The sequence below is a fragment of the Mauremys reevesii genome, linkage group 4 (genome assembly GCF_016161935.1).
Source record: "Mauremys reevesii isolate NIE-2019 linkage group 4, ASM1616193v1, whole genome shotgun sequence".
Lineage (NCBI taxonomy): Eukaryota > Metazoa > Chordata > Testudines > Geoemydidae > Mauremys > Mauremys reevesii.
This window is the reverse complement of record NC_052626.1, coordinates 108,429,369-108,641,864: the sequence shown is the minus strand read 5'-3', so window position 1 is coordinate 108,641,864 and position 212,496 is coordinate 108,429,369. Positions and strand designations below refer to the sequence as shown.

The 212,496-nt window shown below is 43.1% G+C and overlaps 1 protein-coding gene across 6 annotated transcripts; it reads right to left on the bottom strand.

The window, feature by feature from the left end:
* Positions 1-17,113: 17,113 nt before the first annotated feature.
* On the bottom strand, positions 17,114-173,965 carry MOB2 (MOB kinase activator 2). Of its 6 annotated transcripts, XM_039538019.1 has the most exons (6): positions 173,645-173,965; positions 43,855-43,944; positions 33,078-33,238; positions 31,918-32,011; positions 22,017-22,141; positions 17,114-18,338 (listed from the first exon to the last, which is right to left on the bottom strand). In XM_039538019.1, exons 1-6 carry the CDS (start codon positions 173,659-173,661, stop codon positions 18,031-18,033), a joined length of 795 nt encoding a protein of 264 aa, XP_039393953.1. In that variant the 5' UTR covers positions 173,662-173,965; the 3' UTR covers positions 17,114-18,030. The 6 variants fall into 6 exon arrangements, with proteins under 6 accessions (XP_039393953.1, XP_039393956.1, XP_039393955.1 ...); XM_039538022.1 differs by lacking the exon at positions 43,855-43,944 and having other exon boundaries at positions 173,645-173,960; XM_039538021.1 differs by lacking the exons at positions 43,855-43,944; positions 173,645-173,965 and adding an exon at positions 123,125-123,174.
* Positions 173,966-212,496: the final 38,531 nt, after the last annotated feature.

Genomic DNA, 212,496 nt, shown 5'->3' with positions numbered 1-212,496 from the left:
TGTGGAAAGAGATATTTGTGTTTGTTAATATCACTTTTCACAGAAGACTTACTCAGCCCCAGCAAGCTCTGGGACAAATTAAGCCCTGGATGGGGAGGTGAGCAGGGAGACCGCAGGGCCCAGAGATGATGGCCTGGGTGGTGAGCCTGAGACCAGAGCCTGGAACAAGAACCTCCTGTTGCGTGGATGGAGCCTGGAGCCTTCCCCTCCACCCCCACCCCAGGGAAAGTGGGGAATTCACCAGCTGCCTGCACCTCCAATGTTTGTGTCTCGGGAGGGGGACAGGGCCCAATCCCCACTGACAGCCCTGGAAAGGGGGGCCACTGCTTCCCCTGCCCCATCACAGCCCAGGAGGCTGTGGCCGCAAGAAAAGCCCCTGGTGGCCACATACAGCCACGGTGGCCGCATTTGAGAAACGCTGGTCTAGTGGGCAGGGCACTGCACAGGCAACTGGGAGACCTGGGTTAAATTCCTGCCTCTGTCATTGACCTGCGTTGTGACCCTGGTTAAGTCGTTTACTTGCTCTATGCTTCTGTTTCCCCTCCTCTCACTCCTGGCATTCCAGGAATGAACAAAGAGAGACATCAGCGCAGGTAAGACCTACCCATGTTCCACTGTGCATTCAGTGACAAAATTCTCATTGGGCCAAATTCTGCTCTCAGCTGCACAAGAGCAACCCCTTGACTCCAGTGGGAATGGGAAAGTAGCCGTTTCCCCAAAATGGGTTGAAGCAGGGAGTGGAGACACAGGCCTTCTTGGAAGCAACACACTGCCCTGAAGCTGACACCCTCCTTGGAAAGCCAAATGTTGAAAGCTGTCAAAGTTAGACTCAGGACTCACAGTTTGTCAGACCACTCTGTTTTATTAGATAATGTGAGCCCCATACAAGACACAAACTATCTTATTTATACAGATAAAAGGATGAGGACTTAACAAGATAACAAAGGAGCAGAATCAGATAAGTTTACACAATATAATTTATTCTACTTTCATCCCCTCCTTTTTGGTCAAGCTCACGCCATGACCAAAATTTACTGGGTTCCACATATTAACCGCTTTATCTCTTTGTTCATCAGCAATATTCAAAATCATCATATTAGCACTCTGTTTTGGGGCAGTCACCTGGTCACTAAGATTCCAAACAGGATAGTCAGGATTTGTTCTAAGTGGCTAGCGTGATCTATTACCTTATTGGTATCGTCAGGTATAAACACACAACATTGTTTTTTTATGAGAGCACAGGTCCTTTGGCCGCCTTTGGCCGCCAGCACTATGTACAATGCCTGACTTTTTTGGAGCCCCACCTGACCACCCCTGTTTCTTTTGGCAGGGCTCTTAAAACTTTCTCCAGTTTTATTTGCCATTATTTTAACTACTTAGTCTCTTCCCAGGTGTCATTACTGTTCCATATTGTATTAACGGACGAGGTCCTCCAGTGAGGTCTGGGGAATTGAGTGGGATAGCCAGGACAGGAACATCAGTTTGACAGTGGGATGGGATGTGGCTGCAGACCCAGCATTTAGAAATATTAAGGGTCTGAGCTATCCACACTTGCTGCTGGATAAAAGAATTGTCATTGTGGACTACCTTCAGACACCAACAGCCGAGGAACAGGCACCACATGTTGGAGGCAGGGCCCTTCTGGTTCTGACAACCTCAGCTGAGGGAACTGTAGTCACAGTTTTATGTCCACCAGGCAGCAGGCGCTAGGCTCACTACTGCTTTTCTTGGGCCTTGCTTCAACCCTTACGAGAACGTAGATTGTAAGGTATTGCAGGCTGTTCTCATCTTCTGGAGTCAAAATTGACTGGTCCTGAGGTGGTGATTGGTTGCATGTATTCATGCTGTGGATGCCAGACAGTTTAACAGCAGTTTGGGTAGTAAGCAGTGCCTGATGATTCTTAACAGATTGAGAATACAAACAGTAGTATTTTATATTGAGCAAAAGGCATTGCAAATTAAACCTAACATAGACACAATAGAGAATCCTGTCTCTTACTACCTAAATCTTAAAACAAAGAGTTAGACCCAATTTGTAATGCATATGGGAAAACAGAATCTTATAGTCCCAGAGGGTCATTTCTTTCTGCTATTCAAAAGGGTGGCTGGTAGGATGAAATCAAATTATACATTATAAAGTCCAGCTCCTACATATCCCCTTTGACACTAAGATTATCAACATACATTTGTTTTATTTACCAGCATATTTTAAACATTTTAATTAAACACATACAATTTAAAACCAAAAACATTGTTTTGTTACCTTTTAAACAGATAATGGGTAACTGTTTGCCATTTAATGCCAAGACTGATGCTGAGACTTTTGGTTGTGGCAAATAGTAAATGTGATTATTGGTAAACACAGTACTTACATTACATGTACATTTGTCTACTGGTGGGTTGCTAACACTTTTATTCTTTTAAAACACTTCTTTCCAAGAATTAACACACATTGCCCGTTATACAATACTTGGATCCTAGTGAGGTGTCTTTACTACAGGGCTTTGGAGCAACAGGCATGGATAAGCATACCCACTTTACAACCTCTAGTGTCCAATAGTTTCAGCCCACTGGCTTGAGGTTTGAGGTAGCCAGAAGGATCCCAGGTGCAATCTGGAAATAACATTTTCTACCCCTTTCAGGGTGGCATTGATTGTTGCTTAAAATATTCCTTTCTTTTACAAACCCTTGTTGATTGCAGGGCAAAACAGAGGAATTACCCCATATTTTCCTGTGGTTTAAGTTTGTAATGTTTTCCTGCTGTGTTAAGCTTTAAGTTTATTTACAAAATCATACACACTATCGTTGTTACAGGGTACTTACTAACATTAAATTTATTTCAATGTTTATATTAACAATAACATTTAGCATCAAATCTCTAAAGGGATCTGGCTTGGCTTGTGGATTCAAAGCCATTAGCAGAGCTCAGAGACTTTGTCTCAAATCTGAAAAAACAGTCTATTGCAGCTCCTTTTGAGCCCTAATAGGATTCCAACTCAGCAGCATATTTCATTTGTATTTCTTTTACCCTTTTACAATATAATTTTTATACGATGTAACTGTTTTTTTTTTTTTACAGAGTTTCATGTACCCTTATCAAACACTGTTAAAATATATATATACATAGCTCTATATATATTTGGATTATTTACAGGCATTCTTCAGGTTTTTTTTTTATCTGTGTTCTTTTGGACAATGAGATGGAGTATTAAGGGTTGGATTGATCAGACCATTTTTCCAGAAATTTACAGGAGTCAACTGTCCCACTTAGACGTCTGGTTACCCATACAGGAGGACTTCACACACCAATTGCACAAGAAGGAAATTCGGGTTTGTCAGAGCAATGCCCAGTGCAACACACAAAAGGAGCCCACAGGCTACTGCCTCATTGCCCTTGCTTTCACACCAGGGGCTTTACCCAAAGTGTGGTGCGGCTGCAATTGTGCAGATTCCACTCACTCAGACCGCAGGGACAGGACGGAGATGGCACCCAGACTCAAACACTCCACAGAAATAATTACCTGACCAGATTCCTGATGTCAGATCATCCCTACCAGAACAGAGTGGGAACCAACAGGTTCTCTGGTGGAGGACCGCCGGGCCAAATGCCCAGGTGCCGGCTTCCATGGTCGTCCTACAAAAACAGTCAGGAATCACACAGCCCCAGTGAAGACGGTTGCCATCTCGGTGGAACCTCCAAATTGTCAAAGTTAGACTCAGGACTCACAGTTTGTCAGACCACTCTGTTTTATTAGCACAGCGCTTCTGCTAATAACACCCAGATAATGTGAGTCCCATACAAGACACAAACTATCTTATTTATACAGATAAAACCTGGGTTAGGCATGCATATTTTATTGCGATCCCCTTTACTGTGAGCCTGTGTCAACACTGTGCTGTAGTGCGGACTACAGGGGTGGGAATCATAGTGCACCCCTGAGAGTCGCACTCTAATTGCCCTGGGTGGACTCTTCTAGTGTGAACTAAGAGGTACCTAGTTCATGGTGTCCTAGTCCTCTGTTTGAAGATCGCCTTCCTTGCAGCCTAGAAGGGGTTGGGAGGAGAAAAAATGATCAAGTTCCCTGTGTCTGCTGATAACAAATGTCCCTGGAGAGTCAACATCCTATGACAACAGTGAGTGTATTGGCTCTAGCTGGGCATTCAGGTAGAATAAGGGGCAGGGCAGGTGTAAATGTAATCTCTAAATGGGAGTACATTGTAAGAAGTTAATTATTTCAGGGATTTAGTATGCAGTTCTAAACTGGGCTTCAGCTGATGACAAAGCACTGCCCGCTTTCCTAACAGTCAGGAACCTGCAGATGCTTGGGTTGCATAAGAGAAGATGGGCATAATATGTAAGGTTAAGTAATAGGTTGAGATTTTTCAGTTATTGGCCCACCTCTACACCCACTGAAGTCATTAAAAAAAAAACAACTCCCTAAATCTTCAAGATAGGCCAGTGCTAAACACTTCTGAAAATCCCACTTCAGGTGCAGCCCTCTGCACTAAGCAGAAATAAGCACCAAGCGCCAGCATGTCGGCTCCCTTACTCACAAGTGCACAGGATGCGGGTGAGGGGAGACGAGCTTAAAAGCAATCAGTTTTCAGCATGCTAACGAGGCCCTTAGCTATGTTATGCCCTTGCTGGCCTTGATTCTGCAGGAGAAACATGATGTCCTTACTGCAGCCTTCTCATTAATGCTCAGTCAGGTTCTCCTTACTCCTCCTGCCTTACTCATCACTTTTACCTTGTGCTTATCCATGCAGCTCTCAGCACCTGCACTGTGCAGCATTCAACCCAACATCCACTTCTTATAGTGGCCCCTTGGTACAAAATGCATTCCTAGCCCTTGGGCAGGACATGCTCTTCTCGGCGTGCATGGCGGAGTCAGGTGAGAGTTACGGCAAGGTTGGTTATCAGAAGAAATCATAATGAGACCCCACTAGTTCAGTGATGGGTATAAGGCAGGATCTGAACCCTTCAGACAGTTCAAGCACAAATTAAGGTAATCAATGCCGGGGTTCTGCTGGGTTCTCTGGAGAAATTTCATTTCTGTCACGCTAATTAATATTTAGAAAAGGACAAATGATCCATCGAATGTGGATTGGAAATCAGTGTAGCACAGGCTGCAGCAATAGGACGTACAAGTGAATAACAACTCGCAAACAAATGTTTTTAAAAAGACAGAGAAATAAGCATCTTCTCAGCTGGTATAAAGCTGCACAGGGCCTTTGACCTCAACAGAGTTACACTGACAGCAGCTACAGATCTGATGCTGAATGAGGAAACGTTCTGCTTTTGGGCTCTCTGTTACCCTCTTGCCTGTCTGTTTCTCTACCCCTCTGCTCCATTATGCAATAATCTCAGTTTGCAGCACCGTAGCTGACGTGAATCCTAGATCATCACACAGTTCCAGTGAAAATGTTGTTCTCGTCCTGCCTAAAAGAGAATGAAGATGTGTCTGTCTAAGAGATACTCTAACCCCAACACAAGTTATTAGGTTCGATGTGGGGCTGTGGCCTCTGCTGTGGACAGGGGCGGCTCTACGAATTCTGCCGCCCGCTCGCACTGCCGGGCGCCGCTCCTGCGCCTTCGTGGGACCTCCCGCAGATGTGCCGCTGGTCCCGCGCCTATGGTGGAGCTTCCGCAGTCATGCCTGCGGGAGGTCCACACGAGCCGCGGGACCAGCGCACCCGCCGCAGTCATGCCTGCGGGAGGTCCGGTCGTCCCGCGGCTCCGTTGGACCTCCCGCAGGCATGACTGCGGAAGGTCCGCCGGACCTGCCTGCCACCCTCCCGTTAAAATGTTGCCCCACGCGCGCACTTGGCGCGCTGGGGTCTGGAGCCGGCCCTGGCTGTGCAGGAGGCAAGCCTGGAGGATTGTAGTGGCCTGTTCTGGCCTTAAAATTTATGAAAAGGCCTTGCTTTAAAGGTGTAAGCTTTGCCACCCCCTACATACACCCCACCCTCCACTCCCACATCCCAGCCAGAGATGAAAGTAAGCCGGTCCGCATCGGCCAGAGCCCTGGGCCCTTTAAATTGCCACCCAAGCTCCGGTGTCAGAGCCCCTGGGATAGCAGCAGCAGTGTCCCGGAGCTCCAGCAGTGACTTAAAGGGCCTGGGGTTCCCGGCCGCCGTGACTGCAGCAGAGACCCGGGCCCTTTAAATTGCTGCCAGAACCCTGCTTGCTGGAGCCCTAGGGTAGTGGCGGCAATTTAAAGGGCCCGGGGCTCCTAAGGTTGTGGCAGCCGGAGCCCCGGGCCCTTTAAATCTCGATTTAAACAGCCTGGAGATTTAAAGGCCCGTCTCTTCCGGTTGAGGCCACACCCCTTCTGGTTGAGGCCCCGCCCTCCTGCTCAGGACTCCGGCATACCAGTAAGTCCTTTAAGTTACTTTCACCCGTGCCCCTAGCCTATTCGAAGAGGGACAGATGTTAAGGATAGCTTTTGACCCGTGTCTAGAACAGAGATTCCCAAATCATAGTCTGCAGAGAGCTGGCTGGTCACATAGTGCTGGTTCTCTACCTAGTTTCCCCACTATTAGAAATATGAAACATTTTCCGAATGTTATTTCTCAAAGCATGCATTTGATGTGGGAGTTTTACACAGTCGCAAATGGGAAATTATTGTAGGGGAGAAGGGAGTGTTTTAAGTTGTTGAGTGCTTGGAATTTTATCCCCCTAATTACTAAAATTTACAGTTTAGAGAAAAAAGAAATGGTAAGCCAAACTTTAATAATTCTTTTTTAATGGAAATTTAAGGATTTTAGTCATTTGGGTTTCTCTGCCGTGCTGTAGCAGAGACTTGAGTTAAAAGCAGGCAAAATGATCACAATTATTAACTGTGTCCTTATGAAAAAGGGAAAAGAAAAGAAAAAAATTGCTTGTTTTTAAACAGTGGTTACTTCTGTTACAATTTCTTCTGCATGCCTCTCTTTGGAGAGCTTTTAATAGAGATAATGTGTTTGAGAGTGGGTCAGTTTCTGGTGGACATGCTCTTTCTCTTGGTAAATTAAGACCATAGTATTTTATTTTCAAAACTTAGTAGAGAGTCGTCTTTTAGCATATCAAAATAACTAGAACAGTTTTATAGGTGGGCCAAGGAATTTTGTTTAAGGCTAGGTGAGTCCTGTTTGATTTATCATGAATAATGTAAACCATTTATAAATGGGCAGAGGTGAGTGATTTTAAACTAACTTTTCTGAAACCAAAGAAAGTATTTAAATTCAATTACTTAAAGAAGCCATTCAAGGAGCTGTCTTGAGACAGGCAACCTAATGAATATTAAAATTTTAATATTCAATTTAAATGCGCTATTTTTTTCTGATGACCAAGGTTAGCGTATGTCTCCTGTCCAGGAATACATAGCCTAAAACAGAGTCACCACCCTCTTTATATCAGCTGTTAACATATTTGAAAACAATTACTAGGTCCCCCCTTCTGTCTTCTTTTCTTAAGACTAAACATGCCCAGTTTTTTTAACCTTTCTTCAGAGGACAGGTTTTCTAAACCTTTTCTCTTGCTCTTCTCTGAATTCTCTCCAGTTTGTCCAAATCTTTCTTGAAGTGTGGCCCCAGAACTGGGCACAGTACTCCAGTGCCAAGCAGTAGGACAATTACCTCCCATGTAATACATACGACACCCCTGTTAATTTACCCCAGAATGATGTTCGCTTTTTCCACAACTGTATCACATTGTTGGCTCATATTCAATGTGTGGTCCACTGTAACCCCAAGATCCTTTTCAGTGACACTACTCCCTAGCCGGTTACTCCCCATTTTATAGTTCTGCATTTGTTTTTTCCTTCCTAAGTGAAGTACTTTGCACTTGTCTTTGAGTTTCGTCATGTTGATTTCAGACCATTCCTCTAATTTCTCAAGATCATTTTGAATTCTAATCCTGTCCTCCAATGTGTGGGCAACCCCTGCGAGCTGTGTGTCATCCATAGATTTTATAAGCATACTCTCCACTCCATTAGCCAAGTCATTAATAAAAGTATTGAACAGCACCAGACTCAGGACAGATCCCTGCAGAACCCCACTAGAAACAGCCTCCCAGTTTGACAGCCAACTATTAATAACTACTATTTGAAGACTTCAGAGTGTTTATAAAGGAATCAGAATTCTTTGTGCGAGTTTAAAACTGAAGTTTTGCTTTCTGAAGAGAGGAGAGGCTTCTGTCTCAGCTTTTTGTGGTCCTGACAAACAGGGGCTGCACATCCCTTCTTTCTGAGATCCTATAAAAGGAATATCTTCACATTCCTTAATGAGGGGGAGACAGTTGGCTCTTTGAGAAGGCACTCCTGTTGGGTATTTGCTTTTTAAACCAAACAGTTCTCAGGATTACAATCTACAGTAGCTTCACCCACAATTGACAATTTAAAACTGCTACCAAACACTCTATACAAAAACAAAAATCACAACTCAAATGTAAATCTCCTAATATTACATAAAATAACCTATAGAATATCACAACAAAATAGAAGTTATAAACATGCAGTCGAGCATCTGGCAGTTGGACCTGGGAGTGATAAGTACTGATTTATGGGAGACGAGGAGGAGGTATTCTTGCTGATGCTTCTCATGCCTGTCAGTTATTAGGAGAAAGTTTCTTTAATTAGCTTGAATACTTCGCTTAATAAAACAAAAAGTTAAAAATAAAGCTATTTTTCTCTAAGCTCCACGTCTATGAAAGCACTTATGTATTTCTTCAATTTTATTAAAGACGCAGGCAAGTTTGTAACAACCTAACAAGAATAAATTATAATAATTTTATTGAGGACAATTTTAGCATCGATTTGAGGATTACTACCTACATGCCCACATGACAGTCTATGGAGAGCTATTCCACGTGCTGGTAAAGGCTGGGCACAGCTGGTCTAGAGTGCCAACCAATTACACTTACCTCCACTCTAGCCATTTCACTTAAGTTAAAAGCTGCAGCTACTGAATCAATCTCACAAACAGCTTTTGGGGACTAGCACAGTGCTCTGTTTGGCTGTGTTTGCAGAGACCCGAACCACGCCAACCACAACCGTTTTAAAACCCAGTTCTGCCAGACATGGTTTGAAATATCCCCACCCACTTAGATTAGCAGAAATATGCTAGAGTGAATACCCCAAACACTGACTTCAGTGGAGTTCCAGCCGCATTGAATTTATCATAGCACGTGGAGGGAAGTAAGAAAAGAGCAAACCCCTGCTCAGGGACCCCATCCCTATCGGGGACAAAGGAGATCCCCAGCTCAGGATCTCATTTGTGAAATGGTGATCAGAGCAAGAACTCCTGCCTTTGGCCGCTGTCTCTCCTTAGTGATGCACCATCCCTCTGTCATGCTGGAATGGGCTAGCTCATCTCTGAGTGGTAAATGACTGGTGCTGTAGCTCCAATTAATTGGCTACATCCTGTGCTCAGCTGTGTGTACACAGTATCTAGTCCCACTAGCCTGTTTCACATCTGGGGAGGAGCACTGGAGCAGAGCTACATTAAGATGGATTCAGCCAGAAATGCACAAATCTATCTTGGATCTGTACAGCATTGAAGGGTTATCGTTCCAGCCAAGGGCTGAGTGCTCCTTGCTCTAGTCAGAAGTGCTGGGAATGGTTTGCTTGCAGATATGTGCCTTGCAAGTGCACGAATGGAATTTGAATGGAGTTAAACCTGTCAGTCCCCTGGCTACTCCCACAGCCTCTGCTCACTACCCTGCAAAGAGGAAAAAGCCCTTTTGTTTCTCAGTAGAGAAGATCTCAAACAGAAATAAGCTAGTAGCTCATGAAGACCAACCGAGGAGCAACCACAGAAGATGGTGTCACTGTGATAGGATGTCGCACAGACATGTTGAGAATAGAATGCACTGGAGAGGTGTTCTAGACGAAGATTCACTGAAGGGAATGCATGCCCTGAACGTCCGCAAACCTTCAGCTGGAATATTAAGAAGAACATCCTCTAGGCTCAAAAGACCTCTGGAAAGAATGCCCTGCCTCCAGAATTCTAGTCTAGGGTCTGTAGCTGAGGAGCTGTTTCCTTGCTTTGAGCCATAAAGACCTGTATGGTCTAGATCCTAGCTGTGTTATCATTTGTAATTGCACTAGATGCAAAATAAAATAAATAAACAAATAAATAAATAAAAATCACTGCAATGGACTAAATGCAGGTGTAATGTCAAGCTGGCTGCCATGTTCTACACTAGCTGAATCTTCCAGGTAGCCCTTGAGAATTACTCAGTAGGGTGCATTACAGGAATCCAGTTCAAATGTGGCAAAATACACAGTGTGTGAAGTCTGTATGTGAAAAGAAAGGATGCAGAACTTCTCCATCTGCGATTAATTAGGAAGGGCAACCACTGTCTGAGAATCCTGCAACAGATGACAGTTCGCAAGATCCCCTAGATTATTAATGTATTTATTACGTAGAGGTCACAACTGAGATCAAGGCCCCATTGTGTTAGGTGCTGTACAGACCTGAAGTAAGAGACCGTCCCTGCCCTAAAGAGGTTACAGTCTAACTAGATAAAACAGACAAGGGCTGAGGGAAAGGAAGTGGTGTTATCCTCATTTTTACAGGTGAGGAACTGAGGCACAGAGAGACTAAGAGATTTGCCCAAGGTCTCTCAGGAATTCTGCAGCAGAACAGATTTGAATCTAGATTTTCTGTGTCCCTGGCCAGTGCCCAACTCATAAATTACAAGGCCAGACGGGACCATTGTGATCATGTAGCCTGACCTCCTGTATAACACAGACCACAGAACTTTCCCAAAATAATTCCTTTTGAACTAAAAAAAAAAAAATAATAATTCTTACCCTCAAGACCATGCTTCCTCTCTCCCTGATTTCAATTGTCCTAGCAGCAGCAGTGTCCGGTTCCCCACTGAGCAGGTTGTATGTGCAATGGTGTCACAAAAGAGGCAAGTTTGCTAGCCTCCTTGTGACCGATGTGCATAGACATCTTAATAGATTCTTCTCCCTTCTCACGACGTCACCCTAGAGCAGCGGTTCTCAAACTTTAGCAACCCGAGGACACCCATTTTGATTTAAAAATTTTCACAGCCCCCCAAATCCCACCTCTGCTAGCCCCAGCCCCACCCCTCCTCTTCCCACCTCTTTCTGCCGCCTCCCCCGAGCACGACCCATCCCCACTCCTCCCGCCAAGCACCTCCTGCACACTGTTCCCTGGCATGCAAGAGGCACTGGGAGGAAGGGGGAGAAGTTGATCAGTGGGGCAGGCAGACCCCCTGGAGTACCCTCGCAGACCCCAGTTTGAGAAATGCTGCCCTAGAGTATACCCTGTGTATGCAAAATAAATAAATAGGGTACATTCCGTGTTTTGACAGCAAAATAGCGATCTTGTGCCAAGAGTCTGCTGTGATCTTTCTTCCCCCTTCTGTTATGTACTGTTTAAACAAGCTACAGTGTCACTGGAGTGAGAGGATATGGAGGAAGCTTGAGTTCACACCAGCTGCAAAGCAGCCTTCCTGTTCATAGACTTTAAGGTCAGAAGGGACCATTATGATCATCTAGTCTGACCTCCTGCACAATGCAGGCCACAGAATCTCACCCACCCACTCCTGTATCAAACCTGTGTCTGAGGCACTGAAGTCCTCAAGTCACGGTTTAAAAACTTCAAGGTGCAGAGAACCTTCCAGCAAGTGACCCGTGCCCCATGCTGCAGAGGAAGGCGAAAACCCCCCAGGGCTTCTGCCAATCTGCCCTGGAGGAAAATTCCTTCCCGATCCCAAATATGGCGATCAGTTAAACCCTGAGCATGTGGGCAAGACTCACCAGTCAGCACCCAGGAAAGAATTCTCTGTAGTAACTCAGATCCCACCCCATCTAACATCCCATCACAAGCCACAGGGCATATTTACCGCTAATAGTCAAACACCAATTAATTGCCAAAATTAGGCTATCCCACCATACCATCGCCTCCATAAACTTATCAAGCTTAGTCTTGAAGCCAGATATGTCTTTTGCCCCCACTGCTCCCCGTGGAAGGCTATTCCAGAACTTCACTCCTCTGATGGTTAGAAACCTTTGTCTAATTTCAAGTCTAAACTTCCTGATGGTCAGTTTATATCCATTTGTTCTTGTGTCCACATTGGTACTGAGCTTAAGTAATTCCTCTGGATAGTTTGTAGAGAGTTGTTTTATTTTGCTTCAGGAGGTAGCCGTCTTAGTCTGCATCCACAAAAACAACGGAGGAGTCCGGTGGCACCTTAAAGACTAACAGATTTATTTGGCCATCTGAAGAAGTGAGGTTTTTTTACCCACAAAATCTTATGCCCAAATAAATCTATTAGTTTTTAAGGTGCCACCGGACTCTGTTTATTTTGCTTGTTCCACACATGGAAAATGGTGTCTGGCCTGTGCTGAAGAATCCCCGCACACGGAGACCCGCTACCCACCTCCCCCCAAGAGGCTGCAGAGATGTGTCAGTGGCCAGCCACTTCTGGGAGCGGCATGGGGCCAGGGCAGGCAGGCAGGCAGCCTGATGAGCCCTGCTGTGCTGCCGGCCAGGAGCCACCTGTGGTAAGTGCCTCCCGACCAGAGCCTGCACCTCACACCCTCTCCTACTCCCAGTCTGAGCCACCATCTCGCACCGCCTCAAAAACCAGCTGCCTGGAAGGGGGCAGCCAAAGAGATGCATGCGGTTCCAGAGGTTGCCGACCACGCCACCCCCCACCACCACCACCACTAAGGTCCACAACAGCACTCATCACATCCTCCTGATATCCATTTTAAACTTATCTGGTCCCAGATGGAAGATTGGCTTTGGAGCAGCAGACCTCCCCTGTGAGCTAGAGGCAGTGGAAGGTCAAGTGTTAGGTGAAGCGGACCTGAGAACCAGAGCCTCTTCAGCCAGGAAGGCCTGCACAGTAGCATGCTGCTCTCTCGTTCTCATATTTTGCATTGCTCCGGGATGCTGTGGGAGAGGTGGAAAGAAAAAAATCTCTGCTTTGGGAGCAGTCATTCATTCCAGGTCCTAGCACATGGCAAGGCTACAGGGCACGTTGCTGCTGTGTCCGGATGAGAGAGGTCAATCACCAGCCCATCCAATTGACTTACAGTATATCAGGATATTTCTGGGTACAGGTTACACTCTTCAATCCAATTCTGTCTTGATCTGAAGTAGCTGCTGTATATGTTTTCATTCATATTGTGGCATTTCTATGGGTTGCTTGGTATTGGGAATGAGACCAAGGTGTTCCTGTGGTTCTTGCACAGCTGGGTACTCTCTGTTGACAGTGTCCTGTCACCTTGTTTTGACAAAAGAGACATTTGCTCCCAAACTGAAAGAAGTGGTGGCTCCATTATAGAGCCTAACTCCAGCTTGAGCTGGTTGGGAGTCATGCAGATTGCTGTGAGGCAGTGGAGAACAGCTGCTGCTCTCGCCTCAGCACCCTGCCTGCATTTGTTCTAGGCACCATTTGCAAAGACATATTTTCTCCTGTTACTTCAGGGACTAACTCACCTTGTCATGTGACCTCTGCTCCTGTCTATAATGTCCTGTTAGGACTGTAAGTGCACACGTCTGACAACTCAGCAATAACTTTTACTTTCCCCTGTAGCACTAACAGAATTGAGCACTGATTTGCCTGAGCAGCTGATCTCAAGGAGCGAACCTCCATATACCCATGAGAAAGATTTATATCCCACTATCGTTCTCAGGGAGAAGGCCTTAGGCCATGGGATTTCTAGATTGAGTGCCACCAATCTGCGCACTCTTATTAGCAATGCTTGTGGTGAGGCACATAGTATATAGGATGACAGGGCTGTCTATTTTTTTTTTCCCTATAATGCCACCGGAGAGTTTTCCTACTGAAGAGACGGACTCTAATGTGATGCCTGCCTGGCTGGACTTGGCTCCCCGTGAAAGGCTTGTATAGTGAGGTGACCTCTCTTCCAGGTAAAAACCACCCCCATTTCTGAGTCCCTGAGCAACACAGAACTTTGGTAATGTTACCATGATGTGTTTGGACTGGTGCACATGGAAGAACCTTCTGGCTTTACAGGATGGAAGGCAGGGGTGGGGAAGGTTAGAAAGGAAGAAAAATGAGGGGCCCAAAAGCCCCCATATTGTCTGCTTGTTCTTTCACAGCTGGCCAGATGAGATGAAGCATGGCAATCCGCAACAGAAGCTGAGGGCAATAACCTGCATATTAGGGAATGGTGACCCACAGCAGCAGGGAAGGACAGCCCAACACTTTTCCTGTCGTTTAGGTATGGCAGAAAATCCTTTTGTTTCATCTTCACGAGTACAAAGAGGGATATATAGCTATAGCTTGTCTAGGGTGGCTGCAGGCCTCCTAAGTGTGGTTTCACAGTCCTTTGCCTGATGGAGGTATATATTTGATCAAATAATATATATTAAAATACCCTAACCCTGGTTTGGACAGATGCCCTCTTCCCCTGAGGAGGAATCCCATTTTGGGGGTCTGGCAGTGCCTAGTGGAATCAGTACCTAGCTCTGGCGTGGGTTTTTCCCCCCAGCACTGAGCTGCCAGGCTGCACTCTGTGAAGCTGAAGATGGGAGCTGGATGCTGATTTTATTTATTCATTTAGCTCCTTTTGGGGAGTTTGTCCCAATAATTCTGCTTCAGAGAATGGTCCAAAAATATTTCAAGTGACTAGCTACCACCCTGTCCTCAAAGAGGCTGGGTTTATTGTCTCCCCTTCTCTGCATGGGTTTCTCAAGGAAGGCACTGGCTGGGGCTTCAAGATTGAGCTCCTTCAACTCTCTGCCTTCTCTTGTGCATGGAATCCACTTGGTCTGCTCTTTCGGTGGAGGTCACAGCCTGGGATATCACTAGGGATCAGCTGGGAGGTCTGTGAAGAGGTGATAGCAGGAGGAGAGAGAGCTGAGCTTGAAAGCCTCATGCTGTGTCGTCCATCCGTGGCTGGAGATAGCAACTGAGCTCCACAGCCAGGAGTGAAGGCTCTAGGGACTTCGGCATGAACTTCCATCTGACACACTTCCCTCATGGAAATGGTCTGTTCGTGCCTAGAGGCAGTTTTTCCAATCCTGTCTGGCTACTTTCCTGTGAGCAGCAGCCTGACCCCAGAGCTGGTTGAGCTCCCCAAGGAGAGACAGACCTTTCTTTTGATTCTGGCTTTTCTAGCTTAGATCTATCCTTGAAGCAGTACATGCCTCAGAGAAGGGCAAGTGGAACTGTGAGGACAATGTCATCAAAAGGCAGAGACCGCTAGGACCAAATTGTTATTGGGGAGAAGTGTGAAATTCTCCCCCATAAACTGCTACAGCAGGGAAGTGTGGCTGAGTTGCTGACTGCTGGTGAGGCAGATCAAATTAGCTGGAACTTCAGGTGGTGAGATGCAGCCTACTGCCAGTGCCTGAACAGGTCTGATTCTGCCCCAAGCTACAAGCAGATGGGAATGTCTCAGTCCAATGGCTCTGTGGACCTTATCACACAGAAGGCTTTTGTTTAATTGTAGTTTAAGTTGGTAAGGAACTGACATAACCTTATAGATAGAAGGTGCTTTTAAACCAAGGTAAGTGTCTACATGGGCTTGCCTACAAAGCTTTTAAGTCATCAGTACAAGTTTCCTCTTAGGCAGAAGAGAAATTTAATCCCAAGCTAGACATAGGGATATTCAAGCAGAATGGGAGAAGTCAACAGAAGCTTTGCCCTAACTTTGACAAATGCAGACCTGGACTCTAACACCTACATATTCAAAGGTGACTAGTGATTTGGGGTGCCCAACTCGACACTTTTATAGGTTTTGATCGTCAGAGGGTGGATGCTCAGCACTTTCTGAAAATCAGGTCCCTTTAAGGGGTGTCTCAGGTTGGGCTCTCAAAAATGGTAGTCCCCCAAATTACTGTTTTCTTTTGAGAAGTTGGTTCTAGCTACCTTGCCCAGAGGTTAGGGGGCAGCCAGGATGAGAACTGAGGAATTCTTATCTCTCACTTTTGTACTCTGTACTGCTGCTCTCCTACCAGTAGATTGCACTTGAAGACCACAATACATTTAACACTGTTTAATCATCTGCTTTTAATGGGAGGAATGTTTTTTTTGTTTAAATGGGGCTGGGTGATGTCATGGGCTTATGCATTAATACTTAGCAGCTTTCTAACTTTTGTAAAGGCACTAAATCAATGAATTCCTAACATACCTTGTGTCCTACTAAACCAGCTTACTGATTGGAAGTAACTGTCCGATGCTAACTAGCCATAGCAGATGTCTCCCCTTCACATAGGCAGGGTACTGTACATCAGGGCAGAGGCTTTCCCTTTAGATTAAGGGCAGTTACTAACCTTCTGTCCCTGACCTTGAGCAGGTACAGTATTGGGGGAAATCTACCCCTGGCATATCATGGCATTTCTGAATATAAGCTGTCCAGTAGGCAGGGTTGTGAAAGTTTATACTCAAGGTAGCCCAAATAGATCAGCCCCTACCTTAACTTCAAAATGGCCACCATTTTCATGACACCAACCAGTGCCTGAATGTCCCTTGAAGCAAGCAATTATTGGTCCAATCGGTGCTCTGGTGTTTGTATAATATGGTGCAAACAAGGGAGTACATACAAAAGAATGATGTTTGCAACAGCCTCATTAGGGTATACGATTGAGTATATCTTAAGCTGACACCTTCCCTGAACTGCTTAATAAGGTTACTGCTCTCTCCAACTCCCACCTCAAGACTTCTGCCACAGTGCCAACAAGAAACTAGCCAAGCAACAGGTGAGAAGTCTTCATGTAATTAGAAACAATCTGCAGACTGGAGATGAAAGTGTGCATGTGCATGAAAAGTGCATACGGGGTGTATATCCCTCATCCCCACTACTTCTGAGATTGTAAACTGTTCAGCACAGGTCCTGTACAAACAGGTATATGCAGCTCTTACCACACTGCAGCCCCCTCTGCGGGTACTTGATTATATTATGGTAGCAATGCATACAATGAACAAAATGCAACGTATAGGGTGGAAAATAGCAGGGTTTTTTTAAAGTTGGTTGACATTATCCTTTCAAAATTAGACTTTGTGCAGAGAGCTAGCCAGGCTAACAGTTTCCCATGCACTCACCTAGCAAACCATCGCTGCATCTTTTAAGCAAACACATAGTGATTTGTGTCGCTGAAGACAAAAACAAGGCTTGGGCCTGATAGAAATTTTTTTATTATTATTGAACAGATGAACTAAAAATAAGCCAACAATATAATTTTATGCCAACAGCCATCTCTCTATCACAGCCGGTGACTGACTCAGTGCACCCTTCTCCCCCTGGCCCCCTTTTCTATGGGAAGTAAATGGTGGTGGCTCTTACAGACCCCAACGATCTCACTACTATTATTCCTGGATGTGTGCCTGGGACGGGAGGGGCAGAGAAACAAGTATATGTATTTTGTTGGAGCAACAAGCAGAAAGGCTTGTGGATCCTCTTGCAGGTTCATAGCCAGATGAAGAATCACACCCATTACATTTGTAGCGAGCCCCTACGGCTACTGCAGTCAAGCCAGGCATCTCTTCTTCCCATTATAAGCCAGCAAAGGGCAAGATGCAATTGACTGGGGACTCTATGCAAAATTGGGAGGGGGAGTCTATGTAAAAACCAAACCCCAAAATAAAATCTGCATTTAAGCCACTTCAAAGTAAAAGTCACTTCTTATAACATAATATATATTTTTAAAATGGCAGTACCACCATCCTAGAAAGATAGAAGGGCTTGCACTCAAGACTGAAGAAAAAGACCTAAAAAAGAAAAACAGCAGCCCAACTCAAAAACATGGTTCTTCTCTAAAAACAGCATCCGTCAGCCATCTGACAGGGGGAAAAGAAAGAAGGAACAGGAGGAAAACAATAAAAGAAGATTGGTGCAACTTCTCACCAGATGGTGCATTAACAAAAGCTCCGTACAGTCCCATACGACTACACGTCCTGTGGTGGCAGCATAATTGCTTAAACTTTCATTGCTGTGTATGTCTGTATATATATATATGCACATATACATACACACACATATATAGAATATATAATATTGTTTTTATGTTAATGTTAGTTTTGCTCCATAGGAAGGCTCATCTCTCCTTCACGTGGTTCTGTGCTCCTGCGCTGCTGTTGCCGCTCCCATTACTACTGCTCCCGCTGCCGCTGCTGCTGCAGAGGATCTCCGTGAGGTCATCCATGATGGTGGTTTCTTTAGGGTCCACCAGGTTGAACTCCCTGATGAATAGGATGAAGTGTGTATAGAGTGTATTTAAGTGTCCATGCAGCTCCAGTGCCAAAGTCTCCTTAAAGTGGGAGGAGTAGATGTGGGCCAGCACATGGAACAGATATTTGCAAATCTTCTTCACTAAGGACTCAAAGGAGTTGGGGAATTCTTTGCCTGTGAAGAGGAGAGAAAGAAAACCTGAGACACACAGATAGTGCTAGGTGATCAAATCCATCGTTTCAGCCTAGGAGAAGCATCTGTCCATGCCAACGTGCAGACTGGTGCAACTTACTTCTTTTTAAAAGGCAGGCTATGGTCTTTAAAGCAGTAACGGGGAAGCAGGATTTAACTGGATGGAGTCCATCAGTCAAAAGTGCCATTCCTGATTCCCCTTCCAGGGCTGCCAACTCTTGCAAGTTTATTAGGAAGCAAATAAACCCCCAAATTTATTATTTTTAATATCTCAATTTTGGGGGCCACAACTCCAGTGAAACCTGGCAGACATCTCCTTATCTTCCTGCCCACCCTCCTCAGTTATAACTGCACTTCTGCTCCACCTCCCAGTTTTTCAGTCCACACGTCTGGGCCTGGGCCGAGGCCTAGATGCTGCTGCAAGTACCCGCAAGCTGGGGGGATCCATTCATAGGTGGAATGGGAACTGAAGAAAGTTCCATACCTGTCACCATATTTCACACATGTAGGCCCTGGTATGTGCGCAGTACAGGTATGAAGTCCTCTACAAAGTTGTCCATTGCAAGATTTACCTGCATAACCTAGAGGCACTAATTTAGACTCATCATATTAAGATTACTTAGTCCTAGACAACAGGACTTTTTATAGCCCAATGGCATGCTGCAGTAGGATCTGCACTGCTACAAAACAAGTCTGGACAAACTCAATTGAGATTGCATACTGCCCCGTGGACAGGCACCTGAGTGCCATGTCCAGAGTCGTGCACCTAACCCAAGATGGAAAATTTATTTTCCTTTTAACAGACTCCTCAGTTTCCTTGTTAATAGCGCCAACCAACAGGAGAAACAGATTTGCCTGCCCAGGTTGCTACACGGCTATATTCCTCTGCTAGCTTGGCTCAGCCAGTTGTACTCCCTAATGCACTTTGGGGAGCGCACATGCAGAATTAGCAACATGCTAACAGAATTAGATGCACACTCCAATTAGAGTGCAGGACACAACGGCTGTTTGATGGCACTCATGAGGTGGTCAGTTTTCATTTTCAACCCAAGTCTTAACATGCACCCAGGATTTAGGTGCAGACCAGACCAGCAGCCTGGCCTTCACTATCATTATGAGAGTAGTCAGATTACATTCAGTGCTGTTCAAACACACAGGGACAGCAAACAGGCATGTAGGGGAGGACTTAGGACAGTCATACATGCAATTTCTCATTTGGCTCCTTTGTGACAGCCACATTTGCTTGTGAAGTGGGCAAATATGAGATCCTGATTACTCTTGAGTAACTAAATTAAAAAAATTTCCATAAGCAAAAAGGGGTTAAGCACCTGGATTAGGTAGAAGCTAGTTGCTTCAGTTGCCAGAATGATAGTCTCACCTCTGCATGCCTCTGGTCCACATTCAGATGCTTGTTATTACTCAGCTAGTAGCTCCACACAACATGTCTATGTAACAGTGAAGTCTCACTCTGGGGGCTGAGGCAGCTGTTTAGCTCTTGATTACCTCCATCCACCTGTGTGCTGGCCAGTCTAGTGGGCAGGTACCATATTTTACTTGATGAATACAAGGGGACTGTTCTCCCACCACTACAATAATCTAGTTAATCACATCTAGAAGATACAATAATTCTTTCCGATTATGTTCATTGTTGAGCCCTGGCTATATTGCTAAGATTGCATTTTTCCTTGCATTTCAAGTCCTAGATGGGCTTAGATTCACCACTCAGTAAGACACAGATATGGAATAAGGTGGCAGGTACATCACTTTCTATGGGAGGTGGGGAGAGTTCAGACAAAAGAGGCAAGAGCAACCCAAAAACTCTCCCAACCACCCTGAGTAGAAAGTTTACAGCTATAAAAATAAAAAGGGTCTTTCATATCCTTCAGCTGCCTGCTCACTGGTTCATCCCCTTTGAAGTTCCAGTGCTCCAATGGCAATGGTGTAAAGGGATTACAGAGGTCAGATGCTGGTGCTATCCAAACAAGCATGAAGGTGGCCCCTACCTCAGAGAGAGAGAGAGAGAGTGCTCGCAAATAATTCCCCCCTCTGAAAATTGGCTCCTCCAGAATAATTCAGAAGAACTTTGGGTAGGTCCACAGTTACAGTGGCCTGTAGAGAGTACAGACACTGCATGCCCAGCACAGTGTAAATAGCAGCGCAGGCGCTGAGGTACTGCTTAGGTGAGTAGAATAGACATGCCAGAACCCTTAGGGTCTGTATCCTACATGCCCAAGCAGTGCCTGTCATGTCTACGCTGCTATTTTTAGCAGTGTGGTGTTCTGCTGCCAGAGCTTTTCCCCACCCCAGTGAGAGAGACTGGCAGTGTGGAAGGGCTCTTTCTTGGGGAGACAATGGGGAAGGTCCCAGCCATTCCCTGATGACAGTCTTTTGCTGCTGCCTCCCCTGCCCTCTCACTGCCACATGTGCTACTCTATGTGCCACTACAAGTGTAGACAGTGCCTAGGGGAGGGGAAGAAGATGGAAAGACCTGCTGGTCTGGCAAAAAAGTGGCTCTGCAAATCTCTAGGAGTTCATGGTTTCCTTTTCTCTCCAAGGGTGAAGCTACATGCATTGTGTGCTAATGATTTAACAATTCCATAGCCCTTACTCTGCAAGAGCACTTGCTGGTGATCTGCAACGAGAACCAGGTAGCTTAGTGGTAACCCCAACTCCTTACTTCCAGCTACTTGTGCAGTGAAGTAACTACTTCATTGCAATTAGGAACCTAGATCTCTGTTAAAGCAGCTGGAAACAGGGAGGCCCAGCCTAGCTGCTGCATAAGGAAGAGCGTGGGTGACTGGAGCCACCAACATGACAATTAGCCATAAACGAATGCTTTCCAAATATCACTTGTCTAGGTAGGCAACTGATGTTTCCACAGCAAAGTTGTGCAGCTGTGAATGGAAGGGGAGGTGTCCCCAGCACTATCCAATCTGTTTATAGAACATGAAATCCTATATTGAGAAGTCCCATAATAAGTGAACCATCTTTTCCTTGACTAACCATGGTACTACTGGTTTTCTGTGACTCTAAGGATGCAGTGTTTATTTCCTGCTACCTCACAGGCTGTCGTCTGCCCCCTCTTTGCTGCCTGTGATATTAGATGTTGTAATAGTCCCTTCTGGCTTTCAAGGCTATGAAAATAGGAAATAATGGGATCTATTTGGCCTGTTGTCTCCTGCAGTACTGTTACTAGATCCAAGCTGTGTGAGTGTGTGCAAGGAAGGGTGTGAAAAAGAAAATGCTCATCATAGCAGCACACCAGGAGAGACTGAAGGATTGTGAAACTCAGGGTGACAACCCCAATGCACATGGCCAAGATAAACAGGCCATATTCATCACTGAAGTAACCCCACTGCAATTCAGGGATGAATCAGGCCCAGTATTCTCTCCCTCCAATCAAAATGCTTTTGTAGCTAAAAACCTGCTTTAGAAGTTTTGCTCTAGCTATCCAAAACATTCATATTTGGGTTTAGACCAAGCATGCAAAATTTCAGCCCAGAAAGAAAAAATTAGCAAGTTCTGAGTAATCAATTAAGACTATACATCACACATGAAGTACACTTCTGCACCTTGAGTGCAGCATTTGAGACTTCTGGATGATGAACACCCCTTTCACAGAGATAGACCACAGGACATTTCCCTCAGGGGTAAACATACCATATTTTGTAGGAAAGACATCCTCGTCTGTCACTAGCTTCTGCACCGAACTCATGACAAAATCAACGTACTGAGGGGCCGTGCACTTTATCTTCTTTCCCCGCTCATCATACCAGTAGTACTGTCTGTGGAGAGAATTGCCAGTGTTGTGTGTTACACTTAGGACCCTCAGCTTGATTTACAGCACACATATAAAAGTACACAGGTACATGCTTTTGGCCAAGTAGCTTGACATTCTAACTAAACTAGAAGAACTTCAGCAGCAGCAGTTAGATTTTTTTTTTTAAAAGGACATTTATCAGATATATGTTGATATCAAACTTACTCCAAAACCCAATGCCTGGCAAGAGACAAAATGCATTTTTTCAAGCTGTTTGGGCTTTTAAGCAAGCCAATAACGTTACGGAAGTACAGGCCGTGGATTCCTACAGCGACTCACTTCAGAATGTTTTCCTAGATAGGAAGTCCTGACACTAGCTCCTTTATAAAAACAGCACAGCACTTGCCATTTACCATTCTGCTTCTGCCAGTGAGCTCACTCAATGCTGTCAGCAGTACTAGCAACACAGACAACTTGCAAAGGAACGTCTTCCATAAGTCAAGCCCAAAAGGGAGGTCTGTCTCACTCCAGTGTTACTTTCCCCAAACAGGACAAATCCACAGAAAAGGGCTAAAGATAATGCCAGGATGCAGCTTTGTGAAAGCAGGCTCTCAGTTCTGTTCCCAGCTTTGACAGTGACATATTGTGAGGTTTGGGTAAGTCACTTACCCTCCACGTGCGTATTTTCCAAAACATTTTGAGGGCTAATGATACCCACCACACTGTACGGCTTAATTGTCTGCGAAGTGCTTTAGAAAGCCTCTGATGGAAGGCACTATAAGTGCAAAGTGCTTGGTAAAGCACAGCCACATCATTATTAAATAAAGTACTTGGTCAGTTATACTCTGTGACCCTCCCAATGCTTTAAACAAAATTAACAGAAGTGAGGAGGGGGGCCTCTAGGCAAACACAATGTTAATTCAGTGTAAGAACATTTGCTGTCAGGAGATGGCACCATAATGCTAGGTACCCAGTTTTGGTCTCCCTCAGGTAACTGCTGCATTTCTTTATTAACTAGCATAACAGCTTAGTCCATCTTCAATCTAATTTTTGGGCAAATGTTAGAATCCCTTCTGCATCCCCCTCCATCTAATCCAGGGGTAGGCAACCTATGGCACACGTGCCAAAGGCGGCATGCGAGCTGATTTTCAGTGGCACTCACACTGCCCGGGTCCTGGCCACTGGTCTGGGGGGCTTTGCATTTTAATTTAATTTTAAATTAAGCTTCTCAAACATTTTAAAAACCTTATTTACTTTACATACAACAATAGTTTACTTGTGTATTATAGACTTATAGAAAGAGACCTTCTAAAAACATTAAAATGTATTACTGGCACGCGAAACCTCAAATTAGAGGGAATAAATGAAGACTCGGCACCCCACTTCTGAAAGGTTTCCGTCCCCTGATCTAACCCCATGTCTGTATTTACATTCTCTGCTCACTCTATGAGCTCTACCATCTCTCCCCCAGCACTACGGAACATGTGAATGATCTCTGTTTCAAGGGCATGGGACATGTTACCTTTTCTTGGAAACAGTTTGCAAGTCCTTCATAAGCAAGTATAATTAAAGTTCACTGGCCCTTAATCACATCAATTAACAACGGCCTTCAAATGAATCCATTATTAATACAACAGGAAATTTTAATAAAGAACCCCAGATACAGTAGAACCTCAGAGTTACGAACACCTTGGGAATGGAGGAGGTTATGAATAACTCTAAAATGTTCATAACTCTGAACAAAACATTATGGTGGTTCTTTCAAAAGTTTATAACTGAACATTGACTTAATACAGCTTTGAAACTTCACTATGCAGAAGAAAAATGCTGCTTTCCCTTTATTTTTTCAGTCGTTTATATTTAACACAGTACTGTACTGTATTTGCTTTTTCCCCGTCTCTGCTGCTGCCTGATTGTGTACTTCTACTTCCAAATGAGGTCTGTGGATGACTGGTCAGTTTGTAACTCTGAGGTTCTACTATACCAGCTCCCTTTCACCGAACAGAATGATTAGAATCACTGAAATGTATGGCTGGAAGGGACCTCAAGAGATCATTTAGTCCAGCCCACTGCACCTAGGCAGGACAAAATATACCTAGACTGTCCCTGACAGGTGTTTGTCTAACCTGTTCTTAACCTCTAAAGACAGGGATTCCACAACCTCCCTTGGAAGCCTATTCCAGTGCTTAACAATCCTTATAATTAGAAAGGATTTCCTAATATCTAACCTAAATCTCCCTTGCTGCAGATTAAGCCCATTACTTCTTGTACTGTCCTCAGTGGACATAGAGGACAGTTGATTGCCATCCTCTTTGTAGCAACCCTTAACAGATGTGAAAACAATCAGGTCTCCCCAGTCTTCTTTTCCCAAGACTAAACATGGTTAGTTTTTTTAACCTTTCCTCATAGGTCAGGTTTTCTAAACCTTTTATCACTTTTGTTGCTCTCCTTGGAACTCTCTCCAATTTGTTTAAATCTTAAAGTGTGGTGCCCAAAACTGGACACAGAGCTCCAGCTGAGGCCTCACCAGTGCAGAGGACAATTACCTCCCATGTCTTACATACAACGTTGCTCTTGAGATACCCCAGAATGATATTAGCCTTTTTCGCAACCGCATCACATTGTTCACTCATATTCGATGTGTGATCCACTGTAACCCCCAGATCCTTTTCAGCAATACTACACCTAGCCAGTTATTCCCCATTTTGTAGCTGTGCATTTGATTTACAATTATAATCATTAAAAGGCGTGAATCTGAAGTCTGATGATGATGATGGATGATGATGAGAGTAGTGTTTAATACTGATTTATATTATGGTAGTACCTAGAGCCGAGGTGGGCAAACTACGGCCCCATGGGACCCTCCTGCCCAGCCCCTGAGCTCCTGGCCCGGGAGGCTAGCCCCCGGCCCCTCCCCCACTATCTCCCCGCAGCCTCAGCTCGCTTGCTCTGCCGCTGGTGCAATGCTCTGGGCTGCGAGCTCTTGGGGCAGCACAGCTGCAGAGCCGGCCTGACTCGGTGCTCTGTGCTGCGCCGTGGCATGGCTGGCTCCCGCCGGGCTGCACAGCTGCCTGTCTTGGGGCTCTGGGTGGTGCGGCTATAGCGCTGCCAGCCACCGGTGCTCCAGCGCGGTACGGGGGCAGGGAGCGGGGGGGGGGGGTTGGATAGAGGACGGGGGGTTCGGGATGATGGTCGGGGGCAGGGATGCGGATAGGGGTCGGGATGGTCAGAGAACAGGGAACAGGGGGGTTGAATGGGGTAGGGGTCCTGGGGAGGCAGTCAGGAAGAAGGGAGTTGGATAGGGCGGCAGGGGGCAGTCAGGGGTAGGGGTTCTGGGGAGGTCAGGGGACAGGGAGAAGGGGTGGTTGGATGGGGCGGGGGTTCTGGGGGAGGCAGTCAGGAATGACAGGAGGGGCTGGATGGGGTAGGGGTTCCAGAGGTGGTCAGGGGACAGGGAATGGGCGGGAGGGAGAAGATAGATGGGGCATGGGTCCCGGGGGGGCTGTCAGAGGGTAAGAAGCGGGGGGAGGGGGGTCAGATAGGGGACACAGCCTCCCCTAATCAGCCCTCCATACAATTTCGGAAACCTGATGCAGCCCTCAGGCCAAAAAGTTTACCTGCCCTTGACCTAGAGGCCAAACCAAAATCAAGGATCTACTGTTCTCTGGGCATGTCTCTTAACAAATACATGTACAGCACCTAGAATTACACTCTAAACAGACAAAGGTTCGGAGAAAGGAAATATCCCCATTTTACAAATGGAAACGTTCGACAGAAATTAAGCATTCTGACCAAGGTCACAACAAGAGACTTGGGTTCATATTCCTTAGTCATCCTTTAGGAAGGAAAGGCTCAGTTCAAGTTCTGGACACTCCTCAGTTATCATCATCAGAGTGCTTGTCTTCACTACCAGGGTAAGTCGACCTAAGTTACACTACCCTAGCTATATGAATAACATAGCTGGAGTCGACGTAGCTTAGGTCAACTTACCCTGGTGTCTTCACTGCGCTGCATTGACAGGAGACGCTCTATCAACTTATCTTAATCTTCCCAGGGAACTGGAGTACCAGGGTCGACCAGAAAGCGCTCTGTGGTTGATTTAGCGGGCCTTCACTAGACCCGCTAAAATCGAACCCTGCGCATCGATTGCAGCAGCAGAAGTAATGAAGACCAGCCCTGAGTGTAAGAAATTGATTGAATTGGTGTGCCCCCCATTTCATACTTCAGGATGCGCAGGGCTTGCCGGGCACAATGGAGGCAGAGTAGAAGCCACCAGACAGTATTTGTGCATCTGAATTGGCCAGGGATATTTTTTCTTCATGCCAAGGATCAAGCACAGTCCTTTTGCACACCTGTCCAACCACTGAACTCTAAACAGTGTTCACTAGACAGGGAGAGGTGTTATCTGTCATTCCTCAGAGACATTCTGGATCAGAGAAGTCACTTTTTGAAAAGCATTAAAAGGAGACTAGTCCTGTAGCCCTAGCCAAACTATTGCTTCAGTACGAAGTTTGACAGCCTATGTTATCAATAATCCCTGATAAAGTGGGTGTAATGTCCACCCAAGAACACTCACTCATATCCTGGCTAAGGAGCTAGGAAGACTACATGACAGATTTTTCTGCACATAGCAGCAGACAACATCTGCATTCAACTGGAAGGATGTGGGGGCACAGGCTGGAAAGTAAAGTTCAACGTGTACACCAACGGTGTGCACAGAACAGTCTTGAAACAATTTAAGGAAAACACTGATTTCAAGATTAAGGCGTAATTGAAAGGTTTGTTCTATTAACAATGAGTTTGTTTTCATTGTCCCAAATGCTTTTCTAGAAACACTAAGGACATTGTGCATGTCCCCAATGCTGAGCAGAAAAAGGAAACCTCATGAGATTCTCCTAGTGGCTGTTGTATTCTGCTTGATGTAATACTTCAACCTTCACTATTACTGTTCTCCATTACAGAACCGCAGTTTCAGCAGAGGCTAGCAGTGTCAGTGATCAGAGGAGGAGAAAACTAGGGGGGGAAATGTCTAGGATTTTCCTCAATTTGCAGGAAGTTAAAGACTTCTGCAGACAGCTTTTTGTTTTAATACACTTATTCACTGCATGTGCTAGTCATTCACATCTTGTCCATAGTTACCTAAAGCAGCATTACTGACTCTAGAAGGGCACAAGAAGGCAAGGTCAGGCATAAAAGCACCAGTTGCAAGTCGCTGTGGAGCCACTCTAGATGTCTAAGACCGACACTTATATGTGGCCTCATTCTTGCACTCCAGAAGGACCTATATTCCCCACCACCACTTTTAATTCCCTTAAAAATAGTCAGTATGCTTGCATTAAACAGTGGATCAGATCCTGAGTTGCACCAAGCACACACCACTTACCAGACAGTAAATCAGCCCCAGGTTCAAGTTACTGCAGCCACAGGATTGACGCTAACTTATGCTGGCCCACAGTTGCTGGAACACATTGTGCTTTAGCTTCACTTTTCTGCCTTGGAAAGACCCGTGTGCCAAGAGGGAGGAGCAGCCGGTTGAGAGCTGGCTATGTCAGTTTTACACCAGCAGAGGATTTTCCCATGCTGCAGAAATCCACAGCTGCCCAATAGGAGCAACACCAAGTGCTCTTTGCAGCACAAAGGATTCTGAGGGATCTGGCCCTATTTTAAAAATGGTGTTTGAACCATGCAGAGGGAACAGCGCTTAAAAAAAGTGTTAAGACCCTCTTGATGCTGCCCTGATTTGTGTATGATGTGGACAGGGTTAAAGAAACTGTACATGTCTTGGGGACAGAGCGATGAGGTGACACAAACCTTTGGTGTCACTCTACAGATTTCACTTGGCAAGCGAGTAATCAGCAGCAAGGTTTGTGGTTTAAAAAGAAGCTGTGCCAATCCTCCACTGCAACTGCCACAGAGACTAAAATTCAGATGAGAAATTCCAAAAGGTTCAGTTATACACAAAGAACCCTGATCACCTTCCAGCTGAGGCAGGGAGACAGGAAAGTCCTGCTTTGAACAGTGCGTGGAGATCGTAGAGTCACTGTGGATAGTTCTCTGAAAACATCCACTCAATGTGCAGCAGCAGTCAAAAAAGTGAACAGAATGCTGGGAATAATTAAGAAAGGGATAGATAATAGGACAGAAAATATCATATTGCCTCTATATAAATCCATAGTACACCCAAATCATGAATACTGCATGCAGATGTGGTCCCCCCCATCTCAAAAAAGATGGAATTTTTATAGCATGTTGGGAGGGAAGGGCCTCAGAAAGAAAAAGGTTGAGAATCCTTGCACTAGAAAACCAGAAGGCAAAAGTTACTGGAGTACCTTTCATCCTGCTAATCAACATCTCATTTACAAGGAGACAAGCCTTCTCTGTCCACTGATTTCCTAGCTTTTGGACGATTATCCTCATTTTTGTGTGAGGGAGATTTATCATTCCACATTCCAGACTGCTTTCAAAATGTTCAGAAAGCTCATATTTCTTGGGTAATTAGATCTAAGTTCACTCCTGGTAATCATTAGTAGCGAGGTCTTCTTTTTTAACCTCCAACTGGAAGTTACCCTGCTGTTAATTTTCACTTCTGAAAAAGGTATCCTTATAAACTTCACATACGCCCTCTCCATGAACGCAGGAGTGCCTCTCAAACCCCCTACTTGAAACAATGTCAAGCCTGGTCTACACTACGCGTTTAAACCGGTTTTAGGAGCCTAAAACTGATTTAACGCCACAACCGTCCACACTAAGAGGCCCTTTATATCGGTATAAAGGGCTCTTTAAACCGGTTTCTGTACTCCTCCCTAACGAGAGGAGTAGGACTAATATCGGTATTAACATATCGGATTGGGGTTAATGTGGCCGCAGATCGACGGTATTGGCCTCCGGGCGGTATCCCACAGTGCACCACTGACCGCTCTCGACAGCAATCTGAACTCGGATGCAGTGGCCAGGTAGACAGGAAAAGCCCCGCAAACTTTTGAATATTTCCTGTTTGCCCAGCGTGGAGCTCCGATCAGCATGGGTGGTGATGCAGTTAAAAATCAAAATAAAGAAAGAGCTCCAGCATGGACGATGCGGACGTGATCGCTGTAAGGGCAGGCAAATCTGTTCTATCAGCGAAAATCATTTTTTAAATATCTCCAGACAGATGCCATAGCAGGGACTCAGCGCACTGCTGCGTGGCAAGCGTAACGGAAAGCCAAAGAATCAAATGGACGCTCATGGACTGGAGGACTCAAGCTATCCCACAGTTCCTGCAGTCTCTGAAAAGCATTTGCATTCTTGGCTGAGCTCCAAATGCTTCTAGGGTCAAAAACAGTGTCCGTGGTGGGTCAGGGCATAGCTAGGCAATTTACACACACCCCCACCCACCCCCAGAAGTGAAAGGGAAAACAATCCTGTCTTGACTCTTTTACATGTCACCCTATCTTTACTGAATGCTGCAGATAGACGCGATGGTGCAGCACTCAACACCAACATTCTTGCTCCCCCCCCGCCATGGGTGGCTGATGGTGCAATATGACTGATACCCATCGTCATCATCAGCCTATTGGCACATGGGGCAGTGCAAAAGGCCTGGTAACCATGCGTACTAGCATCGGTCAGGTCGATCAAGGGCGCCTGGCCCTAATTTTTCCTGGTAGATGGTACAATATGGCTGATAACCATCATCATCGTAGCAACAGGGGGCTGAGCTTCATCAGCCCCCACCCTTCATGTGTAAAGAAAAGATTCAATTGCCCCTGGACTAGCAGCAGGATGCTGGGCTCCTCTCCTCCACACTCCTTAATGTCCTATGTGGACTATCATAGCAACTGGAGGCTGCCTTCCACTCATTTCTCACTAACAAGTATTCCTGCATTCTTTATTACTTCATCACACAAGTGGGGGGACAATGCTATGGTAGCCTAGGAAGGCTGGTGAAGAATGGAATGAACAGGTGGGGTTGTTGCAGGAGCACCCCCTGTGAATAGCATACAGCTCATAATCTATGCAGGATCTGACACAGAGCAGCTGTGCTCTCTGGTTCTCTGATACAGTGGTTCTCTAGTACACTTGCCCATATTCTAAGCAGGACTGATTCTATTTTTAGATACCAAAAAGGAGGGATTGACTCAGGGAGTCATTCCCAATTTTAACTTTGCGCCCCTGGCTAAGAGCAGCCAGGGGCACTTATGACAGCAGCAAATGGAACAGTGCAAAAGGACTGGTAGCCATGCCCATCTTATTACCAATTTATGGTATGGTAGATGGTACAATATGGCTGATAACCATCTCTGCTATCATGCAAAAGCAAAAGCATGCAGCTGTGTAGCACTGCTGAATCGCCTCTGTGAGTGGCATCTAGTACACATACGGTGACAGTCACAAAAGGCGAAACAGGCTCCATGATTGCCATGCTATGGCATCTTCCAGGGCAATCCAGGGAAAAAAAGGCATGAAATGCTTGTCTGCCGTTGCTTTCCCAGAGGAAGGAGTGACTGACGACATTTACCCAGAACCACCCGCGACAATGATTTTTGCCGCATCAGGCACTGGGATCTCAACCCGGAAATGCCAAGGGGCGGGGGAGGCTGCGGGAACTATGGGATAGCTACGGGATAGCTACCCACAGTGCAACGCTCCAGAAATCGACGCTAGCCTCGGACCATGGACGCACACCACCGATTTAATGTGTTTAGTGTGGCCGCGCGCACTCGATTTTATAAAATCTGTTTTACAAAACCGGTTTATGCAAATTCGGAATAGTCCCGTAGTGTAGACGTACCCTCAGTATGAGCTGTTAATACAACTGGAGTTCTACTGAAGTGAAACAGTATACGAAGCAATCACCTATTTAGCATTACATAGCAATATGTTGCAATCATTACTAGTCATTTTAATAGAGAGGCCTGTGTTTGCTGTGGATAATCTTTATAGCTACTGGTGTGATAAGACATTAACTACTGTTTTGTTTTCCCCTTGAAAACCCATCTTCACTACAGATTGAAGAGATCTCAAGATGCATAATGGAGAAGGGGGTGGGATTATCAGTGTATGCACCAGGGAAAAAACCACAGGAGCGTAACACACCCTGCTGGAGCTCTCAGATTCCCTCATGTCTGAATCTCTCAGTCAAAAGCAGCAGTTTGCAGTAAAGCCCCATTTCAAAATGGCCACTTTGAGCTAATTGCATTTTCCTCTGCATCCTTAACACATTAAAGCACCAATGCTCTCTTTCACACCTGACAGGTAGCCAGCCTGTGTCCCTAGAGTGGGAAAAGACACAAAACCAGAACATTTCTTTTGCCCTTTGAGAAGTTTCCACTTGTGCCCTCTACGTCCAAGAGCTGAGGCAGACAATGGCTCACATCAGACTGGAGGTTATCTGTCAAATGGCCTGGTGTCCTGTTCACATTCCAACCACAGAGAGGGACCCCTGAGGTTTTCACTATTCTTCTTTTATCCTTCCTGCCATCTATGGACTCCCAGCAGCTTTCCCAGTCTGCACAGTTTTACTTTCCATTCCTCCCCTACATGACCCCAAACAAGGCATTTTGCTTCTGCAGTATGACCCTACTGCTTTTCTGACTGAGCTGGTTTTCCAAGAGGTCATCTCTCCTTTACTGAATCAGCAGGATTTCCCCTGCCCTCCACTGTTTCCAGGAAGGGTGTGCATTTGTCATGTCCTTAACAGATCATAAGGAGATCATTCCTTATTTCCCCAACACCCTCCAAAACCCACACACCCATCCACACCGAGTCTAGAAGCTCGGTTGGAGCAGTCCAAGCAGTGAACACATGCAGGCCGTCACTTACGTATTGCACACTGCCATGGTCTGACACGACTCTCCTGTGCAAAATTCTGAGATTGTACTATACTGTAAATTGATATGGTGGAAGAAGGTCGTTGCTGAAAAAGAAAGACAGGAAAAATAAGAATGTTAAAGATGTAAGCTACTTATCAGAACACTGACAGGGAATCCATAAACGAACAGGTAAAGTGGCCTAACACTCCTGAACTTGGGGGTCTTAATGTTCCAGTGTACTGACTTAAAATCAGCGTTCAAAACCTGCTCAAGATTAGGGTGACCAGACAGCAATTAATCAGGACGGGGGTGGAGGGTAATAGGAGCCTATATAAGAAAAAGCCCCAAAAATCAGGACTGTCCCTATAATATTGGGACATCTGGTCACCCTACTCAAGCTACAAATGTGAGTGTGGTTCTGACTAAACCCAAATGGCCATTTGTACACTTAACAAAACCAGCATGCAGTTTAGATTAATCTCTCATAATTAGCACGCACTGCTAAGAAATAAACGTGATTGGGTGTGACTGAAGGTTAGGACTGGCAGAGCTATACAAGTACCAGCAGGCGGTGTTGCAGGTCAGAACAGAGATGCAGTGGGGAATGTACATAGCATATAATCTTTAGTCAGCCACTTCTGTGAGTACTATCTTTGAATAAACTTTAAAATTCAAAATAACTCCACAGGGCTACAATGGGAGATGGCGAGAGAAAGAAAAGCCAGCTAAAAGGCGTTTAGATTTATCTTTAAAACAAACAAACCAAAAAACAAAAACGAAGGAGCTTTACTGGGACCTGCCTGCAAGTCAAGGTCTTTAAAATGTTTTTGGAAGACCAGTGCCTCCAACTGAACCAGCAGTTTTAACAGACCCTTCAAAAGGAAAATGATGGTCCTAAAAGAGACCAAAAAAAGTGTAATGTCCTCACCAATGTCACAATGAGAGGAGGAAGAAGGGAGAAATGCACTAACATTTCCACCCTGTAGAGCACAGCTGGTTTATGCTAATCATAGCTTAGTTATCACTCAAGATATTGTGACCCGCATTGCACAGTAAACATGGAAAATTATTCAATGGGTTTTAGTGTTAAAACCAGGAAAAGAGACCATGTAGATGAAAGCCCCTTTTGGGTATGGGCATCAGGCTGTGAGCTGTGTTCATACTACTTACTATTGCTGGCTAGCCACTCATTGAGGTCTATTTCTCGCGGTAACATCACTAGCTCCTTGAATTCAAAGTCAGTAATTCTCAACTTTGTGTATTCTGGCTCTAGGTAGAGTTTCTTCTCTTCTGGTACTGGCTTTTTACCATTTGGTTTTCCCTTGGATTTCCTGCAAAGGATTAGAAAAAAAAAAAAAAAGAGAAATGTTACCATTACTGCTGGTAAGGAGCCACAGCACACTGATATGGTCTCGTTTATCCAAACTTCCCCACTCATTTACACTGCATGTGTTCTTGTGTGTAGTACGTGGTATAATTTATTTTAATATTAGCAAACAGAAAGATTCTATGCTGTTAGAAGCCTTGCCTGGAGCATACTATCAGCACTAGCAAACAAAAGATATGCAACCCTGCAGGAACTCCGAGTTACAAAACTGCAAGCAAGCAAGCAACCTTTAAGTATTTTGCTTTTTTCCACCAATTTATTTTATTAAGGCATAATGATAAAACCCACATAATTAAAAACCCCATACCTAGTGACTTTACAAATTGTTAATATAATCATGAAAACTTTTGGATGCTTCATGTATTTCAGATTGTTTTAATTTATACATCTTTCACACTGTCTATTTAGATTGCTCAAGATACTGTGAAGACACATAGTGAGAGACTGTCAGTGCCCCAGAGAACTTGCAAGGAGGCACTGAGCTTGGTTAGGGCTTCCAGAAGCTACTACAATGAAAATTACTACAGTCTTGGCTGTATGCAGCAGTATTTTGTACCTGTGTTGGAGGTGGATGTGGGGACGGATAGGGGACAAGATGTTGGGAACAAGCAATAAAAAGATTCAGAGGTAACGAAGGAAGGGCACAAGCAAATGCTTTGCAAGCTCTCCCCAACCCTGCTCTACCAGTATATTGTAGCTCATTCCTGAGGTGCAGCACTCCTTACTACTCCAGTTCTGCACCTTTCCTGAATGGGGACAAACTGGTGTTCTGAACTGAGCATTTACTATGCAAATATGCACTAAAGACTGGGATAAAAACAAACAGCTCATTTTTTAGACACTGGTTCAAATCTGTACGGAGTGGTGATGTAGACCTGCATATATGGCACATTTTTGCCTTCTTCCTCATCAAGTATCAGGGGGTAGCTGTGTTAGTCTGTATCCACAAAAACAAGGAGTCCAGTGGCACCTTAAATACTAACATTTATTTGGGCATAAGCTTTCATGGGTAAAAAACCCACTTCTTCAGATGCATGGAGTGAAAATTACAGATGCAGGCATTGTTATACTGACACATGCAGAGACGGGAGATACCTCACAAATGGAGACCCAGTGCTGACAGGGCCAATACAATCAGGGTGGATGTAGTTCACACCCAGTAATTGATGAGGTGGTGTCAATTTCAGGAGAGGAAAAGTTGCTTCTGTAATGAGCCAGCCACTCCCAGTCCCTATTCAAGCCCAAATTAATGGTGTTAAATTTGCAAATGAATTTTAGTTCTGCAGTTTCTCTTTGAAGTCTGTTTCTGAAGTTTTTTTGTTCAAGTATGGCTACTTTTAAATCTGTTATAGAATGTCCAGGGAGACTGAACTGTTCTCCTACTGGCTTTGTACGTTACCATTCCTGATGTCCGATTTGTGTCCATTTATTCTTTTACTCCCTTCTCTTCATGTGTCAGTATAACAATGCCTGCATCTGTAATTTTCACTCCATGTATCTGAAGAAGTGGGTTTTTTACCCAAGAAAACTCATGCCCAAATAAATCTGTTAGTCTTTAATGTGCCACCGGACTCATTTTTGTTTCCTCATCAAGTTTCACAAAGAAGAAACTGAGCCTGTCCCAGTCACCACCGTTTTCCTCATGGCCTGTCCTTAAGGTTCGCAGACTTAAGTCTCAACCCAAGCCAACAATCCCATGGCTAGACTTCAGTGAATCATGGTCTGAATGTGCTGGCCCATCACATACTCACTGCTCCTGATGGGTTTTTAAACAAAAAAGCAATTTATGTTGTCAAGCTTTTGTTTATTTATGTGTCTCCCATGTCTCTGCAGTGACAAACTAACCTACCTAGAAGGGGAAGGGACTATTCTAGTGCTGAGCAAGTACAATAGGCATTGTACACTTAGCACTGGAACATGAACACTGGGTATCAGATGCTCAGATTATTTTAGCTCAGGCATTCTTGGTTTAGGACAAAATGTTTTTCAAATCTAGAAAACCAAGACAATTCCACCTTTGGAGATCACTGCTTTAAATTGTGCTATTGAAATTAGCCTGGATTCTGTCCCAAGAAAACCTGGCCTTGAAGTCATGCTGTAAACAGACAGCATATAGACTTCAAAAGAATCTTTAAACAGTGCCCGTCTGTGATGTATGTAAACTGTAATTATGGCTGCAAAGGATCAGACACATCCTTCCTAGAAAGGGCACTTGAAGGTTCAGTAAAACCTGAATGAGGAGTATGAACCTTCCTCCATCAAAAGACGTATGACTATCAGGATCTAACTCCTTAGGAACTCTCTTTAAGTGTATCCCTTTAAAAATCCTTTGAACACTCACGTGGCCCAAACCAGTGAGTCAGTGTTCTGCACTGTGGTATGGGAGACCTGGATTTGATTTCTGGTCTCTTGCTCCCTGGGATGGTAGAAACTAGGAGGCCAGTGTAAGAGTGCCTCATATTACTCTGTGCCAGCAGTTCTCAAACTGTGGGTCACGACCCTGTTTTAATGGGGTCACCAGGGCTGGCGTTAGACTTGCTGGGGCCCAGGGCTGAAGCCGAAGTCCAAGCCCCACCGCCTAGGGCTGAAGCTGAAGCCTGAGGGCTTCAGCCCTGGGCAGTGGGGCCCTGGGCAGCAGGGCTCAGGTTAAATTCCCCCACCGCCTAGAGCTGAAGCCCTCAAAGCTATACACACCACAGGGCAGCGGGGCTCAGACTTCGGTCCCTCTTCCATGGGTCATGAAGTAATTTTTGTTGTCAGAGGGGGATCATGGCAAGGAAGTTTGAGAACCCCTGCTCTATGCTGACTTTACACTGAAGAGCTGTCTCCCCACCCCCGCCATCCCCCCCACCTACTGGCCAGAAGGAAGGCAGACAACATGCAAAGTTTTGAGTAAGACAGTTGTAAGGAAGAGAAAAAAAATCAGGGAGATCTTCAAGGCTGCAGAGGACGCCTCATCTTGTCTATTTGTACATTTCACATGTAGCGTATTTACAAGCCAGAGATACACAGAAATCTCATAATAAGTCCCAGTTAGGGGAAGGTCACACTTCATCTAACTACAGTAATGAAAGGGTTAATGAGACGGCTATGAAGGAGGACTTTTGTAACCCCAAACATGTTTTAACTAGTAGGAATGGCCCATGAAAGTAAACTAAAAAACCAGCTATACAAAGACTGGCTGATTTATTATACTGCTTCTCACCTCACTCAGCCCCTGCCTTCCCTTTGTTCAGAACACTGAATTCAAACTAAGCTTAAAAAATCTGCACGATTTCTCTCCTGAGTTTGTCTAAAACAGAACCTGGCCTACAAACTAATTCTTCAGACTACTTCCCAGCCAGGGGACATTGTGTGTCAACTTGGATACATTTTCTTCATGTTAAAATCCTACGTTTTACAGTGGACAGAGGTATAACTCTGGAGGGCTGTAAAGTTAGACCAACTCGGGGTTTGGTAACATAACTCTTGCCTTCATCCCTGCAGTTGCAGTGAACCTCGAAGTATAATGTTGAGCTCTAGACAAGAGAGATTCAGGAAAGATGCATTTGCTACTTTCAGAGGCATAAACCGACTTATGCAAGGTATACTTGGATGTTTTGTCTCTAGTTCTCGAATTTTCACAGAACTTGAAGTGTTCATCATTGAAAAACTATTGTAACACCATAAGAAACAGTCTTTCAGGAGTCAGTCTTTGGTTTAATCAAAGTATCTTGAATGTAAACAGATGAAGCAGCCTGTTCGACCTCTTTCTTTTGCAGGAATGCTATACTCAGACTTGGAACCAGTTTATCCTGGCAGTAAACAGTATAAATCCAGTTGAAACTATGTACTTAGCCCCTAGCTAACCCAAAGCACTCAAGGCCACTGAATTGCTCCATTCCAAGCAGAGACCTACATCACCCCGCCACTGCTCAAACCAATGTAGGCAGATTCTGTACTGCACCTTTACACCTGCAGAGGGTCTCAGTGGAAATTACCATACATGCAAAAGAAAATCATGTTTTGGGATGGTTCAGGGCATTTAGAACAACAGATCGGTGGTGTTTTCAAAACTGAAAGCGGTTTAAAACTGGAGCAAAAAGCAGCATGGTGCATTCAATGTCCTCATTCCTGAGAAGCTGGCATAAAAAGTTTCACTAAATTGCTATTGGCTGAGAGGAGTGTAAAACAATGCTCTGAGGGAGAAGAGAATCTGAGTCCTGTTTCTTCTATAGGATAGTGCTACATCAAATGCCTTAGATATGGAGGAATGATGCTATGCAACATCAGGCAAGAACAACCATCCATGGGGAGGAGGAGAGGGGAAAGAGGGATTAAGAGGTCAAAGCTGGCCTGTCGTGCAGACAGGCTACTGGCGGGAACCACGGGAGAAAGCCAGATGTGCGGAGCCAGCTTTTCAGTGAGTAAGTGGGTTGTTCCTACTTCATCCTCATCCAATGCCTCTCCCCAATTTCAGTACAGAACAATTTACTTTCACTGAGTCTGCAAGTTTCTGAACATCATTTCTGCACACAAATGGCTATATGCCCCATCTTAAAAAAGGTTTACCTCTGCACAGGAACTGCAGTTTTATGCTGCTGACAATGCAACCATTTTGTGTCATTGCGGCATCGAGACATTGCGCCAAATCCCTCTACAAAATGCCCAGTGTAGATCTCCAGAACCCTGAAGATGAACTTCTTGAAGGAGAATTAGTTCCCTTTCCAATGTTTTAGTCCCCTTCTCAAAAATATTAAGTTGAGGGCAATATCCCACTGGCCAAATAGATACATGATCACAAAATATGAAGGTTTATTCATATCACCAAGACACTTGAATATCAAACTTCAACTGGCAGTAGGAAAAATTTTGCTCACCTTGTTTAGCTACTGAAGGCTTGTCTACGCTACCGCTTAAGTTGATGCAACTTACGTCATGCAGGGGTGTGAAAAAGCCATCCTCGAGTGATGTATGTTACATCGACTTAAAGCGGTGTCTACACCACGCTACGTCAGTAGGAAATGCTCTACCTCCGATATAGCTTCCGCCTCTCGTTGAGATGGGAGTAATTATGCCGATGGAAGAGCATTCTCTTGTCGACATAGCATGTCTTCACTAGATGTGCTACTAGGGCATAGCTGAATCGGTGCAGTGTTGAAGAACCATCATAAAAATTGTTTCTATCAGTGAGTTTTCAGAGTGTATTGGTAATAGGTGATATAATAAAAAAATATTGTAGTGCACAATAATTAGGCTCAAGAGAATCTTAAGAACATCAAGTGCTGGACTGACCAAGCTTGTGAAATTGCAACGCAATGCTCCAGCCTAGCAACCGAAGCTGAATGAATTGTTTTCATGAACCCCAGATTCCCAAGTGTAAAGTGCTTGTTCTAGGGTGGAAGATGATAGCCAGTACTGAGTATTTCACGTTTATGTTCACTGCACCATGCCACAACATTACATTTTTAAAGGTGATCACACTCGAGTAAGAGCACAAATGTTGGTACTACATTCCAAATAAACTGCTCAAACTGAGGCCCATACATTAATTTAATGTTGATAAATATAGTTACCTACAAATATAGGTTAAAAAGTTACCTCCTCCTTCCTACCTCAATCCTTCAATCAAGTTTACAGTTGCAGCCTCTCAGCTGAGAGGCTGCTTCTAGGAAAACACTCACTATGAAACATTTCCAAAGGCTCTTGATGAAATATTTTTCGTGCTTTTTATAGGTTATAAAAAGCATATGTACAGAAGCCCTTTCCACATTCTCAATTTAATATAAAAAAGCCACATAAATAAGGGGAAAAAATGGTTTATGTAGCCTCTTTCAAGATATCCCAGAACATTCTCTCAGGTGAAGAAAAAAACGCTGATAGTGGTATCTACCGACAAATATGAGCAGCAGTAGCTCTTGGAGCCTTCACTAGAAGCTACTTAAAATAGAAGAAGGGTGATAACCAGGACACTGGAATTATTACCACTGTGTTCAAGGAACATCACAGAAACCACAGTCTACCTGGGTAATCACTCAAGAGCTTGATCCAATGTCTCCTTTAAAATGTCACTTTAAAAAGGATGGCACCTATCAAAAAGCAGCACTCCTAGTCCTACACTGCAGTGTCAACACTGAAAAATCAAGTCTTGATTCAAATTCTGCATCTATGCCCTTCTAGACAAAGACCAGAGAGAACTTTGTAATTAAGCTTTTCTGATATCAACATTTATCAAGCCTTAGCTGCACCTGCTGAGTATGCACATGCATTTGTCTTTTGTATAAAAGTCTGGTTGGTTGGTTTTGGGGTACCGTTAAGGGGGCTTCCTGAAAATGTGCCCCATATCAGTGTTTAAATGTCAGTGGAAAAGCATTTTTTTTTCTTCATCATCTGTTGTGATGAGAGATCAGTTCACATCTCCCCTGCTCTCACTGAGGAAACAGCTCAGCTGTGTTTATTCACAGGTAAAGCAAGACTGCAAACTAATTCCTCACACTGCTCCCAGTAAAGGTTATATCAGAAAATGCCTCAGGCACAAATCACACCAGACCGTGAAGGAGTGCAGGGATGGGGCAGAAAGAAAGGACACAGACAGTAGGGAGGTCACTATGTAAAATGTTTTAGAAGAAGGTTAAGTAAACTAGCTCGAGCCAGACAATATATTCATTGCAGCTGTGCTTCTAGCAGGGCTTCCATACTCTCTGCTTTGTATTCATCTGAAAAAACATTTTAGCTGTAAGCCTCCCTGGGATCTCTTTAGAAAAACAGAAGGTAGAGGACAACCACAATGACTGACAAGCCATCTGGGTCACTGGTTACTTCCTTTAACTAGCTGCATTTTATTTTTCTTAGAGAGATTTAATAAAAAATGGCTATTTCCCAGGTGTCTTTGTTATATCTGTTCAGTTAATCAAGATCTGAAACCCCATCCCTCTCCCCCACCCCTCTTACATATCCTCCTTGACTAGAAGCCAAATAACTTTATTGGCCTAAATACCACTTTGGAACTTTGCATGGTCAAAGCACTGAACAACTGTTTAGCCTCAATACCATATGAAGTAAGTATTATCCCTATTTCACAAGTGGAAACTGGCTTGTCTATGTTAAAAAGTTGCACCAGTTTAATCCACATTTTAAAACTGATCTAGTGAAACCAAAACAACCTCCCTACCCCACAACACAGATGCAGTTTAATCTAGTTTAAATCAATTTAACTTGCATTGGTAAACTGAGTTAAACTGAAGTTATTTAAACAGGTTGATGGGGTTTTCACAAGTTTAAGTGACACAAACCAGGTCTAAGTAACTTCCCTATCAAATTCAGTAGTTTATGTTGATGTCTAAGTTGAGCATCACACTATTCCATTGTTCCAGAGTGTTTTTATCCAGCAACCCCCTGGTAGCTATTTCTAAGGTGCTGTTGCGACACTTCACAGAATATATCTAACACTTGGATTTACTTAATAAAAAGAAAATCTGCTTCATCACTCCCAACATAAATTAACTAGTTTTGCACAGTCATCAGTGGCTTGCCTATCTGAGGTGTTTTTATTAACAGCATCACATCACAACCTTGAAAAAGTCTGATGATAATAGAAAGCAGTAAAAAGGAGCAGAGACCTGCACTTATTCTCCCCCTCCCCTCCCACCCACGGGGGAATGTAATCCAATGTCAAAATTCCAACCCAAGAATCAAAAGGGTGTGATACTTCAGTGGAAATTGACATAGCAAGTCTGATGAGCATTCTATGCCAGGTTTCCTGTCTCTACATTAGCCAAGCCTCAAAACTCACAACCCATCCCAAATCTCCAGGAAAAGGAGAGAGGAAGACTATGGATTAAGAATCTGGAGTTGAGGCCAATGAAATACTGATTTGTAGCTAGTAATTTATAGAGACTTTTTAAAATGGCTAAATCATGATCTCAGGTATCATCCAAGATTAAGGTTGTGCAGTGAAAATTCCTAACAAAAACCAGGAGATTCAGGGCAAAGCACCTCCCTTACATTGGGACCACTTGGCTTTAGTGGTCTGAAAGTGCAATTTTTTAAATTAAGTGCACTCAAAAGCTTTAAAAAATTGAGATAAAAATAGCATAGAAAAAACCTTTACTGAGCAAATTTAGTTAAAAAAAACTTTCCAAAAGCTTAATGTTTATCAATTTTTAAAAACAAAAAAAGATACCCATATAAAATTTACTACATTTCATTTTGAAAACAAATGAATCAAAGAAGTTATTTAGCTACTTATAAACTAGTCCAAAATACTAATTCCCAAAGTCTGCACATTTTCAAAATATTGAATGTTTTGAAAATTGTTAAAGAAATGCACATGTGGATTTAAATACTGCATTTCAAACTGGAACATTTCAGTGGGTGATTTACAAACCCAGCAGCAACCCAGAAATGCTATAATGCCTTACACCTGCACACATTCCCTGCCATACACTACTGTACATATTGACGTCATAAGCCAAGACACTGTGCCAACACACGTTTACCTGGATTTTATTCTTGAGATTTCAAAACGAAAAAGGAATGAATACACATCTAGAATTTTTTTATATCCACTGATAAAATTATAGTGTGAAGCATTCTTGTCAGATGCTATCTTTTCAGTAGTCTCCAAAGACACAAGTTGGCCTCTTAAAACATGAGCTAATGTGGAATTATACGGTTAAAATATTGGCTCACTGCCTGTATCTTCTAGACCTTGAATTCCTTCATGTTTGATGCTTTGCAGGGAAGAGAGCTCAAAAGGACAATTTTGTTCGATGTTTTAATTTCAGTTTCTCTCTCCACCTCCCTTCTGTGTAATAAATCAAATGGGAGGTGGGTGAAAGGCGAAAGCGAGTATAAACAACTTGAAGAAAAATCTTATGCTTCTATGTGCTCTCTTCGCAGAAGACAACACCAGAGATTTCAGCCATCCATGAGAAAGTCCAAGGCTTTATGGGGAAATGTAAATTAACCAGTAATAGATTTCTTCATTACTATTATCCTTTTCCCCATAATCAATGAGGGATTAATTAAAAATTGAAAGCCCCAAGTTCCTCTACTGGAAATCGGTTATCAGTTAATTTCTACTTAGGGTTATTTTGCTTAAGTGTCAGAGTTTTGAATCTATTCACAGAAGGAAGGAAACAGTTTATGACCTAACATTTATGACTTCCATTTAAGTTCTAGGCAAGGAACTCCCAACAAGAACAATGAAGCAGCAAACAGCACTGATGTTTTTACAGGACAGAGGTGGCTGCTTTCCCACTCTCAGCCCTTCCTTCCCCCTACCTCTCCCCTCTTTCCACCAAACCACAATCCCCATCTACCCCTCCCCCCTACACTTAAAAAAAACAACCTTTCTTACTTTAGTTAAGTATCAAGGCAGGGGGGGAAATTCTCACGCCTTAAGACAGCTCCCTGATAATCAAAGGCTTAAAACAACAACAAAAAACTTACTTCTATGGTAGGCAAGGCAATTGTCATTGCTGGGTTGCATTTGAAGAGGCAAAGTATACCCGCTAACTCTGACTGCCCTTGACAACAGTCTGAAATTATCCTCATGTTTTCCTCTCCCTACAAAATCATTACCTATCAATAATGAAAATGTAAGATACTGCTTCTCCCTCCCTTCTTCCCCCCCGCAGGATAGCAGACGAGAATATGGACATATACTATGTATGGTTTCAATATCTGCCAGGATGCCAAAGTGGCAGCTGCAACCTCCCTTTCCTGTGGGCTGTGCTATACTGTATATCAGGGCTCTAGTCCTCTCACAGTTGGTAATATTTGGCTTTGCATTTCAAGTGTAGATTTTAAAAGGCTAAATTCTTCTGCAGTATCATAGCCTGTATTATCTAGAGTCAGTGCCACTCCAACGAGAAAGATACTATCTGGTGCTAGATCCAGCATATCAACAGAAGTCTGGAAATGTGCACATTTTCAGGGTTGGAAAGGAAAAGAAAAGAAAGGACGAGCATCAGTATAGAAGGGCTGTATCATTTTTGTATCATTACAAAGTAAGCCTAGATTCCATTACAACACAGCCAACTTGTTCGCAGACTGTTGTGGTCAGATTATTTCCATGGGACATTGGGAAGGGAAGGAGACAGTCTTTTTGCACAGTGTCTATTATGTTTTCCTCCCTTTCTAGCCCTCTGACAGACCCCACCTCAGAGTTTCATTCTTCTCTTCTCCCATCCTGGGTCATTTCTAGAACCCAGTTACAGTGTAGCTCTAAGGGGGCTGTGCAGAATAAAATGTCTTTGGCAGCATCCCTGGCCTTGCTTTTTCATTTTTGTTCTGTTTTTAAAAGTTACTAATAGTTTATTTAAGAGGAGGAGGAGGAAGGAAGAATGTTCCCTGCATGCCAGGGAAACTTTTTTCTTTCATATTCTCATAGCGGCTCTTTACCTTAAAAGGCAATCTGTACTTAGCCTCCGGGTGCTCTGCTGTAAACAGCCGGTGCCAAGGCATGGCAAGCATGTTAAGGATGACAAGTGCCATAACACTATTTCATAATGCTGCTTCTCAAAAAAACACTCTATAGACAGATTTAAGACCAAATTAAGCTCCAGCTGGCCTCACCTGGGAAGCAAGGGGAACAGAGTGCATCTGGTAGACACTGTATATATTGGTACAGCAGAATTTCCCACTCCTGTTTGCTCTTTCCCCCTGCTTTTAACAAAAAAAAGGAAGTAAGTAGATAAGTGCTTATCACATTGCTTACACATAGTGGTTATGTGGTCCTGGCAAGCCACATATAACTGCCTATCAGAACAGCTGTCTATTGACAGAAGAGACTCAATTACTGTGTAAGTCTTTGCTGGTTTCCAGGTTCTGGTACTACTCCTTCTCCTGCCTGGTATTCCCAACTTTCTCCATTGGTGTACTACTGGGAAGAATGACTACAAAAGCAAGGCGGAGCTTGCAGAAAGTTCAGTTAATGCTAGAGGAATATGCGGAGTGCATTCTTGTGGTAAAACATACTGAACTAGAGTTTCCTTTTTTCTTCCTGAGCTCCTATCCACCAGTACCCCTCCCTGCAAAACTAGAGGCTGCATCTAACTTCCAGTTATATTGATGACTCTTTTTGACTGCGTAATCCCCAGGTCATTCTTCCATGGTGCCCCTTCAATCAAATTTTGGGGGGAGGGTGAAGAGGGAATTGAGTGCACAGGAGAGGAAAGGAAGGTCAGCTGGAAGAACAGAACATTTTTGTGCATATATTTCCAGGAGGCAGTGCTGAAATACAGATGCAACCACTTTCAACAGCTCAAAATGTAGGAAACTGTCCAACCCAACAAAAGCATTCTACACGGCCTCAATGACGTAGCTCTGTTGCACTCAATTTAAATGCTCCTTTTCCAACATCTATGACTCTATCCACTAACCCATAGTTAACTCCTCAGCGAGCCAGTAAGCCTTCATATGCCTGAACCAATAGGCATAAACATGAGGGTTCAGCAGGTTTCTTATCCTGAAGGATATTTTGCAGTGCAATCTGTTTAACTAAAACAGAGATCATCTACTACAAAAAGAACCTAATAATTCAGGCATTGGGGAAGTAAGAGGGCTACTGCTTTTCCAAATCCTTGAACCAGTCTCAAGAGGTCTCTGCACAGAGCTATGATTACTTGTGTGTGTATATAAGGTAAACGCAATAGGTCACAGATGGAACAGTGTTATAAACAATAAACTTATCTGAACTAACTTTCCTAAAATAGAATGAAAAAGGATTTAAAAAAATCAAAAATAGTACCAGTTCCTGACCACCCCGAAATCCTCACATTAATGCCTTGATGCCTTAATGCAGCTGAATGTGGCTTGCCAGGAATGCAAGATTTCTAGCTTCTCACTCCCAATAATTTTTTTCAAGTTTCTAATAAGTAAAATATCATCTTTTCCCCTTAAGCAATACAGTGCAGCTGACTTTTAGTTCTGTATAACAGGAAATAACAGTCTCAGGATACTTGGCCTTACCATGCACAGGAGCTCAGCCCATCAGTCTGAGGGGCTCCCTGGCTACAAGGTGGCTTAAAGCCTCCTGGGCCACCTGTGTACCTTGCTGATCCCAATGGAAAAGGCACAAGGTTCAGGAAAGTCCTTATTACGCCAGCTACATTCATGATCTGTGTGTGCATGTGCCCTGCTGCTTGGACCTCCTCCCCCGCCCCCCCCCACCCCCCCACAGGAGATGCCCTGCACTTGAATGATAGTCTGCTATGGGACTTCCACTTTGCGCCAGTGGTGTGGCACAAATCAGGCACAGCACAGTGGAGAATTGTGTCCCGGATAGCTCTTCGCAGCTCCTCAGCAGTGTCATTGTCTTTACCTCTCAAAAGTCCATCGGTTTAGAACACAAATGCCGGGAAGCTCCAGGGTCCCAGGTCTTGTCAAACAGGATGCTAACCAAGTAGTGCATTTCAGTGAGAAGTCCCCAGGACATGTACCTGCCTAACCCATCGTAGATCCTTAAAAAGCAAGAAGGTAAGGACATGTCTTCAATAGCAACGTTAAAGCGCTGCTACGGCAGCACATTAACATGACTTGTGTAGTCGCAGCACCAGCGGCTACACCTCCATGAGGGGAGTAGCTACCAGCACTAGGGGCACAGCTCCCAGCATTGATGCACTGTCTACACTGCCATTTTACAGCACTGAAACTTGCAGCACTCAGAGGGGTGTTTTTTCACACCCCTGCACGAGAAAGTTGCAGCGCTGTAAAGTGGAAGTGTAGACAAGACCTTAGAATGTTACTGTATCTAGTTCCCATGCAGAAGAACCACTCTCATTAACATCAAATACCGACCCACTCCTCTTCACCCTAAAAAATGTGAGCTGAAATTTACCCAGCTTGCAACTAGACAGAACGGTTTGCCTAACAAAGACAGATCTTGCAGGTAAAAGTTCTTGGGGAGCGAGAGGGAAGGTAGGGGTCACCTTGCCTCTACTAATGTTTTATAATGGGATATGAAACAGGAGTGCTGACCTCTTACATGTCTATTGGAACCAAAAAAAAAAAAAGTCAGAGGACGTGTCCACACTGGGGATTTTTGCACCAGTGTAGCTACATGGGTGCACAGCCCTAATGTAGATATGCTGCACTGGTGTAAGCTAGTGACTGGCACCCACACAACTTAGCACAGGTTAACCTGTGAAAATATACACAAAACAGCAATGTCCTTGACTTACTCTGAGGGAGAAGCAAGAAAAAAAATTGGACAAACAGTAATTATCCTTGCAAGTACTACAGAAAAGCTTCACTCCAAGTGGAAGAGACTCACTGTTGTAAGAATAAGCAGTGTCTTATGGCAACAAAATACAATCGTAGTTTTATTTTGTATAGTGTCTTTCCCAGCTTTCCCAAAATGCTTTACAGAATTAATACAATTGCAAAGTTAAATGAAATAGGGAGAGAAACAGGCAAGGGTAAGGAGAGGTTTTCAACTGACACAAAGTGAGTAACAACAGAGATGCACAAACTGGTTGGGTTGCAGGAGGCTTCCTATCTGCAGTCTGTAACAGGAGTATTGAACTTCCAAAGCGCAGAGACAAACTTGTGCAAGAGACCTATATGAAGACTGTTGCTTGGAAAAGAGGTGTTTTAGTCCCCCATGCTTTTGGGAAAGCAAATATCTCCAGATTGCAGCAACCCTTAACATTTATAGAAAAGTTCTGCTCTAAAAAAAGTGTGTAGTCTAGAAGAATCTGCTCCCTGTGTGTATTCAGACATATCTGATGACTAAAACAAGCTTTGCTATTTTTCCACCCCTACTGTCTTGCAGAGCCAACATATATGGGGGGATGAGAAGGATTTATTTTGGTTCATGTATCATCAATACAACTGAGCTCTAATTGCAGGACCAAATTCTGCTCTTGGTTACTTCAATGCAACCCTGCTTTCTTTCAAGACAGAATTTGAAGAAGACAATGGTGATGCATGGGTGAAACCAGGGAGAGAATGTGGCACACAGAACCTATTACTGCAGACACTGCGCACATCAGAAAGGATTCAGTTTGACTCTCAGAACCCCAGATGAGTTTATAGGGCTGGAAGTTAGAAAAGCTAGCTTTTTTCTTTGTAAACTGAGCAAATTTGATCAGGAAATCTTTGAGGCATCCTAAATGTGAAATTTCACAATGCCATTTACAGAGTCGAGTAGAATCACGCTTTAATAGCAGGGAATAATTTCACCATGGCAACCTGGCTTTAGCAGTGACAGACCTTTTTTACTCTATAACTCAAGACATGCAAACGCAGACAGATAGCTGTTTGCAGATGGTAGCAGAGTTTAGACTGGTTTGTCTTTGTACTGCAGCTGTTTTTCTTCGGCTTTCTCCGTTGTCTTTTTCTCCTACAAGCAACGATCACATCACACAAGTTTTGAGCATTACACTAGCCTGCAGAAAATCTATCGTAAGGCAAAAACATTAGAGATGCAGACAAAGCCAGCAACAATCATTCCTACCTACCAACATCTTTCTGTCACAAACTTGAGGGAAGACTTCAATTTTAGCTAGAGCATTAGGAGGCCAGGTTTCAGTATGCTAATATACAGTGCATTACCACCTCCAGTTCAGAGAGGAGTGGCTATATAATGGGACATGAGGACTGTGTTTAAACAGATTTAATAGTCTGAAGACAGTCCTGCCCAGAAAGAAACTTTAAATGTGCTGCTTTTATATAAATTATAAGAGGTTATTTTGGTTTCTATGTATGTTCTTTAATTTCATTTCTAGATCTACTATAGAAGATAAAAATCCACCCTACTGAACTGTAGCAAACTAAGGATGGCTGCAAGACTATTTTATTATTGAATTTTGAAAGTGGGCAGGGCTAGTGTTCAGCTTTTCCTCATGCTTCTATTGTACAAAGTACAAAAATTGCTGCTGAATGAGACTTTTGTTTAAAACACTAATTATGTCAACTGCAACTAGTTAAATTTTTAGCCTGATTAAATGGAATATTCGGAAATGCAAAAAAAACCCCAACGTCTTTGTAGGAGGATGTGTGCGCACATAATTCTATATACACCTCTACCCTGCTATAACGAGGTCATGGGGAGCCAAAAATCCCTACTGCGTTATAGCTGAAACCCCATTATATTGGGGTAGGGGCGGCAGGGCTCTGGCGGTGATTTAAAGAGCTCCGGGCTCCAGCCACTGCGGGGAGACTGGGCCCTTTAAATCGCCGGTGAGCCCCGTGGCCGCAGCCCTGGGGTAGAGGCAGCAGGGCTCTGGTGGTGATTTAAAGAGCTCCGGGGCTCCCCGCAGCAGCCGGAGCCACGGACCCTTTAAAGCGCCACCGGAGCCCCGCTGCTATCGCGCTATACGCGAACCCGTGTTATATCGAGTTGCGTTATAGCAGGGTAGCGGTGTACCTGTAATCAGATTTTTAAAACAGTTTCTCAATTAAGAAATCTACAAAAATACTTTCCCAAAGATAATTTAGAATTGGTACCATACTATTGAGGAAGGAAGGTACAGTTCCTGTGAGACTGTCTCCTGGAGTTAATGATCATAATCATTCCAACAGGCTGAGCTCGTCAAAAGAAATATTTTTCAACATGGTGCAATGTGTCAGCTCTCAACTGAGCTCAGTCATAGTTGTTGTTTCTCTCTCCAGCTCCCCAGAGAGGAGAAACAGTAAAGGGCTGTCTTTAGCTCTTCTGGCAGGACTGGACAAGTTCTAACTATTCAGGCATGAAAAGCCTTGAGCTGAAGGGGTTTGGTTACTTAGTTTTGTGGGGGGATGAGGAGGATGGTCATTTAATTTTCACACCCACCCTCTGCATGTGTCTTTCTAGCTCTTACCACCCAGGATCATCCATTAGCAGTACAATACAGTTCTCAAGTACACAATATAACCCTTTATGACAAGACAGTAGTACAGCAGCCAAATTTGTTTGTAACAGAAAAAAGTGAAGTTACATGAAGTACAATTGTTTAGCACTTACCATGTACAAACAGTTAAACCAAAATGTAGCTAAAAAATAGAAAAAATGTTAAAGGAAAAACTGGATGACAGAACAGATTTGTGCTGCTTTAAGATAAAAAATACTTTAAAATTAAAAAAAATTAATAATGAAATAAGGTTAAAATGGATTAAATTACACTGTACAGAATACTCTGTACTGTTGTAATACTCTAACCACAAAAGTCACTCACCCATTATAGTATTATGTTATATCATCATATGATGTAATATTTTTATTTTTTATCTGCCTCTGTACTGTTACTAAAGTGAAGTCTCTGAATGTTGTACTGCTATATGTTTTTGGGTACTATATGTTATTGTTTACTGAATGAAATTTGTGCAGAGTTTCTTCCTTCCTTGCAACTGCTATCACCTGCTGCACCAGCATTAATGGATTCTTCCAGACAAGCATCTGGATTCTTCCCATGGGCCACTAGCAGAGAGCATACACTTTAGCAGAGATGCAATAACCTCTGGCCAAGGCAGATCTCCAACTCTGGGCAAAAGATCTTGCCTCAGAGTGAAGGGTATAAATGAGGACAGTGAGACACTTCCACCACTTTCCTGGAAGATCTGGAAAATGAACTTGAAAGAAGAAGATTTAAGCTGGAAGTGAAGGGAGAGAGTGAACAGAGAGAGTCAGCACAGTGAGCTGCCTGTAACCGTCTGCCTCAGACATTAGGACAGTGGAAAAAAAAAAAAAAAGATCAGTAAACTTAAAAGCTAAAAAAGACTATTTAAGCATATTAACATTGAAAACAAAGCTTTTGAGAGCTAATATGCAAGATGCATAGAATGGATATAACACACAGAATACAGACAGACAGAATGACCTATGGACTGCACACATGCTGCCTGCCTAAATTGTTGCATGTTCCTTGTATTGTATGTATACCTTTCTTTTTTCTTTTGTTTGTCTATGCAAGTGAGCTGATGTGAGAAGCTCACTTAAGCAAATTAAAATTTTAAACTAAATTTATTCTGTTTTCTTTTTTTTTTTTTTTTTTTTTTTTTTTTTTAGGGTTAGGTGAGACACTACTTTGATCAAAATGATTAGTTAGTCTAAATTTTAGGTTGCAAATTTATTTTTATTTCTTAAGTAACCAACTCTGATCTCTATGCCTGCTACTTATAATCACTTAAAATATATTTTTCTGTAGTTAATAAATCTGTTTTATAAATGTTTGTTGTTAAAAAAGTGGGAAAAAATCTCAGCAGATACAAAAAAGGCTGGTGCAGATCCACTTTCCTTTGAAGAAGTGGCAAACTAATTAATGAGCTTGCACTATGCAAGGAAGTCCTGAGCACTGTAAGAAGGTATATTTCCAGGGTGCAAGGCTGGGGGCTGGAGCGACTGGCTAAGGCCTCTCTCTGTATGATTCATGAGTGGTTCAGGAAGCATTCATGCAATTTAGCTGGGTGAGTGGCTCCACATGCTGACGGCTGAGTGATCTCAGTGCCTGGAGGGGTTTGCTGCTTGTCACTGGCATGGCTTTGTGAGATGACGACCCAAGATGGAGAGTTAAGGAGGCACAGCGGTCCCACAGTTCCAGGTTGTACTCCGCAGATTCTGTCACATACATGAACTGGTGAGTGTTAACTGGTTTGAGAGAGAGTAGGGATTTACGATCCCAATTAGACGTGACCCCCAGAATATTCTGTAAAGTTAAAAACTATGGGAGACTGAAAAGAATAGTAATTAATAGAATTTTATAGATATTTACCAAACTGTTAGCAATTAAAGAAGACCTTTAATTTCAATAAGCTCGTTGAGGTAGCTTTACAAGGTTAAAGTTCACTCATTTAATCAAATGTCAACAACATGATTATATTAAAAGGCACACAACTAAGACAAACGACCTTACGGCTCTGTTTAAAAATAAAAATCAATCAATCAATCATATGTTAATGTTGGTTTCCAGACCTTATAAGGTCTGTGCCACTAAACAACAGTAGCAGTTCTACAGAAAGATAAAACAAGAAAAACATAGGTGATAACTCCACACTTAAAACTGAGAAATGGGTTTTCATTATTGGTCCTTCACTGTATAGTTCCGTCTATTGCAAGCTTCCTCACCTCAGCATTGCCAATAAATCCCAGTTCTGACCCGAAGTATACACTGTTATGTTAGTTTTAGATACTCTTGAGCACAGACTGAATCAGGCTGATTAGTGATATGGATAAGTGACTACTAGAAAGTGGATGGAGCCACCAAAACCCTTCTTCAAATTTGATCTAAGTGGCATTTGAATTTCTGCCTTCAGAGAAGAAAGCCAAGTCTGCTTATTCATTGCATCAGCTACTTTGTGAGACATGTACAGCTATTCATTCTCCCTGTTCATGATGCAGATTATTTTACTCAGAAATGTGCATTTTTTGTTAACTTTGGTCAGTAGTAAGAACACCCAACTCTCATTTATATTGATGGGCCTCAGTCAGGCGTTTCAGATCAACTCGATGTTGCAATATTGTTTTCAGATGACTCCAAACTTAACTCTACGTTTCCAAGATGTAAGTAATGCAGCAGCAAAACCTGCACTGGAACTAGTAGCCCAAAAGTGGCGGAACCAGAATGCAGATACTCTGAAGTCATCAACAGACTAAATATAAATTTAAATTTTGTTTACTAAAATAAGAGCCAGAGCAAACTGAAGTACTTTAACAAAGCCAACTAGATTTCTGTTCAACTATTAAAACAGATATTGTGTGGTGAGATACACATATATTAAATAAAATGATTAAGCATTTATATAGCACCATAGTAAAGACATATTAAAGTAAAGGCTCATTTTCTATACCTTAGGATACAGAAGTCTGAAGTTCTGATCTGCCTGATAATATAGGGGATACAAACATGACTAGAAAGTTGTTTCTCCTAGTTATTCAACAGAATAATTTCTGACCTGCTAATTATTTTCCGTGACTTTGCTACATTAGTGCAAACTGATGTTTGACTGGTGGGCAGGTAAATCCTGCCCTATCTCTCTCAAAGACAGAGTGTCAACCACTAAGAGCTCAGTTTTAGTAAGATATTTCCAAACATCAGCCTGCCCTGGAGGAGCAGCGTTATAAAATGTTAGTTAAACAAGAGAAACTGCTCTGGCAAGAGAAAAAACAGTACTAATTTTGTGGCCTATATACTCTTTTGGTTAAGGGGTTTGGGAGTGTTTACACAGAATGAGAAAACATGGCACAGATGGACTTTCAGTTCACACAGAATGCTGGATACATATTTAAAATCTCTGAGATAAAGGCATCCTCCCCCATCAAAGGAAAGCACATATGCAGTAAAAGGATGGGTTATTAAAACATGGGAGATAAAAGGGGAAATCAAAGATTTCCAGGGAATTCTCAAAAAGGTTCATGCTGCATGTTCACCACTTGTATGCACAGGAGTAGAGAACACGGTCTAGGCAGAATTAAAATGTAAAGCAACTCCTATGACACAGACACACAGCAAGGAGTAAAGAGACAGAGGATAGCAGAACAGTTTCAGGGTTTAAGATTACAATGAACTGTTTATTATTTCCAAAGACTAGGCCCAGAGAGTCCCAAAATGCCTCTAGGATTGATCTTTAGAAAAAGATCAATATCTCTATCACCAGAGCTGAGGAAAGAAAGGTTTAAAAAAAAAAAAAAAAAAAACCACAAAAACCTTTTTTTTTTTTTTTTTTTTGTAAACACACACAACTAGTAGGGGGAAAATACAGTACGGGTTATTTCAATATGCAAGCAAAAAAAATTTAGTGGTTCTACCCCCTCTGGCTACCACTTTGCAGGACACACAATATGTAACCAAAATACCTGCACAACACTGTAAGTGCCTATGAAGAAACACTAACTCCACTCCATTAAGCTAACTCCACAAGATGGTACACAAACATAAGCACTTCTGTAAATACATGCGGGTCATGACATTTCTACAGCAACTACAGTTGGAATATCCTTCCACTTATTCAAGTGAAATGGAGGACTGCATGGCTCAGTGGGCTGGTAACAGGATGTAGAGCCTCTCTCTAGATCACCACTTCAAATCCAGCCCAACAGGTAGATAAACTTACTAGCATTCTTTGACAGAAAAAAACCCAGCATCTGACGGCTAGTAGCAGTCCAGTTCCAAGCAGAAAAACTACCATCGAAAAACCCACTCCTATTACCAGCACTAAAAGCAATTTTGTTGGCCACAAGAGCAAAGAAAGTAAGGACTGATAAATGCAAAGTAATGCATATTGGAAAACAGAACCCCAACTATACATATTAAATGATGGGGTCTAAATTAGCTGTTACCACTCAAGAGAGATCTTGGGAGTCATTGTGGATAGTTCTCTGAAAGCATCCGCTCAATGTGCAGCGGCAGTCAAAAAAACGAACAGAATGTTGGGAATCATTAAGAAAGGGATAGGTAATAAGACAGAAAATATATTGCCTCTATATAAATCCATGGTACACCCACATCTTGAATATTGCGTACAGATGGGGTCGCCCCATCTCAAAAAAGATGTATTGGAAATCAGAAAAGGGCAACAAAAATGATTAGGAGTATGGAATGGCTGCCATATGAGGAGAGATTAATAAGACTGGGACTTTCCAGCTTGGAGACAAATGGGGGGGGGGGGAAGAGATATGATAGAGGTCTATAAAATAATGACTGGTGTGGAGAAAGTAATTAAGAAAGTGTCATTTACTCCTTCTCATAACACAAGAACTAGGGCTCACCCAATGAAATTAATAGACAGCAGGTGACAAAGGAAGCATTTTTTCACACAACACACAGTCAACCTGTGGAACTCTTTGCCAGAGTATGTTGTGAAGGACAAGACTATAACAGGGTTCAAAAAAGAACTAGATAAATCCATGGATAGGTCCATCAATGGCTATTAGGATGGGCAGGGATGGTGTTCCTAGACTCTGTTTGCCAGAAGCTGGGAATGAGCAACAGGGGGTGGATCACTTGATGATTACCTGTTCTGTTCATTCCCTCTGGGGCACCTGGCAATTGGCTACTGTTGAAAGACAGGATACTGGGCTAGAATGACCTTTGGTCTGACCCAGTATGGCCGTTCTTATGTTCTGAGTCCATCTAGAGAACTAGCTACCCTTTCCCCTCAAGTAGTGGTCTCCCCATCAACAGTATGGGGAAGCCTGCACTGCTTCTGCGTAGACTGTATCCATTCTGCGCATAAGTGGAAGACTTCAGTCTCCTGGAATGGTCAGGAATAGCTCATTTTTGCTAGCACTTGATTCACACACCAAATTAGGAAAAGAGCCACCCACAGAGTCCCCTATATACTTCTTCCTTATCATGCAATGGCAAATAAAATAAACCTTGCCTAATCTCTAATGTCAGAGAGGATTCAGTCCCAGGTCACTTCCTTCCTATCTCTTTGCAATGATGAAATGAGGAAGCCTATAGTGATTTTTATTAAAAAGCAATTATGTTTCACTTTAAAAGGTAAGACACTGAACTCCAACTGCAGACAACATATCACGTTTTTCTCCTTTAAACTATTTTAGCACAATGGAAGTTAGAAAAAGAACAAGACAAAAATAATCTAGACAGTTCTAAATGGCCCCCAATCTACATTTAAGCATGTTAGGGAACACTATTTAAACACATTTATAGCTAATACAGTTAACATTGTAGTCTGGGCCAAACTGTTAAAATAGTATTTTAACCTAGGCTAGAAAAAACAACAACATTTTTTTTTAAGACACTGTTTGGCCTATCTCCACTGCACACTTCAAACCTCATTAAAAACCAGTTGGGATAGCTTTTAAATAGAGTTTGTTAACCTGGTTAAAAGGCCAATAGATAAACCACTTTGCTTCCCCCAGCACTTACCTGAAAACTAACTGAGCAACATGAAAAGGTTGGGGGGGGGGGGGCGGGCAGGAGGCATTCAATGACAAGAAGAAAGCACAATAGAAGAGTCCAGTATGCATACTAACAAAAAACTGAGTACAATGTTAAGACTATGCTTTGTGTTTCCTTTTTAACCTCCCCAGTACCATTTGGAGGAGAGAAGGCTAAAGGAGTGGGAGCTTTGTTTCTGAATTCCTAAATATTTTTTGGTGCATAACATACAAAGTATACTGCACAACTATGAGACTCCGACACCAAGACAAATCAGTCTATGGAAAAAAAATGTATTCATTTATCAAACATCAAGGCAAGTTATGGTAGCTTGATAAGAGACCAGACACACATTTATATTCTTTTGTTTGCAAATTGCCTTACATAACTTACCACAAGAAAAAAAAAGGGGGAGGGGGCGCTAGCCAGAAAGAAGAGTCTAAAGTAGCTTATTTTTATAGACTCTCCAAGAGATGAAATATGTAGGTGGATGTAAAGGACCATGCATATTATGTACAATAACAGGGGCCGTTAGATTACTTAATTCAGGAAAGACCCAATTTACATCATAACATATCTGTGACACAAGGCAACTATCCAGGATGACTAGATTTCAGCAGAGACTTAAAAGGAAAAGCAAAGGCATGGGCAGAGATGCTACATGATAAATGAAGTCAGTCATCTCTGAATATTGTCTGCACAAGATCTAAGCTGTCAGAGGAAAAGCAGACATACCACAGACCACTCCCACTGCTAACTCAGGTTCTGAATCACATTTGGATGTCTATTCACATGATGAAAATATTTACACAGAGAGAAAACTGTGTCTTAAAAGTAATAAAACAAAGCTCAGAGCAAGGATTAAGAATTCAGATGGCCCAGGTCAATTACTAATGGGAACAGAATAAAGAAAGGTGGGCTAGATAGATTAGTATTACTTCCTCTATTACCTTTTAATTATTCAAGGCGACTAAAAAGAAGGCTTTGATGAACAGTCTATACTAACCTCCTGCTTTCTTGTGCATGGAGCTTTACCAATATTTGAAGAATATGATATGATATGGGTAAACGGAGTTCAGTGTGCTTACAATGTTTCTGCATAATTATTTTTGCTTCCCCCTTCTCCACCGCCCCCAACATCTCCATCTTGTGCTAAATGGAATTGTATCTCTAATTTTCTTTCAATAATTGGATAAAAATAACTGTCTAGAGTTCATCTATGTTTGGGGAAAACATTTAAAATTAACATATTTCAAAATGACATTTATATATATCAGAGTTTTTTATCTGTTGCCTGGAAATCCTATTGAACTCCATGCTAAGAGACGTGTGTAACTTCAGGTCAGCTATGCTGAGATGAGTTTATCACTGTTCTAATGGTATTTTTAATTTGTTATATCTTCAGCAAAATTAGCAGGCTTTGTATGGGGGCTAGTAATTTTTGGGTAAATTTTGCAGGCTGTAAGTATGCACAGGATGAAAAAGAGGCACTGTGCACAGCTCTCCAAAGGCAAGCCCCCTATAATTTAAAGGAATATTTAAAACACAAGAGTAGGTTTCATTTAAAAAAAATTGCAAGTAGACAGACAATACATCTGCTGCTTTTGTTGCCCCTACTTTGCCTTCTTGGCTTCACTTGGTTTTCCCCTTTTCTTTCCTTTCCTATAAAGAATTATGGTTCATATTTTCTTAAGTTATCAATTGTTTCTTCTTTTTCCTCTATTCAACTATTTGACATCCCATTCTCTTTTTCCCTACTTTGTTATCCAACACCTTCTCTATATATTCTCCCTCTTTTCCCTCTCTCTCAAAAATCTCTCTTTATTGTACTATTTTTAAAATTTACACAATCTTTCTCCACTGGTCTCTCCCCTATGGTTTGTAGACATTACTTGACAACAAGGAGGAATTAACCCTACATTACCACCTAATAGAAGATAAAAACAAAGGTGGAGGGCGTTGCAGTACGGAGAAAAAGTTAAAGTGTAAAACATTACATTTAAGTAAAACAACATATTGTTTTGTAATTAATGTGTAATGCATCTGCACTAGAAAAACTGTCACTTGTAATTCTCAGCCTGTGCAGCTCCATCAGAGGTAGAAATGGTGGAGTCTGTTTAGACAGTGGCATTTTTACCACTGTTTTTTGTCACTGCTGAGCCACGTCCACATCAAAACTTCCAACAATGGAGCTGAACCAGTGTGGAATTTAGGATTCTAATTTTGCCAGTGTAGACAAAACCTTAAAGGTCAGCAGACTGTTTACATACTCAGCACTGGCACACACAAAAATCCACCAAGCCTTTCTTCACCCTGCTAATAGCAGTCCCTTTGATGTTCTCCACAAGTAGTTTCAAGGCCTGATCTACACAGGAAAAGTTACTGATCACTGACAATGGGTGTCATTCAGAAGTTCACACCACTTCAACTTCAGTGTAGACCACCACAAACAGAGTTTGGCATGGTTTAAGAAAGCCACATTTATAACTGTGCTGAATATATTTTGTCCTAGACTAGACTATAAGAGGGTTCAAAAATGAATTAGATAAGTTCATGGAGGATAGGTCCATCAATAGCTATTAGCCAGGATGGACAAGGATGATGTCCGTAGCCTCTGTTTGCCAGAAGCTGGGAATGGGTGACAGGGGATGCATAACTTGATGATTACCCATTCTGTTCATTCCCTCTGGCATTGGCCATTGTCGGAAGACAGAATACAAGGCTAGACGGACCTTTGGTCTGACCCAACAGGGCCATTCTTATGTCCTACGCTTGCAATCAGACAAGAACCAATCGAATGACACCAATTGTCAGGAAGAAATTTTTCCTATAACCAGGCCTATGTCCCTTCCACTTTCATCAACAGCATCACTGGCCTCACATGATGCTATGAAGTGCTAGCAGACTATTTTTGCAGCAAACTTGCACACCTCACTCCTTAGACAAGAGGCAGTCGATTTTTTTTGTCAAGGTCCAAATTTCTTGGTCAAGTTATAGTCAAGGTCCAAACTCCAGAGCATATTTTTATACCACAATGACAGTAATGATAATAATAAGTAAAAAAATTTCCACAGTCCATTCAAAAGCATCTGGCAATCCAGATTTGACCCGTGGTCCACCTATTAACTTTCCCTGCCTTAGACCAATCTCAGACCTATGTTCTTACTATCACCAATCATATCATCCTAGTATCTGAGCCCTTTATAGGGTGATGAATCTATCGTCAACATTCTTATGAGGTAGGGAAGTATTATTCCATTTCACAGACTGCGGCAGAGCGAGATTAAGTGACTCGCACAAGGTCACATGTGGAGTATGCAGCAGATCCAGGAAACGAACCTAGATCTGAGTCCCAGGCCAGAGTCTAAACAGGCTGAGCTAGGCTGCTGTCTGGCAGGGACAGTGAGGTGACTTCACATTTTTTTTCTTTTTGGATGCAGAAGTTGGTGGTCCAGGACAAACAGGCAAATGCAAAAAAGGACAGCAACACACAAGAACCATCAGTTCATGGGAAGTATTCAAATGTAGGAGAAAAGAAAGTACTTGGGCATTATGACACAAAATATAGTAATTTATCCATGTTATCCACAAACACCTGTCCAATAGTTGCCTAGGCAAAATAAAATCCACTTCATTTCTTCATCATCTAGGCCTAAAACATTACACATACTATGGCAGCTTTTCCCTTCTTTCATGCTAGAGTTGTGGTATATGCTTTAGAAAATGAGACATGCAGAAGAAATTACACTGTGGTTACCAAAAATAAATTGTATAGAAATGTAATATTTTTTTCCTATTTTGAGAGTGTGTATATCAGTAAGACTTAAAGTTCATTGTGACTTGTCAAAATTATTCAGCTCTCAAATATACACGTTTCACTTGTAAGTCATGGGAAGTTACCTATATTTAAGACCAACTATTACAGACCCTGAACAAAGGCTTTGGCAATTCTTTCTTTCAGAGGCACCAATGTATCTACATCTGGGAGTGCTGCCAATAGAACAGCTACTAAAACTTCAAAAAAGTTCACAACATGAATAGCCAGCTACTGGCCAAAGTGTTTTAAGATAGGACTTACTGCATACCACCACACTGAATTACAGAACTTAAAAAAAAAAAAGCTTGCAAACAAAGAGCAGAACCTGAAACAGTTCTGAAACACTAAACTAGTTGAAGAGCTGGGAAAGGAACTTACCACTTCTCAAAAACTCTACCCCTTAGAAAGTATAAAGGAGAGACAAAATCATGAAAAGGGGAATGACAGAGCAAGCAAAAGGGGAAAGGGGAAGACAGCTATTATTTAAAATTATAAATTTTAAAAAAAGCATCCCCTCTAACTTAAGCACAGTCAAGTTCTCTAGCAGAAATGAAAGTCAGATCCTAGTCCAGTTTTTCTTGTCTTTACTTAGTTGTCACAAAGTTCAAGTTTAATGAACATCTTCACAGTGCAGATTGTGGTGTCAGAGGACCCATAAATCAAGGAAGGCAGACATAGGATAATGTTTCTGTTGACAAACATTTTTAACAATTTGCCATCAATAAGAGGAAACAGCCGCAAGCAGAGGCTTGCCAAATAAAGTTATGTGCATTCAACAAAGCCCCTCTTTGGGCTTGTGCACTAATTCTTCACAGTTTAAAAAAATACTTGAGTTCATGTTAACAGAAATAAAAAGCTACATTTTCCCCAACATCAAGCCTGTTTCTTCTAATATTTGTGATGAAATTTTCCTCTCAACCCAGAACAGATCAGAACTCTCCCTGATCGAGGTACTATACTTGCCAAAAGTTTTCCTTTTGGTCTTGATATTTACATATACACATACAATCAGACCCATAACAGTATGTTTAGAATACATGAACTAATTTTTTTAAAGCATATTCTTTACCAATGTACAGACAAAAAAGCCACGTGCATTATGTAGATTCTTGGTCAAACTACTTACTCAAGTAACACTACTAATGAAGAAAACAAGTAGCCATTCACCAACCATCCCCTTGAAACTCTGCCCTCTCAGATGCCTTCAAACTATTTCACTAGAGTATTACATTTGACAGTTTTAAACACTGGTATAAATTCAAAAAGTTTTTGATAGAAATTCCACATTTATATGGCTACCAATTAAGTTTTAGAGACAAATCAACACAGCTTTTAATTCCCCATTCCTTAAAAATGTTGGACAAGACCAAAGGTTACTTTGCCAGTTGTCTACCTCACAACATTGTTCAAGTCCCCCTCTCACAATGTATCTCCACTTTACAACATTGTCTTTACAGAGTTTCCCCTCACTACACACTTACTTGTGCTTATGAAATCAAATGAAATAAAATAAAGTCTGCTCCAAACTAAAAGTTTTCCCCATTTTGCTATGCATGCCAACTCCCTGCCCTGTACCTCTCCCTTAATTTCTAAAATGACGACAACCTGATTGTTACCTTAGCACTTTACCCACCGCCTGTAGAACCATTTTGCAGCTTAATCCAGTTTTGGGATTCTGAGAGAGTACGGGTCTGTCTCCAGAGAGGTTACAATGATCCCCAACCATGGTACAAAGAGGGAATGAGGGACGGGAGGGAAAAGCTGAGGGGAATGGCCAGTACAGCCTCACCTCCACTCTTCACTCTCCCTGTAAAAACGAGTCCAACCACATTCACAGAGTGTACACAGCTTACTTCACCCAGTCCTCCCTCCCTCTTTTCCTGAGCCAATAAGCAAGCAGCAAGAGAAAGAGGGGAAGAAAAAAAAAACTCAGCTGGAAAAGACAAACAGCTGCTCCTTTAAAAAAAAAAGAACATTCTGAGCTAGAGCCAAGTCTGAGGAGCCAGGGCCAATAAGGGAGCATCTGAATTGGCCTTTTCAAACCGGCGCCAGCCGTGCAGCAAGACAAGCGTAGTAGTGTGAGGGATAAGCAAGCCTCTTTCAGCCAAGCTCTTTGCAGTACTGTGCTGGGAGACATATTTCATTAACTAATCCCTGTAGAGGAAAGGAAGCAGCACTTTTACACCTAACTTCACATTTTATCACTCTTATTCCCAGTGCAAAAGGCTAGATAGACAAGGGTGCATTTGGGTACACAGCAAAACCCATTTCTAACAATATCAGCTTAGGAAGTCTTCCACCACGCTCTGCAAGACACTGCACAATAATTCCATAATAAATTAATACCACAAGCAGAAAAACCCAGGCAGAGGGAGAAATTCTACATAAAGAGAAGAGAAATTGTTCCAAACACAATGTAACAAAACATCATCTACAAAGTAAAACTTTTAGGTATTTTTAAGTGGAGAAGGAGGGAGCTAAGATGGATGTGAAGGGGTTGGGGACATCCTAAGAGTATTCACAGCAAAGACACAATATGTAATAACCTAAGGCCTGATAGTGAAATCCCTAAAAGATACTTCCAGATAGAGTCAAGATGAAGTTCAAACTCAGCAGAAGTAACAATTTTCAAATTTATAGGCAGCAAATAGTAACCAAGACCAAGTGCGCATTATAGGATCATGGCTGTTCAAGACAGTGAGCAAGCATGCTATTGTTTGCAGCTTGTGCAGAGTCTAATGAAGTAACCCGGCTGAAAGCCCTCCTAGAAGTGGAAATAATTAATCTTCATTATCAGCAAGTAGCATGTTGCTCTTTAGGGCTTGTTTAAACTGCAATTTTACAGCAGTGCAACTTTCTCACTCAGGGGTGTGAAAAAACACCCCCCTGAGCAGCGCTGTAACGTGGCAGTGTAGACAGTGCACTCAGCACTGGCAGCTACACCCTTCGTGGAGTTGAGTTTTCCTAGCGCTGTGCTGTGACTACACAAGCCATTGATGTGTATCAGAAGACTATGGACATCTAATTCTACCAGTATTCTCCCCGTGGCTCAGTCAAAAAGCCCAGGGAGAATACTGTTTTGCATTTATGTAGTGCCTTCTATCCACAGGATTTGTAATCCATTAACTTTAGCCTCAATATCCTCATTAAGTAGAGAAATATGACAGTAGGAAGAACAAGGATAAAAATACCTCCAAGTGATCCAGCTGAGACAGAGGATAAGTGACATCTCCAGTGTCACACAGGAAGTCTGTGGAAGGGCTGGAAAGAAAACAACTCTCTCCAACTTCTAGTCCTGTGCCTTAACCACAAGATCATCCTCTCTCTTGGAATACTCTGGTACTGCCCAACCTACCCTCCATCCCCCTTAATTAATGCAAACTTGTTATATTAAGTCAATCATGCTACTAGAGTGAGGCAGAATACCCACAGAAGGAACACACAGTAGCAAGGGAAACCCACACACTTTATTCACCAACTAAAATTCACAAAGACATTTAGCCCTTTTAAATCAGTTGTAAAACAATAAGCATTTAAACATTTTTACAGTGCACTAACAGACAAAATATTAAGGAAAAACCTTATTGTTTCCAAGTTAAAGAAGATTTCATAGATCAAATGAAGGTAAATATGAAACGCTATGATAACACCTTTATGATTTTAACAAGAAAGCTGGCCTCTCCATGCCTCATTAGTAAGCTGAAAGATTCACACTATCAGATAGAAGGCCTCAACATCCTCACATAGAGGACTGAATTTAGGAACTTTTGTGATACACCTCTTGAGAAGGATATCAAACAAGAAAGTGAGACTTGAACAATTTGAAAACCCATGATAGTTTCCCCTTGACATATGTAATCAGTGATCCATTTGCAGATGGTTAACCTCTGTACCACACTTGCACTTTCAATGCTCTCTTTTGTGAAACATTCTCCCCTCCCCCAGAACACTCTTCTTTTCCTCTATTTCTCCAACTATCAGTTCTCTATTTGGCAAGCTGCATCCCTTCTTTGGGCTGACTGTACTGTCCAGTTGTATGCTTACATAAAATCCAGTAACATCTTGTAGTTAAAGATGCTGTGTCTCAGTTCTTATTTTAAATACCCCAAAATCATGCAACCGAAAGTAAAGGTTTTTAGAAAGCACAACTCAGCCACTTTGAGCAGGTATGTTTTATTATGTATGGTGTCAAATTTAGTAACTTAAAACATATGTGCAACATGGCCATTTGGTGCCATGGAAAGTCGTAACTTTGGATTTTCAGAATTTTAAAACAAGAGACTTTGACCATAAGTTCAATGAACAGATTTATCTGAAAACAGTCATATCCAAAAAGGAGTACTCAAATGCAGCATATTTATTTGAAGGTGTAATCATTGAAAATAATGATGTATGTTCATACTGATATTCACTTGAATTACAACAATGGTGTACATTAAAGGTCCAATGTCAGACTTTGTACGCAATTATATTCTTCCCCTTTAAATTATCCTGAAAGTTCCTCCTGGATACATAGTCTTCATATACTATCTCAAAATTCTGCACAATTGTTTAACAGCTGCTTAGTTCCACCTTCGACATACGTGCCTTTCAGTAGTAGGAGAAGTGGTTCCTATATATCCCTTTCATACCACACAGAGATAACAATGAAGCTTTTTTTGGAAGGTGCACTGAAATTAGAGAATAAAAAGTGTCAGATCCCCACAGTGGGCGTGTAAGAGGGGTGGGCCAGTTACAGACACCATGCTTTGTTATGGTAACAGAATCATAGACATCTGAGCATAGATTGCTCCCAGTACACGAGATAAATTACTAAAGTTAATCTTCTAAGTGATGACATAGGGTAAGAAAAGGTACCAATCAAAGACAGTGGGAAAGGCAGAGCACCCCCTGACATCTATTCACAAAACACATGTATATACTGTATACTGAGGACACACTTTCCATACTAACTCCAGCCACTGCCAGACAAAGAGCTTTATGGTTGATACCATCTACACTCAGACCTCACCCTGATGGGAATGTTGACCCATCAGGCCAATGAGTGATATTAAGCAATCTTATGAATAATGCTTTGTGTGTTTATAACCATTTTATAAGCAACTGTTGCTCAATTAGCTATTTATTTGCCTCTTTCAGGGTTCCATAAAAGCAGCATAAAGCAGGTACCCCAGGGAAGTATAGTAGTATCGAGAGGCTTGGAAAAGAGCAAGTCAAAACCACTCAGACAAGCGAATAACGTAAGAAACAAAAATAGAGGCCGCTAAAGTGCAACTCAGCATGTATATGAAAAATGAGGGCTTGTAATGTCACATTGTAAAGTTCTGTTTTAAATTAAATTGCAGTCTATTGTGTGTCCCTGCCTGCCATGTAATATTTCAATTCAGCTAGCTAATTGCCCCTTTTGTTTGACTTTAATATGCTTGTGCTATTACCTTGCCAAGTAACCTTTCTAATTACCTCAGAACGTGTCCCCAGCGCTCTGGGACCACTCAAGAATTAGCAGCAGGAACGTTTACATCATTTAGTTTACCTCCAAGTCTTATTTACACTGGAAATTTCAGTCTTCATTCTGCTATCATCCTAACAATAGCAGTAGGGGAAAAGCACTTGGTGTTTTGTCCAAATCCAAAGTCTCATAACTCCTGATAGAAACTGAGGGCTTGTCCACACAGAGCTGCAGTGCGCTCTACGGGGTTTGAGTTGCAAAGTGCTCCAGCATGCTGTCCATTAACTGGTCTGTGTAGACCATGCTGGCACGACCATAAAGTTTCCTAGTGTGCTTTAACATAGTACTACTTTAAGGTGCACTCCCAAACTTTTTGTTGGTGCTGGCAGGGTCTACTTGGGCCAGTTAGTGTGCAGCACATGGGGGTGCTTTAAAAATCACACACCCATAGAACACAATGTCTCTCCGTGTACAGGAGCTAAGGTTGCCACCTAGCCAGTTTTTGACTGGCCTGGCCAGTTTTTCTGCTGTCTTGCCTGTTACCCATCAGAGATGTGGCATGTCGCTGTTTGTTTTTGCTGCCCATGCAGCAGTCTTGGCTCCTGGGAGTGTCACAGCCTGGACAGCGCCCAGGCCCTGCGCTGCATGCATGCAGCGTCCCAGGCCCTTGCCTGCTGGCTGCCGGGGCCACCACAACTCCTCTTGGTGCTGGGACTGAAGTGGGGGGAACAGACCCACCACTCAGGGACAGGAGTCACCAGCAGCAGGGGTGGGATGGGGCCCACAGCCAGTGGCCCATTTTTCTGTGCCTCAGAGATGACAACTCTAACATAGGCCTTAAGAGTGAAGTCAACCCGGAGGCACAAAAAGTTTAGTGATGAGGTGGGGATCGTATAAGAAGGAAAGATGTCAGAAATGTACTTTCAACCCCAACCCAGAAATGTTGGGATGGGAACATGCCCTCTTGACCACAAAGAGTGCTGAGATAAAAGCCCTGTAAATCAATTAATGCAAGAATTTCAGAAAATTCATCAAATTTGATAAATACTTTCAAAACGTTGACATGGTACCTAAACTGACCAGTATTTTACTGTATTCTTAAAGCTCTGGTGGCAATGATTAAGAGTTGGTATTTGGAGCAGCAACCACTTTCTTTAGCTTCAGCTGTTGCTATGCTTTGCTCTGCAACAGGCAGAGAGAAGAGATTGGTACATAATATCTTCACTAAATCCGAAACACCAGAAACAAACATCTATTCTGTTGGGGGCAAGAGCAGCAAGTTGGAGTGCAGAAATCAGAAGAAGCCTAATGTGAACCTGCAAAAGTCTTCAAGATATTGTTCAAATGCCAACAGGAATTCTTAAAGCGTTTGAATTGTGGGCAAGACCCACAAAAAGCAGAACAGTCATTGAGAATTCAGCTCAATAAAGTTAGACCGTACCAAAAACAGGAAAGTGAGTGTTACTGCATGTACCAAGCAAAAATAAATCATGAGTAGGTTGATCAGAAAACTTCTAGAGAGTATGTAGGCCTGCACCCATACCACCTTGTGCTGAGATCACTTCAGATCTCTAGCTAAATGGAGTTAAGTCAGATCTGTATTTGGATGCGACACTACTAAAAAGATGGAGGTGTTTGAGTATAGATAATGGTTCAGCAGATGGCACTCTTGCCTGTATCAATATTGAAAAAAAGCCTAGGAGTTGTTAAGGACTGCTATGCTGTTGGAGGGCCAGTCTTCTGAATTAGGGTATGTCTTCAATGCAGAGTTAATGTAAGTTATCTACATTCTACAAATTCAAGTGAAAACCTTGCAATGGCCCAATGCCAAATCAGACAGCACATCAGTGCCTGGTTGGAAGGCACAATTCACTTTAGACAAGATTAAAAAAAACCTACGTTTCTCTACATTCTCTCCCCCCTTCAAGAGAAGATATCCACATTCTTTCTCCCTCAACAAGAAAAAAAAATCTCCAAACAAGATTTAGTTTCTACTAAAAAGTATAGGTACACTGATGATCTGGTACATGTATCCTTCTGAAAGCACCAGCACATGGCTGCAACATACATACTAAGAAGTGAAGTCAGAGGAAGCAATCTTGTTGAAAAAACGTATCTGCCTCAGTGGGGCATGGGTGAGTTGCTCCTGGCAGACAGTAAGAAATGGGGTGCTCAGTTTGTGTCATTCCTAACCATTGTGTTTTTTTGGGGGGAGGGGGTTCTGGAGATCATAACACAGATGGGAGTTTCATCTCAGACTTAACTATTCCTTTTATTTTCTTGCCCTAATTCTGAAGCTCAGATGGGCGGCTCTCCAAGGAAGGATTAGTGCAATAATGTATTTTAATATTAAAGAGCTAAAGTGAAAGACTCCTGTTGTTCTCCTTCCATCCCACAAACACACAAGACCCCTAGCTTCATATAAAAAGGCTGAGCTTCTAAAACTTGGCTAAGAAATTCTCTCCAGGGTCGTTTAACATTCTGAACTACTTTCTACACATATACATAACCTCCCTGTAAGGTGTACAACACAACTACTGTTTTCAGTTTTACATCAATATAGCATAGCAAATGAAGCCAAACTGCAAGCTGTCATGGAATTCTAGGCTGAGGGCTACAAGGTGTAATCAGCACAGAGAGGGAGGGTCCCAGAGTCAGCAGTTCTCATTGGACAAGACTATCCATGCTCTGGGTGGGAAAGGAGTGGAAGGAAATAAGTGGAGACTGCTTGAAGTTTTCCCAGACACAGAGCACCATTCAAGAAGCACGAGTTTCCCCCCCTACTTGGTGTTATAACTCCAGCCCCATTTCAGTCTGCTCCAGGCAGCATTACTGTAGATTATTTTATTTGATAATGTTGCACTTAGATGAGGGCACAGGGAAAACAAGGATTCATAAAAGTAACTGTGAAATATGCTTGAGGAGAATTCTCTCCAGGCATGTTATATTAAATACACATGGAAACACAGTTTACATTATGTGAGATTAAACAGTAGAAGCTATTCAGTGCAACTCACAGCACCTAACAAAAAATTTCTCAACTACATTTGTTAAAAGCAAGGCCACAAAACTCTGAAGGCACAAAATGAACTTGGTTCACTCAAAGCCCAGGACTTGTTAGCATCCTCACAATTAGGCTCATTACAGGATTAGCTTCACCTGGAACACGCGTGCTGCATCTTCACCTATTTTCAAAACACCTAACAGTGCCAGCTTAATCCAGTGCTGAGATAGGTACACATCAGCTCCTACAATGTAAATATACCATAAACAGTCTAGTTAAGATCAAAAATTGTAGGAGCTTCTGAGACCAAATAGTTCACAGATGCAGCTGGGTCTTGAGCTGTTTTACTGTTGTTTGTATTGCAGAAGACCAGTTTAGGGGAGAAAAGACCACTTTACAACCCCAAGGTAAAACCTGTTTGGACAGTGTGCATGTAATGGCATGAGAGAGAGGCAGACACATAGCAGAAAGAATTTAACAAGTACCTCATCCCAGTGACCTACTTACTGCTAAATGCAAGTCAGAAAAGATTGGTTAAAAATACAACCCCAAGTAGTAATGCTGAAGATGGTTACTTTGAGGGTTCACCCTCAAGTCTGACATATTGCTGAAATCTTTTTGATTGATTATGAAGTACTTTTGGCAACTTACACATATATTTTTAAATGATAGGGTAGGGAGGGGAAGTTAAATTTTAAACATAGAAAAATATTTATGTATATTTACAAGAAAAGGCAAAAACGCCACCTCTGTACACTTTGTTATAGTTGAGTGGTACATCCAAAGTAGTAATGACATGGCTCCCATAGCAACTGCAACTTCGCTCCCTGATAAGTATGTTCTATTTTCTGCACTTAGAAACTTTAGTGCGTACATCCCCACCCCCATTTTCCATCTTCTCACGTCTCTGAAATCTTAATTACAAAAATGAATTTAGTTTTCACTTTGATGTTAAAGAGGACAGTGTTGGTACACTTAACTGAACACAATTATCCATTTAATTCACATCTTAAATGCTTGGAGACTATACAACTCATTGTACTACACTTTCCAGAGAACACAAAATTTGAACTGAATACTCACATGTTCAAACATGGTACAGTGGATTCAGATTAAAGAATGACTGGCCAGTATCCAGAGTACTCAAGTTTAAGACTGGTTTATGCTGTACTCAGTATTTCATTCTCCAGACATTGATCGAGCACATTATCTAGACCACAGCAGTCTGGTATATTAACAAATTAGAAGAAAACAGAATCCCATGCATGCTGTCTTCAAATTTTTTAAATTTACATAATTTGTAGATAAAAATGTCTTCAAAAACAGGACAATGACCCTAATATTTATTGAACTAAAATCATGCAAAAGTTTAATTTAGTGGTTTTTATTATCAAAGAGCATCTGCAAGACTGAGTGATAGAAACTACTATTTCTTTCTTTACACAATAACAACTCAAAAAACTTATATAAGTGGATTTTTCTCAAACTGTCAACTTTCCTCCCTGGTCTCAGAGTTAGTGTAAGTAATATTAGCCTAAGGGTAACTTCCCCAAAAAACAGTAAACACTTCAAAAGAATTTATGATGCAAGTGCCTCCCATGCTTCTGTTAAAAATCATGCCAGTGACCCAGATGTTATTATAGTGACACATGCATGCACTGTTATATACCCTGGTTTTTAAGAGCTTGTAACTTTGATCTAGACAAATGAAAAATGAAAAAAAACCAACAGATGGGCTATATATCTTTAGAGACTGAATGAAGACTAAAATAAAGAAAGCTTTTAAGAATGAGTCTCATCAGGCCATGCACAGAAAGCATATGGGATCGGTCCTGATTAAGAATCAGATTCATTGAGATAAAAAAGGGGAAATTCGTAAACAAAGTGCAGGTGTGGATGGGAGTTTCCCCTCTTTAAAGAGCTCTGGTTGTTGGGTTTGGTTTTGGTGACATTGCTTGGTTTGCTACCACTGTCTTGTCCAGACTTTTAGTTCAGATTACAATCTCCAATTCACACACATGTAACTTGCCTACATTTACATTTTTTTTTCCTTGTTAGCTGTTAGGGCTCTGAAACGGGCCTTCATTGGCTAGAGAAAGGAATAAAAAGCAGTGGATAACAGAAGAAATTCACTGTTTGTGAAATTCTCTATTCACCACTTTCAGCATTTCTAGCCTTGTACTGCAGCAGATTGTTTGCAGCCAGCACTGTGACATAGTAAGAAAATGCACTTGCCTTTACTGAAATTGGCTGCTCTACTAGAGAGAAAAAGTCTTGTGGTTAAGTTATTGAACTGGGACTTAGATTGGAGTTAAACTCTTGGCTTTACCAAAGACTTCATGTATGAATTTCAAATAACCTAGTCTTTGGGCCTCAGCTCCCCCATCTGCAAAATACTACGACTTCCTTCTCTAATCTGTCTTGTCTATTTAAGCTGCAACCTATCGGCTCCAGGGACTGTTTTAGTATCTGTATGTACAGAGTCTAGCACAACAGAATGCCAATGTCCTACCACAGTATAAATGCTACAGTGTTACCAATGCTTATAACCAGCATGAAACAATGTCAACATCATCTAGGCTTTTGAACAACAGCCAATCTGAACCGGGGACAGACTGTGTGAAAGAAAGGGGCTGAAAAAAAAAGAGGTTCAGATTCCTCAAAACAAGATAGACCAATTATTATTTACTATTTTTATTATTTCAGTGCCTAGCAGCCCCCGTCATGGACCAACACTCCATTGTGTTATGCACTATACAAACACAGATTAATGAGGCAGTGATACCCAACAGGATTCTAGAAGAAGAGAAGGCTGTAATAGAATCCTATTTTTTAAATGACTGATGAAAAACACTTTACTACTAGGAGAAAGCTCTGCAGAAAAGGTTAATGGTGCGAGGATATATAAGCAGGTGACAGGGGAAAAGAGAGGTAATATATTCCAATGGATAGAGAGTCAGGACTCCTATGTTCCAAGTCCAACTCTGTGACTAAATGCAACTGACTTCCTGTCAGAATTCAGCATCCATTTGTGCCTCCTTTTCTGCACACATCTGTACAGTAGGGATTACCTACCTATTATAATAGGAAGGTTGTTAAAGGTGTATACAGTAATTTGTGATCAGATGAAATGCAAAATGTGTGAGAATTATTAGCATTAGTATCAGGGCTAGTTTGCTAAAGTATTTTTTGTAGGTTTGTCTTTTAGTGCAGAAGAGACGTAATGCCAACAATATTTGGGGTGCAATATATGTAACTTGTCTCCTATCTACTTACTGCGCCTTACAAAGGCAGGTTATGTGCATGAGGCAACTAACCCCAATCCATAATAAGAAAATCCTGGTCTCCTTGACATTTTGGTCTAAAAATAATGCAAAACTCTGGAAAATGCACTCCCGTCTGGAGAATAAATAGCAACCTTCCCCTTACAGTTACAGTATATTCTGATGAGAACTGCATCATGACCAGGACACTTGCTATGAAGACAAATATTTATAATTATTCTTAGTGTGCTATAATTTTTTCCTAAATTATAAAAATACACACATGCACATACATACTTAGTCCAAAACTATATTTTTTCCCCACTTGACACTCTTAGTTAAGAAACAATTATTTGTAACTTCACTGCTTTTGATAAAGTAGCATCATGCACTCTTCCCTTTTTCCCCACACAGGCTCCCATGTCTCTTTAAAGTCTCTCAACAGGGTTGACTTTTTGAAATCTTACATAAAAATTAGTGTTCTGTCTTTTTCAGGGTCCTGCTTAAAGTCTCATTTTCTAAAAAAAAAAAAAAAAAAAAAATCAGTTTGAAGTATATGTTTAGCAGGGGAGACAGAAGAAAAAGGGGCTTCCACTAGCATTCTTTCACAAAATAGGCACTTGCATGTTTGACATCAGAGAGGGGTACGGTGTACTTTCGATGTGTGTACACTCTATGAGCATTAACAGCAGTTACCACCAGTAGAATGTAGTAAAGTGCTGAGAGTGACATTCAAATTTTACAAGCATTTCTGTTAGCTCTCCAATAGCCTGAAATACCCCAGATCGTTCAGAACAGGCATAGCCCAGTATTATCTTATTTACATACTTATCCTAGTCAATGCTTGAATCAACCAAAGTACCCATACGTGACTACATAAACCAGCACATTTTACTTTGAGTACAAGGCCAACTAGTCTGTGGGAGCCAATGACTTCAGTTGTGGTGGGAAACGGCAACAATGATTGATCAGAAGATTGGAGCAACCTTTAATCTCCTGGTGATGCCTGGACACAGAAATACATCAACTCCTCACCCATCCACCCCAGATGGAAAAATATAACCAACTTTACGTTGTTAAACAATGTACAAAAACATGGTCCAAGGTTAAAAACAGTTTTCCACTTAAGTGCTTTTTAGAAATTCAGAGAATGAATATATTCTATAAAAAACTCTTTTCTGAGGCATGGTGAAGGAGATTACAGTTTCTTATTAACAGGAACAGAAGGCTAAAAACACATTAAAATCAGTCAATTCTAGCTCTAATCGCTAGTGTAAAAAAAACTTTGCGTTAACCAGAATAAATTTATCACTGTGTATAGCACCAACTCCCAGAATAAGGGGAAGTCAACTGGAATAGCTATTCCAGAATACAACCCTGTGTGGACACACTTTTCTGGAATAAGCAGAATCCAAAATGGATTAAAAGCTAATCCAGAAAAAGGCACTCATTCTGGTGTCCACGGGAAGAGTTATTCTGGAATAACTATTGTGCTTTAAACCCACACTCTGCTTTAATCTAAAATAGTGCTTGTTGCACTTTAAAGTTAAGACTAGATGCTCACAGAATAATCTGTAAAGTAATAGCTATAATCAGAAATCCTCACAGTGTACTGGAGGAGAGGGGAAGTGCTGTGAATCAAGAGGATAAATAGCTCCTTGGTTTATTTGTAAATCTTCCTGTCAGTGGGCTTCAACCATAAAATTGTCTCTTATACTGTTTCCCTTGAGTATTCTACAGAATTTCTCTGAATACTAATGTTACTTGTCTCTCTATTAAGGAAAAAAAAATCATTGCATCTTTAATAAAATCAGTAACAATGGCCAAGACTCCATCCCACACACGTTTTTGTTCTATCTGATCAAATATTCTTGAGAAGAAAAATTAACTCTGGTAATTTGCTACCATGGACACTGTAGTATAATCACTCAGAACACCTACACACATGGAGACCACAAACACAAAAATCAGATGTTTTGTTTTAGGCCTTGTCTTCACCACAAAGTTAAGTCGAATTATTACTCAAGTGTTATCCTAACTCTAGTCCCAGCCACACACAAACTGAACTACAGTGGTGGTTTAAACTCAAATTGGCTGGCCCAAGGTGGAGTATGCGCTAAAGCCTGAGACAGCAAAACTCATCAGCTCTTAACATGACCACTCTGTAGTATGGACAAAGGCTAGTGTCACTCTACAGCAATGTCTTCCCACAATTCCACCTGGGTGCCCAGAAAAGACAAACCAGTTCTCCCATAATTCACTGAGAATTAATTCAGAGCAGCTCAGCTTACCATAGCATTAAGACCCAGAGGATGTGCACCTCAAAGTCTCAGCGCCACATACAAGTATAAAGGGGCTACTCTCACTCAAGTTATACTAACTTGAGTATTTTGAGTGTAGATAAGTTAATTCTCCAGTGAAGAGATACCCTTAGTCACACACGTTCAAATGCCTCATCCCTACTTTGTTCTAATCTTTTGGTGATGGAGATTTTGGGGGAAAGACCATGAACATGTTGCTCCTAACAGGATTACTAAGACTAGTTGGCCAGGTACAAGGTGCATATTATCCATTATGCACAATCCAACTATTCCAGTACTTAGCTTTTCCTGGGCAGAAAGGTTGCAATAGTGCAGAATTACCAGACTGCATGGTGAGGCAAATAAGCTTACACTTGAAACAAAATAGATACTAAATTCATCTTAATTGTGAGTACAGGATATGAACCCTGGACTGAAAAGGTAAATGCATTCAACCACAAAAATAATGGGAATGAAAGCCTGACCAACACTCTTCTGAACACAAACACACCCCAGATTCTCCAAGAACTGCTGAACCCTGACTGCAGGATGAAAAACAAATAAAGGTTTAGTGAATTGTTAATAGGTAAATCAAAGTTTGTTTATGTAATCCTCCACCTTCAAGGTGTTGTATTACTAATACCCCAATGCAAACTGAGGTTAACACTTCTTTGGTGCTTCATTTATTGGCTCATCTCCATTAAAATCAATTAACATGACCTGCCCCAGTGTTTCTTCCTCATGTGACAGGAAAAAACAAAAACAACTGTTTAGCCCCTTCTGTACAGGCGATAACAGCTTTGATATCACAACTCCTATTTTGGCAGATTGTACGTTCAAAAAAGCAGTCTGGGCAACAGACCAGCAGCTTAGTACATGTTCTGCTTTTGTAGCCTTATATAAACAGTCTTGCATTTCAGATAAAACAATCAACTTCTGCTTTTCTGCAGGTACAGAGAATGTTTTCTTCATTCAATTTTATTCAACTAGTTTAGTTCAATGACTAGTTCATTCAAAGCTGAGAAACTGATAAGAGAAAAACAAACATTGTTTTTAAACTCCCAATCTATGAAGAAAAATTCAGTATGAGAAGATGAGAGCTACTGTTGTAAAATCTTGAAGGACATGGTGACCAGAAACCATCAGTTCTATTTGCTAATTACACATACTTCCTTTGTTTAATAAAGCAGTTTTAAATGAAAAACATGTTTTGAAAAATCTACTTTCTAATGGATCCAGGACATAAAGGTCATTTTCTTTAAGTAATAAATTTTAAAATGCTGGTTTTGCATTGTAATTTAATTTCAATTTCTATACAAATGTAGCTTGACAAATCATAAGTTAAAAAATGCACAGTCTAGTAAGCAGAAAATGAATGATGCATTTCTTTAAAAAAAAGTAAAAATTAAGAATCTGAATAAATGTTAAAATACATGTTTGCTTAAAAAGATGTGCTTAGATATAGTGTACACTTCGGGCTACCAAAAAGAAATAAAAAATTATATCAATGAGAATCAACTTTTCTTGAGGAAAATAAAAAGATTCCAAGCTTAAAACAGATTATTTAAACCAAGGTTTCCTGCTTGTTGATTTAAATCATGATTACAATCAGTGATTTAAATCATTTTGATTTAAAATCAATCCACCTTGGAGTTTAGGAGACATCCTTTCAGGGTTAGTATTTTATTGTAGATAGAGCTGAAGGTACCACCTATAGTTAGGCGTGGCAGGATTCGATTTAAATCATTAGTCAGTGAACACTGATTCCACCTGACACAAATTGATGAAAATATATCCATCGATAACAAATGGTGAGCACAGCCTCAGTCATACCCACAAGGATCTGATGTCACTGGCCTTGGAGCCATGCAGGGAGCCCTTTGCAGCCCCATTGTCATGGTTTTGCTCACTCACTCATGGTCAGGAGTGCAGGGGTCATCCTCAGGTAAAAGCCATTCAAAAGCAGGGTGGCCTCTCCCATGCCAAAGGGCTTGTCCCTCTTCCCTCCTTGTGGCCCAGGCTGGGAGTCTCTGCTCTGCTGGGCCAGGACCACGGCCTCCCCAACACCCGGGTGTCTCAGGCCCCCTGCAGCCTCACTGTTAGCACTGCTCTAACTCCTCTCCTTATTTTACTGCAACTATAAAAATTAAAATAGTTAATGAAAAAATGCTTACAAATAAAAATCAGCATTAAGCATCAGAATTATAAAAAATAAAAATCCAGTTGTGCCAAACCTACCTATAATTAAGGTAGCCAGACAGTTCCCATTATAAAGCTCTTGTATTCAGCAGCTTATACTTTGCCAATCTTCAACCAAGCAGGTTTAAATTTCCCATGCTGGGTGTATACCTCAAGGTCAAATATTTTAAGAAAGTATCAGCTAAAGTGGTTCGGCCATTTCAGAGAATGAGATTAGGGAAAAATATATTATGCCCAGGCTTAAAAAAATTCTGAAATCCATTTTGTTGAGATGGTCTAGTGTCTTCATGCTTTTGGAGCAAGGGCTCGAAATATGGAAGGTGGTCACACTGGTATCATAACTTTTTGTGGTTCCATACACATTTTCCCAAATTATGAGCATCTGAAAAATTCTCAATTCATATATGCTCAGCAGACTTGTTAGGGTTTGTCAGCTAAATTCTCTGAAGAGAGTGTCTGAACTCAGCATGCTCTATCCCTGGAGTGCCAGCGATGATGAGTACTTTCCCTGTAAATCGGGGTAGGCAACCTATGGCACGTGTGCTGAAGGCAGCACACGAGCTGATTTTCAGTGGCACTCACACTGCCCAGGTCCTGGCCACCGGTCGGGGGGGGGGGGGGGGTGGTTCTGCATTTTAATTTAATTTTAAATGAAGCTTCTTAAACATTTTAAAAACCTTATTTACTTTATATACAACAATAGTTTAGTTATATATTATAGCCTTATAGAAAGAGCCCTTCGAAAAATGTTTAAATGTATCACCGGCACGCGAAACCTTAACTTAGAGTGAATAAATGAAGACTCGGCACACCAATTCCAAAAGGTTGCCGACCCCTGCTGTAAATGGTTCCCCCTGCTTCAGTGCTGGGCAGGGAACTGAGATGAGAGACTGTCAGTTCTTGGCCCTAAATGCCTCCCCCTCCTCACCCTGCTGGCACCGAGGCCTTGAATACAAACAAGTTAGAAATGGTAGGGAAGGAAAGGAAAGGGGGCTCAGAAGGGTGTGTAGATAGGAGCAGAGAGGCTGGGGAAGCAACAGGCAATCTTAATTATAGCATATCCTAACTTTTGAGTGCTTGATTTTGTAACCTTAATGTTATTTTAACAGTTTTTTGGATGCAATAATCTTATAGAAAGGCTAATGATGTCCGTTGGATGTGACAATATCAAAACATTAATACTGTAACAAATACTTTGCACTTGTATAGCTCTTCCCATCCCAAAAATCTGAGCGCATTATTACCCCTATTATACAGAAGGGGTATTGAGGCACAAAGAAGAAAAGTAATTTGTCTAAGACCATAAAGATACATCATGGCAGATTGGAGACTGAAACAGAGGTTTATTGACTTCTTGCCCTGCCGTCAATCCACTTGATCAGTGGTTCCCAAATTTTTAATATAAGGGGATTCCCCCTCACACCAACTGCATTTGGTCTCTTTTCAGGACCCACCATTACCACTGCTCTCCCCTCTCCAGCCCCCAGCTCGTCCCTTTCTCTCCCCAGCCCTATAGCCCCTGTCACCCTCCCTTCCCCAGTCAGACCGAAAGCCCAAATTCCCTGCTCAGCTCTGCCCACCCCCTTTTTCTCCTGCCGACCCAGCCAGATGCTCGCTTTCTGAAGCTGGGCCATGACTGCGACTAGGCTGCTGACTGTCCTCTTGCTGCTACTGCTGCCACTTAGGTCCTGATCCCCATGTCACTGCACGCTGCTCAAGGAAAGTAATGAGGGAGGGAGCTGAGGGTGGGCTACCTCCAGGGGACATGCAACCCACCATCTGAAAACACTGCACTAGATCACAGCTGTCCCTAAACAACATTCTCCAGCAATTCTTTAAATACAGATTGTATGTCATCACTTCATTTCTTATTTTCTCTGGCTAAAGTTTCCACATTTGCCTATCTGCAAAAAAAAAAAAAAAAAAATAAAATTAGTGTACACACCCAAACCAATTTGTGTAAATGGGTTGGATGAGATATGTAATGACAGTAAGAGGAAAAAGATTATATATTGGGAAACTCAAAACTCCACCGATCAATGCTGCCAAAGTACTCAGTTGAAGGTCAGTAAGGCACAGCTGTTCCAGCACACTGGGAGAAATTGCTAGTGGGACATGAGCTGGTTCCTTCTCCATGACAAGGGTCAATCAGCTGGAGCTGTTCAGTGCACATCAGGGAAGAAGGAAGGAAACACAAACCTGTGAAATTGTGGATCCAAGACTCAACCAGGTATTGTAATATACGAAAAGATGTGCTGGAAGTTTGAAATTGTCAATTTTGTTATATATTCTTAGTAATTAAAGGAATGGCTCATGTGAGAGATGAGGCCAAACAAATGTTTAAAGAAGCAATTTGTCTATAACACTTTTGTTGTGCTCTAAAGTTAATGAGACAGTGATAGAAATATATTATCTTGAAACTATATTGTCCTCCTCCAATATATGATAGTGCCCAGATACAGAGGGCAGACAGAACTAGTATTTACATGCTTTTCTGAACATGACATTGTAAAGCCTTTACCTTGGTTATGACATATGGTTGATTTATTATAATTGTTTTATCTATGTAGTGATCATTTAAATGTGGTATGGTAGTTTTTTGGTGATGTAAGAAATAAACACAAAAGAGTTTTGAATTGGATGATTTCTAATTCTAATTTTGGGGAACGGTGTTTTGGTCTTGAAAGATTCATTCATTTACATAACCATCAGAATCCATCAATGGAATGAAAGCCTCAATTCAGATGAGTGTTCATTTTATCCACAGTGAGGGATATTTCAGATAGCTCACTGCTATTCATCTGAAGACTTTCAATAAATATAAAATATGAACAATACAAATGTATTATTCGGTCAAATATATTTTTTCCAGAAGAGAAGCAAATGATGGGGAAACCTCAGCCATACAACAGCTGCTAGTGAACTACTATGAGAGAGGAAAGAGCTGATAGTGTCCAGCACTGCCACATGGCGGATGGAAGAAGAAAATCCTTACACCAAGGAAGGAGTTCATAGATTCTAGGGCTGGAAGAGACCTTGAGAGGTCATCGAGTCCAGTCCCCTGCCCTCATGGCAGGGCCAAATACTGTCTAGACCATTTCTGATAGACATTTATCTAACCTACTCCTAAATATCTCCAGAGATGGAGATTCCACAACCTCCCTAGGCAGTTTATTCCAATGTTTAACCACCCTGACAGTTAGGAACTTTTTCCTAATGTCCAACCTAAACCTCCCTTGCTGCAGTTTAAGCCCACTGCTTCTTGTTCTACCCTTAGAGGCTAAGGGAACGTCTAGATGAGACGCGATATATCGAACTCCGAACGCGCTCCCGTTGACTCCGGAACTCCACCACCGCGAACGGCGGTGGCGGAGTCGACGGGGGAGCCGCGGACTTTGATCCCACGCCGTGAGGACGGGTAAGTAGTTCAAACTAAGGTACCTTAGTTTGACCTCCCACCCCCAGTGTAGACCAGGCCTAAGATGAACAAGTTTTCTCCCTCCTCCTTATGACACCCTTTTAGATACCTGAAAACTGCTATCATGTCCCCTCTCAGTCTTCTCTTTTCCAAACTAAACAAACCCAATTCTTTCAGCCTTCCTTCATAGGTCATGTTCTCTAGACCAGTTCCATTACTGGGCTCACTACACATCTTAAATGACAGACATGACGACATGGGGGTCCTAAAACAGCTAATCAGTAGGCAGCTCCACCACCTCCTCACATTTTTTTTTGCTTTAAAAATACTAGATCTAAATTTGAAAATAGCTGTTTTGTATACAGAGTAATTCTCTCACTCACTCGCACACACACACCCCCTTAATGCCTGTGAAGCATGTGTATGGGACCACAACTACACACTTCATTATGTACAATATTATTGCTTACACAGTTCTCTTGACTGAAGCAGAGGTTATGCATGAATTCAAGCTACGAAAAGTAGCTTCCATGTGAATGAATTTTTTTGTGGACATAGAGCCTGATCCTCCACTGCTTTACGCCTTGGGTAGTAATCTATGCCAGTAATAATCTATACCAATACAAAGTTGGTATGAAACTATCATTTTGATTTGTTAGCGTTTTACATCATGGTGCACAGATGTAAATGTCTGCACAACGTGCAAGATGGGAGAAAATCAGGGTGCGAAAGTTTAAAGTGGACTGACAGCAGGTTGCTGAGCAGGAAAGCTTACTGGACTAGTTATATTTCGTCATTTAAATTTTTGTTTATGTAATGGTTGAATGGTAGTAATGCCACAGCTGTTTTTCCATAGAATATACATGTAGTATATGAATGGATACTCTGGAAGTTTGAGATGGTCTATTTTGTTATATATTCTTAGTAATTAAGGGAACACAGATTAGCAAAGGACACTGACTGAGAGGCAAGAATCCTTATATGAAGTACTGGGTTTGGGGATTAAAATAAATTTAAGCTACAAAATAGAAACAAAACTAGATTAAAGGAGGGAAGGAGTAAAAGGAAGAGAATTGGTCATTGAAAGTGGTGGAGGGGCCTCAGGAAAAGTAAGCTTGAGGTTGAGGCTATCAATATAAACCTGCACTTCAATATCACTTTACAAGGCTGTTTTAGTTGGAGATATTCTTTGCTTGTTATCCTAAACTGTTGTGTACTGTCACTATCAGAAACAGCTTCTGTGTTACATCCTAGAAGGGATTATATTTCAGTAATGAACATGTGGTCTTTCTCCATCCATTCTTCCTTCACAGACCTGTTATTGGAGAACTTCCCAAAAACAACCTTGGATATGTGGTGGTATGTTAAAAAGGAGGGCAATGGATTTTTGGAAGACCTGCTACAAAAATACTGTAAGATACGGTTTTCCCAGTTTCGAAGGGAAATTATTTTGGGTCTAACTTACATAATAAAACAAGGGTCTAGCCCCCCGTTTCAACTGTAATAATTTTTTCTACCAATTTATAAAATTTTCAAGAAGTGCCACCAGTAAGATTGATTGTAATAGTGTTTGGTTTAGCTGAAAGCCAAAATAAAGTACTCTATCCTTCTATGGTTTGTACATTCAACTCAAGCTTGTTTTAGCAGGAGCTGATAGTGGTTGTAGCAATTGCCTTCTGTTTTCTCCTTTGTTTCTCAAAACAAGGAAATGCATCCAGATTTTCCCCTCCCTTGTCTGGGAAACAGGAAATAGTTAGATAGATCTAAAAGTCTCCCACACAGACTCTGCAGGGAAAAGGTGGAGTTTGGCACCATTAAGGTTTATTCTGAAAATGAAGGCCATTAATTATTTGAAGGTAAGCAACAGGATGGCTGGATTTACTGATGTTTACCCCTCGCTCTGCTACAGTTCTTTAATTATTTATGATTCATGTAATCCTACTTACAAATGTAAAGCTCATTTCATCTTTTAAAAAATACCACTTTTGCTTGAATTTTCAGTGTTTGACTCTTCTGTATAGAATTTCTCTATCACTCATAACAGGGACAAAAAGCAGTATGGTTTTGAGTTTTGATCCATAACACTGGGCTGACATGTCAAAACATCATATGCCCAACACAATATCTCAGGCTTAGTTTGGAACACCACTATATAGCATTTACACAGCAATCTTCATTTTTTTAAACCACTGTACAAACTAATTAGTCATTAATACGGCTATGAGGAAGGTGACAGGACATCATCCCCATTTTACAAATCAGCCCATGCTGTTTCTAGTCCTAGAGAATACATCAGATAACAAGTGGACATGACATTTCTTTCTAGGGACTACATCTGATCCTAGAAACAAAAACCTATCTTAAAGAATGGTGAACCCCAGAAATGCTACTAGGATAAACTATAATATGTTCTCTCTGTAAAGGATGTCAATAACTTACCTACAGAAACTGCTATCCCTCAACCCTTCTAGACACATACTTTCAAATTAATCACCAGCTAAATACCAGGAATTTATGAGCCTGAAACATTCAGCTTCAAACTCAAATTAACCAGAAGGCAAATTCTCCTTTGGAGCAACCATACCGAGGAACAGGTTTGAAAGATGTGCAAACAAACTAACTAGGGGAATCCTGAGATGACCAATTAGCAGAAAATCTGAAAAGTTTGACAAACACTGCTTCCACAGCTGAACCCGAGGGTTTTCTGTGTGCTTAAGTCAAAAATGCAGATGCTAGTTTGCAGAAACACCGTACAGAATCTTTTAGCTCTTTGCTTACATTAGATATAAACCTGCCCTAGGAAAACTTCCAAAAACCTCCAACATATTTTAAAAACTGATTCAACATGCAGGATTTTACCCTGCATCGTATACAGAGCACAATTTGGTTATAAAGAGTTATTTATGCACAATCTAGATTAGCCAAGAGTAGAAACTCAGATCCAAGACTCCTTTATGGAACGCACATATAGTTGACACCCACTGAGTAACCAAGGATACCCCTTTCACAGACCATACCTCCTGTGTTCAGGATATTTTAAATATCATCAACAGTCCAAAAGGTTACTAAAAGCTAGTATACCTGTTCCAGTCTTGCAAAGTTTTCAACTATTTGAAAATGGGGCCAGAGGGGAAGGAAGAGATATGAACTTCCACAACTGCCCTACATTCAAAAGCAAAAACTAGGATTATTATTAATGATTACTAGGAATAATTTTTTTAAAGTAGCGTTAGCTCTTATTTAAAGAAAGAAGAGTTAGCAGATGTGCATCCTCAGTGCCAACTGGCAGAGGGCACACCATACCACAACACACATCAGGCCTAACACACTCAGTGCCCCCCAACACACTGTTCTCATAATCTGTATCTAAAAGGTGTCATGTAAATCATCATATGAAGACTGGTACCATGCAGGACATTAATAATACTGTGTGATGTATGCATGAGCAGTATATAAAGAATTATAGACATGTGCTGGAAACATGTTCTTAAAAGTTGTTTTGCAAGCAGTGCAGAAGCCCAACCTGTCTTAGACAAAGGAATGCTCTGCCTGTTTTTCTGTCTCTCCAATCTAAACTGAGCGACGAAATACTTCAGAGGACAAGTACATCTACATAGAAGGTAAACAAAGCCATCAATCTAAATGAGCAGGAGGAAGACTGCTAAATGATCATGATTGGGGATAGAGCTTGCATCCCCAGGAAGTCTTCCTGGCCTTTAAAAACAGACATTGCACACTTTGGGAAATATAAACAGAAAGAAAATGGTATTTTGGCTTCCATCACCTGGAGGACAAAGAGGGAGCAGTGCTCTTTAAGCTCATGAAAAGTAGATTCTCTTGGCCTGAAAACCAAGAGAATCTGGAACTGACTATAGGGGAGAAACCTGCTTCGACAAAAATTGTAACTTATTGAAATTAAGTTTTAGCCACCAGAAAGTGTTTGTTTTTGTTTTACTTGTAAGCATATCTGTCTTCTGTTCTTACTTATTACCACTTAAATATCTGTTCTTTGGTAAACTTATTCTTGTCTAATTACAGATCCATCTCAGTGCTGTGTATTAAACTGAAGGGTGAGGTCCTCAGCTAAACTAAAAGGCTGGTGTGTGCTCTGTCTCTTTGGAGGCAGCAAACAACTTCTGTGAGTATCCAGCGAGAGGGGCAGGATGCTGCAGGGAAGATGATTTGGGGAAGATTCAGGACTGGAAGGCTTGCAAGGGGATTAGCCAGGCTGGTGGAAGCCACAGTGAGGCCATTGTGCATCGAGCACATTGCTCATGTCAGAGCCAAAGCACAGAAGCAGCAGGGTTACGGCGGTGACAGGAGCCCTACTGGTCTGATGAACCCCCAAAGTGTCACAGTCCCTCAAGAGAGAGTTACAGGGTTGTGAAAGTACTAAATGAGAATTAACTAACACCTCGCCCAGGGGTAAGAAATACAACTGACTCCATAGCAATAAAACATTCATGCATCTGTGACAAGGAGCCAGAATTCAGTGCAATCGAGATCTTAAACCTGCTGGGGACCACCTAAGACATCACTATTATTGGTATCACCTGTTCAGCTGCACTATATCTACATCAGCCTCTCTTTCAAGCCCTTCTGCAGTGCTCCCCCAGGGGAAAACAAAGAAAAGCACATCTTGCTTTTAGCTGAGCTAGAGGTAGAGTGAATTTACTGAAATTGCATCCTCCACTGTGGCAAGAGAGAGGATGGTTGAGAAGTAGAAGAGAAATCATTAATGAACTTGCATCTATATTTTCCTTTCGTGGCTTTAGTAGAACAGCCTTGATAGACAGATCACAACAAAGCTCAATCTTTTAATATAGCAGAAGGCAAAGACACTGCAACTTATATCACTGCTAAATGTAGACATGAGATCTAGTGTGAGTAGCGAGGAAGTGAGTTGTTATATTGTTTCAGTTAAACACCTGAATTCACTGAAAAACTACTGAACAAGTTAAAGTCTTACTATATCATCTGAAGAGAAGTAAATGAACCGTTCTTGGTCTGTTCAATGTTCACATATCAAGTGATTACATTTGGCATTCATGATCACTGGCATAGGAGAGAAGGTAGGAATCTTAGTAGGGGTAATCTGCTGCCTCTACTTTTCTTAGATAATTATAATTTAGGACTTTGGTAATTCTGGCATACACCAATAGGTAAATTAAGTACTCAGTTTTAATGGGCACTCTTCCACCTTTGGATATGCATTACCCTGGCTATAAGCCTTTCCCCTTCTCCCCACAATGCTCTCCACTGTGAAGGTTACTAGAGACGGTGTGAAGTCAACAACTGGAAATGTCAAGACTGGAATTTAGTGATAATTTTTCTCCATCGCCCTATCCTGAACCAAGCTTGAAATGGTAAGTACCTATTTGAAAATAAAACCCCAGCCCTAATCAGAGCATTTTAATTGGTTTAGATTCTGCATTAAAATATAGATGACAGCTTTCTAGAGGTTGCACCATTGCATTGTTTACATACAAAAGAAGAGTGAAAGATTTCCAGGTAAAAGTATTTGCTGGGGGTGGAGGGGGGGAAAGAATGATAAAAGGGACAGAACACATTAAGACTTGAGAATTTCTGGAATACCACGAGCTGCGGCTGTGAACCCAATTTCTGCTTCTGGAACCTTTTAAAATTAAGTATACGTTAGAGTTATTGGTAGGTTGTATACAGTTAATCATCCATTAGAAAGAATAAGCCACGTAAAATATGATCACTGATTTATAATATTCCCGAAGGATGGGAGTGAAAGCTGGGGGAGAGTGACTAAAGCCCGACAAGATTAAGCGGTCTATTAAAGAAAGATGAGTATCTTTCCATCTTGTGTCCTGATCCTTTCATTTTTGAACAGACTGTACAGTTTGCCTTTAAAACAAGTACGTTTTCCATTTAACAGACAAAAATCTTTAATTAGTGCCAGACTTTGTATAAAACAAAAGGATTACCATTCCAGACTTATGTTACAGTATAAGTCTATATTACACGCTCTGCTGATCTGAATAATTGGCTGATCAAAAGGGTATCAAAGAATATTTGATTGTTAAAAAAAATACAGAGTCCAAGTCACAATGAAGGCGGCCCAGTGTCAAATCTACATTGTCAAACAGTTTTGTTAATACCACACTACAATTTGCAGAGCAAGTCCTAGTGAAATCTCATCCTTAGGGGCATGAAGTTTACATGTCAGATATTGGAAGGGGATGTTAACCACTTCTGGGTTATGGTAGCTGCCCATTTCTCAAGTACACAAGCAATGCCAATACACTGTGGAAACATTCCAAACTATGAACAAGAAACAACCCTTCAGTAGTGTGACTGTCTGCAGTCATCCTACCACAATCCCAAACGGAGTGCACTTTGTTCATGATTTAGCTGGTCAGTTTCCTAATCCAGACTTCCATCCCCATGGCACCAAACCTCTTCCCACTGGCTCCCTTAACTCATTCTAAAAGGCCTCACTCCTGGCTTCAGATACCCTTATGGCCCCTGAAGACTCCTTTTGCTATAACCCAGTCAATAATAATCATACCTAGCAACACTTATGATTATGAGGTAAGCGGTAGCTTCTAAACCTTCTCTGGAGGGATTTACTTCAGCCAATTCGATTTGGTGAAGTGTTAAGATGCCATTCAATCAGGCCAGAGCCAATGTGGGCTATACCCAAGTTTATAAATACACATCCAGTGTTTTTAGCCAACAGCTAAATAAACGTGGCTTGAGTAAGCAAGTCCAGGTGTCTGTACTGATTTGCGGTCTTTGGCTACTCCAACATCACAAAATCACGTGAACCGGGAAGAAAACAATCATCCAGAAAACAGTTTCATCCACCTGAGATAGATCATGAATTTAAGGCTAAGATTTAGTCACGAATATTTTTAGTAAAAGTTATGGACAGGTCATGGGCAATAAAGAAAAATTCACAGAAGCCTATGGGGGAAATCAGAGATGTGGGGTCCCCCCCATGGCAGCCAGGAGCTGCTTGGCTCAGGGCTCCTCGCCACCCACAGGCTGAAGTCATGGAGGTCTCTGGAAGTCTCAGATTCTGTGACCTCTTTGACAAAATCATAGCCTTAATCATGATAGGTTTAAAGAATCTCAGGTGGTTGTCAACTATACACACACACAGTCTACAGCCTATGTAGTAAATATTATAATCATGGGTAGAGCCGTGCCTTGGGTATGGTGAATCGGGGCGACTGCTTTGGGCCCTTCACTTTGGGGGGGCCCCCGCAGGCCAGTGCGATTGGCCGGCACAGTCAGTCCTGGAAGTGACAGATTCATCACTTCTGCCCCGGGCTCCGCAACCACCTAGGGATGGCCCCCGTCATGGGGCAGTACCAGGATACATAATAGCAGTGTGTGGGTGGCGGTGGTGGGGGTCAGTTGCTGGATTTCAGAGCTCACTTTAGCACAAAACATGCAATTCTTCCAAACCATAATTCTCCTCTCCATGCTAACGTTCCCCATTTTCTTGCTGTGGCCTGAGGCACACCTTTCTTTCCTTAAGCAAACACACATACCCCTCCAACTCAAAATCCCTTTAGAATTTTGTGCACATGTTCACACACTGAATAATCTGCAACAACACGGCTCTTTTCACCTAACTGGGAGGCAAGGAAAGTTAGCGATACAGAAAAAATTCCAATTTTTCGGAAAAGGAAGCTTCACTGTGCTGGGAAAAATGATGCTAGGATCATTTAGGCAGATTTCACTGAGCCCTACTCTGCAATCAGAGTTTCTTCAAACTGATTTGGATGTATATGCACAACTGCCCGATTCTACTTAAACACACTTAACCCTGGATCTAAAACTGCTCTGTTCGAAAAGCATTTTAGTGCCAGCTAAGCAGCATTATGTACAACCTACACCATTCATTTGTAATTGGACTATAATGAGTTGAGGTCACAATTAGCTACTGTACTGAATATAGAAGAGCACTTCCTCAAACCTCTGCTAACTCCAGCCCATTAATAAGTAAGTATGAAATGGGCACAAATGGCCATCGCTGATCAGGAAACAAACAACGTTCCCTTCAGATTGAGTCACTCAACACAGTGAGCAGTGCTGGCATTGTACCTTAGCTTATGTTTTTTTGCCATTAAAACCACTTCCTTTAAAAAAGTCTTCAAAAAAAGTTTCCTCGTATAGGGAAATGTCTACAGTAGTCACGTGCATTGTCACCCTTAGTTCTGACCTTCAAAGCAGGGTCTAGATGAGATTAATTTTGGGGGCCAACAAAAATGTTTATATCCGCAGAAGGACTCAGTTAATCACAAATTACTCTTAACCATTCCCTCTTCTTTGCCCTACTCCCAAAAAGCAGTGCATTGCCTCTAAGTTTCTGATTTGTAACTAAAGGCTCTTGATTATGCAAGTTCAACTCTTAGCCCTTTCCAACAAGGCATCACAGCGTAGAATGTCATTTCCATAGAAATATCAACAGGCTCCCAATGCACTCATTCTTGTAATGAGCCACAATTCCTAGATTAAGAACAGGAGTACTTGTGGCACCTTAGAGACCAACAAATTTATCTGTTCTTTTTGCGAATACAGACTAACACGGCTGCTACTCTGAATTCCTGGATTGTTAAACAACAAGCGCTTCAGGAAAAAAAAGTTTAAACCAAGCAGAAACTCAGCAAGACAGGTAGAGAAGTGACAACTTAGCTGCATACCACGGAATGGAAAAATACATAAGCAAAGCCATTGCTTTGTTTAGCTGCTTGTGGCTCATACTGGCTTACAGACACGTCTTCTGAAAGCATCCACCAACGATCAGAGATCTCTGACCACATACTGTATTGAAAGGCGCAAACAAGCATTTCCAAACACAAGAGAAATCAAAGTGGTCTTGCAGAATATAGCGCTGGAGAGAGAAAATAAAGCAGCTCTGATGTCTCAGCTGTTTGAATTTACAACAAAGAGAGTTGACACAGCAGGCTGAATAAAGAGAGATTTTTCAAGAGAGTAAAATATATGTTAATCAGCAACTGAGGTGCTAATTGACTGGTTCACCACAAACACTGCATTTTCAAGGCTGCATCCTGCCTGCCCTCTCAATGCAGCATCGCCCTGCATTCCTTTTCCTCTTACCGGGGCTTGTAATACAAACCAACCAGCATTAACTTAGCAGCAAGTCATCAAACCTGGGACCTACTGAAAATAAAACTGTCATAACTAAATACTGGATAGCTCAGTGGTTTGAGCATTGGCCTGCTAAACCCAGGGTTGTGAGTTCAATCCTTGAGGAGGCCACTTAGGGATCTGGGGCAAAAATTGGTCCTGCTAGTGAAGGCAGGGGGCTGGACTCGATGACCTTTCAAGGTCCCTTCCAGTTCTAGGAGATAGGTAATAACTGGAGATATATACCAATTACCTTTTTTTTAGTACAATGATCCAATTGCACAAGACAGATTAGAAGTTCAGCGCTCCTATAACGGACAGAGAAAGCCCACAAGCTCTTGCACCTTCACTACAGAAAAACAATGGAAAGTTCCCTTCTGTGATATATTTTTTTTTCCATTTCTTCACCTTGTATCATCTATGTCTGCCTTAAAGTATAGGCCATATAATGTACTGTAAGATTTTCATTGCCATGAGTTTTGGATGACCACCACACATGAATTGCAGAGTGCACTGTTTACACAAGCCCTAAGACTCTGCACAGTTTTCGTATCTTTGTAACCATGTCAGTTTAAAAATGGACATAGCCCACATCTACACTGCAAACTTTTCTCCAAACAGCTATGCTGGTCAGGGATGTGATGAGGCAGATAAACACAGCTGTGCCAGCAAAAGCCCCTACCATAGACACAGCTTAAGCCAGCAAAACTGTTTTTGCTGATACAGCTTTTTGCCCTGCAGCCGGGGAGGGGGAGGTCGGCGCGGGGGATACGCCTGTCATATGCAAGACCAGCAAAAGCACATATTTCCTGGTATAAACTGTGTCCACACCACTGGAAGCTCTTTGCCAGCACAGTACTGTAGAGCTATATCAGTAAAGTATTTCAAGTGTAGACTAGTTAAAAGGGTACTACCCCATAGCGTGGAGAGTTATACTGGCACCTTTATAGACAGTGGTACAAAAAAAGTGCGTAGACCAGCCCTTAATGATTTAAGGACACCAGTGACCAAGCAAGCCCAACACACCATTATTTTCAGAGTATATGTTCACTCTTGGTGGGTCGGGAGTCATTTTTCCCAGCATCCATGCCTGGTCTTACATCCTGCTATAATTAAACAATACACATGGAGGAAGGAGAGGCAGAATAAAGAAAGCTAGAGATTTCCCAGGCCTCTTGTGCAAGAAGAAAGGTGCTGACTAGTATGGAGAGGGTATCAGGGAAAAGAGATACTGAAAAACACAGAACTTGCAAACAGAGTAAGTTAATGCACTTGTGCATTTTTCATTGCCAGTAAGTACAACACTAAGCAAATAAAAAAAGCAGAGTTCGGATGACCTCAAAAGCACATAATTTGTAAAAGGAAAATATGCAATGCAAAGAAATATGGGCAACATATTGCAAACCAGCATTTCAGCAGCAAAGCTGACTTCACAGAAGTGCCAAGAAGATGCTGGCAGCTAAGGTTCTGCTTCATTCTTGCCAGAATTCAGGCAAGCATCCTCAGGAAGGATCCTTTGACAAATTCACTGAACTAGACTGCATTGCCTACATAAAGATCTGCCCTCCCATTGCTCATAACCCCAATTTTACTTTTTACAAACACACACACAGGTCCACAACACTCCTATAATACCAGTTCAGTGAAAACCCTAGGACAGGGGTCTGCAACCTTTCAGAAGTGCTGTGCTGAGTCTTCATTTATTCACTCTAATTTAAGGTTTCGCGTGCCAGTAATATATTTTAACATTTTTAGAAAGTCTCTTTCTATAAGTTTATAATATATAACTCAACTATTGTTGTATGTAAAGCAAATAAGGTTTTTTAAATGTTTAAGAAGCTTAATTTAAAATCAAATTAAAATGCAGAGCCCCCCGGACCAGTGGCCAGGACCCAGGACCGGGCAGTGCGAGTGCCACTGAAAAATCAGCTTGCGTGCCACCTTCGGCACGCATGCCATAGGTTGCCTACCCCTGCCCTAGACCTTGTATTTATATGCAAGCTTATGGTTACTTAGGAGAGATTCTTGTTCACAGCTATGGTTCTGCCCTCAATTAATGACAAAGAGCAGCAGGATATGTGAGAAGTCTGGAGGGAGCAGGAGCTATAATTTAACTACATTATATTTAATAGCATTCAGAAGTCTTATTCCAGGCACTTCAACCAAATAATTCTTCCGTCAACCTAGCTACTGCGTCCTGAGGGGGTAGATCAACTACAACAACAGAAAAATCCCTTTTGCTGCTGTAGCATCCATTGTGTAGACCAGGCCTCTATTTTACTACACCTCCATGTTTTTAGACAGCTTAAGATGGTTTGTATGAAATTCCTAAAGAGATATTAAAAACCTTTCACCTCTAATAAGAGGCAGTGAAGGATAGAAAAGATGGGACAAGTTGTATTTTAACTTGTGTTAGCCGATCGAGTTAAGCCAGCCCCAACCATCCATAGCATGAGACAAGTTCCCAAGTTGATTCAAACCTGGATTTGAAGTTTCAGCACGAAAAGATACCACGGTCAGCCAGTAGTGCCTAGATTTCCAGGATGATATAAAGCTCACGCAACAGTACAATGACATGTCACTTAACGCAGTGTTCCCTCCTAAAGTCAAATCTCCACTGCCCATGCCTCAGACCAATTGAGAGATGACATTAACTAAATATGTATCATCAAGGCATGGAAATTTTGGTTCAGCTGTTGGAGAAGAGGGAATAAGGTTACGATGTAGTATTTATATAGGTCTTTGGATGTTTGTTGATTAGAATTTTAACATTAAGAATTGCTGTACCAACACTCATCAACTTCATTCATTCATTAAAAAAATTAAAAGAAAGCCAAAGTGAAAAGAATTACTATGTTATACACAAGAAAAACTCTGCCTTGTGACTTGTGAAGACAGAAATGGGTTGAACAAGTATCTGTCTACCTTCTTAGCACTGAACAATAAGATCTAGAATTTGATTAACAAATCATATTAACTGCATCTTGAGCAGCTGTAGCAGAGTTTAATGCAGTCTATTATTTACTGCTAACGAACAAGTTGGCATACGCAAATAAATATCTGGGGATCAGGCAGTAATGAAGTTAGAGGTGAAGAAACAGCTATTCTCCCCTTTGGAATGTTATATTTAAGTGAAATCTGATGCACTTTTGAAGTTTATAGTCCAAATGGAAAGATTTGTGGGTATTTCTGATTAAAACAGAATGTATGTGACTTAGCATACAGGTCAAATCTTAACAGTAAACTACTCCACAGAAGTCAGCATCTGCTCACTAAATTCAGACACTGTTGCAAGTTATGCTTATTATATTTTTAAAACAAAATTATCTGTACAAAACATTTTAGGGTACAGTATATACAGGAAACTACAACTAAACTGTATTTTTGTTTTAAGGTTAACGTTTCAACACAATTCAAGCCATCCCCACCCCAGTACATGATATACACAGTATTTTATTTCATTTTAACCCACAGCGATTGAGCTATTCATTATGAAAATTAAGTATCTATTTCAATGTCTAGATTTAAAGAAATCAACTGTTAATTCACATTATAACAGTTATACTTCACAACCATACGAACATTTCATTCATTCAGTTTTACACCATCCTGGGTACTCCCAGTCAATCAGGATATTTTGAGTTGGGTGATGGAACTGCAGATTGTTGGGGTTATCTTTGAACATACTGAATACTTTTGGATACTCTCATCTGGCTGAACAAGTCCCCCTTGTAGTTACAAAACATGCAACACTCTGTGCACCAAGTTGAAAACAAACAGATATGTCAGTGTACTAGGTACTACCTGCTGTTTGCAGTCATTTGACATAGTAGCCTCAATTAATCTTTTTTTAAAAAAAGTAATTTTTCAAAAAGCCCTAATTTACCATATCACATTCCAGCATGCTGACCGTTACAGTTTGCCTTCCAAAGCAGCCTAAAGCATGGGTCTGACAATGCACCTGACAAATAGAACATAGCTTTTCAAACTAAAGCGTACAAAGATCAGGAGCAAATCTTTCTGCTAACACACTAGAAGTGTTAGATGAACACTAAAATGATATTTTCTTTAAAGATCTGTTTCCTTTACATGGTATTATTTCCCAGACCTGAAGAGCTCTGTGTAGATAGAAACATTGTCTTTCGCACCAACAGAAGTTGGTCCAAAAAAAGATTTTACCTCACCCACCTTGTCTCTCTAACATCCCTTGTTTTTGTGAGTCTTCCACACATCAATAGGGGAAAGATGTTTTTTGTTTGTTTGAAACAGAAAAATATTTTTTTAAAAACACAGATTTGACAGGGCAACTCAGGCAGTTTGAAGTATCTGAAGCTCTAACTTTGCTTGTTAGCAAACAGCACTTATTTGCTGCAAAAAAAAGGTTAAACTTTTCAAATGATACTTTCTCTAATGGGAACATTGTCAACTTGCAATTTAGTCTAAAAACTGAATTTAATCTCATAACTAACAAAGAGCCAAAAAATTAAACTTCATCCATTCCCCAAAGAGAAAGACTTCTTAAAGCTTCATACCTTTAACTGAGCAGCTTCCTTCAACCCTCAGAGTCACTCCCCCACCCCACTTCTAGATGTACACACTTTAAAACAAAGCTGACTAAAAATGCTAAATAAAATTTAACCAAGCTGCATGCTATATATTCTGACATCCACCTTTTTTTAAAATAAAAAAAAAAGGTAACTGATTTTTGTTGCAGTTTTACATGTCCTATCACCAGAAAAAAAGGTTTTGATTTTTGAGCAGATTTAATGGCAAAGAGTCAAAGGAGTAAATATGTATGTAATGTACTTCTTACCTGCTCAGTGTGTATGACCCATTCCTCTTAAGTCTCATGCTTGTGGATAGGAATCTTAGGAAAAAATCCAGAATGATGGTTTGTCCTCTGTTTAGCAAGAACAGAGGCACCTGTTTGTTGGTAGGTCTTTCTTTTGTTAATCAAGGGATCTCTTTCCTGTTTCTCTGAGTCATCAATTGGGAACAATGAGAAATAGCCAACAGAGCCAATTAGCAGGAAGCGCAGAGGAAGTCAGCCCAGGCAAACAAGAGCCTTGAAGTGTAAAATACCTCACCCCTCCCTGAAAAATCACAAAGCCTGGCTTTCCAAAGAGAAGCAGAAATTTGACAATTGGATAGGAAGATTAAAGAGTTGAATGGTACTCCACCTGACACAAATGTCAAGGGAAAAATCTTGTGGAATAACGTAGTTTATTAGTGGGGTTTCTCTTCTTCCAGTTAGTCTGAACAGCTTCAGATATTCCCTCTTCCTATGACTTATTACTCAAATATTCATCACAACCTCAAAAATACAAGATAATTCAGCAACAAGCCACAGTAATAATGTCCATGTTCCTTTAAAGTCATAAAAAAAAAATCAAGCTGAAGACAGCTGTGTGGAGGGGGACACAACTACAAAATCTTTTTAAAGGTTTATTTTTTGTAGGAGGCAAGTTTGAAACACGCAGCTCTGAAGTCACACTTGCACACTGCAGAGAAAATTATCTTCCAGCAACCCTGTCCTGGGCAATCTGCCCTGCATAAATCACAGGATCTACAGTGTCTCCGATTAGGCTGCTTTGCTTCCTTTCCTGTTCAACCCACCCTTCTGTGGTAGCTGTGAACTACAGAGCTGCCCCGTGTGACTCCTGGAATAGTATCAGTTACATACATTGAAAATAAATTTCTCTAGATATTTGTTATTTTACCACCCATGAAGGGAGCAAGATGTTATGACACAAATGGTGAAAGTGACATGTTTTCCCCACAAATACTGTAAGCTTGGAAAATATTTTGTACTAAATAGCGAAGAACGAACTACTGGAACCCTTTTAATTTCGTCATTACAGCTAGAAAACTGCACACATATGTGGGAGGGTGGAATATTTATTCTCTTTGGGGAGAGACCTGGAATAGTTTTGCCACTTGAGAGGTTTCTCAAACTCATTAACATTAAAAATATATCTCAGCTGTGTAGAGCTCAAAAGCACGTCTCTTTTTCCATCAGAAGTTGGTCTAGTAAAAGACATTACCCCCTACTCTTGTCTCTCTCAGTATTACAAAAATCGCATTTCATAATTCACTTAATGAGAATCACCAGATGACAACGTGTGTATATGCAGACACAGGGCAGAGCCTCACCACAGTCACAAGGTAGGTGGTTCCACCCAATAACCTCATACCTTAAATGTGCAAGGGTACCTATACCCTGCCATCTAAGCCTGGAGTTAGTAAAACTCTAGTTAGCAGACTCTGCGTTTGTTAACCTGGGGCTGATTTGTCCGCATTCATTTGTAACCCCAGATTAGGAATTGTTGAATCCTGGATCCCAACCCTGGGTTCCAGCATCGACACAGTATTATGTGGGCCCAAGACCAACCACTCATTTCCCAGAGTTCCTAGCCCTACAAAAAATGTGGCTGCTCTAGCCCTTTTGTGGTGCACTATGGGAAAACTTGACTGTCCAGAGGACAAAGTCAACCCACAGGATTAGAGAATATTTTTGGCAGACTCCCAGGGTACAAATCAAGTGGGGCTGCATCTACCCTGCAAAACAATAGGGCTAGAGGCTGGGATCCCAGCTTGACTTAGGCTTGGACTCTCTACCCCTGTGGAGTCCTGGGACCTTGGGTTAGCATGATGTATGTGCAGACAGAAGAGGGGTTAGGCTTGAGCCTGAGTTTAAACCCTGGGTTTATACTGCAGTGTAGACATAAGAGGAGTGGGCAAGACTGTGTAACGAGCAGGAGTGTCAGCTCAGTGGTGTTTGTCACTGCATGAGGAATTTCCTCTTGCATAAATGTTAGTGCAAAAACTTCAGATTAAAAAATCACATGCAAGTTATGGTGGAGAAGAGGAGATACATAAGGGGCATTAACTGTTTTACTTTACAGATACTGTTTTCCTTTCTCTCGTTCCCTCCTCTGCCTTGACATATCAAATGTTCTGTTGTGCTATAAGTCTAAATTGATCAGATGTACACACTTTATACAGTGGCCACCTGTTTTAACTGACTCAAGTCAGCTGTTTTAAATAATAAAAACTTGTGATGGTGAAAGTATGTACAGAACTATGGTAAGAGGATGACAACATTTTGCACTTAAAATCCAAATTAACTCTAATAGATTTGAAAACAAATGGAAATTGGCAGATTAAATCATTGTACTGTTTATAGAAATAAATTAGCTCCATTTCACTCTACCGCACTAATCATCGTAGAAAATGTACACAAAAGAATACTCTAACGAATAGAGGCTACTGTAACTTTTTAATGGAAATTTCTTAAATGCTGTATGCCAGCATTTCTCAAACTGAGGTCTTTGGACCTGGGGGTCCACAAGAGTATTCCGGGGATCTGCAGGCCCTGCTGATCGATTCCTCCCCTTCCCTCCCAGCATCTACTGCATACTGGGGAACAGCTGCAGGAGGTGCTGGAAGAGGAGCGGGGATGGAGCACGCTCGGGGGGAAGAGGCAGAAAAAGATGGGGCAGGGGTGGAGAAGAGGCGGGAAGAGGTGGGATGAGAGTGGAGCCTTGAGGGAAGGGCTTGGGGTTGAGTGGGGGGGACTTGGGAGTCCGCCAAAAATTTTAAACCAAAATGGGGGTCCTTGGGTTGCTAACGTATGAGAACCGCTGCTGTATGCCAATACCTCCATGGCACTGTGGTTGACACTTAGCACACCAAACGCTTTTAGAGGAGCACTTACTGAACTATTACTACACTTCAATTGTATTTCACTGAAGGAAATTTCCTAACAACAAAACCAGTCAGGTACTAAAGCAGCAAGATCTATTTAAAGGAGCAGTTATGAAATTAAAAGGTCAGTACTATGGGGTACAATCTCCCTATCCTCCCAAGTCACACGCGAGTCTAGATATGTTCCCCCTACATGGGGTATGGTATCTGTTCTGATGACCAGCTTTTCTGAATCTGACATCAGGTAGCTGTTGATATCAAGAATGAATTTAGGCTTGTCTACACTGGCATTTTACAGCACTGCAACTTCTCACTCAGCGGTGTGAAAAAAACACACCCCTGAGCGCAGCAAGTTTCAGCGCTGTAAAGCGCCAGGGTAGATAGTGGAGGTGGGGTTTTTTAGCGCTCTCCCAGTACTCTGCCAAGACTACACAAGCCACGTTAAAGCGCTGCTGCAGCAGTGCTTTAGCATTGCCAGTGTAGACTAGCCCCAAGAAATAAAAAACACTGGTTCTGAGCCAAGATCTTCATATACCAATTTGCTGCAATTGTTGGCTGGAAGCGAAGTGAGAACTTTGCCAGGTATCCACACATCAGACCACCTAGCCCAGAAGGTGATTGAGACACTCTTGAGAGGTGTACTAAGGTTTGGCTAATCAGACACCATCTCAGTAAGTATCTTTTGAAACAAAGGGTGATAACTTTGATGCTGGAGTTTGAGGACTGTAATAGTCAGTTCCCTTGTTCACTCAAAACCATGTTTCTGAAGGTTTTTAATGACTGTTGATGGGCCCCGTGCAACACAAAAAGGTTGTCAAGGTTTTTTATATTCAGATTCAGCATGGTGCATGTACACACACAAGGTTTGGCATTTCATTTTCTAAAGACATAAGTATCTATGAAGTTATACTCTCATTTGTGCTTAAAGGATTAAGTTTAGTTGAGTCTCTGCGGTATCTTGCAGAAAGCTTGAGTTTTAGAGATGTCCCCTTTTTAGAGAGGTTTTAAGACTGTGTGTTGTTCCTCTCACAGCTGATTCTGAGCAATATCCTTCACCAGTCTCTGGTCCAAACCCCTGAGAGAATGAGAGAGAAGGGTGGGAAACATGTTACTAGAGAGACTGAAAGGACACCTTGCAGGTATGTATCCTGTTGGTCTCCCTAAGGAAAAGGGTAGCCACTTTCTGACCTACTGTGGGATCTCCCTGGAATCTGGAAGTGGAAAGGTAGGTCAGTCTTCCTCCCAAGGAAGGGGATGTTAAATAATATTACACCACGCCCCCTGCTCCTGAGTCCAAGGTGAGTGAGGACTGAACACAAAGGCTGATGAGTGAGCTTCAACCATTGGAGACAAGTGACTCACTAGCATCAGAAAAGTCATAGGAGCTGATGCTTTTCATGACTGTTGAGGACTTGCAAATTTAAAAAAAGCTTGCAGGAAGAGGGATGTTTTGTGGCGCTCTCTATAATCTTAACATGGATCTTGCCTATATGCTAGCTGGGAGCAGGAATTTTTTTCCTTTGGATTGCTACAAGTGAACTTTGCCTGCCATCAAGATTCGGTGAATGGAGTTTCCACGTGGCCTGCTCTACCATCTCAGTATAGGCCTCAGTGTCACACTCTATGGCAGGCATTTACACTGTGATCCACTTAACTGTCTTGGCACAGACCTTTGCCCACATCCAAGCTGAAAGCTGGTTTCCTGCAGTCTGCTGTCTGCCAGCCATTTGAGGAGGAAAGATGAGTTAATGATGTCCTTCAGACCTGCCTCAAAGCCCACAGGTTCCCCCCCCTCCCCCTTTTAGTTCTCCTTCACAGTTTTTCCTCCTCAAAATGGCTAAGGAAGAAACTGAGACAATTTACTTAATCTTTCAAAAAAAAATGCTGTGAAAGCTCTGCTATAAAGTATGACCTGGAGTTTGCTGCGTGTGCCACCTCAAGGCAGAGAAAGCTAGGAAGTCCCTCCTGATGTGCAGTCCTAAGCCCAGGCTCAGAGCAAAGATCTGGTCCTCCGCCAGCTGTCATGACGACAGGAAACACCTCACTCAGAAGAGTGACATGGAGAGGACTGAGAACTGACTAAACACTGAACATATGACCAATCAGAGATAATGAGAGGCCTGAAGGGTTTTGGGTGCATGCTAATTTGCACCAGCATTAAAAATACATGAAATTGGAGGTGACTTTAGTTCTGATGATTACTGATCCATTTGATGGCAATTAAAATCCACTGTACCATACTATAACATGTTGGAGAAAGATCAGAAAGGTTTACCCCCAAATGGACATTTTTTAGCTGTTCATTAACTTCTCTATGGATGCACATCTAAATTAAGCTACCCACTCATTTTTATGAACCTTTTGTTTTTACTAGCTATCTCACTACTTTAAAAATAAGTTTTAGCATTCCATTGCAGCAACCAGCTGCTGGCGATTCCAAACTCTACTCCTGCTGAAACCTACCAATGCTCTTTTCTCTTTCACACCCTTCGCCTGTGGTCTTTTGGGGATTACAGAAGCACAAGGATATGCGTTCTTTAATATCTCCATCTGAAAGCTATTATAGGAGACCAGCAGCTAAATATAAAATGCCCAATCAGAATCAGAGCTAACCACATTGATGCTGAGGTCCCTGAGTACTATCAAGGTTAAAAGTACCTGCCACAAAAAACAAGACCCCAGCGGTCAGTATAACAGTTTTAAAAATTAACGGGCTCTGCTAGTCCACTCTTGGTACATGAAGGAGATGTTGCTTCAGTTTTCAGAGCTAAGTGTTCTTTACCAGATTAGTTAAGAAATATCATCCTGTAGATCTGGTGTCTGGACTGGTATAGAAGATAAAAGATAAAGTTTTGCATCCATGTTTCAGGAGGGTCATCATGGCTGTGAAAGCCATTATGTGACATGCCCGATATAAAATAGACCACAAAGAGTATATTCAGAATCTTATTTATCCACACTACTTTTAAAGAGGAGAACTTTTTAAACTAAATACAATGGGCATTCCTGATTGAAGGCAAAGGTGCCATCAACACTGAAAAGCTTACTGCAAGTGCTTCAGAATAAGCAAGAATAGTGTCCAATGAAGCAAAGGAACTAAAATAATACAGAGTGCTCTGCCTGGAAATAGAAAAGGGTGTGTCCACACTACACCAGGGATAAAATCCACTATTTTATAAATTTAGAAGAAAACCACACAAGAACTTCTCATTTCAGAGCTTAACTCAAACAAAACTAGGTTTAACAGCCTTTTATCATTTGCCTAATCATTCTTAACATCAGCCCAAGCACAGGAAAGAACTAGTTTTCAACATGTACAAAAAAAAAATCTGCTTCGATCCCACACTTTTTGCAGCATACTGAGGATATATGTTTGTGAGTTAATGAACATGGGAAGCACTCTTTTTTGGAGGGAATGTCATGAACAGTTAAATAATGCAAAATTTAATGTCAGAGTTGAAGCATACTTAACGTTGCTTGGAATAGGCTGACTTTGATTGCAGCTTTATACCTAAAAGCACACAACAAGCAGCTAGGTGGACTTGAACACAGGTTCTACCTTGCTGAAAAGAGGCTACACAGAGTTAACACAAGACATTAAAGAGAATATTTCACATTTGTGGGCTAGATGTGAAAAAAGTTACTGGTTTCAGAGTGGTAGCTGTGTTAGTCTGTATCAGGAAAAACAACGCACCTTAGAGACTAACAAATGTATTTGGGTATAAGCTTTTGTGGGATAGAACCCACTTCATCAGATGCATGGAGTGGAAAATACAGGAGCAGGTATAAATACATGAGAAGATGGGAGTTGCCTTACCAAGTGTGAGGTCAGTCTAACGAAATAATTCAATTAACAGTAGGATACCAAGGGAGGAAAAATAACTTTTGTAGTGGTAATAAGAGTGGCCCATTTCAAACAGTTGACAAGAAGGTGAGAGTAACAGTAGGGGGAAATTAGTATGGGGGAAATTTACTGTGCTTCACAAAGACTGGTGATATCATTGGCCATGTTAACAGTAGCTTACGTACATATCTGTAATAAGTAGCTGAAAATTAAATGCATGAAGACACCTATTCAGATCAGCACCCAAGATCCTGACTAAGGAAGCATGTTCATAAAACGAAGTAAATAGAGAAAACATGGGAAGGTTGATCTTTATATTTTAATTTTGTGCAAAAGCAGCAGGTAATTTAGAGCAGGCACTGCCCCTTCAGTCCAACAACAGGAAGCAACTGTATGACTTGCCAAACTGCTCCACCCAAGTTTTCCCAGTTGGTATAAGAGTCTTTGCTGCAAAATTTAGCCGATGACACAATCCAGGAGGAGGAAAGTCTGGAAGAACTGCAGAGGGAGAGTGGGAGACAGATTTCTGAGAATGAGACTTTAGCTAAAATAAGCCAGGCCAAGACGATCAGTTAGGAAACCCTGGATGTTATATACACCCAGTAGAAAAACACTAGGAAGTTTTGGATTACACAACATTATAACTTGATCTGATTTTTTTATTATTTTTTATTTAATTTAGCTAAGTGCTCTCACTACTAGATTGGTAAAATCTGCCCAACTGTACTTCAACAAAAAAGTTTGAAACTGATATTTAAAAAAAAAAATCCAGAGCTTTCAGTAGAAATCGTACACAGATTCTCAACCCAGAGAGAGGGTGGGTCTGTGTGTGCACATTTTTTTTTTAAAACACTAGTAGTGACCCATTAGAGGGGAAAGGGAGAGAAAGATTTAAAATGTCAACAAGGAGGCTGTAATGTTGATCAAAATAAAGCTTAAATCTGAAAAAAAAGTGAGACAATGCATATGGATAATGTGTTTATTTTATAATACACTTAATGCAATACAACATACACATTAATATTAGTAGAACAATCAGTCTAGACTTTACACTTTTAACAGTCTAAAAGTAATTTAAAACATCACTTTTTAAATATATACATTAAAATGGAGGGAACCCACTCCTCTAATTCATTGCCCTTTCAAATTTGTCTTGGCTTGACAAACTTTTCACCCTCAGTGCCTTCCCCGACCCTTATTAGCCCTACTGCAGCCAGAAGAGATACTCCACTTCTTCCCTTCCTCTATCTATGGAAAGGAATTCACAACAGCCCTAGACTCAGACCTCCAACAGACCCACCACTCCTTCTTCCCTCACCCGAACAAGTGAAGAGACCAAGCGAAGGAGTCACTGAAGTGCTATTGGATAAACTATGTAGGAGACACACCTGCCTTAAAGGTTTCATATTTGGACAGATATGTTGGACAGATGAGAAGAAATTAAGCTTCCCCTAGATCAGCAAAGTGGCCCATGCGCAGCCCCCTAGTCAGGTATGCCAAAGGTGATGTGCATAGATTTTTCTGCCCCAAATGTTTGTTTGGGGAGAGGAAAAGGAGGATCAACTGTCAGCATAATTCACTGCTCAGCACAGGCAAGGTCAACCTACAACTAAATTCTGCACCACTTAGGCGAAAAACCTGGGAATTCCCAACCAGCTTCAGATACATTTACAAATGAAGATTGTGATGGAATATACTCCTGTATTCACACTCTCCGCACTATTGTAGTAAACTTTGTACAAAGTATGCCTTGTAAGGTATCATTTGAAAACTCATAACTTGCTGGTCAGTATTGTCCTGGGAAAACATGTGTGGTAACACTGTATGTGAAGTTAGAAGATTCCCCCTGTATGATGTTATTAAACACATGTTCCAAACCACACAGCATTGCCCAGGCAGAAGTCAGGTCTGCTCTAAACAAAGGAAGGAATGCGTGTTTGCCTGAATTTGCATTTAAGCAGTAAACAGAGTCATCAAGCAGGGAAGGAAAACAAAGAAAGTCCAAACAGGTGTAAAAAAACCCAGCAGAGAATATCCTTCCACATAGATTCTTTGTTTCCTGGGTCTCAGATAAAAATTATTTTCAAGAGGGGGACTGAAACTATAAAAAGGGACAACCACCAAAAGGCAACCCTCTCTGTACCCCTGCTCGTTGCTTTCTCTGCACCTGAAAAGACAAAAGGAAACAGCCATTGTATTTTGGAGGAAGGGGCCCTGACCTGAAAGTTTTGGTCAGTAATTTGCTCGAGCATGTGATGAGACAGTCTGCTTTGCAACTAAGACAGTTTAAGTAGATACTAGCAAGCGTTTTCTCTTTATTTTTCTTGTAACCATTTCTGACTTGTATGCCTGATTACTTGTACTCACTTAAAATCTCTTTGTAGTTATTAAACCTTTTTTTGCTGTTTTATCTAATCCAGTGAGTTTAAGTTGAAGTATCTGGGTAACTATTTAAGGTAATGAACTGGCATATTATTCCTCAAGGGAATAACAGACTTAATATATATTTGTACAGTCCAGGAGAGGGCTGAGCAGTACAGGGCATACATTTCTGAGGGAAGATCTGGGACTGGGGGAGCATTGTGGTCACCCTGCAGTATAACCCAGGCTGGGAGAACCAGGACGTAGCTGGCAAGCTGCAGTTACATACAGACACTCAGGGTGTGGCTAACATGCCAGAATGTTATTTTTGAGCCGCCCAGGTGGGAGCTACTTCAGCAAGGCATTGTAATACCAATCTCCTAGAACTGGAAGGGACCTTGAAAGGTCATCGAGTCCAGCCCCCTGCCTTCACTAGCAGGACCAATTTTTGCCCCAGATCCCTAAGTGGCCCCCTCAAGGATTGAACTCACAACCCTGGGTTTAGCAGGCCAATGCTCAAACCACTGAGCTAAGGCACTCACGATTGACACACACCCCACTAGTCCAAATTGTACCCCTAATATATCAGAGAGTTCATTAAATACAAAAATGAACACAAGTTAATACAATTAGTACAGTAATCAGTTTATGTTATTGTACACCATACTATGTTTATGAAAGCAGCATTTTGTATTGAAAAATATGTAACTGCATTGTAGAAACTACTAGGGGACTAGTTACCTCTGAACCAAATGGTTGGGGCTTCTGGCAGTTCAGTGGACAGTTTGAAATTGAGGAATAAGCATATTAATAGGGTGTTTCTGCAAATTTATCAGCAGTGACATAGCTAACAGGGCCATTTAAATCATCATCTTTAGGTTTCAGAGACAAAATAACCACTCAGATGAATGAGGACAATTCAACCCTTTCAGAACAATTGCTGCAAATGTCCTGCAAACTCAGGCAGAAAAAACATTGCATCAGTTAAACCTGAACATGTGAACAGAACTGTTTCTTCACAACAGTAAGGAATAGAAGTTGTTTTTTATTCTGGAGCATAAATCTGCAGCAAGGGAAGTGTTCTCCAGCCATGCAATACTCTGGGCCCTAACCACAGGGAATTACATGTCAGAAGAGTCTTATCTCCCATTGCATTTTATGCCCTTGTATGTGTGTCCACATACACAGTGCGAACTGTGTCCCTAACAGAACACTTTCACCCAAGATGACTGCAATTTCACACACTAATACAGCAATAAATTAAAGGGCACGTTTAGCCTTGAATGATTATGCTTCTATAAAAAGTGTCTCCTTTTCACTCTTCGGTCTTCTCTACATTAAGATTTGCACTGGTTTATCTACATCAGTAGTTTCTTAATGTAGTCAGGGCCGAATTCTTGGCTGACAAGAGCTTGGCCATGTCTATTTTTCCCTTCCTTTTCCTCCTACCCCCCAATTTTTGTGGGCTATTTTAAGAGCCTTGCTTTTTAGGATATTATTGTGGATTTTGAGTGTTTCTTAGTTTGCCAGCGTTCTCTTCGCTTGAACATTATAGAACCATCTAGCCTCATATGTGGACACTATCATGTCGGCCTTTTTAAGAACTGCAAGAACACTTAATATAACAAAAGTCATTTTCCCAGTTAAAAAGTAGAAAGAAAAGCAAGCACCATTATTAGTTGCAAGAACAGACATTGCCTAGTCCAAAAATAAAATAAAAAAAAGGTAAAAGAATCTGCTTAGCGTCTTCAGTGCAAAGGAAAAAAAAGCCACATTTGTATGCCTTCTCGGGACAAAAAACAGTTTCTGTTTCTGGAGGAAAATCGGACATTCATTTTTTACCACCACATAGCAGCATTTCATTCCTTTTCTTGCTCAAAGATAAATCAAACTTGAAGAAAAACATAAAAATGCAAGTCTCAAACATAAAGATGGGTGACAGCAGCAATAAATGGAGTGAAATCAGCTGTTGAAGCATTTTTGTATAGTTCCAGAAGACATTTCTCACCCGCAATGATCCTGCATCTGTGGCAGCTATTCTAAAATCAGCAGTCGATTTGACATGGTATTCAGTAATAAGCTTGAGCAGCCACATAAGTGAGGGCTTGTCCATATGAAAGGAATATGAACAGTTAGTCTGCAGTAAGCTGGGGTGTAAAACTGCCTTGCACTAGTCTGCCCAACTTGAACTGTCCATGTGGATCCCGCTGCTGTTGTACACTAAAAGTTCCCTAGTGTGCTTTAATCTGTCCCTTTCAAAGGAACTAACCATTCGTACAGATCAACACGGAAATCAATCACACCTCAAGCCTCTGCCACCATAATAATTCTTATCCCGGAGTCACATAAGAGATTTGATTTCTTAAAGCAACCTGGAGCTATTTAAACAGAGAAGCACTTAGAGGTCCCAATCAGGACTGGAACACAAAGACACTGTCCTGGCCCCAAAGAGTTTACAATCATAGGGAAATCTTGGCATTATATCCTTAAAATTTAAGCCGTTTAGCCGAACACAGACAGTTGACTATAGTGTTATATGTGATTTCCCTTAAAGCTTTTCAATAAACAGAGATGTGAAAATCTGAGATCAAGTTTGTAGAAACTGACCCTGGCAACTGTGTGCCTGGGGGGTGGGAGTGAGTGCAAGATTGTACTTCCTAGAGCTTTTAAGCATACTAGCATATTTTTCCTTTTCATGCCGCTAGATCAAAGGTGTTACAGTTCTTCCTAACCAGTTGTGTACAGTTGCCAGACAGACTTCTTAAAAAACAAAGTATTGTTTAATCTTAATAGCAGAAACAAACCACTTAGTGAAAAAGGATTTTGAAAAGACAGCCTATACATGTCTAACTTACCTAAAACTCTACAATCATGTGATAGTGGTCTAGGCAGAGTAGCTTTTTCAGATTCCCCAGTGTCAGTCTTCTTTCTCCAAACAGCTCCCCAATAACTACCTTTTCTCTTGAGAGAGCACCTTTACATTCAGCCTTTGGTCTTGTCAGTTCCCATGCTTTGACCCTGCTTGTCAAAAACTAGTCCAGGAGGCTCAGGAGGTCAAGCCAGACTACTCAGAGCCAATGGCTCTGCCACTGTCTCTTAAAACCCATGAAGTGTTTGCTAAGATGTAGCTCTTTTACATTCATGCTCATTTTTTCCTTACAGCCCAAACCAATATATTAATACAGTAAACCAATATATTGTTAAACTAAACCAATATATTAATACAGTAAACATCTCAATAATCAGGTCAACAAACTGTATTCATAAATCACAGGTCCATATCCATCACAAACGGCAAGAGTCCAACTGCTCCCATTAAGAATTGATACAAAAAATAAGCCTGGCTAAACAAGTAGAATGATCAGTCATTCATCTGTACCAATCCTGAATGTAAGATGAAAACCTTTTTATAGAAATACCTAATTGACCATGCAAACTTGGCAGGCCCTGGTTCTTTCAAGTAAATATACAGAGAGAAGTTACAGCATCTTAAAATCAAAATGAAGGATAAGCCAGTTGTAACAATATGTTTACCTTCCTTCAGAATCCCTAGACTGAACATGCTTCCTTCCATTGCCCTAGCAATAATAGCATAATAAAGCCTGTGGTTTATTTAGCAGTAAGCCTAGGACCCAGAGAAAAGAACAAACAAATTAAAAACAAACAAACAACAATCATTAAATAGTCCGATACACAAATCAAAGCAAGAGTTTGAGTAAGAAAGAAAACTCACATAATAAATAAAGCTATAAATAGAGTACAACTATTCTAACTATGAATCAAGCTGGTCCTCAGTCTGTCTCTGAAAGAGGATGACCCATCATCAACAAAAGGCATTCTTCTGTTCTCACTATATTGTAATCTGTCTGCCTTGACAAAAAAAAAAAAAAAAAAAGTGTGCCCTGATATTTGAGGCAATCAAAAAGCTGCTGAAGCCAGAACTATAAGGTTGCATTTTCATAGTCATACTCCTATGTTATCTATCCAAAGAAAAAAATTTAAAATGTCTAAAAACATGCAGAAGTTGTTATATTGTATAAAAACCCCATGAATAGCAGTTTTAATCTTTATTTTTAGAACTATCAGTGAAATAGACAGGCAACTGCTTTTAAAATGGAACAAACACTGCAATAACGGAGTATGATACCAAATACGGTACACTTATCTTCTACATGCTAGCCATATATCAGACATGTTTAGCATCCCATCTCAGAGGATGGGAATATGAAATTGACTTCTCTAATAGAATAGTTAATTTCAGTGGTGGTTTTACAGTTTATCCAATAGTACTATGTCTGCACACACAAAACAGCCTTTCTGAAAGTTTATGTGAGTGCAGAGTGAGCGATATATTATGTGTCAATGACACAAGCAGCAGCATGAATCACCCACATGAGCAACACTGGTCTTTTCATGAAACTTACACGAACAGACCCGTCACTGAGTTGGGCTTTGGCCGCTATTATTTATATTTTCACAAGCACTGAAGTTTCCAGTGCAAGATGAGGTTTTTGGAGACATATTTAAAAACATAACCCAGATCACCCAGCCTTCAAGGAAAGGAAAGAATGCTTCACCCAAGTCAGAGTCTAGGCCTCACACAAGGAAATAATATTAGAACACAGAATTCTACATCCCCCACTCCCCTCCCAACTACTGTACAAACATTAATCTTCACAATGCCCGTGATGTAGGTAAATATTATTCTCAATTTAAAGATGGGGAAATTGAGGCAGGAAACAGCTGTGGTTCAGCAGAAAGGGCAGAGGAAAAGGAGTTCCCATCACCGACACTGTAACCTTGGACAAATCATTCAGGCCTTGTCTTTATTAGGAGAAAAGATGGGCTCTTACGTCATGTTAGGTAAGCCGCAGCAACAAAACACAAGGTAAAATCCTAATGAAGACAAGACAGTCTGTAGTTTTCACACAAGTTAGCAAGTCCAGGCAAAGACTATAGAGGAGCCTAGTCTTCGCTTGGACCTGCTAACTTGTGTGAAAACTACAAACTGTCCTGTCTTCATTAGGCCTTTACCTTGTGTTTGTTGCCATATCTTAGTTCATAGAAAGTAAGAGCACTTTCTAGTGACGAGACACCCTCAACTTCTATGACTCAGTTTCTCTAACTGTAAAACAGGGATAGTTATACTTTTCATCTTTGTGAAGCACTTCAATATCTATGGATTAAAAGGGATTGTATCAGTGCTAGGGTTTTATTATTATTAGTGACTTGTGTAAAGCCACACAGAGTGAAAGACTCAAGAATAGATTTCAGAAGTCCTCAGGTTCCAGCCCGATCCTCATTATTCTAAACCACAGTATTTTTCAATGGGCCTAAGGTATCTAAGGTAATAAAGAAAGAACCCTTCAGTTCTGGCCAATGGCATTTTTCTTCCCCCTACAATTTGTTAGCAGAAATCTTTAGTAAAATAAATAAGCAGCTCAGCTCCCAAGGCAAGATGTTTAGTAAACTGTAACCTTAAGAGCCTAACTTTGTATCTTCCCAACCCTAAGTTTTAAAAAACTAATTCTTATTGCCAGCACTACATTCCCCCCAACTATCTGGTTCTACTTCCTACATGACAATCCTCCTATATCCAGTGAAAAGCAACCTGACTTAGTCATGAAACGTAAAGATTTCTCTAGAGGAAATGAGTTATCTGATCAGACTTGCCAGTAGGTGTGCCTGGTAGAGCAATGCAAAGTCACCCTTCCTCCAGGGCTAAAAATTGTATTCCAAGTAAATATTGGAGTCTGTGTGTGTTCCCTGAAGTAAAATGCAGAATAACTCTGGGCCACCACCAAAATTTGTAGCTTTTTTCTGTGCTTTCGCCAGATTGCAGTCCAAGTACCACCAACTACTTATGGGAGTGGCTTAGCCCATCTCCCTGGCACTAACAAAAAACCAATGACTGATTTATCTTAAATAAAGATGAAACATGGAAAACTGATTCGCTCTGTTAAAATATCAGATTAAGGCTATGTCTACACTACAGTTGTCAGCATAATTTATGTCGCTCAGAGGTGTGAATAAATCTCACATACACACCCCCAAGTGACATAGGTTACACTGATGTAAGTGCCAGCATGGACAGCGCTATGTTGTTGGGAGAGCTTCTCCCACCGACAGAAGCTTCTGCCGTTCGTGGGGGCTGGAGTAGTTAAACAAATGGGAGAGCTCTCGCCCGCCAGCTTAGACCAGCTACATTAGAGTGCTTACAGAAATGAAGCTGCATCCATAGGTGCCAACTTTTGCCAGTGCTAGTCGGTGCTCAAGCCCCCCACAGCCCCTGGTCCTGCCCAACCCCTCCTGCCCATGCCCCACCCCCATTCCAACCTTTTCCCCAAGGTCCCCTCCCCAACTCCGCCCCCTCCTTGCCCCATTGGACCCCTTCCCCAAATCCACACCTCAGCCCCACCTCTTCCCCTGAGCGTGCCGCGTTCCTGCTCCTCCTCCGTCCCTCCGCGAGCTTGCTACAGCTGTTTGGCGGTGGCAAGTGCTGGGAGGGAGGGGGGAGAAGCAGGACACAGCGCGCAGGGGAGGAGGTGAAGGTGAGCTGGGGCGGGTGGGTGGAGCTGCCAGTGGATGCAGAGCACCCACCAATTTTTCCCCGTGGGTGCTCCAGCCCCGGAGCACTCACAGAGCTGGTGCCTACGGCTGCACTGCTGTAAACTCTCTAGTGTAGCTGTGCCCTTATTCACAAAGTTTCACAGATTGGAGTTGCCACAATGCTTGTTGTGGTCAGAAAGGCTCTTGGTTGTTACTGGGAGGGTTTAAACAAAAATCTTATCTTGGGTTCAGCCATGTCCTTGCTTACCCTTCTGGCCAACCAGACATTTTTTTTTTTTTAAATAAATTCTCCCAGCTTTCAGCTCACATACCTACAACATTTGATCTAAGTTTTCCAGCAACGTGATCTATGTCTTGTATGCCAGGCAATGGGTCCAGCCTTTCCTCACCACAGAAAATTCTCTCCTGCCACCTTGCCAAACTAGTTGAGGTTGAATTGTGTGTTCTTCCACTTCCATTCAGAAAGTGAAGATAGAATTAAACGGAGAATGGAAGTTCCAAGCAATCAGTTTTTATCAACTTCTAGCCTGCTTGAGCTAAGGGCACAGACTTGTAACAAAAGGGTATTAGACTAAGGGTATGGCTACACTTGCGAGTTGCAGCGCTGGTGGAGGCTTTCCAGCGCTGCAGTTAGTAAGTGTCCACACCTGCAGGGCACATCCAGCGCTGCAACTCCCTGGCTGCAGTGCTGGCCATACACCTGGCTCAGCATGGGGAATAAAGATTGCAGCGCTGGTGCTGCAGCGCTGGTCATCAAGTGTGGCCACACACCAGCGCTGTTATTGGCCTCCAGGGTATTAGCAGATATCCCAGAAAGCTTTTATAAATTACTCTCTTTGTTTTGTTCTCTTTGTTTTGTTATGCAGCCTCTCTTTGTTTCGTTGTGAACTCGGAGCTCCGTTGATCCCAGAGCTGCTTATCTACAAACACAGCTCCTGTTTGCTGTGATCAATCTGTGAACAATCAAATGAGATAATGAGGCAGGCAGGGAGTGAGTGTTTGCTTGACAGAAACGGGGCAGGGGGAGAGAGGGAGTCCGTTGGCTGCAGGCTGTTTGCAGTTAAGAGTTAAGGGTAAGGGATTGGGAACATGTTCTGATTTTTCAAGGCAGGAAGGTAACACACAGTGTTGGCTCCAAAAATCCACTCTCTCTCTCTCTCTCCCGCTCCCTGTCACACTACGCCCCACCCCACCCCCCTCTTTTGAAAAGCACGTTGCTGCCACTTGAACGCTGGGATAGCTGCCCATAATGCATCACTCCCAACAGCGCTGCAAATGTGGCCACACACCAGCGCTGGTAGCTGTGAGTGTGGCCACACACCAGCGCTGGCCCTGCACAGCTGGACGACCAGCGCTGCAACTACCAGCGCTGCAGATTTGTAAGTGTAGCCATACCCTGAAGCACAAATCCATTAGCTACTGTGGGTGGACCATAGCTCTGAATAACGATAGAACAGCAAAGAGGCAAGGGAACTCGGCCGCAAGGCTGGGGTACTGTGCGGGCATGTGACAAGGTCTCCCCCGCTCCTAAAGAGCTGGAGTTAAGGGTTGGGAAAACAGGATACCCTAAATCTTTCCATTGCTTGGTGGGGGATAGTATATAGCCATGGCAGAAAGCAAAACTACTCAGATTTAACTAACCCAGATCGCTTCATAATTTCCACAAGTGATGTTGAGTGCAAGAGCCCTTCATTAAAACTACTTTGAGGGGAAAGGTTTTTAGGTTGTGACCTTTCTGTCACAGTTCAGGACAACTACACCAGTCTTCCTATTCTAGGCTCCAGTCTTCTTAGCCTATCAGAACATGTTCCCAATCCCAATCACGTCTCTTGGGTGAAGACAAGCATCTCTTTCCCTCCTGACCAGTGCATGTCCAGGCTGCACAGTCCCATGACTATACTAGGATATCTTCCAGCAAAAGACAGACTGCCTAAGCAGACCTGCTTCACTTCTCTACTCTGAGAAGGTAGACATTGTAATTGCCACAGTTAAGTGACCGCACAGCCCTTTATAAGCGGGCACATTTATTTTTAAAGTGAAAGCATTAAGCATTACAGACAAAAACATTAAGATGAATAAAAACCTATACACATGCTAATAAGCTGACCACTGATTAGTTCAGACTGGATTCTCCAGGAACCAACAGTATATGAACATTGCATCATTTTCTTTTGAGTTGCTGTGTTGGAATAACTAAACTATCTCTTATCTATATTTTTGCTTTTTTTTTTAAAACCTGATTCATGTAAGAGAGAGTACCAATTAGACAAGGTTACTATTTTCAAATCTCTTTGCATACAATTAACCATCAATCCTTATACACTTCTGCAAGGCAGATGAAATATTTCCCACTTCACAGAAGGGAAACTGACACAGAGAATGAATTCAATTGCTTAGAATAGCACTAATGAATTAGCGGTGGAGCTAAGTTTACAGCTATAGAGTGGCTGGCAGCCAGGCCACACAGTCCCGTAGACAACACTGTATCTCTGTCCACCCCTGTACATCTCTGTCATATCTGAGAGATTATGACCATTCATGCAAGAATGACAAACTGAGGCAGCAAGAAATATCCTGCATTGAGGGTGTACAAACACAAAAGTTTACTTATGCTACAATTAAGCCTCATCTGTTTTCTAGAAAAAATACACACAGGAAAAAACAGAATGTCTCACGTAGTCAGACAGCTCACAGATACAAGCTAGTTTCCTTCAACATCCTCCAATCCTGATTAGCCAGTGTCTATAAACCTCAAGGCTGAAAAAATATATATGCATGTGTATGCGCGCATGCACACTCTTCCCTAGGAATGAAATATAGTAAAAGTCTGTGGCTGGAAAATGATGGGTTATAGGAAGAAGTCAGAGAACCTCAGGTGAGCCTTTTTCAGATTCTGGGCAGGCACAACCCTCAATCGGATGTCCGGGGCCAGGATTTGACACACAGACATAACATTGGGTGTCCTACATCTGCCCAATACTGCTTGTCACTACAGTTGTCAGAGAGCAACTCTAAAACAGGCACATCCTCAGTTTCTTATACTACCAGTGTTTCTCCAATCATTTATTTTTCTGGTTTTTTGTTTTTAAGATAATATAATACATTCAAAAAATTACATTAAAAGAATAGTAAGGCTGCAGAGTAAAGCACTGAAAAGTTAGGAAACGCTGGAATTGAGGTTACACAGTACACACACAGTCAGTGAGTTTCACAGCTATTTGCTGGTGGCAGTGGAATGCAGAGACTGAAGAGTACAGTAGTGGTTGGAGACCCTGTGCCCTTCCCTTATTCAGCTTTTCCACTGTACCCCCACTTCACACACTCCTCCCCCTGTACTCCAGTCCCTCAAGCCCTGGCTCTTTCTCTCTCTGTGTCCAAGTACTCCCCTCCAGTTCCCTGCTGTTTTGCTCCCTCCTTCCCCCTGCTCCTGCAACCCCTTCTTCCTCTGCCACCGTCCCCATCCAACATTCAAAAGACTGTTTCTTCCTCCTCAAGGAAGCATGGAGAGCACAGGAAAGAAAGTCTCTTTTCTCCTTTGTGATGCCCAATGCCACTATGGCCCCAGGCCAATAAGAGGAGCAATTACAGGGTGAGTCCTGCTCAGCCCCAGGCTGCAGCATACTCAGCGCAGACAATATTTGGAGAATTTAGCTGCCAAATTCTAAACAAGTCTGGGCATGTGCAAACAGCTATTTTTCCAAGGCTCATAACTTGGCCACATTTGAGTAGTTTTTAATGCAACCGCAGAAGGCGCGTCCCTGATACTAGAATAACCCCTGGACAAATTTCAAGTCCCTGAACCAAAACAGAGCTCTAGTACGAGCTTCTAAATGAAACAGTTGGAACACAAAAAACAACCAAAAAAATCCCACAAGGGCAATGTATTGTTTTTCCTAATCTTGTTCTCAGGAACAGGTCAATCATTTTACCTGAGACTTTAAAAAAATTCAACTTGAGACAGACACCTAGCATGGAAAATTTCAGCTTGAACTGATCAAGTTATAAGCAACTGATAACAGGGTCTTATAAATGGAAAGTGTCAGGCAACCTTAACTACAGGTGGCACTACCAACTCTGCTCTGTCTTTAATTACGTATATAGCCCTTGCCCCCTACGCAACACCCTTTCTCAGCCTCTTTAAATTCCTTTAAGAGAATCTTACAGGCGTTCAAGAGAAACTCCACATTTCTTGTTAAGTTCAGACCTGAATTGGCTCCAGAATAGATAACCAACTGTTACATTCCTGGAATGACTGTTTACATTCACGTTGCCAAGACAAGAACATCAAGAGTTCTTTAACCCAACATGTTACTTACAAATCCAATCTACTGCATTGCACTCAGGTATCTGAAATCCACCTCTTATCTGAAAATTTCCAAATCTATTCCCATTGCACTTTTCCTTCTTCCTACTAATGCTGTTTTGCTAATAAGTCATTGAGCTCCCCACACTCCTCTCACACTCCTCCTCGCTTACAGACAGCCCCCCAGCCTGAAGCAAATACTCACCAGCAACCACACAACAAAAACACTAACCCAGGAACCTATGCTTGCAAAAAAGCCCATTGCCAACTCTGTCCACATATCTATTCAAGGGGCACCATCATAGGACCTAATCACATCAGCCACACCATCAGAGGCTCATTCACCTGCACATCTACCAATGTGCTATGCCATCATGTGCCAGCAATGCCCTTCTGCCATGTACACTGGCCAAACCAGACAGTCTCTACGCAAAAGAATAAGTGGACACACATCAGATGTCAAGAATTAGAACACTTCAACCTCCCTGGTCACCCAATTACAGACCTAAAAGTCGCAATTCTTCAACAAAAATACTTCAAAAAGAGACTCCGAGAAACTGAAGAACTTGAATTAATTTGCAAACTGGACGCTATTACATTAGGCTTGAATAAAGACTAGGAATGGATGGGTCATTACACAAAGTAAAAACTATTTCCCCATGCTAATTTTGCCCTACTGTTGCTCACACCTTCTAGTCAACTGTTTGAAATAGGCCATCCTGATTAACACTACAAAAGTTTTTTTTCTCCTGCTGATAATGGCCCACCTTAATTGACTAGTCTCGTTAGAGTTGGTATGGCAACACCCATTTTTTCAGAGTGTGAGCGTGTCTTCCTACTATATTTTCCATTGCATGCATCTGATGAAGTGGGTTTTAGACCACAAAAGCTTATGCCCAAATAAATTTGTTAGACTAAGGTGCCACAAGTACTCCTCGTTCTTTTTCTTCTCGCTCTGTTACAATAATGGGTTATGAACCACCCCAGCTCACACAAAGCAAAACTCAATTTATAGCAGTGAATTGACTGGTGGGACATCTGAGAAACAGTATTATCTGAAGACAGGGCTAGAAGCCCAAATCTCTGAGTTCTAATTTCAGCTTTGCCAATGTCCTTGCCTAAATCATTTAACTGCTGTGCCTGTCTCCCAATCTATAAAATGGAGGTATATTAACTAATCAAAAACTGCCTACTCTGTAGGTAATGTTTGCACAGCAGTACAAACACAACTATATATTTTGTATTACATACCTAAATTACTTTGAGATAGCACACCATGATTTTCAGACATATTAAATAAGTTAAATTTGAAGGTGACTTTCTCCTGCTCCCTACCTACACACACACACACACACACCCCATTTGGCACAGTCACAAAGTGATGACTAACTCCCTTGTCTATGCCTACTACCCAGCAACCTCACTATCACAGAGAATTCATCAAGGGAAAGAGACCACTCACACAAAAGAAAGAGTTGAACATAAAATGTCTGAGAACCTTTTCCCACCACCTAACATACGGGGGAAACTGAGACACACAATATTCATACAAAATATTACAGAAAACTCCCACTCTGTGACAGACAGTAAGTCACATTTTTAGACCACTAAGGTGTGCATGAGGTACAACAAGAAAAACCTACTACTTTTCTTTGGGCCAAATGTCAGTAGTATGTCTACATAGCCTGTGGCAGCGAGTTTCCCAGTCTGGGTCAAGAGACTGGGGTTTGTGCTACCACACTAAAAATAGCTGTGTAGACCAGGGGTCGGCAACCTTTCAGAAGTGCTGTGCCGAGTCTTCATTTATTCACTCTAATTTAAGGTTTCGTGTGCAGGTAACACATTTTAATGTTTTTAGAAGGTCTCTTTCTATACGTCTATAATATATAACTAAACTATTGTTGTATGTAAAGTAAATAAGGTTTTTAAAATGTTTAAGAAGCTTCATTTAAATTAAAATGCAGAGCCCCCCAGATCGGTGGCCAGGACCTGGGCAGTGAGAGTGCCACTGAAAATCAGCTCGCGTGCCACCTTCGGCACACGTGCCATAGGTTGCCTACCCCTGGTGTAGACAGTGCTTTGACATTATGCTTGGGCTGCAGCTCAGGCTCTGAAGCCCACCTGCCTCCTTAGGATTCAGACCCTGAACTCCAGTCCAAGCCTCAGAGTCCACACAGCTATTTTTAGCATGGTAGTGTGTGCCCAAGACTACCAGCCTCGGCTGGGAGGCCCGCATACCCAGTAAGTGCTCCAGTTGGAGGGCCCTCTTTTAGGGCCTCATTCAGAGCCAGTCAAGAACGCCTGCATCTTTCCAAGTGAGGCAGCAGCTTGCCATCAATGAGGCCTAATGAGATTCTCAAGAAAACCTCTCAATGCACAGTGCACAACCTTTCAACACATCTGTACATGCAGATTATTTTCTATTCAATTACAAATCACAACATGCTTAAAAATAAATATATTCTATTAAAAAGTCCACCCTGGGCAGGGGGGCTGAAACAAGAACAATGAATTAGAAAGTCTTAAAATAGATGATCCAGCCTGTCTAGTTAAAGAGGAAAACATGGTGTTTTAAAAACACACACAACAACAGATCTTCAGTACCAAGCTTTGCTTTGCAATACTGTCCAACCACACCTCTTTTCTCTGGACTCCAAAACGTACCCTAACCAGACAGCAGTTTACTGCCGAGCAGAGTTAACCCACAACTTCTTGTAATTACATTGGCTGTGTACAAAGCCACTGAAATATTGATAGCCCTTCCTGATAAACAGGTCCGTGACAGTTATAGAAAAGTCATTACAGGGAAGAGAAAACAAAAGGCAAGCCTTCCAGCAGGAGGTAAATCACTGTGGCACAGGTAAGGTGCACAGAGCATGGAAGACCCCCCCCACCCCCGGCTCTGTTGGAAAAAAAGACAACAGGTATGCAATATTTATATGGTTTAAAGACTCAGAACTGAAGATCATTTGACAATTAGGAGTTCACAAGCGTAAAGGATTTTTGGTGACTCAATGTGAGCTTTTAGCTACATAAGAATACACCAGTTTCAGGTGTGACAAACTAATGGGGCAGTTCTTGATAGTATATAGAAAAGTTCTCTTTCTGTACCCCCACCTCCCACCCCTTTCCTCTCCCACAACTATGTCCTCCTTCTGCAGGTTACTAGGTATAAACAAAGCCACACTGTTTAGGTCTGCCTAATTACTTAGGTCTGCCATTTAGCTCAGAGGGCACTGACACAGAATCAGTTAAATATTAGTCATAGCACCCACTAGAAATGACATCTGGCAGCACAGAGACATACGCATTGGGATATTTTGAGAAAGGAATAATTTTAACTCATTTCAACTTCTACCTCCAAGAAAAAACCACAATACACAAAACAAACATTTACCAGATTCTGGTAGTTCTCCTTAATTAATATAAGACCATGGGTAGAAATGAAGAAATATCCGTTACACTATTTCATTGCAGGTGGAAAGAGATTTGAAAAGATTAAGTGCTCCAGTGCATTATACATATAAACCACACCCTCTAAGCACTATTCTCACAAGCCAAGGAGGAAGGGTATTGTTCTTCACTAATGTTAAACCCCCATTTATTATCCCTTAGTACAATAATAGACCTTTGTTCATTAGCCTTACTGGGGGTGGGGGAGGGGCGAGAATATGCATATGTTAGAACGGAGAAGGCAGCACACATTCTGCTCCATACGAAAGCATCAGGCCATGTTCCAGCAAGTCAGGCCTGATGCCTTTTCTAGACATATAAACCCAGTCAAACTTCCCCCTCCACACACCCCTTTTGGATGCAGAAGCATGGAAAAATCAGGTTTGTGAGAAATACATGATGCAAAAACATTTAAGCACCAAAATTCCCTCAAACTACTCGTTTGCTAATAGCTAAGAATGTAAGAGCTTTAAAAAGCTTGTTTATTTTGGGTAGATAAAGGAGGTGTTTGTATACAGGAAAACAACAGACAAGGTAGGTAAAATAGTTCTGTGACTTAAAAACCTGCGTGCACAAGCACTAAATGGATTCTATTTAGGCCTGAAAAGGAAGGCTGTGTGCAGACAGTGGTTTTCCTCATCTGCCTCTCATCCTTATTGCTATACTGACCCACGGTACAGTAATGCTAAGCAGCTCCCCTCCTCTATCCTTCCATGTCTCAGACACTTCCTGTCTCCACTGGACACAGTGCATTTATTTTCAGCCCTCAAGATTCCTTTCTATATGTTCCAGGAATCCTTTAGCCATCCTCTGTCCAGATGGCAACCTTCAGCGGAGGGGAACAAGGTCTTGGAGAGTCTTTTCTTGGCCTGCTTCTCAACAGCCTGTTGGAACAGCGAGAGGCAGGATGAATATCACACAGACAAGGCTCTGTTGCACTGCAAAAGCCCTCTCTCAATTTCTCTCTAAACTTTCCTCAATACCCTCTTTGTCTTCCATCAATGTTTTAAACCTTTTAATAGCCTCTGCTTTCCAGGGCCACACTTTGTATGATCAACTCTCTACAAAGCCCTGTAGATATCTGATTCTCTAGCAAAGTCCAAAAACAAAGCAAAGGAGCTCAGAAACCAATGTGAGGCATCCAGAGCTTCTGCTTCTTCACAGCATAGGTAGCTGTTTCTTCCAAAGCAAAACTCTGCTTTGACAACAATTAGTTTCTTGGTTCCAGATTTAGTGAGATGCCTTTGGTCTCCATCCTCTGCAAGAGACCACTCCTGGAAAAAACAATTTATGAACTACAGGTAACTATTACTCTAGTGAGCAAATTTTAATCTGACTATCCCAGATAACCATCACCTTCATCTCTAGCTTGGGACAATTGTACCAGATGGCAACACCTTAAGACAGAAAGAAGCTTTTTTTTTTTTTTTTAAACCATCCAAGGCATCACGGAGTGACCTTATATAGGCTTCATTCCACCATTTCAAAGGTGTGGCAGTGAAGGCAGGAGAAAACATGCTAGTATTCTGTGCCTGACTGGGATGTCTTGGGGAGATTAACAGCCATGCTACAGTGTTTGGGACTGGGATCATGTTTTCCTTTGGAAAAAACACCCAGCACATTTTAGCGCTACATATGTAACAACATTACAAATATTTTCTTCTGTTATTTAACAGCTGAGTATTATGCTGAAGTCTGGTGTTTCAGTTTCATGCACTTCCTGTAGATCGTCACTCAAAGTCACATACTATTTCAGGAACATTTTGGAGAACTAATCATGGCTACCATTTCGCCAACATTCTTCCACCATTCATCAAGCAGGCATCTATGCACCCTTGCTGGTGCTTAGCTCACCATTCAAGAGTTAAATCACACATCTCTGTTAAATAGCGGGCAATTAACCTCAGCCAAGTCTCATTTGTTACTTGTGTCATTTTGGTCTTCATGCACAAACTATCCATCAAACTTGCAGCCCCAAGACAACAGTATCACAATACATGCAAAGCACACTGCTTTGAAAATGGTGGAATTAGCAACTATATCCAGGAAAGACTGGTTAGTCAAGTCACCGACCCAGGTTTAAAAACCAGGCCAACTCGGACTTCCCAAATAAAGAGGAATGCCTTAAATCATGGTTCCAGCAGGCCATTCATGTTTTACTGGGAACAACTGGCAGAAAAGGAGCATTCCTATGGGGACACTCAAATCCATATATTGTTAAATTCTAATCACTTTAAGGCTATCCACATGGTCTACCATCACTCAAGGTGGTGTTATTAGGCTTGCCCCTGAACAATCAATGTAAAAATCAGACTGTACTTTAAGAACAGCCTATTGGGACAAATTCTCTGGTGAGTGAACTACAGTCTTAAAACATGCTTCTTGTACTTCACAATCAAAAATACAAATGTTTCATTGGTGCCACAATGTTAAATACATTAGTGAACAGCGTTTCTCACATTTTCTTCTGTCTGAAAGTCAAACAATACCCAAGTAGAGTGATTATCAAAAATATGCCAACTTTGGAGTTAACTGCATCCCATTAATGACAGGGCAGTGCAGCTACTATACATGTGCAACATTAGCAGGATATTGTTACACAAGATAATACACCAATATCTATCAATATACCCTTCCCATCTCATCTCATCATATTTAGCATTTTACTATGTCTTGTCCTTAGCTGATATTTAGTTGTTAAAATGCCATGTGGCAGGTTTTACAGGTTACAACCCCCAAGGGGCCTTATACAGTTTGCTGGTGGGTAGAACAGCTCCAATGCTCAGCTCTCCAGTTGCAACTCTGCCCTTGCTACTTCCTTCAGTGACCTCTTCCCTACTGGCTGGACACAAAAGACCAGAAATGGGATTTGTTTCCTGCCAGCTCAGGAGACTCCCTGCCTAAGCTGTACCTGCAACTGTAGAGAGGAGCAGAGAGAATAGCCAGAGTGGGCAAAGTGGTCAAGCCAGCAATGAGGACATTTAGCTTCCGGTCCAGCAGGAGCAACCAACCAAGTCCAATTTGTGCTCCTTCCCATAGCGAGTCTGGTTCATGATGGGGGGGGGGGGGAAGAGAGGGTGTGTGTGTGTGTGTGTGTAAGAAAACAGGGAAATTCTTGGGGGACATTCTTCAAGCGGATGTGTTTATATTGTTATGCACCCAACTAAAAAAACGCTAGTAATTGTGAATAAAAATGCTTTTATTTAACTGCTCTAATCTAGAAATTAGTTTGTGTTTCTCCCATCAATCTGCTAACCCATTTGAATATGTTCAAATTACAAAAACCTACCAAATATGTTATGCTCTGTTTGCTTAACTTGTTTAAAATGTACAACCTGCAAAAGGTTTTAGACTGACAGACCTGTAAACTGGACTTCTCTTATTCACGCATTGGGTGCAGCCAGAGTGCAAGCTTCCCCCAGATGCCCTGCTAATGAACTTATCCCTGACTTGAAGGAACAATCTCCAGGAGGTGATCAAGTAGGCAGACTACCACTACTCTCCCTGCAGACTCATAATAGTACTAAAGGTCTCACTCTACTGAGTAAGGCCATATCTACACTAACAAGCTTACAGCAACACAGCTGTACCAATGCAGTTGTGCCACTATAAGATCACTTGTGTAGCCGCTCTATGCCAGGAGAGCTCTCCCATCAACATAATAAAACCACCTCCATGAGTGGCAGTAGCTATGCTGGTGGGAGAAGCTCCCCCCACCAATATAGCTCTGTTCATACCAGTGCTTTTGTAGGTGTAACTTATGTCACTCAGGGGAGTGTTTTTTCCATGCCCCTGAGTGACATAAGATATACGACAAAAGTCATAGTGTAGGCATGGCCTAAGCCTTGTCTAGTAAACTGAAACTAATACCTAAGTCAGGCTCCTGAGTGCAAAGAAGCCATTTGAAATCAGAGGAGCCACTCCATTTACCTCCCTCTTGTCACTGTGGGATTAGAAGTCAAGAGCCGACAGTATGGTTTTGATTTACAAAGTGGTCCCATAAATTAAAAAAAATATTATATATATATAATATATATATAGTCCATGATTACTGGAATAAATTGAAAGGGCAAAATTTAAATAACTACTCCTGAGTGCTGGTTAGTAAACCACACTGAAGAATTAGGGTGAATCCAGAAGCAGCTCTGGACATTGCTTTATTTAGGATCTTTTTGGCTCCATTCAAGTTAAAGGATAGGACATCACCAGGTGCATATTATTCACTGCTGCGAGATGCTGCTTCCAAGAATCCATGCTGGTTTTAATGCAAATTATTTAAAGCTACCAGCTCTGAATGCTCCAAAGTCAAAGATTATCTGCTCCAAAACAGGCGTGTTAGACCAGAGCCTGCTCTCCATTCAGAATGTGGAGCAACAGGGAAGATCTTAATGTAGTCCTTGGGCAGGAAAATCCTCATCTCTGGCATGCAGGCACAATACAAAGAATGAAATTGTAGAATCCCAGAAAAAGCCTTCGAAAAGAAAGACAAGTCTGGGCTAGAGCCTGTCCGAGAAGGAAAAATTTCTCAATTTTAAGTGGAGTAAGAAAAATTATGCATTTCAAAAGGAAGTGATAGAACAAGTACATGCAATATTTCAAGTCCAAGATGGGGCTCTTCATCTCCCTTTTTGTTGCAGAGAAGAGGAGGGGTTAAGTGCTATTTCCTCAAATAAATTAACAGAAGATAATATACAAAAGGAAATGTATGTATTGCAATGTTATGAGTCTTGTTTTCACTAGTTAAAGGAATACAATTCACCTTTCAACAAAAAGCGTTGAGTGAACTCTGGAGTTCAGTTAGCAGTGGTCACACAGGGGGAGGAATGACATCCAGAGTATTTAAAAGGGTGGCCCTGAAGAGCTACAATATAGGCTTTAAAAAGATTTTAAAATGTGGATAGTTGTCACCTTTTGCTCCTTGAACTCTGTTGCCATCTGTAGTCATTAGGCATTTCCTGTATCAGACAACAGCACTGCAATAGACACCTTACAAGAGGGGATTCCCTTCTGTGTTATTTGGACCAAGAACCCTCAGTGGGGCACACTTTAGACACTCTCCCTTCATTTTGGCTCCTTTTCTCTCTATGCAATGGTTGGCATGAATTATACCACACTGTCTGGGAATGTCAAAACAAGATTTCATTAAGAAATCAGAAACAAAAACCAGATTAAACATAAAAGAAACTGAATATACACGTTTATTCTGCTACTTTGCAAGGCTCACTGAAATAGGCATCCCTTACTTTTAACTACAGTGAATGAAACACCACCTTATATTTCTAGAAAGCAATCTTCTCCCTCTGATTCATTTGGGGAGCCAGAGATGGATCAGTTCTCAAATACCTCCTCTTTCAGCTATAGCCCATGATCATTGATTGATTGTGAGGGCAATACCAACTTCAAAAGTCATATTCAACCCACCTCCCAAAGATAGTACAGAAATAACTTCCTCAACAAGGACATCACTGCCTCCTATGAAGTGCCCACATTATACTCCCTGTCCTTGGTAAATCACTTTGAGGTTCCTGTTTTTCCTCCTTGTTGCCATTTTTCTTCAACTGTTTGAAGGTGTAGCCCCACCATGGATGATTTCAGTCCACATTTACATCTCCATACCCTGTGGATGATTGTTACTGAGCTGTATTAATTTACATCAGCTGAGGATCTGGCCCAGGAATTATAGTTCCCTCATACCAGTATATGAAAAGTTACGGGAAGATTAAAACCAGTTATCACAATACCAACCTCAGTTGAAATAGATAGTTAATGAGGCACAGGCGAAGTGAGCCAGATTGACAATCCTAGTGAATGAATTGCTCTAGCTACAGAGTCATTAGAACACAGGCAGACAAAATGAACTTCCCCACCATTATCTGGAGGGATCATCTTCTCCCTTTCTACAGCCATAGGGAGTGGGGCTTTAAATGTATCAGTCCTACTAACTAGAAACTACAGTAATATGAAAGTTGGAGTCCCCAGGCAGGGTTCATAGACAGCAACCTGGTAGGAATCCGACAGAGTACAGCATGACGAGGAATTTAGCTTGTGACCTGGATATTCTCCTTCCCCACCCCTACAATTTCATATCAGCCTTTGGCTGATGCATTTAGTCCCTAGCCATTAGGTGTCTGGAAAAAAATTCCAAAAATTCCAGGTGTCTGGAAAAGGTTCAGAAAAGAGCAACAAAAATAATAAGGGGATACAGAACAGCTTCCATATGAGGAGAAAATAAGACGACTGGACTTTTCAGCTTGGAAAAGAGATGACTAGGGGGAATATGCTAGAGGTCTATAAAATCATGACATGAGTGTTATTTACTCCTTCTCATAACACAAGAACTAGGGTTTACCCAATTCAATTAATGGGCAACAGGTTTAAAACAAACAAAAGAAAGTATTTGTTCACACAACGCACAGTCAACCTGTGGAACTCTTTGTTGCCAGTGGATGTTGTGAAGGCCAAGACTATAAACAGGATTAAAAAAAGAACTAGATAAATTCATGCAGGATAGGTCCATCAATGACTATTAGCAAGGATGAGCAGGGATGGGGTCCCTAGCCTCTGTTTGCCAGAAGCTGGGACTGGGTGACAGGGGATGGATCATTTGATGATTACCTGTTCTGTTCGTTCCCTCTGGGGCACCTGACATTGGCCACTGTCAGAAGACAGGATACTGGGTTAGATGGACCTTTGGTCCGACCCAGTATGGCCGTTCTTATGATGTCGCTATGTTGATTTAAATTTTAAGCATAGACCAGTCCTCGGACTCCTTCAGCCAGTTAGTAAGTGACAAGACAGATTCCAAAGGCAATGCTATTTAATTCTCTTTTTTGACAAAGGAATGTTGGCTGCCACCTAGAACCTCACCGGTGGATGGCACAGAAGTGAGTCTTGTTGACTGCGGATCTCTTACATCAGAGCATTTAAGAGATGGAAACTATTCTCATACAGATGGCAAAATTGTTGGTTACAATAATACCACTAGCACTTATTACCACAAGAAAAAGCTAGTTTGAGGCAGGAAACTTAGAAAGGAAAAACACTGGCTAAGCGTTATGCTGACTGCTGTTCTTTCCCTTCTGCTGCGACACCACCACCATACAGTTTTGCGCTAACTCCCTTCCCAGTTTTTGCCTGCATAGGGAGCATCAATACATGCCCATACATGTCTGCAGTAGCTAGTGAATATAAAGAATCCTCTTACCAACCCCGGCAGGATGAGCAGATGATGAATTCCATTCCAACAAATTTAACAGCAGGGATTTTCCAGTATGATGGAGGTGGAAAAAAAAGTCAGGATAATATTTCAGACTCTGTTGTGCTAAAGCCTCAAGGAAAAGGATATGGGAGATGCAGCAGTTTATGGATCCTCAAAGATCTGGTAAATGGAATAGGGCTTGAAAGATCACTTTTCCAGATTTCAGCAAGACAGAACTTCTAGCAGGAGAGGGGAACTGGGAGAAGGATTATCTTCCAGTAAAAGATACCTTCCCCTGATTTTGTCCATACAAGAGAGCTGCTCAAGAAAAGGGAAGGTGCAGCTTGCCTTTCTTTTCTCTATCAGAGTAGCTATTATCAGTAAGTTTCCTAATGGGTACTAAAATTACAGGCTCATATTTCAGGACAGCCTGTTCCAAGAAAGCACACTGTTCCCATCAGAAAGAATATTTAGCAAACTCCTCTCCGTACCTTGCCCTCTTCCTTCCTGAAAAGCATTCAAAGTCTCTCAATAGTGAGCAAAGAGAGAAAACAGTTATCCGCAATGCTCAAGTGGCAATAGAGTACCTAGAATAATAGATAAATGGTCTATTTTACACTTTTCCAAAAGCTAGGTTAGGTCATGGATCCCAAGGGATCGATACACTATTTAAGTTAAAAATATTTAGTGTATCCTTCTGACAGTTTTCTAAGCCCCATTCCCTTACATTTAGAAAGTACTAAAATAGTCAATCCAAGTTAGCTTTTGCTTTGATGAGATTTCAGGGAATTCCCATCCATCTCTCTCAGCTTGTTGTTCAATTGAAGATCTGTATGGTGCCACCTTGTGGAAGACACTAATGGCAAAAAAGAATCATCTGAAAAAAGATTCCAAGGACAGCTTTCTTACTGTGAAGAGTCAGGGAAATTTCATGCAATCTACCAGGTGCCCAAATGTCTGTCTGCTGCTCCAATGGCATATTCACTAGAGTCAGCATTAGAACCTGCTCACCCATAGCTACAAATACATTATGCTCCTGGAGTCAATATTTGTGTTTACTCTAGCACCAAGCAGCTGTGATTATACACACTAGGTCTGGGAAGCATGAGTGTAACCAGCACATTGCTTCCAGTGGCTGCACAGCATTAAGCTGGTAGCTACTGGGCTCAATACCCACTCTATCCAGAGGTGAAAGGATGTGGAACCACAGACATCTGCAGCTGCCTGAAAATATGGCAGCCCTAACTTTAAAGGCCTAAGAATGGCACAAAAATACTTATTAAAATCTATTTGTCTTGTAATACTAGACCAACCCCTATCTTACTTGAGAATTCCGACAGCCTTCAGCCACAGCCCTTCCTTAGGCTACTTATTAAAACAAAACCTTAAAATGACATTTAAAGGAAAATGTGCATAAAGTTAGGTTCTGTTCTTGATAGAATGTCTAAACTGAATGGCCCGCAGTAGGTTTTCTTCCATACGCATTGCTTATAGCTAGTGCCCTGTGTTTTTCACAAATACAAAAACACATAAAACTAAATTAAAAAAAAGAGTAACTCACTCTGCAGCTATGACTATGCTGTGGGGCTGGACCCAGCTCCCCACTCCAGGTGTTATGATCTGGTACTCAGGGTCACAACTCCACTCACTCAAATTTGTCCCAACCACCTTTCTGTCATCATGACAGAGGGGCAGCCAGGCCAAATCTGAGTAATGCTGCAACCCCAGGAGTCAGAAACAAAACCCGGAGCAGGGAGCCAGGCCCAGCCCCACAGCACAGGAGTTGCTGCTGCAGGATGAGTGTGGGGCAGGCTTGCTCTGCAACACATCCCCCCAACCTCCAAGGCATCCCACCCTCCTGGGGGCAGGAACTGACCTCCCCACCACCAACACCCTGAACAACATGGATAAAATGTAAAATGAATTCCCCTCCCCCCCCCAAAGTTATTAAAACAAAAAGTTTCAGAGGGCTCCACTTAAACTATTGCATTTCTTCATATTTGAAAGATAATTGGGCCAGTGCTGCCATCTAGTGAACAAAGTATTCATGTAAAAACTACTGCTGTGACAGCTACACCCTCTTCAGCATAGAAAAATTAAGTGGGTATAGCATGTCCCCTTTCTGCTGTAATCCCGTGTGTGTAGTAAGTCTTAGCGGCTCTCTTTCCCTGTGGGAATACTGAAGCTTATGGGTATGAAAACTACAAACTTACATACTGCAGTACTGCATCAAAAGTTTTTACCTAGAACTTTATAACGCAGTCGCACCTAGATGCCTCATCAAAGATCAGTGTCCCATTGTGCTAGGCGTAAAAAGATGGTTCCTGCCCCACATATGATAATCTAAGTAGATGATGTGTGAACAGGTGGACACAGACAAAGGAAGCACAAAGAACAGGTGCACACACAAACCCAAAAGGATCAGATACAAGTCATGTAGGGTCAGTGTGACTGAGCCTTCAGCAGTTCTTTTGGACGGCAATGAATGAAATACCTAAAGGAACAATGTATTAAAGCAACACCATCCATTTGGGATTCTTATCAATTTTGTTTTGAGAGAGATTAATGTAGTTTCAGATAATATACCCGTGCCAGAATCCTCATTACTAACGTTTTGTAGTTTTGCCACCCACATCTGCCTAGTTATCTATTTTAATTTTCTCTTTTTGTGTTGATTGTTAAAGACGATCCCAAACAGGGGAAAAAAGTCTATACAGGAAGCACTGTCAAATGCAGAAAGTAAACAAAATGACATGCTTCCTCTCCTCTAATCTTTCAGTTATAGTAATGTTAGCTATTACTTATATAAATACGTGAAAACTTCTTGTAAAAGTGTGATTTTTTTTAAACTGATTTGTCTCTAAGTGCCGTGAACTAAAGTTAATACAGTATCGAGGTTGAGAGACCACGTACTCAGAAGTCAACAAATTCTCGTAGTTAAAATTAAATTATCCAAGACCAAAAGCTTCATAGCAGAAATTGGGGGAGAAGTGTTTTCCCTTCCCTCCCATACAAGATCATAATTCAAAACAGCAGAATTAAAGGGAGGGGAGGGGACCACCACAAAGAAAAACTTCAACCTTTGGTATTATGGCAAGCAATGAAAACTTGTACTCCAAGAGAAATTTCCCAAAAGGAAGTTATGAGTAACTAAAATGAGCTAGGATAGAAACTGGAAATCAACCTTGCCTGCACTGGCGGCTATTTGCAGTGTTTATCCCAAAATATTTGAGAGACGGTGGGTGAGGTAATAGTGTGACTGGTTGCCCCTCATTAAGGTGCCACCTGATGTACTGAAATACCACTGAGCCCGCCTGTTCCGCCAGCCTGGGCCCCCTTTAGCCTGTCTTGCTGAGCCAGGCTCTCAAGCCTCCTCTAGCACACACACAGGCAGGGCCACATCCAACTGCAGAAAGACACTGAGGTCAGCTCTGGGAAGACTCAGTTTAAGGGACTTGCCCCAGCACTCAGGTGCCCACCTCCCTTGGAGTGCAGACCCAAGGGTATATTGTCTGTACCACGCAAGCTCATAAAAAAAATCGCCCCCTCCCTCAATGTGGAGAGAGATATGCACAGCTTCCCCCCCCATATGAATTGCACAAATTGGGTTCTGAAATAAACAAGAAACAAGTTTATTAACTACAAAGGGTAAATTTTAAGTTATAATAAGGGATAGCAAACAGAACAAAGCAGATTACTTTAGTACAGGGGTCGGCAACCTTTCAGAAGTGGTGTGTCGAGTCTTCATTTATTCACTCTAATTTAAGATTTCGCGTGCCAGTCATACATTTTAACGTTTTTAGACAGTCTCTTTCTATAAAAGTCTATAATATATAACTAAACTGTTGTATGTAAATTAAATAAGGTTTTTAAAATTAAATTAAAATTAATTTAAAATTAAATTAAAATGCAGAGTCCCCCGGACCGGTGGCCAGGACCCGGGCAGTGTAAGTGCTACTGAAAATCAGCTTGTGTGCCGCCTTCGGCGCACGTGCCATAGGTTGCCTACCCTGCTTTAGTAAACAAACAAAAACCGCAAACTGAGCTTAAACACAAATTCTCACCCTGAGTGATAAACAGTCTGGCAGATTCTTAAGGTACAAGTTGCCTTGGCTTTCCCAGGTTTTCATACACAGGCTGAAGATCCTTCTAGCCTGGGACCATCATTTCCCCTTCCCACAGTTCAGTCCTTGTCCCTCAGGTGTTTCCAGATGTGTTGTTGTAGGGAGAGTGAGGTGCCCCCAGGATGTCAATTTCCCCTTTTTATTTCTTCTTCCCACTTGCTGGAAAGCTTTTTCGCTATGATCTGGGTCAAACCATTCCTATTGTGTACTATTATCTCTGAGAGGTTTCTACTGTACACAGTTCCTGGGTTAATTCTTGTGCTTGTGTGCATTTCCGCAATATGCCATTAACATTGTTTGGCCTTTTTACTGTTGTACCTGAAGGGCTGCTTGTGGGTGTTATCAACCTCAGGACATGTTTCAGCAACACATACATAGCCAAACTTCATAATTTCACATAAAATTATATCACATACAATCCAAGATATTACTGTCTAGCGGATCAAGACTTTTAGAACCACATCTCACAGGGCATACTTTGTATAAGACATATCCTAATTACATGACAGTGCTGAATACTGGGGTGTCAGGGTGTACCAAATATCTTTTCTTGGATCAACTTCAGTTGGTAAAAGAGAAAAAAGTTTCCAAGCTACACGGAGCTCTTCTTCAGGTGCGATTTGTGCCAATAGTAACAATTATTTGCATTAGTTATGCACAGGTCAATTTATTATCCATTATTAAAAAAATAAATCTGCAAACAGCCCATTTACGTACTTGATCAAAGGTCACCACTCAGCTTTGATTAACATTTAAAAGATTTATAAACTACTCAAATACATGTATTTTATAAAATAAAAAGTTTCACAATAAAATTAGAGTCCTCCTACTATCTCTGCAGTCATTAGGCACTGCTGGCGAAGTGAATACTTCACATGCTTTCACTTACACACCAATGTCACAAAATACACGCAGCTCTACTGAAAGTGATCTTTAGCAAGCTCTCCAGAACTGAAAATACCTGGCTCGAGTCTTGCTCCGCCCTAAATTCTAAAAGTTCATATGAATAATAGTGAAAACTCGATTCCATGGTACAAATAAAATTGATGCCATTTTCATTTAACAATATCAGACCTAGAGCTCTCATCTTCCCACTTAGCAAAGCAATGAAGAGATTTCACAATGGGTACAGATATTCAGCAGTAATAAGAGCTATATTCCTCGAAAACCAGAAACACTTGAAAACTGAAATGCTCTCAACAATTTTACACACACCTTACCAGTGCAAATACAAAGCTGCATTTTCCATGCTCGTAGAAACTTTCAATCATGTAAGCTCCCTGGGGCAACTTTAATCTTCTGAACAGAATAGAATTCAATAAATTTTTACAGGTTTTATCATACTTATATCATACTTGCATTATAAAGAAGTTTCTTCATGCAAGTCCTTACCTCACTTTTAGGTATTTTAGGGCACCTACTACCATGGTATCCAAGCAGTGAACTTTCAAGAATAACTCCGAATGCAAATTTGGAAAATCGCATAGTTTTGCCTCAATTTTTAATGAGGAAATGAAGCAAAGTCTGTAAATGTTCATTAAAAAGTACTTTCAAGATATAAAGACACTACGAAGATGCTAAGCAATAACCTCATTGACATTTATTGTTAAAACAAACAAGCTCCAGTTACTTGACTTCTTCCTACATCCAAGTAGGAGACCTTGGTTCAGTGTTCTGCTACAGTATCTTCCTATAAAGGAGATACTCACAGACTCCCTTAACGAAACTCATAGCAGAAAAAGTTTACCTAAACACACATAATTCTTCAAAAAGCTGGAAGTTATTCATTTCCTCTGACCCCAGAGACAGAGTTTTAACAACTACTGAAGTATCTTATAGTTGGGAGTTGTGACATGGTAACCTGGCTCCTAAGGGTAGTACTGCCTACTGATCAGTCCTCCACGGCATGGCCCTTTAAGAGTTTGAGGTGGTCTGATACACTTGGAGTCTTTCAAAGAAGATGGGGCAGGGCTCCCCGCTCACCTTGCCGATCAGGTATGGGCTGGGAGGAGACAGCATAAATGTTTCCTCCTTCAGCAGACAGAGCAGATGCCTATAGACACTGCAGGAAGACAGAAGGCTCTTGCAGGGCTCTGAGTGATCAAGGAGAAGACAGCAGCAGAGGAAGGTCTGCCTGCTGAACTCTCCTAGCCTGAGTTTGGAAAGGCTGGCAGGGAAAAGAGCCGTCTGTAGAAAAAGCTGTGAGAGACTCTACATCTGCTCTAAAGGACAACTTCAGCGCCAAGGAAGAGAGCGAGGACATTCCTATCTTGAGGAGAGGGAAGTACAACCCAGCTCTGAGAGGATGGCTGGGATCTCCTGAACAGGAGAGGAAACTGACCAGGACTCTTACATGGACCCAGAGTAGGCATGAACTTGAGCGGCTCAGTAACTGAGTTCCCCTCAGTAGAATGAGTGAATCAACCAGACCCCACAAAGAGAGGTTACCATTAAACTAATTTGTTCTGGGTAATTGTCTGAAAAGACCCAACCGGTGTGGAGCGCAATATGCCTGCAGGGCCATGACAGACCACAAGGGGGGTGGACTGGAGACCAATGCCCTACCACAGGAGGGGGTGCAAGCAGTCTTTAGCATTCAAAGTCTCAGTGCGGGGGAATAGTATTTAACAGTTTGATACTGAATCTAATTTGAACTCACAAAAATAAGTAAATTCAGGAGTTATGGGAACAGAATTTCAGCCAACTCACATGGATTAGTCTTAGTATTGCAACACAATGTCACCCTTGTTTGAAGATACCTGAAGCCGTCACTATAATATATGACTGTAGGAATCTCTTAAATTGATAAGAGTGGGCTCTATGACAATCCAGTAGTTTGGGATTGTTTGTGATTAGTCATCCATCATTTTATTATACATGAGGAACCTAAAAACATATTTCTACATTTTAATTAATAACTTAAGTTTTAGTTTTTAAAGTGTTCATAATGGTCTGAAATGTTAGATACCTGAAGTGCTGAACAACCCTACAGTGCCGGAAAGTAGAACGTTCCATTCTCAACAGCACAAAATGACATTTGCAGAATGATCTATCTGCTGGGGATCCTAGGGAGCGTAAGGCTTGGGTTTCCTGAACGTTAAGTCTTTGAGTTTGTAAGTGAGATGTAAGCACAACATTTTCCAAACAGAGAAGCATGTCACTTTGGAAGTGTATTTGGCTTCTGCTAGCCTGGAACTTGAGAAGCCTGAATCTCAGCCCTCAGCCCAAGATCCCCAGCTGGCAGCAGCCAGCAAAAAAATCTTCAAATTCAAAGTCAGAACATTCTGTGCACTTCAGCAAGTTTCCATAGCTGCAGGCTGATTCCATTCCCTAGAAATCATCCAAAACACTCCAATCACATCCTACTGAGCTGATTCCATAGAAGCACTGGCAACTAGCTGGCTGCAGAGGGAGCCCTTTGCCTGATCTCCCAGCTGCATGAATGGTGAGACATGAAGTCAGCTTCCCCGAAAGAACAGGTTGTGTCATGCTAGCTAGAGTGATAGAATCCATTGCTTAGTTTCAGTCTTCAACAATGACTGTACAAGAGTTCTACCAGTGGAAAAAGAGCCTGTGGCTGGTTGTGGAGAAAATAAAGGCCTGATCCTCTGCAGTGCCATGCACCCTCAATATATATTGGTGTCAATAGGAGCCAGAAGTGCTCAGCACCTGATGGAATTGGGTCCCTAAAAATAATGCTGCTACTGCTTTAGTATTCCTCCATTATTTGGGAGTTATACTAACCCTCGTGCCCAAGGAAATTTCATTTCATGCAAGAAATCTCAGAAAGAAGGAAACCTATCCTTCCTAGAAAGGAATATATTTTGTGGCTTTGCGAGTTCGTTATAAAAACCTAGAATGTTCAAGATAATTGCAACACTTCACTAGCTGAACATTCTGACATCTGCTTCAGAAAGCAATGGGTCAGCTTGCATAGTACACGAATGGATCTCCCCATATCTTACTGGAGAAAATTTTACAATACACTGAAGAGCTGCAACTCCATCCATGTACTCACAATTTAAAAAACACCCATTTTATTCCCAAACCCCTATCAACCCTCTCTTCCCCCTCCCTCCTTCCACCCCCAGCAACCAAAGAAAAATAAAACAACCTACCCCAAGCAGAGTTTTGACCCTGAAACAGTGGAGGTACCAGAGACTCCATTAAGTCCACTGGGAATTTCACCATTGCTATTTATTTTATATGGAAGGTGCTCAAATACTATGGTGATGGATGACAGCATAAATACCTAAAATACATAGAAAACGTAAGGAGCTAGACATATCCTACACAAAATTGCACACCTGGACCTCTTTTCATTGCATCTGTTCTTTTAAAAATAATATAGTCTCTAGGGAAAGAACATTGCATCTTCCAAGCAAGCTTTTATCTGAAAATACAAAACTTATCCTTGGGCCATAGTTGCTAAGGAAAATAAGGATCCAAAGTACTGATTCCAATAGAGCTATGCATAGATGAGAAGAACTTTCATCCCAGAACTAAAGAATCTCCCTTCAAAGTAAGCTTCACCTACGATTCCTCCTGATGAAGCCACAGTGAAAGAGGACTTCATCATCTCTGTTCTATCTATAAAAGGAGTACAACATAGCTATATATAGCACATGATGTAGTTTCAAAGACACTTTCACTGTAGGCCCATAAAAGTGTATCAACACAATAACTAGACTGATTAAAACAAACACTTTATAATTGTGTGAATTCCTTTTGTTCTCACCTTATCTTAGTATCCTCATCAGTGCTGCCTGTATTACCATTTTGGACATGTAACCTTAACCCGCCTGGTTACCATACGAGAGTGGTTATTTGGATTACTTTGCTTGATGGTTATTCCCAAACACAAAACAATTATTGCACCCAAAATGTTTTAGTACAGATCTTCAACTGCATATTTCTGATACTATCAGGACTGCTTTAGTTACATCAATACTGAATTCAGGATCCCAGCTAAAAAGTAAAGAATTCTTAAAAGACTAAAGAATACAAGCGGAGCTTCATAAAAGACATGTAGCCATGTGTGTCCTCTGAAAATAGCAGAAAGTCCATGTCAGCACAATGAGGATGAGACAGAACTGCTAGACATAAATCTATGGTTAAAAGATCCTGAATCTTCCCTTCATATGCACAAGAGTTTCAGCACAGGTATCTGTAAGCCTAGAGGGTCACCACATGCTTTGTTACTGTAACAATGTCTTTCTGCTTGGCAGCGTCACCACACTTTTTATCATCCTTTAACTCCAGCACCCATAAGCTTGGTTTCTCCAGCTGAGAAATATTAAGTCTGCTACAATACTTCCTTGATGGCATATACTCTTGCACATGCAGGGGAAGTCTGTGGCCAAAGCAATCCATTTATGCTGGTTGTCACTGCACCACATACAGTAGCGCTACATGCCGCCACTTAGATTTTATGTATATTTATGTTCTGTTTCTGAAATCCACCATTTACAGAATTTCCACTAGGATATATCAACCTAAGCAATTGAACATTCATTAAAAAATAGACCAAAGATTCCTACGAGGCACAGCAGTAAGTGACAAAGACTTGGTGGACCACAGAATCGACATGCTTGTTCAAGACAACTGGATACTGTATCGACCAGATATTGTATCCGCTTCTTCCAGCCCCTCAACCACAAACACAGTGAAGCAGTGAAAATGGCAGCTTTGCTCAGCCCTCTAGGCTATAAACAAGGCAATATAAGTAGCTTGATCTCAAGGAGTGGGACAAAAGAAAAAGACTCCTCAGAATTATGGTATGAAAATAGGGTAGAACAGGATAACACAAATCCACTAGGAGAAAGTGATCATTTTGAATTAAGCACACACATGCATTGTTCATCTGAGGATTGCACTGACTTCGCCTATTCAGCATAAAAAGGAACCAATTTAATTTGCCCTCACTAATATAAGCACGCAGCCCATAAAAACTAGGAACCCAGCCTGTTTTAACTTAACCTGAAGGAATTTGTGAAGCAACACATCCTGGGATTTTTAGTCCCTAGAGACCATTCCTCTATATTGAGGACAAGAGTCAGGTAAGTTACAGGCTGCAACATAAGGCTCTAGATAGCCAAAGTTTGGTTTATCCTTTTCCTCTAAACCATGATGTTTTGAACTATTTGACACTTTTTCCTCATCTTTAGACAAAATCCCAATTGTTACTCCCTACCTCAGGAAGCATGCAATGTGGAGTCTCTCTTACTACGTCTGTAGTTCTATGTTAAAAGAGGTTCACATCTTCCCCAAGGTCTCTGGTTCGCTGCAGCAGATATTGTTCAAATGTTATAAAACCTGTTCAAAATAGCATCACAAGCTTCTGTAAAGTTACTCCTATTACTCTGTTGGAGAAACTAAACAGTTTCAGTCAGTCAGTCTTGTTGAAAACAAGAATTTAAGAGGGAAATGCATACAGATAAAGAACCCAAACAACAATGGTATGTATGGCACCAAGTAATTTAGAGTTTGCCCAGGTTAAGTAGCTATTAAGAAAGGAGATATATTTTTCCTACCTGATTATTTTTCTTTTTGAGATCTTCTCAGGCTTCAGTGAGAAGAATGAAAAACTGCTAATCCCTTACCGATTACGATGCAATCGGAAGGCTTTGTGTTCTATCTAATCTACGCTAGGAAGGAACTATAACCCAAGTGTCTGGATTGATATAAAAAAATCCAAGAGAGAACCCCATATTTTACTACACACACTTGTGTAGAAATAGCTCCAACTAAAATCTTAAATCCAGGCACAAGAGAAATGGCTGCACACTCCAATTGAGAGTCTATGGGGTAGGAATCAATTCCTGAGCGAGCCTTTTCAAGAGAAGGAGGCCTGTGCCCTGAATCTGTATAAAACTGTTCAGAACAAAAGTAGGGAAAAAAGTAAGTGTTGCCTGTAATGAACTCCTAACCATAAGATCTGTTTCTTTTAAGAAAAAGTTTAAGCATCTGCAAAGTTTAAAAATATTCTTTGAATATACTTTACAATAGTTATCTCCTGCAACCCTCACAACAGTCTATGTGGGGCAGCCATGTGCTATTTCACTATCCTATTTTATGTGAGACCAGACTGTTTTTTGCACTATTTATGTATTTTGAATAGCAGTGCTCAATCTGTGGTTATGCACTGAGGTAATTGTCTCATTTGTCCACCCCATTATTAAAAATTTGGATTTTAGTGTTAAATTTTGTGATATGGTTCTATAAATGTGCCGCCTGCTGTGTTTTCAGTCAGTGGTGGTTATTCAGCACCCCAATGTTACACATTAGGGGGCTGGTATTCACTTTTTTGGCTGCTCCCCATGATGTATTCTTCAACAGTGGTGTCACTGTACTGTATTTAGCTGCTCAGTTTTATTCAATATCGGTGTTTACTCAGTGACAAACTATATTTAAACACAAACCAACACCTGAAAATAGAAATGTTGAAATGGGCAAATGCAATACAATGTGCATTAGAACAGTGGCCTTAGGAACTGTTCAGTCCTCCAGCCATCATAGCGAAGGTGACTCAAAAAGGATTTTGTATGCTCAGAACCAAAGTGCAAACTGCATAGGACAGCTTGTCTGATGCGCATATATTGATTTTGGCTGTAGAGCTCTTTCTAGCAGGGAACTAAAGTAAGTTTTTGACACTAGGTGAACATTGGCAGTCATGTTCATGGCTGTCGCTTGTGCAAAGAAAAAGATGTCTTTTCACATTAGGGTTCATATCACTACTCACCCTCTAAATGTTTACCTATTGTTACTTAATGGATATTGCAAAATGCTGTGTGACAGCCTCCTGGCTCATACAAGGAACATGAGACACAAAATGTATAGCTCAGTTGATTAATGCAGTAGTCCATGTCTTTGTGTACCCACATATTCATACCCAAGTGTCAGAGTATGTGTACTTCAGGCACAGGTATGGGAAGATTGGCAGACACAAGTAACATTTTTTAAAGTAATGTTATGGAACCAGTTCTGAGATTAACAAGATTTGGGAGCAAGAATAAGGAGCAGCAACTACTCTGATTGAGGCCTAGATTTAGCAGTTTTAGGGTACGTCTACACTACCCACCGGATCGGTGGGTAGCGATCAATCTATTGGGGATTGATTTATCACATGTAGTGTAGACACGATAAATCAATCCCCGATCGCTGTCCCGTCGACTGCTAACTCCAGCTTGGCGAGAGGCGGAAGCGAAGTTGACAGGGGAGGCGCGGCCGTCGATCCCACGCCACGAGGACGCGAAGTAATTCTAAGTCGATCTGAGATACGTCGACTTCAGCTACGCTATTCTCATAGCTGAAGTTGCGTATATTAGATCAATTCCTCCCCCGCCCCCCCCCACAGTGTAGCCCGGGCCTTAGAAAACTGGCATCCAATATCTGCAAATAGGCAGCACTGTAGCTCAGCACACTTCTAAAGCAACATAATTTGCAAATAGAATTTCACTCTCCGGTGCTACTAAACAGCAGAAAGGTAAATCATAACCCGTAGAGATTCTATGTATTACCACTCCATATACAGAGACTGCTGCTTTTCAGTTCTCTTCCCCCGCCCCTCTACGTCCACGGAACGCAAAGGGACACTACTGTGTGAGTACAAGGTACTGTGGATGTGTCTACACTGCAAAGAACAACCCATGGCACCGAGCCTCAGAGCCTGGGTCAACTGACTCAGGCTCGCAGAAAAACCATAGTGTCTTGTCTTCACTATGTTTTTACAGTGGGATAGCTAATGAATGTTAGTTATCCCTGAGTAAAGACAAGCCCTTAGCGTTCTAGTTTGCATGATTCACAAGGGGTTATCCACAGCTACCGTAGGTTTCCCTTATGGAAAGAAAAAAAAAAAATCAACCAATCATATAGTGGTAGCATTTTGACTGCAAAAGTTAGCTAGGAGCATTAAGCCATTTTCATATGTAGCAATCATCTTTTGTGCTGAAACAAACAGCTCGAAAGTACCGTATCTACTTGATCATAAGCCGGTTCGTTTATAAGCTGACTGTCTCGCCTCCCCCACTCCCAAGATAGATAAGTAAAAAATGGAAAAAATTTATGACCTGCTCGTAAGCTGACCCTATAATTCAGGGGTCAGCAAACTTTGGCTCCTGGGCCACCGGGATAAGCTGCTGGCAGGCCAAGATGGTTTGTTTACTTCAAACATCCGCAGGCACAGAGGTAAACGTAAGTAAACAAAGTGTCCCAGTGCGCAAGCTACTTACCCTGATGGGCCAGGACAGCAACTGGTGGGGAAATTTTTGGGTAGAAAGAAGCTGGGAGTTAGGGGAGTAACCCCTGTGACCACCCCCCACATGACCCATCCCTAGCCCAAGACCCCCCCAACTCTCCCCATCCCATCCCTTTTCACCTTACCTGGGGAGAGCCAGGGGAAGATGTCTCTGGCCTGGCTAGAGCTGCTCCGGCAGTCCAGGCTGCGCGGTGCGGCCGCATCTTGCTCTGGCAGGCCAGGCCGGGCCAAGCTGCACCCTGCTCTGGTAGGCTGGGCCAAGTGGCACGGCTGCAGCCTGCCAGCCCCGGAGCTGCAGCTGCTTCGGAGGCTCAGGGGAGAGCAGCATGGCTAGAAGCGGAGACACTCTGGCCCTACCTCTTCCCTTCTGGCTCTGCTGCCTCTCCTTGCTCCCTCTGTTGGGGAGAGGGGCTGTTTCCCATCTCCCCCTCTCTATACCCGTTCATAAGCCGAACCCCTTCTCTGGTGCTTCCCTTTTTTACTAAAAAAAATTCGGCTTATGAACGAGTATATACGGTACACTATTGGACTCTGCAAGTGATCCATTTTAGTGATTACTGTGGTCACCCAAAAATATGAGTGTTAGACAGTTGGCCCCTAATCATTACAATCAGCATTAAAAACCAGGATAAAAATGCTTTATGATTTCTGAATCAACCACATTGCAGGTTTGACCAACAGCAATATAGTATTTTTTAATCCATAGGTTTAAAAGCACTTTACCAAGGTAGCTAAGCACCACTATTGCCTTTTTATAGGCTGGGAAACTGAGACAGAGGCTAAGTGATTTGTCCAAGGTCACAAAAGTGAAATGGAGCATACATCTCCTTACTCCTTGTATGGTATGCCTCATTCACTGGACTCAAGTTCACATTTCAGTCTAACGGCCCCTGCTAGCAGAAGGCTCAGATAGGCCAAACTGAATTAAAAAAATTTAGGCAAGGACTATTCACAGATTTGTAAGATATGCTCCATTACAGTCCTTAGGCACATTTACAGTAAATCACAAGTCAGAAATAATAGAGGGAGAAGAGTAGATGTGAGAAATTCTTTTTCTCTATGAAGTTTCAGAATTATTAACTCAAATAGAGTGCAGCTTCTGAAATTAACTGCTTTTGATTACCAAGTTTTGTGGTGTCCCAGAACTAAATAAAGCTGTGCTACTGACTGAAAGAAACCAGGTGGGGGAGGGAACCAAGCAACTGCTGCTGATCAGGGAACTACAGACACAAATGTACTTTAACTCTTAGACTACTTTAAAAGTTGTGAAGAATACAGGATATTGAATGCAAAGTCAACATGATTCTGATGAACAGTTGTGTCAGCAGTTGCATCATCAGCCAAAGGGCAGAGATTATACACCACAATTTCACTGGATTCAGTTTACAAACCCTGGTGCAGCAGTTATGACAAATATCTAACAGTAGCTGTCCTCATAAACTGATCTAGGACAGCAATGAGTACAATTCAATAATCAAAGCTGTTTGTATCTATAAGGGAAAGCAAATAACTGTCCAAGGTCTGTCTACAGATGCTGTACTGTGGTGCCAACTATACTCAGATCTTCCTTTTTATTAATATCTTTAATCACTGGGGTGCTTAAAGGCCCCAATCAGGGATTGGGACCTTATATCAGATGCTGCGTGTGTGCGCGCACACACACACACCCTTATCCACACTCGAAGTAGGGTGACCAGATGAGAGATGTGAAATATCAGGACGTGGCGGGGGGAGAGGTGTTTGCCGGCGGAACAATCAAAAAAAAAAAACCCCACAAAAACCCAACAACAAGAGCCGTTGGAGCATAGGAAAAATTGGTGGGGGCTGAGCACCCACCGGCAGCTCCATGCCCCGCCCCGCCCCCCCTGCACCAGCTCGCCTTCACTCTGCCTCCACCTCTCCGAGCTGGCTGCCACGTCCTGCTTCTCCCCCCTCCCTCCAGCGCTTGCGCCACCATACAGCTGATTCACGCAAGCCTGGGAGGGCGGGGGGGAGGGGGGAAGAATGCGGAGTGCTTGGGGAAGAGGTGGGGCCAAGGCAGGGATTTGGGGAGGGATCCAACAGGGCAGTGAGGGAGCAGGGCTGGGGGCGCGGGGCCGAGGCCAGGCCAGGGCGGGGATTTGGGGAGGGATCCAATGGGGGAGGGAGCGGTGGAGTCAGGCCGGGGCCAGGGTGGAGTTGAGGCAGGGGGCGCGAGCCCCCTTCCACCTGTGTGCCGGAGGGCAAAATATCGAGACAGTCCCGATAAAATTGGGACGTCTGGTCACCCTAACTCAAAAGTATTTAATGCCTACTTGATATGTAAGTGACAACATATGGAGTCACATATAGCACTTCATAGCTTCAGAATGGTTTACAAGAACAATACAATATTTCTCGCAAGACTCTTATGGTGTAGATGTTATCCCCATTTAACAGATGAAGATACTGTGAGAGAGACTGACTAGCTCAAGGCCACAGAGGAAGCCAGTGTCAGTTGTGGTTGTAACTCGAATTCCTAGCTTCTGTCTCATCTGCCCAGAAGTACAAAGGCAATAGTAAAGCGCAATAATAAAAGCAAGCGACGAGAGAAAGAATAGCTTCCTGTTTTGTAAATGCCTCGGTTCCTTCACTGAAATGTTATGTTCCAATGAGATGCATCTTACCACGTTAGATGCTATTTTTATATTTTGACAATGAGAAATTTGGTTTTAAATAAAAAAATCCCACCCACAACCACTCATAAATCAGGAAGAAATGAGGTGATGTTTCATAACCACAGAACTTAGCAGCAAAATCTCTCCCTCAGAAAAAGGAAAGGAAAATTCTCAGCCTTGAATCACTTAGGTTCTTTTATTCTGGCAGAGAAGGTAAGACCCTAAACTAGAAAATTATGTAAAAAAGTGAAGGAACTCCTTCTGAGAGTTAGGCAAAAAGCACGCTTGCTTGTGGACACACATACATTCAAACAACTTACTACAAGTGTCCTATAACTAACAAATGGCATTGTTTGCTTTGCTCTTGGGCTAGTGTTCTGATAAGGGAGTCCCAATAAGGGATAAGATGTCAGTGAAACCGTTTTTCACTGTTACAACATTCCAAAGTTAATTGTGGTCTAGGATTGTGTGTAAAGTTCTCTGGTTTACTGCCACTTTAACAACCACCATTAAAAATCATTTTAACCTTTTATCAAAACGTACAGAAAAAGGAAAATATGTAATACATTTGGAATTTAAAGAATAATGGCAGGCCTTTTTAAAAAGCAAAACAGATTTCCCTTGTCATTTTCTTTTCTTTTCAAGTGGCCTTGATTCTACTTTTTGAAAGAAAAGGGAAAGTTAATTCAGGTGTTTCTGAGCTGTTGAAGTCTGACCCTGTTGCTTTAAACACAAAACAAGGCAACCACTATAAAGAAAAAGAAAGGATAGTAAAAAAAAATACCTAACGCAGATTCAGTCTCTGATGCTTACTTTTGCTTGCAACCTAACTGCTATGAAAAATTACAGTCATGCATCTGGTCTCTCTTAGAGACAGAGACCTGGTAAACTTTTACCAGTGTTGGACTGTAAGACATTGCCTGCACTTTGCCTTTCTGGTCACAAGATCACAGCATTGCCGCAAAAGCGTGGAGTTGTCTCAGCCATCTAAGCCAGACATAGCGCTCTAACTTGCTGTCTCAAGGGGGTGAAAAATCACCCTCCTGAGCGCAGCAAGTCTGAGCACTTTAAAGCGATAGTGTAGACAGGCTTCCAGCGCTGGAAGCCATGCTCCCAGCGCTTGGAGTTATTACCAGGAGCGCTGGGAGAGCTCTCTCCCAGCGCTGGCGTGCGACCACACACACACTTCAAAGTGCTGCCGTGGGAGCATTCCCGCAGCAGTGCTTTGAAGTTTCCAGTGTAGACATACCCTTAAAGATAAAAAGACAAAGATATGAAGGAGACGACATAACATGAAGAGGGAAAATGACTAGGGAGGGAATGAAAAGAGGAACCTCAGGTTCATATTTAGTTGTAGTTCAAAAACTTTAGCCGAATCCAAGGGAGCAAGTGATGTCATCTGTTTCTCTCTCTCTCTCTGGCTCAGACCAAAAGACTGTGGTGGTAGCAGTAGTTATAACAGGGAAGCTCACTCCTTAGCACAGTTTAACTTCTATGATCCAGTATTTGTCTCCGACTTTTGTTTACTTCTATCAACAACTTTGTAAAGACCAAGTTGGACCATTACCTTTGACAATTTAGAATATATGTCTTCACACACCCCCACCTGTTTCTTGGGCTACAGCATGGCAGGCCCGCCCAGAGGATTCCGGGGGCCCGGGGTCTTCGGCAGCGGGGGGGCCTTCCGTTCCGGGACCCGCTGCCGAAGTGCCCCGAAGACCCGCGGCGGGGACTCCCCGCCGCCGAATTACCGCCGAAGCCAGACCCGCCGCCGGAGTGCAGCCCGGTCTTCGGCGATAATTCGGCGGAGGGGGGCCCCCGCCGCGGGTCTTCGGGGCACTTCGGCGGTAGGTCCCGGAATGGAAGGGCCCCCCGCCGCCGAATTACCGCCGAAGACCGAGCTGAACTTCAGCGGCGGGTCCCGCTCCGTCTTCGGCGGTAATTCGCCAGTGGGGGGTCCTTCCGCCCCGGAGCGGAAGGACCCCCCGCCGGCGAAGACCGGGAGCAGAAGAAGCTCCTGCGCCCGGCCCCGCAAGAGTTTTCCGGGCCCCCCAGAGCGAGTGAAGGACCCCGCTCCAGGGGCCCCGAAAAACTCTGGTGGGGGCCCCTGTGGGGCTCGGGGCCTGGGGCAAATTGCCCCTCTTGCCCCCCCCTCTGGGCAGCCCTGCAGCATGGTTGCTACTGATTTCAACGTAGGTATCTAAAGTCAAAGTGCAAGTAACATTGACCACCTGGCTTTAAAAATCCACTTCTAGTTTAGTGAAACGATTCTGGTTGTACATACTTGGTATTCAGGAAGCCCAGATGGAGACATCTGTAAACAAAAATTTCAGCTTGCTTCCTTTAAGTAATTTGTTCCTTAACCCTTCCATTTAGTTTACTTAGAAAGATTTTCTGCTGCCACTGCAGTATGTGTTCAGGTCTGGCATTAGCCAGTTCACACTGTGGCTGCAAATATGAGACAATAAGTGCTTGGGTTCTTCATTATGGTGTGAAGTATTGTTTCTTCAAATAAGGCTGTGACCCAGCATAAGAACTGTTACTTAAACCAAATAGTGTAAAAGCTGATCAGAACATCCCCTGTTAAAATACACTTCCTATTTAATTTGCAAGATTCCTTATAGAGGCTGACAACTGAGTTTACATCACAAACATAATTCCTCCTTTGGGCTTCTTGAACAGGAAATCTGGGTTTACAAGCCTTCCCTTAGGCTTGTAAACACACACACACACACGCCACTGAACTTTCCCTTAAATTATTGTTATTCCCTATTGAAGCTAGAAAAAGATTGCTGCTACATAAAAATGTACTTCATCCCCTCATCTGCTCTTCTCTCAAATAATACAGAAGCGGGTTAGTTTATCACCCTGCAGCTCTTTGCTGATTTGCAGGTCCGTGCATGCATATTTATAAATGTATTTCATGAAGCAAGCCAAAAAGTGTTCTAAATGCTTTGCAATGTCAATAGGATGAAGTGGTGTGACAAGGCCAGGGTGACCAGGCCAAGATGAAAGGAAGAAAAGTAGTCAAGTAAATCTATTAACTGAGAGAGACCCCAACATACACACACAGCCTGCAAGACTTCATGCTTCTCCAGAAATAACAGATAAATGCAAAATTTCTTCCAGAAAACTAGACATACCTTGAGCCTCAGAAGGCTTGCAGATTGCAGTTAAGCTTCAGTGAATCAATCTTAAATTGAAAGACATCTTTGCCATCATCACAGCATCATTCTGTCCAAAGCTGGATGAAAGTCTTGTGTGTGGACAAATGTTGCTCTCATTAAACAGAGCTGACTGGCTGCCACAAAGGACCCATCAATTGGCTGATAATCCTTGCAGTGCCTACCAACCATTGATTTCCACCCTGTTGGTGTAGTGAAACTTCCTTCTGCACTTGTGGTATCATTTATCCCAACCTCTGCAATGTGCTGCACCCTGCAGTACCCTTTGTTTTTGAAGAGTAAACCAATGTAATAGTTACCTTCTGAAAATGGTAGCTCATCTATCCATTCCTCTGTCTAGCTATTTCTCACACACATTAATATCAAAGCACAATTGCTTATCTAGCTGATATTCTTAGAAGAATGAATAATAGTGAGCACCACCTAGCTCTAATATAGCTGTTTTCATCAACTCTCAAAGTACTTTACAAAGAAGGTTCCCCACTTTACTGACAGGGAAACTAAGGCATAGAGAGGTGAACTGACATGCCAAAGTTCACCCAGCAGGCCAGTGGCAGAACCAAGAATAGAACCCAAGTCTCACTGCCAGAAGCTGGGAATGGGAGACAGGGGATGGATCACTTGATGATTACTTGTTCTGTTCATTCCTTCTGGGGCACCTGGCATTGGCCACTGTCAGAAGACAGGATACTGGGCTAGATGGACCTTCAGTCTGACCCAGTATGGCCATTCTTATGTTCAAGTCCTTGTCCAGTGCCTTAAATTGTTCTTCCTGTTGTGTATTTCATAACATTTTTTGATCCAAAAACCGTAAGTGTAATTACCAGGAGAGAATCACTGTTGGATGACTGCAAAAATGGTATTACCTGGAGTCTAGTTTCTAGTATCTCCTTCCTCTTCATCACACTAAAAAAACCAGTCACATTAATCACTTGAATAGGGCTAGGGCAGCAATCCTTGTTCTAACAAGCCATGCAGCTCTTTCCATCTAGCGTCCCTTCGCCTGCCAAGTCAAGTGAAAGGGGAGATGAGCTGCAGCTATGCTGTGTATTTGCTCATAAATAGATGCAGTCTCACTAGCCAGGGTTTCCCTTAACTTTCTCTTGTTAGGAGTGTTCAGTTAATACGTTGTGGGATCCTGTTGGATAGTTAGTGGTAGTCTATCTTCTAGTGGAACTTTATGCAACAAAATAGAGAAATATACTATCACTAAAAAGAAATTCAACAAATTAGTGCATAAGGCTGATTACTTCTGAGAGCTTCCTTTTGATTGCCACATGGCTCTTAAAACCCCTTATTTTTACCATATTTTTTCTTCTTAACTATATTTAGGACATGATACTTTGATATACGAGCCCCCACATGGCCTGTACTGGTGTATACACACATGGTAACCCGTAAAAAACTCAGACTTGCATAGTAGTATTAGACTTAAATTCTTTGTACACTCCAGCCACTACAGGGCAACGCGTGCAGCCTGGAGTGTCCGATATGTTCACATTGTATGTGTGCATGCTCATGCACAGGCAGTACAGAGATTATTTCAGAATGGGTATTCCGGAGGTTGGTTAGGTCCAAAGTTTGACATACCTTTTAAACATATTTTTATCGTGAAAGGCTAACCAATTCTTTCTCTCCCCAAAGCAATGGGTCTGTATTCTTAAACAAAAACACCTGAGAGAGAGTGAAGAATGAAACATTTGAGTGTAACACTGCCATCAAGTGGGGTAAAATAAGTCCTTAATCATGGAAGGTATTTGTAGGCTTACTTTGAAGGAAACCACTTCCTGTTATAAGGTATATGGGTCCTCTCTCACAACACTGGCCGTAAGTACCTGACTATGCTAGCCAGGTAACTAGAGAATTGGGGCACTAATTTATATTCAGTATGTTACTTTAGAACACATGCAATCTCCAAGAGATCTTCTGAGACTGAGGGCTGCACAGATGCAGGAATGAGCGCTAATGAGGCATGCAGGTAATGCTATTACAATGCAAAATAAAACTGGCTTTTCAAATTCAGAGGGCCTAATCCAAAGCCCACTGAAGTCAACGGAAAGGCTCCCTTTACCTTCAGTGGGCTTTGGCCCAGGTTCATATATCTGAACCCTGCTTCCCTCTCCTGCCCCACCACCACACACACACCCACACCCATGTCTGGAGATGTGTTAACGGGACACTTGGGACACTTCACCTTGAACCGTCCCTTGAAATGTGTGTCAACTACTTATGCTAAACAATCTGTTTTACCTTCTATTTAGCTGCGACACCCTAAACATATTCCCCAGACCTGAAGAAGAGCTCTGTGTAAGCTCAAAAGCTGGTCTCTCACCAACAAAAGTTGGTCCAATAAAAGATATTACCTTACCCACCTTGTCTGTCTAATACCTGAACAGTGATGTAAGGAATAATTATTTTGCTATCAATTGTCTCTCAGGATTTTAAGATTAGGTTGAGTGGGGTAAACAATACTGGAGTATTACAGTCATTTTTCAAAAAGTGATCCTGCCCCACCATTTCTATTCCATTTATTTACTCACATAAATTAAATAAATTGTTTAGTAACCCACTTACATCCTAATACAATCACACTTCAGTAGATTCTCTTCAAACTTTTATAAATTTTGGAAGAAGACTTGTGTTAACTGTAATTGCCTGAACCCTCTTAGCTCTGCTCGGTCCTTTCTCTCTTAGATTCTGGTTAGTTTTTCCCCTTTCTTTTTTCCTAATCAGTACTGCCAAAGAGTACTGCAGTGTTCCAGGGTCAAAGCGCTATACAGGGAAAGCTGGCAAAGCTCTGCAGCAATGTTCCTTGACTGCACAGACTGGTTGTCTCTATAGTCTGTTCTGTAAGGTGTGTCCAGACAGAAGTCCTATAGTCATTGTGCATATGTGCTTTGGAAAAAACACTGAATAATGTACGATGTTCTGAAGTATAATGATAAACATTTTAATATTTAAATATTTTCCTCTCATTTTTAATGGCTGATTACAGTTTTTGAATTTGTAGCTCTAAGAACTGAAGTTCAATATCCACAAAACAGGCACTGCATGGATGGCAGAAATGCCTATTTGCTCCACCATGCTGGCAATATATCGAAGCCTTGACCCGGAGGAGCCACCATGAAAGCATAGTTCAGTTCCCAGGTCATTCACCCCTGGGTGAGAACAACAACAAAGATTTCAGTTTTGGTGCTGGTTATTACCTGGACATCTTTCTGCTACAAACTGAACACTCTCCCCAACCACCATTTGATGGTTGTAGCTTTAAGTTCACTTCTATCCAGGGGTGGATTAACAAATCTGGCACCCCTAAGCCCTCAAAAAAAATGTCGCCCCATCCCGCCCCCGCCCCACACCAGCTCACCTCTGCTTCCCCGCAGCAAGCCTGGGAGGGAAGGGGGAGATGTGACATGCTCGGGGGATGGCGGTGGTGGAGTGATGGTGAGCTGGGGCAGGGAGCAGTTCCCTGCCCCGCCCCCCAAGAGTTACTCCCCGCACCTGCCGGCCCCAGGTCACCTCCACTATCCCCCATGTGCACCGCTACTCGCTTCTCCCTCCCTCCCTCCCAGTGCTTTCGCACCGCAAGTCTGGGAAGGAGCGGGGAGAGAGAAGAGGAGTTGCGGCGCACTCAGGAGATGGCAGCGGTGGAGCAGAGGTGAGCTGGGGCGGGAAGCGGTTCCTGGCCCCCCCGGGGTTACTCCCCACGCCCGCGGGCCCCAGCTCACCTCTGCTCTACCTCCTCCAAGTGCCGCTACTCGCTTCTCCCTCCCTCCCAGCACTTTTGCGCGGCAAGCCTGGGAGGGAGGTAGAAGGAGGGAAGTGCGGCACGCCTGGGGGAAGAAGCAGGCCGGGGATTTGGGGAAGGGGTGGAGTTGGGGAGGGCGCGTGAGCAAATTTGCCACCCCTGCAAATTTGCCGTCCTAGGCCTAGGCCTTGTTGGCCTAGGCCTTGTTGGCCTAGGCAATAATACGTCGCTGCTTCTATCCTTGACTCCAGTGAACAAGGTGAAAGGTATGTAGCGGACTACCAGTCTCTCAAGTTCTCAGAATTACTTTTTACCCTTCCTTTTACTTGCTCTCCCCTGCAAACTTCCTACCTTGGATTGGAGAGAAGATGTTCCTTCCACATCCTACAGCTAGTCCATGTTGTTCCAAGCATCAGTCAGAAAGGAACTTGCTAAGAAGTCCTGTTAGATAACGCGTCCCTTTCCCTGCTCCCCAGCCCATACTCAAGATTAAGACTGTAATCCTGAATATGACAGTGTTGTGCATCTATTAGACTAGGGAGGCAGCATGGTCTGGTGAATTAGGTCAGACGGTGACCTGAAGAACTCTATGTAAGCTTGAAAACTTGTCTCCCTCACCAACTGAAGTTGGTCCAATAAAAGATATTACCTCACCCACCTTGTCTCTCTAATCTCCTGAGACCAACATCGCTACAACAACACTGCATATGAACAGAAAAAATCTTTAGGACTCTTACTCCCATGGAGGTATATAAAAACAATATCAAAAGGGATTTAAGCAATTCAAAGGTGGAGATGGGGGACTGCATGGCAAAATCAAATCCTTTAAGATAACTGCTGGGCTAGGGGCTTTTTTTTTGGTACATTTCTGCTTTGTAACAAAGTGACACCTAAAATAAATTTCCTAAAACAATGCTAAAATATTTGACATGCACTTGTCTTTACCCAGAGGAAGCCCCAACAAAATATAAACATTTCTAACTGCCCCAAGTCACAGCACTCAACCTTGACTCAAACTTAGCCGTCCAAGGAATCAACATAATGCTTCAGATCTGCGATCACCAGAATGTGTTATTGTAGGGCTAGGAAGATTACTTCCTCCCAAAGAGTTCTGCCACCTCCTCATGCTCCAATAGAGCAAAGCACTTAAAATACATATTTAACGGTAGGTACGTGCTTTACTCTATCAGGGCCTTAACCATCAATGGGGAACAGTACACTCACTTATGTCATTCACAAATCTGGAGCAGGGCCAAGTGTAAGCTCTTACTCCTGGGGAAATGCTGTGCCACTGCACACATGCAGAATTCATGCTCCTACAGATTTCTTTGCTTCCCCACAGAAAAATGACTTTCTGGTGGAGAAGCAAAGGGAAGCTGCTTCCCTTCTCTCCCCCCAGCAGCACAGGCGCATTCTTTCAGGTGCCCAGAGCAGCCAGCAGAGAGGTAAATTGCCACGGTGGGACACCCATGGGTGTAGTTTGCAGGGGCAGGGGGGCATTGCCCTCCCAAAGAGAGGAGAGGGGCTACGCAGTGTCACGTGTCACTGCCCCCGCTCTTTTCTGCAAGTGCTGAGCTACTCAACACTAGCTCTGCTCAGCCTGCTGGGAGGGAGCAGGTTCAGTCATTTCCCCGCTGCATCTCCCCCGGACGTGTTTCTGGCTCCCTAGGCTCCTCTCCCCACCAGCTGGGCCCGAGAAGGGTGCAGAAGAGGTGACAAAGAGTAGCTTCTCTCCTGCCGGGTGAGGGAGGGTGGCTGCTCTGGCTCGATGCCTCTGCAGCGGCCTCCTGGGTCCTAGTGCCAGTCATCTTACCCTTCTATGAGTGCTAGGCACCCTTCATGGCCACCATCCTGTTTCCAGTACAATGGTGAGTACCTGCAGTGGGGTGGGGTGGGGCGGGGCAAGGGGGAAGGAAAAAGGAGGAGCCCAGCATGCAGCATCCGCTCAGCAGTAACTGGGGCTCCCCCATTAAGCAGGCCCATCCCCTCCAGCACTGGCAGCCCAGGTACGACTCCAGGCAGCAGTAGAGAGCCAGTCAGGCAGGGGAACTGGCACATGCACAAACCCCCTTCAAAAAACAGCAATTAGACGACACCTATGACGCCACGTTCGGTGGTTTCTACCCTGCGCTGGGCTCAACTGTTAGTCCCAGCTGGGCTGCTGGCAGGGAAGGAGGGAACTTCCTCTTCCCCTGCAAGGAGCAGCCAAGGCTGGGGCTACCCCCAGAAACCTCCCTGGTTGCAGGAAGCTCTGCACCCTCCTGCTTCCTTCCCCCATCACCCGTCGGCAGCAGGGGGAGAGGGTCACTGTGAGGGGGAGAGGGTCCTGTCCACCCACCTGCCATGCAGGAGGACCTTCCCCCATACCCAGACCCCCCCCATGGAGCCTCACCCCGACACACTCAAAACCCCCCCACGAGCCCTCCACATCCAGAACCCCCACTCCACTGAACCTCAGTCCTGTATCCAGAGCACCCCTGCATCTGACCCACCCCCACCAACCCCCAGCATCCAGACCCCTCCCCCACTAAGCTCCCACCCTGAGAGCCCCACTCACTGCACCTGGACCGTCCCACCATGCCCCACTCCTCCAACCCCTCCCCACCAAGCCTCCCACACCCAGACCACCCTGCCATGTCCCAACCATCTTCATCTGGACCCCCCACAGAATCCCATTGCCCCTGCACCGGGAATCCCCCAAAAAGCTCTTGTGCATCCAGATCCCCCCTGCACTCAGACTTCCCACTGAGACATCTACATCCAGATCACCCCACACAAAACCCTTTCACCCACATCTGGACCCCTCCATACTAAGCCCCTCCATACTTGCATTCTGCTGGGCTGAGCCTGCCTGCCCACACCTGATGTGCCTGGTGCAGAGGGACAGAGCGCTGGGGTGTTCCTGGAACAGGCCCGGAACTTGTGCTGAGTCAGGATCGGGTGCAGGCTCACAACCGAGTCCATGTCCCAGGGGGAGGGGAAAGCACAGGCTGCAGGGTCATCTCCCACCTCCCTGCAGCTAGTGGCCTGTGCTTCCCCTGCCGTGCTGGAGCCTCCACATTTATTTATTGAGAAATAATTTGCAGAATTTTAAAAGTGTGCAGAATTTTTATATTTTTGGCACAGAACTCCCTCAGGAGGAAGCTCTGCAGGGGCTTCAGCCAAGTTAGACATGCTTGTGCCCTATCCAGTTCCATCTCCACACCCATGACACTACACTGCCTGCCACCACCACGCCTTCTCCCCAAAACACCAGAGGCTGTTCTATAGGAACCAGGAGGTGGGGCTGCAGTTCCACTTTGCATGCTAGGGGAAAAAAGAGTGGGATGGATATTAGGGAACACTTTCTTTGTTGCAGCCTTCTGGCAACAGGGGTACGTGTGATGGTGCCCAGGCTGGGTGTGCTCATCTCCTATGGGGCCTTATGCAACCATCTAGGTAGCACAACTCTACAGCTGCCACTGTGTCCTATGAGAAGGATGTGTCATTGTTCTGTTTTAAAAAGACTTTATAGCCTTTGTGGGAAGACCACACAATTTCAAACTTGCCTAGTCATTAAGTATACACTGGAAGCTGTTCTCCAGCTCCATAACTTTATTTAGGTGTTTGTATGGATGGAGGACATTTTACAAACTCGAAATAACCTTTCTTTATATGCATTTAAATTGGTTTTATGGGTCAAGTTATAGTAATTTTAAAAGATTTACTCACTAAGACTCATTAGTGGCATCAGCTCATTAGGTCACTGCCAGTGTTCTTTTTAAAATCTACTTCACTTGACAAAGTTTAGTTTCCCCCTTTAACTACCACAACAATACGTGACTCTAAACACAGCCTTTGCCTGCTGGATAGATGTAAAATATCCTTATCACATCTTTCAATTAAAAGTAGGGTGTTCTGCTTCCTTAATGGTGTCTGAACAAACATAAAAAGCTACAGGAAAGGAGAAACTTTCCACTTTCATGTTATCTATAGGCTTGATCAGCACACAGCCAGAAGTTGAAAGCCCAGTTCTGTGTGGAAGGCTTCACTTAAAAGCAACCCAGACAAGCACCTAATCTGGGAATGCCTGATTGCCTGCAGAAGAAGTGTGTCATTTTTAATATGCACAACTCTAAAACTGACTTAGAGTTCTTGACTCTCAAAGTCACTGTTTATGTATATTTTCTAGGGCTTGATCTGGAGTCATTAATGCCTGATGGTATCCAAAGTCTAGGTTTCTGGTATCTGTGGAACTAACTAATCACACCAGAGGAAATCAGATTTTTCATTGCCACAATTCAATTACTCTGGAAGTACAGCAACTGGCTGTACTCAGTGCCTGATCAGCACTTCAGGAGCAGCACTGGTATTTGCTGAGCTGGGGTTGTCACCTGATCACCCTTACAGGTGGGGGCAAATTGTTTCTATTTAGAGAGGAGAAAGGTGATTGGCAGAAAAATGGTTTTCTTCATGAGGCTCTTTTAAAACCATTTAGCCTGCCCTTTACTCGGATAACGTATTGGCACTCTGTGATGAGGCACTTCACGATGGAGCTCTTCCTTCATCAACACACACAAGCCCACTGCTATTTATCTGGTGCATAAGCCCGGGTTCTCTCAGACAATTAGGAGGGGAAGTTAATAATATCCCAAGAGACAAAATTCAAATGTATTTTTTTGAAACATGAAATAGATTAAATGGACATTATACTTTTCTAAGTTAGCCTTTGCTCTGTATAATCAAGAGAGCAGGACTGACAGAGTGGCATTTTCTCCCTTGCCCACTGTGGACTGATTCCAGGCCATCTGTGAGGAATGCCAGACAGGGCATTCTATCTTTCCTGCAGCACAGCACAGCGATGCCAGCCACTTTACTGCAACAAATGGAGGGGAGAGCGAGGGAGGAAGGGCAGGCAGGGAGCTTCTTTTGTTTTCCTTATTTGTTTGTTTGCTTTACTCGAGCAGCAAGCAGAGGGCTTTCCTCTTGCCAAATTCACTCCCATGGTGAAATGTTCCCAATTACACTGTGGTGGAGAGAAAAACAAAGTTTGCAATTAGAGCTGCAGGAGTTTGAGCCTCACTTCCCAGACAATAAGTGAGACTGCCAAGTATGGTGCATCTCTGCAAAGAACTCAAACCTGAGCAGATCACCTACTACAATTATTTCTTCAATAAATTACTTTCATAAAGTGCCTTTTCTTTAACAAAATACTCCAAAGTATGTGGAGTACTCACTATAAGCCTCTGTTACTAGTCAGCCTTCTATAAGCCATTTCACCATCTTCCAACTCTCCTCAGTTTTATATCTGCATCACCTTCAAAGAGCTGGATGGCTAACTCAGGGTTCTATAGAACATGCAGTTATGCAGCATAAAACTAGTTCTTACTCTTTCACAGCGCATAGGGAGGTGGTTTTACATATCTTGTGCAAGAAAAATCAAATACTTCTCCTTGGGACATTCTCTTTGTTGGAGCCCTAAAATCACCCATCCTTCGTATGTCTCAGAGCCCCAGATTGCAATGGTCCTTCTTCCACTGTCCAGAGACAGTCAATACAGAGAGGAAACTGAAAGAGACATTATACCTCACTCACCTAAGAGAAGAAACTCACTCCCTGTGTAGCAATCTCAGCTCCTGCCAGACCAGGAAACAAGAGTGTGGAATGGGATTCTAACCTGGGCATTGCAGAACGCTGCCCATGCACCAAGACAGTCCCACGTGCTGGATATTTTATATTACATTGCAAGGCAATAGCCTCAATTCCTTTCAATTTTGGTGCAATGGTGAAAGTTCAGTTTGTTCCACATGTTGAGCAAATGGAACACAGGAAAAATATAGATGCAAGAGAGTCTGTTGGAGTTTAATGGTGAATCAACAATAGGTTCTCGCAGGGCTGCAAGCCCCATCCTAAAAGACATAATCCTGCAAATATAAATTCAATAATTCTGGGAGTTGCACAGCTGTTTAAGACTAAAGTAGAGCCAACGCTAAAGATTTCCATTTGCAAACGAGTTTTCCTTAAGTCACACCTTAATAAGTTTAACTGGACTTATTTTCCCTCTTTATGTCCAATGGTTAGCCAGTGTATGTTTGAAGAAAAAGAGAATAGGGGAGAGAAGGAGAAGAGAAAAAGAATGACGACAAAAGCCAATGTTTAACCCCTACCTCCAAGGCAAAAAAAAAAAAAACCCTAATCTTTACCTACTGTAAGACCTCTGTCCAGTTTTGATCTGGCATGCAACTTTTGCCCACAAAAAGAGTGCAGCAATACACTAAAAGTAAACATATTTGGCAGATAAAAATTGCCATTTGCCACACAAATGTTCCAATTTTTTCCAACAGAAACAGAGCCAAAACAAAAAAACAAAAGGCTGTTTAAATCAGTTTGCCTAAAATAAACCATCCCTTGTTACATGCCACTCCCTCCCTATGCTGAGGGATTTAGGAAGCCTGTATTGCCATGATCTGACAAGAGGTAATCCAATAAGCCATACATCCTCTCTCTCTCTCTCTCCTGGAGAAGGACACAGCTGCTTTGACCCCTCCACCAAGGCTTTATGTCCCCGACTCACTCTGGTAACAGCGCAGCCAGCTGTGCTGATGCAGCAAGCTTCAGACCAGGGGTCGGCAACCTTTCAGACGTGCTGTGCCCAGTCTTCATTTATTCACTCTAATGTAAGGTTTCGTGTGCAAGTAATACATTTTAATGTTTTTAGAAGGTCTCTTTCTATAAGTCTATAATACAGAACTAAACTATTGTTGTATGTAAAGTAAATAAGTTTTTTTAAATGTTTAGGAAGCTTCATTTAAAATTAAATTAAAATGCAGAGCCCCCGGGACCTGTGGCCAGGACCCAGGCAGTGTGAGTGCCACCGAAAATCAGCTCACGTGCCGCCTTTGGCACTCGTGCCATAGGTTGCCTACCCCTGCGTTAGACACTCCTTTAAACAGGACTGTAGTAAGAACAACATGCAAATACCCACATTCTGAAGGTTTCTTGTGCCACGAGAAAATCTTAATAGAATGTCTTACTTCTCTTCACCCTCACTTTCCACCTTCTATCGCCACTGGTCTAGTCCTGTTAAAACTTGGTGGGCTTCCCAGGCAAAACTCTCACTTGCCTGGTCTAATCTGGCTCTAGAGCTACCAGCTCCATTTGCCCCCTCCCCACCCCCAACGGAAACATTTACAGAACAAAAACAGCTGCTTCAGGATAAACCTACAGGGCTACATTTCACAATACACTAGAGAGCTGTGAAACACTGTTGCTGAGCGCAGTACACTTAGTTCTGTAACAAGTGTATCAAATCGTTGCCTCTCATCACCTGGTGGCATAGGAATAATAAAGATAAAGCAACAAACGCCAGAATGTTTAGAAGTGGTGAAGAGAAAGTTCTCGGAATGGAGGCCCGGTTGAATGAACTTATCTGCACCCAGCAATTGCAGGCATCTTCTGAGAATGGATCTTACATACTGTAACAGGGGTTCTCAAACTTTATTGCACCGTGACCCCCTTCTGACAATAAAAAGTACTACACGACCCCGGGAGGGGGGACGAGCAAAGCCCAAGCCCCATACCCTGAGCAGGGGGGAGAGCAAAGCTGAAGCTCCAGGGCTTCAGCCCCAGGTGGGGGCCTGTAACCTGAGCCCCGCCACCCAGGTCTAAAGCCCTCAGGTTTCATCTTCAGTCCCAGGCCCCAGCAAGTCTAACACCAGCCCTGGCGACCCCCTTAAAATGGGGTCCTGACCCGCAGTTTGAGAAGCGCTGCTGTACAATATGTTGCAGCACACCAGGAGGAAGGGAATAAATTAACAGTTTCTATTTCTGTACATTTCATGAAAGACCTTCCCCTTACCTTACAGTAGGGAGTTGGCTTGTTTTGGGAGTTAAGACTCATATAGCCACATAGCAAGGCTTCTGGGAACATAAGGCAGTGGATACAGTTAAACACTGCACATCCCAGTTTCACTTTCCCAAGTCACGTGACCAGTGGACTACCACTATCTGGTGCACAAAGGAGAGACCTGTGATGGAGGGGGGTTCTTTACCATTGTTCTTCTAGAATCAGGTGCTCTTAACAAGATTTCACTGCACATATAAAAGCAGCATCAATCAACGGGCAAAAAAAAAATGTTTTGTGCACTAGGTCTGCCTTTTTTTACATCTGCCCAGTCACACTGCATCTGATCCTACAGCCTTCCATCTGGACACACCATATTCTCAGTTTACTAGCTATTTTCTTAATACCAAGAGAAAGACCAGCGAGTGGAGACAACTAGAAGTAGGGAATTTTGCTGGATATCCTCATAGGTGGTGACAGAGTAAAGCAGAGATGGCGATGCTGCCAGACTAGATGATCATGTTGGTATAGTGTAAGACTCTAATATTGCAGAGTTTAGGTGCCTTGCTTTATTCACTCAGCAGCAGAACAATTTGTTGCACACATTAAAAACAGAATGCTAATCTAATTTAAGATAAAAAAAGATTGAAATGCAATGCAAACTGCTGCTCCAGTCCAAAAATACTAATCAGTTTACAAAGCCTAAATCTTAGACTGGTGCTATACATTTCTGGATACTGTGCCAGAGCTTATGTTAAATATAGCCATTTCACTATCACTTTACAAAAAAGTGCCCACTTTTAAAACTTCAATATTTGGTCATATATTAAACAAAGTTTTTCCTTTCATTGGAAGCCAGTTTAACAATCTGACAATGGATGCTATACTATTACTGTCACTTCCAGCAAGAGAGTCACCAGGAGTAGGCAGCTCAAATGCTTAGTAAGTAAAAGTTGTATATATCTATACTGAGTAGTGCAGCTAAGCTGGATTTTGCAGACTTGCTCACCTCAGCAAACTTGCACATATAAAATACATAAATAGAGTCATATGTAGGGTAAAATTTAAGTTTCCTGTCCTAGACACTTTTTCTCTGTAGTTACCTGCGGTTATGTAGTTTCATAATAAGACTGAATACTCACACCACTGTCAGACTGTTTTATTCTTACTATGTATGCTGAGGCAATCCCCAAGATCACATGCTAACTGAAAAAGGATTATATATCCTGGAAAAATATTTCAAAACTAGCTAAAAATCAACCACCAGCAACAGGCAAGAGAACTCATAAGCAACACGTGAACATGTGCATTTCTATCCCAGCACTGAACAAGTATGTTGGCTGCAAGAATGAGACTTCCTCCAGCTACATTTTTAACAGACCTGTTGTAGACAAGAAAACAGCAAACAGGATGTGTGCAGGAGGTATTCTGCACACATGTTACCAACTTGTTTCTGTAAGGGAGAGATTCTGGAGCTTTGGGAAGGCAAGAAAGGAAGGACAGCTTCAAGCCTAGAGCTTTACATATTGACAAGACAGACAAAAAGTTAACAAGGGGAAAAGAGTGACAAGATTATGCTTAGAAAAGCTGTTGGCTTAGGCAAGTAGCCCTGCAGGAAATATAGACTTTAAGCAGGTTAACTTATTTCCTATTGCTTCTGTGTGTAAAAACCCCCACACATTCTCAGTATGCATAAATCAAGATGTCATTGGCATTGGAAACACAAACCCAGCTTAACTCCATAGCTACAAGGCTTTTGTTAATCCCCCACTAACATTCCCAACAGGGTCCACAGCTCTCCTTTGCTCCTATTACAAGACATCTTGGTTTTATAACACACAAGGAAAGACCACCAAATTCTCCTATTAGATATTCACTTATGAATCTTTCCCTCATGGGTATGACGACAAGAACTGAAGTCACCCAAAGTTATTATTACGGGCTACAACTACTGCAATATCTTTACACATGAATTCGTTGTAAATTCTTGCTGTAGTTCTCATCATTTTGGGTACTAACATAAGTGTAGTTTAAAATACACCAACACAAAATATCCACATTAAATTGGTCTGATCTGCAAAAAAAGATTTAAGTTTTATTTATACATCAGATTTGTTCATTCATTAATTATGCCTTTTAAGAGATTTCCACGTGCAGGTAGGATTTACACAAGTGTTGAGCACACATTCATTTTTAGGGGGAGGATTGTGGTAAATAACCGCTGAACATCTTTAAAATAAGGCTGTTCCTTCAAATTAAATATTTAGGTACCTTGACCAGATGTATTATGTAACAAGCAATACAAACAGAATGCTGGAAAGGTAAATCAGAGTGATGGCAATCAACAACTCTGATCTGGTAAAAGTTTCTCTCTTGGGGCTTGGCTACACTTACAAATTTGCAGCACTGCAGCAGGGTGTGAAAACACATCCTCTCCAGCGCTGCAAATTGCGGCACTGCAAAGCGCCAGTGTAGTCAAAGCCCCAGCGCTGGGAGCGCGGCTCCCAGCGCTGTACGTTATTCCCCACACGGAGGTGGAGTACGGACAGCGCTGGGAGAGCTTTCTCCCAGCGCTGGCGCTTTGACTACACTTAGCGCTTCAAAGCGCTGCTGAAGTGTAAGTGTAGCCAAAGCCATAGCATTAGGCACATAAGCTAGAAATCAAGGAGAGAGGGTTTTCACACCCTTTTGACAAGATATGTAATGAATATACCCTTAGTATGAAATCCTCAGGAAAGGTACAAACAAGTCATTGGCACAAATGATCTGAGGAAAAAAAAGCCACTGAACCTTTCTTCACATTTCATCTCCTGGATATGTAAACTATTTTCAAACGCTTGCAGAGATGTTAATCGCAACTTCATATGAGCTTCTTAAATCCCCCTTTGCAAATGTCTAACTCCCAGAAGGGAAAGCATGGAGGGAAGCAAAGTGATTTTACAAAGCAGATGGCTTTTCATGACCAAGGCCCATATGAGTTGCTACCCGAGGTCTGGTGCATTTCTTATGAGAAGGTACCTGACGTCCTTGTATGTACAAGAATTATGGCACAAGAGATACAGGGCTTTACATTGTCTTACATTTTACATTTAACTAAACAAGTGCAAACCCTGTATGAACACACTTAAATCTGTTTACAGCTGGTTATCAATTCATCTTAATATAGTAACTTATTGCGCAGGAGAGGGGAAGGCAAGGAAAGTTGTAGATTTAAAAACAAAGTCTGTAGTGAGGAAAGAATTCTAAGGAACAAGAAAAGGTCATCTTTAATAGCTAAACACAACCCAATTATCTTATGATGTGGTCCTGTTTGAGGCAATCTCTGGCTGATTAATTGTTTGAGCTAGCCTTGTCATCTACAAGAAAACTATTCAGTCCTATGCCTACCCCGATTCAGCCAATTGAATTTCATTTGGTAGTGCAAGAGTGTCATATATACATGTATGCAGTGTTATGTAGCAGTGTTGGTATCAGGATATTAGAGACAGACAAGGTGAGTGAAATAATATATTTTATTGGATCAACTTTTGTTGATGAAAGACAAGTTTTCAAGACACACAGGGCTCTCCTGATATGAAGAAGAGCTCTGTGTGGCTCGAAAGCTTGTCTCTCTCACCAACAGGATTTGATCCAATAAAATACATTATCTCACCCACCTTGCCTCTCACATATACACATGAACACTTTAAATACTTTTGTATGTTTCCTACATAATAAGACAGTTTTTCCAACATTAATATAATCAGTGGAATGAAATTGTATTTGGCCTGCTTAGTTATGATTGGCCAATAACCTCATAGCTTTTCAAAACATGTATATTTCTTTTGTTTCTGAGTCAATGCTTATTTTTTATATATACTAACATACTTGCTACGGCATGCAACTAAGAGTTAAAAGTAAAACAGCTACTACATTTCCTTTCCCTAAAGGCCTCTCCTCACCACCCAATGGGGAAAAAAAAAAAAAAGTCAGAACTTACACTTCAGTGTTAAAATGAGATGAGCCAATAGCGATAAGTTATTTTTAGCAAAAGCATCCCGAGCCCAGGATCTCATCATTTAACTGGATCTTTCTGGATGCAGATTCAGCCCCATCAAGGGATTATAATTAGCTAACAGTGCTTATAAACAAACATTCAAGAGTATGGAGGTTATGATTAAACAAAAAGAAATGTTGACTGATGCCAAACACTTCAAATTCAAATATAAAAGTCTACTAAAATCTGATCTTGTGAACCATCAGTTCAGCATACAAGCCAGAAGCAGTATGTGAGCCAACAGTACATAAACTGTCCAGAAAGAAATACAAAATGAAGTGGAGAGGACCTAGGTCAACATGCCATCTCAAAAAGTGTTGCAGTCAACCCAGGGGAATTCAATATTAGACCTTATCCTAACAAATAAAAAAAATTGATTGCAGAACTAAATGTTAATGGTAGCTTAGGAACAAGTGATCACTACTTGTCACATTTAATATGTGCAAGCAGAATCGAGTCCAGACCAATAATATAAAGGTGCTTTAATAGGACCAACAATTATGAGCCAAATCATCTGGGAGGAAAAATTTATCAAAAAACCAAGTAAATGATAATGAGAAGAATTTAAAACCACGTTACTAGATGCCCAAAAAGCCACAGTCCCACAACAGAAAAAAAAAGACTATGCTCCTTAAAAAACAAAAACCTAGTTTAGAGGGGAAGTAAAGGCAGCTGTAAAAAATAAAATATACAACAAATGGAAGAAAGGGGAAGTTGATAGTAATGAGTATAAATCAGAAGTTAGAAATTGTAGAAAATTGATAGAGGAAGCCAAGGGACACAAGAATAAATCTATGGCTAGTAGCATTAAGGACAATAAGGTGTTTTTAAAAATATATTAGGAACAAAAAGATACATGACAATGGCATTGCTCCATTACTGCGAACAGCAGAGCGGCAAACAGAAGGAGTTTGCCTGGGATCCCTCTGAGCAGAGGTACGCTAAGTGCTGCAGTAGGGGACTTACTCAGTTTTGTTCAATATCTTCATTAACGATCTGGAGGATGGTGTGGACTGCAGCCTTAGCAAGTTTGCAGATGACACTAAACTGGGAGGAGTGGTTGATACGCTGGAGGGTAGGGATAGGATACAGAGGGACCTAGACAAATTAGAGGATTGGGCCAAAAGAAATATGATGAGGTTCAACAAGGACAAGTGCAGAGTCCTGCATTTAGGACGGAAGAATCCCATGCACTGCTATAGACTAGGGACCGAATGGCTGGGCAGCAGTTCTGCAGAAAGGGACCTAGGGGTTACAGTGGACGAAAAGCTGATAATGAGTCAACAGTGTGCCCTTGTTGCCAAGAAGGCTAATGGCATTTTGGGTTGTATAAGTAGGGGCATTTCCAGCAGATCGAGGGACGTGATCATTCCCCTCTACTCAGCACTAGTGAGGCCTCATTTGGAGTACTGTGTCCAGTTTTGGGCCCCACACTACAAGAAGGATGTGGATAAATTGGAGAGAGTCCAGCGGAGGGCAACAAAAATGATTAGGGGGCTGGAGCACATGACTTATGAGGAGAGGCTGAGGGAACTTGGATTGTTTAGTCTGCAGAAGAATGAGGGGGGATTTGATAGCTGCTTTCAACTACCTGAAAGGGGGTTCCAAAGAGGATGGATCTAGACTGTTCTCAGTGATAGAAGATGACAGAACAAGGAGTAATGGTCTCAAGTTGCAGAGGGGGAGGTTTAGGTTGGACATTAGGAAAAACTTTTTCACTAGTAGGGTGGTGAAGCACTGGAATGGGTTACCTAGGGAGGTGGTGGAATCTCCTTCCTTAGAGGTTTTTAAGGTCAGGCTTGACAAAGCCCTGGCTGGGATGATTTAGTTGGGTTTCATCCTGCTTTGAGCAGGGGGTTGGACTAGATGACCTCCTGAGGTCCCTTCCAACCCTGAGATTCTATGAAAAGATAGAATTATCAATAATAATGCAGAAGAGGCAGAAATGTTTAATAAATATTTCTCTTCTGTATCTGGGGATAAAACAGCTAATGTAGCTCACTGTATGGCAATAACATTCTTTCTATGCCACTAATCTCTGGAGAATGTTAAAACAGAAAGTACTAAAATCAGGTAATTTGCATCCAAGAGTTTGAGAAGGGATGGCTGAAGAGCTTGCTGAACCGCTAACGTGGTACCTCTCTGGAGGTGTTACAACCTGAGTGAATTTACCTAATCTCCCCACAATGTTCTTAGTTCCAGGCCCACAAACATACCTAAACTTAGTACAGTAAGATCTCCCAAAGATATTGCAGGAAATTGCCACAGCTGTCACAATGGAAACAACTTAAGTTTAAATACTACAGTGATTAAGTGTCAGAAGAGTCTGGGATATTTGTTCAATCTCCAGAAAGTCCAACTGGATCTGGTCACGAGGCCGGGGGGGGACGGAGGGGAGAGGTGTTTTAAACAGACAGTTCTGTCCATTCTCTCCCCCCAGTATCATGAAATCATTACAAGTATTAACATATGCTCTTTGACAGACAAGGTCTCAAAGTTGTGACAACTTTGGGCACCAGTAAATATTGATGCCAGGATCAGCCTGTGCACCTTTTATAGACTAAGCTGCTGTAATTTAGCTTACTTACAACATGGGTGTGGATGAAACGTGACAACAGGAGAGCTGACACATGGCTCCATAATAGGGACACTATCAGAAGTTCACACTATCTGAAAAAGCATAGAAGGAGGGATATTTGTTTCTTACGCCTACAGTATGAAGACCTCAAGGAAGTGCAAATGCTCAGAGAGTGACAGACAGCACCAAGTTAAAACTTGGAGCAGATACATGAAATTGCCATTTTTTTAAACTTCTAGATAATAAATTAAATGAACTACTGCACTTACTACTACTGCAAAAGTAGTAAAAATATTTCAGCTTGCAACTAAATTGGAGGAGAGGCTATTCTCAAATAGGAAGAAAGGATATTTCAATATATTTTAGACAGCTGTCTGAAACAAAGGGCCAGACATACTGAAAAAGACCAACGGTCCACCGAGTCCAATATCCTGCCTCTGACAATGGCAATGATGGACTGATTCAGAAGGCAGCATAAACCTCTGTAGGGGAAATTTCTTGCTAGCTCTGGCAGATCAGCTTATGCTTTGACACGAGGACAGAAAATACTTGCCATTTTTATCCTAGCTAGCACAAATGCAAACAACACTCTGGTTAATATGATCTAATCTTTACAGAATTATACTAAGCAAGTTGCCTTAGTGGTATTATACAACTTTCAGTTCCACAGGTTTATTAAGTATTGTGTTTCATTAGTGTTACATCCTTGCAACCCTTTTATTTAATCAGCTACATCATTGTTCTTATATTATGGTAACAGTAAGCTGGAGCACAGACTAGTCTCCAACATTCATTTAGGACTCTTCCCTCTTTACCCTTTTCTTTTGATCTTGCTAGTGTTCTTCCACACCGTGAAGAGAAGCAAGCATTTAGCTGAAACTTGAAGTCATATAATCTGTTTAACTGTAAGCAGAGCATAATGGAGAAATGCCCACTGTCCTATTTCCATTGCCACTGATCTCCCTTCTGACACAGGAACTAAATATCCAGCTTTACAGGTTGTGTGAAGAACAGTTGCCCTGACTAGGTTCTCTCCCCTATGAGAACTTGCCTTCAGTAGCCAAACTGCTGTTTTTCTCCCCTTTTAAAAAAAAAACAAAAAAAAACCAAGTTCTTTTTTAAAACTCTTTCTGTGCTGCTACTGAATGGTTAAAAGTCAAAATGACAAGTGTAACTCTAAAGTGAGGCAATTTAGAACTCCTGCAGACAAGGCTATTTCAAGAATGGGGAAACTTCTAGGAGTCCAATTGCCCAAAATGTGTGAACAATCTCTGGCAAGAACATTTAATAAGACCAAGTTTATTCTTCATTCAGTAGGGAGAGCTCACGTGGCTCACTGATTTAACATCTCAACAGTACTAAAACCAATGCGTCACTGCCAAGGCATCACATGCCTTCCTTAGAGTGTGCTATGGCAAGAGAAGCAGCCTCAGCTTCTTGTATTCCAGAATAAAGTGGGTGGAATACTACTAACAAGGATGTTTAAAAACTGCATTCAGTAAACAAGCTTCACAGCCTCCTCATCTTGTTAACTAGGGAATGGATACAGTACACTGCAGAAAAGGATACAAGGTAATACACTAGATCAGTGGTTCCCAAACTTTAACAACCCGTGAACCCCTTTCACTAAAATGTGAAATCTCATGAATCCCCTCCTAAAAATGAATATTTCCAGGGATTTCAGTTTAAATCTCCTCAGTGTGATGCTAACATCCACTCACCCCCTGCTGAAGCAAAACAGCACTCCAGAGAAAATGACCTTGTATCGAATTACTGAGGCACCTAAACGCTGCTACAGTGACTACCTCCTGGTTCCGGCTGGTTTGGCGCGCAAACACCTTGTCTTCCACCAGGGCCAGGTGCCCTACGAGGGACAAATTAGCCTGGACCATTCCCCACGTACAGCGTGGCCCCTGCTCACTCTGCCCCTCATGCCACCCAACTTCCCATCTGCCTAAAACAGGGGTCCAAGCTGCCACCTGCGTGCCTGGGGTCCCAGCTGCCTCCCTGCCCACGATGGGGCTCAGGCAGCTGGCCCCTGCTGGACAGGGTCTGGACTGCCAGCTCCACACTCCATGGGGCTCGGGCTGCTGGCCCCCACTGACTGCTGGGGCTCGGGCTGCCAGCCCCAGCTGCCCAGCCCCGCGCTGCATGGGGCTTGGGCAGCCGGCGCCTCCGGTGACCGTGGCTTGGCTGCCCACTCAGTGCTCCACAGGGCTCGGGCTATCTGCTCTGCAACTGGGTCACACCTGCTGCCTCCCATGCCCAGGGTCCTCTGGCCCCCATTAAAGCAATTTTTCTGGTGAACCCCCTGTAACACTGTGCAAACCCCCAGGGGTTTGCAAACCCCAGTTTGGGAACCACTGCACTAGTTTAATCACTAGCATTTCACTTTGAGACCTGGATTAAAATTCTGCCTTTGATCAACAACAGCCCCAGCATACAGAGACCTGGCAGAGGAGAGCTCAGATTTGCTTAATGCATCTGTTTAAAAATCCCATAATTTTGTTAATTTTACACTTCCAATCTCAACGTCCCTGGGCATCCAATGATTCTTGTAGACAGTCTGTCAGTGACTGATGCCACAAGCTTCCCATAGTGCAAAGCCATGCAGACTACAAAAACTTGAGCTGATCCAAACTGCCGCTTCCTGAAACTTGTCCTGGGCAGGATTTGATTCAATCAAAAGCTCCCAAACCTCCGTCTCCCCCAGATTCATTACATACCTGTTTTCGCTAGTCAAAACTTGCTTTAGATCCATTTATGATTTAATTACTCACATGACTAACATCCAGTTATCACCACATTTACAGTTTTGCCACAGAATGATTATAACAAGGACTTGAGGCCATCTCTGTTATCCACTGTGAGATAACCAGCCTATCCCCAATAATACTAGTCAGCGGCTCTCTCCAGTAGCCCGCTAAGCTAAAAGGAAAGATACATGATTGGGCAACCAGCAAAGAGAATCAGCTCAGTACATTTTGTTTAAATCTGTTAATTGTTTGTACTGTTCATTGCAAACAGCTTAATATAATGCACGACTTGCTTCTAGTATTTGCCGTATGTCCAGATGCTACGGAAATTGGCAAGCGGAAGTCATGAAGAGTTACAGCCTAGTAATGAATCTGCCCAGGTGTACCCATTGAAGGCCTGTGTCTGGGGAGGTCATTTGTAGGAGCTAAACCTAAATTAACAAGTACCTGCATCCTCATACTCTGCCCTCAATCAGAGGAAAATGCTGCCAACTGCTTTTTAAGAGTTTATTTACTTGTCATTGTATGCGACACCCAGATGGAAGCTTGAAAGATTTTTCTTCAGTTACTTATCAGTTAGTGGAAATATAGTCCATGCTTAAAATGAACTGAAGTGATAGTGGCTCTGTTTATGCAATACTACCGATGTCAGAACAGTTCTAGGAATAGGGGGTTTTCAGTAAACTGAAGACAGAACTTCATTTCTGCTTAAATCCAGACATCTTAAAATGCATCATTATGTATGATGAATATATGTCATGTTAGACAGAAAAAGGATTCAAGAAAAAGGGATCACAGTGACAGTAAGCGTTTTCAATACACACTGAGGGCCACAATCACCCCAGATTTACACCCTGCAGTGTTGTCAGAGGGGTTGCAGCACAGTGAGGAAAGATTTTGATTAAAATCCCCACTTTAACAGATACAGGGTGGATCAAAGTTTGAGCCCAGAGTGCGTGAAAAGCGCAGTTCCCCCCTCAAGTATGTTTAATTCACTTTTAAGGATATCTGTTTACATGTTCATATGCTTCTGTAAATGTTTTGTAGGAATGGGAATCCCTGTGCTGTGCCGTCTACAGAAAGCAAACAGGAAAGAAACTTAAAGGAGGGCCAAGTACGGCTGGATACAAGCAGTACTGAAAGTACTGGGTAGGAAAAAAGTAAAAACAGCTTCAGACACACACTGACTCTCTTTACAGGAAGCCTTAATTCACTTATGTGCAGAGTAGTGCAGCTGCAGTGACAAGAGGAGGAAGCAATTTATCAATAATCAAAGCTCAACACAGCATGCAAAGTCATTAATGTCTCAGAAGCACAGTAGCGGACACCAAGCTTTTCCTGATATCCCTAATATAGTAATTGCTGAATTGCCTCGATACCATCAAACTGCATCTTAACCCAAGATCTTAGCATAATGGCTAATTTCCAACACTGGAAACTTAGGGGGGGAAAAAAGACATGGTGACCACTTTCCATCTGAACAATAAAATGGCTAATACCAAACTTGATATGCAGTTCTGTGGTGAGAGTGTCAGCCATAAGGCTAACCCAAAGTATCTTGGCATTATACTGGACTAGAATTTGACCTTTCGACAACACCTCGGGAACACCGCAATAAGGTCAGATCTCATGTCACGCTTATCAGGAAACTGGCCGGAACATCATGGGGCTTCAGTCCATGGGCCCTACAAACCGCAAGTATATATTCTGTGGCTGAATACTGTACTCAAGTGTGGTCTCACAGCAATCACACTCAACTCCTTGATACTCTATGCACACAACGTTGTGTGCATAGTGTCAGGGACGCTCACATCTGGCTCCCAGTTCTATCACACATCCAGCCTCCACAGATTAGAAGAGCTGCCCAGACATCTTGTTTCCTCAGCCATGTCAAGGCAAACATGAGGATCGCATTGCACGAGGACCTGCAGAACCTGCCAAAGACAAGATTAAAATCCCACAACCCTTTACGGAACTGCATCAAGGCCCTTATACTCAGTTTCAACGCTGAGGCTCAATGGAGAGCCACATGGAGCATTTCGACTGCTCAAAACAAACAGCTTGTCGTTGACCCTGCCGATTTTAAAGCGGGTTTTGCTTTATGTCAGAAAGACTGGTGCAGATAGAATCGCATCAGGACATCTCATGGGAGATGTGGACAAACCCTGTTTAAATGGAAAATGAGGCAAACACCTGTATGTGACTGTGATCACCAGGCACAAACAAACAATGGAGCACATCATATCTGAGTTATTTCGCTGGCAGCCTGAAGGACATTGCCACAGCAGTGAGCTGGTGAATGTGATGGCTATCAAATCTAGACATAAATTTGTAATGGTTGCTATCTACCCCAGCCATACAAAAGAAGCAGCAGCAGCTGAATTATTAGTCTCTTTCCCATGCCTTCACTCGCCAGAAGAGTTGCAAAATCCCACTGTGACCATCTTGATTAACTTTCAGTTCTATTATCTGTTTCCTTCAAGCAAAACTATATTTAGTTTCACTTTAATAGAGTCTAGAGATATGTAGAGTGTCCAGTGACACGTACAAAGTTTATTTGGGTGCAAAGAGCATAGATCTAACATGTCCTTAGGTATTATATGTATGAATGGGAAGTGCAGGTCTGTGTTTTATGAGTATTTTCAACTCTCTCCAAATAGGAGAAACAGCTCATGAAACCCTGATTTTGCAGAGATTATACAAAAGGGAAACACCTGTTGTGAGGTCAGTTAAAAACCAAAATGAGCATATATTCATGCAGCTGAGAGAGGTTCTAGCAAAGCTTTGTGAGGGGGGAAAAAGTCACCTTATAAAAGAACAAGGTTTCCCTAACTAAAGAGGAATGAGGGCAAACAAGTTAGCCTTTTTATTGTCAGCTGATGGAAACGCTGGTACTGCCATGTACAGAACTGAGGGTAGAAATGTAATGTTTTATTTTATCCATATTGGTGGGAAGGGGGAGGACATTCTGTTGTAATTAGTTAGCTTCAAGGAATCCCTAAACTTAAAATACTTCCTTACACAAATGCCTGTTCTGCACAGGCCAGGAGTATATTGCTTTTAACCTTAATCTGTTCACTTATATTGGGTAGCAGCCAACACAAAGCATGCCACATACTTCGTCACTGTTCCTAGCTATATGCTGTATTCCTTACATTTAATGCATCCTGTGCAAGCACAGACAAAATTAAATCTAGTACAGTTGAAAATTAGCATATTTGATTCTTATTGGATTGTAAAGCCAGATGTAGGTAGAAGTGTTGCAACTTAAGTGTTCTTTGTACACCTTTAGTCTCTAGTTATTAGTGATTGAAAAAGTAGTTCAGTGTTAAGACCTCTCCCCATAATAGTAGTCTGTATATGCTACTGAAGTTCATTTTCAATTAGACACTACCTCAAGAATACACAGCTTTCTAATAAAGAACTCCTGCATTCTCATAAGTCTTCTTACAGTGCTGAAGTTAGTAGTATGCAATTCTGGTTTTGTTAACTAGCGTCAGACTCTACAAAGCAGCAATGCTACCACTCCACAATTTTACAACTCGCAGGATGTTATAGCCTTCCACACAGAGGCCTGAAGAAGGAAGAGAAAGTCGGTCAGAAGCTTGCTAGTGGAAGGGAAGGTTTGCCCCTTCATTTTTACTTCAAATACATTGACCTTATCCAGGTAAATGTAAAATCATGGAACCCTTCTACACTAGAGGACTGGATCTCTGCACAAGGTTGAACATTGCAGCTGAGATTCTCTGATTGATTCTTCTTCACACTGAACAGCTGTTTGTGTAGACTAATGCACTGTGTCCACACGTAGCACTTGCTCCGACCTGTACATTGTGCTACTTATCCCATAATTCCAGGAATAGGTATTTGGTAGCAGGTGTTTGCTAGGCAGTAAATTGTATGTACTGTGTATACATATTACTGTACATATATAATTTTTATACAGTTGCATGTGAAATTGTATATGTAGATGTTAAAGATTTTATATATAGGTGTCAAAGTTATGTTAGATTAAACCAATGAAGTAACCAAATGATTGTGTCCAATAGCTCTCCCCACTGTGAACGTATCATGAAGGGTAAGGGCTTTCCCCCTCAATTGCATTCAAAACACAGAAAGCCACGCATTGGCCACAGAGTGCTTAAGTAAACTGTTCCTGGTGTCTTATATGAGCACTGCTGACTTCAGGTGCCCATGCTCTAAGATAAGGGGCTTGGTTTATATTCTATAACATCTCTGTATTTTGTTGAACTATTTCCTCTTCTCATCACCCTCTAAAAGTCAGATACAGGAGTGAAGGGAGGACAGCCCTCCAAGCTGGCTAAATATTCTCCACTCCCACACCACATGTAGTAATGCCCCAGGAGATGTACAAGTACTAGGGGAGAGAAGTCTGAGTAGTGGTTACTGAAATACCATGGATATGTATGAGCGAGGATTTAAACCAGGGTGTACAGTGCCCTCTTCAGATATTATAAGTCTGGGAGATACAGCCGAGGCAGCCACTTCACTGCCATGCCATTTCAACCCATGGTAAGGCACAAATTCATTTGTTGTTGTGAAATTAGCATGTGTACGTATGTATTTTGTCCCAGAGATAAAGATCCACTGGCCACAAAATATTATTGTAAAGTTTTACTGGATAATGTTTATTGTAGAATAAAAACCACACAATTAGATAGTTACTTTTAATAAGCTGTTGTGTGCTGCATTCCTCTGTGGGGGAGGGAGGGAGAGAGAGTTAGAATAAGAGCAAAAGCAAGACCAGCTTAGTATCACCTATCCTGTATACATCCAGGAACTGGTGGGAAGAAGTTGTGACAGCTTGGTGGGAAGATCAAAGGAAGTCTCGTAGCTACAATGTTATCCTGCTTGCACTGAAACAGTTCCAACTGAAGCAGTCTGGATAATTGCATTAAGACTTTGCTGCTTTTATAGAACCTCTGAGTAAGAGTCCAGTAGCACCTTATAGACTAACAGAGGTTTTGGAGCATGAGCTTTCGTGGGTGAATACCCACTTCGTCAGATGCATGGGTATTCACCCACGAAAGCTCATGCTCCAAAACCTCTGTTAGTCTATAAGGTGCCACAGGACTCTCTGCTGCTTTTACAGATCCAGACTAACACGGCTACCCCTCTGATACTCAGAGGTTCTACAGTCTTACTGGTACTGGAAATACCTCATAAAACCATCTGGACACAGTATTGAGACACTGCATTTTACCATCATTCTAGAGGACCACACTGGTACTGGGAATGTCACAATTCTCTACTGTGGATGGACTATGGATAAATGGTCAACAGAAAACAATATCCACGCAAGTCTAAGGACAGCGTGTGATTGCAGCAAACTGACTTAGGTTGCAAGGTCTTTCACGTGGTAAAAGATGACAGAACAAAGAAAAATTAGACAAGGAAACATTATAGTTTATTGCAATACAAAGACATTCTTTTTAATTAAATAATTTTCAGTCATTTTTCTTCCTCCACCTCGGTCCTTCCATAAAGCAGTAATTTGTAGTTAACAGGTAGTTGTTGGCAAACTGTTTTTTCTTTTAAATGTCTATGTAACATAAAGCTGCTCTGCATATTCAAAGTCATTCTTCAGTGGGCACAGATGTTACAATTTATTTATCAGAACCCAATATTTAAAGAGTAATCAAGGCTTGTGAGATTTACAACTGCATTTTCAAAACAGGTTTTGTCCTCTACAATAAGAGTTTTAAATTCAAATTAAAAAAAGTTTCACAACTGAAGGAACAATACCTTTGTTGCTACTTTAAATTGAGTGTTACAAATACAGCCAAAATCTTTAACAGCAAATCAATCCTCTTTCAAAATGAAATACTAAGTGTATAGCCTAGATTCCTGTCAGATGTCAATGAACACCACCATCCAAGCATCTGTGGTCTCCAATCAAAGCCATGGTACATATTTTCTATGTACAATGGGAATACTTTTAGCTTTCTCTCTTCTATTTATAAAGATCCAAGATATTGCACAACCTATTGTTCTATTCTTTCCAGACACAACTCCCATTGTAACTAATAGGAGCTGCACATATATACCAAAGAGAACACACCCTTCAACCAGTAACATTGTTATGGCAATGTTCAGGAGAAAGATAAGACATTTTCCAAGGGAAAGGAGAGACTTAAGATTTATTTGGGTCTTAAACCGACATGTGATTGTATGTATGCCAATAGCTCAGTTATGCAGCTTTTCCCTCTGGAACTTCAACAGTTTTAAGGCATTTGAGAGAACAACAATTAACCAGACTGATCACAGTGAAGCTCTGGTGTGTGGCCAGCCAAGCTTACTGTTATTTGCCTAATCTTTGACAAATTCATCATTGTTTATAGGCTCCAGTTTCTATTTCTGTATTAAGTGCTCTGTGGCCATCTGAGACACTTAGGCTGCTGCCCTCTGTGGTATGATTAGAACTTCCCCTTCCCCCACTTCCCAACACAACACTCAACTGTACAGGACCTTTAAGGAATAAAGAGGTCTAAGTGCAATAAATGTGAGATGAGCTGGAATAGTGGGAAGCTAGAACATGGTTAGCTGCTGCTGCTGCCGCCGCCGCCGCCTAGTTTATCTTTTAAACAAAGAATTTTCATTTGCCTTTGGAGCCAGTTTCTATAATGATACAAAGTTTAACATGTAGAGCACTTTCCACTCCAGAGCATTCAAGAAAAAAATATGATTGACAACATGAGGAAACAAATGTTCTTAGGAGTACTAACACATTTAACACAGTATTAAGAGTTTATTGAGAAAGAATTGTACTCTTTCCATATTAGTCTCATTAATACACAGGGACATTAGAAAACAGACTGATGAGGCTTAATATGCAGAAGTGAGAGAGGAAATTCATTCAAAAAAACTGTGGTGTTCCAAAGGGCAACATTTTGTTCTTCCCTCTTTGTGCAGGTTTTTCCGCAGCGCCTCCCTTCACTTACAAGAGATTGCAAAGAATTGCAATTTTAGCTGAAGATAAGGCAGACTGACATTTATTCAAAGCTCTGCTGTAATGAACTGAATACCATAAGCTTCTTTTTCAGTAAACAGAAGAGAGTGTTTTCACTTAGACACACATAGTGCTGCTGATGGAAGCACCCACGTGGACAGATCGAGGCCTGGTCTACACTAAGAAATTAGGTCTGTAGAACTACCTTGCTCAGGGGTGTGAAAAATCCACCCTCCTGAGCAACACTGTTAAACCAACCTAACACCTGGCATAGACAGCAGTAGGTCATTTTCCCCCTCAACCTAGTTACCACCTCTGAGGAAGGTGGAGTACCTACACTGATGGAAGAACCCCTCCTGTTGGCATAGGTAGTGTTTTCACTGAAGTGCTGCAGCAGTGCCGCTGTAGCAGTTTGTGTAGACAAACCCCTTAAGAGGTTGTCGTCTTCCCCTCTCTCCCCTTCGCCCACATACCCACTGTTTTCCTACTCCTTATTATCCATAAAGTCCACACAAACAAAACTGCTACAAACTTTGAAACAAAGAATGTGTCTCCAGAGTACAGTTAGCTCAAATTAGCACACTCAGATTAGGAGAATTGAAGCTAACATAGCTCAAGTGAGAGTAACCACATTTCCAAACAACATGAGTTACACACGGTGATTTGATTAGCAGCACAGAATCACTGGACTATCTTCTGATGACATGTTGTAACTCAAGTTATTGCATCCCCACTGCGTTCCTAGCTCAAGCTTCAGCAGCACTGAGCTTCACTGGCTAGCTACCTTGAGCTTAAAGCAGTTTTCTCGAACTATAGATTTGTGTGTGGGGAAAGGAGTCAAGTTAGGGGTAATATTTCAGTTATAACCTGATCTTACAGTGCTGTGAAGACACACCCTGTGACAATGCAAAAAACTGCAATGTACACAAGGTTTGGACATTAACAGAAGTATCAGGTAACAGCAAAGAATAAACATGTAATCCACAGACAAACCAGGACCAATGAAAATTAATGTAGGCAAAGAGACGTTCTCCACTCCAACATGAGTTCACCCACCTTGGAAAGATTACATGTACAGTGGCAGCAGTACACACTTCCAACAACCATAGAAATATGAATGATGAGAAAATTTACATTCTAACACAATGAAAGGCTAGTAACATCACAAAGTTTGGTTCTTGGCTAATTTATGATATAGTTTGTACAAAATGGGTGTGAAAGAACCATCTTAAGCCATCTAAGTCTTCTGCTTAAGTATTGGGATAAGCTTTTTTATTATTATATTATTATTATTATTAAATGAAGCTTCCTTTCACTTAAAGAAACTTGAGTATTGTTGTGTAGAGTTTAGATTTGTTTATATAAAGTAAATATGGTAGGCTCTAGTTGCCATAGTAGTTGCTAAAAACACGATCAAAAGAAACCCAATTACACCAATATCTTCATTATTAGGAAGTGATAACAGTACTTCCTTATAACCTGCCAGATGTCAGCTTTCCAATGCCTATCACACAAAAAGGCCTTGCATGTCTCAAACACTATACTTCTATTAATTAATTTGTTGTAGGAAAGCCATACTAACAATCTACCCAGAAAATGCACAGGAGTTCATACCCATTAGCTTACTAGTCAACATTACAGTTAATACTAGTTACAGACGTCTTGACAACTGGATCTAGAGTTGGACATATCCAGTCCAAAGAAATCTGTCTTCTTAATAAAAGAGCAGGGCAAATGCTGTCAAGTTTACCAATTATCCAGTTACTTCAGTTTAAGAAAAAGAAGAAGTGGAACTGAGTAGTTTTTCCATGTAAAAAACATACTACCTGACCTAGCAACACAGATAGGCTGTGATCCCATTTTCTAGTGCTGTCACACTCTGGAGGATGCAACACAGGTATAAAACATCACACTAAGGATCAAACTACTGTACAAAACCAACTAACTTAACACCAAGTGTCACTGAATCATAAACTTACCGCCCACCTGATTCTGCAACACAATTATTCAGTTCACCCGAGTACAGGTCATCAGCAAAATTCTTGCAATAAGCTATCAAATCTCTTTCTCTAGGACACTGATAATATATCAGGTCACTCCATTCTACTGTACATGTGTCTCTCTGGTGAAGATTTTTAAACATAAAACCAGCAGCAAATCGCTTTCTACCTTCTGTCTCTGTGTAATTAGCACTATTAATCCCATGCTATCCAAGTCCCTTGGCACGGCACTGATTTGATTTTAATCTATGCTGAGGTGTCTTCCTCCACTCCCCAGCAAGCCATTCAGATCAGATCTTGGCAAACTCCTAGGTCAGAGCTAAAGTTCTGCTGCAGAAATAGCAGTCTCACTACACTGATAGAAATGTGTTGAGACATGCAATGCCTGCCTTTTTTATATCCAAAAAAGGAAAGAAATTAGATGCTCTTATACAGATTAATTTGCAGAACAGGGAAAGTTCTTTTCTGCATCTCTCCTACCCTGTAAACAACCTCCACATAGCAATCAATAGACAAGGTACCCAAAAATAACCCCAAACATTTTACAAGCTTGACACAGTGTAGCCTTATACGCACATTCTAATACAGTATTTCTCCTCTCAATGTCACTGCAGGAGACCACACATACTGTCTTTTCAGCCCTGAACAACTGATTAGTCATGTATTTCTCTTGTCCCTTAGCAAGAGTCCCATACTATTTCACTGTTTTTCATGCTTCCCAACCTGGGTAGCTAATGCTTCTCAACATGATAGAGTCCCTTACCACCCTAATACTCCCCTCTATTCACCAGCTGCCACCTCTGAAGTGTAACCAACAGTCTCTATAATATATTACATTTTATGGCCACTATCAGATAGCACCACATAGCTCAGGGAAAAGTTAAGAGGCTTTCACTCTGATGTTTTTTCACTAATTCCTGTGTTTTCCATATCTCCTTGTATCCCTGTGCACTTCAAACTAGGCCATATGGTTGCCATGTCACCCAAAGCTACCCCATGTCAGGGTATTTCTTGCCACTCAGGGACCAGCTGATGGCCACCAGCTGCTTAGAGGCACCTCCTGACCCCAGATAAGAGGGAGAACTCCTTGCCACTCTTACTATCACCTGCATTCACAGACAAGCAAGAAATCCCCATGCCTCTCCACACACACCTGGCCCTAGCACCTGCCCCTCCCGAGCCAGACTAGTTGAGGAGAAATTTGCAAGGGACCCATCACTGTGGTGCTGACACAAGAGCCTGTCTCCACTGGACAGAGCAAGACGATTCCCCACCTACGACCACCTGCACTTCACACCCAGCCTCAGGCCAGCGCCCGCCAGTTACACCCCCCGCAGCCATGCCCCCAACCCATCCCCCAGCTGCACCCCCGCGACCCCCAGCTCCCCGCAGCCCCCGCCGGCGGCGCCACTCACCCCATGAGCCAGTCCATGGCTCTCCCGGGTGCTGCCTGCTCCGCCGCCTGCTCCGCTGCTGCGCCGCCCGCTGGACGCAGGGCCGGGGAGGAGCCGGGGCGGGAGGCGGGCGGGTTCCTGCGTCCTGCCCGAGCTCACCACCCGCTCCGGCCTCTGGGGCTGCGCATGGGGCTCCCCGGGGCGGCGGCGGCGGGGCTGGCTCCCGCCCCCACCTGGCCCCGCCTCTCCCTCTCCCCCCTGCGAGCGGGCGGCTCGGCCAGGCTCACGCTCCTGCCGCCAGGCTGCGCCGGGTCCCCTTAGCCTCAGGCACACTCCCAGGGAGGCCGGAAGTAAACACACAGGCCCCGCCCCCCCACTACTGCTAACCCGGAAGTGTACCGCGACCCGGGGCACTACGGGAAATGTAGTCCACGCCTGCTGGTGCTGAGGCTGGGTACACGTGGAGCTCCTGCTGTGCGGAGCGCGCCAGGCAGGGTGTCTTGTTTGGAACCAGAAGCCCCCATCTAGACTGCTGAATAACTGTTATTCCATTTATAAGGGCAGGTCTACACTACGGGGGAAAATCGATATAAGATACGCCACTTCAGCTACGTGAATAACGTAGCTGAAGTCGAAGTATCTTATATCGAATTACCTACCGTCCTCACGGTGCGGGATCGAAGTCCGCGGCTCCCCATGTCGACTCCACTACCGCCGTTCAGGTTGGTGGAGTTCCGGAGTCGACAGGAGCGCGTTCGGGGATCGATATATCGCGTCTAGATGAGACACGATATATCGATCCCCGAGAAATCGATTGCTACCCGCCGATACAGCGGGTGGTGAAGACGTACCCTAAGAGGGGTAGCCGTGTTAGTCTGTATCCACAAAAACAATGAGGAGTCTGATGGCACCTTACAACTAACCGATTTATTTGGGCATAAGCTTTCATGGGTAATTTACCCACAAAAGCCCATGCCCAAATAAATCGGTTAGTCTTTAAGGTGCCACTGGACTCCTCGTTGTTTTTGTCATTCCAGTGGCTTCCTGTTTAATAACCGCATGGGGCCATCACTGTGATGGGGTTTTACTTTATTACTGATTTGCCCATTGGGGATTAGTATATCTAAGAGCTGGGTATTATTATTTATTTAATTATTTACCATAGCTTACGGGTGTTTTAATTATTAATGATAGTTATATTGTTAGAAGGCACTGTGGCCTAGCTACTCAAACCCAGTGCTGGGAGCTAGGACTCTTGAGTTCTGGTTAGTGGGGGAGGGGTCACCTTGCCCCTTAAGTAAAGCCTAGATGCACTTCCTGTAGAGCAGTGGTTTTCAAACTTTTTTTCTGGCGACCCAGTTGAAGAAAATTGTTGATGCCCGTGACCCAATGGAGCTGGGGATGAGGGGGTTGGGGTGTGGGAGGGAGCTCCGGGCCGGGACAGGGGGTTAGGATGCAGGAGGGGGTCAGAGCTCTGGGCTGGGGGTGCAGGCTCTGGGTGGGACTGGGGATGAAGGATTTGGGGTTCAGGAGGGGGCTCTGGGTAGGGGGGCTGAGGAGCGGGAGGAGGTCTGGGCTCTGGGCAGGGGGTGCAGGCTCTGGGGTGGGGCCGGGGATGGGGGGGGCTCAGGGCTGGAGCAGGGATTGGGGTGCAGGTTTACCTCCGATGGCTCCTGGTCAGTGGGATAGCCAGGGTGCAGAGGCAGGCTTCCCGCCTGTCCTGGCTCCGCGGACCGCGTTGCACCCCGGAAGTGTCCAGCAGGTCTGGCTCCTAGGCAGTGGCGTGCAAGCCCACAGGCACTGCCCCTGCAGTTCCCATTGGCCGGTTCCCAGCCAATGTGATTGCGGAGTCAGTGCTCAGTGCGGTGGCAGTGCGCGGAGCCTCATGGCCCCCCTGCCTACAAGCCAGACCTGCTATTGGCCATTTCCAGGGCACAGCGCGGTGTCAGAACAGGTAGGGACTACTAGTTTTTACTTGCCAGACACTAGGGTCCCTGGGTGCTGAGCAAGGGCACCTAGTGCCTTGCAGGGGACCTAGTGCCAGTACTGGGTCATGACCTGAATTTTTAAAACCACTGCTATAGAGCTGTGGCTCTCAACTTTCCAAACTACTCCTTTCAGGAGTCTGATTTGTCTTACGTACGCCAAGTTTCACCTCACTTAAAAACTACTTACAAAAATCAGACAGAAAAATCAAAAGTGTCACAGCACACTGTTACTCAGAAATTGCTGACTTTCTCATTTTTACCATATAAATTAGAAAATAACTCATGGGAATATAAATATTGTTCTCACATTTTAGTGTATAATATATATAGCGCAATATAAACAAGTCATTGTATGAAATTTTAGTTTATACTGACTTTGCTAGTTCTTTTTATGTAGCTTGTTGTAAAACTAGGTAAAAATCTAGATTAGTTGATGTGCCCTTTGGAAGAACTCTGTGTGCCCCAGGGGTACACGGACCCTGGTTGAGAACCACTGCATAGAATATGTAAGACATCCCTATTACCCAAAATTGGGCCAGCTAATAAGCTTAGGGAGGATTAATGACCCACCAGAGTTTGGCAGAAAGCAGCACATTTATTATACTGATAGATAAGCTCAAAAGAAGTTGGGGGGGTGTCACACTCACACTCGCATACTCACGCTCCCAGGACAGGCAAGGCACTGGAGATGTCAAGATCCTTCAAGGTAAGTGTCTCACAGCACAGCGATGGATGGTATGATGAAGGTAAGTCTTCCCGAGGCACGATGAAATGCAATGCGGTGAACCTCTGGCCAGGGAATCCGGGTGAAGGGCCTTCATGGGAGGTACAAGCTTGCGAGTGCCTCCTGAGCACATGGCCCCTCCCCCTTTTAAGGACCTGCTCTTCATGGCCTGTGACTAGAGATGGCTTGGCCGCGTCTGGTTGGTCACACTCCACCTCGTGCAGTGTCCATGCATTGGGCATGTGATCGCTGCCTAATCAGAGTGCCAGACACCTTGTCTACCTGGGAGCTCTTCTGATCTTCCAGCTGCTCAAGCAGCCCATTCATCCCACAAGCATTCCAGGAGGGAGGGGGAGAGGGAGGGGGAAAGCCACTTCACGGGTATTCAAAGGGGGAGAGGAGACAAAGGGGCGGGGGAGGGAAAGGTGGAACAGACCTTTTGAACATACAGGTTATACAGATCACTGCAGCTCCTACAACAATCCCAAGGACCTGGGTTACATGTGCTCACAGAGAAAATGCGGTTGAGGGACTGATGAATCTATTCATTTGTTTTCCACATTTCCTATAACCAAGAAAGAAAAGTGTTTGCTCTAAATATTTATACTTGGTTTTTGAAAAATATATTGATGATGGTCCAGTGCTTAAACACATGCTTATATTTAGTCATGGGCATAAGACCTTGTGTGATCAAGGCCTGCATTAATAGGCCCTGCATAATGCTCAACTGCAAAAATTGTGAAGAGTTGGAGGCGAAGACCTCATAGGAAAAGGCTTGAGGGGTTCGTTCGCTTTTTTAAACATCTGTCATTTAGTGCAGGCTGATCCATTCCAAAGGCCACAAAATTTCTCTTCAGAAGAATTTCTGTGAACTCCAGCAAGAAATAATCTCTGGCTACAGTAAATTAGCAGTAGCCAGTCTAAGAATGAGTGAGCTAGGGAAAGCATCCAAACCATCCCTTCAGAACGGCATCAGAATTTTAACAAAGGACTCCAAGGTACCACTAGGAGTTCTATTCCCAGCACTGCCTCTGACTTTTTATGTGACCCTAAACAGATCACTAGGACTCATGTTTTCAATAGTATCTATTGATTACTGGATGCCAAATTTGGGACACCTATGGCCTGATTTTCAAAGCTGCTGAGGAGAACCCACTAAATCTAGAACTGCTGGGTTCTATTCTTGGTTTTGCCATTTACTCAATGTATGAGCTTAGCTGAGTCATATAGCTTCTCTGTGCCTCAGGTCACTTTCCCCAAGTACAAAGAATATAATAATAGTTATCTAGATCACAGGTGTAACAGTAGCCATTTAAGTCAGTAGATCCTGACTTTTGCCGTGTGATGAGAGTATTAAACTATTGTAATCCTGACCCATGTCAGGCGACTGGACTAACAAATAAATACTACCCTCCTACCAGCACTCCTGCCCAATCATACATTTTATTACAAACAGGGGCATAGAATTATAGGACTGGAAGGGAATCAAGGCAGGACTAAATATTATTTGGACCATCCCTGACAGGTGTTTGTCTAACCTGCACTTGGTGAAAACGTATTAATTAGTCCCTTTATGGTATAAGAGTGTATAAAAAGAAAGGTTTGTGCTTAAAGCACTGGACTAGGACTCAGGATATCTGGGTTCAATTCCTTGCTCTCCCACCAGATTTTCCTATGTGACATTGGGCAAGTCATTCTGCCCAGATTTTTAAAGGTATTTAGATGTTCTGGCACTCAGCATTGCAAAGCCTAGCTAAGTTAGGAGCCTAAATCTCATTTTCAGAAAGGATTTAGTCTTTTAAGTGCCGAAAGGTTTGAAAATGAAATTTGCCTAAAGCAGTTAGGCTTTATAAACACTGAGCTCCAGAATATCTTAATACCTTTAAAAATCTGGGCTCTAGTCTCTCTGTCTCAGATCCCTGTCTGCAAAATGGGGATAGTCGTGCTTCCTTACTTCAGAGGGATGTTGTGAGACTAAAACCATTGAAGACTGGGAGGTACTTTGACACTATTATCAGAGGGGTAGCCGTGTTAGTCTGGATCTGTAAAAGAGTCCTGTGGCACCTTATAGACTAACAGACGTATTGGAGCATGAGTTTTCGTGGGTGAATACCCACTTCATCGGATGCATGACATCACATGCATCCAACGAAGTGGGTATTCACCCACGAAAGCTCATGCTCCAATACGTCTGTTAGTCTATAAGGTGCCACAGGACTCTTTGCTGCTTTGACACTATTGTAATGGGGCTACTTCAGTACCCTAAATAGAATTCTCAAAACTTTCTCTAAATTATTCATTTGGGGGGCTAGGTTTCCTCTCTCCAAACCCTTAACTCATGGTGGGTCCATCCACTAAACCAATTAATTTCCCTGGATCAGCATTAGAGATCCCCACAGAGTTGCAGAGGGGGACACCAGGTTTGAAGTGGGCTGGCTCATGGTTGTTCAGCAAGCTAGTACTTTTCCTCACTAGCTGCATCTCACGCTCCAGAATCTAATCTTTTGTTTAAAACATTGAAGTCTTTAGCCCTTCTGGTTGCAAAGATAACCTTCCAAATGTAAACCAGATGAAAACAGATGCAATGATACTGCCCAAGTCTGCAGACAGCCTGGAACCATAGCTCGTAGGGATGGTAACCGCTCTGTTCATTTTAAGAAGGTAATCATTTTGAAGCCTAATGACCACCATTCAAATGTCAACATTGTTCACTATTTAACTAACCGTATACAAAAAGAAAGACGTTAGTTTCATGGATATTTGCACACTCCAGGGCTGGTCCAGGCACAGTTTTTGCAGCAATTTAAAAGATTCAGGATCCTCTCCACTCACAGAATCAGAGGGGAGGATTAAGGGTGTCTCCAGTGGTAATAAATGCTCACATCACATGACAGATGCAATGGAAGTGCATAGTGTTATCATAATGCTAAAAATAGGTTGCAAAGGTAAGAATACATGTCATCTTGGTAGTGGTATTTCAGACTTAGCTGAGGAAAGATGATGTAATTATTTTTCACCAAGGGCTATATTGTGCCATCAGTTTTTAAGCAGAACCCTCCATTTAAGTCAGTTGGGAATTTACAGTTGACATAACCTAGATCAAGGGTCAGCAATCTTTCAGAAGTGCTATGCCGAGTCTTCATTTATTCACTCTGATTTAAGGTTGTGTGTGCCAGGAATACATTTTAACATTTTAGAAGGTCTCTTTCTATAAGTCTATAATATATAACTAAACTATTGTTGTATGTAAAGTAAATAAGGTTTTAAAAATGTTTAAGAAGCTTCATTTAAAATTAAATTAAAATGCAGAGCCCCCCGGACCGGTGGCCAGGTCCCGGGCAGTGTGAGTGCCACTGAAAATCAGCTCGCGTGCCGCCTTCACGCATGCCATAGGTTGCCTACCCCTGACCTAGATCATTTACTTTGCCTAACTCCCATAATAAACCCCCTTACTGGACATTACTGCCATATTAGGTAGCATGATAGAGACAGAAAAGTCCAAAGCTCAAAGTGTATGTTGTCAGATAAAACATTTTTATTTTATTGCCCTGAGTCTGTCTTTCCTGTTTCTTGTTTGTAAATACTTGGCATGGGGTAGGAAAAGTTTCCTTTCTTTCTAGTGAAATCCCATATACCTAGTATGAAGCTGGGATGGGGATTATTTTAGAATTTGTAAAATACCAGATCAAATCATCTGTGGAAAAGAAATACGCTGTATGCAGACACTTGATCCAGTCATTATCTGCAAACATTGGAGAACAGATGTCCCTCATTTGAATGATGTTTTCTTGTTTCCCTTTGTTAAGAGTACTTTTGGCAGGGTGGTTAAGGATGAATTCTATCCAATGTCACTGTGGGGTACATTGTACCAGGAGTTGGGTGTTTAGTCATATGACACCCATTCTAATCCATAGATGACTCCTAATACAATGAGTTTGTCATGGCTGATTAGCTATTTCCTGCCTGTTTGGAGCAAAGAAAATATATTGCAAATAGCAAAGGAAAATTACCAGCACAATATGAACTCAGGAATATTAACATCTATTTTATTAATCATTTATATCACATCTTGCAATACATCACAGCATTAGTGTATATGTCACTAAAAATATATATAAATATATATTAAAAGGTTCCTAGGAGCCAAAATACCTAACAATAATTTTTTTCTTCATTCTATCCCTAGGCATTGGGGACTCCAGAAATACCTCTGCCAAGCAAAATGTTTCACATTCCCATACCTGGTGAGTCTTCCTCTCACCAGCCCAGGAAAGAAGGGGATGCTTTAAGGGCACAGTGTTCCCTCAATTGTTATCCCTATGTCCCTCTTCTATTTGTAAGCCCTCTTAAAAACCCAACCCATTTCTTTCATGAAAGCTTCCTACATTGATCTTCTGGGCCCTCATTATTTGGTGGCAGTAGCAACCAAATACGACAAACAAGGGAAACAGTGAGATGGTCATGTGTGATGGAATGGGGTCTCTGCACTGATTCACACTGAACTGTGGCCCTTGGTCTCTATTAGGACCAGATATGCAAATCCTTCAGTGGCAAGTCTGTGCAAAAAGTCAGTAGGAGTTCCATGCATGCTGGGTTTGCAGGATCTGGACTGTAAGCTCTTTGGCTCTTGTGATATTCAATGAACCAGGGCCGGCTCCAGGCACCAGCGCAGAAAGCAGGTGCTTGGGGCGGCCAATGGAAAGGGGCAGCACGTCCGGGTCCTCAGCGGCGGATCCATCAGTCCCTCTCGGAGCGGCGCGGTAGAGCTGCCGCCAAAGTGCCACCGATCGCAGCTTTATATATTTTTTCCTTTTTCTTTTTTTCCTTCGCCGCTTGGGGCGGCAAAAAAGCTAGAGCCGGCCCTGCAATGAACTACCATGTTTATTGACAAGGGGATTGATTCATCATTGTCCTAAGGTCCCCTTTTCCCCAGGCTAGCTGAGACAAAGGGGCTGCAGTGCAAGCATAAACCCTGGCCCTCCCCCAGGTAAAGAACTGCTTCTCTAGTTCTGCATCACCTCTGCAGTAGTTCTGGGCACAGGGGACATTCTGGAATAGGCCAGAAGAGGGAGGGAGGGAGCAGATTTGGGGGAGGGAGGTGTCATAATTATAAAGGGAAGGGAACAGCCCTCCTGTGTACAATACTATAAAATCCCTCCTGGCTAGAGACACCAAAATCCTTTTACCTGTAAAGGGTTAAGAAGCTCAGGTAACCTGGCTGACACCTGACCCACAGGACCAATAAGGGGACAAGATACTTTCAAATCTTGGTGGGGGGAAGGCTTTTGTTTGTGCTCTTTGTTTTGGGGGAGGGGTGTTAAGATCCAAGGGGTTCACCAGGAACTTGGTGAAGAAGTTTCTCAAGACTATCCAGGGAAGGGAGTTAGTATTTGGGAATGGTGGCAGCAAAACCAGATCTAAGCTGGTAGTTAAGCTTAGAGGTGTTCATGCAGGTCCCCACATCTGTACCCTAAAGTTCAGAGTGGGGAAGGAACCTTGACAGAGGGGTAAAGGGACATGGTCAGTCCAGACATGTGGCATGGTGGTTCTGCACTTGTGCCAAGCCCCATAGGGCGCAGTAAAGCAGAAGCACAAGTTAATACCGCCCTGAAGGCGGTCTTAGTGTGACCTGGGGGGCCACATCTTCCCCCACAGCCCCTGAATAGAGGAGTCTGCCAGCCCACTGAATACAGCTCAGCGTGGTTAGAATTACCTTGGAATCAAAGCGCAAGTGTGAATAACAATGTTTCCTGCTTTGCTCCCCCTGTGCTTCTCACAAAACAGATTTGTACAAACAGAAGGTTGATAAAAGAGCAGATGTTTCTCATACAGAACTCTCACCTGATCTTTGTATTGGCTTTTAACTAAGCTTCTATATACTTACTGGATAAAAAAGGGTGTCGTAAAGGATAAATTGCCATGCTGAATTAATCAAGGTGGTAGGTTTTATGAGGCTGTGCCAGCCCACTGCTTTTATTTCATTGCTCTGTATTTTATCATCATTACTGTACTTTTCACGCCACAGTGAGTGCAACAACAGGTGAACAAACATTGATTTTGCATTGCAGGCTGCTAACAAGTGGAATTGAACTTTGCCCCTTTATTTGTTTATTACATCAGGGAGGATAGGCCTGCCCCTCCTTGTGTTTGGAGCTTGCCCAATCTGCCCCGTATCCGGTAACTTGACGTGTGGAGGCAGAGAAAGCGGGCCAGATTCTCCAGAAGTTGAGTCATTATGAGAAAAAGATATGGCTTAAATAGATTCAGGTATTTCCTCTTCTTTCCCCAAATGGCTAGTGATGGTATTTGGGGGGCAAGGATTAGAGTAAGGGGGAGCAGAGCTAAAAGCAGAGTGAAAGCTCCCCCTCCTTGTTTGAGGGAGCACTGTTCCCATGGAGACCCCTCCCTCCCTCCCCAATCTCCTGGATTAGTGAGGGGAGGACTCACCAGGCAGTGAATGTGACACACTTTGCCTGGCTGCGGCATTTCCAGGGCTCCCAATGTTCCTGGCGATGGATGGAGAAGCAGTAGCATGTGAACGGTGTCTCGGCTAGTTCTTCTCTGCAAGTGCCTCCACTACATGTGCACATCAGCAGTGTCAAAGGACCAGCATTACCTGTACGACACCTGATAGATTTGGGGATGCACAGAGAGGGGAACTGGCCACAGAGCCCTGGTTGGCTAGAGGATTTCTTGCTGCCATGCTGCCTTTCACTGAAGGAGAGAAATGCCACTGCAGAGAGAGAGCACAGCCCTGCCCTTGTGGGGACAGGGAGTGGTTGCTAATTCTAGGATTCTGTAGTGCCATCCATCACTGTGGTATCTGAGCACAGGCTGGTTGACTCTGGGCCAATCAGCTGGCACGGGGTAGGGCTGGACAGAGGAGCCATATGGCTGAGGCCCAAGCACATGTTGCTGCTGCTGGAGGGAGCAGACCCAAATACAGCCTGACCCTGGAGCTTGGAGATCAGCCCAGGGGGAAAGGTCACTGCCCAGCTGAAGGAGTAGCCTAGACCCAGCAGAGGAGTCCTGACCTGCAAGGGAACCATGGTGACAGACACCAAGCAGAGTAACAGAGACTGGGACTCACTACTTCGAGCTTGCATCATGCCCAAATATTGTCCACCCCTGCAAGGGGCAAAAGGTACCGGGTTTGGGGACTAAGGGTATATCTACACTTGGAGCTGGGGTGTGATTTCCAGCTCACATAGAAGTGTAGCCACAGAAGTGTGGGCAGCCGTGAGCGGCAGCACAGGTTAGCCGTGCTGAGTACAAACCTGCCTGAACCCAGGGAGTCCGTACACAGCATGGCTAGCCTGTGTTGCGACTCACTGCTGCCCGTGCTACCCCACCCATAGCCCATGCTATTTTTAGCATACTAGCTCAATGAGAGCTAGTGCAAGTACGTCTGCACAAGCTGGGAATATCAGCCTCCCACCTCCCAGCTCATAGACTAGACATAGCCTAAGGCCTGGTCTACACTAGGAGGTTATGTCGAATTTAACAGCGTTAAATCGAATTAACCCTGCACCCGTCCACACAACGAAGCTATTTAGTTCGACATACAGGTCTCTTTCGTTCGATTTCTGTACTCCTCCCCGACGAGGGGAGTAGCGCTAAATTCAACATGGCCATGTCGAATTAGGGTAGGTGTGGATGGAATTCGACGCTAATAGCTCCGGGAGCTATCCCACAGTGCACCACTCTGCTGACGCTCTGGACAGCAGTCCGAGCTCAGATGCTCTGACCAGCCACACAGGAAAAGCCCCGTGAAAATTTGAATTCCTTTTCCTGTCTGGCCAGTTTGAATCTCATTTCCTGTTTGGACATCGTGGCGAGCTCAGCAGCACCGGCAACGATGCAGAGCTCTCCAGCAGAGGAGTCCAGGCAATCTCAGAATAGAAAGAGGGCCCCAGCATGGACTGATCGGGAAGTCTTGGATCTGATCGGTGTGTGGGGCGAGGAGTCTGTGCTTTCGGAGCTGCGCTCCAAAAAACGGAATGCGAAGATCTACGAGAAGATCTCCAAAGCCATTACAGAGAGAGGATACAGCTGGGATGCAACGCAGTGCTGCGTGAAAATCAAGGACCTGAGACAAGGCTACCAGAAGACCAAAACGGAAAACGGATGCTCCGGAGCCCAGCCCCAGACATGCCGCTTCTACGAGGCACTGCATTCCATTCTAGGTGCGGCCGCCACCACTACCCCACCACTGACTGTGGACTCTGAGGATGGGATAGTGTCAACGGCCGGTTCCTCGGAGATGTTCGCGGACGGGGAAGATGAGGAAGGAGATGAGGAGGACGAGGCAGTCAACAGCGCTTACAACGCTGATTTCCCCAACAGCCAGGATCTCTTCATCACCCTCACGGAGATCCCCTACCAACCCTCCCCAGCCGTTAACCCGGACCCTGAATCAGGGGAAGGATCAGTCGGTAAGTGCTTTAAACATGTAAACATTTATTTTTAACAGAACAGGAATATTAACAGTGGAAAAGAAGGTCAATATGTACGGGGATAGAACAGAAATCCTCATGGGAGATCTCCACGAAGCTCTACTGGAGGTAATTGAAAAGCCTCTGCATGAGGTTCCTGGGGAGAGCGGCCTTATTGCGTCCTCCGTGGTAGCACACTTTTCCGCGCCAGGCTATCAGCAGGTATTCGGGTATCATTGCCTCGCAGAGCATGGCGGCATAGGGCCCTGGTTTTTGCTGGCTTTCACCCAGCATGCGGTCTTTATCTGTGTCACTGATCCTCATCAGGGTGATTTCGCTCATGGTGGCCTGCTTTGAATTAGGGGAATGTTAGTATTGGGACTGCTTGCCTGTTCCTTTACATAACTGTAACCAGCGGTTTACAGCCACGCGGTGGAGGCGGGACAGGGGCAGCATACAGATATCTTTCCCGGGGACAGCCGCGAGGGGGTGGGACAGGGGCAGAGTTCATGCTTTCCGGATTGCCGGCAGCAGGAACTGGCCAACGCTAGGAGCATTGCTTTGACCGTGAAAGGAGGGCACTGCTATAAATTAAGTTTTAAGCAGCCAAAAGCCTGCGGCTTACCATGTCTGCCTGCTACACAAATTCTGCTGTCCTGCCCCGCTTGTCTGATCTCCACTGCAAGACCCCAGGCACTGAATGCGAAGGCCGAATATTCGAACTTGTCCTGAGTGCGCATGAGATAGGTGCTGTGCCTGGTCTTGTTCACAGAGACAGACTAGACTATGTTCATTGTTCGCAAAAATGTATCTTTGTAAGGAATTCACTCCCTTTTTCCCATCACACAGCTTCGACTGTCTCCCGACCTACCCCGGCATCCCCCTCACAGAGGCTGGCACAGATTAGGCGGCGAAAGAAAAGGACACGGGACGAGATGTTCTCAGAATTTATGGGCTGCTCCCGAGCCGAGGCGGCCCAGCAGACCCAGTGGAGGGAGAACATGTCCCAGTACCAGCGCTCACACTGCGAACGGGAGGACAGGTGGCAGCAGGAAGACCAGCAGGCGACTCAAACGCTGCTTGGACTAATGAGGGAGCAAATGGACACGCTCCGGCACCTTGTGGATGTTCTGCAGGACCGGAGGCAGGAGGACAGAGCCCCACTGCAGTCTCTCTCTAACCGCCCTCCCCCGCCACAAAGTCCCATACCCCCCTCACCCAAAGTACCAAGAAGGAGGGGCGGCAGGGGCCGTGAAAACTGTCACTCCACCCCCGCAGAGTGCTCAATTAACAAAAAGCTCTCATTCCCAAAATTTTGATAAGTCCTTTCCTTCCCGCCTCACCCAAGCCCCCGTCCCAGTTTCATCCCCTAACTGTCTAGTTGATAATAAAAAATACTTTTCTGTTAATTACTGTTTCCGTCATGTTCTTTTAGAGGAGACTGTGTTTGAAGGGGGTCATTCCTTGAGTTTAGAAGCGGTCTTTACATCACTACCCACCCTACCCACCACAGTCTGCATCCCAGTTTCAACCCTTTACCGCGAAATCAGTAATAAAGAAAACGGTGTTAATTAACAAAGTTCCATGTATTTTATTTTTAAACGTGTGTTGGAAGGGGGGGGAACAAACTGAACAGTCACAGGTTACCCTGCTCCCTGAGGAACCTAGCTTTCAAAGCCTCCCGGATGCACAGCGCTTCCCGCTGGGCTCTTCTAATCGCACGGCAGTCTGGCTGGGCGTAATCAGCAGCCAGGCGATTTGCCTCAACCTCCCATCTCGCCATAAAGGTCTCCCCCTTGCTCTCACAGAGATTGTGGAGCACACAGCAAGCTGCAATAACAATGGGGATATTGCTTTCGCTGAGATCTGAGCGAGTCAGTAAGTTCCTCCATCTCCCCTTGAGACATCCGAAAGCACACTCCACCACCATTCTGCACTTGCTCAGCCGGTAGTTGAAGAGTTCTTTGTCACTGTCCATGGCGCCTGTATAGGGCTTCATGAGCCAGGGCATTAGCGGGTAGGCTGGGTCCCCGAGGTTCACTATAGGCATCTCCACATCCCCAACAGTTATTTTGTGGTCCGGGAAGAAAGTACCTTCCTGCAGGCGTCTAAACAGACCAGAGTTCCTGAAAACACGCGCGTCATGAACCTTGCCCAGCCATCTGACGTTGATGTTGGTAAAACGTCCCCTATGGCCCACCAGTGCTTGCAGCACCATTGAAAAGTAGCCCTTTCGGTTAATATACTGGCTGGCCTGGTGGGCCGGTCCCAGGATAGGGATGTGAGTTCCATCTATAGCCCCACCGCAGTTTGGGAATCCCATTGCGGCAAAGCCATCTATGATGACCTGAACGTTTCCCAGGGTCACTATCTTTGAGAGCAGTAGCTCAACGATTGCGTTGGCTACTTGAATCACAGCAACCCCCACGGTAGATTTGCCCACGCCAAAGTGGTTCGCTACTGACCGGTAGCTGTCTGGCGTTGCAAGTTTCCAGAGGGCTATGGCCACTCGCTTCTGCACAGTCAGGGCTGCTCGCATCTGGGTGTCCTTGCGCTTCAGGGCAGGGGACAGCAAGTCACAGAGTTCAAGGAAAGTTCCCTTACGCATCCTAAAGTTTCACAGCCACTGTGATTCATCCCAGACCTGCAGCACTATGTGGTCCCACCAGTCCGTGCTTGTTTCCCAGGCCCAGAATCGCCGTCCCATAGCATGAACGTGACCCATTGCCACCATGATCTCCACGGCGCGGGGTCCCGTGCTTTGTGAGAGGTCTGTGCCACTCTCAGACTTCATGTCCTCATCGCGCTGCCATAGCCTCCTCGCCCGATTTCTCAGCATCTGACTGTGAAAAAGGTGGACGATAAGGTGCGAGGTGGACAACGGCCATAACTGCAGCGATGATCGCAGCGGGCTGCATGCTCGCAGTGCTGTGGCGTCCGCGCTGTCACTCACCAGAAAAGTCCGCGAACTGATTGCCCGCCGGCGCTTTCAGGGAGGGAGGGTGGGAGTGACGGTTGAATGACGACAGTTACCCAAAACCACCCTCGACACATTTTTTCCCCCATCAGGCATTGGGGGCTCAACCCAGAATTCCAATGGGCAGCGGGGACTGCGGGAACTGTGGGATAGCTGCCCACAGTGCACCACTTCCAATGTCGACGCTTGCCCCGTTAGTGTGGACTCAGAAAGTCGAATTACTGTCCTTAGTGTGGATACACACGTTCGACTTTGTAATATCGGTTCCACAAATTCGATTTAAGTAGAATCGAACTACTCTGGTAGTGTAGACATACCCTAAGAGACTTGGGGCAGACTGGCCTCTCGATCGGTTACTCCGCATATTTAAGTTGGGGTCTCAGTACATTGTACTATCTCTAAGGGTGAATGCCTGACCCCTGGGAGGGCCCCTCTTTGTACTAACTGAGATTTGTCCCTGCTCAGATAATGGGATTAGTATCGTACCTGAGTGTGCATTATCTCTGGGGTAAATTCCTGCCTCTTCAAAGGCTGTGGAAATGAATAAAGAGTTTGGGCCTTTTGAGAGGCAACGGCATGTGTCTTGGGAATTGGAGACTGCCCAGGAGTATAATTTCAGAAAAATTCTTGGGGGCGGGGGGCTGGAGAGGGAAAGTTCTGTCAGCATATAGGCCATTATATATGATATTATATCCTGCAAAGACGAAGTGGTGGAGCATATTGACCTATTAAAAGTCAGGTGGTGGAGGGCAAATTAAGGTCCTTCCACTGCCAGGAAGGGTTTTTCCCTTAGATCCTGATTTTCCCTTTCTTAATTTCATCCCACTACCACGAGCTATATAGTCAGAGCCAGACCCTAAACTGGTGAAAATCAGCATAGTTCCATTGTATCCAGTAGAGCTACACCAATTTATATCATCTGAGGTTCTGATTCTCAAATTCTGATATTCAGTAATGGAAGAAAATAAATATTTAGTAGTACATAACGATTTGATAGTCTTGGGGTCAAAGAGGATATTTTGCCATTTTCTTGAATGTGGCAGTGGCTCTTTAAATCAGCACCATCCACATACTCCTTCCCTAGGACAAAACCTCTTTGTCTGTGTGCATTATTCATGTTACGATTAAAATTCCTGCATAGCCATTTGAAAAAGGCAAGTGTATGTTGCTTGCAATGTGGGATTGTCTGCAATTCAAAATGTGATTGTTAATCATGCTGGATATTAATAACAACATCTTTTTCTTGGTGGAACATTTGATTTCTTATAAATAACCATCATGACTGGTTGTAAACATTGATTGCTGCCCGTGATAGTAAGAGTAGTATAGTCATACAATAAACCTAGACTAGGGCCAAATTTTCTAAAGAGCTCAGCATGCTGGGTACTGGCCTTTTAAAAAAAATCTGGGAGCTGGGTCTTTGAAAATCTGATCCCGGAGGTGGGTGCTGAACACCTGAAAATCAGGCACATAGGGGTCTAATTTTCAGTGATCCATAACTCTCAATGACTTCTGCAGGGTTGGTAGGTGCTCAGACCTTCTGAAAGTCCGGCTCATACTACATTCAAGAACAGCAACATCTTAAAGTAAACCTCTGGAGACAACAGTCCCCAGTCTCCCAGTCAGAAGAAGAAAAAGAGTAATAGATGCTTCCTCTTTTGTAGAAGAACTTATTATTAGTGATTAAAGCAAGGGATTGGTCATAAGGCCCTGTGGGTTCTATTTCTGTATCAACCACTGATTGAGTAATAACCTCCCTTTGCTTCATTTTCCTCATCTGTAAACTGAGATAATATTACTGAGGTAATATTTCCCTACCTTACAGAGGTGTTGTGAGGGTGTTTGTAAAGTGCTTTCAGATTCACAGACCTAGGAGTGCCCAGTATTAGAATTATTTATGCATGTCTTACACCTGGAAAATGGTGTCCTCCTACAAGAAAACTACCATATATACTTGTTCATAAGCCAATTTTTTTTAGTAAAAAGGGGAAGCACCAGAGACAGGGGGCGGCTTATGAACGGGTATAGAGAGGGAGAGGTAGGACTTGGCCCAAAAGACAACAAGGCTCATGTTTAGGATCCAACTTCTTAGGCCTTGTCTACACTAGAAAATGAAGTTGATTTAACTACGTTGATCAGGGATGTGAATAATCCGTGCCCCTGAGCGGCACAGTTAAACCAGCCTAAGTCCCCATGTAGATAGTGCTAGGTCAACAGAAGAATTCTTCTGGCAACCAAGCTACTTCCCCTTGTGGAGCTAGATTACCTACGCTGATGGGCGAATTCCTCCCATCAGCATAGGTAGTGTCTACACTAAGCACTACAGCAGTGTAGCTGGGCCACAGTAGCGTTTTAAGTGTAAACAAGCCTTTTGTATTGTTGCTCATGCCCAGCACTGGAATACATACAATCAGCAAATGGGAATTTGTGTTAGAGCCTGAATCTGCACGATGTTAAAAGGCCTCCAGCTGCCACTGATTTCAATGGGAATCAAAGGGACCACTCAGCACCCCCAGGAGGTGTTCAGCAACTTGCCCTTATGTGTCTTCCCAGGAATACCACCAGCTGCATGCTAAACCCAAGGACTTTCATACCCAGGGGACAGAATTCACAGGGAACACTTGCTGCCCACCCCAGATTTGTATTTGCTCCCTGCTACTGTACCCCACAAGCTACAGCTTCTGTGATACAGTGTAACTCACTATGGTTGGCCCTGCTTAGTTGTCAGCTATCATGTGTTCTTTAACCTGTCACAGCATCTATCAGGGAAAGAGAAAGGGCATATGGTAAGAAACAGAGTCTGTAAATTTAAATTAAAGACAGGATATCCGCCCCTCAATGAGGGTGGGATGTGAGCCCCCATCAAGTGAAATGGAGCAGAACCTATGATTTCCCCCTCCCAGTTTTAGAGGAAGATTAAGACACTGGATTTTTTCCCAGAAAGTGTTTGCATTGTTTCATTGCTGCAACATCCCTCTCCCACATGGCAGAAACTCCGCTGGGCCTCGCCATAGAAGATACACCAGGCAGCAAAAGGAGCAGCTAAAGAACGTTTTGTCCTTTTTTTCAAGGTCCTGAGTCCTTTTAGCCAAACTGAGCCTAGGGAACTTTTGCAAAGGCAAGAAGGGGGTTCGGATATTTCCTTCCAGTAATTTGCCACTGCAAAACCCCACAAGTAACTTCAGATTCTTGACACTTCTCTTATAAAGTTAAAGAGACAAGATCGGTGAGGTAATATCTTTTACTGGATCAGCTTCAATGGAAGATATTGAATGTAGCCATCTTATGAAGTTGAAAGTGTGGTGACCCGCAGACTACCGTCCCTGTATTGATGCCAGCACCAGAACCTACAGCATAGCATCCCCTTAAGCCATGCCCTTGGGATTGGAACAGTGCTAAGCCAGAGGGAAAACACCCTTTACTGAGCCACCAGTACCATCTTCTGAAGCACAGCACCTCCTGATGCCAGAACTAATCTAGAGGGATGCATGCACCAACTACCGGTACATGCCCTGAAGCATGTGGTGTTCCTTACACATCACCTTTCTCAAACTCTGTCCACACCAACCGTACTTAGCTTCTGGGCTCTGATGAGCGCACAGTGCAAGGTGGTGTTGCCATAGGCTCAGTCCTGCCCCTGTATGTACAAACATGTGGAAGCTGCCTATCATGTAAGAGCAGTCCCTGTACCTGCAAGCCCAAATGGAGGACTTGGATTGCCAAGCCACATGGAAATGTGTGTGATTCATGGTCCCCTGGACAGCATCTAGCCCAAGAGCTTGATTTACTGACACACTGAGTGCCCAGAGTTCCAAGTGAAGGAGCTGCATGTGCACAACTCCTCTGACTGTTGGCAGCACTTAGTTAATATGTAAGAGGACAAACAAAGGGTTTGATCCAGCAAGTTGCTGGGCACTTGAATTACCACTGAAGTCAATGGGAACTGAGTGAACTCAGCACCTTCCAGGAGCATCTCACAGGACTGGACCCAGTAGGATCAAATGAGGCTTCCCATGACAGTATTAAAATATCCCTCCACCCTCCATCCAATACAAAGAAAGCCTGGGAGAAGAGGAGTCTGTCTGAAATGCTCTGCATAGACAGCTTCTTTTGTGACTACATCTCACAAGAGCCACTAGCCCAGAGAATAAAGAGGGTGCCATCTCTGCAGATTGGATCAGGGAAACAGGGTCTAAATTGGAACAATTGACTCTCCTTATTTCCAACCCCTCACACCTTCTTAACTAAGCTTGGGTTTGACTCTACAGAGCATTCCCTTTAATTCTCTCAGCCTCCTTGCCCTGTAGGATGCAAGTCAATGGCTTGCCTGCAGTGCATGTGACACCACCATCACCATTCTCAAAATAGCCCCCAGATGACAGCTCAGCACCAAGTGTGGGGGAGAGGCACAGGTTCCTGTTTGGGCTTCTGTGAGACCATGGCGCATTGAGAAGAGAAGTTATTTTAAGGCACACAAAAGATTATGCTGTGAAATTGAAGCAGGCTCCCACTGGGCTTGGAACTCATCCAGCCCTGCCCAGCAGCCATTTTAATCACTGGCTAAACTCAATTTTCTCTCTGTCTCCTTTCCCCCCACCCCTGCCACCAGTCCTCTCAGTCTCTCTCATATTGCTATATTTTATATATATCTCAACTATTTCTTTATTTAGGAAATTTTAACAGGTTTACAAATCCTAATGTAAATATCAGAGACAAAACAATAATCATTACAAGAGTGAGCTGCTATATTTTTACTTACACCATGGACAATAAAATTGATCCTGAAAATATAATAACTATTATTATTTATTTGTATTGTGGTTGTGGCTAACAGGGCTCCCATTGTGGTAGGTGCTGCACATACACGGAACAGAAAAAGACAGTCCCTTGCCCAGCACAGTATTATCAATACAAATGGCCGAGAACACCTGAACTTGTCTGGAAAAAAGATGTTACAGTTGGTCGGAAAGCCTCATGCAGTGTGTCCTGATGCACAAATCTCTGCGTCTGGTCATTTCCAAATTGTGCCCCAGGCAAAGGAAAGGAAAGGAGCAAGAGGAAGCTGGGAAGTGTGGAACCTACATCCAAATGGGAAAATGTGTACCCTCCCCCTGGCTGTTCCCCAGAGCGGTCATGTGTCTGGAGAGACCATGCTCAACAGGAAGGCCTTGTCTAGGAAAAAAGGAGGCATTTTTACCTTCTATGTTAGCTAACATGGTAACCAGTGGTGCAAGTAGAAATCATTTCTTGCTGGTACTGCACTCATGGGAGGGACACAAGGGAGGGCATGTGACTTCCCCATGTGACCCTCCATGTGACTTCTCCCCACCCCGCCCCCAGTTCTCCCCATCCCCTGCGACACCTTCTTCATAGGCGCCGACTCCATGGATGCTCCAGGGCTGGAGCACCCATGGGGAAAAATTGGTGGGTGCTCTGCACCCATCAGCAGCCAAGCTCTCTGCCCCGCCCCCCCACCTCAGCTCATCTCCACCTTCGTCTCCTCCCAGTGCTTGCCGCTGCAAAACAGCTGTTTTTCAGCATAACAAGCTCTGGGAGGGAGTGGGGAGGAGAGGGAATGCGGCACGCTCAGGGGAGGAGGTGGGGCTGGGGCGGGGATTTGGGGAAGGGGTTGGAATGGGGGCAGGGCAGGAGTGGGAGGGGGTGGGGCAGGGGTGGAGTCAGAGGCCGAGGGGGGTCGAGCACTCACTGGCGCTAGCAGAAGTTGGCACCTATGACCCCCTTACCTGTCTAAAATTTTACAATTGCATCCGTTAAGCAGATGCAGTTGTAAAATGATGCTTTGGGCCCCTGGTGCCACCTGTGCTTCCAGGTTTCACTGAGGATCCAGCGGCACCCCACATTGAAAACTTCTTAAATGAAAGAAGGATAAGAAGGACAATCACCTCACTTTCCCTTAACACACTACCAGTGCCTCCCTTATGTCCAAACTAAGCTTCTGTCAGCTTGCCTTTATCTAAGTATTGCTCTCCACCAGGCACTAGGAAAGCAAAGATGCTGCGCCATCTGGGTTTGATGGAAAAGAGGCATAGAACTGTGTGTGCCATGTACATCTTGATAGAACTACAGCCCAAATTATTTTATTATTTCCTCAGCATGACATACAGGAGAGGCCATCAAAATCAGCCTGGCAGAACATGCATGAGAATTGTCTTTGGACAGATGAGCAACTGATCAAAATCCCATTCTCTGATCTCTTGGGCCCAAATCCTGTTCCCACTGAGATCAAAAGGAGTTTTGCGATTGAGTTCAATGGGAACAGGCTTTGACATTTGGAGAGGAAAGAGCAAAACCACTCCGGCAAGGGCTATGTTGCTTATACCAAGGTATCAAAGGCTGCTGATTCCTGTGAGAAAGTCAGCAGACATCTGATCTTTGTCCATTGCAAGGGAGAAATCAGCAATCAATGAGGCTAGGACAGTCTCTGTACCATATCCAACTCATAAATCCATCTGCAAAGGATCAACGAAATATGAAGGCTCCAGATTACCTTAAAGTCCTCAGTACCTCGGTTAGAATGCTTCCATTAGTATATGTTCATAGCCCAGAGGCTGGAGCAGGAAAGATGCCAGAGAGGGAAAGAGGCAAAATGGAGATGTTTCCAGGCCAGGGCCTTTTAGCTTCTGCCAAGTGCCAAGTAAAGGGAAATCTGTTCTTACTGTGAAAGATGGTGTTTGGAGTCATATGGGCAAGTTACATGTCCATCACCCCCACCCATTCACAAAAAGTTCATTAAGTGTAGACAAGTGTTTTCCAGGGTCCATTGTGAGCTAAGTGTTCCTTAATGGGCCATTCAACTTGACTGGTCCCTTCATGTGCTGGCTAAATACCTTGTGGGCATTATAACTGGAGCAAACATGTAACAAACATAGCTAATATTCATAACTTCAGATACCAAGATGAATATACATGCATAAAAATAGCATAATAATAAGTACCAGCTATTTCACTTACATGACTCTTCCCAAAAGAGATTATGAAAAATTACACCATGTACTTGAGACCCTATGTGCCAGCACCGTGCCCCACTGGAGTTTTGTTATCTGTTATGTAACAACAGAGATGGAGCCAGTGACATGACTCTGTTTAGCCTAAACGGGTAAGGTTAATTTTTAGCTGTTCAGGTGTGACTGCACCTTTAGTCTGTGAGGGCGTACTGGATGGCACACATTCAGGTTAATGGGCTTCAGCGTTCCTTTGCAGTTAACTTTTTAATGTTCATAAACCTGGTATGTGCTGAGTTGGTTTAAAGCATAACGTGGGTGTTTAGGTTTGCAAATCTGTGAACCTCTGCCTCTTGGAGATTTTATTAATTATTATTAATATTATTTTTGCTGGTCATAATGTGGGAGGGTATCCTCTCCGCCCTCTGCTCATGAGGTTATGTATGTGTCTTGTAGCACTCTTCTGAATACCAGTTGGACGGATTTTTTTTTCCAGTAAGTGTGGACTGATTCTTTTCTCTTAGAAGACATGTAATTTTTTCAGGTTCACATTGATTAACACCGAAAACAATTGGGGCTGTTAAACTTTCTTCAGATTCCATAGAAAATTAAGTTCAGCTATGTTTTCCAGTACAGTGATGAAATGGGTGTTTATATATACAACCATTAACATGCTTAACTATTCACTTCCCCCCAAAATATGTAGTATTTCAGTCTGTTTATATGGAATGTGGGAGTTGGGGGAGGAGCAATTTCAACATATATATGACTTATTAAAAGACAAATTTTAAGTAGAACTGTATCCTAAACTGCATTATGATATTGTTCTACCCAAACATTGCATTTCAATGGGAGACTTACCACAAATATGGATAGACATGCAAATAGTCCTATTGTCTTCAATGGGATTGATCAAATGATTAAGAGTTTACAGGATTAGGTTACAAGTATGTAAATTGTTCTAGATGAAACTGACAATTCCTGAGCTGTCAGATCAGAAAGAGTGTCATTCGAATAAAGGTGGGCAGATGTGTGATAAGTCTTAGCTCCATTGCTAAGTTGAGGAACATATTTTCAACAAAGTTCTTGGCAGATTCCTGAGGCAGCTGGTTTAAGGTCATCAGTGTCTGGCATTATAATCTTCACTTATAGTTCTCTCACCCACAAAGCTGGAAAATGAGGCATTTGTTTTCTTTGTTTTGCTGCTCCAGTTCCAGTTAGCAAAATGCATGTTAGACTAGTTTGGCTTCAAAGAAGAATTCTGTGTACATTGGGGACAACACCTGATTCCTGTCAGGCTGCAGAACTGGGCTGACATCAGAATCCAAACATCCTCTGGTCAGTGCAAGCAGAGGCATTCCTCTAATGATTTGGACTTGATGGGATGCAGTATGAATGTCATGGATAATTCAGACCAATGGGGAGAAACAGAATAAAAAACACTGTTTAAACACCTTCTATCTCCTCCACCCCTTCTCTCTTGAGGATTCCTGACCAATTTAACAGCCCAATATGCTAACAAACTTAAACAAAGCCTTTGTTTAAATTTGTTAGCATATGCATTGTGCTGTTAAAGCCATATAGAGAATGAATGCCCTCCCTAGCCATGTTCTGCTCCTTTAAGGAGCAGAGCACAGCCCCATCCCATGTCTTTCTGGTACCCTGTACCTGCTAAAAATCTCTTGCCCATACTGCATACTGGAGAGTACCACCCTACTTGCACTCCTGATGGTAACTAACACATTAAAACATAGTGTAGACAAGGCAGTTATTTGGTTGAGGTAAATGCTAGTGTTTACCTCAGTGGTCCCCAAACTTTTTACCTCACCCCCCATGTCTGCGTCCCCCCCACAGCCAGGGATGGGAGTGGGGTGATGGCTCGGGGTGGGGGGACACGGTCAGAGTTAAGAGGGTCAAGGCACTGCCCCTTGGAACAAAGGGTCAGTAGGGCAGGTGTAAGGCTCCTCCCAATATGAATAGCCCCCAGTTGAGGGGACCCTTACACCACGCAAAGAGCCAACTCCTCCAGTCACCTCTGCAACAGCTTCAAGACAGGAATGTTCCAGAATGGAACGAGGGCAGACGATGGGTGGCCAGAGGAAAGAGGGGCAGATCTATGGCCAGAGCATGCCTAGGGCTCAGCTATTCTGTGTCTCTGAAAAAGCCAATAGGAGCCATTGCAGCATGGGCACAAATTAGGGTAGCACTGAGGGCTGCTTCAGTCTGCATGGGGGCTACACTATGCCCCACAAGCCCTGAACAGAGGAGGTGCATGCTGCATCATCTCCATCCCTGCACTGGTTCAATTTGCACCTCTTCTTCCTGGATCTGGGCAGACATTGATGATGCTGGTACACAAGCAAGGGAGTAAATAAACATCCATGTTATATCTCCAGCTGCTTTAAATGCCTAGCTAGTGTGTGTGTGTAGTGGGGGTTATTTGCAAAATAGAAAAGGCCCAAACCAATAAGGAAAGAGAAAATACTTTTGACCTCATAAAAGAGTGCTACAAACAACACCAAAAATGAGAGAGTAGTGCCTAACTGTCCCTTAGCACTATAAATATATCATGAGTCAGCAATCCAAGCCACTCTAACACCTGATGGCCAGAGCAAACAGGCCAAGAGACAGGGAGAGGAATGAAGAACTGTTATTATTGTGACTTGTATTGTGTTAGCACTTAAGATTCCAAGTCACAGACCAAAGCCCCACTGTGCTAGGCACTGTACAAACAGAAAAAAGGACACTCTCTGTCCCAATAGCTTACAATCTAACTTGCAATTGTTATTGTTATTTATTATTTGTATTACCATAGCGCCTATGAGCTCTAGTCACAGACCAGGACAACAGTGTGTGAGGCACTCCCGTGCCTGTAGCGTTTGAAGATTTTTACACTTACTTTAAAAATCAAAATGTGTCATTGATTATTTTCGGTGTTGAACATAAGAAATATTTTAAATGATTTTTAGTAATCTTAATCACCTAGTAGGATGTTACAAATATTTAATTTTAAAAATAATTGTAAATATTTCTTATTTGAAAACCAGAAAACAATGAACAATTGATTTCAATAAAATTACAAAAAGTAAGTCTCTTGAAAAAAAATCAGTGTTAAAAAAGGCATTTAGTTGGACAAAAAAAATTCTCATTCAACTTTTTTTTTTTTTACCATCTCTACAATAGAAAGAAAGAAAGGAATTGGACTAGAAGGCTTCTCAAAGTCCCTGTGAATCTTATGATTCTGTAATTCCATGATTCGAAGAAAGAAAGAATAGAGAAACCAGGGTAAGTCACATCAGTGTAAGTCAGTGCTTAATTCGTGCCAGGGCTAAGCCCCAGCATCTCTAGGCTTGGCAGTACATAGCCCTCGCACCTCTGGGCTTGCTGCATCAGTTATGAAGGTAAAAAAATTGCTTGAACTTTGGCACCTCTTTCATTAAAAATTAAGCACTGGCATAAGCCCTGTATTAAAACAGTGCAATATAACTACACTAGGGTTTCACTAACAATCAAAACTGCCTTGAAATCCAAAATGTAAGTCTGGTCAAGAAGCAGATTTTGATGGATCAATTTATTGCATCAGTAAGTACTGTACTGAGCGGCTGTGACGGGATTTTGTTATGGACAGCCAGGGAAGAACTTGTGTACCAAAGAAGACTCAATCGCACCATCTGATGGGCATATGAAAAACAGCAACTGCAAATTAAAACCCAAGATTTTTCTTCTAAGGTTAGCAGGAGGTCGGATGAGAAAAGCTGCTTTGAATATTTTCAGCCAGTTCATTGTTTTGTCCCAGGCGTTGAACAGGGCAGTGGGTGTGATGGAAGGGTGAGTGCATGGTGGAGAGTTGTTGTGGGAAATCAGGAAAGTGCACATGGGAGGATTTTGGCAACTTGGGGAAGGCAAAGAGGGGGTCTTAGTTCTCTCCTGCTGCAGCACAGCAGGGCTAGGGGCATCTCTGAAGCAGGTTTATAGAAAGCAGGGGTTGGGGAGGGGAGGAAAACACGCATTGTAAACCCAACTAGACGAACAACCCTCAAAATGGGCCGGTCAGAACCCAATTCAAAGGGGAGAAAGAGCAGCATACAACCAACACTTCCAGCAGGGTAGCAGCCAGGGGTACCTATCTGGGGCCAGGTTCTCCTGACTTCAGCTAGCCTGCTGCTGTCAGTTTCACCAGTCAACTGGCAGATGGCTCTTTCAGGCTGCCTAGTCAAAGCCTGCAGAAGTGCATGCTGCAAAATACTGTTTGTTTTTTAAATCAGCAGGGACATCCATTGTTTTCAGGGGCACATGATTACCCGCACCTTGTTGGAAGGGCGATCATCAGGCCCTGAATATAGACACACACTGGATGGCCTTTCAGAGCAGCTGCGGGGGGCGGGGGGGGGAATTGGCAGTCTGGATGCTCTATGCTCCTGTGTGACTTAGTTTCAGGCGGTGACCGATACGTGTTTTATTCTCTAGCAAATTCATAGAATATTTCTACTCCTCTCCCTGTACATGATTTAGTGTGTTTACTCCACCTGTAGTTCTGAGTGTTTGCAACCTGCCTCTTTGTATTCTCCTTCTTTGATAATTCATAGCAACGAGAGATTATAATTGCGATGGGTTGCTTTGGCCCAGTGTAATTTATTCAGCCAAATGGAGGAGTCTGGTGGGATTGTAATTATATTTATATAATTTCTCACCGAGAAAAACCAATGCAGTTTGGGCTAGAAAGGGCCAGCTAGGATATTCTTCTAGTTTAAAACAAGCATTGTGAGTTTTCTCTAGATTGCGATATGGGAGGATAGGAATCGCCCTAGTCTGGGTCAGAGCAGTGGTCCCTCTAGGTCAGTGCCCTGCCTCCAACAGCGGCCATTACCAGCTGCTTCAGAGGAAGATACAAGAAACCCTGCAGTAGGTAGTTATGTGTATTGTGGTTTTGCTCAGAGACCCCATTCAGGGATCAAGTCCCCATTGTGTTAGGTGCTGTTCGCACACGTAGCAAAATAATGATCTCTGCCCCAAAAGAGCTTACAGTTTTAACATGTCCCCACTTAACAATAACACTGCTAAACCTTTGGTGTCTATGGAAGCTGTCCGTCTGTAAGTTACTATGACAAAATAAAACACTTTTAATATCCTGGAATTCACTCCTTCTTGTGGTTTCCCAGAGGCAGTTTAGAATGCCGTGCATTTGTTCTGAGTGCTCCTTATTGGGCTGCTGTCAGGAGCATATTTATTTCCAGGGTGGAGCTGGTAGATGCAGGGGAAGATTTGACCTGTCAGTTGTTGGCAACAAGTGTTTGTGCTAATATCTGCATCCTCTAGTTATTAATGTATAAAGCCTGCCCAAGCACTGAACGTCTTTGAGGGCTTGTGTGCAGGGCCAGGCAACAAATCATTGTATAAAACAAAAGGTAAGAAGCCCAAAGCTAAGGACTCGCTGGAGATACAATTGACTTACTTCCCCAACATGGTAAGAGTATGAGGGAGTAAACTCCAGCTAGAGAGGAGGGGAGGACCTGTAGGTAAGACACTAGACTGTGACTCAGCAGTTCAATTCCGAGCTATTCCCACAGGTTTCCTGTGTGATCTTGGGCTAGTCACTCGCTCCCTCAGTTCCCCATCTGTAATATGGAGATACGAACACTTCCTCTCTCCAAACGTTTGTCTATTTAGAGCAGGGATTGGCAACTTTTGGCACACGGCCTGCCAAGGTAAGCTGGTTTGTTTACCTGCCGCGTCCACAGGTTTGGCCGATCATGGCTCCCACTGACCACGGTTCACCACTCCAGGCCAATGGGGGCGGCGGGAAGCGGCGGCCAGCACATCCCTCGGCCCACGCCACTTCCCGCCGCCCCCATTGGCCTGGGACGGCAAACCGCGGCCAGTGGAAGCCACAATCAGCCAAACCCGTGAACGCGGCAGGTAAACAAACCGGCCTGGCCTGCCAGGGTGCTTACCCTGGCGAGCTGCATGCCAAAGGTTGCCGATCCCTGCTCTAAATAGACACAAGTTTGGAGAGAGGAAGTGTTCATATCTCCATATTACAGATGGGGAACTGAGGGAGCGAGTGACTAGCCCAAGATCACACAGGAAACCTGTGGGAATAGCTTGGAATAGAGGATAAGCCCTTCAAGTCCAGGGCAGTCTTCTTATGTGTTTATACTGCACCTACCACAACGGGTCCTTGTGACACTGAACCCCATATTCTTCACAGTGATATTATGATGAGAGGTTTATGGCATAATTATGATGCATTTTGTACAAAATAAGTCATGTGAGGTTGTAACCGTGCCTTTGTGGGTCATAACTGAGAATACCAAATTGAGGACAAACTACTGAGAAATAAGGCAGCTACACCCCAAAACTGGCGGTTATTTTTCCATAAGATAAACCAAACCAGCAACAAAAGTAAACTTCTCTCTCACCACACTGCAAGAAGTCATACAAGCAGTTTCCTTAGGTATTCCAGTCCTTGTATCATTCCCCCCACTCCTCCCTCCCAAAAAACAACAAAAAAACCCCCACTGGATTTAAAGGTGAGTGGTTCTTTATAGATTCATAGATTCTAGGACTGGAAGGGACCTTGAGAGGTCATTGAGTCCAGTCCCCTGCCCTCATGGCAGGACCAAATACTGTCTAGACCATCCCTGATAGACATGTATCTAACCTACTCTTAAATATCTCCAGAGATGGAGATTCCACAACCTCCCTAGGCAGTTTATTCCAGTGTTTAACCACCCTGACAGTTAGGAGCTTTTTCCTAATGTCCAACCTAAACCTCCCTTGCTGCAGCTTAAGCCCATTGCTTCTTGTTCTATCCTTAGAGGCTAAGATGAAGTTTTCTCCCTCCTCCTTATGACACCCTTTTAGATACCTGAAAACTGCTATCATGTCCCCTCTCAGTCTTCTCTTTTCCAAACTAAACAAACCCAATTCTTTCAGCCTTCCTTCATAGGTCATGTTCTCTAGACCTTTAATCATTCTTGTTGCTCTTCTCTGGACCCTCTCCAATTTCTCCACATCTTTCTTGAAATCCGGTGCCCAGAACTGGACACAATAGTCCAGCTGAGGCCTAACCAGTGCAGTGTAGAGTGGAAGAATGACTTCTTGTGTCTTGCTCACAACACACCTGTTAACACATCCCAGAATCATGTTTGCTTTTTTTGCCACAGCATCACACTGTTGACTCATATTTACCTTGTGGTTCACTATAACCCCTAGATCCCTTTCTGCCGTACTCCTTCCTAGACAGTCTCTTCCCATTCTGTATGTGTGAAACTGATTGTTCCTTCCTAAGTGGAGCACTTTGCATTTGTCTTTGTTAAACTTCATCCTGTTTACCTCAGACCATTTCTCCAATTTGTCCAGATCATTTTGAATTATGACCCTATCCTCCAAAGCAGTTGCAATTCCTCTCAGTTTGGTATCATCTGCAAACTTAATAAGTGTACTTTCTATGCCAATATCTAAGTCGTTGATGAAGATATTGAACAGAGCCAGTCCCAAAACAGACTCCTGCATAACCCCACTTGTTATACCTTTCCAGCAGGATTGGGCACCATTAATAACTACTTTCTGAGTACGGTTATCCAGCCAGTTTTGCACCCACCTTATAGTGGCCCCATCTAAGCTGTATTTGCCTAGTTTATTGATAAGAATATCATGCAAGACCGTATCAAATGCCTTACTAAAGTCTAGGTATACTACATCTACCACTTCTCCCTTATCCACAAGACTCGTTATCCAATCAAAGAAAGTGATCAGATTGGTTTGACATGATTGGTTCTTTACAAATCCATACTGGCTATTCCCTATCACCTTACCACCTTCCAAATGTTTGCAGATGATTTCCTTAGTTACTTGCTCCATTATCTTCCCTGGCACAGAAGTTAAACTAACTGGTCTGTAGTTTCCTGGGTTGTTTTTATTTCTCTTTTTATAGATGGGCACTATATTTGCCCTTTTCCAGTCTTCTGGAATCTCTCCAGTCTCCCATGATTTTCCAAAGATAATAGCTAGAGGCTCAGATACCTCCTCTATTAGCTCCTTGAGTATTCTAGGATGCATTTCATCAGGCCCTGGTAACTTGCAGGCATCTAACTTTTCTAAGTGATTTTTAACTTGTTCTTTTTTTATTTTATCTTCCAAACCTACCCCCTTCCCATTAGCATTCACTATGTTAGGCATTCCTTCAGACTTCTTGGTGAAGACTGAAACAAGGAAGTCATTGAGCATCTCTGCCATTTCCAAGTTTCCTGTTTCTCCCTCCTCACTGAGCAGTGGGCCTACCCTGTCCTTGGTCTTCCTCTTGCTTCTAATGTATTGATAAAAAGTCTTGTTTCCCTTTATTCCTGTAGCTAGTTTGAGCTCATTTTGTGCCTTTGCCTTTCTAATCTTGCCCCTGCATTCCTGTGTTGTTTGTATATATTCATCATTTGTCCTAGTTTCCATTTTTTATATGACTCCTTTTTATTTTTTAGATTATGCAAGATCTCGTGGTTAAGCCAAGCTGGTCTTTTGCCACATTTCCTATCTTTCCTACCCATCAGAATAGCTTGCTTTTGGGACCTTAATAGTGTCCCTTTGAAATACTGCCAACTCTCCTCAGTTGTTTTTCCCCTTTGTCTTGATTCCCATGGGACCTTACCTATCAGCTCTCTGAGCTTACCAAAATCCGCCTTCCTGAAATCCATTATCTCTATTTTGCTGTACTCCTTTCTACCCTTCCTTAGAATTGTGAACTCTCTGATTTCATGATCACTTTCACCCAAGCTGCCTTCCACTTTCAAATTCTCAACGAGTTCCTCCCTATTTGTTAAAATCAAATCTAGAACAGCTTCCTCCCTAGTAGCTTTTTTAACCTTCTGAAATAAAAAGTTGTCTGCAATGCAGTCCAAGAATTTATTGGGTAGTCTGTGCTCCACTGTGTTATTTTCCCAGCATATATCTGGATAGTTGAAGTCCTCCATCACCATCAAATCTTGGGCTTTGAATGGGTTGCAACAATGATCAATATTGTCATATTTTAATCAGATAATGCCACAGAGGTATCATTGGAAAAGCTATGATTTGCTGAATACGATTATCCTATTTGCATGTATCAGTTTTGTATCTGAAGTTATGAATACTGACTATGTATCTGTATTTCAAATGTGGTTACACCTGGGTAACGCCCACTAGACAAGACGCTTTCTGTCTAGATAGCTGGTTGGGAATGACCCATTAGGGAAAACAATAGGCCTTAGGAGAAGCTTATCTCCCACCTGGTGAGCCTTCCTGAGAACACTCCAAACAGCCTGTGAGTGATGACCACCATGACTCTACAAGGATATGTGACCAGGCCACATGATGCTGGACTCCATCTTGGGATGTCAGTATTTTTCCACAGACTGGTCTGGTAACCAAGCTTTGGAACAAAGTGTTCTTGCCATATGTAAAAGCTATATAAGGCAGGGAGTGACATCATCTGTGGTTCTTCACTCCCCATGCAAGACAACTCCTGGAAACACCTGAGGGAAGCTGGTGGTTAGAGAGCCTGCATGTAACTGCAGCTGGGTGTGTCCCTACCTGTATGAATGCTAGTTACTCCTGAGGGCATTCTGCACCAAAACATTAAAAATTCTGCACATAATATTTTAAAATTCTGCAAATGTTATTTGTCAAATAAATGTGGACGGTCCAGCATGGCAGTGGGGAGCACAGGCCACTGGCTGCACAGCTCCCACCCTCTTTCCCCCCCCCCCCAGTGAGGGTGCACCCAACCCTGACACAGCGCAAGGTCAGGACTTGCCCCAGAAACACCCCAGGACCCTTCCTGTCCGTGCCCCGTGCACCAGGTGCAGGCAAGCAGGCTCAGCAAGGCAGGATCCAAGTGTGAAGGGGCTCAGCATTGGGGGATCCAGGTGTGGGGGAGAGGGTTGTGTGTGTGGCAATCTGCAGGGGGGTCCAGGTGAAGGTGGTTGGGGCTCAGCATGGGAGGGTGTCTGGGTGAGGGGGGATAGAGCTCGGCAGAGGGGTCTTGATGTGGGGGGGCTCAGTGGGGAGCTTTAGATGCTGGGGGAGTGAGGCTCAGTAGAGTGGGGATCCAGGTGTGGGTGGCTCATCAGGGTGGTCCAGATGCAGGGAGAATGGGGCTCGGTGGGAGGGTCCGAGTATGAGGAGGTCTGGATGCACGAGGGTTGAGCGGATGGGGGAGCAGCTCCCTGTACAGTGATCCCTCTCACTGCAGCTGAGGAGGGAAGGATGCAGGAAGCATGTGGGGGAGGGGGAGTGAGTTTGCAGGGCTTCCTACAGCCAAAGGAGAAATCCTCCACAGCCCAGATGGGACTAGCAGCTGAGCCTGGTGCAGGGTAGAAGCCACCAGCTGTGTCTTCCCCAGTCCTGCCCCACAGTGATTTACCTCTCTGCCGGCTGCCCTGGGCACCCAAAACATACTGTTGGTCAGGGTCTCATGACTGGTCTTGTGGTTTCCCTTTGCTTCCCCATCGGAAAGTAATTTTTCTGCAGGGAAGCAAAGAAATCTGTGGGGGACATAAATTCTATGCATGCTCAGTGGCACAGAATTCCTCCAGGAGTACAGGCTGGTGAAAGTGCAGACTGGAGGGCTTTGCAGCTTGTCACAGCAATACAGTGTGAGTGAGCCCAGGCTGGTGGGTCAGCAGGCTCAGTGGTACCCTAGTTTCAGGTGGCACCCTGGGGGGACCCCATCACACCCGTATCTTGTTAGGGGTGTTGGCCAGGACCATAATGCAAATGATACCTTGCCACTAAAGGTCAGCAAATTTGGAGTTTGTTGGGCCAAAAGGAGAAATTAATTCGAGAGTTGCACAGCCCTCATCCAACCGGTATCACCACGTGCTCACCCCGACTCCCTCAACCATCTCCCTCTGACGAGGCCTCTCCTTGTGGGGACTGGGAGATCATCTCTCGTTCTACAGGCAGAAGGCACTGGCTTCAGGGAAAATGAAGTAGCAGGATCTGTTCTCCTGGTCCTTCTGGGATACTGTATCCTTCCTGGCTGGCTGGGAGTTGGCAGAGTTGTTCTTTTCAACTCCCTTCCCTGTCCACTGAGGAGAGGAGCTTGTGGGGGACTCAGCTGACCGCATTTACCAATGACCCAGTTGGCTTCCTGATTAGCTGTTTTCATGTTCAGTGGCATAAATAAATATGTGACTGTATGTCTGTATCTGCATATGTAATAAGCCTTTGCAATTATATAGCAGCATTTGCCAGGGATCTCAAAGCATGATTATCAATATTAAGTAATCACAGTGGCAGGAACATGTTCTATCTAATAGTTCTTTGAACTTGTATACACTTTTGCCTCCCAACTGAGCCACTCCAAAGAGCTTCGGGTCAGAGCACTTCTTATCTGTGGGCAGAGAAGAACACAACGTGGAGTTTTGTGGCCAGCTGCAATGGATTCTGGGTACAACCCTGTTGATATCAACCCTAGGGCTAGACTGCGGCTTAAAGCCAAGGACTGCTATACCGCATCAGAGATCAATGACCCTTCTAGTCCCAGTGTCCTGCTGGATGCAAGAAACCCAGTAACGGACAAAAGACCAACCCGAGCATCCCGTCCTTCTCGTCAGTGCAGGTTTCTTTTTAAAATCAAAGGGCTGAGGAGGGGATGTGCTACAGAAGGAACCAGTATTCCTGCTGAGGGCTCCTGGGAAGTGCATGCCATATTGGCAGCTTCCTCATTCTGAGAGAGGATGCAGCGAGTGCTGCCACCTGCCCTCTCCCTGGGCTACTGCAAGGTGGGTAATCCCAGCCCTGACACCCCTTTTAGAAAAGCTAGAGTCACTGACGGTGTTAGATGTGCTCTGACCGTGCTGCCCAGCCACACCATTGCTGGCCCTGGAGCAAGGGCTGGAGCTGCTTCTCCTTCCCCTTGCACGGGGCTTAGCCATGAGCTGTCCCTTATTGGCTGACACGGGGATTCTGAATGACCAGGTGTCCCTAAAGTTCCCACCCAGGGCTCTTCAATGCAGAAGATTAATTCCACCATGGTTGACTCACTAAGTGGAAAAATGTGCTTCTTGTTTACCCTCCCTTAGTGGCAGAACACACCGCCAGGCAAACTAAACAGGCAATAATTGCCAAACACAACCCCACCCCTTCACAGCACTTCCAGCTACTGCCCTTTCAATGCTAGTTCCAAGGTCTCCCTGAGAGAATACTGCTGGAGGATGGGGGAGGAGGAGAGACAGATTTCCTGAAATTGAAGCCCTGAGGGGGAAGTCTAAGTGGAGGAGATCGATAGCCACACTTCTGAGAGCCTCCCAGCCACTCTAGATCAGCTATAATACAGAGATGACCTCATTGCTAAGAGCTCTGGTGGGCTCTGGAGCCAAGGGCCCTCTGCATGCACAGGAAGAACTTTGGTCTCCTCGCCTCATCCTTGGGAGACAGGCAGCCAGAGTGCCGTGCAAGGAGGAGATAGGGTATGCCCTGCCCGAAGTGTGCTCTGGGAGCTCCCTGGGGCAGGGACTGTCTTCTTCATTACTTGTCTGTGCGGCAGCCTGCACAGCGGGGCCCTGGCATCCCAATGGTTGGGACTAGCCTCACCAGGGAATAATGTCCCTCCCTTACTTAGGAGCAGAGCTGCACTGAACTCAGAACTTTGACTTTACAGAGGTCCTTAAATAATGAAAGTGAGTCTTCAATAGCAGTTTTCATCCAACGATCCCAAAAGGATTTTGCAGACAAGGTAAGTATGGGGAAATTGAGGTACAGAGAGATGCTGTGGTTTGCTCAAGGTCACAAATCAGGACAGAACCCAGACCTCAAGTTCTGGTCCAATCCCTCAGTCCCACTGGGCTATATCCTTACAAATGTTTTTTTCCCCTTCACAGGCCTTCACACCCTCCTGAGATTCAGTTTGAGCACTGGTCTCAAGTGAACCCCACAATGTCCAAAAACTCAGTAAAACAGAAAAGTTTCTCAACTGCCTTTACTACCAAAATCCTACACCACCCCTTAAGTGATTCTGACACGAACCCACAACATGGGCTGTTTGGCTTAAAACTTGGCCCAGGTTCATTCAATACAGCTGATGAGAAAACTCAGAACAAGGTTAAGTTTCCTGTGGTCTAGTGTTTCAGAGCCAAAACTTTGTACAACTCAAAGGAAAATGTGCACTTGCATTGGACTGTCACTAGGTGCTGCTGTCATACTTCTTTTAAACAGGTCTGGTCTCTTTCAAAAGGACTGATAGAGTTCTGCTGCCTAAAACCTCTTTTTCTTTGTCAGGTGTTTGACCTGCAGAGCAATCTTGGGCAAGTCATTTCATTTCTCAGTGCTTTTGTTTCCCCTTTATTATTATTCATTATTTGAATTACGTAGTTCTTAGGCACCCCAGTCATGGACCAGAGTTGCTTGTCATGATGGAGGCAGGGATCAGCAGTTCTCTCTCATTTAATAATTTCCCTGACACTGTGGCAGCCTTGGGGCACTGGGACACCTTGGTCCCTCCTATTCTCTGCCCGTGGCACACAGTAGTCTGGTCTCTGGTGGGCTGTAATACTTGAGTATAATTTTGGTGGTTGGGTTTAGCTGGGTCATGTTGATCGTCTGTGATATACGGGAGGTCAGTAGGGTCACCACCTTCGAAATGCAAAAAACCTGCCACCTCTTCCCCCCCCTCCAACAAGGCAAGCCCACTGCAACCCCAACTACAAGGCGATTCCACAACCCACCCCCTTCAACAGCCACTTATAGTATCTAGCAAGATAACACATATAGATAATAGTGATAACGTTGCACGGCTCCTCGCTCTCATGTGACTCAAACCCGCTGTCACACACACGTGCAGTGTGCTGGTGGGAAGATAGCTGCTGTATTTTCAACCATTTTGATCTGTTATTGCTTAAACTGCAGAAGGGGGAACACTGCAGCACCTTTAGCTGGACATAGAAACTTTTAACATTAGATATCCAAGTGTCTTGGAATAATAATGCAAATCTTTAGATCCACATTTTAAAAAAGCCCCAGCAGATTAAATTATTTCTCTGGCAACTGGCAAGTCCAGAAAAAAATTCCCTCCAGATGGTAACCCTAGAGGCCAGATTAGATGATCTGATGGTCCCTTCTGGCCTTAAACTCCATGACTCTATGGCCAGGATCCCATTGTGCTAGGTGCTGTACAAACACACCCCAAAAAGACAGACCCTGCCCCGACAAGCTTATAATCTAAGTATCAGACAAGAGACAACAGGTAGCTACAGACAGACCAATGGGGCAGTACAAGTCAACAGTGAGACAATACTGGTCAGCATGATAGACAGTGATGTCTGCACACCGACAGCCTAACCGTCGTCAAGTTTTTTGTAGGCTTCTCAGCAAAGACGAGTTAAGGAAGGATTTGAAGGAGGCTAATGAGGCAGCTTTGCAGGTATTTATGGGGTGCGCCACTCAAGAGTGTGGGGGCAGCACGGAAGAAAGCACGTAGCTGCCTGTTTGAAAATGTAACAAGTAGGGAGTGGAGGCTGGCGTAGTGAGCTGATCGCAGGTGAGTATCAACATCTCGACAGCAAGTGAGAGATGATAGGTAGGGTGGGCTTGACTGTGACGTCCCTGAAAGTGGATTTATCCAGCTTATGTTTGTTGCGGTAGAGACAGGAGTGTATGTACACTGTAAGATCTTTGTACAGCACCAAGAACAATGGAGCCCTGATCTTGGCTGGTGCCTCTAGGACAGGGAACTCAAATTCAAATCACCACGAGGGCCACATGAGGACTAGTACATTGGCCTGAGGGCCGCATCACTGACACCTTTTTATACGACGATACAAAAGTACAGTAAAAAATGAAGAGTAATATAGTATGCTATTAAAAGTCAATGTATTTGCTTTTTAAAAACTGTAATGCGAAGAGAGGTTTTAATAAAATATAAACACCTGTAACTATTCCTGATGTGGTCAGTAACACTGATGATGATCTACACTAACAGTCTATCAACGTAGCTGTAATGGCAGGAACTTTTTAAAGTAACTATTCATACAAAATACATTGCCACTTTTAACAAACATTCTTCCCAGCTACTCACAGCAAAGAATCATACATGCTGAACTTCATACCTCAGACTCCTCGTCTAGTCCATGAGGCCCCACCCCAACTCCGCCCCTTCCCTGAGCATGCTGCGTCCCCGCTCCTCCCCCCTCCCTCCTGGAAAGTCCTAAGGGCTTCTCACCACCAAACAGCTGTTTGGTGGTGAGAAGCCCTGGGAGGTAGGCGGAGGAGCGGGACGCAGCGCGCTCATGGGGGGAGAGGAGAGTTTAGTTGCTGCTGGAGTCAGCACCTATGGCGGGCTGCAGGAAATAACTACGCCGGCTGCATGCAGCCCACGGGCTGCGTGTTTGAGACCCCGGCTCGAAGAACTATGGCAATCCAAGTAATAACAATGACCATTTACACTCTTGAAAATGTGTGTAAAATGTGACTATTGTCATTTGGTAGCACTTTCTGTCACCTGGGCACTCACTTTACTCTAATGTAAGTGACTGTCCAAGATGCAGGGCAGGGAGAATCAGGCTCCTTGACTACTATGGGGCCACTGGCAGAGACGGTACTGTTCAACAACGGTGTGGAGGTCAGAATCTTACCATGGTGAGTCCTTTAAGAAGCTCCCCTGCGGTATGGGCATGTGTTAGTTGCCAGATAAATGTCACAACAGCTTGATTAAGGAAGGGATCATCCAGGAGGAGGAGAAAGATGAGAATGAAGAATGTTTCTCGCGGCACTCAAATATTATGGTAACAGGTAATAAACAGAAAGAACATGCAGCCTGCGGGCCTGATTCTCCTTTTACTTACACACAGCTGAATTCCACAGTGAGGCCAGATCTGCAGCCAGTAGAAGTTGGTGTAGCTCCACTGGCTTCATTCTTGTTTATGATAGGCACTATTCATTATTTGATTCATGTCAAATAAAAAAAAATAAAAAAAATCAGAAGTCGCATTCCCTTCCTCATGGTCAGGAGTAGGAGGGGTGTCCTGCGTTCCCCCAGTGCAGCACACGTGTGACTGGGGAGAGGTGACTTCCCTCTCTTTCTTACCAGCCTCCCCTTTCCCCTCTGAAACACTGCATCAGCTATTCACCTCCAGCTTCCCTTCAGCCCACAGTACGTAAAGTGGCGGCTGAGGACTTCCATGGGCTCAGCCTTACTGAGCTAACACAATCAGTTCAAAGAGACTTTCCTCCTATCAGTCAGTGATGGAAGATTTCTAGTCAGTCCCCACTCCCTTGCAGGTGCTCAGTGCACCCGTAGAACTAATGGAGGAGTACTTGGGCCTGACCCAAAGCCCACTGAAGTCAGTGAAAAGGCTGCCATTGGTTGTAAGGCTGCAGGATTAGGCCCTTAGTGTTTGATTTACAGTAACTCCACACTTAATGTTGTAGTTATGTTCCTGAAAAATGCGACTTTAAGCAAAACAATGTTAAGCGAATCCAATTTCCCCATAAGAATTAACGTAAGTAGTGGAGGTTAGGTTCCAGGGAAATTTTTTTTCGCCAGACAAAAGACATTATATACATATACAGTATAAGTTTTAAATAATTTTAAACAAGCAATTTAATACTGCACTCCCCAGTGATGATTGTGAAGCTTGGCTGAGACAGGGGTGTAGCAGGGTCAGGGTGTGGGGGCCTGCCCTGCTTCGTCCAGAGTTCCAGCCAGGGCGCAGGGTTGGGGGCTTGCCTGCTCCCTGTCTGGAATGCCAGGTGTGTGGAGCGGAGAAAGTCTCTGCACCCTGACCCTGTGCCCGGCAGGAGTGCGGGGGGTGGGGTGGGGAGAGCAGAGCAGGGAAAGCCCACACACCCTCACCCTGCACCCGGCAGGAGCACGGGTGAGGGGCAGAGCAGGGAAAGCCCACACACCTGACCCTGCTCCTGCTCCCGGCAGGAGCGCCACGTAGGCGGGCGGGCGGAGCGAGGAAAGCCCCCACGCCCTGACCTTGCTCCCGGCAGGAGCGCTGGATGGGCAGGTGGAGTGGGGTGAGCCAAACAACATTATAACGTAACATTGCACGACTTTAAACGAGTATGTTCTCTAATAGAACAGCAACCTAATAATGAAACAATATTAACTGGGACGACTTTAAGTGAGGAGTTACTGTACGTTGTGTTCCCCCCCCACACTCCTTAAACATCAATCCCCACTACTCCTAGCAGGCAGTATTGTGCCTAGGGAGAGGCGTGGCAGCGCAAGGCACAGACGCAGCTAGGCGGCCTGGCTAAGGACAATGTTTGGAAAAGCATTGTTATGGTGGCTGCAGCATGCTCACCAAGTCAGTCCCATCCCGTGGGGTATGAAAATCTGATTGAGGATTTACCGGAGGCCATCCCAAGCAGAAGATGTTAGTTAGAGCCCATGGCCAGAGTTAGTCCATATGGAAGGTCACCTCCTTTGGCAATGTATTGGGAACCAGGAGAACTAGCACCTAAACTGGAGTTCTGTGATCGGCTGGACTGGACTGCAGGTGCAGCCCAGGCGAGAAGGACCTGATCCCACACTCTCCTGGAACAGACACAGGGCGTAGCCTGTGGGAGGAGAAGGGCCTGAAGCTGGGTGCTAGGTTTAGCCCCTGGGAGAAGAGTTTGAACTGGAGTTTGGGAAGCTGTCTCCCTCTTCCTGTACCCATGCCACTCCCCACCCATCTGGATAAGCCTTGGCATCTCTTTGTGCACTTTGATCCACTGACTTACTGCTAAGTCAGCACATAAGGCTCAGAAAGACATTTCCTTGCTTGACTTGAATCCTTCTCACCTCACATTGGGGGCTATTGCAAA

Bases quoted from the DNA above. Each gene is read 5' to 3' on its own strand.
- MOB2 (XM_039538018.1), bottom strand. From the start codon at position 60,643: ATGGTTGGGGATCATTGTAACCTCTCTGGAGACAGACCCGTACTCTCT. The intron at 33,239-60,533 runs GTAACAATCAGG...AATCCTTTGCAG, and splicing joins GCGGTGGGTAAAGTGCTAAG to GAAATCCAAGGGAAAACCAA. The intron at 32,012-33,077 runs GTAAGTAGTATG...TTTCTTTTTCAG, and splicing joins TGAGTGGCTAGCCAGCAATA to CAACGACCTTCTTCCACCAT.